The following is a 257,765-nucleotide window of genomic DNA, read 5'->3' as shown; positions in this document are numbered from 1 at the left end:
ATTTATTCTTCGGAAAAAAATTACTTTAAAGTGTTAAATTAAAAACAAAATCGTAATTAATAATAGAAATTTATTATCTAATAAAAATTATATTTTAAACTGCACGAATACGTTAGTACTCTATTTATGAAATAATATTTGTATATTTTATAAATTAAAAGTTAATAAAAATATATCAATATTATTTTCATTATAAGATTACCGTGTCTAATTTTATTCATGTGTCGATTTTTAATTATTCGAAATTTACTCTGGTAATTATATTTGAATTATTTGCTTGTTTTTGAAATTAGACTTTATTTGGATTTATTTACTAATTCATAATTGTTAGGGAATTTTAAAGAATGTTATATTTTCGTTAAAAAATTTATAATTAGTTATAGCTATTATTATATTTTTTACTCTCATTATAAATTGATTTTAATTCATTTCAAAATTTAACTTTACGAAAACGTTTAACAACTGCGTTTTTAATAATAAAATATTACATTTTTTCGCAATTTATTAATTATAATATGTTATTTGGAATCTAAAGTTATTTTATTTCTTCTTGTTTTATTGTTTATCTTCAAAAGTATATTTAATAATTTTTCAGAAATGAAAACAGTTATCTACAAAGCGATGAAGCACTATGCAGAGTGCCGAAACAGTATCCGTCAGTCGTGGATTAAGATAATTGTAATTTAGTGTTATACGCAGTTGGAACTTAATCCCAGTTAGCTTAACTTCGCACATATACCAAAAACTATATTGTTTTCAGAGTAATTTTAACTCCAGTTGCAAGTCATTAGTTATCGCCTACAATTGTTACAATGCTCATTTCTTAATATAGGCGTATTCGTGTATTTTATTTTATATTAAATTACAATAAGTTTGTTTATTTAAAAAAATAATAAAGCATAAAATTTGTGCATAGCGTCTGCAAAAAATCCTTGTTTTTCTTCTATTTAATGAAACAATCATTCATATGATATTTCATCATTTGAATCATCATCTGGAATACCTTTTTTTTAGAATTGAATGCTCCTTGTTTTTATATTTGATTTATTCATGCTTAGATTTTAATTTGATACTAAGTATGTTTGAGTACTGTACAGTAAATTCGGAATTCTTTTATTTTTTTAATACCAATTCTAGTTTTAGGGGTGATATATTTAAATTACCCAAGTTAAGTTATAATTTTACAATATTATACGGTATAAACATGTACTGTACTGTACACAATCCACATTAGAAACTGTATTAAAACAAAAAGCTCGAAAATTTCTGAAATGTTTTAATTCGCACTAACCAAGCTTATAAATGACCCTTACACTTAAATAAAATCCATACTTTTGCTAATATTTAAATATTTTTATTTTGCTATAATTTAGATTTTAATACTATTAGTAAATTCTTAGTCTCACTCTGTCTATACAACAATTCTATACATTACAAGTTTTATTTACGAGCTTGTTATGACACCCAAGCTTATTATTGTTGCATTCAATAATACAGAGAACAAACGGATAAATTCAAATATGAAAATATTTATACTTTTAGTAACTATAATAACATATTTTTAAAAGAAATATAAAATAAAATAATATTATATTATATAAAATTATTAAAAATAAAAAGTATTTTATAATGAATATGGAGGGGCATGGCAAAGTCCCGTATATAAATTATTAAGGCGCTCTTGATCTATACTGTTTTGAGAAGTTTAGAAAAAATAATTTATTAAATCTAGTCATTAAAAGAGTTAATTATTATATTTATCATTAATGTGATTGAAATATTGTAAATATATTATAACTTATAACTTATAGGCTTATTAATAAGAAGTTCCAAAGCCACAAGAAGCATTTAGAAATCATTCTAAAGGATATGGCGATGAAGATTTAAAAATTTCTACTTCTTAGCTTAAAAGTTGGTATTTTACAGCGAAACAAAAATCATTCTAGTAGACAAAGGATATTTATATAAATCGAAATCTTAAATTATATCCTCTAAGTATGTTATTTATTCTTGCTGTAATATTAAATTAATAAACGACGTCAAGAAAATACATTAATTTGTTTATTTTTCTTAAAATTACGACTTATTTTTGTTTAAAGAAACGTCTTAGAATTTCATAATATTATAAAAATTAAATTTTGTCTGGATAAATAAAATACCCAATATTTTACATCTAACAGATATATATTAATGGTATTGTATAAAGTATAGACCTATATATTTTTATTCGTTATAGCTGTAGTTTGATTAAACATTTCTCTTAAACGAATTATTATAATTTTCTGTTGGCTGGCATTGACAATCGATTTATTTATACGTTATATTTTCTGTTTTTCCTCTTGCCTTATTTTTATATACAATTTTCTTATTTTATCTGTGTTGTTATAAAACATGTATTAAACCAAAATCGTCATTTAAGTATGCAAAATATTTTTTAAAAAGTATAATTTATATATAGAATATTTAAAAAATTACTCCCCAATTCTTCAACAACTCGCACGTATCATGTTGTATGATAAGAATAATGTGATTAAGTTCAAACAATATCGATATTTCTAATAAATGTGGTTATTGAAAATATATATATATTAATAACTTACAACTATAAATACAACTATTTTGCTTTAAGGCATTTTCACCATAGTTATTCTCTTTATTAATTAATCATTAAAATCGCTGTATTTGATACGATCTTTCTCTTTACTGTTATTTACTGTTTATTTAAAGTTAAATGTATTCATTTTTAAAATATGCAATGCAATTTACTGGTCCTCATTGATTCATTCACTTTTAGTGATCAATTAAAAATTCATGCTTTGCCAGCCCCGAAGAAAAAAGCAGAGCAAACTAATAAAGATTATGACACGGTGAATTCGTGTTTTTTACCAGGAATATTGAATAGTTTTATAATTTTTTCTGTTGCACTAATAATTATTAAACACATTAAAGAGGAGAGTCCGTTATATCTTAATGCTCGTATGCACAAATACTCGTATTTAATTTCGATCTGACTTATCTTGTAACTGTATTCATCTTTCTTTAGCTTAGTTTATTATAAATTTATAGTTTCAAATATTCTATAAGTTATTAAAATCAGCAATTCAGTCAAACAAGAAATTTCGTTAGAATAGATTTATATTGTCAGAGTATTTTGATTCCATCTTGAAAATTTCATAAACATTGCATTTTTTTAAAAAAATTCATACAAAGTAAGTTACATTGTTTATTAACTATGACATAAATTATATATTGCAAACAATACGTAAGATTATGAAAAAAAATTCTTATTGAAAAAAAGTATTTGTATTTGACTTATTTTATAGTTTTTAGGATTATTGTTTATTAACATTGTATTAAAATTAAAAATCTGCAAACGGCTTTGCATTTTATTTATATATCAATATATTATATTATTGAGCCATTTCGTATAAATTATTACTACTTAATTATTTCAAAAGATAAGATTAGTAATTTAGATAAGACGAACAAAGAAAAATTCACGAATAAATATTAAAAAACAGCTTTTTTTATTACGTCAATTATGTCATTAGAGTATAAGTTACGTAAACGTATAAAAATGGCGAATCATATAAATTCATGGTACATTTACGTAGCTTATTATGTGATCATTTATGTCATTACGTATCAAATATAAACACCATGCAGGTAAAATCTATATGAAACGTTTTATTATATTTAAATTAATGTCTACTGAAAAAATGAATTAAAATATGTAAAAATAAGATTAATTTTTCAAATAATTCATCTACCTAATTAGATAAATAGACTAGACATGAATGCTAACATTATTACTATTATTATTATTATTTTCTTGTAAATTTTGTAAGCTAGATTTAGACTAGTAAATGAGATCATTTAAACGTTTTAAACGAAAATTAAAAAAAAAAAAAACAAAAAAGATTCTTCTAACAGAAACTAGAATTCCTTTCAGTCTAATACTATGCTATCATATCCGGAAATTAACGACATTCATTAAATAATTACATTAATATTAATCAGCTGTAATCCATATTTAATATATTAAGAAAACTAATCATATGAAAATCAAAATATTAAAAAAAAACTGTTTTTGAATTTTGCAGACAATATTTTAAACGTATTATATACTTTACAAATAGTAGTTCGATATTTTATAATATTAGTATAACATAACTGCATTAACCAGGCCTGTTCTCGGGATTTTTAAAAGAGTTGGGTTTTAAAAATACATTAATTTTTACAATTATAAGTACAGTATAAGTACACAATACATTAGACTAAGGAGGAACTGAACTGATATAAAATAAATGTAAGTTAGATACACTATACTGTTTATTTTAATTTTATTTACTTTTTAAATTTTTCCAAAATGGGAGGTTAAACCTGTAAACTACTATGTGCCCGGTTTTGATATTAATTCATTTATTACAATAGTGTATGTCGTCTCCGGTTAACGTGAATATTTTCTTCGTGTATAATCCGTGTTAAACATTGCTACAATTGCTTTAACTGTAGATTTTCTAAAATTAGAACATTTTAATTATTTAAATTTTACGTTGTGATGATTAAAACTAGCCAAATTATAAAATTATAGCCATTTTGAATTTGAATTTAACATTCTGCATATTTGAATAGAGCTATTATATACTGATTGTTTATTATTTTAAGTATGAATCTTTTGATGTTACATTTGTTTATTGATTTATTGAAAATAAGACTTAATTTATTTTTCCTATTTTATTATAATATAAAAGCTAGAGTTAAATACGAGAAAAATATTCGATTCGAAAACTATATTTTATAAAGTTTCATAGCGTCGATGCTTAAAAGATAGCACTGAATAATAGAATCATTAATAGACTTGATTAACTTACATTAAATTGTTTCTTGTGATTTAGTGATGCTGCAAATTAGATATTAAATTGTGCTTATAAACCGAAACCACTGAAATTGTTTATTTATTTAATTTACAACTTCATATTGTAATTTTTACGAAATAATTTTTAAAACATAATTTTAAATGAAGATAAAAATCCGAGAGAAATATATAATTGGTAAAAAAAAAGTTTAAAATTATTGGAAAATACACCTTCGATGCTTGTCGAAAATAAGAATTAAAAAAATGTCAGGTTTACTAACACTTAAAAAGAATTATCTTTCTGTCATCTATTGTTCCGGGGTGACTCACGCTGTCCAATTATTTCTTGATGTTTTGACATTCACGTGTCCATCACGTGTGCACGTGCGTTCAATTGACCAATCAAATATCCTGCTTAGAATAAGGATAAATTAAAGCAATTGGTAGCTTTGAATAGAAGCATACGTGCGAGTGAATTTCAGATTTAAAATTTGCTTTGTTCGTTAATTTACCTTTAATTGTTGCTATTACAAATGTATGAATAAAGTAATTTATTCGAATTTATTTTTTAAAGAAGCATTTAATAGACTTAAAATTTAATGTTTTCATATAATGCTATCATTATAGCGATCTCTTAATTTAAATTAGAACCACTAAAGACAATAATATTAGACTTGAAAATAAATATCTGATATTGAAGAATTATTCGAGCTTTTTATATTATGTTCACGTATATGATAGAGCCTATATTTTCATTTTAATGACATTTTTGTAATTAAATTAAAGTTAAATGAATTGTAGCGGTGTTATTTTCGAAATTTAATTAAATTAAATCTAATTGTCTGTTAAGTAATATTCTATTATAACTCGTTTTTTAAAAATATTTTTCTTGTTAAACAAATACTTTAAGAAGCTATATATACGCAGCTATAAAAGAGAAGAATCGGAAACCGATCTTGTAACAATGTCTGCTACGTAATGAGTTTAATAAATAAATTAAGAAACTATTTTAGCGTATAGGTCCATATTATACAGGAAATGAATTTACAACCTGATTTCACTCCAAAATAATTAATGACAATCATATCCGTCCAATAATCCCTCTCACTTCCTGTTTTACGTAATATTTAAACGGTTCGAACATAAAATTTATTTTTCGTGATTCTAATAGCTTTTGTATTTAAATATTTTATCTATTACTATAATTACACATTTTAATACATTTTATTCTTTGTCAATGTTCTTAAAAAGAGCTTTATCTAACAATTTTAATTTTAATTTGTTTTTATTTTTAATGTCTTAAGAGAAGAGGCTAATAGACTGGATTTTAAATTCTTATTTTTAAAATCAAGCAAAATAATTAAACTAATATTTTCAAATATTCTATAAGAAACATTAAAATAATTTATCATACGTTTATTTTATTTATAATTTATATTTTCATCCGCAAATCGCTAGACTCAAAACGTTTTCGACGTTTTCTATACGGTTCTTTAAAATAACATAGACAGGGACATTAAAAAATGTGGGCCTAAATTAAATATTCTCAACATTTAATTTGTAATCCGTTTAATGTTCTAATAATGTAAAATAATTCTATTAAATTCTAATAATGTATCCAGCACAACTTTCTTCAAAGTATGTAAGCCTATTACGAAAAGTAAATAAATCCTTCAAAAATGCTATGAGAATTCAATAGTCTAATACGTAAATAATAGCTCAATTTATATTCTAAAATAATAAATATTACAAGAGTATGAAGTCATTTTTAATTACAAATATAAGATTCATAAATATGTAGGCATTAATTCAAAGTTTCTACTATCTCAAAATGTATAGGCTTATATTAATCGAAATATTAACATGCTTTTCTCGAGTATAAATATACACACTACTATTTTATTATATCATTATAACACGTAATATAAATAATATTACTTTAATGATTTATTATTACTAAATAATATAAGCCGAAGGACATTGTACAGTACATGAAAATGAACTGTATTAAATGATTTCGATTTGATTGATCTAATTCTTATATCATAAAAATTTATATTACCCTAAAATTTGTCTATAATAAATTTACTAAGCAAAACACTCGACTTTATTACAGATAACCTATACAATAATAAATTATAATGCCCACAATAACGACAATAAACGTGAAATTATTTTTCTAATATAATTTTATCCCTAAAGATACTATATACATTTTATCTTTAGATACAATGTTAATTAAAGGCCGTTTTAAGCATTTTTGAGGCCTCCAACCCAATTTCTTTAGAAGAATTAGGCTATACAGATAGGCATACAGAACAAAAGTGAGTGCATGCCATGCAGGCCGACGAGAGGAGTATGATGGGGTATATATTGGTTTATATATATTAGTCTACAGTATAAACAGTTCATAATAATTAATTTTTCATTTTATTATAATAATAATGCAATCAAATAAGTCATGCACATATTAGATGATTTAAATAATATTTGAGTTATAAAATGAATTCTTCAAAAAACAGAGAAAGATTTCTTGCGGGTTTAAATAGATGAAACGACCTAAAATTAGTTTGTTCATTTTAATTGGCCGAAAGTCATTCCAAGCACGTGCAGCGATATATCTTTGAGATGATGTCATTCAATCAAGGGTTGTGAGAGAGAGACGGTGGCGCCACAGGTGGTGGAAAAATAAGTTAAGTTAACATCAAGTGTGAGAAGGTTTGGATTCAACCAATGCTGTTTTCGTGTATCAATTAACTGGGTCCAAGTGTTCCATGCGTGACTCATGACCATTACCGCTTGAAACCAATTTAGTATATTAAATTGTGCTGAAAAGAGAACAATTAGTATTAGTTAAGACTTTTGTCAATAGAAAGCGAATCTTGATTTCAATCCGAATTATCTTCTATTTTCTAAATATTTTTCAAATTCACTAAAGTATGAAAATAAAATGTTTTGTGACGATTCGAGATAAGTCTTAAGTAAAAGACTACATAAAACATAAATGAATTTTATTAAATTATTTACATTAATTACGTAAATTAACATAAAAATTTGTTAAAAGTGATCTTTCAATTTTTTAATTACTATATTTATTGCTATTTAATTGTTTAAATTATAATTCATTATAGTGTAAGGAGAAGTTATGAGTTTTAGTTTTTTGAAGTTGAAAACACATTACATAAAGAACGTTTAAACCATATTATAAAATAGTTATACAGTATTTAAATTTTTATAATTCTCTTAAGTTTAAATTGTTTATTTTATTTTTCCGTTAAACTACAAAAAATAGAAAGATTCGTTGAAATTATTTTTAAATTAATTATCCTCCTTATGTTATTTTATGGTTATTTTAATTATATGTATTATTAACAAAAAACAAATATAAAATATTTTATTTTAAATAGTACAAACCCTTCATTTATCTTTTGTCAAATAAATTCTAAATAGGTATATCTTAAATTATTATGTGATATAATCGAAATAACAAATATCAATTTAGTTATAGTTGTAGTTTGATTTAATAAGATTCGCTGTTAAAATTCAGAATACTGTTGTCTATTTTTTTTGTGAAACGAAGTATGCAGATCTACAATAAATGAAACTTGACATTGAAATTTTTCTTTCTTAATGTTCACATAAGGTAAATAATAATTTTCCATTCCAAACAAATCCAAAGAAAAATACTGAAAGTCCTCCTTCAGGGAGAAGAAAATTTCAGGGTTGTGAAATTGTCAATGAGGAATAAATAGCTTAAAATCTATTAAAGATTTTAAGCTAATTTTTTCCCACTTTGTTTATTGATCAAAGTATAATAAAGTATGTGAACAATTCTATTTGTTTTAACTTATTAATCATTTGTAACATCGCCTTTATTTTCTATAACAGAAACTAATCGTTTTGCAATTGATTTGTAAAGATCAACAATGATTTTTACTGGAAATGTGTCTTCACATTGTTTAATAGAGTTCCTTAGGTCATCAAGCTTGTCATACTGATTGTTGGCATATATTTTAGATTTTTCTAATATGGCGTTTTATTCGACTTCTTTATCTTTCATTACTGATATACCTTTCTTTTAAGAATTACTCTTTAATACGTTATAAACATTTAATGATTAATTTAAGTGTAATGGAAATTTTCTCACACTTAAACCTTGTGTGAATAACTTACAAACGAAATCCGAAAGCATTTTGTCATTAAGCCAGACAACGTAAATGCCTATAAATTAGTTTACGTTGAAATTATAGTATTTTATTCTTCATAAAATATGGCTTTATGTACAAAATTTTAAGTTTAACAAAAAATTTTAGCCACTACATTATTAGGAAACTTGTAGTTTCTAAAATACTTTTATATATTTCAAGCTAAAATTTTAGTAATTAGTTAAATTTAATGAATAAAATCGTGGGAAAATTCAGCTCAAAACCTTTGATATATATATTTTTAATCTCGATATAACAAAATCGTGACCACCAGTGTTTTCTTATAAGAGAATAAAGCGTAAACTTGATAACGAAAGAAATTATTTTCGCCATCAAAGAAATTTTTTAATAATATCAAATGAATGAATTTTAGTAGCAGACGTTGCTTTAGAAGAATAGGAACAACTGAAAAGATTAAGGCAGCATATATTTTACTTAAAACAAAATGTAGTATCTTATCTTAAAGATTTGAGACCAATGTAAACATTTGGGAATATAACTAAGCGAGAACTTACAATTAAAAATACTTTAAAGGATTATGAATTATGTTTATCAGTAATAAAAGCAATAGTTAATGATTTTATGAAAAACACAAGATCTGATTGAGATAGGAATTAAGCTATTAAAATATTTTTACTTGTTTATCTGTCATCAAAGATTTAGACGATGTAAATAACGAGGTAGAATAGTTTAAAATAAATCAAAAGAGAACGATGAATGTAATTAGTGTCACAAATTTCAATATTAAATGAAATTCGTAGCTACTTCATACAAGTAATCAGAGAGAGAATATATATATTATAACGAGCAATTATTTATTGTGACATCATCACATGCTGGACTGCGGCCTTCAACTTTTAGTCATATTTTTAATTTATTTAATTTAAAATATACACTCTCCACTTCAAATTAAGTGCCTTGCCCCTGTATATCATATTTCTCTGTTAGCAATGGACTCGTGCCAGTTATCAATTAACTGCTTTCAGGAGAAAAATTTTGAACTGAAATAACGTGACTTTCGGTTTACATTAGAAGTTCGTATATATAGGGCTTCCAGCCCCTAAACTTTCCATGTCTGGTCTTGAATTTCATTTATCTAACTCCATTCTCGAGATTAAGGAAAGACAGACGAACAGACGTACAGCGGTGGGAATTTATAGGTCTACAACTTTTTCAAATTGTAGCCCAATAATAAAAATTTAATATCTCTAAACGTATTTCTAAACACACACAGATGGAAGTTATAAATTCGGTTTTCCTGACATTATTTTATTGGATTTTTACCAAAAAAATTTTTTTTACATTTTATCAACATATCATCATTCTCGCAATATTACTGTCAAAATAACTGCGATTTTCACACATCTACAACCACCCAGACAGGTTTTTTTTTTCTTTTACATTAAATGAATCCCGACACATATACCTACACTCAAATTATTCTTATATAATACTAAAATAACCCCGGGCCTCATACAAGTTCTGAACGGCCCTGACTAGAAATACACGTTATCGTTAAAATAGAATCAAATTCTATCATTAAATAAATAAATGATTTTATAAATCTTAATCGACCATTGTAGTGTGGAACATATCAGGTATATTTTTTTAAAGAGAAAACGCAAATTAAGAATATCTTATAATGTTAAATAAATTAAAGTTTTCCAATAAAATTATTATTAATAAACTTAATATAAAATGTATAAGCTATAATATGTTTAAATGTTAATTATACGCTTATATAAGTCTATTTATACATAATTTTTTCCTTAGTAAAAGCTTCAAAAATTGAAATATGTAAGCAAACAAAATCTATCGAATTTAAATAAATATTTAGTACACTTTTTAAATTCTAATTTATTAAAAATTCGACATCTCTTTTATTTTATTTTATTTTATTTTTTGCTGATATTAAATCAAATAAACAATTTTTCAGTTTAATATAATTGGATTTGGATGTAATGTAATAAAAAAAAATAAATACAGCAGAGTATCGATTAACCGACTTATCGGTTAACCGACCGCGTTCTAGTCGGCAAATTCAAATGTCCGCTAGTGATGTGGTGCTACAATATTTGGTTATGTCTTGGCTACTTTAATATTATTTTTGTTAAATTTTTGCATGTTTTAGCTGGCAGCACTGGCTCGACCATGAAAGGGAGGCTAGTATTTAAACCAGGCCTAATACACTATACTAATAATGTATTTTTTCATACTCTTCGGTTATCCGACTTTTCAGTTATCCGACCAACCCCAGTCCCTAATTAAGTCGGATAATCGATGCTCTACTGTAAAAATATTCTAACAGTTTAAAAAAACTTATTTCACATCAGAATACTTAGAATTTTTTATGGGTCTACTACTAAATATAAGATTAATTACACTTTAGTTAAATCTATATTTTAAATCTATTTTAAAAATATGCTAAATATAATATAATATTTAATATACTTTGCCGCAAAGATAGGCTAATCTAATCTAATTTTATAATCGGGATATATTATTTTGTTGACGAATTATCACCCGTTAATTTATCTCTCAAATAGGAGTTGTGTTTTAATATTAACGTTAGTGATATAAAATACAGACTACGCTTTATGTTAATTATGTTATAGCATAGTACTGTACGATGCGAAATTTAGCGTGAATAAAAATAATATTTTATTACTATAAAATAGAGAATTTCTAAAAGGTAAGTGAATTTTCTCAAATGATTTAAAATTAGCTGTAGTATTCTTATAATATTCTATTCTATAATATATATTATATAATAATTTATTCTTAGTTTATTTTGACGCCCTTTCAGATAAAAAAAAAAGCAATTTTTTAACATCTGAAATTCGATATTATCTACTTTAATCGGGATAACATATAGCAAAGTTAGACCTGTTCTTGTTGAAAATAATGCTTTTAATTTTGAAAACAGCTTTTATAATTTCTATTTTTGAGAGTTTATTATTAATATTAAAATATTTGCATTTTCTAATTTATTTATTCTTTCGAAAAAAAAGAAGATATATTCGCATTATTCGAATAAAGTTAAATAATTTTTTCTAATATAATAATTTATATTAATTGTATAAAAAAGCTAAAATTAAACAGAATTATCAAGTTTTAATGTTAAATTTTTATAATCATATTAATTAGGTTAGATAAAATTAAAATGATCTATATAATTTTCTAAATTAATTGCAACAGTTTAAATTATGATTACTGTTAAACAAGAATTTACATTAAATTAGATCTAATAACAATAATGATTACAAATACCACTACCAAAACAGTTTGATGCTAAGTAAGTTTATAAAATAATTTATTAACGTTTAATTCGTTTTATTTAATATAATTATTCAAATCTGATTATTTTGCATATTGTTTGAATATTTATTTTTCAACATTTCATCTAGATGTAATGATTTTTTATTTTGAATCGAATTTTAAATGATGAATTTTAATTTCTAAAATATTAGTTTAAAAAAAAAAATCTCTCATCAAATAATAGAACTTGAAGCATTTTCAGAGAGGAAAGAGGTTTAATTTTCTTAATATTTTTCGTATGCTTGCAGAATAGGTAATTCAGTCTTATTAACGCGACAAGAAGGCGTTACAAAAATAAATATGATAAGTATATTAAAGTAATATTTATAAAAATATATTAAATTACTGAATACACTTAATCTTCGTTCCCTGTAAAGTGATGAAATCTCTTTATCTTAGACCAGACTCCCAGACATTCTTACAATTTCTAATGAATTTGTCTCACTGTTACTGTGAAATAAATGAATTACTGCTTCATTATTAGTATTTTTTTGAGTTTTTTATCTTTTAGACGCCTATATAGAAAATACCAAAAAAAAACCACAGAAGAAAAACTACAGAATATTTAATGAATATTTTCAGTGAATTATTGATCAATAACAAAAATAAAAATACCAAAATCCATTCAAGATAAATAGCCAAAATTTACTTTAATATTTATATTTTTAAGTCATAAGATAAAACCGAGAACTATTTTCATAAATTATAAATAAATTAAGTTACAAAATAAAAATTATAACCACTATTTAGAAAGGTATATAATAACGAAAGTAAGATATTAATGCATGATATTAATTTTACTTCTAATTAAATCGAACCCAAAATTATAAAATAATAAACAGATATATATTATTAACAAAATTAAGATATAATTTTATTAATTAAATAATGACGTATTTAATAAAATAAATATAATAAGACCATTTTAAATTACAACATATAATTTGTGTTCTCGGTTATCAGAATAATGAACGTAATATATCTATTATGGAAAATTTATCAGAAACGAGATATGAAATTTGTCATCATAATTACAGGATAAATAAAGTTAACATTAATGTCGAGTCATTTGACAAAATAATCTCATTAATTTTAAATTTTAAATAATTATTTTATAATTGAAAATATTTTAAATTATTATTAGATAAATTTGGTGATAAAAATATCTAGAAAGGTACTAATAATATAAATATGGAAAATGGTAAATGTATAAAATATGAAATTTAATAGATTAATTAAATATATGATTAATGAGAATTACTTAAATTTTGTGTTAAAAATCATTCTACTCTTTATTAAGTTAGAGTTATGATTATAAGAAATATTGAAGTTTATCTACTTATGAGTTTGCAACTATTTATTTGTAGTCGTATCGAGCAATTAGACTTGAATCAATAATAAATCCTCTCACAATAAACATGGAAAAATAAGAATTTTTCGAACTTAACACATAATGCTAATAACAAATCGAAACAGAAGATAGGATTTCATGTTTCACATATAAATATCTATAGGGAATTAATTGTGGATTAAGGATGCTCTAATATGAATCCATATTAGAATATGTTTTAGACGAAGAGCCGGCAATTAATGAATCGAGGATTAACCACAATACGGAATAATGAGGACAGCAGGCTGAAATACAGGGAAAAAACCTCAGAAATATTGGCTAGGGAACTGTTTTGAAAGATGAACAAAACATGATACTTGTGATTTTTTCATGGATTATTCGTGTAATGCTTCTTCTTTCTTTCTCAAACATATTGATTGACCCAATAAGCAATATTAAGACGATCGCGTAATTAATAAATGCCTTATTCTGTTTAGTCAAATCCATTCCATTCCTTCAGAAACGTCATTCAATTAAAAATATAACATATTAATTTTGAGCTGTAATTCATTATTTATAATTAAATTAAAGAACAATGAATTTTTTAAAAAAAAATATAAAACTCGTTTCAAGGAGGGAATAAGTTAAATGCATGCAATATTCAGTAATACAAGTGATACAAAATCTAGATATTCAATTATATTAAATAAAGTTGAAGCAATGAATTAAGTACAATAATTACTTTAGTGGAATCGTTATTATTCATATTTAAATAAAATAAAATTACTTATGTAACCATAGATAAGATAGAAAATAAATTTCTAGTTCAGAGATCGTTCGAAAATATCAAATGATATGATAAAAGATAAATTTTATCCTAATGATATCAGTTTATTCTTGTCTACTTTCGTTTTTTTCTATTATTATTATTTTGTTGGGTTAAGTGAGATATACTCGGTTAACACCGGTGGCTGTGTACTATGCCGGACCAAAGTCAAGGCATAGTAACCAAAACAGAAATTAAAGAAGTGTATCAGTGTGTGTGTCTGTATTCAGGAATTTTCTCACAATATGACATGTATTCAATATAGTGGCCTTCTGTAGTGTGATGTATGTGTTTCTATTCAATTGTAATGTGCCCAGGCTTTTGTGTAGTGTGTGTGGTATGACACCTGTAGAGGAGAGAACAACAGGTACAATAAGCACCTTATCCATCCTCCACAGATGCCTTATTTCCTGGGCGAGTTCTGTGTACTTGCTAATTTTTTCAGTGCATGCGTTTTGTATATTGTGAGTGTTTGGAATGGATATGTCTATAATGTATGTGATTTTATTGTGTTTGTCAATGAGTGTGATGTCTGGTCTGTTGTGGTAAATTGTTTTATCTGTGATTATGGCTCTGTCGTAGTACATTTTGTGCGTGTTGTTTTCCAATACTGTCTGTGGAATGTATTTATAGTATGGTTTGTGGATGTCTACTAATTTGTGTTTCTTTGCAAGCTCTTGGTGTATTATATTTGCTACTTGATTATGTCTGTGTAAATAATCTGTCTGTGCCAAGAGCTTGCAACCAGAGGTGATGTGTTGTATAGTTTCTGGCATAATGTGACATTTTCTGCATGTGTCATTTGTGAGTGTTGCATCTTTGAGTATGTGTTTTCTGTAGTTTTTAGTATTTATGACCTGATCCTGTATGGCAATCATGAATCCTTATTATTATTATTATTATTATTATTAAGAATTATTATTATATTATTAACATATATATGTTTTGATAATAGCAAAGATTTAATAGTACATTTATATATGTACTATTTAATTTATTAATTTTAAATAATAGTTTGAACATCATTGTTTCAATTAATTTTTTTAAAAATTACTTTAAAAGAATTTGGAGATAATATATAGGAAATGTATATCACGTTTAATTTATAAAGCATTCGTTATTGAAATAATGAAAAAAAATATTGAAATTCACTTAAAATTTTTCAAACATTTTTGCATAAATTTCTTGAAAATCTATTGATTAATGAATTTTATTTTAAAATTAGATTTAATTTTAAAGTTTCAACAACGAAAAGTGAAATTTAAAGTTAATTTATATTTCGTTTACAAAACATTTAGCGAATTTTAAAGATTTATATTTTTAAATACTTCAATAAAAATATTTTAAAATATATCCACAAATAATCACTAAAAATAATACATATTTTGATATATATTTTAATTAATACTTTTTAGAAAATTGCAATGTGATTTCTTCGTTCAAATATAAAATTTCAAAGGTAGAGTCAATTTTTCCAAAAGTTTATTATCGCGTTTCTACATTTTTTTTTTTTAATTCAAAGTAAAAATAGACCCATAAATATAATAATAAATAATAGAAAGTTACGAATTAATGTTTACAGTCACCGCATAGCCGATGCTTCAAGTTAATGAAGGATCCAGTTTGTTACGTGAACAATTTAACTAACTATTACCCCGGTGACATTTATGAATAAAACTTAATTGGATAATAACTGGCGATTGAAACAACCAATCCCGAACAGGAATAAATTTCCAAGAAAGCTTTGTTTTGTGTTTGTAAGCCGAATCGACGCTTTCCCACGACTTTTGTCAATGTGGGAATGTTGCGTCAGCCTATTAACAGACAATAATTGGTTGACGCCAGCACAATCTGAATGATCGGCGCTCGATATTATGAAGGGGGAATGCCCTTTAACTATCCATTTATGAAAATTGAGAATTTTTTTCTGAAATTTTCACTCTTATACGCATATATTTCATTCTTTAAATTAATTAAATTCAATTTTTAACTTTAATAATAATTGTGATTGAATTTCAACTATAATAACAGATAGATGCTTAAAGCAAATCTAAATATTGTTATTTTTTCATTAATTTGATTTATGTAAAACTAGCATTTTATCTAATTAATTAATCTAATAGTGCAAAAGCTTAAACAATATATTTCAAATTACGTTACGACAATTGCCAAGTTTTACGTGTTATAAACTGCTTTTTCTTAAATTTGTTTGAAATATTACGAAATATATTATAAAATACTGATAACAACCAGTTTTTTAATATTCACATATGAATTATTCAAGTTATTTTTTAATTTAATTAATATTAAAAACAACAGATGGCACCACATACAATAATTTCATAAATGACTGTTGAATTATTTCGGATATTGATCGGAAATTTTGTGCATTTTTATTTATTTTTTTTTTTAGATTAGATATTTGTATTGTTTAAGCACGTTATACAGATAATGATTCAGAAACAATACAAATGCATTAGATAAATATTATTAATAGTAAAGATTGCCAAAGGTTTTTCTAGTCACAATACCACATTATCATTATTTATAGACAAATATAAAGGAAGTTTCATTATTCTGTTTAAGGAAAAGTTTCAATTATTTTCTTAATTAATATTAAAATTTAATCAAAAATTCGAAGCCAAATACAATAAGAGTAAGTATTTTAACAGTTAATAATTATGTGCAAAATCAGCATGACCAACGAAGCATTTTATTAGAATTGATCTTATATATTAAATATTTTAAGAAAAAATTTTATTGTTGTAGACAACACTTTCCTAGTTAAGTATGCTTCTACATTCATATATTTTTTTCCTCAATCAAATGATCCATAAAAATGATTTATGACATAACTTAATTACTTGTTAGAATTTTTTTTCTTAGAATAAAAAAATAATAAACATATTTACAAGCTTTTACTATATAATTAAAGTAATTTATATAAAATAAAATATTTAAAGGGTAATTAGATTTAAAATTTAGTTTTTATTTTTTTAAATGTAAATATTTTATTATATTTATTATATTTTTTTAAGCTTAACTATTAAAATTGAAATTTTATAATATAATAATATCATTCTCTTATTTTTCATTAAATATTTCTTATAAAATTTTATTATTTTACTCAATTTAACCTGTCTAGTTTAAGTTGCACAATTTACTTCCTTTATTTTTATGTACTAACTACATTTTATAACATAAAATTTAGGTTGATAAATAGAAAAAATCTAGGACAAAACGTATCAAGATAAAAGAAATAGAAACTTGCAATCGATATTAGAGAATATTTCTTTATTTACGATTACATAACGATAATTTTACATCAAATATCATATTATCTCTGGAAAACAGAACAGAGAAACAATAATAGTGATGTTAAAACAATAAAATTTTAAGTAAAAATTAAAATCATACATTTTATAAGCAGTGGAACCACCTCTAAACAGTAGTAACCATTTTTTTATTATTATTATTTTTTTAATATTCACATCAGTGAATAGCCATTATTCAGACTTGATTGTATATATAATATTATTCTTAATTTATGTTGAAATTTCCACAAAGGTTAACATTTAGATATATTTTGAAGTAATATTTAAATCAAATAAAACTAAACTACTTTAAGTCTAAATTTGATTAATTTAATCCATTTTGGAATTAAGATATTTAATAAATGAAATTATATAGTGTTTATGTTTTGTTGTTGTGTGACGTTTACACGAAAGCTTCAGTTCGTAAATTTCGAAACATTCGTTAGAAAGCTTTTTGGTTTTCTCATGATCGATGTAATTGAAAAATGCTTTTATGGAATAAAAAAAAAAATTAGTATTTTTAAAATATGATAATAAAAATATAGATTAATTATACTTTCTAAATAATAAAATTTGATAATTTTATTTCTTAATACCCAAGAAATGCTACGGAATGAAAAATTTGTAAGTCTTTTTATGCTTCCATAAATAAGATGCCCGATTGAAACGATCCATTAATCCTCTTATGAGAGACCTAAAAGTATAATTTGGATGAAATACTAAAGAAATTGCATGATCTCAAACTCACAAATTTAATACATTAATAATAATGCAATCTAACCACAAAAATATTATAAACGTTTTAATAACGTCTTTCATTCTTTTTTAAAAAAATCATTCAGCTGGATATTAATACGTTATCCAATTAATGCGCTAAGCGGGACTGAAACCTCACATCTTAAAAGTCAAAATTAAAAAAAAGAAAAAAAATTGTTTATGTAGACGAAGAAATATCATACAGACTAAATATAGTTAATCGACGCTTTTCTATTGATAAGTTAAACATTATACAGAATCAATCTGTTTAAAGAAAAGAAGAAGAATAAATCTCGTTTTTCAATTATTTTTAAATAATATTTGCGTTACTACAGAAATTGTTTAAAGATGTCAGAAATAATTTAATAAAGAAATAAATGTCATATTTTCACTATTTCTTCTTATACTTTTTTAAAGACTGTTTTTAAACGATTTTAATATTATTGACACGTTTTTAATCATATAAATTTCCTTTTTTATTTCTATGTATTATGTATATGTATATATCATAATTTATTTGATTAACCGTTATGGATATAATATATTTAAGAATAATGAGGAATGGAATAGACATAAATTTCTTCCTTCATTTTAAAGCATTTTTATCCTAATATTTTAATAAATTAAATTCATATTTTTTGTTATCAATAACAAACAATATTCTACATATCAAAATACGTTTGCCCGCATTTATCGTCGTCAGTCAGTCAAAGACAATTCACTATGGGTAAACACTGACGGGGGGTGAAATTCAACCATAACAGTCGAAGGTCAATATTCGAAGAACGATAATGAATGCAGTCGTAAAGATGAATTGACATTTTAGTATGGTGTAGCAATGTTTTTTAAATTGTTTAGAAAAGAATGTAGATTCTTGATATTCAGGAATCGCTTGGGTTATCGGAGAGAAGAATATATATATATATATATATATTTTTTTTTTTTTTGGCCAACTTTTTATTGTTTTAAAAACTAAACGGTTGTTCGACCATGCCGAATGATACTTACGTTCACGGTCAGATTAGATTCAAAACTGACATTAATCTACAGTTACGGATTATTGAATTTTTTTTGAAGGTATCAGATAAAATATTCAGTTTTTAGGAGATTTAAGTTATTATATTATGTATAAAATTCCAATTTATTTTCTTTATTATTATTATTTAATTAAAAGAATAACTTCAAGAAATATATTTGGAAACTACTATTTGTTTCTCATTTCATATAGCATCATTTAAATAATAATCATATCCATCATTTATGTTCCTCTACTCGAAAATAAATAATTTTATGAAACTTTAATTGATATTAAATTGTCTTTAACGCATTAAATATTACCATATCGTGTTAAATGCTTCGTAACTTATTAAAATTTAAGGAATTAATCTAGATTTTCCTTGTCGACGCATAATACAAAATGTAAAATGGCTAGAATAGGATAAAAACATATATATATCAATTATATATAATATGCGCTATAAAATATTTACATTTTTATTATGAAAATATAATAAAATACGATTTTATTTATTTATTTTTGAAACTTTTAAAGTATAAAAAAATATCACACAATATCATAACATTTAATTTTTAATGTTTTGGGCACTATTATCTTAAATCTAATCAGGAACAGATTACAGAAGATCCTATCATTTTTTTTTTACATCGGACCTGAAATACATAATTATATTGTCTTATCGTATGAAGATTATATACACTTCAACAATTGTAATTCATATTTTTATATGGGTTACACGAGAAGAAATCATTTTAATAAGATAAACCAAAAATCGTGATTGCTAAACAGGTTTACTTTTTAAAAGCAACACAATAGTAATTTGGCAAATAGGTTACTGATAAAAACAAGCTAAATGATTTAACCTGAATAAAACTGAAATTCATCTTTTGCAATTTTCTTTATAAAGAATATAATAGACCTAGGCCTATATATTTTAAACCATTAAACAACCATTTAGAGCCAAAGAGTAATAAATCAATCGATTTATAGTTTTTTTTTTCTTTTTTTAATAAGCCAAGTTTTACAATCATTATTTCCAACCAATTAAAAATGAAATAACATTTATATACTCAGGAATAACTACGATATTTTATTGATGTCCCATGACGTAATAAATTTTGTGAAAACGTGACAAGAACAGTCACCCTTATTCAAAAGCTGACATTTCATATAGAATATGGTATATCGGATGTCCTGTATTGTTTAAAATGTCGTAGCGATCAGGCATAATTTATAAAGTATTTTCATACAAATAAACTGTGATTTAATCCAAAGTATGCAAGAACAACTGGAATAAATATTCCAGATCATAATTGTTTGATATATATATATATATATATATATATATATATATATATATATTATGCTATATAGATATCAGTTTTAATAAATAAAATATATATTTAAACGACCAATTGTTTCTTCATTAAGTTTTAAAATCTGAAAACTATCATCTCTTGAATATAAGGTTATTTAATAATTTAGCCCAACGATCCACGGATCTCTTGGGGATCCGTAGGAAATTTTCAGAGATCCATGGGCTTGGAGAGATAAAAATGAAGATTTAAAACTTATTATTTTAATTTTGTGTGAAATTGTTAATTATTAGATTAAAAAAGAAACAAATATATTACTACATATATCGCATGAGTTTTTTTTTAAATTTTAATAAATGTATTTAACTATATAACTAGTTTCCTTGTAATTTTATTTTATACATTTAAATACATTCCAAGAAGGGGTCTGTGGCCTTCACCTGACTTTTTAACTATATTTGAATTTTTATTTATTATAAATTTAAAAAAAAATGTTGAGGATAAATTTTAGATTTTTAATTTATCACTTTATTAAGGTATTCTACATCATTTACATATTTTTATCTGTCGATTTAATTTCAATTAATTCCACCACAACTTGTTTCGAGGAAACTTTCTCGATACAAAAGTGAAAAACCCTCCCGAATAAAATTCCATTTCGAAAGATAAATGATCCTACCGCCATCTAATGATGAAAAAAAGTATTTGATCGTTTTCATAAACTTTATGTTCGAACATATTTATATTAATAGTATAAACCGTCTTATATTTTACCGAATTAAAAGACTCCACGCTTAGAGTTTGTAAATAGAACACAGCCAGAATACCGAATACGAAAATAAATTTCTCCGATTCTATTCTTGCTCCGGTGACAAGATTATGCACTCGTACGTTCAAGATGGCGGACGAGTTAGGAAAGCAGATTTCGTCTCACGGTAAAAAGTTTGTTTATTCTCGAAAATAAAACGACTTTTCCAAATAAAAATAAAATGCCTCGCGCACGTTATATTATTACATCGGATCTTTATAATATTTTATCGTTATGTTGTAGAATAATTAGAGAATTTATAACAAAGTTAATTCGTCCTTGATAAGTGTCGCAATTTCAAATTTTGTATTAAAAATTTCCTTCATTTAATAATAATAATGCAGACATTTTACCATTTTAATTGCTTATATCGTGTTAAAACGTCTTATTTCTAAATTGGGCGAAGTATCTAGCATATATACTAATGCTTTCAAGGGTTTTAAAGTAATCGAGGAAATCATATTTTACTTATTTAATTTCTTTAATTAAAGTAAACTATTATTATTATATAATATATTACATTGCTTTCTTAATTATTACTGTGTTTAAGGAGTGCACTGTTAATTCATTTGTTAATATATGGCTACGGTATATAATACTGTATATACTGTGTTTTTTATAATAGTCTTCAAGGTTTGTATTGAAATATTTTATGGTGTATTGTTTTTTTGAGTATAGAAATTTATAAAATGATTGCTTATTACAATGATTTGTTGAAGGTGATAGATTAAAAAAAAAGAGAAAAAAATTTGTAAATTAAAATGTGAATTATCTCATATTATTTACCAATTTTTTTCACTTGTTGTATTAACTATGAAATGAATTTATAGAATATTAATAAAAAGAAGTTTAGAAAACTTTTTCGAATCATTTTGGCCCACAAGGAAGAAAATCGTTTCCTTAAATAAAAGAGGTATTTAATCTTTTGTAATAAAAAAAAAACTTTTTTTTGTCATTTTTAAACATTTCTTTAAACTAAATGAATGTATCAACTGTTTTAATTTTGATAGATTCGTTTATTTGAGATTAGAATATGCTATTGAAAACAAATATCTCTATATTACTTACGGTTGGTGAATTGTATGTGACCACAGCAGTTTATTTCAGATTTTTAATCTGAATATGCAACCGTTATTGGTTTTGTATCAGTTATCTAACAGAAAATAGTTTAATTGATATTATTTACCGATTCAAAAGTCGTTTTACCATACTAAATATTTAAATTAGGCAGAAGAATGTTTAGTTTAGTTTTTAATTGAAATAAAATTGGGAGAAAAGTTTGATAGAGTAATTTTTAGAACAAAATCTGAAAATGTAATTTCATTAACATTTTAAAATGTTAGTTTATTGGGCTGCAGTTTTCAAATTGTTGACCTATACATTCCCACTGTCATCCATCTGTGTCTGTCCTTTATTAATCTTGAGAATGGAATTAGGTAGATGAAAATTGAGACCAGATATGGAAAACATATATTAAAATTAAAATATGATTAATAATTGTAGCCAACCATTGTAAAAGATGTTACAATAATTAATTGCTTGTATTTAATTTTGCTGCCTACTCAACATATCACAGCATATCATTCAATAAATATTCTTAATGAAGAAGAATGAATTTGTCAGACAACATTGAAAATGAATTTATAAATACTGAAACTATATAAAAAAAGGTTTTTGTACTATTCTAACAATTTTACAGTGATTCACAATTGATTTAAGAGAAAAATTCACATAAAAAGGCATTAAAGAACATTTTTTAAGAAATGTTTTATTTTCTGCAAGTGCTTTCGACATATATATAAACGTTGTCTTTGGGCAGGAATGGAATCAAATAGATTTTCAAACAAATTAATGCCTTTTTATTTGAATTTTTCTCTTAATTCAGTACACTGGTTGATGTGACATCCATTCTATGTATTTAAGTTAATAAGATTCACAATTTTTAATTATCAGTTATAAATAGTGAATTGCTTATTTTCATGACTTTTTTAATTTGTAATATTTTAACAATTTGAAAATAATTTTTAGAATTAAAAACAATTTCAAGCCAAGAATTTTGTTCAAGTAAAAATGAAGTGTATTTTATTTTTTTACAAATGAAGATTATAAATTTATATTTGTCGAAAAAAGTTGCAGTTTATGTTATTGTTTATTAATTAATCTATTTTAAACACAGGCTAATATATATATTTTTAATTATAATAAAATAATGAATGCAGTATTGGCCCAAATATATGGCAAGTTTAGGATTAGAGAAGTCTGGATTTTCTGGACACAACCTATATATATATACTTAAAATATAAAATAAACAATGGAAAGTAAAGAACAAAACTGTTTTTAATATACCATATGCCAAAAAGTCCATAACAGTCATACTGAAACTGGCATTGTGCAATGTATATGTCAGAAAACAAAACAAAGTGGCCAGATGGCAAACTGTGGCTGTACTACAACCTGCCAAATTCAATACTAGTCAGTTTTCTGGTAATTCTGGATTTCTGGGAGATATTTGGTCTATTATTACATAGTTTTTAGGATGAATAAGATTAGTTTACAGATTTAATTTGCTTTTTTTATATATGGTATTTTTCAGGGATAAATCCTGACCAAAATTTTTAGGCATGCTGAAAGTTATAATAAGAATAATAGGCCTATCTCTAGCATTAAACAATAGGCATAAATGTTATTTGGTGTGAATAAAAAAGTATGGACTATTTTAAAGCCCATTATATCTACATATGAAATATGTGAAATATATTATTATGAAAAAGTATTAAAAATTTATGATGATAATTCAATTTTTGTTGGCTCTTAACACTGGGGCCCAGGGCTTAAGCCCTATTAGTCCCTATGTAGATCTGCCCCTGTACACAATACACATATGCTGACTGAGTATCGCAAGCTTTCGATACAGTCTGACCGTGTTAAATGCTTCAAATGACATCATGTGCATGCACTTGTTTACTGTGGAAAACTTTCACACAAGCAAGTGATCAAGTTTCTGCAAGCACTTCTGACTTAAAACGACTAGCTGCTAGCTGCCAATATAAAAAGAAACACAAATGATAAAAGAGTTTACACATTAGAATAAATTATTATTGGCATATTTGTTCTCATATAAAAAAATTTGACAGTCAAAACTTTCTCTTAAGCATGTGGTGCATTCTAAGAAAGCCCAGGGAATTCACCCCTAGTATTTTTATATATTATATATTTTTCAATTGTTTACATTTATATGAATTTTGTTATTAAAACAATTATCAAGCAGTTATTTTTAATAATTTTTATATTTTATAGCTATGAAAAATCATTTGTGTAATCTAAATACTTATTAAAAAAAGTAGTAAAAATAATTAAAATGGCAAGGGAAAGACAAAAAGTAGTATTTTAAGAAATAAATTGCAGTTATGAAATGCAAGAATGAAAAATTATTTGGCCATTTTGATTTCAATTGTGTGATTATGTATAATAGTTTTTAAATATCCAATAATTAAAATTTGTTTTTCTGAAATGATTCTTTAGTATACATTCTCTTATTTTATGAACATATAATTCTTTTTCAATAAATTAAACAAGGACAAAATTTTAACTTCCAGCTAGTAAGCATGACTTTTCCTTACCAATTTTATTACTATACTGGGTGACAATTATTGTTTAGACAGAAAAGAAATTGAATTGTGTGCGCAGAAGTTGTGTTGTGGCACTGGTAGTCTGCCAGAGAGATAGTGATTAAAAAGGGGTAAATAATTGAAAGAGTTTGGTGTTATTTTAGGTATAGCGTGCAAACAGCAATATTTTGTCAAAGACTGGATTATTCTTGTGACAACTTATTTTTATAAAATGAATTACAACATACCATACTGAAATACTTAATGCACACAGAACCAATAACTGGCATATTAATAATGCTCACAGAACCAATAATATACACTGGTTATTGGTTCTGTGTTCATTATTATTATTATTATAAAGTGAATAAAAACATCACAGAATTGCTCTGCCAGTGGGCCACAACATTCAGGAACTGTCCAAAAGTAGGAACTGTGACTTCAACTTAATATAAGGCCTTTGCAGAGGATTATTTTCCCAAAGATTCAGGAATTAGGTATGGTGACAATTATTGATTCCAACAGGATATAATGTCCCCTCACAAAACATGAGTTGTTTTTGATACAATCTTTTCGACATTCATAACAAATGGTTATCCAAATCACTATCTTGACAACAAGCACTGGCCTCCATACTCTCTGGCTTGAGGATTTGAGCCCTCTTGATTTTTTTTGGAGGCTGTGTTAAAGATAAGGTCTAACATGAAGCTCCAAAATTAACTGATGACCTCAAACAGCCATTGTTAATGCTTTTGATAGTCTCCATAGTGTTAGTTTGCTAAAGGTCATCAGTTACTATTATATTCAATGCATCTTTACCATGTCATTGTACCTGGAAGCAATTTCAAATAGACACTTTTACCTTTGTATCTGTTATACCCTATTCACACTGTACATTTTAAGCCAGCTTAAATGACTAAGCCAGCTTAAGGTATGAAATATGAACAGAACTGACTTAACGTTAAACCGGTTTAACTACCAACAACCGGCTCAGCTTAAATCGCTTTCTCAAAGAAGGTTAAGTTGCTTCAAGCTTTCCACGAGGTCTGCCACAAGTTCAAAAATAATGGTGGAAGCAGATGTACAGGTACAAATGTTCGAACAAACGATACTCTTCTCTGTTAGTATGTATATGCTGCTTTGGTACAAGAAGTTTAAATAATAATATAAATATCTTGTTTACGAAAATATATATATATATATAAATTTCTGTCAAAAAATCCATTCTTATCACAGTTCTATCACTAAAGTGATATAAACATTGAGAGAATCATGCTGCCAACGACGACATCACTGATAATAAATGTTAATAATTCCTAACTGACGTCTTATGCATTTTAAATAAGTTATTTATATTTTAAATTACTAAATATAAATTAATTTATGATGATTTATGAAAAATAAGCAAAAGTTTGATTTTATTTAAAATGTAATATTTAGTACACCCACTTGAGGGCTAAGCGAATAATTCGCTTTAATTACCTAGTGTGAACGAGTAGTTAATGTTGTTTTCGACAATGCGACTTAACTTAATTCTGCTTAAATCTTAATCCTGCTTAAAATGTACAGTGTGAATAGGGTATTACTGTTCTCATTAAATAAATTTTGTTTGTTTGCCTAAATATTAATTTTTATCAGGTATATGTATAATTATAAATATTACATTATAAATATATATCATATTAAAATAACAAAGTTCAAAGTAGATGCCATATGATTCCTAAAACAATTTCTTATATTATTTTTAAACTAATGGTTTCATTTTAGAATTTCCAATCTTAATTTATTGTAGTAATTACTATTGTTTATATTAGAAGTCAACAACCTAAACCTATGCATCTTTTATATATATAGTCTACAATGTGTCAGCAAATAATCATAATACATTTGTTTCTTTCAATAAAACACTGTATTGCTACATGAATATTTTTGAAATAGTTTAAAAATAAAATAATCAGGTTTATTAAACTAATTAAAGAATGAATATATTCTGCATTGAGTTATTTCATTACAATGAACACTAGAGTGAAAATATCAAAAATAACTCTGTTTTTCTGTTTTCAAAATACAGTAGGGTTATAATGGGTTTTTGGCAAGTTTGACGAAACACTTCAGTTTAAAGTTGATTTATTTCTCAATATATTTTCTGACATTTAAATCATTTATCAGAAACTAAATAATTGTTTTTATAGAAAGATTAACCAGAACTTATTATTTACAAGTATTTTAGCATCTGTTTAGAATTACTAAATTTGATTGTGTTGCATTTTTAAGTATCTTGAAATGAATTTTTCTGTACTTTTTATGATATTTCCTATTAATTTCTTATGAAATTCTCTGCAATTGATATTATTGGAATTTGATAATTTTTTCAATCAAATTATTAAAATACAAAATAGTGACATGTCAAAAAATTTCTTTCAGTTTAAATAGGTTATTTACTTGGACTTTCTAGCATTTGTGAAAAAACTGCTATTTTCAAATAAATATATATTAGTTTACAAATATTTATATTATAAATATCATAAACTTGTTTAAATAGTCAAATAATATAAAAATTAATCATCTCTTTGTTGAACCACACTTATGCTCTATAATAGGTTTCAAATATCAGTATACAGGTATACCTCGAGTTACGTCGTTCCCGATTATACGTCGTTTGTCAAAAAAGTATATGGAAAAATAAAAATCAAGTTTAAGTCAGTTTATTTGACTTTAAATCCGTCCGCCATAAACATTGAAGTCGTAATATCACTAGAAAAGCGTTGAAAGCACATAAAATCATATTAAAATATGTACATTTACAATAAATGTTAATATAATCGTCATAAATCCTAGGGAACGAACCATGAAAACATCTGTGTTTCTGTGTTGTCATCTTATTTAGCGGTCTTTAAGTGCTCATTATTGGCATTTCCTCTATTATTAGCGTTTAGTTACGACGTAAGTTGAAACTACGATTTACGTCGTAACTACACAAGTAAATTCGACTTACATCGCCTCTCCTGGAACCAATTACCGACGTAAGACGAGGTATACCTGTACATAGTCTGAGATTCTTCCCCTTCCAAAATATCAAAATTCAAAAATACTCTTATTAAGTGTAACTAGTGATCTTTTTCTAAAAAGTTTACTGCCAGTATGCATATTTGGTGACTGAACACCAAATAATTGTTTTACTGATTAACTGTTAGTACTACATACTGGCTATCAATATTTTTTTATGCTATCTGCCAGTACATCTTATCAATGCATTCCAGTTGAATTGATATATACAACATTTCATTTATTTTATTGTTTTATCATTATGTTACATTTTATTCAGTTTTTTTTTTTTTGGCAAGGTAACAGTATCTGAAGACCTTTGAAAGTGAGATTATTTATTAAATTTCAAAGATCATATTTTTAATTACTGTTTTGCATAGTGATGAATAACAGCTAGATTAGAATATTACTTATTAATTTTTGCTAGTGGCTTGCATCAAAAAGTTGCAAACTAAATATCTATAATTAAATAAAATGTGAAAAAAACATTAGAAAACTAATAAACACAATAAAAGTCCATGCCTCTTTCATTAAGATTTCTTCAGTTAATAATCAATTTTAGCAGAAAAAATTTAATTAAAATTGAACAGAACAATTTAAATAAAATACAAAATACTTTTTGTTTTCGTTATTCATTTCAAATTCATTTAAATTTTTCTTTTGTTTTAATTAGTTGTAGCTGAAGAAGTGTTTATAAAAGAGACAAAAGTGTTATTTGTTATATTTATTAATTTTATATTTTTGTATATTTCCTTTATTTGATCAAAATACAGTGTTCAAGCTACATTATGACATCCAAAAATCACTTGAATCCAAAATTAGTTTATAATAAATACTTGGTATTATAGGACTAGCAATATTTTGAAAATTATCAAAAAATTTGTAAAAATTAGTTACTGCTTCTTAATGAATTAATACCTGTTAATATTACATAATAATTTTTTTAAAATCATTCAACTTGAAATTTTTATAATAAATTTTTATTGAAAAAAACTTTTTCATAAAAAAATTGTGTTGCATGATTAAGGTATTTCCATATATTTCATTGTGAGGTAATAGGGATCTTTCTGAGCTATTATGATTTTTACTCCTTCAAAAGAGGACATCTATTAAATGATCTAAAAATTACAACCATTGATATTTTATTTACTAAAATTTTTAGTAATACTAAGAGTTAATGAAAAGTAACTTAATTATTTTACATATTTTATTTTATTGCTTATTAAATTACAATTATTTGTAATAAAGCTTCATACTACTTAAAAAACATTCTCTCCCAATTTGTTTGTCGTTCAATTTGATTTCTTGCTTTATTGGAATTGAGCCTATAAATTCTTATAGTTAGTTATTTATCCAGTAATAATATTAATACTTAGTCTGATATATTCAAAAAATAATGACGATTGTGCATTTATTCCACAAAGTGTCATCATTTTATCTTTTGCATTGTGAAGGGAGATGAGAACTGCTGCAGATTAAACAAAAGTCGATAAAGAAAAGGAAGTCTATTGGAATACATAAAGATAAGTGAAGAGGAAGTACTGAAAGAAGTTAAAAATGCCAAATTGCCGAAAATAAAAGAAACAAAGGAAACATACCAAAAAGAACAGTTGACAACAGAAGGGGGAAAAAATAAAATCTTTCATAACTAGTATCTTAAGAACATTGAAGGAAAAGTTGACAGTAAGAGAACACAATGTGGTTAAGAAAAGGGACATTAAAGAAAGAAAACACACAAGAACAAGAACTAATATAGATAGTCCCTGTATAACATGATAGTTAGGTTCCAAAAAAAAATGCAGTGTTATGTAAATCTGTGCTATAAGAAACAAAATAGGGTTGATTCCAAAAGTTAGCAAAAGTATACTATTCTTTTTTGTAATTGAGAGAAATACATTTATTAAAACAATCAATAATTAACTAACAATCACAATCAAAAGTATTGTACATTAATATTAATTTTTTCTTCACTGCTAAACACTGTTAAAAGAGGACTTTTTATTTTTGGCAAAATGTCATCATATGAGTTTTCTTATTGACCTTAATATGAAATATCTGCAACATCTTAATTTTTTTTTATTTTTTTCATAAAATCTGATATTTTCATTTGTTTGTATATGCCTATCTATAAAAATTTAATCTTTTTATTTAGTAATTTTTAATTTAATGTACAAAAACGAAACACAGCGACAGTCTTTTGAGTTCATTTAGAGCACTATCACGAGTTCTCATTAAACAAGGGTGAAAGGCATAAAATAACATTGAAAACTTCAATATTCTAAAATCTATGGGCAAATAAGAGACAACACACATGCTTGCTTAAATAAAAAAAAAATATTGAATGACAGCGTTTGTACTTAAAAATTGTGATGTTTTGTACAGGATGTCTCCAATTCTTGAACCACATTGTAAAGGGGGATTTCCCCAATTCTCACTGTTGTAAGGGCGATATTTCCAATTCTTGAACTGTATTGTAGAAATGCCATGTTGTACAAGGGATACCTGTAATGAATGCAATTAAAACACCAATTTAAAAGCCTATATAATAATTCCAAGTACTGTATATGCAAAGAGAGTGAAAAGACCATTGACTACATCGTAAGCTGTTGCAAGAAAATTATACATACCAATTATCTTGAATGACATAGCAGCAATGAGTCACTAAAATCTTTGCAGAAACTATTGCTTTTAGTGTAGCAAGACTTGATATGATCACAAAATACTAAAAATTGTAGAAAATGAAGAGGAAAAAAAAAATATTTGGGATTTTCAAATACAAACAGATAAACATTTGACTCATAAAACCCAGACATTATGTTAATAGGAAAAAAGGGATGGATTATAGACAGGTAACAACAGGATGGAAGAGAAGCAATTAGAGAAAGAACCTGCAAATTGAAGCTGAATGACTGTAGAAAGCATAGTTCCAATTGTGGTTAGATAGAGCACTAAAAGCTATTCTAAGGATTTAGAATAATATCTAAAGAACATAAAGCTTGATAGAACTAACATTCATATGTGACAGAAGACTGTACTAAATAGAACAGTACATACAGCTCTCAGTATGTACTGTTTTACATAAAGAAAAGGAGCAATTTAAAATTTGCTCCTTTTCTTTATGTGCATGCCAATTATCATCTGCTGAAAGTAGAATGATAAAGAATCATTTGCTAAGTAAAAAATCATAATAGTTGTCATTATTTCATATTACACTTCCAAAAATTGATAACTGGTTTGAGGGTATGATGATGCTTTTTCTGAAGAGGAATATAGTCATAATGAAATAATCAAGAGATACAAGAATGGAGTCTGTTTTGTTGTTATAAGAAAAGGAAAATTTAGATAAGCTGAAAATGTGGGAGACCACAGCACTGTGGGAGACCTCTGTAAACTGCAGTCTGCTCCAAGTTGGACATCTGCCATAGTGAAGAAAGTGAAGGTCTTGTAATTGGGATAAACCTCAGCACCTAAAGAGACATTACAAAGTAGGAACTTCCCTATAAATAGTTAATTGAATAATTTCTGAAAATCTAGGGCTATGAAAGGAATACAAACCCAAAGTACAAGCTTTCCCTTTGCCATATTGCTGAGAAAGAAACCAACTGTAGAGAACTACATCAGAAGTACCAGGCAGGTGAGAAGTGAAAGTTTGTCATAACTCTTGTTGAAGCATATGTGTACTTGTAAATAACAGCAAACATAAAAACTGGAACTGTACAATAGTGAAACTAACACCTATATGTGATTTCCAGCAAATAACTGTAAAGCTCTTAATGTTTTCTGCCACAATTTAGAGGCTCTCCTCAGGAGGGGGAAAACATCAGTTTTATTATTTGACAGAGAATTCAGAGAACATTAGACAGATTAAGGAAAACATAAAAATAAAAATAAATAAATGCCTTTCATTTATTTTTATGCTTTAAACTGTGCATCACAACACGTATTGAACATCTTTTTGAATGTTTGGAATTTCTATTTTAAACGTAACAGGTATTCTTTGTTGAATGATACAACTGATTGTTTTCCTTTTTTTCCTGAGGAGGATCTCTAAATTATGGCAAAAATGTTAGAGCTTTACAGTTACTAGAAAGGATGAATTAAGGTTGGCTTTGGAGGAAATATGTATCTTGAATGGGTTTGATTCAATGGAAGACCTGAGTAATCTTCTTTTTAATTTGGCTTGTAAGTGTGGATTTAATATTAGGAGACATAAGAATTCTTTTTCGTGGTTCGATTCGGACTGTAGGATGTTAATTTGCACTAGGAATAGAGCCTGGAGATCTTTTACAAAGAGTAATGATTCTAATGATCGTTTGCGTTTTGTTATGTTACGAAGTTTGGCGAAGCGATTTTGCATTGCGAAAAAAAAATTATTTGCTGGAAAAATTCAAAATTGTTTCGGGAAAGATAATAGGCTTTTTTGGAATTATTTCCGACACGTTAAGCGGACTAAGTCTTGTAATTTCTGCTTTATATCTATTGATGATTGGTTTCATCACTTTTTTAATTTATTTGGTTCCCTGGACCCTTATTTTGTTGATTTTTCTATTTTTAATTATTGTAGGAATTGGTATGATGAACTTTTGGACCATGAACTTTGTGCAGGTGAGCTTAATGATGCTCTGAGGAGGTATAAGCCAAATAAAGCGCCAGGTTTTGACGGGATCCTGATGGAATTTTGGAATTTTGAGACTCTGAGACCACATATTTTGTGTCTTTTTCAAAGATTTTTGATACTGGGATAATACCGGAGTCTTGGAAGACGAGTATTCTAATTCCGATTTTTAAGAATGGTAGGAAGGATGTTCCTGGTAATTATAGAGGTATATGGCTATCATCTTGTGTTTCGAAATTGTTTTGTATTATTTTGTATAGAAGACTGATTCGGTGGTTAGAAGTTAATAATATATTGCATGAGAATCAGGCAGGATTCCGAGCTAGTTATTCCACATTGGATAATATTTTTGTTTTGTACACGGTTATTCAGAAAACTTTTTTACGGAAACGGAGGAAGGTGTATGCTTTTTTTGTGGATTTATCTTCTGCGTTTGACAGAGTTTGTAGGAACTTGCTGTGGTCTAAGATGTTGCGTTATGGTTTCAGTTATAAATTTATATCTTTACTTGTTGCTTTGTATGAAAATTCCTCGTTTATGGTAAGAGTTGGAGGGAACTGTTCGCCATTAATGTTTTCTAAGACTGGTGTTAAGCAGGGCTGTATTTTGAGTCCAATCTTGTTTGGTATTTTTTTGAACGATCTCTTTGGTTTTATTAATTCTTCTGGTGATGGTATAGAAATAGATAGTTTCCAAATTAAAATACTAGCTTATGCAGACGATATTGTAATTTTATCTGACTCTGTGATTGGACTTCAAAGATTGATTGATAAATTCGCAATTTATTTAGATGAAAATGGTTTGAAATTGAATTTGAATAAGTCCAAGATTGTTGTTTTTCGAAGAGGAGGTAAGAGTGCGAGGGCAGATAAATGGTGGTTTAAGGGTTCTCCAATTCAAGTTGTCTCCAATTACAAATATTTGGGTGTTACATTTTCGTCTAATGGTTTATTCCATACGCATTACACTAATAAGAGAACTCATGCCAGATTATTGATGAATAAAATCATTCAGTTGGGGAGATCTGCCAAATTACGTAATCTGAGAGATTATTTACGTCTATTGAAAACTGTGGTTTTGCCCTCTTTGTTATATGCTTCAGAGATTTGGGGTTTTAATCTGACTAATGGTGATGGTATACAGACTGAATTTATTAAAAACTTATTTTATTTACCTCGTTGTACACCAGGTTATTTAATTATGATGGAATGTGCTTTGACCCCTATAAAACTTATAATATTTAGTAGGATAAGAAATTGGATTAATAGAATTTCTAAGCTCGATGATTATCGTCTGAGTAAGGTTTGTCTGAAATTTATACTTAACAAAAAGTCTATAGATTGGACACGTTATCTTATTGATACATGCAATAATCATGGTATTAATTTTATTAATGATGATTTGGATCTAATGGACTGGTCTCTTCTCCTTGTAAACATTTTTGATAATTTTTTATATAATATAAATGAAAAAATAAATAAAAGCGTATATAATTGTTGGTATAAGAATTTGAATGTTACGTTTTTTGATAATTCTTTATATAATCAAGATGTTTCCCTTAATATTTTGTGTTTATTTATACAGGCTAGGTGTAATTCGTTAAACTTTTTAAATAATTACTCGAGAGAATTGTGTAACTTTTGTGTTGAGAAAGAAATTGTGGATGCCTGGCATATTCTGGCTAAATGTGGGCATCTTAAAGTGTTACGTAAAGAAATTTTTGGTTGCGAAGTTCTTACCAGGTCTTTTTTTCTTAAAATTTTATCGAAACCTTGTTATAAATTTAATGTATTTTGTTTTCTAAGAAAATCTGTTAAAATTTTGTTTTAGGGGGCGTGATTCCTCTACTATAAATCTAGCCTTGTTGCTGGTGCTGTTTGGGAGCATCTGTCAGTGCTGTGTCTTCGATACTAATTTTTTTCTATTTATAGGTAAGCAATTTGCCATTTTGGTTTCTATTTTTTGGTATTTTGTATTATATTGACAGATGCTCCCGAACTTTAAACTTTATTTAATTACTGTATTTGATTTTGTAAATTTTATATAATTTATTTTACAACTGAATTGTTATTTATCATTGTACAATTTTGTTTGATTATGTTTATTGTATTTAAGTGTTTTGTTTTGGGAGATGGTTTTGCTCCCTGCATCAAGGAATAAAAATCCAGTATGCGTAATAAATAAATAAATAAAATAAATAGAAAGTATTAGGTTTAACACCTAAACACTCCTTCCATCAGAAATAAACAATGGACTTTAATGCTCTAACATTTTCGGCGTCATTTAGAGGCCTTCTTCTTCAAGTACGTACAACCAAAAAACTGTTCTATCGTTTAAAACCGTCGAATATCACATTCCAATTTTTTAAAATATTGAAATATTTAACGATGTAAAATTATAATTTAAAATAAAGTTACAAATAAAATCCTTATCGTTATTACTATTACTATTAATATTATTATTAACAAACTGGTGTGTTGTAAACGATGTAGATGTTGTTTTCTTTTACATATCAGAAAAACGAAAATTTAATTATTGCGCTTATGGTACTGTAAATAATATTTCCATGCCTGTGGAACCGGAATATAATCGGAGTTAATGCAGCATTCCTTTGTGCTTTCTATATAGATCTCAAGAGCTTCCAACAAGCGTAAGTTGTGTCGATTATATTCCGGTTCCACAGGCATGGAAATATTATTTACAGTGCCATAAGCGCAATAATTAAATTTTCGTCTTTCTGATATGTAAAAGAAAATGTCTACATCGTTTACAACGCACCAGTTTGTTAATAATAATATTAATAGTAATAGTAATAACGATAAGGATTTTATTTGTAACTTTATTTTAAATTATAATTTTACATCATTAAATATTTAAATATTTTAAAAAATTGGAACGCGATATTCTACAGTTTCAAACGATAGAACAGCTTTTTGGTTGTACGTTCCTGAAGAAGGCCTCTAAATGACGCCGAGCATTAGTCTATTGTTTATTTCTGCTGGAAGGAGTGTTTAGGTGTTAAATTTGTTAGTATCGTTCCAGTTATTTGTGATATTTGTTTTGTCTGAGTATTAGGTTTTTATAAATTATACAGTTTTAAAATCTATCAAATATTTTTTATATGTAGTGTAAAAACAATATCCTAAAGCTGTTGTGAAATGTCTTAGTACATTAATTATGAATCTCAGATAGAAAAATTATGTAAAATATACAGTAGCAGATTTCCCATTAAACAAAATATTTCATTCTGTTGTAATCATATTATTATTTCATTTTTACTTATACAGAATTTATTCTTATTTTCTGATATAGATTAAAAAGTTAAATAAAGTAAAATTTATAAGGATTTTTCCCCCATTTTTTTTAATTACTCAATTATTTGACCTGTGATTTCAAGTTAATAAATTTTGAATTCAGTTTTGCAATAGAGCAGCAATGGTGAACTTTGAAAAAGTCCATTATTGCTGCTTTAGACATTTCATTTTATTTCTAATTTAAAACAAAATTTTTCAATTATGCAATACTTGTTATAAAATTTATAGCAAGTATTTATTAAAGTAAAAATTATTCCTATTTTATGTATTTATAATATAAATAAATAAAATAGGAATCTTGATTTTAATAACGTGTAAATGAAAAATACAAGAGTTAAAAAAATTTATTTTAATGAATTTATTTTTTAAATAAGTTGTAAAGAAATTAAATTATTTGTATTTATCTTAAAGGTTTATCAAATCATCCATCTAATGTGAAAATGAAAGGAGTACCCATTCAAATAGTAATGGCTAAGGAAGGACATATATTTGAATTAGATGAAGAAGCTCTGGAAGCAATTTTATTACAAGAGCATGTTCGTGATAAACAAGTAGTAGTTGTATCTGTTGCTGGTGCCTTTCGCAAAGGGAAATCATTTTTATTAGATTTTTGTCTTCGTTTCATGAATGCACAAGTAAGTAAATATTGTTTTTGAAATTTTTATAAACTTTTTAATGAACACTGTTTGGCATTGAAATACATAACTTCATCTATAACCTTATTAGTTTAGAAGATTTTTCATGCTGTATTCTTTTATACCAATTTATTATTGAAAATTTAATACCTGTGATTACATAAAGTTTCAATCCATGTGCAAGCATGTATTTTTGGCTATTCAGTATGAAAAATGATTTGCTATAAGTATGTATCAACGTAATAGTTATTATTTCAAACTATTGACAGTTTTCAATAATTATAAAAAAGTGAAATTTTAAACGAATGTATCAGCTTTATTTTTAAAGCATTTGAAGTTTAAGTTTTTTTAAACTGTATACTGTATTTGATGTAAAATAATATGTAGAAAATTTGTTGCTGTAACTATTTTGTATTTTTTATTAAGTATAAAGAAAATAAAAATGCTTGTTTAGGAATACGATTCAGTTAAATATTAGAATATTTTTATATGTTGAAAAACATAAAATTGATTTAATAACTATATGAAAATTTTTAAGAAAATTTTTAAATAAATTATTAAAAAAATTGAAAATTGGAAATTTTTAATGTTGAGAGTTTATAGCCTTTAATGTATCTAATTAAAGGCTATAAATTAAAAATATAAGTAAGAAAAATTAATTATACATTTAAACAGATATAAAATATTGCATTTAATTTAGTTTGGGATGAAGCAATATTTAAATTTTTTTTATTTTTTATACAAATATTAAAATATTCTATAAAGATAAATATTTTAATATTTTATATTAAAATATAAGAATTTTATATAATATAAAATTTTTTAAAGAACTCTAGGTATAAAGGTATAGAATCTTTTTCATAAATATATATGATTAACTATTCAGGTTTTCCAAATTCTGGAAAGTCTAGGAAGATCACAGAGAAAATAAGGGAAATCTGAGAAAAGTCAGGAAAATTAAACATTTCCAAGTGAAATATTATAATCAGTTCTTAATTTTATTTATTGCTAGATGTCATACTTAATTAAATTTTATTGTTTGAGTAAAATGTGTTATTGCATTACTTTTTCACAGAAAGCTTAGCATCTTAGCAAAATAGACCTACTTCAGATTTACTGCTCTGAGATCTAGTTGTAACTACTTTCAATAATACCAAAGTTTTGGTATCTAAAGTTAATGGGAGACTTCTGCAGCATATTTAAGTCATACCATGCATAAATATAATGAATGTTAGTCTCTTAAGTGCTTATGTGTGGTTTGATGTTGAAATATGTAATACAAGCCACCTATTACTATATATGATATCAAAACTTAGATATTACTGAAAGTAGTTAAGACTAGACCATCTGGACCCTTAATCTCAACTTTTGAATTATATATGTAGCAACACAGACAATAAAATATTTTTCTTATATATTGTTAAGTTTTAGCATACTTTCTAGTAGTTGATGATTTATAACTCTTACTTATAACAAAATGAAAAAAAATTGAGAGTAACTTATTTGGAGTAAAAACTCCTTCCTAAAAGTAACTTGTTAATAAGTTATAAACATAATAGTAGCTGTATTTAAACACATTTCAGAAGTTTAGGTACTGTTTTAATAATATATAATGCAGTGGTTTTTAAGCACTGTGCCAAGGCACACGTGCACTTCAAGACATGGCTAAATGTGTCAAGAATAATATGAAAGAATATTTCAAAAATGAGAAGATTTATGTAAAGATTTATTATATTTGTGATAAATTAATAACTAACAAGGGGAGGGCACGACCTGGGAAATTCACTTTGGGATGAGACTTGGTATATAGGTAGTACTCCTTTAGGATGTTCAATCCTCAAAACAAGAAAGTGCAATGGCCGGCCAATTTTAAGAAAAAGGCCTTTAAAAATTAGAGCTCAGCTTATGTACTAATAAGTTTCGCTAGGTCAGCAGCTGCTGAGCAGCTCAGTTGACATCGTTCTTGGCTACCGCAAAATCGTTCAGGGTTCAAATCTCGGTCTCGATTAGTATTTTTGTTTTTTTTTCTAAAAATTTTTTAAAATAAGCATTTTGAATATATATAAATATTAAAATTTTATTACAATAAATAATTTCATTTAAAAAAAATGTTTAACACTTATTAATTATATTGTATTATTATAATTAAAATGACATGTAATAAGTGTATTAATAATCATCATCATCAACTGTTGGTAAACTGATAGTATCTTCATTCACAGACATTTTACTGTAAAATATTGAAACTATTTGTATTATGGTGTGATATATTATGAAACCCTATGATCTCTTCGAAATCCAAAAGTAAACTGACACTCCAAATATCAGGTCAGTCCATAAGTCCATGCGCATTTTTATGACCCTGAGAAAAATCTTGTTTTGCTGTTGAAAATGTCAGTCTAATGTGATACTTTTCACACTGAAGTGTTAAATTGGATCTCATTTATATAATGCTGTTGGAATTGAAACATTTTAGTTGTTTATTTTTGTTAAAATGGAAGTAAAGGATGAATATAAAAGCCATGTTTTATACTTTTTATTTTTAAGTGGTGAGAATTAATAAGAGTAGTAACCTTCGAAAAATTTGATACAATAGAATAATAAATGAAAACTGTTGTTCCATAACTAATTATTTATAACTATTATTATTAATTATTTTGTATTATTATAATTAAAATGACATGTAATATGTGTTAAACATTTTTTTAAATGAAATTATTTATTATAATAAAATTTTAATATTTTATATATATTCAAAATGCTTATTTTAAAAAATTTTTAGAAAGAAAAAAAAAATACTAATCGAGACCGAGATTTGAACCCTGAACGACTTGGCAGTAGCCAAGAACGATGTCAACTGAGCTGCTCAGCAGCTGCTGACCTAGTGAAACTTATTAGTACATAAGCTGAGCTCTAATTTTTAAAGGCCTTTTTCTTAAAATTGGCTGGCCATTGCACTTTCTTGTTTTGAGGATTGAACATCCTATAAAGAAGTACTACCAAATGACCAAGATCTTATGTCAAAGTTAATTTCCCAGGTCGTGCCTCCCATTAGTTAAGTTAAGCCTGTATGATAGTACTTTATTATAGTATACAGCTATTTATAATTTAAAATACAGTTGTCTCATCTTAAAATGAGCATGGATAAAGTAAATTCTCATGTCAAAGTGAATTTTGCTGCTGCTCTTGCAAAATGCCATTGTCTAAACGTTAATTTTCACATGATAATGCAAACAAAAATTTTACCAGAATTCATTAAACCAAACTGTAAATTACTTTTAAAACCCAAAGACTATTTTTAAACCCCCAAAAACTATTTTTAATAATGGTTTCTTTTTACACTTTTCTATGTGAACAATAAAAAGTGGTACTGTAATAAATAAACCATTTTTAGTAGAATAGATTGTTTCCTAGTAAGCAAAAATGGGTTCAACTTCTTGTAGTAGAGCAATTTAAACATTTGGTTTTAATGAGCCATTCTACTGCACTCAGAAAATAAGGGTTAAAGTTTAAAGATGCTTGCCCCTTTAAATGGATTCAGTCCCATGAAAACACATGCTAGTTTGCATATCAGGAAGTGCATACAGTGATGCCAGGTTTTGCTACTTAGTGCCAAATTTGGCTCCTTTTTACTCTTTTGATGCCAAAAATTATTTACACTTTTTAAAACGATCTTCAACAAAAAAATTATAGATTTCTTTTAGATTTGTTTTAGCTTAGAATTCTGATATAGGCCTACTGTTCCACACTTAAATAGCAAATACTGTTTTCTCCTCATTTTGTTTAATTTGAAAATCATTTAGAATATTAATTGATTTTTGTAAGTAAACTTAATTTTATTTTACTTTATTTAGTAAATTAATTCAAAATATTATAATTTAGAAATTTCAATTGCCTATTAAGCCTTAATTCTCTAAATTATACAACTGTAACCTTGACCTGACCCTGAAAGTCATTGTTTTGATAAAGTGAACTAACTACTGTTCCCCCTAACAATTCATATTAACATGAGTTGACTGTAATATATTTTTAATTTTGTACATGAAATGCACCAGAAAAATTGTTCACTGTGAGCCAAAAAATTTGAAAACCACTGGTCTAATGTTTTAAAAATATTATCCTCTTGAAAAATGTTTAAAATATTACATTATACACTTGAAAATAGTTTAATACCAGTTGCTGGTATTAAACTATTATGAACTAATTATTTGAAAAGTTTTTATTCCCTATTGACATTGTATTGCATACTGGAAGGTAGTGTAATGATAGTTGTAGAGATGAAAGCAAGGGAAAGAAAAGTATTAGGCTAAGAGTTAAGTAAATATTCAAGTAATTTAAATGCCCTATTCCTTAAAAAATAAATATTAAAAATATGGCTCTGAAATGTATTGAAAAAATTAGATTGGAAAGGAAATTTGAAGTTACATTGGACTAAAAAGTTGAGGAAATAGAGAAATTTAGGGTTGGAAAGTCAGTAAAATGGGATGTGATTTTAATTTGAGAACCATGTATTTATAAAATCAGCATTATTATATTGTGTGTATTTACTTCTTTATATTTGATAATTTCTTATCTATAAACATGAAAACCAGAATATTTTTTAAAGGAACTTGAGAAATATGTCCAAAGAAACAAGTCACTGTATTTTATACAAATTTATAGTAATTTCTTTCTTCTGATTAAAGATGATTAAGAACTGTTTCTAAATTGCCAAAGAAAAATTCAAATTATTTTATCAGTTGAAAGGAAGTTATTTTGAGCATTGTCTGTATCTTGTCATAACTAATATTTTCCTAATTTGCAAGTGTGTCTCGATCTGACAGAATTAGGCTGAGACTACATTAATGTAAAAACAGGCGTAAAACCCCTTGTCATAAAAGCTTTTAATCACGTGACCATGTTATTTTATGCCTTAGCAGGTCTTAAAAGCGAGTTGAGCAGCGTTCAGCTTTCCACGTGAATAGGCCGTAAAACAGTACCATCCACCAATCAGAAGTCAGTGAAATCTAGGCCATTGTGACATGGTGCGAAAATGGTGGAAAACAAGCTTTTGTGTATGTTCTTTCATGGCTACTCTAGAATAGATCTGGAAACATTTATCAAAAACATCCGAAAGTATTCATGTATCTATGACAAGAGGTATCCAAACATGCGATATGGATGGCTAAAGGAAAATCCTTCAATTTAGAGGAATATATAACAAAAAACTAAGCTTATAAGTGCTGTATATTATCTTAATAATACGATAATAAAAGTTAATATATGAAAGTAAAGATATTATTTTTACTACATTTGTAATTATAGTACAGAAAAAACTCATAGAATATAATCATTGTCTTTATATCAATATATCATGTATACACTCGTAACTTCGATAGTACTGTCGCCGTAAAAACTTTGTGAGCTGGTCCACCACCGCAATCCGAGTGTGTGGTGACGTGGGTGACAAATAAGTGACGTGATTAAAAGTTTTTACGGCGAGGGTTTTTACGTTAGTGCATCTCGGCCTTAGGTCATAAAAACTTTGCATTCAAATAATGTTAATGATTGAGAAAATGTGTATCATAAAACCAGTACAGTGGGTGATCGGTTAACGAACATAATCTGTTCCAAGACTTTGTTCGCTATCCAAATTGTTCATTAATTAACTGATTATCGATTTACCATAGGTTTTTATGGGAATTTGATTAATTCGTTCTGGAGACACCCAAAAATAATAAGTATATATTTTCTTACTACATTTATTTATATGTAATAAATAAATAAATATATATATATATATATTTATTATAATATAAATATTATAAATAAATATTATTGTATATATTTATTATTACATATAATAAATGTAGTGAGAAAGAAAGTATATATTTATTATTTTTGGGTGTCTCCAGAACGAATTAATCAAATTTCCATAAAAACCTATGGTATATATATATACCTGACCAAAAACCTATATATATATATGTATGTATTTTTATTATTTAATATACATACACAGTCTTGCATTTTTATTAGTCATGTTTTTTTCCATTTATGGGGGTTAAAGAATCTGTCTAATGTCAATTGCTTTCCTCTCTTTTCAGGATTTTCCAGAAGTAATTAATAGCATTGTAATTGTAGAGATCCCCAAGCCCAAGTGGGATGTCAGAACAATGGTCTTAGAATGGCATCCAAACCTCACCGTGGTTTGGATGCCATTCTAAGACCATTGTTCTGACATCCCACTTCTTCAAAAGATCTTTAATATCAGATATCAGCATTAATCCTCTTTTTCAGAAGAAAACATATCTTGCCAAGTTTCTTGGTGTTCTTTATTCAAGAGTTCTTGATGTTCTTCTGTCATCAGATCAGTTTCCAGGTTCCATTATGAGTTCTTCAATGTTCTTTATTTCTCAGATGTGATTTTTGTTACTCCTTGTAGCTGCTTGAGTCTTCTTGATTATACAGTATCTTTCTTAGATAAGATTGAACTGCAGCCTACTGTAGATCTGTTCAAGCCATACTGCCCAGCAATGTCAGACATCTTCTGCCCATTCTCTACCTTTGCTATTATACTCTCACCTTTCGAAAATAAAAACTGACGCAAAACTTAACGCATGCCCACCCGACAGTCTTGCGAATACAATAACAGAATTGTTTCTGTCAGAAAAATAAAAGGCTAGGAGAGTTTCAAAGTTCGGAGAAATACTATGCGATTAGTATATACCCGGGTTGAGCGTTGATATCAACATCTCCGACACTCCAAAAAGTTTCAAATTGTTGCCTGAAGACAAAGGAAGACCAATCAGTATTCATTATTTTACATTGCTTCTTGTGTTTGCTCTGTGAGGTGTTCGTTGTCTGAACGTAAAAATCTTTTGCGAAAGTGTTTGTTATCCAATTTGTTCGTTAACCGATCACCCACTGTATTTGTAAACATTGAAAATTAAAATTATTTTTGTACTTTTAAGAAGAGAATACTATCATATATATAATTATCTGAGAAATTCCTATTATATGTAATGATACAAAAGTAATTATTTTATAATGAAATTAAACAAAAATATAGTGAAATTTTCTCTCAAAATAAAAAAGTGATAAACTCAAAAAAATTATCAAATGATAACAGTGATTGATTTGACAGTGATATTATACTAATAACAAAACAATTCTGTTTTTTATTTGAGATTCAGAGTTCAAAACTGTATATATACAGCATTGTATTTAAAGAATTTTGAATTTCTTAAGAAGTTCCAAAAATAGGATAGTTTTTAATAATTATTATACTCTGTGGTTTTAGGGTGGTCCAGATTGGATGGGTGAAGAAAATTCTCCATTGACTGGATTTTCATGGAGAGGCGGTGCAGAACGTGATACTACAGGTATACTTCTTTGGAGTGAACCATTTATACAAGTTTTGCCTACTGGAGAAAAAGTAAATATATATTTTACATATTTAAATTATGCTTAGTTTTTGTGTTTGAATACTTGATTTTGTATTAATAGTTTACATTTTAATATATGATGAACTCTGTTAAAATTTTTCTCAATTTTTTTTAATTTTACCAAAATAAGTATAAGAGAAAAACTAGCCATTATGCTATGTTTTTCTGTTACTATGTTTACTGAAGATAAGCCACTATTATTACTTGAATAATAAGTAATAGTTTTTCATTGTAAATTATTCAATGTTACTTTATTTTTTATTTCTAAATTAGTACTTTTATAATAATTTTATTGCATTGCAAATTATTTTTTTAAATATTTCTTTAAAATTTTGAGGAAAAAAAGCAAAAGAAATTGCTTAGTATAAAAGAAAATTTTTAACTACTCATTTGAAGTTATTTTACTAAAATACAATGTTTTATAAACTATTTTGTAATAATTTGGTTGATTTATAATTATTTATTATATTCATTTCTCTCTGTTTTACATGTTTAAAATGAATTAAATGGAAGTTGATACTATCTGCTATTTATAATATACACACAATCCATCCTCAATATAACAGACTATGGGTGAAGTAAGGTAAATATCAGGACTATACTGTATAATACTGTGTGTATAGTGTAGTAGTAGCAAAATAACAACAAATAAATGCCTAAATCAAAACATAATTATTATAGTATGATGAAACATGTTTACTAGACATTTATGCTTAGTAGATGAAATGTCTGGTCCTGACATAGCAATAGGATTATTGATGTATTTTTACCTTGTAAACACTGCTTTTTCCAGATGGATAAAAATTTGTTATCCTTCTTATTCTCTTAAAGATTTGTTAAGCAGACAGTGTAATGATTACATGCTTTGTATGAACATCAGTTTAAAAAAATCCAGCAAGAAGTTGCATAACTTTCCTGACAACATTTAAAATTGTGTGTGGCACCATCTGTTATGATATTTTATTTAAAAAACTTTTTATTTAACTAATTATTATAAAATGGCAAAAAGTTTAATTTCCAGGGTAAAGATGAATTTTATAAAAAAAATTGTAAATACAAATAATGAGTAAAATCTTCATTAAGTCCAACTCCATTTGAGATATGACAAGTTACCCCTTTATCTCCCCACCCCTTGACTTGTAACCACCAAAATTTAAAAGCATTAATTCCACTAATACACAAACTTCCCTGTGAAATTTCAAAATTTTTCAACAAAAAGCACAGAATTTATTAAGCTTCAAACTGGATAAACAAAATTGTGTCCTCCCCACACACACACACAATACAACACACAAACAGAAAAAAAAAAAAAAAAACTTTTTTTGCATTTCTCGATGTTTCAAGTCCCAAGTCCAAATAGGTAAAATCTTAGGGGGGGGGTCATTTTTTTTGACTGATTGTCATACTTTTCCTCTGTTATATATAATAATTGGAAAAGTAAAATATTTTGTTTACCTTTAATACTATTGTTTCATATAAGTTTTTTGTTTCTTTGAATTTGTCAAAGTTTTCATAGTTATGTTTTTAGACATTATTCTGACACTTTTCTCATTAAATAATGGTACATGGATGGCAGCATTTTTCCTTTGCTTAATGGAATGGAGATACAAACAACACTCAGAATTTTGAAGAAGGAAAATTAATCAAATGAGTTACATGTTTGGAAAATTGGCAAACATTCATTTTGAAAAGTTTAGATAATGTAACTGGTAATGTTATCTGACTACTTTTCAGTGATTGTGGATTTAGTGCCATTTCAAACAACATCTTCTAGATTTCTGTAAATTAATTAATTATTAATTTATAATTATTAAATTTAGTACAAAATGGTGCTTAAAACTTCTAGTGTCAAATTATGTTAATTATCATGTGAAAATAGCTATAATTTCAATGTAAATAGTATAATTTTCACTACTGATTACTGTTTTTATTACACACACTTTTTTAAAACAAAGCAGTTAATTATTTAAAATACTTCCAGGTATTGTAAAATATATGGTAATTTTTAAATGGCTACTTGTGTTAAGTGGACAAAGTTGGTCTTGCAAGTGGCTGCTAAACCTAGGTTCTGTTGTATTTTAGTTTAAATCTGGAAATGATAACACAAGGAAAAGGCAACAGTGACAAAGTGTTAACTTCTGCAGCATAAACACATGGGGTTGGATGACCAAAAATCAGGATAATCCAGAAAATTCATTAACAACATAAGTACAGTAGAGAGTCGTTAATCGGAACCCGGTAATCGGAACGAATTTCAGTCGGACTGTGTCGTGCTGAATCGAACATTTTTGATACTAGATTTACTTCTAAAGTATAATTTTCATGTTTTTATATTCTTTAATATATATATTTTGTTTGTACAAAATAAAGAAATAATTTTTAACGATACGATAGCCTCGATTATTATTATAAAAATTTTTGTTAGGCTTAAAATCGACGAAAATTCAACATGAAGCGACACGCAATGGAGAAAAATTTGAACGTCGGACAGGTTAATATATTTTTTCGTACATAATCGGTAATCGGAACAAATCACTAATCTGAACAACCCTAGTCCCCAATTGATTCCGATTTTTGACTCTCTACTGTAATGAAGTTTATATACATTTTATTTTATATTTCTAATTTCTTCTCCATTATAACAACCACTTTTAACCACATCTTTCTTTTAAATGTCATTTTCACAGTTTTTATTTTACTTCACAAAGTATTGAAGGTGACTGAAACTCAGCAAAACAATTGTAGCTGTGGGTGTTGAGTGAGTAATAACTCACAAGGTTACAAACAATAAACTTATGGACACTTTGACTGCAGATAGAAATACATTTTTATTCAGCAAGAAAGTGGCAAGTTTTTTAGGCTGCAATTTGAAAAAATTGTAGATTTATGAATTCTTACTGTCGTTGTCTGTCTGTATTTCCTTAATCTTTCCTTGAACTTTTCCCCTGAAAGCAGTTAATAGATGACTGGCACAATGCCCATTGCTAACAAAAAAATATGATGTACAGAGACAAAACACTATTAATAATTTGAGGTGGAATGCATATATTTTAAATTAAATAAATTTAAAATATGTTTAAAAATATAGCTCAGCATTGTGATGATGTCACAATAAATAATTTCTCGCTATAATTGAAAATCTTAAAAGATTAGAATAGATTAACCTTTTGTCAGGTGTAACACATCCTGGGAATGGACAGTTTTTGTTTTGCTTTCAGATTAAATAATATATACATGAAAAAACAATATAAAGCAATAACAAAAATAGGGAAATAAATACAATATAATATATCTTTACTTTGCATACTATTTGAGTTGTCATTATTTTAAACACATTCAGATACGTTTCTGTGATAACTTTCTGAAATTTTTTTCATGCTTAGTTTGCCTTCACTTTCATCTTCTCCTTTTAGTTGGATGAACATATAAAAATATCATATTTGCAATTAGAAGCATAAAAGTTGCACAGATCGGTTGTAAAAATGAACCAGTCTATTCCTGTTAGTAAAAACTGTAAAAACACAAATACAATGTAACAGTTGTAACTTATATAAGTTATCAATTATTTATAATACAAAATAAATGTTTTCTTTTATTCAAAAATAAATACAGTAAAACTTCTCTAACTCGAATATTTTTTTAACTCTAAGAAAATGAAGCACTTGGTAGGTCTCAATGAAATAGCATAGGAATTTAATGTCTCCAACTTGAATTTTTTCCAAGTTTTTCATGGGCCGCCAACATCAATTTATGTTAATTTCAACTTCTTTGACTCAAATTTTAATACTTTTTCTATCCAAAGTAATTATTAGATTTTTATGAAATTTTCAAACAGTTAGTTATCTACTCTCCAACATCAATTTTCAGACAATGTTCCAGTCCAAAGTCAGAGGACCTCTCAATTTGGACTGGAACATTGTCTTTGACATCAACAGGATGTACCTGCAAAACTGTTCAATTCCATTAGTTACATTGAACATTTTGCAGAAAGGCATTATATGGGCTGTTTAAGACAAAAAAAAACCATCAAAGATTCTTCATATAATGCAAGTAAAGTTAAAATGGAAATCTATTCAGAATTGGAATTTTTTACTCTATTGCTCTTTAGTTTGGATTGTCTTTAACTCAAAATTTTTTATTGCCTCTACGAGTTAGAGAAGTTTTATTGTATTTTTTTAATTCTTAATGTTTAGTAACAAAGATAAAAAAAAAGTAAAAATAAAAGAAAAAATGAAAGAATTACTTACATCTTTTCCAAAGCAAGCAGGCTCAATATATAATGAGGATGGGTTATACATTTTTCTTCTGAAAAAAGCAACTGTTCTTCAAAATCAAAACACTGTTTACTCCTATATTGTTTAATGCACTCATCTCTGAAAATAGACCTACCCTTCAGGTTGATCACAAACACTTGGAATCAATGGTGTACATAAAAGTATTTATTATTGGAAATGTTGACTTGCATATATCTTTCAAAAGAAGACATTTCACTAGTTTTCAGAGAAAAAATATTGTTTGTGATGAATTAACTAGTTAAAGATATACTACAATACTGGACCAAATATATGGATTCTAGAAATCTGGAATTATCAGAAAACTATTTTTGAAACTAGCTTGTTTTGAATTTTATGGGCTGTACTACAGCTGTTGACAATGTGGCTACTTCATTTTGGTTTCTGTGGTGTATGCACCACATGACATAAGTTTCAGGCATGCAGTATATTGAAAACAGTTTCATTCTTTACTTTTCATTGTTTATTTTATTTAAAGTATATATGTATGTATATATATGTATATAGCCTGTGTCCAGAAAACTGAAAAATCTATAAATCTAAACTGCTTCCAGTCCCAAGCTTGATGGATATTTTGTCTCATAATGTATTATGAAAATCATAGAAAACAAAGTACAAGACAGTTAATAATGGTTATTACCCATTATTAGGTCCATCTATTATTATTCATCCTTAATGAGGGATTAAATGAGACATAAATATTGTCCAATTTTACATGATGCTTTTCTTTGAAATACAAAAATGCCACACAAACAACAGTGCTTATGGAAACAATGCTTTAGCTGAAATAAATAGCAAATAGTTTGCTAAATTTAGTAACCTCAAGAAGATTGATGTGACTGATGTCCATGGTTAAAAAAAATAAGAGAGTGGTCTATAGAGGATGCTCATATTCAAATTTTAAGAATTCCTCTGCTTTTAGAATGACATGAGCAGAACAATGTTGAACATAGTAGATTTTTGGAAAGTTGTGTATTTGATCGTCTGTGTCAGGGGTTGCCAAATTTTTTGATCGTCAAGCCTCTACAACTTTTCGAAACCTCACATCAACCCCCCCACCAAAAAGTTTGTGTTACAAGCAAAAAAAAATCTCTTACTATTTTAATACATTTCTTTTAATTATACATTTTTCACATTTATTGTATATATATGAAATACTAAAATTAAATGTATAGTGGCTTAAAAACAGCTGTAGATGTACTAATAACATCAGCGTACTGCGAATCAGACACAAGCTTACTAATTCTGCGGATGCTTGACATGTACTATGTAAGTAAGAACCAGAGCACAGACTCTGCAATTTTTGTCTGTTCTGTGTTACCTGATCCGTAGCCATTTTACATGTTGACGGGTAGCTGTACTATTAAATTCATTGAAACAATATTCAAAAGCATAATAATATGTATAGTTATATTTGTAATTTTTAGTTTCAGTTTTTAAATCGATTCCCCCCAATAATGTTATATCAACCACTTTGGCAACCCCTGGTCTATGTTTTTCAGAAGTTAGAAACAAGAAATATAAATACAGTATATACATTTTATTCTTGAATGAACCGATATTAACATGAAGAAATCTTAAATATTTGAGTAAAGATCAATTTCTTGGAAGTTTTTGAATATTGTATGTAACCATTTTGTTTATAAAATAAAATGAATTATACTGTTCTGTACAAATATTACATCCATATTAGTCCAGTTGGTCACATTATGACAAACTGGACTGACTGCACTGATTCCAAGTCATGTTTATTGGAATTTAGCATAGTTTGTACAGATTAATTCAGTAATTGATTGATTGATTAAAACTACTATTTAATTTTAAAGTAAAAATTTTTCATTTAAAAATGATCTTGAAATTTTCAAATTTGATGCATATTTCTGTATATTGGAAAAAACTAAATAATTATAATTAAGCATTGTGTAATATCTGTATATTTCATAGTTTGGTTCAAATTTAGAAATAGTAAATATCTGTATATTCAATAGATAGTAGTGATCCAAAAATAATTATTCAAATGACCTTGATCTAATTTTTTTAAGTCATACAATTTCTATTTTTAAACTGTCATAGATGGGAAAAACTTACTTGTCAAAGTTATACATTTTATAAACTCAACAGTTTCAAATATAATAAGCAATTGACTTAAATTGTAAAGCAGTATATCTGCACATTGTAGCAAGTTCTGTGTTAACTTCACTAGAGTATTTATTTTATGTAAGACTTCCATTTTTATGTTGATTCAGTAACAAAATTTCTTTCCAAGTAAAGCAATGTTTTTTAACATAGGATTAAATCATAATCTTAAGCCAAGTATGAAAGTTTGCTATTACTTTTAGATATAGAAAATAATTTTTTTCTTTATAAATGCTATCTTTTAATTTTTGTTATGAATTAAACAGTTTATTTTATTTTATAGCAAGTATTTTCTCACCAAATATGACAGCAACCTCTTGCAATCTGTTGGCATACACAATCATTATAAAATGTATAGTAGTGTTACTAAAAACATATTTTATTCAAAGTTATAAAAGATAAAATAATATCTTAAAATGCTTTTAATTAAATCTAAACATTAGTTTTAATAAAAAAAAAAATGCTTCTTGATTATTACTAAGATATTTTTGTAAGAAGTAGAAAGAATTGCATTTATAGTTTAGTATTGGCATGCAAATAATCTGAAATTTGGTTCCATATCTGCTGAGAAACTATTTATAGCACAGTAGTGACTTCTAATTTGAAATAAAGCCAACACAGTAATTACTAGTAGAATAAAACCAGTTTCTCATATGATAACATTGCAAGATAATTACTACATGGGAAAATTTAAATTTTAACGGCAAATGAATGGCAAGTGATAGGAATTGAAGTGATAGCGGCAAGTAAATTTGAAATGTTTTATAATCAAATTGTATAAAAAATTTCCTAATTTACTTCTTGCCATCATTTCAATTTAAAATTATAATTATTTGTGTTTTGTAGAAAAGACATCAACAAATTTAAACCTGACATTAGTTCATGCAAATATCTAAACAGAAATTAAAATTTTCATTTTTTTTTAAACAGTTCACATTGAATAGTTGAAGAAATTAAAAGATTATTGATGAGAAGTATTTCCAATAATATAAACCAAACATATAAGATTTTGCAGAAAAGGTAAATAATTTAAAATGAAAAATGAAATAAATACAAACATTTTTTAAAAACTCTTTCTGTTCAAAAATATATATATAAAGAATTTATAATTGAATTTATAAAAAAAAAAATATGTTTGATATTAAAAAATTTTTTCTTAAAATAAATAATTTATGAAATACATTTCAAATAAAATCAAGAGATAAATCAATGTTCTTAATTAAAAATTTATAAAAGGTTTAATTATAATGAAATAAATTTGTTGTTTCCTTTTGTTTTAAAAAGTCTAATTATGTTGAGATCATCATCATTTGAAGCATTCAAGCTATTATAGCTTAAATATTTTACCTTGTCAGGTAAGTTTGATTAAATCATACTCATTACAGAGAAATTTCCGCTTAAACTTGGATAAATAACTTACGTATCACAAACATACTTTTTACTAGTTACATTAAATCAAGAAATATGCAACTGAACTTTTTACAGTTACAAATAGTTTGACTAGTTGAGTTAGCAACACCAATGATTAATTATAAAAAGATTAGCTTGTCAATCTGATTTTCCTGCAATTGATATTTGATTTTGATTATAAGATGCCTTATCTATTTTATATATTATCTTTTGAAAATATCTTAAAATTATTATTATTTTGAAAGTTGAAATGTGATGTATTATACCTGACATTTAAAAGTATAAATTATTGACAAGATGATGTGAATAATGTAAACAATTCAATATATGTTCTCTATCTTACAAGATATGCATTTTTGTAGATAACAAATAAATATGTTTTGTATCTAATAATCTTGAAGAGTTAATCCAAAATTTTTAAATATTTAAATTAATATTAAAAAAATATCAATAGACAGAAGTATAGCTTACTATGATAATGCATTAGTTTTTATATCTAATTTTTTTTCAGCACATTAATACTATCAAACTTATCAATTACGTACCTCAAAGCCTGTTACCGGTGTGCAATTAACATCAAAAATGAAAAAAATAAATTTCATGAACGTTTTCGAACCTTCAATGTTTCTTCTTCAGGCAGTGACGAATTTCTGTTAGAATGTCATTAAATACGAATATTATTCGAAATTTGAACGTGTGTTACCCGATGAAGTTTTACTAGTCATGCGCACTATATATGTAGCAATTGACGAGAATTTATAGCTCTTTGTCCACTAGTGCTTGCCATGCTATGGACAGATTTAATTCCTCTTTGTGGTTGATGGAGGTGTTGCCGAGTTTGTAGGTATATAAGGCTTCCGACCACTTTAGATGTTCAGTGTATAGTGTGGTGAGGTTGAACCAGGCAAGAATCATCCTTGGGGATTTCTGTACTTATGGATGTTTGTGTGGGGAGGCATGATTTTGTTCACCCTCTTCGAAGCTTAATAATTCCTGTACTTTTTATCAAAAATTTCTGAAATTTTGCAGGGTGTATTAGTGGGATTGATGCTATTAAATTTTGGTGATTAAAAATTGAGGATTTGGAGATAATAGGGGGGTCTTGTGTATCTGTTTTATAATAGTTAAAAATATAAAAAATGTTTTAATAAAATATGACAACCTATGGTGCCATCAAAATTTTAAATGCTGCCAGGAAAGTTGAGCAACTTGTTGCAGGTTTATTTTAATATACTATTAAATACTGAGACTAGTAAGTCTTTATCAGACAGCATACTTTTCGAAAGCAAAATTTATTTATTTTTTTATTTTTGCTTGTAAATGCTATGCTGTGATTACTAAGAATGGTTTTCATTGCTTTTATCTGTCATTCTTTTAAAAATTGTCATTAAAGCTTATGAAACATGATACATTTAAATTTTACTACAATACATTTAATTTAATAAATTAAATGTATGTACTACATGTACAAAATTAACAACTTTTTAAATAAATTTTTACTATTTTATTTAATATATGGCATTTGCATATATTTATTTGTACTAATTTGTTATAATTAAATGCAATTCAAAAGTATAAAAAATTTATTAACAAGGTAAAAAGAGTAAAATAAAAGAAATAAAACAGATAAAACAGAGTTTAGATTAATGCGGGTTTTGATTAGCAAGAGTACATTGTAAACTACTTTAGAGAACTGTAACATTTGTTAATGAACTTTGCTTATTTTGTATTCTGAAATTAGATTTTTAACACAAACTATTTTAAAATGTTTTTAATCAAATATAACCATCTTATTGAGCTTATAATGTAGCTAATTAATTAATGATATATTTGGACTGGAGGTGGTAGGCAGTTGAGCTGTCATCTCATGTTAAATTTAATAATTAGAAATAAATAAATTTAATTTAGAATATTCTGGAAGAAAATATCAGCCTAGAGTGGGACTCAAATTTGAAACTCCTGCTTACTGTGCCAGTTACACTACCTAGATTTTCATCAGGGTTAAAATTTTTTAATTTACTTAAAATGATAAAATGTCACATTTAATTTATTTAGATGATGTGACCATATTTCTTTTCAAAACTTCGTTGTTTTTATATTCTATGTTATTTTTACACAAAATATGTGCGTGAATCTATTTATAATTTTTTATATTTATTTACTTTATATCTTTTATATATGTATGTATAGTATCCAGTTAATATACACGGTGACCAAGATCACCCATACACTTTTTTTAAGATGAAGTGGATTTCACAAAAAATTCAAATACTTTGATGAGTAAATTGGCTATGGTCTATCAAATGGTGATATTTTCAACATTATATAACATGTAAGATTTACTCTATTTTCAGATTAATTGAACATAATGTCTTTTAAGTTTTACAGCACTCATAATTTTCTATAAAATTATATACATTAAAACAAATGTAAACCTACAATTACAATTAAAATTTTTAAAACTCTTTTCAAACTTGTGTTATGAGAAGTTGTCAGAGTAATTTAAAAAAAGAAAAATTTCTAAAGTCTCTCTTGAATATTGTTTATTGTCTGGCCAACAGTTTCAAGAAACAAAGTATACTGTACTATTTCTTTTGTCTTTATTGACAAAGTACTTTCCACAACTTATCTTGATAATACAGAATTTTAGATAAATGAGTCCTGGTTAATCAAGATTCTGCTGTATTGTGCAAACTTACAACCTAGTTAAGGTAGTCCTCAGACAATTCAAGATTTCTGATTAAAATTGATAACAAGAACAAATTATTATAGATGTTATGAAACAAAAATTGATAAATAATTTGAAAATTTAATATACATTTCATTCACATTCTTATTTTTTAATAAGAATGAATATTTTATCAATTTAATTTTGATTTTTATTATTAATTAATAAAATGATTAATTTGTTATTATTGAGTGTTTTAATAATAATCTTTTGCGTGAAATATTTAGATTGCTGTTTTATTGATGGATACTCAAGGAACGTTTGATAGTGAATCAATAGTGAAAGATTGTGCCACTGTTTTTGCTTTAAGTACTATGGTCAGTTCTGTACAGGTAAGATTTGCCATTATGTGTTAATTAAGAATAAATAAAAAAAAATTAATTTTAATTTAATTTATTGTTGTTGGAAATGTAGGATTAGAATAAATTACATTTATATTGTAATAATTACTTTTATTTTAATCTGAATGGAATGCTTTTTGAAATGTTCAGTTATAAATTATGATGTAAGGTGCATCCCATAAATATTTATTTTTAGTTTATTTAAACCTTTAAAAATATATATTTAAAAAATAGTAATAATTTATTAAAACAGAAACAATTTTAAACAATTAGCTTAAAATTGAATGTTTCAAAAATATAAAGCAGATTGATATTAAGGTACAAATGTTAACATTAACCCAGCAGAAATGACTAGAAATGACTGTAGTTGGTTAGAATCACTAATTTAACAATAGACCTAGGCAAACCCCAAACAGGCCTAGAAAAAGATGAAATTCTTGCTCTTAAAGTGAAAATTACTCTGCAAGAGCAATTGCTAAAAATTGGTTATCCACTGTAATTAACAGCTGTATTAAACTTGGAGATTAATATGGTCAAAAGAAACCATTCAAAGTTTACAAATGGTGCAAAACAAGTCATTCTTTGCCAGAATTCCAGCAACAAAACATCATTTTAGAAGTTAACAGCAAAGCTCAAGTGTAATGTTGGTAAATCAACATTATTGGAAGAGTTGTACAGACTTGCATGTATATATATATACATGCATGTCTGCACAACTCTTCCAATATATACATGCATATCTGTACAATTCCGTTTTATATATATAAATGTGTTATGGACTGTGATTAATAGGGCATTATGAATAATGATTAAAATGGACTTGCAGTCTGATAAATATTGATTAATTTATTAAATTGACCAGACATTATGAATAAAGCTATATTTCCTTTGGTCAATTTGATTAAAAAAAACTTCACTTATTTCATTTAGAAATATTTATTTTTTGTGAATTATTTCAAAGTATTTTAAAAAGAACATGTAATCTTTTAAAACTAAGTACTATTAACTATATTAATTAAACAGTAAAATTTTACCTATGTGCACTGTCATGGAAGCGGTCATGACTGTTCATGCTCCCGATGGACTCCTCCTAGAGGGGAGCTGCTAGCAGGCCACCAATTGTTTAACGTCACTAGTTATTGATACGTGTGTTCAAGTACTACTGTGAATCAATAACTAGTGACATTAAACAATTGGCAACTACTCTTCGGGAGGAGTCTGTCAGGAGCACGAACAGTTGTGACCACTACCATGACGGTGCACATAGATAAAATTCTACCAATTAAACTAATATTAACGAAAAATCAACTTACAGGAAACTTTTGAAATTTCATTTTTGGTATAAATTACATAAAAAGTTTAATGTTTTTTAGTTTATTTATTTGAGCAATTAAGATTTTGATGACATTTGGAATTACATAATTTTTTTTTTGTAGCATTTGCATCTATTAGATTTGCAACTAATTTTGCAGCAGCATTGACTATAGTCTTGGCCTCCAGTAAAATTAAAATGTCACACAACATTAACTACTAGTTGCATAAATTTAAAATTTGGTACTAAATGCAATATGCACATGCAACTCAGATGCAAGTGCTGATTGGCTAGTGTATGTTGAATGATCACTCCTCAACATATTATTTTCACTCTGCCCGACTAGGTGATAGCAGTATTCATAATAGCTGATCAATTTGATAAATTATGTTAAAACACCTGAAATTTATTAGTGCCCAATTTTGTTTATCATTATTCATAGTGACTGGGCATTATTCATAATGCCTGTATTAATCACTTAGTCTTTATATTCCAAATGACAACAAGGTGGTTGGTCAATTATGGTATGGGGTAGGTAGTTTTAGTTGACAAGGAAAGACTCCATTTGCTTTTTTCAAGTGCATACAAAGGCAAATGATTATCAAGACATGTTGGTGATCAATCTCTTACCTATTGCAGAACATATTGCTGGGAATCAATGGTTCTTTCAATAGGATAATACTCTAATTCACACAGAAAACTCTACATATGATTTTAGTTAAAAGAGATTTCAATGAATATTAGGTTATTGTTAAATATTAATTTGTCATTAATTATTTCAGTTAATTTTGTTATATGCCTTTATATATTTTTGGACAGTGAAATTGATTGTAATTTTTCTGTCTCAATAAATTGTTATAAATTTTTATATGTGCAATTGTAAAAGTTCAAGCAAAGGACTGGGAAATGAGAAACCATAATATATAACTTTCTTAATATTGCCTTGTTAAATTTTGATTTTAAAAAAATAACTATCATTTGGAATTGGTTCTTTAATAGTGTCTTTACAGTATTTTTCTTTCTGTGGCAAATCTGACTTAAAACCGATTGGATTTTAAATATACATTTTCTCTGTTTTTTGCATTATTGCTTTAATATTTGAAACCTATGAATAGAATTATTTAAAAAATATAAATATCTAAGTGTATTAATTGAGAATGATTTAACTAGTCTTCTGCTGCAGGGTATTTGTTATGAGTTAAGGTATTTTGTCATACAAATATAAGTAATGACATTGTTTAAAGTTCTTAGTCTTAAAAAAAAAACAACAGATGTTACAAGCTCTTTTGGCATCAGTTAGTTAATCTTTTTTATGACTTAAGTTCTCTTTTTAAATCTTTTCAAGTATATTCAGTTTTATTTAAGTCTTGTTTTTTGATATGTGGACTTAATATGAAATTTAAATTCTGCAAATTGGGGATTACGTATTAATTTTGATTTTTTCACAAAGTTTTATTACATACATTCTCATTACTTGTATTCATTTTATATCTTATGATTTAGTAAATTTTTTTTTAATAAAAATACTAATTTTTAAATGTAAGTTTTGCTTTTATTAATATCAAGTTTAATTAACATTTTTTTCATTTATTATATTTATTTTTATATGATTCTTGAATTATACATAAAAAATGTTATTCATTTTCAGGTTTATAATTTATCTCAAAATATACAAGAAGATGACCTCCAGCATTTACAAGTAATAAATATTATTATTATTATTATATATCTAAGACTTGGATGTTGAAAGTAATTTAAAATTGTATAATTACTTTAATTTATGAGATTAATGGAAATTAATAAAAAATTACATTAAATAAATTTTGTTATAAATGGGCATACTAATTTCAAAACTTGTTTGTTTTCATTTTATTTTCAGATTAATCAGAATTATTTATATTATTTTATTTAAAATAATTAAGTTTAATGATCATTATTTACATTTAAGATTAATTTATATATATAAATAACATAAGTTACTATCAGTTGATCAACAGATTATATTTACAAGCTATTCATAATTGATAGTAACTTAAATATTGAAAATAGAAATTAATATGGTTTAGAAATTTGTTATAGGGCAGGGGTCCCCAGACATTTGAAGAGGAGGGCCACATTACTAATTCTGACGACAGCGGTGGGCTGTAGTGACTTAATATCACACTCATGCATATACAGTGAAACCTCCATTAATGGACACTCCCGAATAGCAGACACCTCTACTTAATGGACATTTTTACAATCCCCAGACCCTTCAAATAAGACATCTATTATATTTACCTCTAAATAATAGACTGCATCATCCATAACCAACCTTACAAAAACACGATGTCTCACCTTCAATATTCTGAAAGAATTAATTACATACAAAATATTTTAAAACGAAAACAAAGAATCAGTTTGAGTATTCTTTCAGACAACGAATTTGGCCATAGGCATCAAATAAAGACTGGCTTAAAATAGAAATAGAGGAGGAGGACAGGTTATAAGAGGTCAAACAATATTCTTTATCTGTTAGAGAAGTTTAATCTGGTTAAGTTATCAATCACCATTTATTGTTATACATATTAATGTTATTAAACTTTTGCATTATTGTTGGAATTAAACTTATGATACCAAAAAACTATAAATTTTTCCAAAGTTATTCATTCATTTGACAAGAATTGAAGTACAGTAGTAATGAAAAATAAACTTAATATTATAAATGACATCATAAATAACCAAAACCAAATATCGTCCCACACTTTAAAGTGGTTGGCAAATTGCCTCTGTAATGTGACCTTTAAACTTTCACCAAACAAATGCTGGTGTTGTAACCATTTCAACAGATTTGTGATGGCTAAAGTGTAATTTTTAATAAATCAGTTACTGAGGAAAAGCAAAAATGTTCAAAAAGTTAATCTACTTGATAACTACATGATACTAATTTAAAGGTGAGACAGACAAAGCAGACAAATCCCTATATTGATTTTTATTAGTTGCTTAGATCATAAATGATGATATAAATGTAACGATTCCAAATACAATGTATATTTCCCACTATTTGAAGTGGATAGCAAATTGCCTTTGTAACTCTATGTTCAAATGAGATTCAATTAAAACAAGATTTTAATTTTTTCATTCATGTTAAATTGAAAATCTAAATATTTGCTATATTTTATGACATTATTTTAATTGAGAAAATTGAGTAGAAAAATTGCATTACTTCTTATGGAAAATTGTATTATAATACAATATAATTATATAGAAATGCTGTAATGTTTTAAAAAAATAAATAAATAAATTGAAAACAAAGATTATTTTCAATAATATTTTACAAAAGATCTCATCAAACATTAAAATGTTTGCTATATGAAACAAATTAAGATAACATCCAAGTCTTTAATATTTTGTTTTATATATTCATTAATTAAATTATTATAAATATATTTATAGTTATTTACAGAATATGGAAGATTAGCACTCCAGGACACAAGTGAAAAACCTTTCCAGGTAATTACATAAAATAATTTAAGAATATATGGATATATTCATAATTAACAATTCCAGGAATGATTTATTACTCTTTAAATTATATTAAGTTACTGTATTAACCACTATATCAAATTGTTACCATTATTTTAGTAAAACTAAATCCCCAATTATGCACTTTATTTGAAAAATGATTTTTTTTAAAAATTTATAAGTGAAGTGTGAGATCTGAATTTTATCAGATCCACTTTTTATAATAATTCGATTTAGGAATTTTTCCCTAGTATAAACATCCTGTCGAAAAACGGCCCTGGACGAGAAACTATGCGTACCCGGCCAAATAACAGTCAACAAGCCGTTATTCCCTCGGATGCAGGTAGATCATCTTGCACGATAGTTTACACTTAGCGTCCGAACTCGTCATATGTTTTTAGTCCCGGGAACACCTATGACACAAATCGTCATTCGCTTACGATCACGTGACCGATTTCCCAGGCAAAAACTTATAAAGGCCACTCCTTCCACCCCCTCGGGGGAGTCGCATATCATCTGCCGGACAAACACCGTTGCTCGTCGTCACCGACTCGGACGTTCTCCGAACGTCTCCACGCTCAGTCGCGATACTATAAAACTGTGCCTATTCGGAAACTAATCTACACCTCGAGGATATCAAAGTGGTAACTATATCAGGAGCTAATAATGAGGTATGAACCGAAACTGTAAACTCTCTCGAATCCTACGCAACTTAGGGACTTTAGTCAGCTTTTTGTCTTTGTGTCCGTTGTTAAATATTAATAAACCTTGTTATAATTGTTAAATGGTCTCCTCTTTGTCTCGAATATCGCTTCGCCTTATCGTCGACCCCATCTGTCTCACCTCCTATCCACTCAGCGTAACGCGTGACGCTAAGAAACGAACAGCCATCCTTGACAAGTGAACCGGAAACGGGAGATACGACTTTCTTCTGACCTTCCCCCATTCTCACACATTGGTGACAAACGAGAGGGGTTGTGACTCTTTCGGACCCCCCCGAAGTCACAGAAGTTTTTAGTATAATGTTTAAAAATATTTTAAATTGTTCAAATATAGTTACATCTGTGTTTCAATGCATAAAATTAATAATGATTTTAACTTATTATATGATAATAGAATTCAATACTGTTATGAGAAAACTTCTTATCAGTTTAGAACAATTTTAATAAATAATATGTTAATATTAATGTTAGAATTCTGTGAAATAAATCATTTGAATAGATGAAAAAAATTGATTTTTACATTATATCATAAATATAAACATTTTTACATTAAAAAAAAAACTTGGATGTAATAATATCCTGTTGATTTATCTGAAGAAATGTATTTTATTCATCCAGATTTCATTTCTTAATGCAAATATGAGAAAAATAAGAATTTTAAAGCATTGAAGAGAGATGTAAGAATCATTAAATATATAGATTCAAGAATAGTTTTTCTTTACATTTAGGTTTTGTTGGTCATGTTTAAAACTTTACCCAAGGAATTAATTTATTTGTAATTTTATTAAAATATTATCTTTAATTATTAAAATTAAGTTGTTACTAATACAATAGCGTCCCAGAAATTCAACTCTCAATAACTCGATATACCATAAAACTTGTCATGTCATTCAAAAAAAACAAAAACAAATACATGTAATCTAATTTTTACATCTATAACCTAATGCTAGGATTAAATAAGTTATCACTTTTCATTGGTGACATTTGATAATAGCATCAATTCCACGTGTTAACAAAGAATACAATTCTTTTTCCAAGGCACTACTGTAAAATGCCACAGCATGAATGCAACTAACTCAAAAGTAGGCACTGAATAGCTAATAGTTTTTCAAATTAAAATTTAACTACAAATAGAAATAGTTACTATTGATACATAGTTAATATGTATATGAATTTGCACATATAATACCTTTACAAAATTTATGCTATTTACATAAATTTTGTAAAGGTATTATAGGATAATGCTATTTACATTAGCATCATCATTATGCTGTAAAACTTGTCATTTTCAGTAACTCACCATCTTCTCAGTCCATGATAAGTCAAGTTTGTGGGACTCTATTATCTTTTTATATAAAATATATATTTTTTTAATTTTATAGTTAAAATCTTATTGAGAGTACTTTTATTACCTTAAATATTTTAGAAATTGGCATTCCTTGTCCGTGATTGGAGTTTTCCTTATGAAGCCAGATATGGAATTTTGGGAGGAAAGCAGTTACTGGACAAAAGGTTACAGGTATAAACCATTTTCAAAATAGTAAATTATTATTTTTTTTGTCATAAGTTAAATTAGATGAGTTTTATTCCTCAAAAGATAATGATTAATATATTAATTATGTTTTTGAGCAAATAATATAATTCATCATTATTCTCAAAATTTGTCTTCTCTGTTGCCTCTTTTAAAACATCCTCATTCCTCTTTCTCTCCGTCTATGACACTTGCATCATTTTTCACCAACACCATATCTCAAAGGCCTCCAGTTTTCTTTTCTCTGCTGTTCAGAGTGTCTATGTCTCCAAACTGTACAATGCTATGCTCCAGATGAAACTCTTAGTGAATCGCTTCCTAACATTGATTGATATATTTTTCAATGTTAACATCTGTCATTTTCTATAGAATGCCTGCTTTGCTTGGGTTATTCTCACTGTAACATCTCGTCTGAGATAATTATGCTTCTTTAGTATGTGAACTGATTGACTTCTATTTTTTCACCATTCAAATAGATGTTCATTCAATAGATGTTTTTTGACCATCTCATTATCTTTGTTTTTTTCCCCTATTTATTCTCATTCCACATCATCTTTTAAATTGTTCATTTAAATTTTCAAGAGGTATCTGTAGGTCGTCTACAACTTCCGCTATCATTGCAATGTTGTCAGCAAATCTTATTGTGCTGCACTACTTTCTGTTCACTTTTATATCTTTTGTATTAGTAGTGTAGAATTCTTTCATTGCCTCTTTGATGTAGATGTTGAGCAATAGTGGTGATAGTCCACAGCCTTGTTTTACTCCTTTCATTATATTGGCTTCTTCTTTTCTTACAACCACAGTTTGATTCTTGTATAGCTAGTATAGTATTTGCCTATCTCTGTAATCTACCTTTAGGTTTCACAGTGATCTAAACATTATGTTCCAATGCACATTGTCAAAGGCCTTCTCTATGTCTATAGATGCTATGAGTGCCTGCCTTTTTACCCAAATAAGCTGTTTGATGAGCATCCTTAGACTTAGTATAGCTTCCTGTGTCTTTTTGTTTTGTTTGAAACCAAATTGGTCTTCCAATAGGTTTTCTTCTACTTTTCTTTCCATCCTTCAAAAGATTATTCTGCACAGAATTTTTGATGTGTATGAGACTAGACATAGTGTCCTATGATCTTCATCAATGCAAAAATTGTAATTATTTGCTTTCTAACTTATATGAAAATAATTGTGGGTTTAAAGATTCTTTATCAAATACACTTAAAGGAACATAATAATTAATCAGAGAATTTGCTGTTTCTTCTAAATTCATAAGATTGAGGTTCAGTATTTAAAAGAAGTCTTTCACAGATTTATTTTTAATCTGATAGCTATATTAGGTTTAAAGACTAAAAATACTCTGCTAATGAAAAAAACCAGAATGCATTTTGGTCTTTTTTTCTTCTTCTTTTTGCTCATTGGGCATTTTTAGTCTTTGTGCCTAACAGTTACACTGTACAGTACATATATATTGGTGAAAATAAATTTTGAATATTTCATTTTAGAATTTGATAAATGAAAAATGTTGAAAGATTATTTAGCAGAATAAATATTTTATGGGTTTATGAATTTTTCTCAAAATTAACATTTGATTTTGAATTTTATTATTATGAATAACAATCTTTAGTTTGTCAAAAATAAGTTAATTTAATTCCAAATTTTGATTTTAAATTATGTAAATAACAATTTTTCAACTTATTTTTTTCTATTTCAAAATATCTTAAAACTGTTTTATAGTTTTTCTTTTCATATTTTAAACATTTTAATAAAAAAAAAGTTTTTATAAACTTTTATTCATAATTGCTCTGTGAAAAAGTTTTGCTAAACAAGCAATCATGTTTTTCATAGTTTGTATAAATAAAAATGTTACTTTCTTAGAAATGCAATTTGAACTTATATAATAGCGAGGTTGAGGCTGAAGTTTTAAACACGAAAATGTGTACGTCGGACGTTCAGTGCCGCTTTCCTGTAAGCCCAGCAGTTTGACAATGGCATTTGGAATGTCGAGCATGATTCCATTGACTTTCCAAACACCATTGTCAAACTTCTAGGCTTACAGGAAAGCAGCGCTGAACATCCGACATACACATTTTCACGTTTAAAACTTTGGTCTCAACCTCGCTATTATCACATTGAGATGGTGAGTAAAAAATATGGTATTTCATATATAATTGTAATAGCATATGCACATTGCAAAAAATTTCATAGAGCAAGTTGTAAAAAAGGATTCTATTGTATTTCATTATAAATAAAAATGAAGAAAGAATTTTATCTAAAATATATCATAATGTAGTTGGTGGAAAGTAAAGTAATGATTTAGATGCTAATTAAATTTAATACAAACAAAAAATATAGTATAGAAGTGCCAAAAAGCCAGTTAGCTAATCCTATAATTAACCTTATTTATTGTTATTTAGGATTTGATTGCTCTATTAGAATCATAATAATGAATAATAATATGCAGTTATTCCAAACCAGTTTAACTATTCATAAAATATGTTGTGGTTAACTGACTTTTGAGCCATTCTGTAAAATTTTAAAGCTGTTTTCATAGTTTTCTTTTCAAATAAATATTATATGTTTATATTATTAAAGATATCTGAAAGACAACATCCTGAACTTCAACAGTTAAGAAAACATATTCGCTCTTGTTTTCAAGAAATTACTTGTTTTCTAATGCCTCATCCAGGTTTGAAAGTAGCAACAAATCCACAGTTTGATGGACGTCTTGCAGGTTTGTTTATATTTTGAGTTATAATTTTATGTAAAATTATATTTTTTTTTTATTTGTATTGCTAAATTTTGAATTTTGTCTGCAAGTACATTTTTATAAATACAGTAATGTGAACTGTATATATCAGTGATTCTCAAAGTGGGGGTCGTGAAAAATATTTGGGGGGTCGCTGAAAAATTGATTCTAGATCAATTTTTTTCAAATATTTTATAAATTTACTATGGATTCGTGTTTAGAAATAATAGAAATAAAAACTATATAAAATAATTTTTACTTAAATAAATTGCACATATAAATAATAATAAGAATATAAATATTTAAATACGAGCCTAGTCCCCTCCCTCCGGGATGTTTTTCGACACATGCTCATTCTTTGGGGGTCCTTTGAAATTTTTAAGTGCAGAAGGGGGGTTGCGGTCCAAAAAGTTTGAGAAACACTGGTATATATCATTCAAATGTTTGTGTTGCATTCATTGAAAAATAATTGTTATTTCAGTGAATAATATTGTAATTGAATTGTAATGATGATTGAAATGATATTTATAAGATAAAATAAAAATTTGGCAATATTTAAAGCAGAATGTTAATAGAATAGGGTAAGTCAAATAATTGCTCCCAAAATTTATTCTAAACATAATGCTTAGCCAGTGATGCTTTCTTTCCTTACAGAAACAAATAATTAAAAGTCTTAGTTTTATTTGTTAATGTTACTAAAACTTTGTATAAAAGTTTTGAATATATATAAATGGTGACTAGGATTTAATTTTGGGGGAGCTGAGTTGAATGGATAAAAAATTTTTTAATGCAAATTCAATAAAATTTCCTCCTTATGTGGACTATCAATTCATAACTAGTATAGAAATATAATACATGAAACAATACAAATAAAAAAATGAATTTTAATTAAGAAAGGATTTTTGGAAAATTTTCTAGTGTTTGTTAGTTTTTCTTTTTGAGAGTGAAAGGGCCCTTTGCCCCTCTGGGTGCACCAATGATATATACATCATCTTCAACTGAAATAAATACATAGTTAATGATTGAGCTTTCATTAAATTTCTGTTATAATTGATATGTATTTCTGTAATGAGAGTTAAAGATTTACAGTAGAGTTAAATTTTATATAAATTATTAAATAAAAGTAGTAAATATGACAAAAGTCATTTAGTTATGATTCCATAATTCAATAAAATAATAAAATTAAATCATTAAATTATTTAATCATAAAATAGTGAATAAAACATGAAAAAGAAAATTAGTTTTTATGACCTAAAACATGACATTATTAGTTCATTATTTTGTTTTAAATTTCTGAACAAATAGTTATTTTTTGATCTGATATTTTAATTTTCAGTTTATTAATTAATTAATGCTTCTTGTCCTTTATACATTATTTTATTAATATTAATCTTGTGACTATAATTATTAATAAATTCAGGTGCAAATAAAAGTTTATTTCTTTTGAAGTTTATAATTATAATTTACTAATGTAATTTATTTTAACACAAAATATAAGATAATTTAAATAGATGAAGAAATGTTTTATCATTATTTCATTTTCATATATGTCATTGTAATTATCAGCTGCTGATATATTTTATTACACAGATGATACAAATTTCAGGAACCAGTATTATCTTCTAGTATTAATTTCTTTTCACATCATTTGATTTTCATTTATACTTGTATTTTATTAATTATTTACTTAATATTATAATTTTGCTAATGTTAATTTATGTAATTTACAAATTTAAATTTAATAAAATATATGGTAATTAAAGTAGTGATTAAATTAAATTTCACTGCCAATGATGCAATTTTGCATCATTGAACACTATTATAAGTTTTGGTAAATTGCATATGTTATTTATTACTGTGTCAAAGTGTAAAAGAACAATTTATAGATTATATTTTATTTGCTTGGTTTCTTCTTTTCCAAGATATATTTAATTATGATGGTTTTTCATTATTTATGTTCTTGGATAGATGCCAGTGGCTCAATTTCATATCATAAAATATAACACTATAGCACTAACTTTTTTCATTTTTAGTAAGAATACTCAGAATGAAAAAATAAACTTCATTCTTAATTTGTGTATAAGTTTAATAGTGACATACTTTATGAAAAAAATTGGCAGCAAAAATATTAAAAACTAAAAATGTTTCATTATTTCCAGTATAACAATATTATCAATTGATCATGTATACTTTCAAGCTCTGTGAGAAAATAAAATGTCTTAATAAATGAAATTCTATAGTATTTTTCTTAATGATTAATCAAGAATAAATGAAATTTTGCAAATTATATACATTAATTTGATTCACTTTTTTCCACAACACACATTTTTAATCATTTCTATTAATAAATTAAGTGTAACATTTTTATTATAAAAGTGTTTCCTATTTATAAGTATTTTTCATATTAAGATTTTTATTAATAATAATAAAATATTCCAGATATTGAACATGAATTTCGAGAACAGCTGAAAGTTCTTGTGCCTTTACTTCTGTCAAAAGAGAATCTTGTTAGAAAAGAAATAAATGGTCGAAAAATTACTGCTAGAGAATTAGTTGAATATTTCAAGGTAGTTTTTCATTTTTATAGCATACATTTTTATGGAATTAACAACTATCACTTTTAAAACTGCTATTTTTTTAAATAACAAATAAAAAAGAAATCGTTCTTAATAAAATCTTTATGTTTTACTTAGTAGTAAGATTTTTAAGTAAAAGTGCTTAAAAATTTTATTATGAAGAATTTTCTTAAATTTTCCTTTTTAAATTAGTAAGTTTATCAGCAATATTTTGAATAAAAGTAAAATTAATGTAAATTCTATTTGAATAGTAACTAATTTTCTGAATTCATGTAATAATATTTTGTAACTTTTTGCTGTTTGTATAATGTTTTATAAATGAAAAATAAATTATGATTGATTATTTCTTTATATTTATTGCAAAAATATGATAAAATCTTAATATTTTTCATTATAAACTACATAATTTATGAATTAAGCTATTTTTTTTTTTTTTGTTTATATTACTTTTCTGGTTGTTATAGAATATAACAGGAAAAGCATGATGATTGGTCAAATTTTGACTCCCCCTAGTTCGTTAGCATTTCTTGGCATTTTAACACTCCAGGAGCCCAAAAATCTAAAAAAAGCCTTACAAAATTCTGTATGTAATAAACATCTGTTATATCTCAGAACTTGTACACCAAAATTTGAAATTTGACAAGAATACTTTTATATATGGGGCATTGATTTTGGAGATAGAGGAGGCAGAGGATAACTCAAATGGTGTCAGACCTAATGAAAATTTTATTTGTTATTGTCATTTACAATAATTTTATAAACCTATCCCTACTTCCAAATACAAGGTTTTTGCCTTTTATAGTAGTTAATATTATTAAAAAATTATATTTTAATAAAATTCATAGCAAATGGCATCACAAATAATCTATTTAACCTTCTAATACACCAGGTTGAAATATAAATCTTCTTACTTGAAACCAATTAACTGGAGCAAAATTTGTTTTTAAAGTGCTAACGTTCTCGATGCTCCTCCTGGGTTCTTCTTCAGGCATTCACTCAGAACCGTTGCAAGCTGGTTCTTAAACTTTTGAATTCCTTTCAAAGGCATTTGATTATGTGTTCCTAATGTGCACGCATTCCATGGAATGCGTGCACATTAGGAATACATAATCAAATGCCTTTGAAAGGAATTCAAAAGTTTAAGAACCAGCTTGCAACGGTTCTGAGTGAATGCCTAAGAAGATATAAAAGTAAAATTTTAAGTAATAATAAATAAGTAATAAAATAAAATATTGGTAAATATTATATAATAAAACTATTAAATAAATTAACATTAACAAAAGTATTGTGGTTGTAATTTATTCTATTTCATTGACCTCTACGGTTTTCTTCGACTCCGCAGTCACCTTTTTCCCTTTCTCAAGTCTGGAGCACTGCCCTGTCCTTCTGTCCGCTCTGAGATCTTGACCAAGAATGGCTCTTCCGTTGGAAGTTTTGCCTCAGGCTTCCTCCTTTCTTTCGTTTTCTCCAAAATTCAGAGAAATGATAATCCCCCTATCCTTTTGTTCTACCAAGAGTTTTGAGAATAGCTAATCCCTCCTTAAGGCAATAAGAGTTAATAAAGAAGTTTCTAGAAGGAAGTTATAACGAAAAGGGACGAACAGAATATAAAGAAAATATAAAATATAACTAAAATATGTATAACAATATGGCACAATATAATTTTACTTATGAATTTAGTATCAACTGTGTTCAAAAATACTTACGTAACGTACTCTATCTTTGTAACAATAGAAAAAAGTTAGACTATGAACCCAAAGTTGAGTTTTAATTAAACATTTGGCTTTATTTCCATCTTTATTTAGTTGATCAACTAAATAAAGATGGAAATAAAGCCAAGTCCAACAATCAACAAAACACGGTTTCAAAGAAGAAATAGAAAAAAGTTATACAACTTTCTGTTCGAAACTTAGAAAATTTGTTGTATGCACTTCATATCATGCACAAAGCAGAATTAAATTGTTGAATAGATGCACAACTTGTCTAGTGTCATATTTTAGACAAGTTATTGCATGTAGCGGTGAGATTCTATTCGTGTTCAAACCTACATAGATAGGCTGCCATGCTTGTCTTGACTCTCACCATGTGATGCTTGTCATTACTTGTATTTTGTATTTTATGTACCTATATACTTATATTTTACTCAGAATGTAAAAATGGCTACCAATTTATTTATTGATATTTATTTTTAACTATCCTAATAATGAAAATGGGTCACAATTATTTTACTTTATATTAAACTTTTTGCGGACCCCCTGACATTGTCCACACACCCCAAAATTAATTTTAATTTGCCACAGACCCCCAAAGTGGTACCAAGGATCCGTAGGAACTACTTTGGGAACCACTGATGTAGGACCATAATGAGTATAGCTGGGTCGTGAGGGACAAGACCTAACATAGTCATGAAAGATTGTTGAGGTTGCTTGCTTGGATTTGATCTTGGGTTCTTCAGAGTATTAGTTGTCTGTCATCCAGTCAGCCATATTGATGTGATGGAAACTATATTTCTTTGTAAAAAGGGCTGGCAGAATTACAGTTTAATAAAAAGTAAAAATACTTTACAGATGGATACTAGTCCAATCTTCTCTGCTTGCCATGTCCAATCACCAGGAACAACTATTTCCATTGCAGAGACCTGCGGACATTTTAAAACTGTTTGCATATTTGTGCAGAGGCATAGCCTCTAAAGAAAGGTTGTCTCTGCAATGGAAATAGTTGTTCCTGGTAATTGGACATGGCAAGCAGAGAAGATTGGACTAGTATCCATCTGTAAAGTATTTTTACTTTTAGGAAACTATATTTTTATAGCCAGTTACACATGGTCTGAATGTCTTTTTCTAAAAATTAATTATTTGTTTAAATAGAAATCTTGCTACATTATGTGGATTGCATAAAAAATATTAATTATTTTATAAAAAAAAATTATATATGATAACATTTGTTATACAAAACTTTCATGAAAATTTTTGACTTTAAAATTCACTATATAGATAGGTTTATATTTTTTATTCATGTTATAATTAGGGATTGTGCTTTGCAATTAATTACTTTATTATAGTTTACATTTTCATTACTTTATAAGCACACAAATTTGTTATTTTAAAGATGATATTTCATTAGATACATTTTGGGGTGTAATTTGAAAAAATTGTAGACAAATTCCCACTGTAGTCTTTCTGTTCATCTATCTTTCCTTAATCTCAAGAACAGAGTTAGATAGATGAAAGACAAGACCAGATATGGAAACCTTTGGGGCAGGAGATACTGAATAACTATATAAGAACTTCCAATGCAAACCGGAATTCATGTTATTTTAATTCAAAAATTTTCCCGTGAAAGGTGTTAGATAGATGACCTGCATGACTGTTAAATGATAAGTATGATGTTCAGGGGCAAGACACTAAGTACTAATTTGAGGTGGAGAGCATATATTTTAAATTAAATAAATTGAAAATATGATTAAAAATTGCAGCCTGGCATTGTGATGATGTCACAATAAATAATGGCTTGTATTTTATATATTTTTATTGGTTTTTGGTTTGGAAAAAAAATGTAAAAACATAAACTTAATTTACAAAAATGAAAAGTGTTAGTGGGTAATGTTGCACCCCAGCAATGGTCTAGACATCAGGATATATTTATGTGCCAGATGTCATTTCAGTGGCAAGGAGGTGGAAAGAAAGGAGACCATTGTGGTGTCAGTGTTGCATTCAAAATGTCAGATGTATAAGAGTAACATGTGGCAATCAAATTTTGTGTGAAATTAGCTAAAATAGTCACAGATGTTCACAAACTATTGAGAGGCCATGAAAATGGCAATCTTGAGTCATCGTTGTTCAATATGACATGCTCAGTCACCTTGTGACAGCATGTTGATTAGTTTGTGAACCAGTATTGACCAAAAACAATATCACATTGGTCAGACAGCCTTCATATTTGCCAGATTTGGATCTCTAAATCTTTCCTTTTCTCAAAACTTAAACTGTACTGAAGGGAAAAACAAAGACACGGAAGTCATACACAAAAATACAACAAAAACTCTAAAAGTGATTCCAAAATCTGTCCCCCAAATCTGTTGAATTCATCACATCATCACATTACATTTTTCAAGTTAATTTTTTTTAAGGAGAAATTTATTTTCTTGTTTATTTAAATGTATGTTTTATTAATTTTTATTTCAGGCATATGTGAATGTATTTAAAGGTGATGAACTGCCAGAACCAAAAACTATGTTAGAGGTAAAATAACTATTTTTAAATATTTAATAATAATAATTTTTTTAATCCAAACATTTATCCACTTTTATTATTTTTCTTTAGATTTTATTAAACTCATTAATATAAAATAATTTTGTATTTAATAGGCTACAGCTGAAGCCAATAATTTAGCAGCTGTTGCAAGTGCCAAAGATTATTATTCATCTCATATGCAAAAGGTAAGAAAAAAAATCTATAAATCATTTCTTGTTTTGTTGAAAAATGTAATAACAGTCTGTTTTTATTGCAATCAAAATTATAATTTTTATGATAAATGCTATAACATTATTTTAATTTTTAATCTTTTCATAATACTTCTTGATTTATTCATTAAACATTTTCTTTTGGTTTATTATTTTAATTTTTGTCAAATATATTATCTATTAATTTGTGAAATGTCTTAAAATATTGTAGATATTTTCTCTGATGTTTTTTCTTTAAGAGAATAATTTTAATCAATTTTTTCTTGACAATAGCTCACTGAAAAGGATTTGAATAAATATATTTAATTGGACAGTATTAATTTTTAACTTTGTGAAGCTAAAAATATGAACACTTCTAAAGCACTTAAATTGTAATTACCTATTAACAAGAATTGTTCATCTTATTATTATAAGGTGTGTTTTTGTGTGTCATCTAGTTTTTAACCAAAATAATTTTTATTGTAGCATTTTTGTGTCTTCATCTCTTCTGGTTTTGTTGTTTTATAATAGGAATGACTCATCAAGTTGGTATTTTGGTTAAAGAAATTATTAGTGATTTGCTAATAGATAAAGAAAACATTCTTCAAGAAACAATATAAATCAAAATTAAGGATATAAAATATAGCCAAACAACCAGTATTTGGTTAATTACATGAGTACACATACTTGTATATCAAATAAATAAATTGTATATATTAGATGATTGTAATTAAAGTATCTACATTCACTGCTGTCTAGCAAATGCAAGCCATGTGACCTTAATCTATGTGAATGTTGATTGTGATGACACAAAAAGTATGCCTATTATAGACATGTAAATTTGGCTCTTGAAAGACAGTAACAGACCATATGAGAAGCATCACAGACACAGAGGCTCAATTACAATTGTCTGTTGAACCTGCTCATCACCTATCTTAGAATGAAGATCGCATTGACTTGTATCCCCTGCATTGCTAAGGTCTTAAGTGTCTTGTACAAAAAGAAATATTTGAGCAGTTTTCTTTGAAAGTGGTGTAAGTCCATTTTTGACAAAAAGTTAGTTAATGATGATAATGAATGCAATCTGCTATGAGCTTTTTATCTATAAACAGTTCCCAAAAAAAAATCCTTCAAAATTTTCATCATTTTGTCAATATAAATTTACGCAGTTAATGAAATTACAAATATAATTACTTTTAAAGTGGTATAAGTCCACTTTTTGCAAAGTAGAAGGAAATGTATCAAAATAAGAATTTATTTCATAAATACCTACATGAATTATTGTCCACTTCTAAGGTGACATTATCCATTTTAAATATTATATAATGTAAAATGAACACTTGTTATAATATTAACAATTTATTAGTACTTAGGTTTTTTCTATTCTTCTTACTTTAAAAAGTAAGAAGAATAGAAAGTCTGACTCCAACGTTTTTATAATTATTTTTGGAATTTATTAGTAATTTTAGAGGTAATCATACTTATTTACTTCAAGTTAAGTGAACAAATGGAATACACCACTAAGTTTTATACTCTACAAAAAACGCGAGAAGTACCAAAATTTCTGTGAACAAACAAAAATTTGAAAATATAATACTAGCACCTTTATATCATCATGCCAGTCCATCACATCCGAAAAATTCAACGATATGATGAATCTATTACCTTATATTCTTTCAATACATCATGACTATTTTCAAAAACTTCCTCATAATGATAAAAATTAAAAATGGCACATATTAATATAAAGTTGTAATGAGAGGAGTGTGCGCTAGCTGCCAGAGATATGGGTGAACTTTTGATGAAGCTTGATAATTGAGTTTTTGAGTGAATTGGAAAGCTGTAAGAAGTTGAAATATGTCAGATTTAAAGAATTGGATATTTGTTAATAGATTAACTCAGGTCTTAATCTCGGGTGTTTATTAATAATTGCCGGGATTGAGTTAAATCCAGGTCCTTTGTCTCAATCTCCTCTACAGATGAGCCAAGAAGATATGCAAAGAAGAGGGCAAGGCAGACCTCGCAAGAATAATCTCAAGGAAAAGGAAAAAGAAAGGCAAGTGAGGGATACAACGAGTGAAGATTATTATCAATTAGATGAAATTTTTAACGAAAGTAGTCCTGTGACCTCGAGAGCTATGAAAATTTATGATTACTTCAAAGCATCAAGAGATACTGAGTCACAGGTACAGGAAGTGCCACAGTATACTTTAAAATTGATATATGAGCTAATACAAGATAAATTCCTACAGCTTCACATTGAACTACAAGAAATTAAAACAGAGTTCAATTCTCTGAAAGAGGAAAATAAACATTTTCACAGAGAGTTGACAAAATTGTCTCAAAAGGTAGAAGAATTAGAAGAAATATCCAAGAATAACTCCTAATTAAAAGGTATGTTGGAATATGAAATAGACAAATTAGTTAATGAGAGAAATAATAAAAATATAATAATTATAAATTTTCCATTTAATTTGACTGATTATGAAAAGGAAATTAATTATTTCATTAAAAAGGACTTGCAAATAACTAATAGTTATGTAGAAAGTTTGGTCAGACTATCCAACAGTGAAACTGAACCTATAGTGAAAATATCATTAAATTCCTTATACAATAGAAATTTGATTATTAAGGAGTTCTGGAAAAAGAAAGGTAAATTCAGTAATAAAGAGAAAGAAAAAATAATACTTACTTCAGATTTATGTATGAGATCTAGAATGAGGAGGAAAAAACACTAGCAATAGCAAACAAGAAAAACTTAATGGAAATAAAATTATTATAAGAGATGATTATTTTATAAAAGACAATGTAAAATATACATATGATGTTAATCTAGACAAAGTAGTTCAATTGAGTTGTTGTTTGAGAAAGAACTGACTGATATTATGTAGTTAATTATAATTAGATCGAAGAAACAATAGTTATTCTTACTATCTTAAACTTCCTGTCCCTTCTTACTTACTATCTTAAACTTCCTGTCCCTTCTTACTTACTATCTTAAACTTCTTGTCCATTACTTACTTACTATCTTAAACTTCCTGTCAAATAAATTCAATATGGACAGAAATATTGGATTCAATTATTTTTAATGCAAACAAATTTTAATTAATAAAGAAATATAAACAAAATTGTTTTTCATTTATATTTTATATTCATTCAACTTGTTTTTTTAGTATATTTAGTGTATGTAGTGTGATTACTTAACCATTATTTTTATTTATCAATAGAAATATTTTTTTATTTCTGTTTTTATGTTACGTTTTTTTTTTTTTTTTTGGAAATTAACAGAATAATTCTTTCAATGTCCATATGTTTATCTGCTATGTTCATTTTCTTACATTTTATCATATATTTATAAAATAATTTTAATTTCAGAATAAGTTTTTTGATACATAAAAATAAATATTGTTCTAATTAATAACAGCAAGTTTTATTTAATAGGTTTGTGGTGGAGACCGTCCTTATATAAGTGTTAGGCAATTACAAGAAGAACATGAACATTATCATGATCAAGCCTTACAAACATTTACTAACATTAGGAAAATGGGTGGTCCAGAATTTTCAAAAATGTATTTAGAGCAGCTTAATAAGGTATGTATTATTATTTTTATTAATAATTGTGCTGCTCACTTGCCAAATTGATTAACTCCATAAAACAAAAAGTCGAGAAAAGTGACAAAGTAATATACATTCTTTTTTAAAATTTCTTTTAAAATCTAAATTCAAATAAACATTGTAGAATGTATTATTGTAGATGAAGCTTTTATTTGATGATGTATAAAATAGCATAGATATGTTATAATTGTTATTATTATTACGATTTTGGTGTGGTTGAAAGAGTTAATCAATTTGGCAAGTGAAAAATGTAACATTCAGTTCAGTCAGTTTTCACATAATTTTTTATTATAGAGAAACATCATTAGTGTACATTTTTATTAAAAATTTTTTTGCAAAAATGAACAATAACTGTTCCATTACTGTTACAATGATTGTTGTTATTATTTTGGTTAAATTGATTATTTAGCAACATAAATGATGTCTTCTTTGTCAGCTGTATTTGATGTCCCATCATGTCAATTTGTTCTTAAGTTTTTATAAGAATCATGTTTAATAGGAGGAATGAAAAAAATTATTGGGACTTTGAATAAGTTCTCACTGTTTTTTCATTAAAATTAATGCTTTATTTAAAAAAACTCATAAAAAACATGTCACTGAAAGTATTGTCCATCGCTAGCCACTACTTCCTCCCATCATTCTGGCAGCATTTGAATTCCATGTCGGAAAAAAGACACATCTTTTGAGGCTATCCAAGAATCAACCTATTTTTTGGCATCTTCATAAGAATGGAAGTGCTGCTCAGCCAGGCCATGTGCCATCAATTGGAACAAGTTATAATCAGAAGAGGCAATGTCTGGTGAATACAGCGGGTGGGGTAGGACTTCCCGTTTAAGTGTTTCCAAGTAGGTTTTTACCAGTTGTGCAACATGTGGCCGAGCATTGTCATGTTGCAAAATCACTTTGTCATGTGTCTGCTTGTGTAGTGGCCATTTTTCCTTCAATGCTTGGCTTAAATGCATCAATTGTAGTCGATAGCTATCTCCCGTGATGGTTTCGTTTGGTTTTAGCAGTTCATAATAAACTACACCTAGCTGATCCCACCAAATGCAGAGCAGAAGCTTTGAACCATGGATATTCGGCTTTGTCGATGATGTTGATGCATGGCCGGGCTTACCCCATGATTTTCTACGCTTAGGGTTATCGTAGTGAATCCACTTTTCATCCCCAGTCACTGATACAATGCAGAAAACCTTTCCTTTTCTGCCATTGAAGCAGCTGTTCACACGTGAAAAGATGCCGTTCGATGTCTCTCAGCTTCAACTCATACGGCACCCAATGTCCTTGCTTTTGAATCATTCCTAACCCTTTCAAACATTTCGAAACTGTTGTATGATCAACTCCTAATGATTCTGCAAGTTCAGCTAGCATCTGACATGAGTCTTCATGAAAGTAATGCCACCAATTCCTCATCTTCAAACTTTTTCAGTGCGCCAGAGCGTTCTTTATCTTCCACATCAAAATCATTATTTTTGAAGCATCTAAACCAATCTCTGCATGTTGTTTCCAACAGAGCATGGTCGCTGTAAGTCTCACCCCGCAAATACTCTTTTTTTGGCACGAAACTCGACATGTTTAACACTATGAAAAAATAAGTTGTTTACACTTCAACAAAGTAACATAAACTGAACTTCAAGGTTGCTTATTTTTCTTCCTTACAGATGCATCACCATCTAAAAATACACACATGCAGTTCTGGTAATGCCATCTGTTGGAAAACAGTGAGAACTTATTCAAGGTCCCAATATTTTTAGTTTCATCCATCTTGATATAACGGTATAACTTCCCCCCTAAAAACAATTTCCACCAAAATTAAAACAATCATTCAATATTCCACAAGTATACTTACTTCTGTGGCAGTTGGACTGTAACTTATTTCTTTTATTTACTTTTTGTGATGAGATAACATTAAATAATTACCATTATCTACAAGGCATTGGATAACAGTACTGTGATTGTAATGTGTGTGCCAGCAGATTTACGTTATAGTATGGAGTTAATTAACTCCATACTATAACGTAAATTTTTATTTATTTCAAAAGCCAATCTAATTAGATTGGCTTCTGAAATAAATAAATAAATTTTTCAATGGCCAACAATTAAGTGATATTAATCCTTATTATTAGGGAAACTTATTATGAATATAAAAAGTTAAGACTATATCAAGTGTTTTGACACTAAAATTTAAAAAAAAAATTTGAAATATGGAGTTAACTGAGCCGTTCACAACCAAAACAATTATGTTTTATAAAAGCAATATCAGTTACTACAGATGATGATAGATAACCAATAATAGATTCTTGATATATATGTTATGAATTATAGTAATAAAACTGATTAAATTAATATGATTCAACATAATTATATTTTTTATCATTATCTTTTAATATGTAAATTATGATATCTAAGGGTTTTATTTTTATTTACTTTTCAGTTTTAGTTATGAAGACAATGACAATGATAATAAGTTGTAAGTGCTAGTTAATTACCATTAGGTTTCAGTTTAAAACCTTAATAGCATTTGCAACAAATGCATTTTTGTTGTCATTTTATATATACATATATATGAGGGTTACTCTGAAAATTTTGCAATACAAGAAAACCATCTGTGATGAATTCAAGTTTTTATTTTTTAATAATAAACTTCATATGACACATTATGCATAAACAAATTTCATCAATCTTTCAATCTAAATGAGACAGACCCTCTTTCTAATAGTAATAATGGATCTTTCTAGAGAAGCACTTCATACAATGATTTACTATGATTTTTGTGATAGACTAAATGACAAAGACTGTTATAAACAATTGAAATTGACTTTAAAGGATGATGTAAAGGGATGATGCTCCATCCTTTACTATTGTGTTCAGGTGGTACAAAAAATTTCAGAGGTTTCTTACTTTTTTCCATGATGAACCACATGAAGGGTGACCATGAACAGCCTTGACTCCTAAAAATGTAACTGCTGTCTAATGTATGATTGCAAGAAGACCAAGGAAGTACCTATGAAATGATACAGGAGAGACTACAGATTGGAGTCTCTGCAATTGCAGACATTCTGCATAAGAAGTTAAAGTTAAAAAAAGTAGTGTCTCAATGAGTTGACAGATTTTGAAAGTCAGAGCATGTCATAATATCTAAGAAAACTGGAAAGTTGAATTGTGAGGTGGACACCAGATTGTTTCCAAGATTGTCACATGTGATGAGACATACGTACCATTTTATATCTGTCTCATATGTCAAGAAAGTCAGATATGGATCCTTAAAGATGATCTAATTTCAACAACTGAAAAGGCAGAGAGAAATAAAAACAGTCATGTTTGCTATTTTTTTCAGTAGCACTGGTCTGGCAAAAGCAATTAAGCTTGATGAACAGAAGACAGTAATGGCTAATTGGTACACTACAGTTTGTCTTCCTAGAATTCTGGGGTCACTGAAAATTTGAGGTCAAATTTTGCATCATGATAATCCTTCATCACACAGTGCCAAGTATTTTGATAGCATTCTAGAAAATTAGTGGCATTATGCTTTTGATCTTTGGAAGGAGCAACCATATATGTGCATTTTGGCCAGAGGAAAGGACTTTGAACATAAGTAAAAAATATTTTGTTTCAGGTCTTAAAGTATTCCTGTATTGAAAAACTTTCAGAGACCCCCTCCTACATATGTTACAGTGAATCTGAAAATGTTGCTCATTTTCTGCCTATTTCACAAAATAGTCAGAAAACTTGACTAATGTTGAATTTCCTATAGGTTAACATAGACCAGAGATAGGTTAATGTTGAATTTTCTATTTGTGAAATTGCCATTTGATATTTTCTAATAAGATACTGATATTTGTTTTGTTCATTGAATTATGAGTTAGAAAATGTTAGTCAAAAATTGATTTTAGTATTGTTTTCTCATTTCAAGATTATTTAATGATATTTTATACTTCTTAATGATGTTCATTATGTACATGTTACATTAAATGCTAGATTATATCTTAAGCATATGTAATAAAAAGAAATTACTGAAGCAAAAACTTTGAAAATAGAAACTCTAAAACAATAATAAACAAAAATCAAACAAGATGAAAGCTTTCACAATATGCAAATTCATAAATTTACCATAATGTTACATTAGTGTCACTTAGCACAATTTCCGATTTCATGAATTCAGTAGAAATATTGTCATATTTCTGAAATCAACACTTCAACTGTCAGTTTCATGAATTACACAAAATTTTGTCTATCTCAAAAAGAAGAAACATTTCCAGATTTGGAAATAACAACATATATCTGTAATAACAAAAAACATGTATATTTTTACTAGTGATAGGATGATACCAAAATTTCTTCTGATCCTGCCAAAAACTCCCAATTCTGATTCTTTTGAATACTTCCTAAAGCTTAGCTTAGTTTAGTTTAGAAAATTAACAATTTACATTAAGAGTATGGTACATTCATTAATTAATAAACATCAAGCTTAAGAATAAATCTTTCAAAAGAAAAGTGAAAATTCTTCATTTATATGTGGATAAACATGCTTTTATTGTGTACTAAAAACAACTTTGCAATCTTATTGCACATAAAGTTAACAGATTTTGAATTTATTCACTTGAGCCAAAAATGTCTAGACTGACCCATCTTAAAAAATCAATTTTTAAAACTCAAAACGTCATTAAACTTAGTACAAATGAGTATTTTACTCAGAATTACATGAATTGCATTTGAAAATTTAATATATTATGGGGACTGTTCCATAAGGCTAGCCACACTGTTGACACACTCCAAAAACTTCATTTTGAGGTGTTAGAGCATTCTCCTTATAGTCCTGATCTTGCCCCATCGGACTATCACCTGTTTGGTCCCTTAAAAGAAATGCTACAGCGACAAAGATTCACATCTGATGATAATGTTAAGACAGCAATGCATTTGCAATTTGCAGTTCAGCCGAAAACTTTTTCTAATGAAGGAATAGGAAAACTTGTGGGCAGTTGGACAAAGTGTGTTGAAAAGCAGAGCAATTACTTTGAGAAATGATATACAGTAGAGAGTCGTTAATTGGAACCCCGGTAATCGGAATCACCGGTAATTGGAACGATTTTCAGTCGGACTGTGTCGTGCTGAATCGAACGTTTTTGATACTAGATTTGCTTCTAAAGTATAATTTTCATGTTTTTATATTCTTCAATATATTTATTTTGTTTGTACAAAATAAAGAAATAATTTCTAACGATACGATAGCCTCGATTATTATTATAAAAATTTTCGTTAGGCTTAAAATTGATGAAAATTCAACACGAAGCGACACGCGATGGAGAAAAATTTGAACATCGGACACGTTAATATATTTATTCGTACATAATCGGTAATCGGAACAAATCACTAATCTGAACAACCCCAGTCCCCAATTGATTCCGATTTTCGGTTCTCTACTGTATTTGACTTGATGAAGGTTGATTACAATAAATTCTACAGCCAAAGTGCAGATAATTTTTGACTTACCCTTGTAATTTGCAAATCATTCCAACAGCTGCACTGTGAGATCTGCTCTGTATACATTGTTAAAAGACCTTCAGTAGCAATCACAGTAGAAGCAGCAGTGCTGAATTTAACGACAAGCCAATAGAAATTATTTGAATCATCATGAATGCTTTGTATGTAGATGTTCTGCTGTTAGCTGTGTGTTTGGGAAGTAAAAGAACCTGTGCAACTGCATAGAAATCAGTGTGGGACCAAACATGCATGTAACTTGGAGAATGTTGTTGGTGACTATAGTGACACTCCCAGCTAATTTCTTAAATAGTGGGCCAGGCTGTTGCTTGGATTTGTTCGAGGATTTTAGAAATTAAACAATGTTTTTGGAAAAGTAATACATCTGGGAACAATAGATTGAGGTTTTGCTGAATATGTTTTATTATAAATATGTGATACAATTGTTTAATAAGTTACATAAAAATTAAATTTTATTAAAACATTTTTATTCTATAAATCTATTGATGATAGTGACACTATTTTATTGAAAATTTTAATTTATTGAAAAATGTTAAAGTTGAATATTAATTAATATACAGTAGAGAGTCAGAAATCGGAATCAATTAGGGACTGGGGTTGTTCAGATTAGTGATTTGTTTTGATTACCGATTATGTACGAAAAAATATATGTCTGATGTTCAAATTTTTCTCCGTTGCGTGTCGCTTCGTGTTGAATTTTCGTTGATTTTAAGCTTAACGAAAATTTTTATAATAATAATTGAGGCTATCGTATCGTTAAAAATTATTTTTTCATTTTGTACAAACAAAATAAATATATTGAAGAATATAAAAACATACTAGATTTACTTCTAAAGTATAATTTTTATCAAAAACGTTCGATTCAGCACGACACAGTCCGACTAAAAATCGTTTCGATTAACGACTCTCTACTGTACTTTATTAATTAATATTCAAACAGAATAGAAAACAACTTTAGTTCATTTATTAATCATATTCTATTTCAAAATGTTAGCTTTTTAAAGATTTTTATTATATATTATAAATTCTATATTGAAATATATATCTCATTTCATGATATTTTCAATAGGAAATATTAGAAACATATGAAAATTTTGTGAAACACAATGAAAGTAAAAATATTTTTGCTGCTGCAAGAACGCCAGCTACATTATTTGCCATTGTACTTATCACTTATTTTCAATCAGCATTTTTTGGACTTTTAGGATTTTATTCTATGGCAAATTTTTTCAATTTAGTAATGGGTATAGCACTATTAACTCTATGTCTATGGTCGTATATAAGGTAAGTTAAAAAATTTCTTTTCAATAAAATATTGCTGAAATACTGCTTTGTCTTAAAAAAATTTATAATTTAAAATTAATTACTGTATTAATATGCCATTTTTATAAAGATTAATTGATTTATTTATTTTGTGATTATATTTTAAAGGTATAGTGGTGAAATGAGAGATATTGGAACTCAAATTGATATTATAGCTAATGGTATTTGGCAAAGTGTATGTATTTTTTTCTTTCTTTTTTTTAATTTAATAATATAATTTTTTAAACATTTGTTACATATACAAGTTATGATCAAAAAGCAATTAGGGATATCATATATGCTGTTTTATAAAACAGCATATATAATAGCCCTAATTGCTTTTGAAAGATACTCTAGTAGTTTCCTCTCCAATTTTTTCATTACCCATTTTTAAATACTTTACTCAGCACTAAAATATGTATTTTATGTAGCATTTAAATGACCGAAAAAATAAGAAGCAGTGTTAAATGAGAACTTTATTTGTACATGATGTGATGTTCACAATTACAGACAAAAGCATTAATCCAGGCGTGGCCAACAATTTTTGCCCCTGGGCCGAATTGGAAAGAGAACTTTTTTCACGCACCGAACGAAATATTAAAATTAAAAAAGTTAAATACAAAAACAATTCATTTAAGTAAATAAATGTTTAAATATATTAGTACTAAATTTCTAGCAAAGCACATGAATTACTAAGATAAATTGAATATCACCTGTATATCTTGAATTACTGTCTAACATACATTATTTTATGATAAATATTAATATTTTAAATTTATTATTTTTTATTCTGTCACTATCACACAGACAAGTACAAAAGTTGTAAATCTACAATGAAATGTTTTATTAAAAAAAAAAACAAAAGTACAGTGGTACCTCGTATAATGTACTTAATCTGTTCCAGGTTTACGTGCGTTATACAAAATGCATTTTCCCATAGAAATACATGTTAAAACATCTAATATCTAATTTGTTCTGCAGCATAAAATAACTGTACTGTATCATTAAAAAATGAACATGGGATGCATTCTTTTATTCCTCCGCGTAACTCTGCGTGAGTGACATCCATTAAAAAATTCCTGCTGAATGCGTTCCTAAATTCCGGTGGGAGTGCACGCCATCAAACGGCAAAAACGGCCGCTTGTAGCAGTAGTTTACAGTGGAAAGCAACATGGCGTCCTCCATGGTTAAGATAGTTTCGTTTCCGGGTCCATTATGTGGTTTTATGAATGAGAATTTAGAAATTGTGAAAGCATGAGTTAGCGCACGCGGTGAGGTAAGTGTCTTTACAAATTTTTTTCGAGGCTATTTTGAATGCTCTTTCAATAAATAATCCATTTTATGGTTAAATTGGGATCCTTCTTTTGCCTTTTAAAGCTCATAGTTTAGAATTATAGATTTCTCCATCACGATACTATCGATAGTGCAGGCACCGCCATCTTTCTTTCTTTCACTGTCGTTCCTAAATGCCTACAAACAGCAGCGCACTCCCATAGTAGCGGAGACGCAGAGCGACCGCTATTAAAGAATGCACTCATGGAGCAGTCACCAATTATGCTGGAAAGTCCGTTGTTCGAGTCACGTAACGGCGAAACAGAAAGTCCATTGTTTGCAGTGTTCGTTATTCGAGGAGTACGTTATACGAGGTACTACTGTATTGCGAAGCCATTCGACCAATTATTGGAAGTTAAGTAGCTAATATTGAAAGATTAATTGCAGGCCGATCCAGCTCGCTTAATGAATAAGAAACTTTTACAGTGTATGTGATCATTTATGCCAGTACTAAAAGAATTAGTTGTAATGTTAATACAGTGAAATTAGGAAATATTTGTAATAGGTAAATATAAGATAATGCAAAAAATAATAATAATAAAGTTTGAAATTTATTAGAAAAATTAGAATAGTTTCCTGTGTAATTTCTATATCTAAATTCAAATTTTAAGTTCACCATAAAGACTGTTATGCTTGGATTATATTAAAAACTAGCAGGTAGGCCCGGCATTGCTTGGGCAAAAGTAACGATAGCAAAGATTAAGATTATTACGTTATAGTCAACCTTACCCGTTTTCACAAAATGCAAGAATCTGGTCCCCCTGTTTCCAGACTAATTAGAGAATTTTTAGATGGGTCTAAAAATATGTTTGATTTTCCGCAAAAACAAAAAAAACTGCATCTGCGTCTTGCACGTCGCTTTCTCTTGACATTTCCATTGTTGATGGAAGTGTTAAGTCTTAATCCTGTCCCTCTCCTCCGTGGGAAAGAATTTCGAAAAATCCCTTCTTAGTGTGCGTTCTCGTGACATACCCTAACTGTGTACCAAATTTCAACTTTCAACTCTTAACCGTTTGGGCTCTGCGCTGATCATCATCATCAACTCGTTTCGATTATATATATAGATTAGATCTACTGAAAACATCCTAATTTAAAAATATATGTATTTATTAGCATTAATGTTTCAGTATTTGATAGTTATAAACATTTACAAATGATATAAATAACTGAAAGAAAAGTGATATCATTTACTAACTTTTTACGTTTTTCTCAATAATTGTTGTTCAAATAAATGTGTTTTCTTTTCTAGATTCAATTACAAAACATTTTCCAGAATTATGTACAAATTATATAATATTCTTACTCTAATACATTAAATTGAGTGTATAAAATATTTGATAGTGTTCTATTAATTAATAAAGTAGTAAAAACAAAAAAATAAAATTGATAAATTATAGTAACAATTGCAATATATAATTTACTATATATAGAAAAATCTGATAGTAGTAACTTAACTTTTAAATTCTGCAAAAATTTCTTTCCTGTTCTGTAATTTGCAACAATATATAAATACTAATTGATTTATAAAGATAACATTTAATCAAATTAATATAATTTATTTTCATTATTGATTTTGTTATTCAATGATTTTACTTGGCTAATATAAAATACACATGCTCTCTCTACATAACAATAATTTCACCATACTTCTAAAATTGAAATTTTGCACAGACTCTGAAGTTTGTGGGTCAAGTTGAAGTCAGTCTTTGTCCAGTAGAAAATAATTAACTAATGCTGGCTTATTTCTATTCATATTGTCATTTTTTGTTTCTGCCTGAATTCTGTGGTTCCATTGCTGCTCATGAAGTGGCGTTTATGATTAGTGCTTCAAAAATGCATCCAAAGCATAATAGTAAATCTAGCACTGGAAATAAATGCAAGAAGTGTCACTCTGTTACTGTGGAAACTAAACTGAACATTACAAAACTAAGTGCTTTAGGTAAAAAAAAACTGTTTGAAACACCTGCTACTAAGCAATAGTGAGCAGGTAAACAAACATAATGTATTCTATTAAGTGCATTGAAAAATCAAACACTAACAATAAGTGGTTATCTGTATAAAAATATACTTTTTAGGTTAGTTTTTACCTAAGACAAAATCTTGGAATCTAACCTGTTCAAAAGTTAGGGGAGTACCTGTAACATTTCTTTGATCAAACAAAATGAATTTTTGTCAAAATTATGTAATTAATTTATGTATTTCTAATATTTAGCACTGCTTATCTCTGACATATAGATACTGTAATGACATCAAGTAAATGCAAAATAAATATTTGCAAAAATAGCTTTCAATCAAATAATAGTTGGATATCATGTAAATAGCAATTTTTTTTTTATTTTCAAATCAACAATTTAAAGAATTTTAATGATCACAGAATTGATGGTAACAAAGATCACAGTAACAATACTTTCATTTGTTCAAATTAATTTTAATAATGAAAGATTAAAATAATAAAAGCTGATCTGGTAGTTTAGTTTATTAAAACATTTTTTATTTACTTTATGAAAATATATTCAGAGACACAATGTAGTGACGTAATCTTAAAAAACACTGGGCAAATTTTTTCATTCTTTTTATTCGGTTGGTACCAACCAAATAAAAAGGATGAAAAATTCGCCTAGTGTTTTTTAAGATTACGTCCACTACATTGTGTCTCCGAAAGAAAGAAAGAAAGAAAATATAAAACACGGTTTCCTCAAGATAAAAAAAAAATTTTTTTTATTTATTTTATGAGATCATGTTTTAAACATCCATTTTATGTATGGTTGTTTTTAATGGGGATTTGTTTAAGAGTACTTACAGCCCTAAGAATGAGCTTGTTTCTATATTATGTTCAGAGTAATGCTCTTAGCCATTTAATTAAATATTACTTTTTACTTAAGTTACTTTAAATTATTACAGATATTAGATTGCAATTTTCAAAGTTTTATGGAAGGAATATTGCTCTTCATATGTCAGATTTAATGTATTGGGTTGTTTGGAAAGTAATTTTTTTTTTTTAGTACTAGAGGGATTAGTTGTAACCACCACTTTCATTCTAAACTGTATTGTCATTATATATTTTGACAGCTGACATTTTAAAGATAATTGGTAAAAAAAAATTTTAATTTGTGCAATTCCCCCCATCAAATATGGAAGAGCGAAAGCAGAATTTTTGGCATATAATGCTCTTTTATTACTGAAAAGATAATAATGCTGTTCAAGCAAAAAAAAAAAAAATTGTGTGACATGTATGGAGAAGATGTATTGACAAAATGACAGTGCCAAAACTGGTTTGCAAAATTTCGTTCTGGCAATTTCGATATTGAAGATGTGCCACATTCTGGAAGGCCAGTTGAAGCTGATGAAGACAAAATAAAGACATTGATTGAAGCAAACTGCCGAATAAGAACACGATAAATTGCTAAGAGATTAAATTTGTCCAATTCAACTGTTTGTGATCACTTGGATTTGTTTCAAAGCTCAATATATGTGTTTCACACATTCTTAAAGAAAGAGATTCGCTCTATCGCATTAACATCTGTGATTTGCATCTCAAATGCGAAGAAAATGATCATTTTTGAAGTGAATCATAACTGGTGATGAGAAATGGATTGTATACAACAATGTCGAATGCAAGCGATTATGGAGTAGAAAAGATGAGCTGGCTCAAAGCAAAAGCCGATATTCATAAATAAAAAACAAGTGGTGCTCTGTTTGGTGGGATTTTTAGGAAATTGTTTTTTTTTTCTTCCAGCTTCTACCAGACAATTCCACAATTGATTCAAAAGTGTACTGCTATCAGTTGGACAAATTGAGTGATATCATCAAACAGAAAAGACTAGAATTGATCAACAGAAAGGTGTAGTGTTTCACCATGATAATGCCAGACCTCACACACAAGTTTGGTAACTCATCAGATGATGTTACAGCTTGAACAATATGTGCTACCACACCACAATATTTGCCAGAGATTATTACTTACTGGCAACCTCGGATTATTACTTATTTCGATCTTAACAAAATTTTTTAAATGGTAAACATTTACAGTAGAGCATCGATTATCCGACTCAATTGGGGACTGGGGTTGGTCAGATAACTGAAAAAACAGATAATGTATTTTTTCATACTTTTTGGTTATTAGTATAGTATATTAGTATATTCCATGTAATTAGTATATTAGTATATTGCTATTAACCTACTTTGCGTTGAATTTTCATTGATGTTAAGCCTAACAAAATTTTTTTAAAAATAATAATCGTCACTGTTGTATCATTAAAAATTATTTCTTTATTTTGCACAAAATAAATACAAAAATAAAGTAAAAAATAGAAAATTACGCTGGTTTAAATTACTCCTTTCATGGTCGAGCCATCTTGCCAGCTAAAACATGCAAAAATTTAACAAAAATAATATTAAAGTAGCTGAGACATAGCCAAATATTGTAGCGCCACATCACTAGGGGACATTTGAATTTGCCAACTAGAAAGCGGTTGGTTAACTGATGTGACGGTTGATCGGGGGTCGGATAATCGATGCTCTACTGTACTTCAAATGAGGATGTCAAAAATCACTTGGATCAGTTTTTTGTAAGCAAAGATCAAAAAGTTTGTGTGTGAAATCATGCTACTACCAGAAAGATGGCAAAAGGTATTGAATAAAATATTTATATTATAAGAAAGTTGTTTTTTTTTTTAATGGAAAAAAACGAAATTACTTTTCAAATAACCCAATAATTTGACCAATGTCTCTAGTGTTGTCTTATGATTGTATGGTAAAAATAGCATTTGATAAAATTTTTAAGTGTATAAACAGTAAATGAGTAAATCAAATAAAACTTTTTAATGTTAAAATAATAAATATATATTAAAATTTTTATAAATAATGTAAAATAATTTTTGCTATAACTCATTTATAATCATTACGTATATTAACTTATTTATTATTATTTTTATAGCTTTTAAAACCTCTGTATCAGAAAATGACAGCTGATCGAATGTTTATGCAATTCCAGCAGAATGGAAATAATACTGTATATGTGCCAGAATCATCCAATGGAAAAATAAAAAGGACATGATCCACCATTTAATTAAATAATGGCAATACCATTCTACCCTTGCCTTTATCCCTCAGGGGGAGCATTTTGCTCAATTGTTCACCTGCCTGAATCTATGTCCTATAAAAAAAAGAGGAGATACAGATTGAAAAGAAGTTTGTGTTCCTTCCAGTCCATTTATATAAAAAAAAAAATCTGCCAATTATTCCTGTTCCTCCATTGATTAATTCTGTTTTAATCCCTTTTTTATACATAACTAATAACTACATCAATAAGGAGTTTTGGGGTACTTACTAATTCAGTTTAACTATTAACAGAATCAATAATACTCTAAAATATTTATATCCAATAAACTATGCAATTGCGTTCATATAGTTTTGGTTATTATGCTAATTTGTTTTTTTTTTACCGTATTGAAAAGCACAACTATGACATTGTTTAAATTTGTTTTAATAATAATTCATTATGTACTCAAATCTCAAGTATGAAAAACATTCTTATTTACCAGGTGTGTTATAGTCTACTGTTAATTTATTATTCAGTAGGAAATTAATATTTATCCCGATTCATCTCAAGAGAGATCAGTTCACGAATGCAATATCTTATTTTTAACATAACTTGGAAGGATTGCATATCATTGAGACTTTTAATAATGTGGGTGAAAACTTTGCCATCAGTGCCTCTAATGAAAAACAAAACAAAAAAAAACAAGGAAAGTTTCTGAACTGACATTATTTTTGTAATCATTCAGCAGAGTACAAAAATATTAAAAGGCTTCCATATGTTTTGCAAGAAATATTTGTTGCTAGAGCTACAAAAAAGTATAGCGGTCACATCTAAGGAAATTTAAGTTCGTGAAATATTTAACCGTACAGTTGAATGTTTATTACGAGAGGAAACTGCCACGTTTTTTCATAAATGCTATACAAATTAAGAAAATTTGTATACAATATGCATCAAAACTGACTAATAATAAAAACATTTGAAAGTAAAAGACGTAAAATTTTATTGAGTTACAAACATTTTCCAATTTGCAATATTCAAAAAAGTGTATCTTAACGAAAGTGATTTGGATATATAACGAAGAAAATTGATTTTAATATTGTAAAATTATACTTTTAAAATAAAATCTGTTCATATATTTGTATATCTATTCATAAATGTACACATTTTCATCTTTATTGTTAGAGCTGACCAATTAATGCATCTCACATTGAAAATTTTATAGTATTAAATGTAAATCTAGTACTTGTTAAAATTCTAATAGAATGTTGGCATTAATTGAATTGTTAGTACAGATATTGTACCTCGTTGATTGCCTTTGTGATTTTTAGTTTGTTGAATTGGGAATTAAAGTTTGGAAATAAATTTTTGTATTGTTAAATTTTATAATTTTATCCATTTTTTGTGTAAAGGAAATTTAAATTTTTGAAAATTCATCTCAACCAAAGAAATTAAATGTTTTAAATTGGAGTTCGGTATTTGATACATTAATAGATTTCATTCCAGAATGAAAGCCAGATGTGAGATTTCAAAACAAATATACTGAACAAATGTATAATTTTGAAGTTAGTTTTCTTTAAAATGTTAAGTCTTATTAAAAATTGTTTGCTACATCATTTTTTAAAAAATGCATAGGAACAAAACTGTTGATAATTTTAGAAAAATCTTTTTTTTGTTTTTCTAAAAATGTAGTTGAAATTAAATTCATAGTGACAAATCTGTTACCCAGGAATTTGAACATACTTCATTAGACAATGAAATTAAATCATAACGATTATTATGAATAATTATGTATAAATCTTTTTTACATCATGAAGTATTGGCAAACTGAATTCGTTCTACACCTTTTTAATTTTGGTAAGTTATGAAAAAGTAATTTTTATAATACGTAAATATTGAAAATAAAGTGAAAATTCAATATATAAATATCCAAAAACAGAATTCTATAATTAAAAATTTATGTTCCACATTTATATTTTTTAATAAGGAGATCATATATATTTTTCCTTATGAGAAATTGTATCCTTTTGGTGACATTATTATATGATTAATTTGACTTTAAATTTTTATATAAGAAAGAAACTACGAGAAGTGTTTTTTATAAAGTATGTCAAAGAATTTTCATTGATTTTTCTAATTTGATAATTATATCTCAAATGATTTTGTAAATATCGTTATATTCTTCCTATATGATTTAAATAATTCGAATTTATAAACTACTTGAATAAAATTTTCCAAAAATTATTGTTAGAAGAAAAATCGTTTTTAAACAAATTGAATAAAATCAATTATACATGAATTTTTCTCATTTCATTATTTAATACCTGATGCAGCACAGCATGTTTTTGTATAAAAAGAATTGTAAAGGATACGATTACATTAAATTATAATTTGTATGAGGTTATTGAAACCAGAAGTCAATTTAGTTGTGTTTAATTTCTGTTATAATTAAATTACAAATTTCTTAGAAAAACTACTTTGACTACCAACAATAACTCCGTTAACTAAATTAATGTTTTGAAGTATACGGTGTATATAGAGGTTTCAAACCTTTATATATAGTGTACCATACATTCAAGTATATTATCAAAATATGTAAATTCTTAATTAATATTCATACATCGGAACAAAACTAGGTTAAAAAAAAATCAGTAATGAATTGCTTGACTTTCCCGGCAACAGTTAAAACTGTGTGTGGCGTCATCTGTTACGATATTTTATTAAAACTTCTTTATGCTTTCAATTACTACAAAATGGCAAAAAGCTTAATTTTGAGAGTTGGGGTGGGTTTTATATATTTAAAAAAAATTATAAATGCTAATAACGAGTAAAATCGTCATTAAATCCGATCCCTACTCTAGATATGACATTGCAACGTCCCCTTTATCTGAGGGAAAGTAAAAATGCATACGGCGATCGGTCAAACAATAGCCCCAAGATTTTTACATTTTTGAACTCGGGACCTTGAAACATCGAGAAATGCAAAAGATGGGGTTTTTTCTGTATGTATGGATGTTTGTGTGGGGGCACGATTTTGTCTCTGAAGTTTAACTTCTGTTTTTTGTTGAAAATTTCTGAAATTTTGCAGGGATGATTGTGTATTAAGGGATTGATGCCATTACAATGATTTCACAATTTTTTATAAAACTCATCCGTACCCTGAAAATTAAGCTTTTTTGCTATTTTATAATATTCTATTTAAAAAATAAAGTTATATTTTTAATTAGGCTATCATAACAGATGGTTTTAAATGCCATACGCAGTTTTAAATGTTACCGGGAAAGTTAAGCAACTCGTTGCTGGATTTTTTTCCTACGGCGTGCTTTAAATTAAGCTGTTGTTTACCAACGTTAACCTCCAGCGTACTAGCTATTAAAATACTATAAGCTAATGAAAACACGAGTAATACGTGGTTTGTTCTCGTCTTTTTGCAAGTCAAATTTAGTTTTAATGTTTTATGTCACGAATATTAGTTTAGTGTTTAGTAATAGAGCGGGGCAGAAAAACGGAGAAAAATACATCACGGCCGCGTATTAGAATCTCTCAAGATTTCTAGTGACTCCATTAATAAACGATAACTGCTTAATTCTTCAAATGCAAAACGGTGGCATTTTTGATAGAGTGCTTGGCATAATTAATAATAAATAAATGAAATCACTCACTTTTCTAAGCTGGAGTCTTCCCGTCTGTAGACTCAACTAATATCTAAAGAGTATTCTACGAGAGTGGACCGAATATCGTGGATAGACTACGTTGTATATAGAACCAGATTTAACCATAAGCTAAATAAGCTTGGGATCTCGCGTCTCGTTCTATTTTCAGATAGTTTATATTCATTGCCCATTATTATTTGGTGAGTGAGGAAGGGCCCCTTGTAGGTTGTAGCGTAAGACCACAACATACTCGACGTCCCATTCTAGGACCTGACCAAACCGGTGATGAGAATAGAAAAAGGCCCTCTCACTTGTTAATGTTCACAAGGCGGAAAATAAACAAGACGTATACTCTTGGAATAATAAATACCGTAACAGATGCAAATGGTGATGTAATATCGAAAAATGAACATTCATTCTTGTATAATGTCCTTCCATATATTCAAATTATCATTCGTATTCAGTACACGGCAATACTGTAATATATAGTATATATAGTATAAAAATAAGTTATTTTAAGTTCTCTAAGAACAAATTTTATATTTATGTTTTGAAATCGAATGAAATATCTGAGAAATATGATGAGAATATATCCCATAATTCATAAAAAACGTTTTATTTCGCAAATTTTCTGTTAAATTACAGCGAATACATTTATCAGCAATTATTTCTCTATTGAGTGCGATTTAAATTTATATTTTAAAAGTATTCGAAAATTAAGTTTTTTTACTTTAAAAAAATTGAAATATTTGAGAAAAATATTTTTTTTCTGTGAATTTTATTTTTGTTTTTATAATGCTTAAAAAATGTAATAAGCTCCATCGGTAAATTTTATAAACTTGATACACATTCAGATCCAGCACATTGGCTCCATTCTTATTTTCTGGGAAATACTGTAAATAAAAGCGTTGTAATAACATATAACATAGTAAATATAACGAAAATCTTAAAAATATATTTTACAATAAAATAAATTTGTTTCTGAGAAATTGTACACAGGCCTAATTTAAAAATTTTAACAGACTTTCCGGAAAATCATCACCGTATTCGTCTTTTATACACTGCATCTAATTAGAAGACCTAATCCTCTATTTTTTTTAATGACATACAAGTCAACTATAATAACGTTTGTTGACATTATTAATAATTTAATCTAATTAAAATATGATGACATTTCTCACAGGAAATATTTCTGGCATACTGATACTTATACTGTATAATTCTACAGGCTATTACACAAACATACGCATTTAAAATAATAATTATTTTATTAGTTTTCGCTGTTAAATCTTTCTGCATCCCTTGGTATCTTTATTTTTGCTCTATGTGGTACAGTTAATTTGAAAATACAATATTCAGCATAAACGTATATGGTAATATGGTAAAGCAATTCAGGAATTTATCCAGGATGACGAATGACGGGGCGCCGAAATAACGGCTCTACGAACATAATTTAAAAACTATCCGCCAAACTAACGATTCTAAAACAGTACTACAGCTGTATAAATGATATACGTAAAAATTAATACATATGAAAATTAAAGATATAATAATAATAATCTTTGTATGTAGGCTATACGAAGTTTTTAAAAGAGTAATCTGTCAAAAACATTCTTCTGGGTTCCCATTGAATGACTTGTATTTTCATGTAAACGTTTAAAAAGGGTTAATGTTATCCTAGGTATACAAAATGGCGGCTCGTCTCTGACTCCAGCATACAGATGCTGGAGTCAGAGACGAGCCGCCATTTTGTATACCTAGGATAACATTAACCTTAAAAAGTTATCTTATTTATAAATTTTCTTAATTATTTTAAACATGTATTGGTTATTCATAACTTACCTTTCATGATACTCTTGAAAGATTCGTATAAATTTTATGTACAGTACAGTACATTCAATTTCATAAGAATTCTTCGTTTACTTGATCATAAAATCCTTATTTAAACGTAACGTAAACAATGTCATTTTAATAATGATCTAGTTATTCATACGATTAATGTTATAGACGGCATTTCTTGCAATAGCGATTACAATAGACTCATAAATCAAACTCTTCTAATAATCTGCTGTAATAAATATCTTCGAATTTCAGTTAAACTGTTAATTAACATTACAATAAAATTATTTAAATAAATAAGAATTTTATCTTGCCGTAAAATAATTTTTAAATTTATTTATCCGTTTAGCTCGGTAAAATTTATCATTTGACCTATATAAACGAATAATATTTTGATCTAGATTTTCGCTATATGAAAGGTCATGCATAAAAAGAATCTTTCTCAGTAGGTTCACTATTGTTTTGTTTCTATTTTGTGCTTTTTGTATCATTCTAAATAAATAAATAAATATACGAAACCATTTTTGTAGCTATTAAGCTTAAGTAGTTTTCTTCCATGTTGAAATATTCTGAAATATTTACTATAATTACTCATAGATGAATAATTGTATCAAGAACAGTTTCTGGATATTGTAACGCATTTAATTCATTTGATTTAGTTTATAACAAGTTTCATTAACAGATTTTAAAAGAAGGATCTAAGCCTGGATGATTTTTCTCGTCGATATGAAACAATATATAATTGATATCGTTCGACCGTGGTCAATGAGAATATAAAGGACAGCGACTATCTCACTCTGTACGTCTGTAAAATCAGGATCATTTCGGTAAGTAAAATTGGCTCGGTTGTGAAAATAATAATAATTGATTGATGATTAATTTTTTTTAATTTACATTTGTTTTTTTATTATATTAAAATGTCTATTTTACTTTTAGGAACTGGCGGAATGTTTTTAAAGCTTATTACTATTTTACTTTGCATTTGGATAGATCGAATAGAAACGATCAAAAGAGATGCAGGAAATGGTTCTTTACATAATATACAATTCAGTAATAAAGGAACTATGAAAAATTCACATCCGACACAGTTTAAAAATTCAAAATATCCATTTCGTCCTTGGAAATCGCCTTCGTTTAATAGATTCTCTTACGAAAATCACGTGTTTCCAAGTAGCAATTTTGAACCCACGACAGATACGAATCACGAACAGAATGTAGAAAACAGTTTCGATCTCAAGGCAATGAGTTATCCCGCTACGGTAAATAATTTACCAACGAATATTTTTTACGAAAATGGAGGCTATGTATATAATAACGGCAATTTTAAACCTTCTTACGAAAACATTCTAAAAGAAAAATACGATTCGATGAGAAATACGTTTTCAATTATAAGAAAGAAGTTTCAAGAAGACGAATCGCTAACTGTACTCCTCGGTCTGTTTCCGGCCGCTTTACTTTTGGCCTCTTTAATACCCAATTTTATAGTGATCCCGATGAAGAGAATTTCTACCGCTTCCGAACCCGCTAAAGCGGGACAGGATGTAGTTTTAGACAGACAAAGGCGACATTCTCTTTTAGACAATAATTCCGCATTTCGTCTCGACAGCCGAAACGAACCACCAGATTTCGATCGGTCCAACTGTTTAAAAAGATTTATTTGCCAATCGGCACGTCAAGGACGAAAAAATGAAGAAAACGTCATTCAGAAAACTCTATACAAACTTGTTTCCAAGTGAGTTCTTCGATATACTTTAAATTATTTTAATTAATTAATTATAATTACTTCATATAATATACTTTATAAGAAGATTAATCTGTTAGCCTATATATATATATATATTATAAATTTATAGTTTTATCTATTCTTATTTATTCTATTTAATATTTTTATTGTATAAAAGATTATTTATGTACAGTAAAATGAAAACAAATAATTACTATTTCATTTTTAATAAGATAATGAAAATTACACAACCTAATTAATATTTTATTTATTAATAAAAACTTAATTACATTATAAATTATTAGTATTTTATGGAACGTCGTTATATTATTAAATTTTAATTGGATTGATTTTTTTTTGCAGATTTAAAACGAAGAAGTTATCATTGTTTAGTTTGAAGTCGTTATTAGAAGCTATTAAAGGAAACAAATGCTACATATTTCAATGTCCTTTTCATGAAAACGAAAAAATATCAAAGAAAAAAAAACTTTAAAAGAATTACATTAAACTATGACATTTAATCGATATTATATTTATTATATCGATTTTATGATTCATGGTATATAAACAACAATAAAAACAGACACAGTAACTTATAAGATTTTTCTTGTTCGATAAATAATGGTTTGTACACAGTTATAACGTCTTACATTGTACCTACGACGTTCCTCGTAATAGCATGGCTATTATTTATAAAAATCCCATTATAAATCGGTAATATTTTTATTCTCCATAATGTTATTTAGTATAGTGTTTCCCATTTTAACTCAAAACGTTATAATGGATATCTGTAATACTAAAGGCTTTAACTTTATTCCTGTAGATTAAGCCAAAAATTACGTATGTCATAGTAATAAATAACTCTATGTAAATGTACGCAATAGTTTACGTGTATATCCATAATTTATATATAAATAAATAACTTAAAATAAGTTAAAAATAAATAATTTTTATAACTATTATTATTATTATTATTATTTTGCTTTAATTAACAAACCGTTTTATAAAAATATCTGTAACATCCATAAATACAATAGTAGTAGTGTTTTTAAATAATAAACTTTACGATCACTTTCAATTCGCATAAGGTTACTCGGGAAATGGAATGTGATGTCATATACAATGAGTAACTGTCCTCTCAAATTTGGGCAAAACAGTGGGGAAAATTCGGGCAAAGCAAGAACATTTTTAAAAAAATAAGATGGAGAAAACATAAACGTGATATATTATCAGTGGTGGAAAATTAAAAATTGCTAATGGTATTTTCATTTGTGTAAAATTTTGGGAATAGCAACCCTTTGCTTCCCTTAATCGCAGTGTCCTCATACACCCGAGATGACAATGAACGATTTTTTCAATGTTTATTATATCTTTCAACAAATAAAATTTTAAAAATTTTAACGATTTGAATTTTCTATCTTATGTATAATCATTAAAAATTGTAATTTTACATTTCTTTAACAATATTTTATACATTTTTTTTTTTTTTTTTAATCTTCCGGAATCTCTTAACGTTATAAATATTAAATTTATTTTAAAATATTTCATTTGTAATCTAGAATTAAACCGTATTAATTAATGTACCGGAACATTTAATAAAGTGGATAATTTTAGTCATTTAAATATTTAATAGTGTATGAGAATTTTTATGACAGAATAATGCAGAAAATAGATAAAGAAATATTAATAGAATTTACCAATTTATTCGTTGCAGAATAAAGTAAAATATAAAACTGAATAAAGCAAGATTGACATAAATAAGGAACGTTGAATGTATTTTATTTAATCCTTTTCCGAGATAAAATTATACAAACTTTCAATAACATCTTAAACTAAATAAGTTAAATTAATATATTAAGTAATTCGAAATCTATTAAAACGTTATTGAAAGTCTTACGTTAACGTTCATTATCCTGTTTTGGTGCATTTATTTACTGTAGGTACGCAAGGTTTGTTTTGTTGTCTGCTCACATCCGTTAACCAATGCACAATGACAGTCCTCTCCACTTCAAAAATGGGAAGCGGAACAGAAAGACGTGATCCGGAAGCACTCTTCCTCCAGATTTCAATTAAAGCTAAAGAACTCGGAATACATTACAGTCAATTAGAGAATTTATCATCATTAAAGTTAATAAAAAAACCAACAAACTACGATGCGAATCCCAAACGTAGAATATGGTTTGCGAGTTTAGTTTGCATCGTTGTCGTTATTACTTATTACAGTTTATATACAAGAGAAGGATTTACTCGAGTGATGTTTTATTGGAATGATGTCGATGAACGAGGAGAATTATGCACGATAGACATGCCACCATCGGTTAATAATATGTTTTTGCCTTCGTTGGGATGCTCACATTGTTCGAACTTAGCTGAAATTCAACGTATATCCGGCATTTCTCCCGAATACTTCGAAAAAATGTGAGTAGAAATAAATTAATATTCGTTTCTCTGATGCAATACTGTTAAAGATTTAAATTCATTAAAAATAAAATACTCTTTTAATTAATAATTGTCAGGTACGCCTATACTGGAGTACCTGTTGTTATATCCGACGCAACTGTAAACTGGACAGCTCCACACGTATTTAGTTTTGAATTTTTTAAGTCTTTATACTATGAAAATAGTTTTACATCGAGCAAGACTAGAATGAGTTGCCAATTCTTTCCTTATAAAACTGAATTTAATCATTTAGAAGAAGTATTTGAAATGTCCGAGGACAGGGCTTTGATGAAGAAAGGTACCGATCCTTGGTATATAGGATGGTAAGAGTTCTACTTTATTTAATAAAGTAAAATTTCTCTAAAAAGAACACTGCTTAAACGGGAAATTCTTGCCTGTACCGTCTCGTTCCGTTTTAGACAGGTTTTACTGCGCCATATACAATAAAACGAAATTTTATAAAATATAAAAATATATCAATTATTGTTTTACAAGTATTTAAATTAAAATCAAGCAAATATATGCTTAAGTACAGATAAATAAAAATAATTATAATTAAATTACATTATCGTTAACGAAAGAAGATTATTTGTCTCTTCGCAATAAATTAAATAATAGACTTAAATGACATTCAAATTGACTGAATAGGTAAAAACGTCGATTAGGTTAAGTCTATGTAACGATTAATTCAATTTCGAGTGAAAATTATCGGGAAGTGTTTTAATTTTATACACGATTTGTTTTTTAAATTAATTTTCTATTCTTCGACTACGAAAATGGATAACGATTTTACGAATGTATATTCATTCAGGGGTAACTGTGATCCAAATGTAGCGAACTTATTAAGAACTTATTATCAACGTCCTTATTTTCTTCCTCCTCTTTCCGAAGCGACTAAAATGGATTGGATATTCATGGGAAGTCCTGGCTATGGAGCTAACATGCACGTAAGTTAATTTTTTACATAGTTTACATATAGAATCTGGCCTTGTTTTATACGAATAATAAATTTAACAACCTCTTTTTACAAAAGAAATTTTCACCCGAAGCTACAAAAGAAAATAAAAATGGATAAAATTATGGGGAAAAGTTTATTTTCTAATTGTTTTTATTCGTAAATGATTTCCTTTATATACAAAAATATTAGGTTTGATATACGAGTTTAGCAAAGCTGTTTGTTTCACACGACAAACTGTGTAAAGTCACAAAGGAAATAATGGAGAATGTACAAAGTAATCATATTTTTTCTGTGTCAATCGAGAGATAGTTTGTTATTTAGTACGTAAGCGCAAAAAGTTTCGTTTTCAGAAAAGTTACGTTACGTAATTTTAACTGAATACGCGAAGACTTTTATTGTTTTTATTTTTGTTTATATTATATAACCTGTTCTGTGCTTAAATATTATTATTGCAAGCAGAATGTTCGGTAATAACGGTTAATTATTCAAAAACTTTGAAATTTTGCAGGTATATGCCTAATACCTGCAAAATTTTTAATATTTTTATAAAAATGAAATTTTTTTCTTTAGCTTATGTACTAAATAATAAACCGTCTTTCGATTGGTAAAGAAAAAAATTATCATTCTCAATTACTTATTTCCCTTGCCAATATCTGGATAATTAACAAAATTAAAAAGTTTATCTAAATGATTTTGGTACTGGAGTCTTGAGAAAAAGAGAAATAAAGATTATTATATTATTATATGATTTTTGTATTGAATCATTTATTAAAATAAACACTTTTTTTAATTAATTAAATAATATTTTCATAACTAAAGTGATATTAATTTACTGTTTTAAAATATTAATCATTTTTGCGTTTGTTTTAAAGATTGATAAAGTAAATTATCCTTCGTGGCAAGCTCAAATCAAAGGGAAAAAAAGATGGATCTTAGAACCGGTACCCGAATGTTATCTGCAATGTAAAACCTTGGAGATCGTCGTGGAATCGGGAGAAATTAGTTAAGTTTCAATTGTTTACTAAACGCAGCTGAATACTTTTAGAAATTAAATAAAACACTATATTAATTTTGTGAAATTTCAAATAAACACAAAATGCTAAATATTTAAGATGAGTGATTAAGTAAAATCTATTTCTTTAATAAAATAATATATTTTTTATATTTTTCAGTTGTACTGGATACAAATTTATGGTATCATCAAACTTTAATCGTCGGCGATGAAATGAGTATTACTATTGGAGCCGAATTTGATTAAATATCGATATTTACGATCTTTGCACTTTCCGGTTCTTAATGTTATCTGCTGAATGCATGATCAGCGTGGAAATTAAATTAATCTTCTATCATGTAAAAGCTTAACTAATTTATTATTATTATTATTTTTTTTTTTTTTTTGAAAAAAGTTAAAAATAATACAATTCAATCGAAACAAGCTTTGAAAGCTGTTTATCGTTCAATATATACAGTGTTACTAGTGAATGTGAACCTTCATTGATCAGTGAATGTAAACCTTCATTAAAGTAATCAGTGAATGTAGAACAAATCTTTCATTTTAAAATAATAAATTCATTTTCCCTAGTAATTAATAATCTCTAGAGTGTTTGTTAAGTAGCCACGATAAAGTTGTTCTAAAACGGCGCCGTTTTCTTCTGTTGGCCTGATATACGTGGCCACCAGAACAGGAAAACCTCGCGTTCTTAAACTCAATGCATTGTGTGCTCAAAGCTCTTTGTTGCTATAATTTCGGAAGATTTTGCTTACATCTCTCCGATAGATGACATTTAAGAAAATAAATCTTTATTTACACTGGACAAATTACTAAATTCTGAAGATAAATATAGTTATATATTGTATTTGTTTAATACTTTCATACAAAATCTAATTGTATTTTGTAAAAGACAACTATGTAAATCAGCGATGATCTATCTACGCCATTCGTAACAAGTAACGACGAAAATTATCAATAGGCACGAAGTAAAAGCAGATTTAATTATTAACATTTTTGACACTTGGATACTTCCGCATGTTTAGTGACTTCCGTTTGATAAATTTGTTTTCTGAATTTTCCTGTTAAAATATTTAAATAAAACCATTACTATCATTTCGTAAGCATATTGATTTCCTTTGTGGATATTAAACTATTCCATTTAGTACTGTACAGTACTTGAATTAACTCTACTGCAAACAGCTTGCATTCATTGTACACGTACAGTATCTTGTATTTCCATTCTCTATTATCCAGTGTTAATGTGTTACTCTGTATGGAAGAGTGAATAACTGTAAATTGCAAAGGATGTATATTATGTGAATTTATTATTATTATTGTTATTTGTTTATTTCTATAATTTGTATTAAGCAGGATTCAGTACGGCACTCTAATTACATTCTGTATGTCAAATTTTTCATAACTCCGCTTAAGTTACAAGTCACGTGGCCAATACTTGTGGCCACATAAGTGAGGATTTACTGTACTTATTTCTTAAATAATAACTTTTGTTACGACAACAAACAAATAAACTTTTGTTATAAAATAATAATATAGCTGACTTATTATGGATTTAATAGAGAAAGATATCTTGTTAAATAACTCTTTTCATACTGGCGATAATTCCTGTATTGTAATAATTCGAAATTTTTTCTCTCGGAAGATAAGTTTATTCTATTAACCAATATTTCTATTTTTTAATAAAGAAATGAAAGAAAACGAAAAAAAAACACGTAAACCAATCGCCGTATATCAATAATAATGTAATTTTAACATCAATTCTTGCATCGAGCAATTCTCACAAAATGAAATTTAATTTCGTTATTCCCGAATTAATAGCATTAGGAGGAAACGACGATAGTGTAAGGATTATATCTTATATAATTGGCATTTCGAAACAATAACTAGAAATAAAATCAATACGTTGTGTGTATTTTCTAAATTTGTTACAGAGATCGAGTGTAAAAATATGCTCCGAAGAAATCGAAAAAGATCTACCATGTTGCAATGGAAGATATTTACCTGCTGTCATGTCGGGCCACGGTAAGTGCATTTGTCGAGACTTATTTGATTGAAAAGTAATTGTAAAATTTTCTAAATTTCAATTATATCGATGGGTTTCTTTAGCAATAAATTCTCTTGCCAATATGAAGTATTAGGATCTGACATTTTTGATTTTTCATGAGCAATTCTGGTCATAGTTTTTTAGCAGTGCTGTCATTTTCAATGATTAGATTCTTCTCTAATGCATGAAATTCAGATTAATAACATAAATTGTACGAAGCCGAGAACTTTTTCATTAGTAAGTCCTGCATATATATTAATGGATCATCCTAATCTGACCAGATATTTCCATAAGTAAAAAGAGTATTTATTACATTCAAACAATATTCTAAAAACTAGAGACTAAGAAAGAAACTATCCCGTAAAAAATACAAAATTTTTAAAAATATAATTGTGAAGATTATAAAAATGGGAACAAAAAACAAAAATAATAACAAATGTAGATGTAAAAATATATTCTTTAACTATTATAAATATTAAAAATAAAAATAATTACAAAGACTAATTTCAATTTTGGCAAATATCAGGGGGATGGGCAGCCTTTTTTTTTTGGCGTGTGCGCCAAAACCGCGAACCTAATTCAAAATTTTTTCGTGTAGAAACTGAAATTCATAGGAGAATCGTATTATTTGATGCCTAAGTATTGAGAAAACCTTTTCAAATCATCAAAAGTCCACATACACACACATACTTTGGAAACCCAATAAATTCTTTGCCGCAAAAAAGTCTTTGGAATGCCACGCATGCTAAGGGTTGCCCAGCCTGGCATATATTCTATCTTCAGTAAATACTCTGTATACGTATATAACTCTCTGCTCTGTGGACACTAAGATTTTTTTTAGCCCATTATGGGTTCTGCGAGGCCTACTTTAGGGTGGCCGGTAGTGACGGATTATCCCATTATATTCGGACTGACACCACCGAAATTTTCCTGGAATTTTCAACCCGTCCGTATTCGACTACACCTTAACAAATACTAAAAGAATATAAAAATTTTTTAATTTAGACAAGTTAACTAAAATTTTTATTAGATTAGAATTTCATTAAAGAGAATATTCTGTAAACAACTGGAACTCAAATAATAAGAGCATTTTTTGAATTTCTTAAATAGCAGTACAAGAAATTTCCTAAGTACAAAATATTTCCTTTATATTGAATTTTTGCCATCCATGTTGTAACAGACTACAGTATATAGTAAAATATTCATTTGAGGTCAGATTGACGACACTAGCTCCAACTATGAGCAATTATGAGCAACGTATCTTCAACAATTATGAATTATTACAATCAATAAGCTAGAATATACTACATAGTGTGACTGAAGCGACGCCATGTTTGAGGAAAATTGAATACACGTCCACCATTTTCCTTTTAGTCAAGGGAGCGTGACATGTGTTGTGTAAAAGCAATAAGCTGGAATATTATAACTCGTCGATAGTATCCGTCGCTGCCACCAAGAACGATGTAACCATAGTCACGGCCACCATATGTAGTATATTCTAGCTCGTCGATTACAATACTTACAGTGCAAGTTGCCAAATCCGACAATTTTTCGCTAATTGGACTAATTTTGAAGAAAATTTGCGGCTGTTTTTATGTCAATATTGCCGTTTCTTTTGCTTATTAAAAGCATTTATTGTCGACTTTTTATTCCCTATCTACAGATTGGCATTAAAAACGAACAGCAGCCGGATGCACAAGGTAAAGCGATAGCCTACCGTTCTGGGGATCCGAGATTCCGGGGAATTGTCTGGTCAAGAAACTTCAGAATTTTACGGGGATGGTCCATCCGGATACGGGGCCCATCTCTCATCACCCAATGTGTGCCTGGCTAAACCAAAATGGGAATGCTAAAGAAGATCCACTTAGTGCCCATAGGGCGGATTTATAAAAACCATTAAAAACGAATGCCTGTTAATTGAAAACCTCTAGATTTGACTTTTCTTGGCACAAAACAACTGTTTTTGCAACATTCTTATGAGCGTTTGCGTGAGCTTTGGCTGATTTCTGGCAAAATGCCACACGTACGACAGCCTGAGATAGCAATATAAACTGTAATTTCTTTTCACTTTTGTTGTAAACAAGTGTCGTACAATTTTTGCCCAAGCTTTATTAGATAAGTTTATTTCTAAATGCATTTTATACTGTAATTGATTATTGGTTGTTATTCTTCATACCGGTATCACTAAATGTATTTACTTGCCAGACAACTAAGTAAAAATCACCGAATGATCCGAAGAGTAAAAATATTTCATTTGGTCGTGAGGTGGTTATAACAGGAGTGCATGTTACAGAGCCATCAATTTGTCCTATTTAAATTACTTACTGCGGATGCACCAGAGAACCATGCAAATCTATACCAGGGGTGGCGAACCTGTGGTACGCGTGCCCAAAGTAGCACGTCAATAGAAATCATCTGGCATGTGACTTATCATTTCTCGCCCGTCTTTTTCGATTAGCTTCTTTACATTAATTCTAATTAAAGCTTATTCTTTTCATTTGTTTAAAAATGTCGTTATTCGAAGTCAATAATTTCGATATGCATAAATATTTTAAAGATAAGCATGCTTACTATATGGCACGCGTATTCAAAAATGTTTGCCATCCCTGGTCTATACTGGTTAATTCGAATTCTTGACAGAAGTATGTCTCGGTTCCGGGCTCATTTAAAACTAGAATAAATATCAAACGACAGAAGAATTCCTTTAAGAGTATTTAAGGCTTATTAATTAACAAAAACAAAAAATAGAATGAAAATATTGTAAACTAGCTGCAAGTACCCGCTTCGCTGGGTGTTTTTTTGTTCCTACATTTATATGTAATATAATTTTTTTTTAATATAAAAGACATGCGTTAAAAGACTTTTCTTTTCCTAGCAGATAAGTCCAGCATTGCTCGGGCAAAAAGTAACAATAGCGAAGATTAAGAGTATCATGTTATAGCCAACCTTACCCGTTTTCACAGAATGCAAGAATTGGGTTCCTCTGTTTCCAGAGACTGATTAGAGAATTTTTAGATGGGTCTAAAAATATGTTCGATTTCCTGCAAAAACGCATAAAACCGCATCTGCGCCTGTAAATCTTGTACACGTCGCTTTCTCTTAACACTTCCATTGTTAACACTCTCATTCTTAACACTTTCAACCCACATATCTCTCAACTGTTATCTGCGACTGCGTTCGCGCGGATTTTGCAAGCAAACCCTATTTACATTCAATATTTCAACAACCATAGTAAATTGTTATATAACACCTACCGCTGAGAATGATGAGAATTGCTGAGAATCAAACGAATTGTTTTTCATTTGATTACCAGGCACGCGCGGGGAGCTAGGAAAGGGGGCACGCTTTTTTTAAACACTGAGAAGTGGAAAAAGCGAAAAAAATATTGGGTCACGTGACCCGGCTTTTTTTGCCCGCGAAGCCGCGTGACGTAGGCGCATCTTTCGAGGGCTATATCTCGCGAAGGGTCACATATAGAGGTATGGTTCTTTTGACTTTTTTGCTCGCACAGGGGGGTCGGCAAGATTCTAGATGTGTGTGAGGAGGGCGGGGTCCCCCCAACTTGTGAGGGGGTGGGACCTTAACAGGCTGTAGAGCCCTGTTAAGGTCCCAACCCCTCACACACATCTAGAATTGTGCCGGGGGGTCGACAATTTGGGGGACGGACTAGATCATTCGGACCTAGAATCTTGCCGGGAGTTCGACCTAACAAAAATTTACCGGACCCAATTTCTGCATAACTACTACACACAAAATTATCGAAAATAAATAATAATAAAAAATTGAAAAATTAACTAACAACACTTTTAGTTGTTATTTATATCAAATTCACAAATACTATCGTTTAAGAACAATAAATTTACCTTTTTAACTTTTTTTGGAAAAACTATTGAAAAAATAAAAATCAAAAATTCCACTGTAGATACAACGCAACACTGTCAGTATCGTCTACCTACTGGTTAATTTGCATATTTCCACGAAAAACTACCGTCTACCACGTCATATTTTACAAATTTGCATAATCTTTCACATTCTTTTTTACATCACGTTAAACGTCATTACGTATTACGTCAGTAAATTACATGATAGCTCCCTCTATCGCTATTACCTCACAATACCCGGATTAGAGATTACCGGAAGCGCCGCCATCTTGGCACCAAGGGTTACATTAACCGATAATTTATTTATCAAATTGCGAACTATGCAAAATTTCAAGATTTTGTATAAAGCGGATTGCCGATATATATAAGCAATTGAAAAGTGCAAAAATCTCCAAAAAAGCTGCACTTTCTTCTCATTTTTCTTCATCCGGCACTGCAGACGCTCGTAGAGAAACCACTGGGTCTAGAAAGCTCAAATTTCAAACTTAAGCCTTTCTGGTTATCAGTGAGGTGCAAACTTCCGGGTCGATAGGTCAAAGTTCAAGTGGTTTCCCATGGAGCTATTTCGGTTTTACGACTTAATTTTATGCTTATAATAAGAAAATTGCATGGAAACAAATAAATTTTATTCAAAATTACAAAAGCTCAAATTTATGCTGTGTTTTAGACCCTAAAATACACAGTACGCCTATATTATACCGGTAAAAATAAATAACATCACCGGAATGGAATTGGTGTGAATCTAAATGAAGCAATAGTGAGATCGGTACGCAGCGTAACACGACTGTCGGATAGAGTCATTACGACCAAACTGGAAGGTAATCTATTCAGGATGAATGCCACGCAGGTTTATGCACCAACTGCAGATAAAGGAGAGGAAGAGATCGAATAATTCTATGATCAGATCAAGACAGCGCTAAAACACACAAAGAAAAGTGAGATCACGATAATAATGGGAGATTTCAACGCCAAAGTTGGACAGGGAAGGAGGAAGACATCGTTGGACCGCATGGTCTCGGAGAAGGAAATGAAAGAGAAACTCGCCTCACACTGTTTTGCAGAGAGGAAGAGATTATCACCAACACTTGGTTCAAACTGTCTCCCAGAAGGCTTACACCTCGAAATCTCCGGCAGATAGACCAGATAACATTGTTAGAAATCAAATAAACTTGATATTCATAAACAAAAGATTTCGCAACAGCATCACTGCGACCAAGACCTATCCTAGTGCAGACGTATCATCAGACCGCAATCCATTGGTTTGCCATCTGCGTCTGAAACTGCGTAAGTCTATCCCTATAAGGCTACCAAGGCCGCGAACGCCTGCGGACGCCGCCAGAGGGTCTCGCGCGGTGGTGACGTCAGCGACATCGAGAAATTCCCGCCTGTTTCCTTTGGCGCCTTACGAGAACCGACCGCTTCGATCTGTCAAGGACTATAGTGTCCGACGACTACAGCCTACATTGGTGACCCGACCATTTGGAAATTTCGAACATTTATTTCCTATCGAAATTCAGGAATTTCGCCCGGATAATAGCAACATTTGACCAGGTACAGTACGTGACGAGAATGAGCGAATCCGTTGTCAGCCATGTGGCAGTTAAACCTCCGCCATTTTGGTCCGAAAACCCAACTCTGGTTCGCCCAGCTAGAGAGTCAATTTATCCTCGCTAATGTATCTCACGACGAAACTAAATATAGCTGCGTGGTCGGAGTTTATCGGAACGCATGGCTACCGAAGTGCAGGACATATTAGCCGCACCTCCGAACTCCGACAAGTACAAAGCGATAAAGCGAACACTGATCGACCGCATGTCCCAGTCCGAAGCTCAACGTCTGAAAAGCTCCTACGTACCGAAGAGCTCGGCGACCGCACGCCATCGCAGTTTCTTCGACGCTTGAGAACACTCGCGGGCCATACAATTACGGAAGACTTACTCAAAAGTATTTGGTTATCCCGTCTTCTCGCAGATATGCAGAAGATACTAACCGTATCCGAAGGCACGCTCGAATCCCTCGCTAAGATCGCTGACCGTCTTAGCGAACACCTACGACACCGAACATCTCCGCCACGTCTACGACCCCTGTCACGAGCGACCCCAGAGTCTCTGCGCTCGAGGCGCAAATCACCGAACTCTCAACACAAATTTCCAAGATGTCACGACGATATGGCCGTTCCCCAACTCGCCGCCGTTACTCCAGCCGTGAAAGACTCAGTCGACACTCTCCACCTACCGCCTCTCCTAACAATATCTGCTGGTACCATACGAAATTTGGCGCGAATGTCCGACGCTGCCGATTATCCTGTTCGATGGGAAACGAAAACGGAAGTCAGTAGAGAAGCGACTGATTCCGAAACTCCAAGCCGTCGCCTATTCATCACAGACCGTACGTCAAAAGTGGCGTTCTTGATCGACACTGGCGCCGACGTCTCCGTTTATCCAGCTTCACGTTTTCCAACGCGCTGTGTAGAAGATTACCAACTCTTCGCAGCGAATGGAACAGCAATTAAGACATACGGCTATGCGACAATCAAGCACGATTTTTCTCTTCGACGGAATTTCACATGGCGATTCATTGTTGCCGACGTTACACCTAAATTACATAACATTGCTAATGAGTAATGACATTATCATATTCAAAGATGAAGTACAAAAAGCGACAATAAGACATAATACAAAAGGAATTAGAAAAGATGAGAGTTTATCAAAGAAAACATCTATAGAAGATAAATAGAAGGGAATAAAAGAGATAATCTAGAAATTTAGCAATAAGCATTTATGCAGAAGGAAACGAAAGAACAAGAAAAAAGAATGAATGACTGATAACACACTCTACTTAATGGATTTACGGACTTTCAAAAATCGAGACAAAACCAAATATGACGAAATACAAAAGATAATCTGTCGAGAAATAAGAACCGGAAAGGCAGCTCATATGACCGAATTTTGCACAGAGATAGAAGAATACCAAAAAAACACTATCTCTAATGTGCACAAGAAGATCAGAGAAACTGCTGTGCAGGCAGTATATGCATTGTTGAAAGACAAGGACGGAAACCTAGCAGTAATTATTAAAGACAAACTTAATATATGGAAAGAATACATTTAAAAAAAAAACTATTCAGTGACAAAAGAGAAGAACGACCTATCATAAACAGTAACACTGGACTACTTAATGAGACTATAAGAGTCTTAAGAACATCCAACGATCCAGAAAACCAACGATCCAGATGACATCTCTATAGAGACGTTGAAACTTCTATCAGAACTTCAAAAGGGAACACTAGTGAACTAACAGAACCTTTCAATGTCACAGGCATCATCGCAAATAATTGGCTGCGTTACCATACCATAAAAAGCCGATGCCAAGTCATGTGATGAATACAGAACTATCAGCCTCATGAGTCACGCGCTCAAAGTTTTCTTAAAAATCGTTCATAATAGATTTTTTTTTAATGTGGAGATCAATGGAGAATATTTGAATAACATCTGTTATGCCGATGACACGGCACTGTTCTCCCCAAATTTTTAAGATCTTCAGATGTTGCTAGATGGAGTCAGAATCTCAAGCAAAAAATATAGTTTAGATCTGAACATCAAAAAGACCATTGATATATGGTCATAAGTCGGACATCAACTCAGAGCAAGTTGATGTCTGGATCAAAAGAAATTGAGAGTAGAAAAATTTAATTACTTGAGAAGTATCTTAAATGATAACTGGGATCATGATATAAAGATCAGAGCGCAATAGAAAAGACAAGAACTGTTTTCACGAAAATAAGAAGATTGCTATGTTCTAGAGACCTAACCTTTGATACGAAAACTAAATAATCAGATGTTATGCGTTCCTGGTGTTATTGTACAGAGTTGAATTTTGGACCGTATCCAAAACATTGAAAAGAAGATCGAAGTCTTCGAAATGTGGATTTACCGAACGCTTCTAAAAGTATCCTGGGTAGAACATGAGACCATTGTATAAATATTGCGACGAATGGATAAACAGCAAAAACTGCTCAACACCATCAAACAAAGAAAGTTGGAATACATCGGCCACGTGATGAGAAATGGTGTCAAGTACCTAATCCAATAATTCGTTATACAAGGGAAAATCTCTGGAAAAAGAGGGTGAAAACATTCATTTTTTTCAACAATTGCTAGTTTATTGTTAGCGACAACACTTTTTGTTTTCGATTGTTGTCGAAGGCTTTCGTTTGCGTTGTTAAGCTGTTTTGCGATTTTCGAAGAGTAAGATGAGTAAACAGAAGAATTTCTTACGTAAGATCTTCGAGCAACAAGATAGATGTAGGAAGAGAGGAGCAGAGAGATGGAGTGATGGGACATCGTCCCACAGAGAATCCGGAATTTGGTGGAATTCCGCCTGATTCCTCAGAGAACCCGGAATCAGGCGGAAATCAATGGACTTCATAATCTCCAAAGTGCTCAGTAAATAAAAACAAATAAATAAACAAAACACCTTAATTTGTTGCTGAGAAAATATATTTGAAAAAACAAACGTTTTCAGCCTGATTAACAGGCCATCCTCAGGTCAAAAACGAAAATAGAACAAATATGTTCCATGTATAGAACACAAACAAATCAAAAAATATAGAACAAAAACTTTAAACGAATATACAAGAGAAACATGTAAAATTAAAACAAATAAAATAACCTGTTTTAATTTTACATGTTTCTCTTGTATATTCGTTTAAAGTTTTTGTTCTATATTTTTTGATTTGTTTGTGTTCTATACATGGAACATATTTGTTCTATTTTCGTTTTTGACCTGAGGATGGCCTGTTAATCAGGCTGAAAACGTTGTTTTTTCAAATATATTTTCTCAGCAACAAATTAAGGTGTTTTGTTTATTTATTTGTCAATGGACTTCTTTCGGAGTCCTCGGAGCAAAAGCCGACGTATCGAATGGGTCGAGCCAAAGCTCCAATGGGATCGGTTTAAGATATTCAGACTGAGATCAGCTCATGTGAGCGACGAGGAAATCGACTTCGAAATGTGGACCGAGGGCATCCAGGTCGATCGATACCCTCGAAATAAAGCCCGGAGCATTGTATCGCATAGGCACCTCCAAAATTGAAGAAAGAGAAAAAATTCTCTTGGTCGTGCTTCAGTCCTTTCAAGAAGTCGAAATAGACCCGGGTATAGACGGATAGGGTAAGTAAGATCTTCGGACATTTGCGCAATCGTCGAATCGTTTCGGGTAAGTGCAATTCTCGTAGATGGAATGTTTAAATTCAATTTTTGCTTCCACAGTGTTTAATCTTTAATTTTCTTTTACAGTCTTTACCTTACGAAGGCCGAAAAACCCGAATTGAAGGAGTTTGAGAAGTACTTGGAGTTTACAATTAAACTAGCGTAGTCCAATCTTCCAGTTCGTCAGCTGTGATGAGAAGTGTACAGTACCTGTGACTTTTTTACCGGACTTGACTATAACTGGAATATGACGACTTTACCCGGATTTGACAGTTTGCCTCGGATGCATGACTTCCAATTCTCGGATGTGACAGGATGATGATTCTCCAATGGACTTTCGAATAAGCAGAGAATCATTTCCTTCGGACTTTTGACAGTGGACCGAGTTTCAAACCGATTTATTTTTGCCTTAATCGTGTTTGTGCATATATTTTAATATCTATATTCAATTAAAATTTAATTGTTTTAATTATTTGTAGTCTGTTTCTTGAGTTATGAATGATTATACAATAAAGTTTACAAAAAAAACTGTTATTGTGAATAAATTATACGTTACAACGATTGCGAACAACATTAAACTTAATTAAAAGATCATTTTAAATAAATTAACGAATAAATGGAAAGTGTTCAAACATCAAATAATTAATTTTCATAAAACATATATTTAGAAGTAATTTCCTATCTTAAAATTCTACTATGGAAATTTTTCAGATATTAATCTGATTGAAAACATTTGACAAATCTTACTGCTAATGGTACAAAATTTTAAAGTACAGGTCCAATGAAAATCAATGTTGAAAAAAAATATCTATATTTAATATAGGAAAATCGAATTAGAGAAAAATGAAATAAATTTCAGATAATAAATTAACGGTGAAGAAGCTGAATGTTATGAAATGGAAAAGCTGAAATGCTAAAGAACATGAATCGTTGGTTAAACATTTTTGTGAGATTATAACTTGGATAAAAGTTTAAATAAACCAGCTACGAGTTGCCCAACTTTCCCGGCAACATTTAAAATTTTGTCGGCGCCATCTGTTATCATATTTTGTTTAAAAACTTTTTATATTTTTAACTATCATAAAATGCAAAAAACTTAATTTGCAGGCTAGGATGGGTTTTATAGAAAGTTGTAAATGCTAATAACGACTAAAATCTTCATTAAGTCCCTGCTGGAGATACACACGACCCTATTATCTCCCCACCCCTCGACCTTTAACCACCAAAAATTTAATAGCATCAATCCCCCTAATAAACAAACCTTCCTACAAAGTTTCAGAAATATTTGACAAAATTCACAGGAGTCAAGCTTCAATGAGAGTGAACAAAATTGTGCCCTCCCACACACACTAATATCCTTACTAGATATAACCCGCCCGAAGTTTTTTACATTTCTCGACGTTTCAAGCTGTCCTAACTCCAAAAAATGTAAAAAATTTTGGGGGGCCAATTTTTGACCGTCCCCACACGTTTCTTATATATAACAACGGGAAAGTAAAACTCATTGTGTCAGCTGCCGAACAAAGTATTTTAGTACTGTGCATTTAAATGCTTTACGCTAATATGTTGAACATCTATATTATCCACACTAGATATATACGTATTATCAAATTGCCGCTTTCATTAATTTCATCTAAAAGTCTACTGTGCAGTGTCAGGAAATCGTCTTGATCCTCATTTCTTTATCTGTTTTAATATCAATTAATTAGATTAAGTAAAGATTTTCGAATTGATATAATTTCAATATTTTAAAACGAATTATAGAAAAAAATACCTTTGCGGAGTATTTAAATTAATCTCAATATAATATACATCATACCAATATTAATCACTCACTATCACATTTTATCTCAACTTTTCCCTTCTAATACAACAGAAATGTCAGAATAAATTACAGTACAAAAAACTAAACCAGCACCTGATCACTCGCTGAGAGATATTTATTCTTAACACAAACGTTTTCAATCCAATCAATGGATCATCATCAGGTAAAATAGAACATTACAAAAATAGAACAACAAGTTCAAAATACAAAAAATATAACGGCTAACCAATATGTAACTAACAGCACAATAACGTTTCGAAATATCAAAAAATTAATAAAAATGCTGCTAAAATTAAAAATAAAATAATAATATATAACAAACAAATAGTGTATACAAAATATTAATACTTCTGCCTTAATAAACAAATTAATAACACTAAATGTTAACACTGCTTAATAAGCTGTACAGAGTTTTTCATTTAACTATACATATTAATAAAGCTACCGTTCTTATTTGAAGTTTATAACTACAAACTTCCATGCGGAAGGAAGCCTCTCGGCATCTCTTGCGTTAATGCAATTCCCTTTAAGCTTGCTTTTATAGATTTCTAATTTTTCGGCCGTTCTTGCCAAGGTCGGGGAGTGTATTTGCTTCAGTATATCTGCTTCATCCCATCTTACTATTGAGCCTTCTGCTTGTGCCATTTGTGACAATACTGTGGCATTAGGGACCCCTCGGCATTGCTTATACGTTTGTCCTTCAAACGCAAAGAAGGATTCGCAGCAAACGAGGTTAACCATCTCTACCAACTCATTAATATGATGTGCTAAAGCAGGGTTTATTCTGGTCAAATAATCCAAAAGTGCTTCTACACAGGATTCAATCTTGATAGAAGGGAACAAATTTTCGTAATCCAATACAGTCCCAACTTCGTCATCAACTAAGTAAACCTCTTGTAGTTCTTTGACTACCGTTACCGGATCCTTAGCCACCAATTCATTGCTTTCCATCTTGGAGGAGATATACTCATGCAACCTTTTTTCAAGGAGAAACGTAGGCGCTTTTCGTTTTTCCACAATAGGTCTGATTTTCTTGCCTTCCTTATGAGTCTTAGCAAAGGCAAATAATCTAGGGGTCCCTGGTCTAGGGTTATGACATTTACTAAAAAAGGTAAGATCTTCGCCAGTTTTGATCCTCCCAGTTTTGTAACCCTTCTATCAATTGCTTCAACTATGTTACTATTTATCTGAATACAATCCGTTTTTATATATTCCTTCAACGCTTCATCGTATGTAGGTTTTTTCATCACAACGATCTGCTTGCTTTTATCCGCTCTTGTTGCGACTAAGTTGTTCTTTAAGTCTCTAAGTCGACTAAGTTGTTCTTAAGTCTCAGAATAAACCCTGCTTTAGCACATCATATTAATGAGTTGGTAGAGATGGTTAACCTCGTTTGCTGCGAATCCTTCTTTGCGTTTGAAGGACAAACGTATAAGCAATGCCGAGGGGTCCCTATGGGAAGCCCAATTTCTGGGCTATTATGTGAGCTTGTTGTTAGTAGGCTTGAGGTTAAAGTTTTGCGTAATTTCAGGAACAGCATCGTATACTACAAAAGGTATGTTGATGATATATTCATAATTTGGAAAAGCAATCGATTAATTGCTAGGTTTATTGACAAGATCAATGATAATGAAGATGGCCTAAGGTTAAAACTAGAGCAAAAAAGCTCTGTTATGATACATTTTTTGGACATTAAGGTTATGTTTAGAGAGGGACGTATATCTACCGGGGTCTTTATTAAACCAACTCATAGCCCACTTTATATTCCGGCTGGCTCTAACGATCCCTATAAATATAAATTAGCAGCGTTTAGAGCGTTAGTTAGGAGGGCTTTTTTATACTGCGAAAGTGTTATGGACAGGGATGCAGAAATAGAAAGAATCACGCAGGTAGCGGAAGCATTGGGCTACAAGAGGAATGTGTTAAAGGGGATTATCAATAAATTAGAAGTTAGTACTGATACAGTACCTGGTCGTGGTCGTGGTCCATCTACATACACGAAATTTACGTACAACAAACACTTAGGAAGCATTATGAAAGAAATCGCAAATATAAAGGATACAAGGATAATCTTAAAAAGAGCTCCGAATCTGTACAGAATTCTTAGAAATGATAAAGGGATAATTAAAAAAGAGGATAGGTCCGGCGTTTATAAGATTCCTTACGAGAATCAGATGTTAGGAATAAATAAAGATTATGTTGGGGTTACTACCAGAAACCTAGGGGTAAGGATAAAAGAGCACAGATATGATGTTAGAAAAGGTTCTAATGCCACAGTATTGTCACAAATGGCACAAACGGAAGGCTCAATAGTAAGATGGAATGAAGCAGATATACTGAAACAAATACACTCCCCGACCTTGGCAAGAACGGCCGAAAAATTAGAAATCTATAAAAGCAAGCTTAAAGGGAATTGCATCAACGCAAGAGATGCCGAGGGACTTCCTTCCGCATGGAAGTTTGCAGTTGTAAACTTCAAATAAGAGCAGTAGCTTTATTAATATGTATAGTTAAATGAAAAACTCTGTACAGCTTATTAAGCAGTGTTAACATTTAGTGTTATTAATTTGTTTATTAAGGCAGAAGTATTAATATTTTGTATACACTATTTGTTTGTTATATATTATTATTTTATTTTTAATTTTAGCAGCATTTTTATTAATTTTTTGATATTTAGAAACGTTATTGTGCTGTTAGTTACATATTGGTTAGCCGTTATATTTTTTGTATTTTGAACTTGTTGTTCTATTTTTTGTAATGTTCTATTTTACCTGATGATGATCCATTGATTGGATTGAAAACGTTTGTGTTAAGAATAAATATCTCTCAGCGAGTGATCAGGTGCTGGTTTAGTTTTTTGTATTATTTTCTGCTGAGCACGCTGTAGGTTGTTTATATTAAATTACAGTATTTGAAATTTCACAATTCCACAAGCCAAATAAACACATACATAACGAACAATCATGCTAAAACTTAAACGTTCTAACTTAATATAATCTCTTTCTAAACTACAATAAATTGACTCTCAAAATTTTTTCTGATTCAATTAAATAAATGACAACAGAATTTTAATATTCAATATATCATTGATCTTTTACTGTAGAATATTAACTGTAAAAAAAGAGCAAAAACAAAACAACTAGAAGCACTTAATTTGTTTAGAAGTTTGTAGAAGAAAAATGTAAATTATTATTTTGTTTAATTATTATTCCTTTGTGTCCTTTCTATCTTAATTTAAAATTTATTTTGTATACTAGTACTTTTTATATATTAACAGGTTATTACTTTTTATATATTAACAATATATTCCAGTAAAATAAGTCCTGTTAATATATAAAAAGTACTAGTATACAAAATAAATTTTAAATTATTTTGTTGTTTGAATCTTTTCTTCCAATGTTTCCACCTTTAAAGATGCATTAGATTTAAATGTAAATCAAAATAATGTCATTTGGATGAATGGAAAGCATTTTTAGCTGGCTGCCTGTTTGTTCATTCTTTGATTTCTTACTTTTAATACACATTAAAATTTGTTCAGATTGTAATATATACCATATTTAATACTAACTGTATTGTACAATAGCTTAAAAATGTTGATATGAAGGTAAAATAGAATTTACTGCAGAGATGAGCTCATTTTTAAATTCATGCTAAATACATCAATCAATATAAATAAATTATTTTCTAATTTAATTGTTATTTCTATATATAAGTAGGTTAATTTTGTCTTACTCCAAATTTCATTCACACTTTGATATCATTTGATCTAATAATACCAAATTATGAATGATAATGCAATAATAATCACAAAAAATTTCATTTATTTATCTGATAGAGTTTGAAAAGTCTTGATTATAGAAAGAGAATTTCTGTTTTTGCTTTGTCTAAGAAAATATGAGAGATGAAATTTTTATAAAATAAGTTTAAATAATATAAAAATAATTAGTTTTACAATTTTATTTAGTTTAATATGAATTATTACGAATTACAAAATACTAGGAAATGAATGAATCTCACAAGACTTAACACATGTGAAAATACTACAATGTACATAAATGCTCAGAATATCAATAATTCTCTTAAAAGTCCCCACCCTTTCCAAAATTTCCACCTCCACTGTAACTGCTTTGGTAATTACCTCCTCCAAATCCACCTCTATTAGAAAAACCACCACCCCTTCCTCCACCAGCACCTCTGTTGAAACCGCCCTGAAAACCTCTGTCTCCATCAGATCCATAACCTCCATATCCTCCTCCTCCACCACCACCACCTCCGTACCCTCCACTTCCATATCCACTTCCTCCACCTCCACCTCTAGATCCATAGCCACCTCCAAATCCCCTATCATTGTTGCCACCACCAAATCCTCTGTCGTTCCCACCTCCAAATCCTCTGTCGTTTCCACCTCCGCCAAAACCTCCTCCATTTCCACCACCAAATCCTCTGTCATTTCCACCTCCACCGAATCCTCTATCATTGCCACCAAAATTTGAACGGAAATTTCCACCACCACCCATACTACTCCACCCTCGATAACCACTACTTCTATTAAATCCTCTAGAGTTATTTCCACTTCCAAATCTTTTGTTGTATCCACCACCACCACCACCTTGAAGTTTGTTTCCTCCACCAGAAGAAAAGTTTTGATTTCCTCCAAAATTATTACGAAAACCTCCTCCATAGCCTCCTCCTCTTCCTCTTCCAGTACTGAAACTGCCTCCACCTCTTGTGGAACTCAATCGAGGTTGTTTTCTTGGAGGTCCTGAGGGCATGGGCCTAAAAAATACAATAATAATTTTTTTAATATCTTAAATTTAATATTTTATAAAAACAAATTATCTTTATTCTTTGTTTAATTCTATTAAAAAAAAAAACTCTGATTTGTTTTATTTGGGAATTAATTTGAAATATTTTTGGGAATTTTGAATTTAGATTGTTAATAGTATTAAATATTCAAGTCACAGAAGTAATGTTTCAAACAATAAATTTATAAATATACAAACATAAAATGTTTGTTTTATAATAACAGTAATTAATTTGATCAATTTATATTTTTACAAAAAGCTCAAATTTAACTAATCAAAATCAATAATTTGAATTTTAAAATTACAACTTACATTTTATCAACAGTAGAATCTGAGTTACATTTTCCAAATTGTGCAGCATTCAAATTACATAATTTCTTCACAATATCTATTAGTTGGCCTATTTCTGCAGGAATGTCTGCTAAAATTTCTGGATCACTAGCTACATTCATCACTGCTGTTTCAACAGCTGGTTGCAATGCTACAATCTTGGCAGCTACAGCTGGTGCCATCTTCAAATTAATCCTTAAAATAAATTTATATTGAATATATATGATTTAAAAACAATTTACTTACTTATAAAATCATTTATTTTCAAGACCAATTGTTATTTTAAATAAAAATCTTAATAGAAGCTAAACTTTAAGCAATGATATAACTCATTACCCGTTTACAGTATGTCTTGATAAATAGTAGATCTTGCACGTTAATAAAAACTTTCATTTTGCAGTTAATTGTTACTTATATACGAATATCATTTTGCCATTACTTATCTCCAATAAAGTGAACCTTATATTATTGGTTATAAAGCAGCATCAATGAAACCAGTTCTAAATCACAAGAACAATTTTTCTCACTATGAAAAAAGTGCATTTTGATAAAATAACTTATAAAGCTAGAACTATATTGTAATATTCAGTCTATGTTTACTGTCCTATTCTAAATTTGCATATCTCAAATGATGAATAATACACTCAAAATTCATATTATTTACATAAATTACATAAGCAACACAAGATTACAGAAAATTCCATTTTACATACACTGTCTGGAAAGTTTTGGGACTGATTTGTTTTTCAAAGAGACAAGTAATGTTATGTATCTGATTACTGTCTAATCTTTTCAGAACTGAGAAAAGAACTGACAACAGAATTCTGTTGTCAGTTCTTTTTCTATACTGTATTTGTAAAAGTATTATTATTTTTGTCTTTGCTTGTCAAAAAATTTGTGATTGAGCAAATCAAAGTAATTGTAAACAGCTACAGAAACTTACAATACCATGAAAATTCTGTATGGAGATGATTGTTTAGTTTGTTCAAAGATGTTTTTGAGTGTACAGATTATTTCAATAAAGGGGCAATTACTTGATGATGATGCAAGAGAAGATCGTCTGACCACAAGTTTGGCAGATATGAAGATTGAAAAGATTTGTGATCTGCTCCCATCAGCACAACTGTGACTTCCTGCTTCTACATTGGTGTGCTGAAACATGTTTGTAACAGTATTTGGTGTGTTTGCCCTGAAAAATGGAAAGCAAAAGATTTTTTCCCTGCTCCATGATAATGTGCAGTCCATTCAGTTGGAATTATGCAGCAGCTTTTTAGCTTGAAAACAAGTCCTTACAATATCTGCCAGATCTTGTGCCATGTGCTTTTTTCTTCTTTCCACAACTCAAGATGCACATGAAAGGTAAATGGTATGACGATTTCAAAGACATTTAAACCAATATGAAAGGAGAACTGAAGGTTATAAAAGAAGAATTTTCAAGTAGCTTTCAGTGGTTCTATGAATGTTTGTGTGTGTGTGTGTGTGTGTGTGTGTGTGTGTGTGTGTGTGTGTGTGTGTGTGTGTGTAAGTAATAGAAATTTATATATCAAGATATATATATTTCAGCTTATTGTTAGAATAGTTTGGCTAGATATTTGCTGGCACAATTTTAGATTTACAAAATTCTAACTACATTTCATGTATATACAGAATATGTCAGCCTAAGAATATGGTATTACCTGGATAAATGTAATGAAGAGTATAATAGGATAGAATTTTATCATGATTAAACAATAGCATGCAATATATAATTTATATAGATATATTCTGTGATAACAAAACATCTTGTTGGGTGATAGCATCATATGTGAACAGTCTCTTACATAAATTTCATCAAGACAACTAAAAATATACACATCTCATTGGGACAGATGATCTCTTGTAGCCAGAGACCAAACCAAATAATAGAATGAATTAACTATGTTTGGCATTAGTATGAAAATATAGTCTGCAGTTTTACTTGTTTTCTAAAAATAAACTATTATATTAATGAGCAAAATTTTGTCTTAATTAAAAAATTTCATATCTGCAACATGAATTGATGATCTTCACATTACTCAACCAACATTCTTTACTCACTTGTGCCATACAAAAACAGTGATTAATGAGCCCAAGTATTCATCAAATATACTCAATTCACTGTTTATGTAATTAAACTAAATTGATATTTAAATGAACTGTGCTAACCATACCTTTTTTTTTTAGCAAGCCCATTATGGATGGTCTGGCCCACAACTGGGTAGCTTGGTGGCAAGAGACAGGATCCAATATACCCAAACAGACCACCCCAAAAAAATTCATGGGCTTTTTCAACCCATCCAATCCAGATCCAATCCTAGGCCCCCCCAAAAGCAGTAAGCTGCCACCTTAACTGGTCAACCATCCAGTTGACCAAAAAAACCACACTAGTTCATTAGAATAGCAGATAAACTGTTCTGCTTCTGGTTGCAAAACTGGTGATCTATTTTCAATACAATACAGAAAATATGATTTATAATTTTTGCTTAATTTTTATAAAAATTTATTTATTGAGTTTTATAATTTTTCTGAACTGATTATATTTTAATAAATATTAGACAGAACTTACTCTTATTCCTTCAGTATTTTGGAAAATAAAAGATAATTTTGATTATGACAGACCTATCAGAGCCACATGGAATGTAATCCACAAATACTGTGTATATGGTTATTAAGTTTTCACAGTTGCAGAACAACTGTTTCTATTAAGTATACCATTATTTAAGTAGATTATAATAATGAAAATATAATAAAATATATTTATCGATATTTTTTTGTTTTTATTTTTTAATGTGATTATATATTACTATCAGAAGACAGACAATTTATTTACATTTTCTCATTTTAAGTATCTTAAACTTATGTTAATTCATATTAATTGTCATATTAACATATCATCTTTAACAATAGATAAAAAATAAATAAAAATATTTCATACCATCTATCTAATTGAACAACTCCATTTATCAATTCTATCCTGTTACAACCAAACAATAAAAGATGAAGAGGTGTCACCATGGTCATTTGTTTACAAGAAACTGCTCTGGTACGAATCTAGAATATTAAATACATAGGTTTAATTAAAATTTAATGTCAAAGTAAATTTAAATTTATATAAAAATATATTAAAAAATTTTTAAAGAATATACCAATTTTTACAATAACATTGATTTTTTTAATGTTTACAACTCAAGTTAGAAATCAAATTACATTGGAAATGATTAGTAAGAGAACTTTTGCATTCATTCACTAATCATCTAATCAAAAAGTACTTTCAGCATTATTATTTACATAGAATTATTATACATATACAGGGTTCCTACTCAAATTTTTGTTTTCATTTCCATGAATTTCCCTGACCAAGTTTGTATAAAATTCCCTGACCCTCATATTATGGCATATTGACAAAACAAAACATTTGATTTACTATGCACACATGCTAATGTTTCTCCAACTTTTTAATTATTTATTTTTCTAATTAACAGTTATATATTTTTTTATAATTGCTAAATTATTAAAACTAAAAATAAAATGTTTTATTAAATTTAGTAGTTTATTCTATTATTAATCGACAATCATAAATATGCATGATTTTGAAAAAAGCCATTATTTATTAAATTTATCCCTTAATAAATTTCCTGAACTTTATAAAATATTAATAAACTTGAAAAATGATAAATAATTTTAATTTAAATGGTATTATTTATCATTTTTTGTAAATTTTGTCTTGAAAATATTATGCACCCCAAGTTGTATTGCACCACATTACTTCTTACTGCCTGCAGACAGTTACACTTAATCAAGCATATTGTCAGCAAAAAAAAAAAAAAAAAAAAAGACAACCAAGGAGGAAAATTCCCTGACTTTTTCTGAACACTAAAGAAAATCCCCATTTTTCCTGACTTTCCAGGTGCATAGGAACCCTGCATATAATTTTATAGTGAGTGAAGTTAAAAATAAAAGTACAGGGATAAAATAATTATATAAATTTTTCTCAACAAAAAATAATCTTACCTTTTCTCCAAAAACAAAAAATGGACTAGGAAAAGAACTGGGAAGATTTGTGCAATTCACTGATGATTTATGAATTAAAGCTGCTTTTCCTTCTGTAGTAAGAACTTTCCTTTTCTCTTTATGATAGCAGACATTAGGATAATATCCCATTACCAGTAAAGCAACCAACTGTAATGATTGATTTTATAAATAAAATACACTGAATGTAATATATTAGTCTGAATATAATGCAATATTAAAATTTTAAACTTAGGAATCTGTCTGCTTATTATTTGAAATTTTTAACATTGATTATTATTATTGCTTTTGTAAAGATAATGATGTTTGTATTTTTCACAGCAATTAAAATTATGAATCAAAAATATTTAAACAGGATAAAAATGTTTCAAAAACTACTTTATTCCATTTTTCATTATTTACCACTAGTTTTAAATGAAATAAATGCAATCTAAATTTGGTTACATTTTAAAAAATTATTCTAAAACCAACTTCATTCCTATATTATTGAAATAAATAATGTAATTTCTTGCAGATAATCCAATAGGATACATCCTAAAGAAACTTGTTAGAACATGAAAAATACCTTTGCATAATTTGTCCCACTGGATACCTTATAACTCATTCATTGAGAGCAGTTTAGAAGGCATCATTTTAAACATTAATACAATCTTGTTTCTCTATTTCATTACATCATAAATGCAACTTTTAAAAAAAAGAAGAAAAAAAATAAACAATGGGAATACTGAGAGGAAACCTAACCTGTATGTGTCCAAGATACAAATGACAGAATGATATCATCATCCAATCAAAAATATTTTATCCCTTGGAAATCAACTTGTTTAAATCAAAGACACACCTCATATGATAAAATAGTCAAGGTAGAGAGACACAAGATGTTTTCTGAACAGAAAATGCACTTTAAATAAGCAATTATTTTATTATGACACTGTCACGATGCTGGGCTGCAATTTTTAATCATATTTTTAAATTTATTTATTTTAAAATATATGCTCGCCACTTTCAAATTAGCAGTGTTTTGCCTCTGTACATCATACTTTTCCTTTAGCAACTGAGTAAGACTAGTCATGTATCGAACTTCTTTCAGGAAAAAATTTTTGAATTCAAATTACAGAACATTTGCATTGGTAATTCGTATATAGTTAATTGGGACCTCCTGTCCATGATTTCTATATCCAGTATCGTCTTTCAGCTAACTCCATTCTTGAGATTAAGAAAAGACAGACAAATGGATGAATGACAGTGGGTGTTTATAGGTCTACAATATTTCAAACTGCAGCCCAACAACAGAAAAAATAAAATTATTTATTACCAAAAGAGGGCTAAAAACAGAGTTTAACACTACTCATCTTCTCTGTTTCTGCATGCAGCATAAGCCAATTAGAACAATCACTTGCAAATACAGTGGGTGGCCAAATTATTATACTCAAACAAAAATTTGTCACTATCTGTGAAAGTGGTGGCTGTAATTAATTTATTATTGGAAGAATGTTATTGTTTTTTAATTTACTGATTAGCCACTATATCTGGCAACCTATTCATCAGTGTGGTAACACAAATATTTTTTTTTTTTCCCTTCTTTCAAAATGGTGGCCACTAGTGTCAGTGCATGTCAAAAATTTTACTGTGCTGGCTTGTGAGAAGTCTTCGAAAAAAATCTTGGCTTCAGTGTTATCGACTTATTATTCAGTAAGTATTAGATTTTTTACATTTAGGATTATTCTAATAATTGATCAATGCATTGTGGCCATGTTTTAATTAGTTTATTTTTTTTGAGGGGTTGTCGACCAACCTAACCTAAAAATGTTTATTAACAGATATGGGGAAGTGTGCTGGCCTCACATCAAGGAAAAAAGCACGGATTTCAACAATGTTACAGCATTGTCAATATAACCAGTGTCAAATTGCTGATTTGTGTAATGTATCACAGTCCAGTGTGCGTAATCTCAAGCAAAAACTGGACGCAAAAATACCAATCAAGGCGGATCGAGTTGGTAAATGCAGTCGAAAACGCATTACACCACCTTGAACTGAGCAAGAAATACGTCGCATTACACTTGAAAACCGCCGAAAGCCTCGGCTCATTATAAAAAAAATTCTTAATTGAAAACAGAGTACAAATATCGGTGTGAACTCTCAGGCAAAGATTTGTAGAGATGGGACTGAAATGTTGTCGACCACTAAAAATCCAAAACTCACTCTGCCATGAAGGCCAAACATCTGGCCTGGGCCAAGGAGCATTGACACTGGACACAGGAAAACTGGAGCAAGGTTTTTATAACCCTAATACAAGAATACACATGTTTAGAGTATTTTTCTTTATAAATTTATACAAAAAACAATTTCTTGCAGGTTTGTTTCTTGGACGAGTCATCAATACAGATTCTTCAAGACAAAACCGAGTTTGTTCTGCATGAAAAATTTAATGAAGACTGCATTGTGGAACTAGTAAAGCATTCTGCTTCAGTGATGATATGATCTGTCATCAGCAGCAAAGGGACTGGAAGGCTGTATATTGTCCAAGGAACTATGCATCAGGATCAGTATAAGAAAGTTCTGGAGGAAAAACTGATCCCACAGACAGCAGAATGGTTCCCTAATAGGAATTTTATATTCATGCATGACTCTGCACCCTGTCATAAAGCCAAATCTATCACAGAATACCTAAAAACAATCAGATCACCCTGTACTGGCTGGGAAACTCGCCTGACTTGAATCCTTTAGAAAATGTGTGGGCAGTCCTGAAAACTGAAAGTTCAAGAGATAAAATTATAACAAACAAAAGAGAACTGATTGAGAATATCATTAGAGTAAGGCACAACACTCCAAAACTCCAAGAAGTAGCCATATCATGCATTGAAAGCATGCCACGCCGTGTTCAAGCCATCATAGAAGCTAACGGCAGAGTAACCAAATACTGAATAATATGTATTTCTCTTTTAGTACACTATTCAACCTATCTACACATGTTTAATTTTTATTCCTAAATACACTTACTAGTATAAAAACGATACATAACAACTTTAGAAACCATAAAACTATTGTATTTCATAACTTAAACTGACAAAATACAAAGAAATAGTTATGAGTATAATAATTTGACCACCCACTGTGTCATTCAAACATCACCAAGATCATTATATTATTCAAATAATGTAGCATAAAAAAGAACACTATGCAACACAACCAATTCACAAATATTTTTAGATGTAAGGAAACATCCTAAATTGTACTATAAAACTAAAAAATAATAAGAATCATTGCTATAACTAAGCTAATAGTCATATTTATTTTATAACTTTACATTTATAGATGCCATTATTTTATTTAACTGTCTAAATGTATTGTTGTTCAGGAAAAGGAAACTGAAGAGTGACTGAAATGTGTTTTCTGCCATAAATATTTTTGAGCAGAAAATATCCAATATATTCCTACCTTCAGTCTATCCAACAGCATATCTCAATTACTGTTTAGAAAGTGTTACACAAAACTTTTATTTTACTGTAGTCTTCTAATTTGAAAGTTATTTACTATTTTGAATTTTATACAAATATCACTTTAATTAACATAAAACTAATTTCTATAAGTTTAGAAAATGGATAAAACTAAAATTGTGCAATTACATTAGACTATTCTTTTAAATGTATATAATTGTTTTTAGCAATGAAAAGAGCAGAATTTATAGCTTATTATTATAATATGATGATGCCACATCATACGTTAACTACTAAAGTTCTCTAAAATGATATTATATAGGGATAATCAGAAGAAATTTATCAGCTTTTAAAATATATATTCAAACGGGAGTGTCTACTAATATCAATTAAAGCATGGATTGAATGTAAAAAAATTAAATGAGAGAGAACTAACAACAAGATACAAGTATACATGACTTGGTGGTTTCAAAAGAGAGGAAAAAATTTGCAATTGCAGAAGAATATGTCTGCAGTAGTGTTAGAAAATATAAAATGTTTTTGTATTTTCTAAAACTGACCTTAGTAACAGACAAAAAGGCTATTTAATGCATAATGCATAATTTAATTTATAATACAATTTTAAGAATGGCATATAACCTTCATTTTCTTTCAAACTGCTTTTTAAACAGATAATCTATGGGTTAACAGCACAAAATTACTGTACTATAAATTAATATTTAAATATTTGTAAAATAAAATAAGTTTTTATTAACTTATTGCATATTTCTAAGGAAGAAATCCAAGCTATAAAATCTATCATTATATCATTAGGATTTTGATATTAAAATAAGTTGGATAAATATTGCACACTTATGAAAAGAATGACAATTATAGTAAGTAAGAAAATATTCTAAAATCTATAAAGTATGTAAGAAAAAATAATCATTGGATTTAAACCAAAACAATAATATTTTTGTTTACAATGCCAATATAACAATTGGTATAATTTAAACAGAGTGAATATTAACTTTAGAATGATCAAACTTGAAAAATTTAACACAGTTATACATAATGTGGTTAATATAGTCAAACCTCAGATTTCAAACAAATCAGTTCACAAACAGAATTTCAAATTCATAATTGCACCAGTTGTTGTACAATAATTCAGTTGCTGAACAAGCTACTCGACAAGAACTGGCCACAGATTAGAGAGACCTAGTCAACTCCCTGTACTTCCTATATTAAAGAAAGTCAACAGCCCAACCAACCAAGACAGTACTACTGATTCAGAAATTAGTAATGCTGAGTGGCATCACAACTCAACGACATTGCTATTTAAATTACATTTCAGTGCACATGCAGGAAAGTTAGTACAGCGGACCCCCAATATAACGAGCATGTCAGGCGAAAAACAACACCCACGTTATAAGGTGAACTGTGTTATACCAAGCAGTGTGGTGGTGACACAATAAATTTACTCAGAATGATTTGAACTATATACTGAAACCTCCCATCAACTACATACATATTATGTATTTTAATAAAAAACCCAATTTATTTATTAAGTGTTTTATTAAAATTCACATAACATAGTTATACATCTTAATAAGTACATACTGTATAATTGTTACTGTACATACTGTAGCTTGTCTTTTCTTTTACTCATCATGCATACAATAATTAAACACTATTCAAAATACATGCAGGAACTCAATATGCAGTAACAATAAAATGTGCTACTCACTAACGCCGCACGGACCTGTATATACGTGTTTGAGCTTACAGTGTCGTGAATATCGCCCACGCTATAACTGAGTGCATGGTATAGCAAGCAGCGCTATAATGAAGGTCCACTGTACTTCCATTTTTTGGTATACACTGCAGGAGAATTTAAATTAATTGATTAAAACCATATTAATTGACATTCATGTGGTATAAATTGCATCCAAGAATTCATGTTCAAAAGATTAAAATGAATGAAACTGTCTTTCTTATTTATAACTTTATTCCATTGGTATGTTAGGATACATTGCATTTCTAAGCATTTTTAATAATGGAATACTGCTAAGGTAAAAAAGGCTTTATTTTGAGGATCAGAAAAGGATTAATCCATTTTATATTGTTTCTTATGGGAATATTAGTTTAGGTTTTCAAACAACTTTTAGGAATGAGTTGTGTTTGAAAACCAAGGTTTGAATGTTTAGAAATTCAAAAATATTCATTAGATTTAAAACAAATTGTTACAATAGCATCTTTTATATTCATAGTTTCCCCATAAGATACCTGAAAATATTTATTCTATGAATTTAAAATAGTACCTGCTTCTTATACTAATAGAATTTATAACTGCTGCTTAAAATTAAGACTAAAACTTAAAAATAAATTTTATATCAACATCAATAAAAAAACAAATAAAAATGTTAACATTTACCATGTCAAGTTTTGCATCAGGACCATTAAAAACATAATACTGTTCAGCAGTACTGCCTTCAGGAAAACCAGCAGATGATAATAATTCTTTCAATTGATTCTACAAAAATATTTATTATTACATACATACATATAATTCATTACTGCATAACTTAAATATAAATAAAAAAGTGAAAATTACCTTTGCATCATAAGTAACTCTTAAAGTTGGTAGAGATAAAGAATATTGTTCACAAAATGCCATTTCTGCTTGTTCACCTTGCATATGAGACTCTTCCCACTGAATAAATGCATTTAACATAGTTACATGATCACTCCATCTATCTCCACAAAAACGTCGATGTACCCAGGCCAATCTCTTTGGAAAAGGGGTATCAAAAGGTTCAGGAAATGTACTGCTGTGGGCTGCTATTGTGCATAAAGGATCACCCAATCTAAAAATTCATCAAAAATAATTGGTTTTTTAAATATAAATCATAAATGTGAAACACAGTCAAATTTAATCCTAATTGATAATTAAAACTAAAAAAATTATTTAGACTATTGAATTATTTAAGTTTTAAACAAATTAACATTTGTTTAAAAATTTTAATTTCAGAATTTTTTAAAACTGAATTATAAAAAGTACTGTTTGCCAATACTTATTATATATAATTTCTCTAGAATGTTAAAAATAATAACTAATACATAAAATCATCATATCTATGAAAAAAGTGTGTGTGGTTTTTATAATAAAAATTGAAAAACTGCAGAAATTTTTATATGATTTATTCATTAAAATAAGCACCTTTACAATTTACAACTCTTTCCTAATGAGATACAAGTTTGTAAATACCACTTTTATAAAAATATTTTGTCTTTAGAAGTAAAAATCTAGCAATCTATGCTTCAATGTGAAATTGTCTGTTTCATATGTGATCATCTAGTATAAAGAAAAGCTGATAATCACTTGGAGAAATATCAAAAGAATATGAAGAATATTGTGAAAGGTTTTGCAGTATGTCTTGTGCTGTCCTGTATAAATAGCACTTTTTACCAATTAAATGTTTCTATCTTGGTCCTGACTGTTTCTGAAGTAACAATCCTGCACACAGTCAAGTTGGATCAAGTAGATCTCAAATTAAATTGTTTGGCCTGATGGCAAAAAAAATAAATAAATAAATCTCAAACTCAGTGAATGAAGCAGTGCCTTTGAAGTGTGCAGTACTGGATAATTTGGCAAGAATCAACAATAAGCTCACTTCCTGTTAGAGTACATTATCCATTTTTCATCACAAATGAACAAGCAATCCAAAAATGGCTCATTTTTTATGACACAAAAAAGTAAAGAATAAATTGATAGTCTTTGAAGTTTATTGTCACCTGATAGTGCTTGTGAAATCCACTTGCTTAGCTTGCATAATTTTTCCAGTTGATACAAATGTAAATGAAGTGTTTCATCATTTATGTTAAATATTTAACATAAATGATTAATAGTCACTGACATGTTAATCTAGAATAATTTTCAACAGCAGTTATAATTCATCATTATCAATTCTGAACTTGATACTTCAAGTGATTCATCATTTAAACATTATAAACCTTAATACCTTAAACCTTATAAACTGTTCAATACCTTCTGATATAACATCTTTTCCAAATGTACTTTACAACTCTTCTGCTGCCTTCAAACTGAGTTTAAACTCATAAAGCGAGCAAGTTCAAATTACATCAGGTTCAACTGACATTTCAAAAGTATTTCAGAAAAATTGTACACACCAAAGTAAAGTGCACCAACTGATTGATTTGAATCTGTGCTTTATGACACACACAAGTCATTGCCACAAACTCTGCCAAAAGCCATGCAAACTTTTTTGGTTACCTGATAATTCAATTTTACAATATAAACACACCTCCAAGTCCAATTGTTAAATTAAAGTCAAATGATTGCAAGATTACATCAGGCTATATTAGTGCTACTATTAATAATTAAATACTATGTAATTTGGCTTAGAGGTAGACTTTAGGTACTATCTCTTACTAAATTTAATAATTATAATTAAATTATTATTATTTTATTAATTAATTTAGAAGGTTCTAGAAGAAAAGAATTGGTCCAGAGTAAGACTGAAACCCACAACTGCTGCTTACTTTGCAGATGCATTGCCAGTAAAATTAATAGGTCTGAATATGAAGATCAGACAGAGTTCAGACTAGCCTAACCAGCAATGTATCCACATGGTAAGTGGCAGTTGAGGATTTCAGTCTCACTCTGGGTCAATTCTTTCTTCCAGAATCTAGGTGTGAAACATGATTCAGTATTCTAATACTTTATAGGATGTTTATGGTTCAGAAGTTATGAATTAGTTAACATGTTAACAGAGTTATACTGTACATCACCACCTATGAGTCTAAACATGATTTTGCAACATACTAAAACTCAATCAATTCTACAATTTACAGAAATGTTTAAAACATTACTAAGAATGTGCTGTAATCTATTCATTGTTTTCTTTAAAAAATAAAGATAAAATTTACAATAAACTTTTATTGTATCTCTATTTTTCTAACAAATTTCTTTCTTGCTATGTATTATTTATATAAATAATGTTTGTGGCATTGCATGAAGATCTTCATGCAATGCCACAAACATTACATTACAAAGCACATACAAAGCTACTGTTTGTTAACAGCCATATTAAGAGTTAAAACAAACTTTTCATTTAATCGCTTAGTAGTTGAACAGTAAAGAAACTATAGTTTGAATTTTGAAACTAATTCCAATAAAGATTTTAAATTTAGAATCATACATTGATAGCAAAAAACTAATCATCTCATCTTGCAATTAGAATATAAAGATCTGTTTAATGCTTAAGCGATGTTATTAACGATGAAAAGTCATCAAAGAATAAAACAAAAATTCATTTAAATAATTTTCTGTAAATGAGAAAGAATGTGCAAACATGTGTGTTTTCAAAGAAATCAAGGTAAATTGTAATAATAATATATGTAATCCAGAGATTAAAAAATGGATTATAATGAATAATAGTATTAAAACTACAAATATCAAATATATTGCATTATAATAAAAATATAAAATGTGCATTATATAAATGCAATTAATAAATAATAAAAATATTAATAGAATTTTTAAACTACATACATTAGTGGTTCTCAAACTTTACAATCCTAAAAATTACTGCAGAACCTCAAAGAGTTTCTGTATCTGTGGATTTACTGTATTAAAAAACTTACTAAACACAAAAATATTTTTTAAAAAGAAGAATCACTAGTTTTTCAAAATTTTTATGAAGAAAATAAATAATATTTTGTTTAATAAATTATTTATTTTCAAATATATTATTCAAAAATTTATTTATTATCACTATTTTTGAAAAAATGGTGATAAATAAATAAATATATACTAATAAATAAATTATTATTTTTTAGCAAAAAGAACAGCATTGTATTCTTGCAAAGTTCTTTAATATCTAGCTTAACACAAAATAGCTGAATGCATATCCATTTCTGTATTTAATCTATTCAGATATTTTTGTTTATTTGAAATTCATAAAGAAAATTCACTTCAGAGACATGCAGTAATGAAAAATGAAGGCATATTTTAACAGCTTTTTCTGATAATTGTAGAAATTCTATTTTAATACTACACCAAAATGTTAGAGAGTAGTTCTGCTCTCATGTATAAGACTTAGAATAACCATATTTTTCTACCAATCATTCTCTCAAGTAAGATTAATGTTCCATAAAAACTACTATATAGCTAGTAGTTCAAACAATAAAACAAATACTTTCTCAAAAAAAACCATTACACAGTAGTGGTTGTACAGCAGTAAAGGTTTTATGAGTGCTTCTATTCATTACATAGAATAAAAATTTTGGCCAAAATAATGTTGCTTCTATGCACCAAAAGTATGAGAAACTCAGATATACTATTTCTTACAAAGTTCATAAACAAAGTTATTTAAGTACAGTAGAGTGTTGTTTATCCGAAAGTTGGTCAACTGAAACGTCAGTTAACCGAAAGCTTTCCAGTTGGACTGTGTCGTGCTGAATTGAATGTTTTTGATACTAGATTAACTTCTAAAGTATAATTTTTTTGTTTTTATATTTTTCAATACATTTATTTTGTTTGCACAAAATAAAGAAATAATTTTTAACGATACAATAGCCTCGATTATTATTATAAAAATTTTCGTTAGGCTTAAAATCGATGAAAATTTAACATGAAGCGACACCAATGGAGAAAAATTTCAACATCAGATAGGTTAATATATTTTTTCGTACATAATCGGTTATCCAAAACATCAGTTATCTGAACAACCCCAGTCCTCAATTGATTTGGATAAACAATGCTCTACTGTATATTTTCATTCTCAGTTTCTCACTCAATTCAAGATTTTATTGTAAGATTTCTACAGAGCTACTTTAAAATAAAGTAATTTTATCCAGGAAATCTTTAATTTTACTCTATATAATAATCTTTTTTAAGAAAATAATTTTTTCCTCAGTTGTTCTGAAAAGGGGTGAAGAATCCCATAATTCCAACTTTGAGAAACACTAATATACACAAATGATTCAAAGAAATAATACATACGAAAATATGCAAGCTAAAATAATCATCTTCCCTAAACGTGGTTCAATTGGCATACGAGCTAGTATTCTTCCTAAAGGTGTCAATTCACTATTATTATCCAAGGCACCCATATCTGAAAAATTTTTAAATTAATTTAAATGATGATAATAATTTATATGAAATTGATCTGTATAGAACAGAAAACTTTTAATTTCTCATTTATTTCATATTTAAAAAAATCTTTCATTATACTTGCTAAAATATTTAAATGTTATTTAAAAGTCACACTTTTAAAAAATTATTCTTTTCTTCACATGTAAACAATTATATTAACATTTTGGTGAACTCCAAAAATTTTAAATTTATTCATCAAATATAATCATTACTATTTTACCTTTCAACAAAACTTCTGATTCAATAACTGCATCAATTGGAGGTGGTTCTAAGCATTTAGCTAAAAATCTGCCAATATCACCTAATCGTAATAATTTTATTGCCAAAGAAATTTCATGTAAAGGTGTTCGAAATATTTCTGGAGTAGTATAATTTTCAAGCCTGTAAAATTTAAAATATCTAAATCAATCTTTATGATATAAGAATCGAAAAGTAAATTTATTTACAATATGTACTATTGTAAATGTAAAAAAAAAAAAAAAAGACACACATTATGATATATGCACATGTCATTTTTTAAGTATCTATTTAAAGTAAGCTAAAAAACTAAAAAATCATTATTAACTTATTGCTATTATAAGCTAATTACAAATTCAGTCAACATTAAGCAAAGTTAAAAACTTTAGAAGTAGACATACTAATTGTGACTTTAACTAATCATTAGTCACTTTAAAAATTTAACAACAAATTATTGTAAATACTACCATAAGTGAATTTGGGTAAAAATTAAATAACCATATATTACATTATAAAATGTTCTTACTTTTCAAATCTTGCACGACTACATAAATGAAAACAAAATCCAGGACGAACACGACCAGCTCTTCCTCTTCGCTGTTCTAAATTTGTTTTTGATGCCCAGACAGTAGCATAATTGGTCATATTATTATGTGATGTAAAAAGTTTCATCTTAGCTCTAAAAATAAATTATACATTTTTAAACTTATCAATATTTTTGTCACTCTAAATCTAATGAATAAATTTAATTCAAAAGTGGCATAAATATAAAAATATTAATAATTTTCACTTTTTTGTAGTGAAATGAAGATCTATATATGCTTGCTTGATAATGATAGAATTCTAGCAACAAGTTGCTTAACTTTCCTGGCAATATTTGCTGGTGCCATCTGTTATATTTTATATTTTGAATTATTATAAAACTAGTAGATAAGCCCAGTGTGTTCAGGCAAAAAGTAATGATAGCAAAGATTAAGATTATTACATTATAGCCAATCTTACCAGTTTTCACAGAATGCAAGAATTAAGTCGCCCTGTTTCCAGACTAATTAGAGAATTTTTAGATGGGTCTAAAAATATGTTCGATTTGCCACAAAAATGCAAAAAATTGCATCTGTCTGTAAATCTTACATGTCACTTTCTCTTAACACTTTCATTGTTAAGGAATACACTTCTTTCATCTTCATGTGTTACCCTACTAAAACGCAGTTAAAAACAAAAAATTGCATCTAAAAAGTGCAGTAGAAGCTGAGTTCTTTAGAATAAGCCTTAATCCTTTCCCCTCTATCTTGTGGGGATTTCAAAAAATCCCTTCTTAGTGTATGTTCTCCTGATGTACCCTAACTGTGTACCAAATTTCAACTTTCAACTCCTAATCGTTTGGGCTCTGCACTTATTGTTATTACCATCAACCCATCTCAATTATATTATAAGATGGCAAAAATCTTAATTTTGAGGCTAGGGATGAGTTTTATAAAAAATTGTTAATGTTAATAACAAGTAAAATCATCATTAAGTCCGACCTTACTCAAGATGTGACACACGATCCTCCTTTATCTCCCCATTCCCACAACCTTTAACCACCAAAATTTAATAGCATTAATCCTAATACACAAACCTCTTTGCAAAATTTCAGAAATTTCCAACAAAAAGCACAGGAGTTAGGGTGCAACTATGCAGACATGAGTGAGCGAGAATATGTGTTGAGAAGAGATGATGATGTTTCATGCTCTCATTTATTACGACCACACAGATGAAAGCAAGAAACAGAGAGCATGAAACATCATCACCTCTTCTCTCCACATATTCTCACATCTGCATAGTCACACTCTTAAGCTTTAAACAAGATGAACAAAATTGTGCCCCACACACATCCATATGTATAGAAAAACCCACAATTTCTTTTTGCATTTCTCAATGTTTCAAGATGTCGAGTCCAAAAATGTAAATATCTTGGAGGTATCCTTTTTTGCCCGATCACTATACTTTCCCTCTGTTAACAGGATGTAACAGGAAAGATGGTCATAACTTTTAAGGGATGACAAAACATAGTAAAAGTAAAAAAGTAACATTTGTTGTAATGCAATGAGTGGTCAGAAGCCAGGTAATTTGCTGCAAAAGGGCACTTGCTGGTGAGAAGAGCAGTGTTTTGCACACATTGTCATTTGGAAGTTGCACGGTTACAGAGATGCAACAGTATTTGAATGCTGAAAAGGCAGATATCCATTTCAAGATGCCTATTTGTTATCCTGAAGATCTTGTCACCAGAATTAGTACTGCTGCTGCAGAAGTACATGACATGCTGGATATCTCCCAAAGTGTATGCCAACCACTCCGTCACCATTGTCATGAATGTATTGTATGACAACAGTGACGGAGGTCCTGTAATACAGAGATCTGGAATGTATTGGTGGTCATTCATTTGAACAATTCTTATAAATATGAAACATTATTTCTTGTAAATATCTGTGATTAAGACAACTTTACGTTTTCCACATTCTTCGTACTTACTGCGTTTCTGCATTTATGTTTCACATTCTACCAAGCATTGTATTGCATACAATTGTTACTTTGCCATATTCTATCAATCCTTAAGAGTTGTGACCATCTTTCCTGTTACACCCTGTATAACAGAGCCGGGAAAGTAATATGGTAACTACTCATAATGAACTATAGTATACAATAAAGTGTAGCTTTAAATTTTCTGTGATGTAGCATCATTCATTCATTTTTAAGTTCACAGAATGGATAAAGGCTGCTATCATGAATATAGATAATAATCTATATTCATGATAGCAGCCTTCATGATATTGATTATAATCTATATTCATGATAAAGGCATTTTAAATACAATGGATAAACATGAAGTTTTAATATTATGGAAAAAATTCAATAATAGAGAGATCAGTGATGACTGAGAAACTGTTTATGGAAAAAATCTACAGCACTAATGATACAATAAACCCAACCTACTTGCATTAGTTTAGTTATTTTGCACATAATTATTATTACTTTTATTAATAACGTTTACATAAAACTGAATTACTTTAATAAAAAGTTTGTTTCATTTACTTTTTTGTTCTTTAAGATCTGTTTGTTTAGAAGATTCATTCAAGTTATTAAAACTTTACAATCATATAAATACAATAATAATTTTCTAATATACTTTTAAAAAAGCAGCTTCTTTCGATAATCATATTTCAAATTATATATATAATAAGATCAATGCTTTTCAAATTTCATTCAATTTGTATTTACCTCTAGAATGAAAAGTTTATTTTGAATCTAGCCATTAGTTCTTTTAAAAATATATTTTTTCCTTTTACTCTAATATTAGTAAACTGAGTATTTTGTTATATCTTTGACAGAACTGAAAAACTTTTATTTTACTCAATATAAGGATCACCCAAATAAATAGACAAATGTCAAAACTGGCAAACATTTATTGCAAATCTGAAAGAAATCTCCATGTTTGTTTAGGCAAAGATTCCAGTGTCTCACAAGCAGACTGATGCCCCTCACGTAGAATTCTGGTGACTGCTGATAAAAAAATTCTTCAACATTATCCTTCAATCTCATCATCTGACATGAATCTTTGCCTTCACGAAGCTTTCTTGAGGTTCAAAAATGTGAAAGTTGTAGTGCGAGTTCTAACTTGTCTGCCACTTCTAATTATGTTTTCCACAGTGGCAACTGATGTAGTAGAGATTACAGTGTGTGTCTGACCTAGTCTTAGTTTATTCTGAAATTGACTTGTGGCCTTCTCTGTGACTCTTGCACCAATTATTCACTGTTGTTTGTCTTAAACAATGTTCATCATAAACATGCTTCATTTGTCTATAAATGTCAGCACTCCTATTCCCTTCAACCAAACTACTGGGCATTGTTCGATTCTGGACACTTCCACTGTAACTAACTTAACATTAATCTGCCAATTAGTGGAGATAAAATTTATTCTCATCAATACTTAATGCAGTCTGTGCTTTGCCTATGATGAGCTTACCCATCTGTAAGGTGGTCCCCCCAATCACTACTTTGCACGATAAAATATGACACATGTCCACTTTCCATCTGGGCAACTCTTGTACAATTCTAATTTTATAATTGTAAAAATAAAAAAATTTCTTCTTAAAATATCAAGTAAAATAATTTGTCTGTTGACTCTTGGATGAACATTTGAATTTTTTTACTTTCAAACAACTATTTCCAACCTTTTCAAAGTAAACTGTAATAAAAAATATTTACAATTTAACATGAAATTTTTTACTGGAATTTTGAATAAAATTCTGAAAATAGCATGATGTTCACAAAACTATATTGTGGAATCCATAAGATATTTTAATATTACAATTATCAGGTAATTAAAGTTAGGGCTATAATTTTTGGATTATAAAAACATACTGTACATAATAAACCTCCATTTTACAAATATAATATATATATGTAATTAAAAATTTACAGTACTAAAGCAATAAATAAATAAATATTACTTACTTGCATGAATCAATAACATAAACAATATCATTAATTGTAATACTAGTTTCTGCTATATTTGTTGAGAGAATAATCTAAACACCAAAAAAATAAAAATATATAAATTTTTAAGTACTTTTTTTTATACATACAATTATTATTTAAAATAGAAAAAAAAATATTTATTAATTAAAAAGAACATGCCTATAATGAGATCTTATATGAAATTTCACTACATTGAGAATATAAAACACAAATTATTTCTTTTTACAAAAATTACTTTAATCTCATAAGAGTGTAAACATGCAGAATATATGACAATAAACAAAGTTTTTGAAAATTTTAAGAATAAGATCAATATTTTTTTCGGGTTACTAGAAATGTTTAATAAAATCATGAGTTATTGCATACACTGTATTAATGTTTCAGGCAGATACATCTACCAATATTGAATTTTTTTTCTGTATTCATAAGAAAAAATGATGATCTTTGTTGCTTATATTATTTATCTGAACCTTAACATATTATAATTATCACTGTGCTGACAACTTGGTCACTTACTCTTGCTATCATAGATAATAGCTACTACCAATTCATCTGATTATATAAATTTAATCTTTTAGTTGCTGTGACATTATTACAGAAGCAATGCTCTTAACTGATGTGTTTTTAATTTGAATTTTGTCCTTTTTATTTTTTCAATGAATTAACATAACATTTCCCTCCCCCTTACACACTATGTTTATACTTCATGCAATATTTTAATAATCTATGGCATCCATATTTTAGTAAATAATACAAACAATGCATTTCCTTCTGAAATAAAATTATTTTGTAAACAACATTAATTTAATAGTAAACTACTATTCAAAATTGTGTGAAAATATTTGTGAATTTTTATACTTTATAACTTTTCAAATATATAACTTATCTTTAAACTTTTCTTTTAATCCATATTTACAGGGTTCCTACTCAATTTTTTTTAATTTCCATGACTTCCCCTGACCAACTTTGTACAAATTCCCTGACCCTCATGTTCCTTACAGTATGACATATTGACAAAACAAAACAACATTTGACTTACTACTCACATATGTTTTGCTTTTCGAATGTTTTAATTAGTTATTTTTTTCTAATCAACAGTTATATATTTTTTATAATTTCTGAATTATTAAAATGAAAAATGATAAATAATATCATTTAAATTACTAATCATTTTGTTTACTTTGTAAATTTTTCGGAAAATTTTATGTAAGCTTGGGAGAAATTTTGGGTTCTGACAATATTCTGCACCCCTTTTCATAAGTTGTTTTGCACCATTGTACTTCTTGCTACCTGCAGATGGCTACACTTAGTCAAACATATTGTCAGCAAAATATCAACAAGGCAGCCAAGGAAGCAAATTCCCTGACTTTTTGACAATTATTAACAAATTCACTAACATTCCATGACTTTTTCTAAACACTAATGAAAATCCCTGACTTTCCAGGTGTGAAGGTACTGTACCCTGCATTTAATAAGATACATTTCTTAATTCTGTGTTCAAAATTAAAAAAAATGGAAACAAGGTTAATAGAAAAATATATTTAAAGAATAAGCATTTTACCACATTCTGATAAAGCATCAATTCTCTCTTAAATAACAAACATTCATCTTTCCAAAGGTTATCAAATACTTAACTCTTATTTAATATATCAGTGTCCAAAAATAAACATAATTATCAAACCCACAATTACTGCAAAAATTAGCATAACTAATACAGACACTCCTCAATTTATGATGTTTCAACAGATGATATTTCACACATATGATGGATGGCCAATGCAAGTGAAGCAGAAGCACTGGAAAACAAAATTTAAATTCAAGCTGCTCCACTGATGTATTAATGATCTTTCTTGATACTTTTATAAATATATATATATACCATGTATACAGTATACTCAATATGTCTGCAAAATGCCCTACTGTGTCTCCTGCTACTGGTGAGAAAAGGAAGAAGGCTATTACTCTTAATGAAAAACTTAAGATAATATCTAAGCATGGCAGTTATGGCAATCACTTGTGAATGTAACTATTGCAATCAACAATAGTCCGAACATATATTACATACTGCATAACCTTGCATATAGCCAATTGTTTTTTTATTTATTTTTATTTTTGACTTGCAATGTGATTTTTGGAACATAACCCCATCATAAGTCAGAGAGACTGTAGTAGAAGAAAATAGTTGTTAGAGTTAGCACCCACATATATAAAAATCATTATTATTTCACATGTTAAAAAAACAAATGCACATTTATGTAAAACACATATACCATAAATACAGCAAATTGCACAAAGTATTATTGCTGTCTTTTCTTTGTGATCATCAAAAATATATTATTGCTTTTGTGAAAATGATGATGGTACACAGACACTACAAACAATTTTATTATAGAGAGTTAGTGGCAAGCTGGGAGCAAAACATTTATCTATGGAAGTATCAAGAGCACAATGTGCCATAAGGCACCATATCCAGACAACAAAGAAGGTTAGGTGACAAAGAAAAATAAATGTCCAAGAGTTATAACCTCTCAACAGTACTTTTATTTGATATTAACAGCATATTGAAATTGGATTCAATCAGTAAAGCAATGTTTTGTTTCAGCGGCCCTCCCATTAACATCAGAGAAGATACTGATTTGAAGATGACAGTATAATGCTTAACAGATGCATGCTCTTCTCCATCATTACTGAAAAAAAGATAGAACAATATCCTGAAACCCTAAGTGAGACTTATCAGAGGTGACATGAATCCAGACTTCATTTTTATGCATGATAATGCCTGTACATGTAGGGCTACACTGCTCAGTGAATTTTTTGCAAGTAAACATATCTATATAGAGTGACAAGCAAGGTCTGAATATAAATTCAATTGAGTATGAGTGGGATGCTCTAAAGAGGCAAGTTGCATCCTGTCAACATCCACCAAAAATCCAACATCTCTTCTTCAAGAACAAACATGTCAACACAGACACTAAACAACCTAGCAACCAATATGATTAATCGCTTTGCAGTGTGTGCACTTGCAAGAAACAACCACGTGCCATATTAGCCATTTTATGATGTTAAAATAATCATTATGGTTTTTAATTCATTTTAATGTTTTCTTGTTTTGCATACATAAAGTTAAATTTTCACAGTCCAGTTATTTTGTTTATTAAAGGACATTTCTTACATGTATATTACATTTCATATCTTTGTGGTCAGGCAGTTTCTGAACTATATACCAATATGATGATTATGCTTACTTTTTGGACACTAGTGTATTTAGGATTACAATACCAGAAATATAAATAAAGTTCTGAAAATATGATCATAGTTTATAAAAAGAATAATTTCGCAATGAGCAATTTTGCAGAATGCAATTCATGCATATTGTCATAAATTAAATCATTATTGTGTATTATATTAAGAATTAAAACAAAAATAAAAAGTAAAATTACTCTTATTAAAATTATAAAGGTGAGTACTCTTTAATATTCTTACTTTTGTTACTCCAGGATCAACTGGTTGAAATACTCTATGTTGTTCTTCTCGGGGAATTTGCGAATGCAATGGCAAAATTAAATAAGATGGATTACCAAATGTTGGATGTTGTTGTAAATGTCTCATTAATGCAAATATCAAATTCCATCCAGGTAAAAACACCAACACTGCACCAGGTGTATCCAAGTTTTTTATATATGACAATAAAGACTGAAATTAAACAGTAAAAAATTATATATACTTTGTTTATTTATTTTAATTTTATGGAATAATAATTTCAAATATTCTTAACATATTTCAAGAATGCATGAAACAAAAACCTGTTTACAATCTTAAACTACATCTAATCCTTGATATACACAATAGATTGGTTCCATGTAAAATCAAAATCATGTAAATTGAAGCTAACCTTTATATAGGAAATAAAAAAGAAATTTTTCTAAAAGCCTGTTTTTTTTATTAACCATTATACAAAAAAGAAAAATTTTATTCTGCATCATCTTTGTTTAATGATAAAGAAACAATTTTTCTCCCCCCTCTTTTTATTTAAATTAAAAATCTTGGGCCACTTCTGTTACTAACTTCTTCAGTCCTTTTTTTTTTCTAATTATTTTACTAAAGACATTGATGACAACATCTCAATAAAATCCATCATCAGAGATTGAATTTTATTTCTTACAAAGTTTGATTAAAGCTTAAAACTGATTTGGAGAGCAAATACACAAGAAATACTGAAAATCATGAGCAACAATTTTTTATAAATCACAATCTATTACATGACCACAGATAGCCAGTAAAAAATGGCTGCAACTGACATTTCATTTTGCCAGCATATTGTGATTGAATTTCTCATTAAAGAAGAAATCTCCACTGCAGAAATTCATCAGAGGCTTCAGCATGCATGGATGCCAGCAGTGGCAATGATACATGATATCCGCAGGTTTATGCCTCCCATGTAATATTGGAAAAGTTTGTTGTATATTTATTAATTAGTTAATCATTTAATTCTTCCAATAATTTTTTGCAATGTATAAATGACAAAATAAAATAGCTATATCTCTAAAAATAGCAGGAAAAATAAACAGGTGTCCTGCTAACCCAAAAGTACCAATTTAGTTTTCTTAATATCAATTTTATACAATATTATTTCTTCAATGCCATTAATATTTCTTGATAAGATTCATTATGAAATACAGTAGAGCATCGATTATCCGACCCCCGGTTAACCGACCGCGTTCTAGTCGGCAAATTCAAATGTCTGCTAGTGATGTGGCGCTACAATATTTAGTTATGTCTTGGCTACTTTAATACTATTTTTGTTAAATTTTTGCATGTTTTAGCTGGCAGCACTGGCTCAACCATGAAAGGGAGGCTAGTATTTAAACCAGGCCTAATACACTATACTAATAATGTAGTTTTTTCATACTTTTCGGTTATCCGACTTTTCAGTTATCCGACCAACCCCAGTCCCCAATTAAGTCGGATAATCGATGCTCTACTGTACTAATGAAGATTATTATAAATGAGCAATGATATGTAATAATTTCTTAAATAATATAGCTTGATTTCTGTATGAGCCATTATAAATTTTGCTATTTAAAATTAAATTTATATTCTGTAGCAGAAAATTTCTTAATATTTACACAATAAAATTATTTCAAAGCATTAAAAATAATTGTAAGGAAACTGAATCAGAATGATCAAATGTGTATATTCATATTAGACAATTATTTGATTAAAATCACCATTAAAATATCAGAATTCTCAAATTTACAAACATTCCATCATACTCTTAATCAATTAACAGAATTTTCTTACAACTTTAAATCTAATCCATAAATACAATGTTTTTAAGTAACTCTTACCTCTATTAATTCAAATGATAATTCTTTTTCACTCATTTTGGCCATAGCACTTTTTGTACTATCTGAATAATCTGCTCCAATAACTTTATTTAAATTTTCCTATTATAATTTAAGAATATATTTATTAATGATGTTATTTAAAAATAATATATATTTACTATGTTATTACTAAGGTCTGGATTTTTGAGTGCATTTTTAGAATGGATCAGGTGCTCATTTGGGTGCTTTTTTCCCCTGTTTTAGGTGCTAGTTTGGGTGCTTTTAAATGCTGTATTATTAAGACAAAAACCAACAAGAAGTATTATATTTACAAACTACATAATTGTTTATGGCAATTTAGACATAAAGATGAGCATTGTGATTTACAACAGTAACCATTTCAATGTTCTTAAAAGTAAAGTTTTCTCATTTAGAGGATAGAATTTCTTTATATAACGAAAAAGATTTTTCTACGTCGACCAAGACTAAGAGGGTATGTTTCATTTTTACTTGGAATTCTAGTTCAGTGCAATCCAAAATATTTTTCAAATCAGGATTTTTTGATAAACTAGATCTGAGTTTGTTCAGGGCAAAACCATCCAGTACATCAAGTGCCTGACTTACAACATTCCACTGATCCAGCATTTCAGTTCCACATCTTTCCAGCTCATTGATCTTATCCACCAATAACTTGTATGAATGCATGGAGTAGAGCTCTGTGGTCACTACTGGATCAGTGACCAGTTTCTTGACGCTGTCAACGGCCACAGAATCACCAGGAGAAAGTTTGTTGATAAACGCATTAATTTTCTTGAAGTTCTCACAGTAAAATACTACATTGTTTATCTAAGACCTCCAGCGGGTGATCAGTGGACTGGGTGGTAATGGCAGTCCAGCTGCATCTTGGTATAAGCATTCCCAACTAGGGCACTTGAGAAGAACCATTTTCATTTTTGAAATGAAGTCGTTGGCCTTGTTGTATTCTACACAAATACGTTCACATACTAGGTGTAGGGCATGGGCAAGACAAATCACATGTTTTAGGTTATTGTAAATACATTTCAAATTTGAGAATGCTGACAACATGTAAGCTGCTTGATCTGTAATGACAAGTTAAACCTTTTCTTACTGGACACCATTTGGCCACAATTTGATGCAAACATAATTGAAAGTCTCAACCTATGTACACCAATGTTGTTGAAAATGTACCAACTTGAAAATACGAAGTCAACTATGTTGACTTCGTATTTTCAAGTTGGTACATTTTGAACAACATTGGTTGTACATAGCATCTGGTCAATGGTACAATAAGAATGTTCAGCACGTACCATTTTGTGGAATCTGTTGTTTCATCCAGTATAAACACTACAGGATTTTAGATATTGTTTGATCATAAACTGGTTTCACGTAGTTTTTTTTAAGCGTGCTCTCATTGGGGACAAGCTTTCCTATATAATTCTGGAGAAATGACTTAAAGGCTGGATTGTTTACCTTATATAAGGGTATATTTGCCTGCAAAAGAGCAGTTGTTAAATCTGCATAAAACATATTATTCTCAGAAGAGAATATGATGAGAAGAATCTCAGAACGCATTAGCCTTCTGAGATTCTTCTCCTTTTTGAAATGAGGCCCCTATAAATGTCGGCTTGAAATTCTTCCTTTTTCGTTTGCCTTCTCTATGCTTTTCTGAACTCATATGTCACCTGTTTTTCGTTTCTTGGTGTTTCACATTAACCAATATCACATATTCGCAAATGGAACAGTGAAGAACTTTTCTGTCTGTATATCCGTTTTCATCTTTAAACTTATTTGCTAAAATGTTCAGTATACATGCAGACAATTTTGCCATTTTTTAATGTCACTGACACCGAACAAAGGAAATTGGAACTGTTGTGCTCACAAGTCAGGGTAAGGTGACAGATCGACCTTATATAGACGTCAACAGTTGCCGGCTGACCAATCAGCGACTATGCTAGTCGTAGCTCTATTTCAGGTCCACCACATCGCATGATGTGGTTGCCAACGGTCTCTTCCTTGAAACACATGCGATACCAACTCAAAATTTAACTGATCGCATTCCTCAACGATCTCTCCTCAGCGACCATTACCAATTCAAATCGACGAATCATGTTCCTTACAAGATATTACCATGACAGTGACCTCAACACAGAATATTCTAGATTGTTCTTTTCTTAGGAAAGAAAACACATTTTGCAGATTTTCAGTGAATCTGTTTTCTGTTTACATTCTTAGAACAACCCTAAGGCTTAGTTGTTTAGTCCAGAAAATTCTGCTTTACCCCCTTTATTTCTCAACAAAAGAAGAGACTAAGCTAATTATTGTATTTTTTTCATCAGTATACATGGTCCGATTTAACGAATTTGTTTTTCCCCGCAAGTGAATGAATAAAAACCACCAAAAAAATAAAAAAAAAATAAAAATAATAAATAAAAATAAAAATAAATAATAATAGTCGAAATATATGTTGAAAATGTAAAAAAAAAAGAAGCTGGGTACAAAATATATAGTTTGGGTGCTAGTCACTGTTTGGGGCAAGTTTGCATTTTGGGTGCATTTAGGTGCTAAACAATTTGGCAAAGAGTGGGCCTACTGCACTAAAACTGACATAATTTGTCTTTTTACACTCTGCCCCTTTCAAAAACTAAGTGGGTGTGGCACCCAAAAATCCAGACCTTAGTTATTACATACCTGTTTTTAATTATTTTCAGTAATCAAATTTTAACAAGAAAAAACTTAATATAAAAATTTTATTAATCATTATCCTAAATGCTATAATATACCATATAAATTAACAATTATTTCAAAATATGAATATATAATATTTTATACTGATTTTTCATTTTATCATATTATTCCTATATACAGGCATATCCCACTGGTATGGCAAGTTAGATTCCAGGCCACTGCCATAAATATAGTCTTAATGTGAAACACAGCCCTTTTCTGTATATGAAAGCCAAAAAGTGTACTTAATAAATTATAGTATAAGTTCAAACAGTGCTAGGCTTAAAAACTTGAATAAGTAAATATAATAAATAAATAGCAATGAAAATCTCTTAAGAGCAAAATAATAAACATGAATATAACTGAAATGCAACATTTAGCAAAGCACTGTAAAATGAAGCACCTTAACAATGAGTTATGTCTGCATCATATTTATCAACATTTATTTATTTTTAATTGAAAGTCTATTAACCCTTTCCATGCGGTTATACACCTTTAGGCGTATGTCACGTGACTTGCCGTTAATTCGTGATGCGGCATATGCCTTTAGGCATAATTAATCAAAAAATTTGATTATTTTGCATTATATTCGATTTTCCAGCGATCTTAGCTTTTATTTGCTCTTCTGTAAGTCGAATGACTTTGTTTAAGCCAAAAAGTGTTTTTTGGCCACCCTGGGCCATAAATATTTTGGTAAAATGGACCCCCTACCATTCTACAGCAAATCTTCCCAGTTAACTACACAGTTGACTGAAAACAATCAAAGGGAAACTTTTTCTACAGTTTTAATGGGTATCTTCTGTCTTTGTTGACATTACTTTAACTAATCACAGTCTTGTGAAAGGAAAATTTGCTGCGAAAAGTCCCATCTCCAACCTTCCAAGTAAACTGTAAACAATCGCAATAAATCCACTTTTTAAATCGTTTTTTAGCATTAATTAACTAATTTAATGTACTTAGACATTAAATTAGCTAATTCTACAATATTTCAACTAGTAAATATGTTTTTAAAACTATCTAGCAATAAATATTTTCAGGAAACTCCACCTCCCTATAGTAAATATATGGAAGATCTTCTTGCTGTTAATTGGCTTTAAAAATTTTGTTTCTATGCCTGTTACGCTATAATTGGTAATTTATATGACGACTGAATCAACTTCAACGAATGAGAATTTTTTTAAAACCATTTGGTCGGGATTTTCCCGTGAAGAACCAATCCACATGATTAAAGTCAGAATGTAAACAAACGTTAAAAGATAGCTATATTCATCATTTTAGAGCCATAATTCTACTAGTTTTCATGTTATTTGACTTTATTTAAACAAGAAGATTTCTTATCAAAAGCTTCTATCTAAAAATTTACCGAAAAACTCATTCCGGATATTGCGTAATTGCAAAAAAAAAAAAATAATAATAACTAATCGCTTATTTTAGTGTAATATTTTATAAAGCATTGAAAAAATATAAAAAAGTGTCAAATATTCACTATTTTAAGCAGAAATATATGATGATAAACTTTAATGTGTTGCTTTACGATAACAATCGACTCCTCTCCCTGCTAAGTAATTAGAGACATAGTGTAAATAATGGCAATAACTTCTCCCCCGCGCGCTTCTCCCCCCGTAGAGAGCTGCGGTTTCTTTTATTTAAAAGAAAACAGATGTATCTAACTAACAAATGTACAGAGTTTAGCAATTCTCTGTAAATTAATTTTTTTTTCTTTTGTTCGTAAACTTCAAATTTTAATATTATTTTCAATTTCTATTAAACTAAAAATTAAACAATCGTAAACTGTGATATGTTCTTAATCAAACACAAAAAAACAGATTAAACATAGCGCGATTTTGAAGCAAAATATCGTGATTTAAAAATTATCCAAAAACTGCAAAAATGTGCCGCATGACGAATTCCACTCAATTATTTGCTGTAGATCGCCAGCATGGAAAGGGTTAACAATAATACAACTAAATTAACTAAGCTCCCCTGTACTTGATAAGTCATTAAAAATATTTGGTATTTTAATTGATTATTCTATTACTGGTTTCTTTGAAATTTAAAAAAAAACCTATAAAATTGTACAAATTACACTGTGTGAGATCAACATCTTGATCTCACACAGTGTAATTTGTACAATTTTATAATGGTTTTAAGAACTTTTAATTTAAACTTTTTTGAAGAAGTCTTAAACCTAATTTTTTTACTACTGTTTATTAGTTTTATTTAAAAACGTGTTTAATTTTTTAAAAATCTTATCCAACTTGTAATTTTACCCATCTACAGCAACCTTTTTAAGCAAATTTTATAACATATCCAGTCAATTGCCAAATTTTTTAATTTCAATTTATATTTAATAATCAGTAAGTATCTGTATAAAAATAAGGACTGAACAGGGGTCATTAAGACCCAAAATGCATTTCCATTAATAAAACCTATATCAATGAAAGTTCCTTGTGTAATAAGTTATTGAAAAAAAAACCCAAAAATCCCTTTAAGTTTAAAAAAAGTATTTGGTATTATATATTAATACTATAAATACTTATATAAAAATTAATGATAAAAAAACATACATCAGGATCTTCACTGTCTTGTAAATCATCATCTTTACGTTTTTTACCACTTGGTGGTGGCATAAACTTCAGCATTTGTATACAGTCTTCTAAATAAAATTCTAAAAAAAAAAACTTAATCTGTAATTTTTTATAATAAATTAAATAATAAATATAGATAAATATTTTACCTTGTACAGGATATGATCTGCCTTGTACTTCTATAATTGGACAATTGTAGAAGTACTCTTGGAAGAGAGATGTGTCAATAGTAGCTGACATTAAAATTACTCTTAACTCAGGGAATGTGCGAACCATATCTCGAAGAACCACCATAATAAAATCAGACTAAGGAAATAAATAACTTAATGTTAGAACTTCAAAATTTCTTAGAATGAGTGATTAATAATTATGAATCACACATCATTAACCATCTAATTTTAACATATTAGATGGTTAATGAATAACAAGCTTAAAAAATATTCTTGTTTTAATACCATCTGAAACACTGGATATTTAAAAACATTTTAAGTTACATTATTTATTAATGTAAAATTTCCAACTATAAATGATGTATCCATAATTAGATGTCTTTGATGTTTAGAAATAAAAAATAATCACACTGAGTTTAAAAAGCTGATCATAAAATAACTTATTAATATCCTATGTATAATAATCTAATTTACCAAACCTCAGGTAAGACATAATATTATTTCTAATATAGTTTTATATTAGAAATATTATTACATCTTATAAGAATTGTTTGAGTAATTTCAGATCTATTTGAATAAATATTTTATTTAATTTCTTTAGATTTTAATTTATTCAAAACAATAAAATGAATTACCTATTAATCAGAATTTAATCTTAAGAATAAAATTTATAATAAAAAATCTCACTTATTTTTAATAAATATTTCACATACATTAACATCTCGCTCATGAATTTCATCTACAATTACATGTGATACACCTCGTAAACCAGCTTCCAATTTCCTTAATAAGACACCTACGAATCAAAAATAAAATAAATAAATAAATAAATAATTAGTAATAAGTAAAATTTTAAAAAATTAAAACACAAAATTTAGTCTACTAACCATTTAAACTGGATAGTTATAAAGAAAATTACAAATTATAAATAAATTTTTTATGCAAATTAAAATTAAGTTGCACATGATTTAAAAACAAGTTTTTAATATAAAAAATAATTTTTTAATACAAAGAGAACACAACTTAATCAAACTCTAAACTATATAATCACTAAGCCAATTTTTCCATGTTATTGAAAATCCAAATCAAATCTGGACAGAAGTATTGCACAAATAAAACAATGTAATTTTGACTAGATTTATTAATAATTTTATCTTGAGGAAACCGTGTTTTATGTTTACAAGGAAATTATTACAAGATGGTGGCTTAACCACATAGCTCTCATCCAAATTCATTTAATCAATCAGATTTCTTACATCCCAAAAAATTAGGATTGAGACATGGTTTTTATTATATAAGGCAAGTCAATTCTATTAATTGAAATCAGTTTGAAATCTTTTAGGCACATTTCCACATTTTAGAAAAGTTTCCATGAGTGCTGCATTTATATAGCATTAATATAAACAAGACATTAATTTCTTACTGAATTTTATAAAATACAGTTAAAGTCCCTAATACAGCATCCAGTAATCCAGATATCAGATAGCTGAATGGCTGAGGCAGTTAAGGCAACCTAACTGCCAGGTGGTCTATGGACCACTAAAGGTCAGTGAAAAAATTTTGCTGGTCTGTGGAGAAATTTGAACATTGATCAACTTGGTTATGCAAAGTATTATAAAAGAAATGCAAAATGCTTGGTTCTTTTTCTCACTCATGGGGGGAAACCCCCATGAGTGAAAAAAAGAATTTGAATCTAAAACCAAACACAAAATGACTATTATCAATAAATAATCAACAATAAATAATGTTGTGAGGCAATTGTCATCCTTTGTAGAAAAGAACCAAGAATCCATAAACTTATTTCAAACAAGTGACAACAAACTTCACACTAATTTGTTACAATTAAACAATTGAATGCCATATTAATAAAGTAAAATGGAACTTTTATGATCATTATTCTGTAGATGTTTGTATCATTTAAAAAATTTATGATAGTGGTCCACAGGATTCAAATTTGTGAGTTTAGTGATCCATAAGGTCAGAAAGGTTGGTGATAGCTGCTCTAGAGGACCCAAGATTGAATGCAGGCAATTAAACCCCAAGAATTTTTTGGATGTGATTTTACCTGGATGTGTCAAGTCCCGTCTCTCACCAACCAGCCACCCCCATTGTAGACGTGGCTGAAAACCATAATGGGTATTTATAAAAGGCCCTCTTAGTGCCCACTGGGCAGAATGAGCTAGGGGGAGAAACTATTAATCTGATAGACTTTATTATGTGGATCAATGTCCAGTGAGTATAAATATTACCAGACACGAGGTCTAATATATCCAGAGGACAAACAAAAATTATTGTGACATCATCACAATACAATTTTTAATTTATTTAATTTAAAATATATGCTCTGGATCTCAATTATTACTGTATTACCCCTGTATACCATATTTCTCCTGATAACAACAGTCATACCAATTATATATTTATCTATCTCCATTCTGGGGAAAATTTTTTAATTGAAATCACCTGACATCTAGTCTATACTGGAAGTTTGTATATAGTTAATCAAGGCCTCCTACTCCTATGCTTTCCATATCCGGTCTTGACTTTCATCTATTTAACACTGTTCTTGAGAGCCATATCTGATTGTAAAACATTATCATTAAAGATTTTGTAATCTAACCTGTTCACTGGTGTGATAAGTCCTCATGTATATGTGTATATAATTAATACAGACTTTAAATAAAATCATCATCAAGGGCTAAAAGCAACAGATTATTCAATTGACTGTTCTTGAGATTACAAGTGATCATAGTTTCTGCTTAAATCATTCAGTTTGTCCATGGAACATTGCATGCTGATAGTTGTGTATATCTGACAAATTTCAAAAGTGCACAAACCAGAAGGAAAGCTGATGAGGGGTTTTGATGAGGGATTATTTTTAATTGATATGAATTAAATTCACAAAACTTAATTTTGATACAAAAATGTTTGTAGCCAATCAACATATTCAACTATATACATTATATTTCAGGCACATTTTTAAAGTAAGGTCCGTTTTGGAAAAAAAAAAACAGGGAACAAAAAATAGTTTATTACAGCCAAAAAGTTCACATTTCCATTATTTTTCTACATAATTCTGACATTGTGTCATCAGTTTCTTTATTCTATTCTCAAAGAAATCTGTTGCTAATGTCTTGAACCATTCAGTAATGCCATTTTTCAGTTCATCATTTTCAAATTGCTTTAATGAAAACACTTTCTTTAAATGCAAGAGCAAGAGATAGTCACTAGGCATGAGATTGGGCCTATAAGGTAAGGAGTCAAAAATTTCCCATTGACATTACTGCAATAATAGTCAACCTCATGCAGTCAACATTTGAACTTTCTTGAACTGTTCAAATGTTCAATTTTGCTGGGAAATTTTTGACCACCCACCTTAGAGCAATGATCTCACATAGTATTTATAACCTGCTTTTGCATTTAAAAAAAAAAAAAAGCTTTTTTCAAAGCAATTTGAAAATGATGATAAACTGAAAAACAGTATTACTGACTGAGTCAAGACATTGGCAACAGACTTCCTTAACAATGGAACAAGGAATTCGATGACACAATATCAAAAATGCGTGGAAGTCAATAGTGAATAAGTGAAAAAGTGTGCTTTCTTTTCTTTTGATTATAATAAATTATTTTTAGCTTTAATATTTCTTTCCTTATTTCAAAAATGGACCTTACTTCACAACAATGCCTTATAATAATATTAAATTAAAATTTTTAAACAACAAACTAATTTTAAATTTCTGAACTAACTTTACAAATTAGATAAGTATTTATAATAACAGTATAGTCAATATTTCTTCTTCCATAGTAAAATTGATAAATGCTAACATATGAATAAAGCAGTCTAATTTGTCTGCAGAGCAAAATATCATCTACATATTGCTTGTGTGGAATGGCTCTGCAGATGAATTAGACAGCTTTATTCATATGTTAGCATCTATATACCCATCTATCAATTTTACTGTTGATGAAGAAATAAAAACCAAAAATCTCCTTTTTATATCTGGAAATACATAGATTACCTGAACTGCTATAGTCAATATATTAAGTAAACACAATAAATAATAGATATAATTAACACTTACCAACAGTACAAAATAATATGCTGCCATAAGGACGAGGCAAACAAGATTCAAATCGTACACTGTAACCTGTACTATTTCCTAACATTTCACATCTTTCCTCAGCAATTCTTTCAGAAACTGAGACAGCACTGATACGTCTTGGCTGAAATAATCAAATTTTTTTTCATATAACTAAAATCCTAATTACATAAATACTAATTCATTACTCATACCATTTGTATCATAATCTTTTAATTATAATAAGATATTAAAACATATTACATATTCTTAAGTGATGATAACAGTTTTAAAAATAAAGATATTATTAATAATTTTTATTGATTGAAAATTATAATTTATTAATAGGAATAGAAGGAAAACAATCAGATTTATTGTTTTTAACTGAAATATGCAATTATGAATAACAATCAACAAATTAACAGAAGTCTAGCCAGAATGTCTTAATATTAAATAGGAGACTATCTGATTTGTGAATAAGAGACTAAATTGATTATTTTTCATTTTCTAGAAGGGACATTTGCATGTGTGGTACAGTTGATTCACCATTGGATGCATATCACATGATTGCAGATTGTATCTTTTTGTCAAAATTACATGAGATTTTTGGAGTTACTTGTTTTACGTTTAATAATTTTAGAAAAGTAATTTCTGATACTGATTCATTTTTCAAGATATTTATTTTTATTAAAAAGGTTAAATTGTTTATCACATGATGTTGGCTTTATGGTAATGTGGTCTTTTTCCTTTTTAGGTTCATAGTGAAAACTGTTAGTAATTTTATGTTAATTGCACCTGGGGCATGGTTTGCTCATTATTTGACCAGTGGTTAGCTTTGGATATTTGGAAGACTATCCAATTTGTGAACAAGCAATTAAATAGATTTTTCATTTTCTAGGTAAGATATAGCCTAGTTTTCTGGTAATTATTTATTTTAATTTTTTTTTTGGATAGTTCTACCACTTAACTTGTCCTGTGTTATTTCCGAAGTCATGACCTTTGACCTCAACTGTTGGACCTGAGATATCTTGTTACAGTATTGGTTCGTTTTTGAAACTAGATGTCGCTAGTCGTTATAATTTTTATATTAAAACTCAGTTCCAAAACATAGTTGCCAGATCTGAAGGTTAAAAAGTAGCGTGGTTGTGCTCAAAAAGTAGCGGATTTGAACTGTTTGTAGCCCAAACAATAAAACCGAATTATTTTGCAACTATGCACTTTTACTAATAAAATAAGTTTGTAATATATATATATATATATATATATAATGGACATTCGGTGTATCTGCATCAATTTTCTCTAAATCAAAGCGAGTCATTCGCAGGCGCGGCGATTCATTTTTTGAACTTAGAAACTTAGCGACTGCGACTTTTGTTTTCAGTTTTAAGGCCTCTCTGTTTACACTGTATCAAGAACTGTTGTATCTGTTAGACTAGTTTAGAGACTCGGAGAGATTAGTAAAAACTAGTTAAACTCGCGTAACTGGTTATACAACAAAGAATACACAAAGATTACACTGTCTTGACTCACGGAAGGGGAGTGTAAAACGAGGTCACCGTCCCCGAAGAGTTAACAATGGAAGTGTTAAGAAAAAGCGACGTGCAATATTTACAGGCGCAGATGCGTTTTTGCGGGAAATTGAACATATTTTCAGACCCATCTAAAAATTCTCTAATTAGTCTGGAAACAGGAAAACCTAATTCTTGCATTCTGTGAAAAAAGATGGAGATTGGCTATAATGTAATAATCTTAATCTTTGCTGTCGTTACTTTTGCCCGAGTAACACTGGGCCTATTCACTACATTTTTAGTAGACGTTTCCTTTTTTTCCTTTTTTTAGGTATTCCAAGGAATACCTAAAAAAAGGAAAAAAAGGAAACGTCTACTAAAAATGTAGTGAAATCGTCAAATTAGAGAAAGGAACGTTCTAAAACAGAAGTAGAATCAAGAAGTCAAGCGGGAAAAAACAGGAAAACGAAGTAAAAGTACAAATAAATTTGTGAGTAGCATATTTTCGTTTTAAAAAAATAATTAAAAATAGGCGCATATTGATAGATATATGAGAGGAAAAAAATTAATAAAATTAGCAGTGTTAGTGGCAATGGATTGTGGATTACTGGAGCGAACGACGGATAGAAAACGGAAGCAAAGTATCTTTATCTTTGTTAAACGTTGCAACTTTATTTATACAATTAAGTGTAATGAAATTAAATAAAACTTTATTAGTTTTGTATGATACAATAAATATTGTGCGATTTTATATATGAAAATAAAGTAGCGTATTTTTAAGAATTGTAGCCTGAAGGTAATTATTACTAGCCCAAAAAGTAGCGTGTCGCCCAATTTAAAATTTTTGTAGCGAGGGCACTTAAAAAGTAGCCCAATCCGCTACTTGTAGCCCAATCTGGCAACTATGTTCCAAAATATAATTTTTTTTTGTTTTTATGTTTATTAATACATCTCTTTTGTTTCTGAAAAATAAAAAAATAATTCTGGATGGTAAAATTGCCACAATTACTTTTTAAAAAACATGTAATTTTCGTTACGCTTAACATCGACAAAATTCAACATGACATCACAGGCAATGGAGAAGAATTTCAACATCAGGTTAAAATTAAAATGAATTTATTATTTTTTGTTTTACTATTATTTTAGTTAGATGTATAATTTTGCATGATTATTTTGTATGTTTCTCCCTGCATCATGGTTGTACCAGTATGTTTAAATAAATAAAATAAATATTAAATAATATAAAAATTGAATTTGAATTATCAAGAATTTACACAAACTATTAATTTGTAAGTAACTAATTATCAAATACTATTAATAGTCCTTGAATAATGATTGAACTGATGATAATTGTATTAACTGTTAATATTCTAAACAAATTTTAACACATGTAATTTAAAAAACTGCAATGCCTACAAAAAGAAAATAGTGGTAGAAAGTATAGATATTTACTTTTAAACATCTAAAATAAATAACTTACTTGAGTAACTACTAAACAGCATTCTGCTCCTTGTCCTGCAGTAATATAAGAATCCAGAATATATTGCGGTATCTAATGAAAATTATGTAAATGTTATTTATTTAATCATTGTAATTTTATAATTGTTATAACTAATAACAGTAGTTTTTATTATTATTAAATTTTATTAAAGTGAAATTTGTCTACTTATATAACAAAGATGATTCTCTTATACAAATTATTTTTAGGTTTTCTATATATTCATATATTTGTTTTGTCATAAATAATAAGAGAAAAGACTTGTTTTATCTCATCTCCAATATTCTACAGACCTTTTAATAGTTTTTGTTAAAAATAATGTTTTCAATATAAAAAAATATTTTAAAATAAGTTTAAAAAACACATCTAGCAAAAAATTTTTTGTACAAACAAGTAAATAAGTAAATCCGCTAAGAAAACTATATCTTCATATTAAATTTGAATCACCATTCCCTACAAAGAAGCTTATCATTAATTATTTGTTACAAGTACAGTGGAACCTTGCTTAACGAGCATAATTCATTCCAGAGTCTTACTTGTAATGTGAAACACTCGTTAAGTGAAACATTTTTCCCATAGAAATTAATGTAAAATACGTTAATGCGTTCCACGCCAAAAAAATGCTCAAATGTTTTATGTATAACATTTATTCAAAAAAACCTGTACAATATACATTGTTAAGGAGCATCAATCATCATTATCGTTTCTTCTAGCGTGGAATGAACCATCCTGGAATGGGAATTCGATTTGCAGAAACAAAAAGAAAAGAAAAAATCACAGCTAATATGTTTGATAAACACTCCAAACGATATTCCAAATTCTTGGATTATGTAAATGCTATAATTAAATATTAAAAATTAATTAATTTGACTAGAGGTAGGCAGTTATGTTTCCATCTCGTATTAAATTTAATAATTATAAATAGTTAATTTTTAATTCAGACATTTCTAAAATTTATTTTGGAATCGGTCATTAAATTTAATGACCCAAGAATTTGGCATATCGTTTGGTGTGTTTATTATATAATGAGCTATAGTTGTTGATGTTTATAAGAAATATGTGTGAATACAAGTTGGAAAAATGTGATCACAAACGACACTAAGATGCTAGCGAAATGAGTGCTAAACACAGACTGATGGGAGCATGCCGTATGCGCACAATTCGAGACTTTCCTGCTCCTCATCACCGTTATGCGAAATATCGCTCGTTAAGCAAGGCAAATTTTTACATTTTGTTTTGCTCATTATGCGAAATACTCATTGTTTGAGGTGCTTGTTAAGCGAAGTTCCACTGTATAATGAAGTTAAATTCTTTTATTGGAATTGTTATTCTTTGGACATTCAGACACTTACATTAAAAAATATATGTATTTAAATGAATATCAAATAAAAAAATTATTTCATAAAAATATGACATGATTATCTATTATTATAACTGCCAACATTTTCCAAGATCATGTTGAATTCGGGAATGGAATTCTAATGAATTTAAAATATTTATATCATTAAGTTTACCAGACACATCATTTTGACCAGGATTGTCCCAGTTTGATGATGTTGTCAAAACATCTCAGCCAGTTTGTCATTTTGTCCCGGTTATTGGGTTTAAATTTAAAAGTGCTGAATTTATAAGAAGTAAAAATAGTGCAACCTTGAGTAAAATGGCAATTTGGCAATTATCCCTCTGTTACACTTACTGTTGCCAATCTAAATATTTCATATCTAGTTGCATCTAGATCTAAGTACTTTTAATGTTGTCTAGATGTTTTCCTCCAAAATTTATAGCCTATGGCCTAATGAAGTTAGATGTTTTCTTTTGTCATCCAGATATTTTTTCACAGAATTTATAATAGCATGTAACCTATGAGATCCAGATATTTTTATTTCAGTTTTTTAGATATTTTGTTTCAATTAGAGTTGGCGAGACTGAAACTTACACTGACCACATCATTGCTGTGCATGTCATATCTTAGTCAAGTTCAAATTGCTGGTTGGCATTTGCGATTATTTTGTACAGTATATTAAATTCATTTAATCTCTAAAATGCCAAAAAGAAACTGTATATTTACTGGTGATTAAGAAAAAAGTCTGTGATCGTATTGATGAAGTGAAATATGAACTGTGCTTTTCAGAATTTGCAGTAACTCATGGTGGGCATTCAAACATTAAAAATTACTTAAAATGTGTGAAACATAAGGCAAACAATAGGAACTTCCTCAAATGTATTGTCATATTTTAAATGTACCAATTTAAGTGACAAAGAATTTTTTAAAAATGTTCACACTAGTGATAAATATTAATAACTTCTTAATAATAAGATATGTTTAGTTCAGTTATTAAAAATTGCTTTTAACTCATTGTTTTTGTTAACAACTACTTTATTTAGCCTTTTCTATCATATGTACAGTACTTATCCAGTAGGCTTAATTTTCTGTTGTGAGTATTTTCTCAAAATTGTCCCGGTTTGAGAAAAAAAAATTATGGTTAGCCTATTTATCATAGTTACAAAATAAAGCAGACATTTTGAGCTTTTCTGTAGCCATCATCAACTTTAGTTCATAAATAAAGAACACTATCTACAGAATCATACTCAAAATTTAGAATTACAGCAGAATCCCAATCATGAGATTCTGCATTATCCAAGATGAGTCTATAACAACTTTTCTTGTACTGTAATTCTTATACTGTACATAATACATATTAAAACAATAACATGTATTACAAAATGATTTATTTCTATTACATTTTATTGATTAACTTTATTATGGTCAAACTGTTCATATTAAAATGCAACTATTAATACAATAAAACAGATTTTTATTCTTATTAGACATATTAGCTTTATAATAAATGATATAAAAATTGTTGTTCTCATATTTGATAAAATTCATTAAGATGTAAAAAGAGACTTAAAAGTGACACCAAGATTTACATCTTTTATATTTGTAACTTTTAATCCTAAATGGCCACGGCCACCCATTTTATAGCACTAGTAGCACTAGTTTCTTCAAATAATCAGAGTTCTACCGTAAAATGTTTAACATATCAAAAATAGAATACAAGCATATAATAAATTTAAATTTGTTGCATGCGATTAATATGTATCAAATGCAGTTCAAATTGGATTATTGAGCATCTGTCAAATGGTTAACATGCTAAAAACTAAGTATGTTAACAAACCACATTAAAATCAGCTTGTTTAATATTGTACTCACTCATTTGTTTGCTTATCATAAAATTTTAGTAATTTAAAATGCTAAAATTTACAAAGAATGTGTGCTGTGCTATTCAAATTATATATAATTTAGCACCTAATGTTCTATTTTATCAATTCAGTTCAAACTTTTGAATGCTTTTGTCAAACTTTGCTCAAATCTACAGATCTATCCAGACACAATAGTTAAAAATGTAAGATCCCAAAAACATTCATCCAGATTAAATTTTACATCAGTAGAAGTTCAAATCAGATTATCATTTTATAACAATTCTGCTTTTTGAAAACATCATCTACAATAAACTCACTAAAATCAAAAACCAAAAATAAATTAAATACTGTATATTTCCACAAATAAGACAAGATATAAATTTTTGTCAAAGTTTTATCATATATCAAAAGTTTTAGCATATATCTGTCCTATAAGATGACCCCCAAACTATCAATGGCCTATGAATTTAGTTTAGATCAGCAATCATCATCTGGATAATAATACTGTATACGGAATTATTTCCTATTCGTAATTTTTCGAATAAACAAATTTTATTTTCTTGCATCTGGCAGCACTGCCTTGCGATTGTTGCAAACATTCGCACTGATTCAGGCATTCGGCTAATGACCTTGACTATCTTATTTGTGGACATAACCTACTCTCTATTAGCAAATAATTAGAGTTTGTCTGTTGTTTTAATTAGTTTTAATTTATATAAATTTCAATCTAATTTTTTTTGTATCTGTCCTATAAGATGACCCTGGATTTTGGGGACCTTTTTTTATGTTTCAACTATCATTTTATCTGTGAAAATATACAAAACTGTAATTATTTACTAGTAGAGAGTAGGGTATGTCCACAAAATAGAAGTCAAGGTCATTTATTTATTGCAGAAATATACAATAAATTTATTTACTGTACATTTCTGCAGATAAGACGATAGATGAATCATAAAAAAAGGTCCCCAAAATCCAGGGTCATCATATAGGACAGATACAAAAAAATTAGATTGAAATTTATATAAATTAAGACCATTATAAAAACAGACAAACCATAATTATTAATTAAATAAACTGTAATTAAATAAATAAATAAATATTTATTTATTTAATTTATTTGATTAAATCTAAACAAATATATTTAATGTAATAAATCTTTAAAACAATATTTTTTTTTTAGTTCTTTCAATTCTATTTAGTTTTAGCACTGATATATATGTATTTCAGTGATTTAATCATTTCAATGACAATCATATCTAAATTAAGCCAAAATAAAGATAAAAATCAGAATTATTATTACTACAATGTATGAATTTAGTTACCTGGGTGGTTTTTCCACAACCTGTAGCTCCTCTAATAATAACTACACGATTATGTTTAACTGCATTTAAAATTTCATCTTGACTTGCCCAAACAGGCAATTTTGATCTTTCTTCAATCATCTGTTAAAAATAAATTCAACCATAATAATGAAAAAAAACCTTGTTATAACAAATTTACATGATTAAAGAGGATACTACCTTCTGAAGAGCAGCATCATTTTCCAATTGATCTGCATAGTTCTTTTGCAGTTCAAGACTAATTTGTTGCAATGACATCTGTATAAAGATTGAAAAAAAAAATCAGAAAATTAAAATTATTACTGCTTAAAAATAATAATAAAATTAAGTAAATCTATATATTTTTATATAATTTTAGTAATATTGTCAATTGCTTTTTATTCTGAAAAGGGACCAGTTAGGTTTCCTGTCCAAAATGCATAATTCTAACAAAAAGTTGTCTTCTGAGTCCAATCTGTCCTGTTAAAATCAGTATAGATAAGGTCCAATTTAAAGCATATGTCTTAAAACTTTTTTAATTTAAAAAATATCTTCAATTTGTATTTCATTTCTTATTATTAATAAAATCAACTATATATATGAATCTGTACAAATATTACTATAATTAACACAAAACTGTCAATGACAATTTTTTCATTATATGCAATTTTAATAATCCTATAAATGATGGCCAGCTAAAAAAAAATTGATACCATGTGCCTTAGACATTTTATCTGGACTACCATTTAAAAATGTTGTTTGGCCCTATCTAAACTAAATATCATAACTAATTTTATGAACCATTTTTATAAGTTTTTGATACTATTATAATTCAAGTTCAACTAATTCTTCATTGAATTCTAAATGATAATAGAAAATTACTGATATTTAGACCATCTAATGCCTATGCTTAATGATTTCTAGAACCATCAAGTCCTACAAATTATTAAAAGAATCATATTATTGTGAGATCTGCAGTTTAGGGAGATTGAATTTTATAAAATAATAGAAAATATTATATTTTAGTTAAATAATTATTCACAAAAAAAGGATGTAACATTAGTCATTTTGAAAAAGGGAGGAAATAAACTTTCTTTCCCATACCCCTTATCTCAAAAGTTAGACAACCATCTGCATCTTTACCCCCTTTATTCTTCCCCGAACATCCCATTGACAACAGAAAAACTCCTATTTTGATTGGTTAAGTAACATTTAATATATCGATTCACATCCTGTGATCGAAGAGTTGTCCACCAGATCCACATAGAGAAGGAGCTACAGTGGTCCTCCACATAGAAGACAGAAGAGTTTGACATAGATTATAGAAGAGTAAAGTCCTCCATATAAGAAGTTCAATATAAAGATATCTACATACAACACATTCGAAGTCGACTCCATACAGATCTTCAAGGAAGACAGCAAGAAACCCTCAAATAGAGAAGAATTATGGTAGAATTTCCCTTTTTCCCATCTAAAAACGCCTATAGTATATAATAGTTCATTGTAAACTTGGTCTCTCACATAGAATAGAATCTCAGGTTAATCTTGAATAATCTCGCAAAATCTTGTAATTGTCTCTCACACGCATAAATATAATGTGCCTCATTTATATCGGTATTCATTAAATTTTGTTGTTATTGTTTATATAAAGAGTTTGTCAAATATTGTAATGCAACACACTCCACTTGTAGGAAAAGCCCTCCTATTTGATTAGATTCTATATAAATATTATCATCTATAATAATTTGTGTGTGTTAGTCCACGATAATTTGACTAACTGGTGTTAGGAGCCTGACATATGAGACTGTGATTTTACGATCGTTCATCTCCACCATTTATAATAAACACTATAATTGCCATCCTTCAGCTCAGAGGACTAGTCCAACAGACTAGAAGCTAAATAAGTGGTATACATTCCAAACTCGATACCCACAGCCAGAACCTCACATTATCTATCCTATGACAAATGGTAATGCTTTCTTTTGTCTTCTACAACAAAAAACCTTGACTGTAAATAACTGCTATTGGTCAAATCAAAGTACTGGTTATAATCTACTGCTACACCTCTTACAAACAAATATAAGTCCTTTATAATGTCACTTATTTGCATTTAATCTTCTAAATAAATTCTTCTCACACTTTAAATTCTCAAATTATGCATGTTTGAAATATGCAATTTTAAAATAACATAATAGAAAAACCAACACACATTGTTCAAAATATGTTCACAATTCAAAATTTCACACACACAAAATGGTTATGTTAATAATAATGTTTACATATATCATATCATTTAGGTGCCATTGACCAGTAGAAAATTCATTAAAATGAATGTCTGAAAGAACTGTTAAATTCTTTGAATAAAAACTGATTAAAGAAAGTATTCTCTTGGAGTAATGCAGTGGTTTCCAAACTTAATGTACCACCTCTTTCAGAAGAAAAATTGTTGTGCCCCCCTCAATTTTCATAAGAATCTAATTTCATAAATACTGTCCTTATAATTTATTTAATGGCCTACAACACAATATACCTTATTAAATAAAGTATATTGTTCACGGAGCTTGACTCTTGTCAAGACATTTCAGCAAGAGTGAGAGTGGATTTTTATCATTTGTACTGGAGTTGTTTAGATGAGGGTTGTGAATTAGGCATAACTGTTGCTGATTCATTTTTCACCAATTTAACTTTTTTTTTGTCTGTATTAAAAAATGATAATTTGGTAAAAGTTGCATGCCCTTTGCAATAGCATCATGCCCCACAGATTGGAAAATACTGGAGTAATGGTTTCAGGTACCTAACAAGATGACACAAAACTTTCCTTAAACTATCCCATGTTGAAATTTTTCTCTGTTGTCTGCCACTTCACAGTTGAATTTTCATCAATGTTAAGCCTAATGAAATTTTTTTTAAAATAATAGTTGTGGCTATTGTATTGTTAAAAATTATTTTTTTATACAAATATACACATCAAACGAAACCCAATATACCATGTGCCTTAGACATTTTATCTGGACTACCATTTAAAAATGTTGTTTGGCCCTATCTAAACTAAATATCATAACTAATTTTATGAACCATTTTTATAAGTTTTTGATACTATTATAATTCAAGTTCAACTAATTCTTCATTGAATTCTAAATGATAATAGAAAATTACTGATATTTAGACCATCTAATGCCTATGCTTAATGATTTCTGGAACCATCAAGTCCTACAAATTATTAAAAGAATCATATTATTGATATATATATGATTCTTTATATATATAAAGAAGCAAATACACCTACAACTGCCGTAAATGATCAAGCTAATATATGCTGGAAGAGATCAGACCAAAGGTCTGGATAGTGTAACTGGCAATGCGTCTGCACGGTAAGCGAGAGTTGTGGGTTCAAGTCCCGCTTTGTGCCAATTCTTTTCTTCCAGTTTAATCCAAATTAATTAATTAAATATTATATACATCCACAAGAGCCGAATTATCGAGCTAGAGTTGGCTATAATAAATAAATAATTAATAAGACAATTTGGCACTAGAGCTTGGCGTTAGGCGCCATCTCTTACTAAACTTAATAATTATAATTAAATTAAATAAATAATTATAATAATTTGGAACTGGAGGAAAAGAAATCGGCCCGAAGCGGGACTCGAACCCGCAACTTCTGCTATCCGTGCAGACACGTTACCAGTTACGCTACCCGGACCTTCAGTCCGATCGCCTCCTCCAGTATATATAAGCTAACATGACGACCATCGACGGTCATTACAATGCCTGCTGGGGACACATCAAGTGCCCACGTCCTCCCAAGGCACTCAACCGGCCATCACAACCCCGGCAAGGCGTATAAATATAAATAAATAACGACTAACCCGTTACAAAGCTATACATCCACAAGAGCCGAATTATCGGGCTAGAGTTGGCTATAATAAATAAATAATTAATAAGACAATTTGGCACTAGAGCTTGGCGTTAGGCGCCATCTCTTACTAAACTTAATAATTATACTTTAAATATTAAAATTCACAGAAGCAATCACAAAACCTTGTGTCTTCTTTTAACGTCCTTTTCGCACTCGGGAAACAACTGTCTTTACGGCGGAGTCGATCTTCTTTTGTAGGCTACTCTTCCGCCTCAATATGTAAAACACGGTTAAAAATATCCCCAAGGCTTTCGCACAATCATTAAATTTAATTTACAAAAAATATAATTATAATTAAAATTATAATTAAAACATGCCAGGACAGAATTCATACTTTAAATATTAAAATTCACAGAAGCAATCACAAAACCTTGTGTCTTCTAGTGCGAAAAGGACGTTAAAAGAAGACACAAGGTTTTGTGATTGCTTCTGTGAATTTTAATATTTAAAGTATGAATTCTGTCCTGGCATGTTTTAATTATAATTTTAATTATAATTATATTTTTTAATAATTATAATTAAATAAAATAAATTATTAATCCTTTCTTTTCCTCGCAGTTCCAAATTATTGAATCGTATATTATTCAATAAATATTTAAATTAAATATTATTAAGTTTAGTAAGAGATGGCGCCTAATGCCAAGCTCTAGTGCCAAATTGTCTTATTAATTATTTATTTATTATAGCCAACTCTAGCCCGATAATTCGGCTCTTGTGGATGTATAGCTTTGTAATGGGTTAGTCGTTATTTATTTATATTTAAATATTATAACTATTAATTTTAATAAGAGATGGTGCCTACACTTAACTCTATTGCCAAATTCATTTATAATCTATATAATCATATATCCAATATTTAGTGCAATCATTTATGGCAGTTGTAGGTGTATTTGCTTATGTTTTTTATTATGCACATACAAAATAAATATATTGAAAAACGTAAAAACAAAAAAAAGTATATTTCAGAAGTTAATTTTAATATAAAAATTATGCCAACTTGCAACCTCTAGTATCAAAAACATCCCGATGCAGAAACAAGATATCTCGGTCCACCAGTCAAAGTCACAGCATGAGATATTTCAGGAATAACATGGCATAGGTTAACCAGCTTTTATTCATAATTTACAAGCAAACTTTTAAACATACCACTATTAAACTAAAGCTACATCAAATTTAATAATTTTCTTTTTTCTGTTTATTTACAACTAGATTTGCAATAAACAGATAAATTGCATTATGCGATATGCTTCTGGTCTAGTCTTGTATTCAATTATACGATTGCTAAGGTGGCTTTTCTTTTTCGCTAGACTCATTATACTAGACTTATTTTATAATCTTAACTCAGCACTGTGTCATGTATATTGGGGTGTTTTTCCAACACTATGTACCATGCCATCATGTTTGCAGTAAGTTCAAAACTTTTTACATCTATGTTGTTTTTTTCCCTTTTGTAAATCATTTCCAATTTAATCAGTTTTTAGCTTATACCTGTTAATCAATAATCGTAACAATGGAGGACTTCACGCCGATCTCTGAATAAGCAAGAGACGAGAAAATTGACATCCAGGCGTTAAGTGTGTACGAATATCGCTATAATTACTAGCGCTTTCGACAAAACTATTTTCGTCTTTGTCAGGTAGATAAAAACGGTTAAAATCCTTTTTCGAACCAAAAATTTTAAATGAAAAAAACCGCTTTAGAACTTTGGAACAAAGTGAACGATGGAACTGAGTGAGAAGAAATTTAAACATGCGCGCGTGGTGACGTAGCCCATGCGCTATAAACTACTGAGATGTGGAGCTAGAGGTGTTGTCTTAATCTGTTATATAAGTTGACCTACATAACAGGCAAATCAAGCGTGGGAGTGTTGCACATATTTAGTGCAGCGGTAAGAAAGGCCTCCCAAATAAACACGATGCTCCTGTTATTACAATGCCTGAGCATCACCACCTGGTCCCATAGCGAGGTGTATAGGTGCTGTAACACCATTCTTGCTAGTTCAGTATCTCCTTTGCCTGCCCTGATGGAAAGTTGGTGTTCGGATATACGACAAGCCAACATTCTAGTTGTCGCACCAATGTAGTGGGTGCGAATACCAGATGCAGTATTTTCCAATGGGATAGAGTAAACTCCAGACCTCTCTAGTACGAAGGTAGCATCCCTGTCATTGCACAGTAACCTCTAAGATTTGGCCGTGGGGAGACTGGTAGAAAGAGCGTGTGTTGCCTAAAAACACGGCAAATACGTATGGTAACTCGGCCACAGAATGGTAATGCGGGAAGGACTACTGTGCATTCGTTTGGAACATGTAACGCCATGGGAGGAAAGAGCGATCTTTTGACCTTGTTTAGGACGTGCCTGTACTTGGCATTAGTGTATCCCGCCGCGTTTACTGCTGAGCGAATGGCATTAAGTTCAATGTCGACAGCCATTTGATTGGAAGATAACAAAAAAGTCCTTCTAATTAATGGGGCGATAGCTGCATTAACATAATGCTGCGGCTGGAAAGCTGTAGCGGTGATTAAAGATGGTAAGCAGCTGAATTTATGGAACACGGAGTACGATAAAGCTCCCTGGGATTTGGAGATGTTTAGATCTAAAAACGCAATAGCCCCTTCATTTTCTTTTTCCCAGGTAAAGCTGATGGTAGAATAAATTTTCGTGAGTGAACTTTTGAAGGAGAGGAAATCCTCCTCCGTGTCCTGCCAAGCTACAAGGATATCGTCCACATATCTGAGGTATAACAATGGGTATGCTATCGTGAGGGGGAAATTGAAGACCCTTTGCTCAACATGCCTCATGAGTAACTCCGCCAACACAGCAGAAAGCGGTGAGCCCATGGGGACCCCTTGTTTCTGTAGGTATATCCTCCCATTAAACCGAAAATAATTGTTTTTGGTAATAAAAAGCAAGGCGTCACGTATTTCTAAGACCTGCTGCGCTGTAGAGCACTCCTTGACGAGAAGACTATTTACAAGCATGACAGCCTCGAACTGAGGAACCGAGGGGTAGAGTGCAACAACATCCAACTTGTAAAAACTATACTCATTACAGAATGAGTTACACAAGACCGAAGAAATTGATGTTTTTGCTTCAATGGAGGAAGATGTAACCCAGGGGGAAGGAGGCAGGAGCCCATTTAGTAGCTTGGCGAGCACCTTTTCAAGGTGGTAGGTTGGGTGGGTCCTTTTATTAACTAGCGGCTTCAATGGCCAACCCTCCTTATGAGTTTTAACCTCGAAAAAAAGTCTGGGACACGCTACGTTTGATGGAGGATCCACGCGCCCAGGAAGAGCAGAGATACTAGGAAGAGATATTATTTTCTTAGTCTTCCTTAGGACGGTAGGAGTTGGATCAGACTGTAAGACTACCGTGTGGGAGTGGTTGAAGAAGTCCGCGGCTCTGGCTAGAAAGTCGTCTTCTTTACATAAGACAAATTTCTTTTCCTTGTCCGAGATCAGAAGCCGTAAATTGGACGTCTCCAAGTACTGCCTTACAAGGTAGCTGTTCACAAAGATACTGCTGTCACTTGTGGAATGCTTTTGAGAAGTGAGCGTTGAAACGATGGAAAGCTCCATACTTGGGAATTTGGTGGCAGCTTGCGATATTCGTACACACTTAACGCCTGAATGTCAATTTTCTCGTCTCTTGCTTAATCAATAATCGCCATCTATATTTTATCTATTGTCACAACTCCTGGATTTCTCATAATCCATGTAAGTCTCCTAATGATATTTTACAATTTTGTAACATTACAATAAATTTATGCTAACTTGTATACATTATACTAACCTGTCTGTAATTTTCCCTACATAGTTGTAACACAAGAGTTGAAAAGGGACATAATTGTCCAAAATGCATACTCAAAGAAATAAAAAGTTTTTCTAAAGCTTGTCCTCCTTTTTATTGATGGTATAATAAGTCTAGCAAAAAAGAAAAGCCACCTTAGCGCTCATATAATTGTTTCATTTTATTCATATTGCATGTTTTGTATTGAAGTATTAAAATTATATTAAGATGACATATTCACATCTATAGCATTATTAGAGTAAAATTCTTGCATGCAGAACACAATTAAGTTATGGCATTTACCATTGTTTTAATGGAAAGTTTTCTTCATATTATGCAAAATTTAAAACACATGACCACTTACCTAGAATGTAATCCTCGTATAATTTGAGAACCAAATATACATCAATGTAATTGAAAGAAGGAAAAGGAAAATAGTTCTTATTTTTAATCTCCCATCTCTCTTATATATAACAAAGGGAAAGTATGGCAATTGGGCAAAAAATGACCCACCAAGATCTTTACATTTTTGGATTCCGAACCTTGAAACACCAAGGAATGCAAAAAATTCAGGGTTTTTTTCTGTATGTTCAGATGTTAGTGTGTGTGTGTTTGGCATGATTTTGTTCACCCTCTTTGAAGTTTAATAATTCCTGTGCTTTTTGTTGAAATTTTGCAATGAGGTTTGTTTATTAGCAGGATTGATATTAAATTTTGATTAAAGGTTGAGAGGTGGAGAGATAAAAGGGAGTCGTGTGTCATATCTAAAGTAGAATTCAACTTAATGACAATTTTACTCATTAATAGCATTTATAATATTTTTTATAAAACCCATCCTTACCCTCAAAATTAAGCTTTTTTCCATTCTATAATAATTAAAAATACAAAAAGTTTTTGTTATAAAATATTATAACAGATGGCATTATACACACAGTTTTAAATGTTGCTGGATTGCTATAACTTCTTTTCAAGAAATAAATAACGACAACAATTTGTTACCATTCACATCTAATATAAATGTTGAAGCTACAACTTTTATAATAAGTGCAGTTATCTTACATTGTTCATTAACAGCATTTTAATGTTTTTACATTCACTTATTATTTAATTTAAAAAGAATGATGTATCGTATTCAATTTTAATAAAACTTGAATTTCTATACATCTATTCTAAAAAATGTTTAAAAATTATTAATGAATTATATTCATGTTTTTCTTCAAATCTCTTATTTACTCAGTTATATATAAAAAACAATATATTACAAAGTTTACTTAATTAAGAACATACTTTTAATCATAAAAATACTTCATAACTAATTAATTTAAACAATGTCCCACCTGTGCTAATGGACCTTCATCAATATTACAACTAGTCCATGGATTCCAATTCTGCTGTGGAGGACTCCATGGTATAACTCCACCAGGATGAGATCTGGCACTGACTTCGTCAACTGGTAATCTCCGTTCCAATTTGAGAGAAAATGAAGTCTGTGGATCTATATCCTATATTTTAAAAGCCATAAATTATTAAAACTGTTCCAAACCCATAAACAAACTTAATATTCAAATCAATTACATAGAAAGTGCAACCATACTGTCTACGTAACCAATATTATGTTGTCAATGTTACCCAATCAATTGGGTAACATTGACAACTTCTGCAAGATAAATGTTCTTAATGTTTATATCATTACAGTCTGTTTCAATAAACTGGCACCTAATGTAAACAAATTGACAATTTTTCAATGATTTTAGTATTGCTCCGTTGAAGCAATTAGATTAGTTCCCTTTAACCAAAATTCATCGCATTGAACAAAATCACATTTTTAATTTTATGCAATGCTAATTTACAAAATATTGAAACATAATATTTTTAAATCTCAAAAAAAAAAATAAATCAATAAAATAGTTTTAAAACAAATTTGGTAAATGCTAAATACAGTAAAACATTTATCTCAAATCCTCTCTTTTTTGAATCCCTCCTTAAGCCAAACTGGATTGATGATCCCAGTGAACATCCTATATAATATAATGTATTTTTCTACAGTACTCCTACAGTCAAACAAAATTTTATGTATCTCAATGCTGTTGTCTAAGTCAAACTAGAAGAACTTAGCAAGTTTTGAACCTATTAAGTTCCACGAATCCCTAGTTTGGCAGTTTAAGCAGTTTGGTTTGCTTATCCAGCTTTATTAAATGATATTAAAGTTGTCAGTTTAGCAGAAAATCTACCAAATCTAGCTTTCCTATACCATAGACAAGTAACTCTAAAGTTATGTTCTCCATCTGTCAGAAATGTTAGCAGTTTTTTTATGTCACAGCAGGTAGAAAAGAGTCACTATGGTGGCTACTTCATTTTAGAGTCTTATTTTTTAATTTCCATTACAGAATACTGATTTTCTCATTATTTGTATTTCTAATCAGAGCAGAGTTTTTTTGTGGCAAAAACCTAGAATTTTGTCTTCAGTGCTTTATGAACTGGCAAAGTCTTTTATATTAATAAAACTATATTCACAAATCACTTAAATTTTCCTGTATATATTTTTTCTATAGATAATTTACATAATGTAGTATGTAAAACTTGATTTTTGAACAACTTCAGTATAGCATAGAGAGTAATTTTGTGATCTACCTAAATTCACGACATTTATTTAAATCATTATTACAGACTCATACATTAAATCTAATAAGGATTAAAATAAATAATAATGTAATTTTGTAAATAATTTTGTAATTTTACAGAAAATTTTCCTTTATCCAAAACTTTAAAACAAAATTACTTGGAAATATGTTACATAGAGGAGTCAGTTTCAGTTTGGCTCAAATCAGATTAATCAGAAAACAAAGTGGAATGTGTTTTTCTTTGCCTTAAGTACCAACTTATTTGAAATATATCATAATACAGTAGACTTACTCTATTATACATCTGTATTATTCATTTATTAGAAAATAAATGAATAATACAGATGTATAGTAGAGTATTACAAAATTTTATTTAAAAAACTGTTAATCAGTATTTTAAACAACATTCTGCTTCTATTAAAACTATGTAATATATAAAACATACATATAATTGTATAGTGTATTTAATTTATGAAATACAGAAATCAGTCAAAAAGCAATACACAAGTAGCATTATTTGCACTCAGTCAATGCAATCATTTCCACTTTTTGTTGTGATTAAGGAGAAGACCAATATATCTGTGTTTGTGTACTGTAGTGACATTATTCCAAATGAGAAAGCAATCAAAATGGACAATGCAAATAGTTCAGATACTATCATATTTGATAATCAGCAGCTATTCATCAAAATCAAAACATTATGGAAAAACACAGGGAGAGGTTTGTGCTGCTTCCACTGTATATCAAAGTATGGTGCTGATGGATATTCCATATTTGTTTATTGAACATAGCCACATTATGTTGTTGTTACCCAGTGCATCCAGGAACTAAACAATAACAGAGAGCTGATGGGAACAGCAGACCTCCCAAAATGCTGGCAAGTAAATTAACAAACAAGGGGTTTACATTGAAGGGCTGCAGAGTTTAGCATGTTGCATCTCTTTTTGTTCTAATATAATAAAATACTGTGCAATACTTTTTGATTAGCCTTCATATCTATCTTTAAAACTCCCAATTACTTATTAATAATTTTCTAACTCTATTTTGAATAAAGTCTCTGAAATTTTTACACAATTTTAAAAGTATCTCATATATTTTCTAACTAATAATATTCTGAATATATCTTAGGCATTATCTTTATAATTTTAAAACTAATAAATGAAATTTATCTAACCTTAATACATTGGTTTCTATTAGGGTCAAACAATAATTCATGAGAGAAATTTTTGCACAGAAAAAAAAAGGACAGTGGCTGTTATAGTAAAATGTTTAATTCTATGCATTACTATAGCCATCTGAACTGCTATAATGATTTCTATACAATATAAAAGTATGCTAATATATTAAACTCCTGAATGAAACTTCACAAAAATAAAAATATTAATTGAAAGTTTCATATAAATCAACGTGCTAATATAGAGTTTACTTTTAATAATAAGATTTTCACCTTTAATTCATTTAAGTTTCTCAAATAAATTACCTCTGGAATTGTAACTGGCTGAATATTTAATGATTCCAATACTTTATCCAATTCTTGCTCTAATTCAGAATTCAAAGTGACTTCATATGGTTCAAGCTAATAAATAAAATAATTGAAATTACATTATTATTAAATTTAATACAGAAAATAGACCGTTTTAACATGTATTGCATATTTTATAGAGGGTGTTATTACTCTGCTGATAATTTTTGAAACAAAAGAGGCTACTTCTCCAGTCAAATTTTCTAGTGTTACACAAAAGTATGCATAATTAAACAGTTAATAAAAATTACAGTAACATGCTATTACAGCTATTACATGCAGTGTAAAATCATTTACATAATCTATAAAAATATTTAAGTAAAGAAACACAATATATACTTGAGGAAAAACACACACACACACACACACACACACCCATAACAAGCCTCAAAACTCTGACTTTACACACACTGAAATGCAGAACCAACAAACTAGACAACTTGGTCATTGCCACTTCTTGTTAGTGTTTTCATTAATTATGACATTTAAGACTGGATTCAAATTAGCACCACCAGTGCCAGTCACTGCAATAGTGCAACCAGTGCCATGGGTTTGACTCTTGTCGATCGTAGAGCCTGACAACTCCACCTTTAGCCAATTGGATAAAGGTCATCACAGTATCATCACTCAACTGGCAATACTGTTTTTAATCTAACAAAATTCTCTCATTAACTGTATTTCTATTATAAGGTTTAATATTAACATCTAACTTTTTAAATAATTTTATGTATTCTATTATATAATATTTTGCATTAAATTACTCATCAATTTAAATAATTTTTGAAATTTAATTTAATTTGTTCAGAGTTATCGTAAACATTAATAAAGAAATATATACTATCTTTATAATATTTCATATAATAGAAAAATATTTGATATATCTACTCAAAACTAGAATAATTGAAGATACGACAACCAACTACTTACAAAAAGGAAAAAAAGAAGTTATTTTGTTTTATGCAGAGTTATTTCTATTCTGACTGGATTAAGCTCAGATAAAACAATTGGTTTTATTAGCTATATGGAACAACATTCAGTGGCAGTCAGCTTAAGTTGTGTCAGGCTGGCATATACCTGAAACTGGCTTTTTGGACCATCAAAATCGGTGTTAGCACTGCTAGTGTGAATCCAGCTTAAATAAAATAAACTCATTTTTTTTCCAGATTTTTTATAGAAACATAGAATTTTGCAGAAAGAAGTTTCAATACATTTATCAGAAAGGTAATCTCAATAAAATGACATACATTTCATTAAAAAGTGGCATTGGTAATTCTCAATTATCCTAATTATTGTAAGTTTGAATTACTTTGATGAATTATAAAGATTTATTCAAGAATTATATAGTAAAAAACTTTTCTAATGCTATTCCAGCAAAATTTAGAAAAATCTATCAGTTCTGCATTTTTTGTAATGCATTTTGAATAAAGAATTTATATTCTACATTGAAATTTGGCTGTATTTCAGTAGTTATAAAAAAAAAAAAGGACTGAAATATAAGTTGAATCAAAGTTCATTTTTCAATAGGAAGCATTAACATTATATCAACAATTACCGTATTAGCCCGAATATAACGCGATATTTTTCGACCATTTATTTTCCGTTAAAAAATCGACTCGCGCTAAATTCGGGGTTTAAGTAATGGAATGTAATATAAACAAGGACATTTTCCTACAGAGATTGAAACGCGACTGAATGTCAGACCTAGCTCGACCGACCACTTCAAAACAACCATGTGATCTAGTTAGTAGGCCTGCGCTTTTGTTTGCATAGCGCTACTATAGTAAGGCTATGTCTCCGCTTGTTCGAAGTTCATTAGTCACGTGATTTTTCGACCGCCTTTTAGTCACGTGGGCTCTCACAGACGCCATTTTTTATCTTAAAATTGTGAAATTTTTGGCTTTGCTCGAAAAATTATTGTTACATCTTTCTTTTCTTTATTTTCTCTACTTTTAAACAATGTAAAATATTTCTATATTGACAAAAATGCTTTATTTGTGTCGAATTTAATGTAATTTGATACGTAAAACGCAAAAAATAAACATATCAAATTTCAACTCGCTGTAATTTATCTCATGTTTCACCGATTGCCATCGAGTTTGTTTGTAAATGGGGAAGAAATATGACTCATTCAAGTCAGTAGAAATTTCGTACTACTGCGAGAAAATTTGTCAATAGACCCGCTTTACCCCCTAACGCGAAAGTCAATAATGAATAACGGAAGTCAATGAGTTCTCATTCTGAAAACAGTTCAGATTCTGAATAAACATTTCCATTTTTTGTTGTTACTTACGTAATATTAATTTTGTTTTACATTACTTAATTTTATTGACATGAATATAACCTGTGTTATTAGCTATAAATACCTAAATAAATGCTTATCTGACTGAATTTTACTTTCTTTGAATTCTTTTATGAGTATTATTTTTTTTTCTGAATATCTTTATGAAAATTTTGGAGTCGCGTTAAATTCGGGGTTGCGTTATATTCGGGCTAATACAGTATAAAATATGTAGATATTATTCTTATTAAAAAAAGTCAATTATGAAATTTAAAAATTCATTCAAATACACATTATAAAATAAAGAAAAACAACTAAAATATTTGTTAATTATATTAAAAAAATCAGTTTAATATAATATAATTAAATATTAATGGCATCTCACTTTATCAGTCTCCTTTTTTTTAGCGACACCAGAATACGCTTCAATCACTTGCAGATGATATAGCTGTCTTACTAAAGACAGAGCGCAAGATTTGGAAGCCATTTGTTTATTAGATCCATGTTCTCTAGCATAAATATCTGTAATTGTAAAACAACTTCAAATTATTATAAGCAAACAAATTATTTTTTCAATAATAATTTTTAAAATAATTTAGACTATATTATTACATCAAAGATTTAAATATCATGCTGTCAAGCAGAGTTTTGCAAATTATCTAATCTTGTATTGAATTTGAAAAAATATTAAAATACATAAATTTTTCTAAAGAAGGATATTCACAAGGAAACTACAAATTATAATCCTATTTAAAAATAATTGAGCTTTACACTTACTTTTTCCAAGTTTCTTTACATGAAATGACATCTCACAGATAAAGCTCCTAAATATTGTAATAATAAATCAACAAATTTTAAGTTTCTAATAATAAACATAAATTACTTAATTATATTTAAAATAAATCAAATTTATTTAAGTCCCTTTACAATGTGTAAATATATACTAATGTAAGCTATTTAGTGTAATAATAGCTATTTTTATTTGGTGTTTAATAATGAAATATTTCAATGATTAAAATTACAAAGTTAAACTGTGAATACTTTTATGTATCATACTTTTATAAATGCTGTAACAAACATTAAATTTATATAATTTTGAAGTGATTATTCTAATTCAAAACCTATTACTATAATTCATTATATACAGGATAATTAAAGAAGCTTTAAAGTATTTGCATTTTTCATGAACTAAAGAGGGCGCTGCATTTTTACAAAATGGCTACTTTATCTGGGTCGCTTGTAACTAGTAATGTAAAATTAATCATATATCACTGTCCAATATAATGATATATGCTGCTTGTAGCTGTTTATCGAGAAATTTTATAGAAGGAGAACAATTAATGCTAGTGGGACACGTCATTATGTGGTATCAAATCAAATAAATGAGATCATTCTATACATAGTTGTGCCCTTTGTGTTAAAAAACATCAGCTTTGACATTGTCCCATCAGGGCTGGATTTACAAGTAAAAAGCTATGTAAGTTGTTGCTTAGGGCCTCAAACATTTGTATAAAAAAGAAAATTGAAGTCAAATTTTGCAATAAACATTTTTTTACAAACCAACAAAATATACTTTACTTTTTATTTTGTGTAGTATTTCATTAATTTTTTTCTAAGAATTAACATTAGATCTTTTTTAAAAAAATTGATAAAACCAATTTTAAAAAAAATTTTTAATGGAATGGGTATAAAAATTTAATTAAATTCAGTAATAAAACAGAAGACTAGTGAAACCTCACATCTTTTCCTTCCAATATCCGTATTAAATCAGAGTCATAGTCTGATTTAATTCTTTTCTTTTTGATTGACTTCCAAAATTGTGAAGGTTAGTAAAGGGACTTACAGAGTTCAGCTTAGGACTTCAAAATGCTTAAATCCAATCCTCTGTCCCACACAAAATTACTAGCATTTTAAACTTTAAGAAAATATCTTTTAAAATTGACAGCATAACTTGTTCATGTAAAGCTGGATAATCAGGAAACTGCCAATTCTGAAAGAGTGGATTATTTATCCACTCTTTCAGAATTCCAAGAAGCTCATAAATTTAACCGACCGATTTCTAAATAACCATCTGTTTTTCGTGTGGGAACAGATGAAACTTATATCAGGCACCCATAAAGCTTTGAAATTGCAATTTGGAACGCAACAGAAAGCTTTGCTTTTTCTATTGCTATTCATCACTACTGCTAATAATACACAAGAATGAATCAAATGACCCGGATAGAATAGTTTTGTTTTTAAACACCAGAGGGCGAGCATGCAGTGAAAAATGCAAATATCATTTTTCTTTGTACTGTAACGTATCAAGATTATATATATACACACATACACACACAATGTTTCATCTTAATTTAATTCTAAAAAAGTTTAATTGTTCAAATCAAATTTAGTGTAGTATTCTTATTTGTTTAAATTATTCCCCATCAAAGATACTATCTGGTAATCTCATTGCTATCTCAAAAAAGTTAACACCATTTGGTAGTTTTTCAAATTTCAAATTTCTGCTTTTTAAAATCTAATACTAAAAATGTCATGTACTTCTGTATTATCTTTAAAACACAGAATTTCTTAGAAATTTCTAAATTTTACTTTAAATTTATTACACAATTGTTTTTAAAATCAAGAGATTATTGTAATTGAAACATTAACAAATTTAATGTGATTATTATCAAGAATATTTTTCAAAACAACATTAACACGTTGACTGCCACGTGACTTTTCAGGATTCTGTTGTAAAACGCCAACTTAATTTAATTATATTATATTATTAAAAACTGTAATCAGAGTACATAGTAATAATCAAAAAGCATATAGAATGTGTTTTTCTTAAAATAAAGGTATTACGAATTATCTCGTAGTTGGCTTATGTAACAGAAAGCTCTTCGCTAAAGCCAAACTACGAGTTAATTCGTGCACACACACGATTCGTCCTGTCACTTCGCTACAGCGAATCGGAGATGTGCGTCTAAATTCATTAGTAATAAATCGGATATAGAGGCGAGCACATCACATTTACGTCTTCTTTGAGAGTGTTATTTTTTATTTATTTCTATAATCAATAAATATCCCAATATGGATAAGAAAAGACCACTGACTAAAAAACAACTTGATTACTACACTAATCTAAGTGATTCAGAATCTGACAAAATTTTTGGTGATGATGGTAACGACAGTAGCGATTATGTACCATCTGAGGATTCAAGTGAGGACAGTGATTATGACGTCGTCTCCGAACCTGAAGATGAGACTATTCTCGAACCTGAAGGCAATGACGATGCGTCTCAAGCAACCACATCAAATCCAAACGATAATTTGTGGACAGAAACTCAACAAAATCCTGAACTATTTATTTTCCAAGAAAATGTTGGTTTGAAATTGGATACGACAAACCTTACAGTGCAAATGCTGGTAGACCTATTTTTTTCGGAAGAATTTCTTGCATTACTGGTCGAACAAACCAATTTGTATGCTGCACAAGAAATTGCAAAACATAAAGAAATAAAAAATGCTATCGTACTACACAGCTCTAAGAAAGACTATTAGATGGCCCAAAAAGGTTGCATTACATATTATAGAAATATATATACATAATGCGCACAAACTCTTTCAAAAAGCAACTTCTTCTAAAATAAAACTTATAAAGTTTAGAGAAGATTATTTTAAAAATTATCACAAACAATAAAAATATTGTTTTGCTTTCGATTTTGAATAAACTTTTTATGATTATATTTTCTGTTCATTTATTAATAAATGTTCTGTTCATGTAAGCCAAACTTGATTTTTTGTTCTTGCCCCTGAAGCTATCTATTCATATTTACACTGATATACTACGAATTACATCGTAGCTGCACAAATATGGCAAGGAAACAAACTACGATATAACTCGTAGGTGGCGTCCTAGGCAGAAACGGTAACTACGAGTCATCTCGTAGATGGCAGTCAACGGGTTAAAGAAAATACTTCAAAATTCCATCTGAAATGGAATGAATATATTTCATTTTCATTGAGCTATCAATGAAATAAGATCCATCATTCTAATCTGACTTCAACATGGGAGGGAATTAAATTAAAAATAATTCTAACTAATATAGAATTCTAATAGTTATTTAGATATTTTATTTTAAGGTAAAAAAGGAAATGTACTGTCACTAAATAGACATCCATAACAGGTTCTAAAGATTTGTTCTCTTATAAATAAAATCTTGTTATTAAAACAAAAAAAAAAAAAAAAAAAATATATAGATACCCACATTGCTCAAGTAATGTAACTCAAGATTAAAGACTTCAAAAAGATTAACAGTTTTAAAAGCAAAAACTATAAGCTCTGGTTTCAGAATAATTATGAAAAAACTTGAAGATTAGATATTAAGGCAGTTTCAAAATAATAGTTTTGATATTTTGTTATTATGTTGATATAATTTTCTGCTGGTGACATAACTTTTCACATAAAATGTATTTTAAACTGTAAATAGCGAGGTTGCGGTCAAAGTTTTCATCTCTAAAATGTGAACGTCAAGTGCTGCTATCTTGTAAGCAGTGCTCAACGTTCAAATTTTAGAGATGAAAGCTCAGCCACAACATCGCTAATACTCTTATTTTGTTTAAATATTTATTTTATTAAAAAATTACTATTATTAATAAATATAAGAAATGTAATTTCATTGAAAATTTTTCAGATAGTTTTTATTAATTAAAATAAAAAATAATGATAAAATGTTTATTGTGTTGTATATAGATCTTAGTAGGCATTACTAACAATCATCATTTTTTTTTTTCATAGTACTGTATAATTAATAAATCTGGAAAAAACTTTATGCATTAAGATATGCATATATACATATATTAAGGATATCATGAATGAAATGTTCCTGCACCATATTCTCCTGCTACATTATCCATAAAGTTATTTCAAAATTTAAAAATAATAAAATTCAATATAATATTAAAATTTAAATATAATCATTTATAAAATTATTTAAATATTATATATTAATATTTTACTTAAAGTATAATTAATAAATTAAATAATAATAATAATAATAATATTCAGATGTACTCAATTTTTCTTTATTATTGAACAAATAGTAACAGAAATTTTAATACATATTTAAATTTTTATGAAAATTTTTTTAATTTAAATTTTACAATAAATAACATTTATTTTTCATCATTAATGGGCATTTATATAATAAATCATAATAATAAAACTTGGGCATGCAAAAATTAAATGTAATTTATGAAATTGATTTCAGAAAAATGCTATTCATTAATACTTTGGTTTAAATCTTTACTAATATTTGAACTAAGTGATAAGTAAATATAAATTTCTTAACTATGAAATAAAATAATACTTAAAGAACTTAAGAAAAGTGCATTAATAACTGAATGAATAATATTACAGCAACTGATAACAGAAAGAATATAGAAAAACATTTCAAACTTTTCATTATGTTCCTGTATTCCATGTAATTTATAATATTTCAATATGTTAGCAAATATATTTCTTCAATAAACCATCAATACACCTTTATTGCTGAGATATGTTTATACAAAACACTAAGATACAACAGTTAAATCTGAAGATGGCCTATTCTATTAGGCCAAAAACATTAGTGTTTTGAATAAACATATCTCAGCAATAAAGGTGTATTGATGGTTTATTAAATGTTTATAGCCGAGTTGGATATTTATTTATCTATTTCTTTATTTGCTAAAATACACAGGATTGTAATGAGTATCACAGATTTATTTTTTGTTTAATATAATCCAAAAACAGTTGGTTTCAAAAAATCAAGTTTATTTCTTAAATATATTCAGTCCAATTTTTAGTAGAAACAAAAATTAAATTTTGTTTAAAAAAAATAGCTTAAAGTTCATAAATTTTAAAAAATTAATTATTTAAAGAACATTGTATTTTATTAAAGATTTATGGCGAGTTGTAAAAATTTATAACCGAATCTAAATTATTTTTGTTTCTACACATTAGGAATTATGATAATGAAAGATTTCATAAAACTATGCTTTAAAAATTAAATGTTTTATTATTGCCATTACTATAAGAAATGATTTATCAAGTTTATGAAGTTCATCCTTAAGTCTAAAAACAGAATTTTGTTCCTTCAATAACTTCAGCTGATGTAGTATGTGAAACTATATGCTTATGAAGTGCAATTTCAAGCTGTGCTGGCAACCTAATCATCAGGGTCATTCTAATAAATGATATTCTCTCTCTAAGAATTACAATTTTTTTTGATTTATGTCATGTGTAAAGAATTAATTTGTTGACATAAATAAGGTATAAAATTAAATAAAATTTGTAGCAAGTATGTACTGTACAAAAAACTTTCTTTAAAATATGAACAGAAAATTACTTTTATAATAGAAATGTAACTAATAGACAAGTGTAGTTCACAAAGTTTTTCCAATACACTTCATGTGCAAATTTTTAATCTTGCACAAATTTGTCTAACGAGTTAATTTTTACACATCTTAAAGATGTATAAAATAAATAAAAAAATAATAAAATAAATTATTTTAGAATCATTTAAAATCAGTTATGCCATCATACTGCATATCGTTTTCATTTTAATGTTCTGATAATTACAGATGCTTACTTTTAATGAGAGTTATTAATAATTTTTAAAATTACATGCTAGCTTTTATATTTTTATTTTTAAAAATAGTCTAACTAGAAATTTCAAACCTAATATTAATTGTTGATATCAAAAATTATTATAAAATCTAATATGGAAGAGTATGTCACGAAATGCTTGAGGAGGATTGGGTGAAACCCATAGCAAAACATAATATCAATTGGCACATTTAAATTTTAAATCATTTTGCAAATTTACGATAATATGTTTTAGCTAAACAAAATTATAAATGTAAGAAAACTCTAAAAAATCTAATATCTATCAACTTTTCCTAAATATTTTAACTTTCTCCAAAACCCTTGCAATTACTTATGCCTTCAATTTGAGAATAGTATTAACGGTTTAAAAGTTATAAATATATAGTATCATTCAAATTACAATCATCATTTTAAAAGTTTTGATTGTATAACAATCAAAACTTTAAAATGATGATTGTAATTTAACTCCAATTAAAATGATGATTGTAATCTAACTCCAATTAAATTTTCTTCCAGTTTAGTATCTTTTATAAAAATTCTAATAAATTTTCAAATTTAACAAATTTTTCTTTTGTAATAAATTACAGGATTTATTAATGCATAATAAATATAAAAAAAAAACCTGCCTTTTTTCCCCTTACATCATATAGCTTTATAGTTATGGATTAACAATAGAATAAATTACTTTTATATCATAAAATGTTATTGTTGGGTCGGTTGTTTTTGCATGTGTGAAAACCTAATGACCAGGGTGGAAATCTGGAACTGATCATGTTACACTTACATGTGGGCGCGAGATTTGGGGATGTTTTTTGTTCAGGTCAGTTAGACAAGCAGGAGTCCAGTCCAACCATTATAACCAATTCTTTGTTAGATATTAAACAGTAATTTTACGATTAGAGATCTTTACACTCTAAGATCCTAACAGTTATATTTAAATTATAATAATTTAATCATTCCAAAAAATATCTTTCTAAAATTAACAATTCTAATCAGTTAAAAATTTTAGTTTGCAAAACTGATCTCTTAAAAATTGAAAACAATAATTCATTTAAAAGAACATTCAATTAAAAATAGCTAAATAGTTTACTATACATTTTGCTCATTTAGTTTTTTAATTTAATACTGTATGCACCATCTTGGGTAATAATTATAAACTTAAGACCTGGGTATAAAAATGGGTGCCAAATGCTCAGCACTAACTAGAATACTCAATGAAAATAGTTCATATTTTTACTTCTATATTGAAAGAACATTTTTATTAAGTATTATCCCACCAAACTGCAGATGCCCCTAATTAATAAGTAAATCATTGTTATACTGTTGAATTTATTTATTCTTCATCTAGACTTAAAATTAACAAGCCCAATAATAATACTTTTAGAAATATACTGTAATATACATTCAAATCTAGAATGAGTCCATCAGAATGATGTATACTTTCCAACTGGTCAAAGTCAAATTTAAATTTAAAGAAAGCCAATGTTCTTGGGAGCATCACATTGTAAAAAGTTAAAAATGGAAATGTCGTTCTAGAAGTTTAAACCTGAGGCAGATCTTAAAAGAACGTGGAAAACATTTGTAAAGTAAAGTAAACACCATTCTGCTAGACTTATAAGTTTGTAGGTATGTTATATTTGTTTATGGTCCAGTTCTTTAAATGATTTAATTATGAATACTCTTAAACATCTGTATATAAGTATTAAGGAATAAATCATCATCATCAGCATCCAGGAATAATAAAATAAATACACATTTATACAAAAAATATAAGCTTTTAAATTTTATTTGTTTTAAGATTAATAACCTCTATTTTAAAAATGAAAGTGAAAATCATAACATTTAAAAGCTTTAAGCAACAATAATATTCTGAAGTTTTTATAATCATTTGCTTTACATTCTATTTAAGTAGAATGAAGTTTTAAATTACAATAGTTTTTATAATTTAAAACTGAATTCATTCTTTTTAAACAATTTATTGCTACAGGTAGACAATTTTAGATTAAGCATTTCTGTATAATGAAATTATTTCTGCAAATTTTACATTATACAGGGTGATTCAAAAAGAACTTTACAACTTTCAAAGCCTATAGAATTATCATCAAGAGACTTATAGAAATCAGTTAAAGTGTAAATTAATTTATAGCAAAACATATCAAAGTTTGTTATATATAGTGTCAAAGTATTAAATTCCATCAATGAGGCATACATTTCAAAATGGCTGCTTTCACTGATGCAGACATTGTTCACTGTAGGCTTTGATTTGAGAAAACAAATCCTCAACAATGCACAATGTAAGATTTTGCAAATCTAGCAGAACGAAAATCATAAAAATAACATATAATATATTCACAACCTTTTAAGAGCAAAGCTGATACATCAAACAAGCCATCCATAAAAAATTGCAACATTATACGGCCTGCTTGTATTGTTAATCACTGTTCAAAAAACGACTTTCAACTTGATTAGTTGAAGAGAGTTCTGGAGCAATGACTGTCACTTTCTAATGTTTGGTTGCAAAATTAAATCTTTTGTAGGAATTTCACTGAATCATCATGAAACATTTACATCAAGGTATGTAGTTTAAATTAAATTTGTAAATGGTTTCTCAAATCTTTAGATTTGTAATAAAATGACACCTCTCTAATAATGTGTATTGTATACCACCTCTCTATACTGGCAAGTTAATCAAAAATTAATTACAATTAATGATTGTAACACTGCCAAAAAAAATTTTGTATATCTAGATTTCATATTTTTTATAATTTTGAAGATCTATAGACCTCGTACAATGAAATTTTGAATGCAATAAAATGAGTTTATGCAAAATAATGAACTTTTTACAGGTACTGTCAAGACAAGAATTATACATTTTTTTTTTTGTTGAAAAATCATGATATGATGATAAAATAGGGCAACCCAAAAATAAAACATTTGCCAAGCAACATCAAAAGATATGAATAATTTTAAAATAGTTTGGTGATGTAATAGTGATGTTCAGACATTTTCTAGGGATTTATCTATGCTACATGTGCAAATAAGATTGATGGAATGTGTTTTACTTATTGGGTACAGATTGGATGTACAGAAATGGCAGTGTCCTATGTTCAAAGAAAAACAAAATGTTATAGAGAGAAAGAAATTCATAATAGACAGAATTAAATCAGAAACAGGTCTATTGTTGGACACTCCAAAGCAAGGAGGAGGAAATGTAGATGTGGCTTCTAATACAGTGTTTCTCAATCTGGGGGTCGCGGTGATATTAAAGGGGAAGTCGTGAAACAATAATAAAATCATTTTACGAGAAAAAATCATTTATTATAAACTTATAAACATTTTACTTACAATAAGTACATATGTAAAGAAAAGAAATTAATGTGATAGTTGCATTTGTTTTTCATTTAAAATTTTCTCCATACGTGGATCTACGTTAGAAACACACAAAAGCAAATTGTTTTCAAGTGATAAAAGACGATTCCTGTATTTAGTTTTTAGTGCAACCATATATGAAAAACTCTTTTCACAGAGATAAGATGTGGCAAAAGAGATGAATATTTTCAATGCTTCTGTGACTAAATTTCCATATTCATGTTGACGAGCAAGCCAAAACGTATTTAAATCTTCAGATGTAAATTGTAGTTGTAGCATTTTAATGGCAGACATTTCGACGAGCTGGTTGTGAATCTCAACGGTAACTTAGCAGTGGCAACAACATTTTCACTAAATGGATTCAGTACCCATCTCTTCGAGAAATCATTTTTATCTTCCGGGAAATACTCCATCAACTGAGTTTTTAGCTCACGCAAATGCATCTTCATGCAATCCAAACTGTGGTGAATAATAGTGTCTTGTTCATTCAAATTTTTCTCAATATAATCCAAAGTGAGTGGGAACATATCCAAATTTTTGTTTTGAAGGCGAATAATCCATATATCAAGCTTCTTAATGAACGCATAAACTTTTTCTCATTAATAAAATGTTTTTATTACGTCCTTGTAAATTCACATTCAAGTCGTTTAAATGCAAAAATACTCAGCTAAGTAAGCCAACAATACACTCATTATTCTGTAAAAACAATGAGAATGGCATTTGTTTATCCAGGAAAAATATTATTAATTCATCTTGCAATTCCAATACCCGGGTTAACACTTTCCCTCGCAATAACCATCTAACTTCTGTATGGAAAAAAAGAGATTTTTTATTTTCGCCAATTTCATCGCATAGTTTAGCAAACAGCCTGTTCTGTAATGGTCAGCTTTTAATAAAATTAACCAACTTTACAGCTTCACAAAGAATTTGATTGAGATTTTCTGGCATATTTTTTGTGACGAGCATGTCTGTGAAGGAAGCAGTGCATCCATTCCGCCCTTGGTATAAGACAATCTCTTAATATTTTCATTAATCCCTCGCCTTTGCACCATCACTACATACTACAATACATTTTGTCCAATCAATGTTAGTATAGTTTCTTGCAGCTTCATGAAAAACATCAAAAAGACATTGTCCTGTTGCATGACCCAGTACTGTTTTGCAAAACAACATATTTTCTTTGATTGATGTGTCCCTATCACATTCACACCTTCCAAAACATAAGAACTGAGACATGTTTGTTACATCTGTTGATTCATCAAATTCAATACTAAAAAATTCACTTGGACTCGCTTGATGAATTATCTGATTGCGAACGTCGGCAGCCATGTCATCGATTCGCCTTGATATTGTGTCGTTAGAAAGCGGAATGTTTTTCAATTTTTTTGCTTCTTCCACACCTATTAAAACAATGACCATATCAATTGCGGCAAACAATATGAGGTTTTCGGCAATTGTATGGGGTTTGGACATCTTAGCTACTCTTAATGCTACGAGATAAGATGCTTCAAGTACACTTTTATCAGTATGGCTTAACTTACAAATAGAAGTTTGTTGATTTCTCAAGATATGTAATTTTCTTTCGAAAAATTCCAAGGGTTTGTTTTTATGAGCCGGATGTTTAGTTTTAAGTGTTGAACTAATTTTGATGGTTTCATGCATTTGTTGGAGAGAACTTGAGAGCAAACAATGCACTGTGGCTTTCCATCCAATGAGGTGAAACCATAATTTAAATAATTGTCATTGTACAACCTTGTCTTTTTACCAACTGATTCACTGGATGTAGATGGCTCACTTCATTTTTTCACAAATGTATCCATTTTGCATTAGAAATTTAAAAAAAACAATTCAGTTTCACGGTTGACTGCACACTAAAATAAAAGCACCAGACGCATGGTTCACATTCCAAACTTAACTGAAGTGGTGCAATCGCCAACGCCTCTTTTATACTAGTGACAGCATGACTTGTTCAAACGCATCCATATTGCATGTTCAAGCATACTCTCACAGCGAGTATTATAGAAGGAGATCAAATTACAAAGAGCATGTACAGTACACATCAAGTTGGAACTTGTAAATTGCTCAAGTATGTACACATCATACATGCATGTTCATACCCATTGTTATAAACACAGCGACATAAAATAATAGGAATAGTTGTATTACATTTTTTATACTGTTGGTATTTTCTTAATGTATAAAATTAGTGCAATGTGATTATATAAAATTTTTAAAAATTTACATTTATAATTACAGTCAAAATTCAATTAGTAATAGTAAGGCTTACTGTTATTATTCCTTTGGGTGGGGGCGGGAGCTGCAAAATATTAATTTTATTTATATTTACTATTTGGGGGATTGTCGAGCTAAGAAGGTTGAGAATTGTTGTTCTAATATAATGGGTTGATCAGTCATTGAGCAATTTCATGTAATATTGCACACTTTGACCTGTGAATACAAGATAAATATATCTGCCTTTAAAAAGTATTGTAATGAGACTGCAAATTTGTATGCTTATATAATTGGTATTCAATACCAGTTCCTCTCCTCAAGATACTTATGGTTCAGAAGTAATACAAAACTTTTTGTTTTGAATTGAAAACAGATGTCTGAAGAAGCACAGGAGTCTCCCCATAAGGAATTCCGAAACCTGCATCTAGAAGACACAAGAAAAGTGTCAAGAATCCAAGCAAGTAAAGATTTACTACATAATCTTTTGATGTCAGATCCAGTAATTACATCTACAAGAAGAAAACAAGAAAAGCAAACAAGAGTAGTTGTTAATCCTGAGGTAACAAAGTTGATACAGGCTCCAAATATCCAAATAACAGCACCAACAAATATACAAGAAAAGAATAGTGATTCTCTTTGTAGTAAGGCTACAGATTCTGACGATAGAAATAGTTGTGATAATATGTAATGTATTGTAAGGAACTGAGTCCGAGCGTTATTTTTATTTTATTATTATTTTTTCGTTTTATTATATTTTGTTTGGGGCTTATGTTTATTTAGAACGAAGGTTCCCCACCACTCTCTTATTAGTAACAAAAAAAAAAAGAAGATAAACCAACTCATGAAGGAACGAACACCGTAGGAAAAAAAATCTCGCGCACTTGCACTGCCCAGTGGAAATAAACAGTCCATAAATAAACAACAATTAACCCGTTATACATAAAGACCAACAACTGCCGAATTATCGGGCTAGCAAATGGCTATAGTAATATTAATAATTTAAGTTAATTTGGTACTAGAGTTAGGCGTTAGGCGCCATCTCTTGCTAAATTTAATAATTAGAATTTTAATTAAATAATTTAAATAAATTTAGGCCTAACTGGAAGAAAAGAATCGGCCCGAAGCGGTCCGGGTAGCGTAACTGGTAACGTGTCTGCATGGATAGCAGAAGTTGTGGGTTCGAGTCCTGCTTCGGGCCGATTCTTTTCTTCCAGTTAGGCCTAAATTTATTTAAATTCTAATTATTAAATTTAGCAAGAGATGGCGCCTAACGCCTAACTCTAGTACCAAATTAACTTAAATTATTAATATTACTATAGCCATTTGCTAGCCCGATAATTCGGCAGTTGTTGGTCTTTATGTATAACGGGTTAGTTGTTTATTTATATATATATGCCTTGCCGGGGTTTGCGATGGCCGGTTGAGTGCCTTTGGGAGGACGTGGGCAATTAATGTGTCCCCAGCCGGCATTGTAATGACCGTCGATGGTCGTACGGTAATCTTATATCAACTGGAAGGGAGATCGGACCGAAGGTCCAGGTAGCGTAACTGGTAACGTGTCTGCACGGATAGCAGAAGTTGCAGGTTCGAGTCCCGCTTCGGGCCAATTCTTTTCTTCCAGTTAGGCCTAAATAAATTATTTAAAATTAATATTAAATTTAGCAAGAGATGGCGCCTAACGCCTAACTCTAGTACCAAATTAACTTAAATTATTAATATTACTATAGCCATTTGCTAGCCTGATAATTCGGCAGTTGTTGGTCTTTAATAAACAGTCCGCAGAGAAAAAAAAATGGAGGGGGGATCCCCACACTCACTAGTAAAGAAATACTTACTAAACCGTAATAACATCCCAGAAAATTGTGCTAAATACTTTGTAAATGGTTTATAAGCTTTTGTCGGAAAATTAAAGCTGCCAGAAAGAAACTTAATGTTAGAAAACTAAGTATGTAAATAAGGGGAGTAACCCAGCTGAGTTGTGACATCACCTCACAGCATAAAACCAGCACGTCAACCAAAGAAAGCGAGGTAAATTCCAGAGCGAGGTGATTCCTGGTTGAAGTCCAGATTGAGAATTAGGCGATCCAAGGTGTTAAAGAGGAATTTGATTGATGATTTGACGATAGCGAAAAGATTGAGAAAACAGGTTCCTAGTATAGTGAGGTGACTGATAGACGTTTAGTTCGTAAGAGATTCTGTTCATAGTTCCTAAGTATTTGATTTGTCGAATTTTCAAAGGGGAAATAATATTAAGTTAAGCTAAGTAGCTAAGTTTTATTGTGGGTTGACTTGTTGATTTTCGTTAATAAATTTTTTGTTTTGGATTATAGACAATTGTACATAATAAATTCTATTTACTAATTAAATATATTTGATACTTTTACTTTGACTTGATATTTGTCGTTATTCTTACTAATTCTTTTTGGTGCACGCGTAAAAGCCCAGGCCTGGCAAACTAATCTTGAATCCGCGTAAAGTACCCGTTAGGTTAATGGAAGTTTTACCGGCCGCAGTTAGTGTCGGTTTCCTAAGATACTAAAAATAGTACTTTACAGTATAAAATTACATTTCTTTTATGTTTAATATTTATTCTAATTATTGTAAATATATTTTGATTACAATTAAATTGTTCCATTCTTAATATAATTTTGTCCTGCTAGATTTGCGAAATCTTACACTATGCAATGGTTCAATGGCATTTTCACAACCAGTATTGTAGGGATCAACCAAATAGACTTAAAATTGAAGATCTTAGAGTATGTTAACTCAATTTGAATCTGTTAACTGTTTCTTTGGTCAATTTTTATGCACACAGAACAGATATAATTTCCTGACTCATAACTCAGTTACATACTGGCCAATCAACTAATATAATTAACCACCTGCAATCTGCCCTAAATACAGAGTAAATATAGAACATTAATAAAATGGAGAAAACACTGAGATTGACATTATATGTACTACAGAATCTTGCAACAGGAGTAAACACAAGATATATCAGGGCCACTACTAGAATGCTTGCGAGCTGCCTTGTGGAGCACCAAAAGGATGTTGTGAGGGGTAAGCACACCACAGAGCTTACAAAAAAGGTACTTGAGCAGGGTTACAACTCGCTATGGCCCAATCAATTATGCTCAAGAGCTGTAAACATCAGAAACTTGTTTTTACATGGGAATCTCTTCTTACTACCACCTTGGATACATGCAGCACTCTTACCCTCAACCTGCCCAGTATATGGGTCACACTGTACAAGTGATTAAGCAGCTATTAGCATCCTCCAGTATACGTATAGCGTGAGCCTGGATCCACGCATGCGCCACTTCACATATCACGGAGCTTACTGCTCGTTCAACTTCGAACACATTTGAGTATTTGCTATGTGTTCTTAATGGTTTTGACAAAAGTTTTAATTTAAATTTTAAGCGTTCTGTTCTTCATCGGATTATTTCCATTTAATTTTTAGTAAATTTCCGTATTCACCTGATGACGACGATTATAGGTTCGTCAAAAGTGCTTGAGATAAGAAAACATACATATATCACAGATCTCAGTGTTTTCTCCATTTTATTATATAGTATTTGACGTGAAAATCATCACATTGATCATATAGAACATTAGGTGATTTTCCCAGAAACTTCAAAAAATGAATTAAATGTTCTTGCCACAATGTCTTCAATTTACTCTTGCATTAGAAATTTTGTTAAGAGTGGTTGTTCTGTTCACCATAACAAAGATATGTTACATTAAATTGAAGAAGATGAGACATTCCTAAACATTATCTTCAATGATGAGTCATTACATCTCAGTGGTAAAGTGATCACCTACAACAGAATTTAGAGCTTCAAAAATCCACAAGTAATTGTGGAACAAATTCCTGACAATCAAAAAATAAATGTGCTTTGTATTCTCGGCAAAAATAAAGTATATAGTCCCTTCTTTTTCCACACAGGAACCATCAATAGTGTAGTATAGTACAGGATGGAAACTTCTCTCATTCTACAGTTAAATAATGATGACACAGAACAGTGTTTTTCAACCTTTTTTCATTGAGTGGCACCCGATTGAAAACTAAAAAATCGTGGCACCCTTGACTGGCAGCAGATCTAGAATCTGAAAGGAGAGCTTAAAGGGGGGGCAGATGAACTTTTTGCAAAACAAATATTATGCACAATGCTGGGGTGGGGTCCAGAGAGGGATTCCCTCCCCAGGAAAAAATTTTTAAAAAATTGACAGTTTGAAGTAGCATTTTAACGCAAAAATAGTGTTTCTACGTGTTCAAAATCAAAATTTAAGTCCATTGAATTTTGTCAAAATACTGACAATGAGTTATCTTGAACTACACGTAAGTAAATTTCCAAGAAAATTCCTAAAGGTCCTAAACTTTGCGACACCCCAATCGTGGCGCGGCACCCCGGTTAAAAAACACTGACACAGAAGGATGTGTGCACTTTCTGCAACATCCAAAGTACCAATCAGGGTTTCCACTGTATCTGTATAATATTTATACAGATGTCCAGATTTCCTCAATAAATGTTTCCCAGATATAGGGATAATTTTTAATTGAGTTAAAAATTATCAATAACTCTCATTCCCCAGTTTTGACACCTAAATTTTTTCTTCTGGAAGTTTCATTAAAGATCTAGCATTTAATCCACCTTTGCCTACAAAACTTGCTGCACTTAAAATTCAAATTCATTGCTGCAGTTATGAAAGTGACAACAGTTAAAATACTTCAAGTTTGGCAAGAAATTATATTCAAGGTAGGATGCTGCCATATCACCAATCAAACAATGTTACTGTTTGAAATAAAATCTTATGTGTTTAGCTATAAATTAACACCTTAACCAATTCTGTAAGTCTTCTGATTAAAATTCTATATGCTTTAAAAAGTTGTAAAGTTCATTTTGAATTGCCTTATACGTACATCTTATATATATGTATGTATGTGTGTATATATATATATATATATATAAAAGATGCAAATACAAGACAATTCAAAGAGGACTTAACTTTATATATAACAAAATGTGTGTGTGTCTATGGTAAAACAGGTACATAGTGTGGCAGGAAAAAAAACCTATTCTCAAATGTATACAACACAGCAAATTTCATGCTAAATGTAATTTATTAAAACAATACTATTCAGACACCTTATACCTCTGAGAAATTATTAATTTAATTATGCAAACGTTTTCCACGTTTGCATAATTAAATTACATTTGTAATTTATTAGAAGTACAGTAGAGCATCTATTATCCGACTTAATTGGGAACTGGGGTTGGTCAGATAACTGAAAAGTCGGATAACCGAAAAGTATGAAAAAATACATTATTAGTATAGTGTATTAGGCCTGGTTTAAAATACTAGCCTCCCTTTCATGGTCGAGCCAGTGCTGCCAGCTAAAACATGCAAAAATTTAACAAAAATAATATTAAAGTAGCCAAGACATAACCAAATATTGGAGCGCCACATCACTAGTGGACATTTGAATTTGCCGACTAGAACGCGGTCAGTTAACCGATAAGTTGGTTAATCAATGCTCTACTGTAGTATAGATTATTATTAGATACCATTTTATTACACAAAGTACCAATCAGAATTTCCACTGTATAGTGCAAATTTTGCCACATGACAATATTTTTATCACTCTGGAGAAATAAAATTAGTATCTGGAAATGAACTGGCAATAAACAATGTCTTCTTATTATATATATATATAAATTTTTTATTATGATTTAATAAAAAAATATATTGTGTATAATTTAGTAAAAAAAAATTCTTAAAAAATTTAATTTTTCCCCAGCAATTTACTATATGTATATGTATGTGTATCTAATATATATATATATATATATATATTAGATACACTATACATATAGTAAATTGTACATACAGTACATACATTATAGTAAATACCGTATTTTACGGACTATAAGCCGCCCCTGAATTTTGAAGGCAATTTAAAAAAAAAAAAAAAAAATACCTATAAGACGCTACAGACTATAAGACACACCTGAATTTTGGAGGCAATTTTTCGAAGAAAAAAGTGCATCTTATAGTTCGTAAAATACAGTACATATAGTAAATCTAATATATATATATATTATATATATATTAGATTTTAGATACATATATATATTAGATTAGATACACATACAACATATACATATAGTAAATTGCTGGGAAAAAATTAAATTTTTTAAGAATTTTTTTTTACTAAATTATACACAATATATTTTTTTATTAAATGATAATAAAAAATTTAATGAATTTGAAAATTATAATTACAAGAATTTCTTTTTTATATTACTCCTAGGAATCTCTATTAATAAAGCAAACAACCAAAATAGAAAAAGATTGCTGAAACTTTACCACAAAAGCAAGACTCATGACAAGGCAAATCAATGTCTACAAAAAATGAAAAAGTTAATATATGCAAGTATTTTGAAAAATTATACAATTTATAGGAATTTGTAGAAATCATATTGATTTTTTGTAGTAATAACAAAACTAAAAATTAGCCAGATCCATTCAGTGTAAATAAAAATTTTGCCTACACAGATTAATTAGAGAAATTCACCAGAACATAAGATTTTCCTGTGTTTTAAAAAGTGAAATTGATACTATTTTACTTTTTCTCAATCATTTCACTTACATGTTAAGTGAAGTGATTGAGAACAGCACTGCCTGTTTAAATGATTGTGATCTAGTAATAAAGAAGAGTCAGTCTCACTTATGAAATCAGAGTTTTGATTTTCATGAAAAACCAAAACCAAAACAAAGTTTCAAAAAGAACCAAAAAGAAAATTCATTTTTACTTCAAAACTCTTTGTCATTATTTAATGGTGAAATTTTATGTGGATTTGAAATTAAACATTCACTCATTCCCACACAAAAAGTTTGCAAACTAATAAACTGCATTTAAAATCTTTTTCTGAACTGTCTCAATTAAATATCTAGATAGATTGTTAATTTATATACATATTTACCTTTATTTTTCATATTTTTTTCATAAATATATCTCAACATTAATATTTTTTATTTTAAAATAAATTTAAAATTATAAAAATATAGTCAAGAATTAAAAAAAAAAATAATGAAGTCAGTCAAGGGTTCTAAGTAGTTTATCTTATGCAAAAAATTGGAGCATTTCTTAATAATTCTTCAGAAAAAATTGCATGACAGTGCAAAGAAATTTTGCATTTTTGAATGTAAGTAGTCTATTAATTAGCATACCTTACTAAAAATACAGTCAGTCAAAAGTCTAGAATTATTTAACTCCTTCAGAAAGTGCCAACCCTTGAATCACAATAACTAAATGAAATAAAAAAATTATGAAAAAAAATTAAATAAGATATTATTTAGCCAGGTCTTTTTAGCTGTATTTTAATCTAAAAAATTCATTTTTAAATAACGTGTTAAAAAGTCATAAATTTTTACTTAAGTGAATGATGTTCAAAAAATTTACAATATTTGAAATCATGTTCAAAAGGTTTAGAATAATATTAAATTAATTACTACTAGAAAAGCAGTCATCTGTGTGTGTGTGTGTGAATTCCTTATAACTCCTGCAATTTTTCCAATCAAAATGAAATTTTGGTTACATTCATTTTATGTTCTGACAGAAAGTGTAGGCTATTTATTTTGCAGAAATATTGCCTTAGAACAAACATTTGATTTCAGATCAGTGACTACACTTATGTTGCAGTGACATCAGTGACCTCATCTAGTTCATGCTTGACGAGGGAATTTTCCTTAAGTTGTATTTTTAAATATTTTAGCAAATGCCATATTTTAAACTTAATTGAATTTAAAATTTAAATTTTAAAAATGATAGCCGCATTATGTCACTTCAACAAATTTTTTAAAAAAATCTTTCCATTGCAACCATGTGACATTCTATCATCTAATCAAAAGTAACAATCTACCAAGCTCATTATTTAGAAAGCGTTATCGCTCATCTAACTAACATAAGTACAATGCATCTTTGTTTTATCACATGGAATTAAGAAGACTTGCTATTTTGTCAAAAAGAAATTCCTAGAGGCAAACATAAGAGTAAAATTGGTCAAGCAAATTCTAGATCTAAAAGAATAAGAACCATCAAGACCCCTGAAGGCCGTGAAGTCCGACTTGAGCAACAATGAGTAAGAATGGTTTTGTCAACAAGTGCTGCAGAAACAGCATCACAACATCAAACTCAAATTGAAGCTCTTCTCAATTCTTCAATCTCTATTTTCTTATAAAAAAATATTCTGTCATGTTTGACAGGAAAAATTCTAGTTAGTAAATATTGTTCAATTTTAAGTAACAGTACTTGTAACTTACTGCAATTCCATAAATTGTATCACAATATAATTTGCACACAGTGTTGTATAAATTACCATTCAGCAATTATCACAAAAGCAGAATAAACACCATAGACATGAAACCACAATCAAGCATGAATCAGAGTCAAAATTATTGCTTTAAATGAAAATATTGATCAACAAGAAATAGCAAGGAAAGTGAGTTGTTTACAGTCTAAAGTGCAAAAAATAATTCAAAAATTCAATAAAACTGGAAGTTTAAATGTTGAAAAACACTCTCATCATCCAAAATTTACTTCAGAAAAGTCAGAAATCAGTACTTAGAAAAACCATAAAACAAAATAGACATGCAAGCTTGCAACAAATGTCACAAGAATTGAAATCTGTAATTGGAAAACCACTTTCAAAAAAAAAAAAAAAAGTTTACAATTATTTGAAGGAGATGGGTTATAAAGCACCAAAAGCAAAAAGAAACCTCATTTGACAAAAGTTCAAAAGAAAAAACAATTAACCTGAGACAAAAAATATAAATGTTTTATGCCTGAACAATGGCAAAAAGTCATTTTTAGTGATGAAAGCATTTTGTGTTGATTTAAATAATGAAAAAAAAAGTTTAATGCTTGAATGTGAAAGCAACAATCCAGACTTTTACGAGTCATTAAATTTCCCACTAAAGTTACGAGGTGGGTTCATTTGACTATAATGTACTCAAAAATTTGTGATTACTTAATGAGACAGTAAATGATTGTGTGTATTGTGATACTTTAGAATATTTTCTTATTTCAACAATGGAAGATCATTTTCATTATGATGATGATGATGATGATGATGAAATCTTTCAACAAGCTAGAGCTAAATGTCATACATGCAAAACAGCCAAAGAATGGTTACATCTAAAAAAAAATAAATCTCTTGGATTGACTCGGAAACTCACCAGACTTATTCCCAATTGAAAATATTTGATCCATTTGTGAAAAATGACTGCAAGAATCTAATCCAACCAACAAACATGCTCTATACCAGGGATTTCCAACCCACGACCCACTTAATATTTTTATGCGGCCTACTGCACCCTTAATTTTTTAGGTATATTTTCGTTTATTTTGGTAAAGTATGTCACAAAAATTCACTGGATGTACATTGATGTCATAAATGGAGTAATTGGTGTTAGAAAACTGTTTCATCTAGAGAACTATTATGCATGTGGGGTAGTACATAGGCCTACTGTTGTGAACAATTCTTTTCGTGTATGAAAAACATCAAAATTTCTGAGAGAAATAGGTTGAGTGATTCCCATTTAACTAACATCCTTAGAATTAATAGTAGTACCATGTGAATATAATTTCTTATTTTATTGTCAGTATTTTACTTAATAATACAGTATTTTTGTAATTATATAGGGTATATTTGTTATTAAAATTTGATAATCACATTTTTAACTTTTTAAAAGCATATACTGTATTTATATGAAGTACCTTTGTGGCCCCCTGAATATACCTAAATTTCTAATTTGGCCATTAGAAAAAAAAGGTTGGACAATCCTGCTCTAAATTCTAAGCTCTGAAAATATTTTCTCTCTGTATACTTGAAGATGAAATTGTTTCACCCTTCAGGCTACAAGGGAAATGTGTATAGCAAAACCATTCAAACAACTTTTTTTCGGCTGATCTCATCTAGAACAAATTAAGCCAATTTTGGTTGATTACATGTTTAAAGAGTTAAAAGAAAAATGTACAAAAATTTGATCTGAAATTAGGCTTTAATGTCAATCACCTACATGTCAATTATAAATTTTATAATAAAAAGCAGGCAAAAAAATTTTGCCTGCTTTCCCTATTTGTAATTTCTGGTTACATCACCGTATGTAATAAAATGCAATATTATGATGGTCAGTTCCATATTCATAAATTACATCTAACATTAAATAAGGCTGTGTCATATACATATACAGTAAGACCTTGCTTAACACAGGGGATGCATTCCTAGACAACAAAGCACTAAGCACTAAGCAAAACAGCGTTAACAAGGTCATTTTAACAGTGTAAATAGGGATAGGTGAACACACAACAAAAAATAAACAGATTTTACTTTAATTTTAAGTTATTTTTATATTAATTTGCATAATAATATATGTTAAATAACACAAACATATGCACACAGAAATGTAAAGTTCATTTTTAGTGACGAAGGTCCGGACTTTTCTGAAATTCTTGTTTTCTTTTTTTTTTTTTTTGCAATAAAGTCACTTTTTTCTTCTCTTAAGCAAATGTCGGCAGCAGAAGATTGCATCCAAAACACCTCGTTTTGCTTTTGCAGTCCTTTCAAATTCTGGATCATTCGCTACAATTTGATCAATGATTTTGGTTATCATTACCAAACTTCTACTAAGGATATCTGTAGAAAAATTTTATGCACTCTTCATTTTCAGAATCACTATTTTCCAGTTCTATATGAATTTCTTGTTCTTCCAGTTCTTGAAAGTCGTCATTGGTAAGGCTCTCACCAGAAACCTGCTGTAACTCCTCAGTATCCTGCTTGTCTACATCTCCTAGTGCTGCTGTATCGATTAGGTTGATAATTTGGTCAACCCAGGGCCGGATTTACATAAGGGCATTTGGGGCCTGTGCCCAGGGCCCCCACAAAACTAAAAAAAAAATTATGTTTAAACATAATTTTTTTTCTATTACCGCAACATGATTCTGTTGCCCCTCATGATTAGGCCACACTAAGCGTGTGGCCTAATCATGAGGGCAACAGACAGAGAAAACCAAACCCGGAAAAAAACCTATGAAACATCGGAAAATTTCGGGAAAAAACTTTCACATGGGTATTTTTCAGTTAAATTAAAATAATTAGTTTTACACAATAAAATATATGTATGTTTACAATAACCTTATTTTTAAATGAAATTTACAACTTCCTAGTTCAAATCTAATTGAAAGTACAGTATTTTGTGTAAATTTTCTAAATCATCAAATTTGCCTACTCTTAAAGGGGGACCCCCACCGAATTTGTGCCCAGGGCCCCTGGATTGGTAAATCCAGCCCTGGGTCAACCTAAAGATACAGCAATAGGCTCTTTTTGTTGAGAATTCTTGGATATCTTCAGCCATAACTTCTTCCACACTCTGTTCACGCATTTATCAGTTAATTCTTGCCAAGCAAAGTCAATATTTCCTATGGCATCCATGATGTTATATTTTTTCCAAAATTGCACCAAACATAGATTTAAAGAAAGTACACCTTTTTGCCACCTTTTGCTGATTGGTTCATGTTTGTAAATAATCATATTATGTACGAATCAATGAAATGCCGCAATAATTAAAATTGGCATAAATTTTGAGCTTTTTTTAAGGCTTCAAGCAGACTGTTATATCAAATTAGCGTTAAGCGAGGCAGCATTAAGCAGGATCTTACTGTATTTGAAAATAGTCAGGTTTTGCTGCTGCATCAGATATAGTTTCTCTGTAGAATTATGAATTAAAAATTCTTTCATACTGTTTTCAGTGTTATTGATGAATTCATGAACAAAAATGATGTTCTATAAATAATGAAAAACTAATATGCTGAATATTTGAAACTTTAGTGTATGTAATATTACTGTTGATTCCAACTTAACCCCAACTTTACATTACTATTTACCTTTAATTGCTCTATTGGAGTGCTTCTTTAACATCAAAAACTAATGACTTTAGAGCATTCGGCCAAAAAGTGTTGGGAAAGATCATTAGTTTTTGATGCCCATTTTCAGGAGAATGCAACCTTTAGTCTGTAAAAAAAAATAACTCTAAAATGTCTAGTGGAATGAATTTAAATGAGAACTAAAGTTCCAAAACCTCAATATTTCTGCTGTTCTAAAAAACAAAGCAGACTGTAACTTTCAAAAGACCATCTTTTGAAAGTTACAATTAGCACCTTCTAATCTTTTCTTCCTAATAACCACTTCCATGATGTGGGCAACAATGCTGAAATACCTACTATTAATCACATCTTCCTTAAACCTTAAGGTTTAAGGAAACCAAAGCAATTAAAAGTAGTGTATATTATTATAGAATATTCTAAATATATGTATTTCATATAATTTTATGCTTCAAAATTTTCTAAAAAATTGCTAAATATAAAATGATAAACTAAATAAAGTAACTTACTTCTGAAATTTGTAACTCATGTTAATTATTTCCATATACTTGGGGAAATTTTAGGAATTTTTTGTTAAAATGGGATCATAATAAATCTATTAATTCAAAAACATGACTCATTACATCTCTCCACAGTTATTTCAGATATTAAACTACCTGAATTATAAAGATATTCATCTCTTCAAAATATTTCTATATTCATATTCTATGAATATCATAAAGTATCTCAAAAGTTAATAAGAGCTTTCATTTTGTAATCAGTATGTTTACTCCTATAGCATCTTGTAAGGTTTAGCTACAGTTATTAGATAATAAACACTAATAATATCATCATATATATTAACCTGTATGCTAATAAAAACAATAATACAATTACACAATAATGTATTGACAATACCAATGCTAGCTAACATAAATTAATGGCAAAATAAAAGTTTTACTAGCCTGTAAGTATAAAAATTTTCAAGCAGACACTTCATGATCTGTATAGTACTGAAGAAAACAAATTATATTTTTAGATCTAACTTCACTGCAACATAATTGTTCGTAGGCACAAAAAACCTTTCACACACTATTTCTAGCAGACAAATTAATGAGCACAAACGTTTTCGGCCGTTTTAAAAGGCCTTCTTCAGGTGCACTGAGGACGGTTGGAAAGTCGGATAGCCAATGTTAACGTGACGTCATTGTTTATGAGGGGTTTCCTCTTACAAGTGACGTCTTAGCAGAGAAGGTTTAAACGAAATTGACCTTGAAAAATATTTTAAGATTAGCCAAGATGCGTGAACTATTGTCGAAGATATGCGAATCGTGAAAGGCGGAAAAAAGGAAATAGAAAGAAAACGGAAAAAGAAACCTGATAAATTTAGAAACTGCACAAGAGAACGAAACGGACAAGGAGAGGGTGGACCGGCCTATTTAATTAAGGGGGTTATCGAGGAGTGACCGCCAGGCAGGGGAAAGCGAATCTGCATCCCTGCTGTTAATGCAGTTTCCTTTGAGGGATTCTGTAAAGATCTCTATCGCTTCGATTGTTCTAAGTTTGCTAGAGTCAAGAATAGGAACGGTAATCCTAGCATCCTCCCATTCGGCCGTTATACTGGGTTCGCTTGCGTACTGGGCTAGGGTGGAATTAAATTTTTTGTTGCGCGCGTCGTACCTATGCTCAGCTATCCTTTTGGTAAGCGATCTGTTGGTTGAGCCTACGTAGGTTAATTTATTGCTTGGCTTAACTCTATTGTCCACCAGCGGAACAGAGTAGACCCCTGGAATCCTGGATTCGCTGCATTTATCCTTGTTATTTGTTAGAAGCTTATAAATCGAAGGGCTGCGCTTGTACATAAGACCAACTTTGGCTTTTTTGGATAAGATTTTATACGCTTGGCTCAACCTAGGGTCGAAATCAACAACAACTTGCTTACTTCGCAGATTATGATGACTGGAACTGACGGCTTTGTTAACACCGCGATCATGTATTCTCTGGGCCAGCACATCTATAAATTTACCGTTGTAACCGTGGGCTACGGCGATGCGTTTGATGTGCTGGATTTCACGAAACGCGTCATTAGTGTTAGAGCAATGGGTATAGGCCCTACGGATCAGGGCCCTGTAGGCGGAAATTTTATAGGTAAATGCAGCGAAGCCAGGATTCCAGGGGTCTACTCTGTTCCGCTGGTGGACAATAGAGTTAAGCCAAGCAATAAATTAACCTACGTAGGCTCAACCAACAGATCGCTTACCAAAAGGATAGCTGAGCATAGGTACGACGCGCGCAACAAAAAATTTAATTCCACCCTAGCCCAGTACGCAAGCGAACCCAGTATAACGGCCGAATGGGAGGATGCTAGGATTACCGTTCCTATTCTTGACTCTAGCAAACTTAGAACAATCGAAGCGATAGAGATCTTTACAGAATCCCTCAAAGGAAACTGCATTAACAGCAGGGATGCAGATTCGCTTTCCCCTGCCTGGCGGTCACTCCTCGATAACCCCCTTAATTAAATAGGCCGGTCCACCCTCTCCTTGTCCGTTTCGTTCTCTTGTGCAGTTTCTAAATTTATCAGGTTTCTTTTTCCTTTTTCTTTCTATTTCCTTTTTTCCGCCTTTCACGATTTGCATATCTTCGACAATAGTTCACGCATCTTGGCTAATCTTAAAATATTTTTCAAGGTCAATTTCGTTTAAACCTTCTCTGCTAAGACGTCACTTGTAAGAGGAAACCCCTCATAAACAATGACGTCACGTTAACATTGGCTATCCGACTTTCCAACCGTCCTCAGTGCACCTGAAGAAGGCCTTTTAAAACGGCCGAAAACGTTTGTGCTCATTAATTTGTCTGCTAGAAATAGTGTGTGAAAGGTTTTTTGTGCCTACGATTTTGAATTAGTTCTAGCTTTGTGTGCAGAGATTATTAACATAATTGTTAATGAAAACTGTTTTTACATTAAAGGTTCAAACTGTTTTTACATTAACTGATGTTGAAAGCTTAATTTTCTCATTGTAAAAAGCAATTATATTTTACAATGAAGAGCATTTTTCAACAAATGACCTGTAGCATACATATAGTTATGATTTCACATTTTATATTCCAAATATAACTGTCAAATGATAAATTTTAATAAATTTAAAAAACCAAACAAAAACACCTGATTAAATTAGCCTGTAATATTCTCTATAATAAATAATGCAAATTCTCCTAGTGAATATCTATAAAAATAAGCTCTGTAAAAATACTGAAATTTCTGGAATATATGAAACAATATCATATAACAAGTATACTAATACTAATCTTCAAAAATGATTCCAGTTACTATGCCTAAAATTTACCATCTGCATTCATTTGTTTCATACCATAATATATATTAAAAGATAATCAATATGATTAATAATGCTTACTTTAAAATATATATTTTAATCTTATTAATTCATAATAAAACAAGTGACAATGATGCCGTATAACACATTTTTCTATAATTTGCTGAAATTAAAATAATTCAAAAATTCATAATTCTGATAGGACCTTAATTATTAATTTCATTTGAATTTTTTAATAAGGAAGGAAAAAATGGACATCTTTTTTCCTATTAAAAATTGAAATTGAGTACATCTTTATAGGAAATTTCTTAAATCAACTGTTAACACACTAACCTCCAAGACTTCAGACATTTTGTTGTAACCCAACAAAAAGGAAATTTCATAGTCCAGTCACTGTAGCTAGTTTGTCCACAGATATCAAATCCACTTGTTTCATCTGCATTATTATAACAATGAAACCTTTGTGACATTTATATTCTTATAAAAGACTAAAAATATTTAAAATCTAAATCAGTATATTCCAATTTTTAACAATATGAATATTATAATTTTCTAACATAACAATAACCAGTTACTTCTTTCAGCCTCTTTACAAACTAAAAGTGTGTATATGATCTTTGCAACAATTGAATTTGATATCTGAAAATTGAAATAGTTTGATAACTGCACGAATGTTTTTCATTACATTTTTACAGTTATCTAAACTTTGTTTCCAATAAATTTTATAAGAATCATATTATAAGTCATGACAACATATCTTTTAAACACAAAGAAATTATCTGATTCATTTACCATTGATTTCAATTGAATGGACAATCAAACAAAGTATTATGCTATTAGGTAATTCCATAATTCATTAATTTATTAAAGATTATTGTTAAACAGATCAAACAAAATGAGAATTTTTATTTTTGAAAAATTTATACACAATGAACACTATTAAAAAAATTGCATTTATTGTTATTAGCCTCTTACTGTGATCACTTTTCAAAGTCTCAAAATATTCATGTATTTTCTATGTAAAACTCATTATTTAATGTAATCAACACTTCAGTTAATATGATCAGTTAACTATATATTGGCAATACCAGAATAAACTATTCCAGACATCTGAAAGTGGTCTGCACACCTGAGTCACATTTGCTGCTTCATTTCTCTCCCTCTTCTGAGTCAGCAATTGTTTACACAAATGGGTAAAAAATGTGAAAAAAATCAAGAACTGTAACTAGGTAGCAATTTGGATAGCATCAAGACCAACACACTACACATCCATCAATCAATTACTGTTCATGTGTAAACATGCTTAGAACATTATGTTTACAATGTAGAAAAGCTCCAGTTTCATCCCATACCATCATATTTTATAGAAGGTAAGTTTTGTAGAATTTTGTTGAATGGCAATTTTATGGAAATTAATTTAAAGACACAGTCTGTCCAAAACTGGAAACCTCTATTTATTTACTTATAATGTTCCATAATACAAACATTTGACAACCTGACTTTCTTTTTAGGCTGCTCAAATTTAAAAAACATCTTTTAAAAAGCACAGAAAAATATCCAATTAAAATTACAAATTTAAAATTGAAAAAGAAAACGAAGATATCTGTCAGATCCGCCAGTTCCAATTTTAAATCTGTAATTTTAATTGAATATTTTTGTGTTTTTTAAATTTGATGGCCAAGCAGTCTAAAAAGGAAGGTCAAGTTGTCAAATGTTTGTATTCTGGAACACTAGAAGTAAATAAATGGTGGTTTCCAGTTTTGGACAGACTGTCTTCAAATTAATTTTCAGAAGGTAAGTTATTTCCGACAATACTAAAAGTCTACGTACTATATTGTATTCACTTTATTCTTTATTGTTCAGTATCATGGATAAAGTGCAAACAGAAGTTATTTTCTTTGAAATTCTTTGATATATCTTTGAAAGATAAATTGAATATTTTAGAACATTACAATAATCTCCCAAAAATGAGCCAAAGAAAGACTGAAGTTCAGTTGAAAATCTCACTTCTTAAGAACAGAATCAAGCATAAAATGAGCACAATTTGAAGAGAACAACAAAACTAAAAGGCATTAGTTGTGGAAAAGATTGGGAGGTAGAAGCAGCTTTGAAGTTATAGTTTATGGAAATACAAGAGAAAGATGCACTAATTAAACCAATGGTCCTTTCATTCATCAGAAGCTGAAAGCATTACCAAAACCTTTTTACATCAATGACAGAAGATTCAAAAATGCAACATTGTTTACAAATGGGTGTCTGGAGATGAAAAAGATGCAGATTTCTCTTGATGAAACATTGGCTGAAGGAAAGGTGGCCTAAACTTCTAAATTTTCATCTTACAATGTTTGTAATGCTGATGAAACTGACCTTTACTTCCAAGCTATGCCTGAAAATATCTATTTATTCAAAAATGAGTGAGCACACAGGGCTTTAAGATTTCCAAAGAGCATCTGATGGTCATATGTTGTGTAAGAATGACAAGACAGGACTTTATAGTGATAAGAGAAAGCAAAAATCCTGAACGTTTTGAAAAGGTGAGAACATTATCAGTTGCTCATCATTCTAATAAAAATACCAGCAATTTTTAATGACTGGTTGCAGGGTCAGATCAGAAACTTAAACACAAGGTCTTTCTGGTTAACAAATCTGGTTGATATCAAGTGACAAGCACTTTAATTCACATAGAAGTCACATATTTGCTACCCAATACAGCATTATTCATGCCATCCAATCTTGTGATCGGGGTGTAAGCTAAACCATAAGAGCATATTTTTGCCACTAAATGCACTACTACAAGACTGAAATCACAAAAATGAATGCCATAAAAGATTAGTCTTCTAGATAAATTTCACCTTCTTAAACAAAGTTAGAACAAAGTTATGTCAACTGAAAGCATGGCAATTTCCTAAAGTTGCAAACAAAAATGCAGCTAAACAGGAAGTAGGGAAAAAAAAAACAACAATGATTTAAATCCGAACAATATGTCTGATTTCAATGCATAGATGAAAATTGATGAAGGCATCTGCACTAAAGCATTCCTTATAGAAGTTAATCAAGTTATTAACAATACACTATAGCAAAGTCCTTTGACATAAGTTATATATCTGGACTGATAACAAAAATGTCCATTATCATGAGACAATGTCACTAGTGTTACAAATAGTGTTTTCATCATTACTAGACATTGCCATCAATTCTAATGTTTTTAAATGTAAAATATGTTTTGCAATACTGGAATTTAAATATGCAAATTTCTTAAACACAAAGAATACTATTAAACAATTTTGATAACTAAATTTTGATAAGATTATCAACTTATTTAAAATATATCAGCATTTAAAAACAAAAATTTCTCATTTGTGATCTAATACACAAAATCAATCATCATTAGTGAATAATGGAATCATTTATGACATTTATTATTCATTTGTCCAATCAACCTAAATCATTACATCATCATCTGGTAATTTCTTTGTATTTGAAAGATATGTTGTCAAAACTTAAAATCTGAGCCTTGTATTTAATTGCATATACTGTTTATTTAAAACTCTTTTTAAAATACTTTTAAAATATATACTCTATGAAAATGGAGAAAATAATCAAAACTACAAATACACCTTTAAACAGCAGCTCATAAACAACTTTTAGTAAATAAATAGACGTCTTCGACCATGTTAAACAGTCATTGTCAAGTTTATCTCATTTGAATTATAGAAAAATATAAATATTAAGACTGGGAAGCTGTCTGGGATCCGTTGGATTAGTCTAAGATCTACAGAAAACATAAATATTAAAACATATTTAAAATTTATGGAAACGCCATCTACAATTGGCTTTTTTGAAATCAATTTGTCATCAGAAAATTATTTTATTTAAATATAATTTAAATAATTTATTTAAGTTATTTAAATTATACATGCAAGTTATTTAAAATATAGCAAAGATATGAAGCACACTAAACACCAACCAAATACTGAAATTCTATCGAGCTAGTATAAGGCTAATTACTAAATAAATTACATAAGCAATTTGACTCTAGAGGGAGGCATTAGGTGCCTAACGCCTCCTTCTAGAGTCAAATTGCTTACATAATTTATTTAGTAATTAGCCTTATACTAGCCTGATAGAATTTCGGCATTTGGTTGGTGTTTAGCTTTAGTATATCGGGTTTAGTGATGATGTTTAATATGAAGCACACTATTTCAACTATATACAATAGTACATATGCAACAGAGCAATTGCCAGTCTGATACTAGAATATCTCATAGTGTTATTTCTATGAGTTTGAGATAATCAATTACAAGAACGTACAAACTATCTCAAATGCATGGAAATCACATTACGAAATATCCTAGCATCAGGATGACATCTGCTATGAACAATTCTGTTGCATATGCTTATTGTAATTTTTATGAATTATTGGATACAGTTGAAATAGTGTACTTATCATAGTTTTGTTATATTTTAAATAACTTGCATTTCATCATGGATGACGCATCAAATTCTGAAAGCAAATTGTAGATGGCACTCCATAAGTTTCGAATACATGTTCTAACATTTGTATTTTCTGCAATTCAAAGGAGATAAACCTGACAATGACCATTTAACACAGTCAAATTCAGCTGTTAATTTATTAAAAATTGTTTATGTTCTGGAGTTTAAAGGTTATTTGTAGTTTTAAAATAATTTTTATACATAAATAATACATATACTAATGACAATACAACTTTTTCATATCTATCATAACATACAGTTCTTTTGCACATATCAACAATGTGTAAAATCATTTACATCAAACCATTATTATATAATATCATGAACCATCATTTAATATATATATATATATTAAATGATGGTTCATGATATTATATTAAATATATATATATATATATTTTAATTCAAATATTTCAAAGATAACAAAAATCTCTAGGTAGTTAAATGCATTAGTACAGTATTCTCTGTTGTGCTGTCTTATTTTTCAATTATATTCATTAATACATTTAATATTGTACTGTACATATATCATTTTATATTATATTAAGTGAGTATGTACAACATCAAATACCTAATATAAAAAATGAAAGCAGGTAATGGTTTCAGTATATAGTAATAGATATGCTAATTAAACAGCTGAGTACAAAAATATGAATTAGTATAGAAAAATTTATATTTCATTTTAAAAAAAAACATAATAATATAGTCAAAGTTCTTTAAATTTTTTGTTAAATTTGATAAATTTAATAAAATCCATCTTGAGAAACAAAGCAATAATAAATATATCTATTCCAATAACCTTAAACAGCTTCGCAGAGTAAAGTTAACCACAAACGTTTTCGGTCCCCTAGGACCTTCTTCAGGTGGGAGGTCTTTAGAACAAAGACCTCCCACCTGAAGAAGGTCCTAGGGGACCGAAAACGTTTGTGGTTAACTTTACTCTGCGAAGCTGTTTAAGGTTATTGGAATAGATATATTCATAATTTTATTTTATAAATAAATAAATGCTTATTTCAAGAAGCTAGCATTTCTTTTAATACAGAATGTTGGCTCCCTGAAATAAGCAATGATCTGATTAATTTATTTGTGAAGATGATGCTAAGTTTATGCACTATTGTTTTATAATCAATGGAGCCAATGATAAAATGAAAATTTACTCAAAATACAACTGTGACCATTTTAAATACTAAATAAAAATCTTGATGACATTTATCTCAAATAACAGTATTTATTTTTCAAGCAATTTCTCATTCCTAAATATAACATGTATACAATTTTCTTGTTATATATAACTAAGATATTTTTAAGCTTTAATTACACAATAACCATTTTCATTTTTTTTAAATAAATTTTTATTACAAAAGTCACACTTAACCAAACAGTTTATTGCTGAGAAAATTAAAATATCATCATTATTATATATATTTACATAGAATTTTACATTATATATATATAATGTAAAATTTATGTTAATTGTATTTGTTCTAATTGTCTGTACATCAAAAGTTTTGTTCGGAAAAAGTCTTCCATTTCAGTTGCCTGATGACGATATTTATATCAATATCGAAAGTACTAGAAAAGAAATTTAAAATGCTCATTAACACTGTTTTTTTGTTGACTTATTCTTTCTCTCAAGTAAGTGTTGGTATGAACTCCAAACTACATTTTTACGTTGCTTTACGAGTAAAATTTTATGTACTAATCCAAATTCACATCATAATTAATTGGGCTATTAATATGCTATAATTAATCATTAGAAACTAAGTAATTTGGTACTAGAGGTAGATGTTTGATGCCATCTCTTATCTAAATTAATAACTATAATAATTCATATTTTGAGATACCATGAAGTGTTGATACTAGACACTGGACTTTTTCACATCCACTTTATTTCCTTATAACTTTATAATGTATCCAGTGTATAATTTAAATAATTTAGAACATTCTGGAAGAAAAGAACTAGCCTAGAATGGGACATGAACCCACAACCTCTGCTTACCATGCAGTGTGCTTGCCAGTTATTTAGATAAGAGATGGTGCCTAATGTCTACTTCTAGTACCAAATTACTTAGTTTCTAATTATTAATTATTTATCATATTAATAGCCCAAGTAATTACAATGATTGTTTGACCTAGTATCAATACATTGAGTTTTGGGAAATTGATATATATATAGAATTTTACATACAATATCATCAGAAATCAGAACGACAGAATTTACTTAATATGTTATTAAATTGATATAATGATGATTTTGAAAACATTTTGTATTAAGGATTTCTAATTAATGTATTTCCTTAACATATTTTAATTTTAAAATTTGTGACAATTTCATGCTATATCATTTTACTTTTACTTAAACTATGTAGTTTGTTGCACAGAATAATCTACACAGAGATTTACAAGATTTAATTCATTATATCAGAATTTATTCTGAAATACCTAATAAAGTTAAAATTAGTGAATCAGGTTTTTAAAGTAGAAATATCACTACATATAAATACAGAACTATTCACTTTTATTTTTCTACATATTTCATCTTTTTCACATATTTTTTTAAATCTAAACACTTCTATGATTTTGTAATACTTTCAAGTATAAAATACTTAACCCTTTGCATTCTTTACAGCAACATTGATAATATATAATACAAATCCACTGGCACCATTATGCACGTCACTACAGCAATATGCATAATGTATACTACAACTTTATAGGCACCAATGCAAACTGCATTGTTTGTACATTGTGAGCACACACTGGCACTATAAAAACAACATTGACAGTAAACATCACAGTCCTGTTCTGTTGTTAAGGCAACATCATTAGTAAATATAACAAGACTGCTGATGCACCAATATACATCTATTTCTTTACCATTAAATTACACATCTTTTTCGATTTTTATTCAATTAATGCAAGATATCTCAGCAACTCTTATTATTGTGCTAGAGCTGCCGAGATATCTTGCATTAATTGAATAAAAATTGAAAAAGATATGTTATGAATCTGTAATTATAATGGTAAAGCCAACAAGATTCATAGTTATTATTACTAATTAATTGATAATACAGATTAGAAGCTTATATTGAACATCTATTTCATGCATTGCTACAACAATAGTGTGTAAAATCATGAATGCAGGTCATTTTTCCATTTTTTATGAATGAAAAAAGTTATGTAAAGGGAAATTTGTTGGAAGATTTTGAAAGTATTTCAATACTTTCAAGTGAAGACTATGTACAATTTAAGTGACTCCATGGTAGAAATAAATGAAGGTAACTATCATGCTGAGTGCAATAACAATGATGATAACATAATAGCATAAAAGACAGAAAATACAAGTTATTGTAAGTGACACTTATGATAATTGAAGTATTATACTTGAACAAGAAGATGAATGCCATGATGTTACAGAGAACAATTGCCAGTTACTTATATAAAAAATTCTAAGACTGAGTTTACACATTGTATTGAGTTCAAGTAACAATTAAAAGATGTTCAGTCCAAATTTTGGTGCTTGGATCCAAAAAAGTTCTTGGTGTTATTAGTCACTCATGTTAAAAAACATTCATAGAATGCAAGGGTTAAATTTATATTACTACTAAGTATGTCATACTAATATTTGCTCATCACAGTTTACCAGTTATATTCAACAAGAGTTTTAAATACAGTATATCCAACAACTATTAATAAAAAGTCTGTCAGAAAACTTTGATCATCACAAGATCAAAATCATCAGACAATTTTTAGTAAAATCAAGCAATTTTTATATATATATATATATATATACATAATTTATCAGCTAATGTGACTGGACTATCAATTGTCAGACTTATAAGTATTCTATAAATGTTGTATAAAATTAAAAACTAAAGAATAAAAATATTCATTATATATATAATCGTATATATCTGTTGTTTTTATTAAAAATTAATAATAAATACATTTATAAACAATTTCATATTAAAACTAAAATTAGCTGTTAAGTTAATTTAAATGGACTCACATTACATTTTTGGATTCATCGTCTCAATTAATGGAAAATGGCAAAGTTTTATCAAAATTGGCCCATTAAATTTTGAGAACAAACTCTATTTGATAAGCCCATAGAAGACAAGCTAGCAACCATAAAATATCACACAACAAATTTTAATATTTTAATTTTAATTACTTCAGATATTCTATTATTTTTCAAATATTCTGTAGCTCATCAAAATCAATCATATAATCAAATCATACTAGGACATTGTGCGACTTTGTCATATCACAACAGAACTGAGGTGAAGCCAGAAGGAAGAAGAAATACCTGCACTGTTAGGCACAGAGTGGACCTTGTACCTGAAGCGATCCTTGTACCTGATGGATGCAGACAGGTGAATTTTGCACTTGCTGCCACAAAAGAGGCTATCCTCATGCCTGCAGGCCTCAGGAGACAAGATCCTTGCACTGACCAGGTTCAGAGAGTCAATCCAAGAACAAAGCGAATGCCATTGATTCCTTTGTTCTTGTGTTTTGTGCAATTTTCATGCTATTTTCTGTTAGGTGCATGCAACACTGTTTTTATTTTTGACCCCTAGGCTAAATTCCATTAGATGCACTCAGTTGCATCAGAGAGCAGGGACATTGTCACTAGTACCTTTGTATATTGAAAACAAAGTCATGGATTCCTATTTTTACTTTCCTGGCTCTATTATATATAACAGAGGGAAAGTATGGCAATCAGTCAAAAATGACCCCCAAAGATTTTTACATTTTTTAACTCAAGGGACCTTGAAATGTTGAGAAATGCAAAAAATTCAAGTTTTTTCTGTATGTATGAATGAATGTTAGTGTATGTGGGGAGAGCACAATTTTGTTCATCCTGTTTCAAGCTTAACTACTGTGCTTTTGAAAATTTCTGAAATTTTGCAGGAAGGTTTGCATATTAGAGAGATTGATGCTATTAAATTTTGGTGGTTTAAAGTTGATGGAATAAGAAGATAAAGCAGAGTTGTGTGTCATATCTTCAGTAGGGTCGGACTTAATGATGATTTTACTCATTATTAGCATTTACAATTTTTTATAAAACCCATCCCTGCCCTCAAAATTAAGTTTTTTGTCATTTTATAATAATTTTAAATATTGCCAGGAAAGTTAAGTTAATTTAAATGGACTCATATTACATTTTTGGATTCATCGTCTCAATTAATGGAAAATGGCAAAGTTTTATCAAAATTGGCCCATTAAATTTTGAGAACAAACTCTATTTGATAAGCCCATAGAAGACAAGCTAGCAACCATAAAATATCACACAACAAAGTCGCACAATTCGTGCAATATTGCTTTGTCACACATGCTCATGCTACAATCTTAAATCTCAAAAACAAAGCCATACACCCACATTTTTTATTGCATTTTTGGATTTCTAATCACAATTAATGGAAAATGGAAAAGTTTAATGAAAATCAATCAAACAGATCTTGAGAATGAACAAAATTCTATACATCTCATAGAAGAGGCTTCACTAATGCTCGGCCTCAATAAAGGTTTTGTAAATTTTAAAATCTACATTCAAAAACTTTCAAACAATACTTTTCAATTATTCAGTCTGCTATTCCTAATTTTGTAATTTATACTTATGAAGTTAATCAAATGTATAGATCAAATATATTTAAACTGCTATTTAAAATATTTTTTTATCAATAAATATTAAGTAAAATAGAAAATTTAAACTAGATAAAAATAATGGTATTTACACTAATCATTTTTATTTTCTTCTTAAGATTTTCTCAATCCAAAATATATACAGGATTATTTCATATGACAGGTTCTCATTTTGAATATTGTTTCTATCTTTCATAAGCTTTTGTAAATGAAGGTTTTAATAGAGAGACAAAAATCTATGCTATTTACAAAATTTTCTTTCTGTCATTCCTAATTTTGTAATTAGTTTAAATTCTATCCTATTTAACAATGAACTTATAAAAGAATTAATGCCAGCATTCATGATTATAAGTTCACCTTATATATTTTTAAAAATGTAAAACCTTCAGTATTTAATTGTATTATATCCAGCAATAAAGTATAAACAAAGTCTAACTTTTGCCTTTACAAACTAGGCAATTGCCTTCAGATCTGACAGGGAACCATAAATTGATTTGTAAATTTATGTATAAATAAAATTTTAAGCATATAGTGAAAAATGTGAACATAGTAATATTTACAGCTTTTTACATATAAGCCAAAAAACACAAAATCATGGCATTAAACAAAATTATATGAAAACTTAGTTTTATGTTTTCTTGTATGGAATTTAGATGTAAGCTTCTTATTTGAATATGCAAATAGAAAAAAGTTCTAAGCTTGCTATTAATTTCTGAACTAAGGATGGAATAAACACTTCTACAGTATTTTTTATTATATGTGGATTTCAGGTAAAATTTATTGTATATAAATTTAAGAAAGCAAAAAAAAAAAATGTATTAACACAACAAAATAATAATATATTGATAGAATTGGTCATTGATAATATTCAATTTGTAATGTTACATGCTACTTCCATTTAGAAGGATAAAATAATTCCACTTACAGACACAGCTTACTATTTATAGCTTATTATTCTTATTGCAAAACTATTAAAGGCTTCATACATTAATCAAATTTATTAGTCTACTCTATAAATAAACTGTAAATAAATAATTTAAAATATTTTGATATAAATAGTATTTAAGTTTCTGTGTGAGTTTTAAAAATTAAAAAAGTTTAGATATGACATTTCATAAAAAGTATCTCTTTCATATCAAAATACAATTTAAAAGTGATACTTCATTTCCTAAGAAAAGAGTGATATTAAATATATAGAACTAAAAAAATTATAATGAAGTAACATTTAGATACCAAATAAATATTTGTCAGTACCAAAATAATCTTTAGCTTTCATAATAAAAAAAAAGCAATCGTCAACTTTGAATTATTGATATTTCAGAAGTAGAATGATAAATATTCAAAAAAATTATATAAACAATTAATGTTGATATTTTTTCAATATGCATAATACAAACTATAAATAGTTTTTAGTATTCACCAATTAGAATGAAAAAATAAGATTCATATTTTTAAGTTTTTTAAGTATTTATTTATAATTTGTTTCACAAAAGGAAAGATCAAATTTCAAGCTTGAAGTATTATACCAAATAAATTTCATATGATTAATTGGTAAATCTCATTTTAGGTAATATTGTAGACTCTCTCATTCAAATTTCTAAATTTTTATATTCAAATTTAATTAAATTATCAATCCAACTAAAAATCATATCAATTCTCAAAAATTTTCAAGCATTACAACTCACAAAACTAGAAACATTTACAGTAAATGACACCACACCTATTTTACCTTTTCCAGCTAAAATTTAGAGTGAATAAACATTTTTGGCCACTTTCAGGGGTCTGTTTCAGATTAGTATAAGAAAACCTGAGACAGGCCCTTAAAAGTGGCCAAAAACATTCGTTTATTCTATTAAATTTTGGCTGACTTTCAAGAAATTAATTTAACAGACATATCATTCAAAGACAATGATAAATTATGTAAATTTTAATAAGTCTCACAGAAATAAAATTTAGTTAAAAATTTTAATATTCATAAAAATATCAAATTACTAATCATGCTGTTACTGAAATATTTGGTTAATGTTACAAATTTATTTATACCATTTTTTTTCTTTTGTGAAACAAACAATTTTGTAATAATTTTATGAAATAAATTACAAGAGTTAAGTTTATTTGAAAATTTATTTAATTTGCATTAATTTCAAAATAACTCAACTAAGAGGACTTTTATTGTTATAATTATTACTATCAGCTCATTAACAAAGTGACTATTTAAAATGACTTTAATAAACTTTTAAATCTATTTTCTCTTTTAAACCAAATGAACTCATTTGATACAAAATCAAAATTTACAAACTAGTTAATGAGATTACAGTACAGCATCGATTATCCAACTCAACTGTGGACTGAGGTTGGTCGGATAACTGAAAAAACGGATAACCGAAAAGTATGAAAAAATACATTATTAGTATAGTGTATTAGTATATCCCATGTAGTTAGTATATTAATATATCGCTATTAACCTACTTCGCGTTGAATTTTCATCGATGTTAAGCCTAACAAAATTTTTTTTTAAAATAATAATCGTCGCTATTGTATCGTTAAAAATTTTTTCTTTATTTTGCACAAAATAAATACAAAATTAAAGAAAATGGAAAATTAAGCCTGGTTTAAATACTGGACTCCTTTTCATGGTCGAGCCATGTTGCCAACTAAAATGCAAAAATTTAACAAAAATAATATTAAAGTAGCCAAGACATAGCCAAATATTGTGACCACACCACTAGCAGACAATTGAATTTGCCAACCAGAATGCGATCGGTTGATCGGGGGTCGGATAATCGATGCTCTACTGTATATATTGATTTATTTACTGAAAGAATTTAAACATCTTCAAGCTAAGAAGGCAACTGATGCAGAAAATATTAATCATAAAATATTTCTTCAATAAATAATGTAAAGTTTATTCAGTTGTGAATTTTAATCATTTATGTAATTTTTTGTAGCCAAGATGTAAATTTTACAATACCAAAAAAAGAACTAGATATCATTTCTTATTCATATATAAAATGTTTTATCATTACACAAAACTTTATCATTTTTATTTTTTAAACACTTCAAACTACTTCTACGTAGACTCCACATATAGTTCTTCAGAGATAATGGTAACTAAGCATTACAGAACAGTAACCGTGGGTAATAATGATACATTAACATAGTGGCATTGGATAAGGTGAAGGTCCAATGGGCAAAAACAGATCCTAATACAGTGAAACCTCGCTTAACGAGTGTTTCGCATAACGAGTAAATCAAATTTTTTAAAAATGACTCACTTAACAAGCAAAGTTTCACATAACGAATGACAAGGTGAGGTGAAGTCCCAGATTGTGCACATGCTCCATCATGCTATTATCTGTGATTTTTTTGTTTTCCGCAAATTGAATTTGCATTCCAGGTTTATTCATTCCAAGCTAGAAGAAAAGATAATGGTGATTCACGCTCCTTAACAATGTACATTGTATAATTTTCTTTGAATAAACATTATATGTAAAATACCATATTTACTCGCATATAAGACGATCTCGCATATAAGATGAGGTGTGACTTAAAATATCAAAATAAAGAAAATTAAATTTATTAATACAATTCTAATTTTATTTCATTTAATCACAAATAAATTATCATCAAATGCATGTATTAAGGCAAACAACCATATTTTCTTGACGCAATCGCCTTTTGTCTACTTGGACTCACCCTTCGAAGCTTCGTTACAATTCTCCTCTTTTTCACTCTTCTCCACAAAGCATCATCCTCTGATCCATCAAGTGAATTTAAAATGCAGTATTTCCTGAATGACTGTTATCACCTTTTGAACATTGCTTTTCCATGCACCTGATACCCATGTAGCAAAACCAAAAGATTATCATGCATATGACAGGAAAATGTTTATTTTTTTATGATTCAGAATGTACAAATATTCATTAAAAATATCAATTTTACAAATATGAAATAACTATATTTATAATCATTTCTAAGTGGCCAGCTATTTTCGAATCATCTCTGTAATATTCACCTTGACCTTGATAGCACTCTGCTATAATGGCAGCATGAACTAACTATACACGGTTCAGAAAAATTATTGCAAAAACATAAAGGATCCTTCGCTTGCACATATAGAATGACCTAGGTTTTTGAAGCAGTGAAAAACTAATAAAAACCTCATCTTATACACAAGTAAATACAGTATTTGAATATTTTTTTGGCATGGAACACATTATCATATTTTACATTAATTTCTATGGGAAAAATTGTTTCGCTTAATGAGTGTTTCGCATTACGAATAAGGTTCTGGAACAAATTATGCTCATTAAGCGAGGTTCCACTGTACAGTACAAGAGTTTAGAAAAGTGATGCATCTTAGAATTTTGAACAAATATACATATACTGTTTACCAAATTACATTATTATTATTAATGATACCATGGGACTCAATAGTAGATGGAAAATGGTGAACCTAGAAAAACTAGCTATTTCTGTTTCAAATCTCATACACCATCTATTCTGTTTGTATTTGTACACAAACAGAATAGATGGTGTATGAGATTGAAACATTTTCATAAGCAAACATAGACATTTTCATAATAAGCATCAGTTATTGTAATTCAGCTCTGTAATTCATAATAAGATAACAAATATACTGTTTGTAAAATTCAAAATATAATTATTATATATTTAAACTATAATGAAGACATAGAACCATACCTTAAAACCAATATTATATACCAAAAGGAACTAAGGTTTAAAATCATGTAAAGTGCTGTTTCAACATAAATGTTCTATAACAAATGTAATAGGTTTCTTGTTCTTTTGAGATGTTTTTACAATGATTGAAACTGCAGATGACTTGATAGAAGCTAAAAACATTTTTTCAATAAAGTAAAGAATTTTGGTTTTCTTAAATAAGAGGTTTGAAGTGTTTAGAAAATGTTTTATCTTTGTAAAATATCTTAACTTTATTTTAATAAAATATACCATTCCAATTTGTATAAATGGAATAATAAATAACATTGTAAATTAAACTATATATTTTAAATATAATAAAACTATTAGCATATCCATAGAAATAAATTACTAATGCTAATGTTCCATAAATCAACTAGTATATGAATTTACTTTTAAACTAATTTACCAACTCCTAAATAATGTTTAGTATATTATTGTTAGCATAATTAAAACTCTTTCATTCTATACATAATATATTTTAAATTTTATAAAAGTGAACTATTAAAACAAACCAATCTAAACACTCAATGGTAATTTAATTATTATGCCTTTGTGTCCTTTATAATAGCTGAAATTTATCTTTGTATACTAGTACTTTTATCAATTAATAGGACTTATTATACTGGAATATTATGGATGCAGATACAAAGTCTTACTGATCAGAAATAATATTTTTATTTAGTTAACCTGCAGGTTAACTAAATAAAAAATATTATTTCTGATCAGTAAGACTTTGTATCTGCATCCATAATATTCCAGTATAATAAGTCCTATTAATTGATAAAAGTACTAGTATAGAAAGATAAATTTCAACTCAATGGTTATTATTATAAACTATTATTAACCTCAGTCTCATCAATATATAGAAAATTTTTAATATTTTTAAAAAATTATATAAAGATGAAACACAGTTGAATTCAGAATATGTTATTAGATTACATTTATTATTTTTCTAAGTATTGAAAAATTAAAAAGAATCATATTAATATAAAATAAATAAAATTTTTACTATAAAATTGTATTTTTGTATAATTTAAAACATTTATTAACTTTCAACTTCTATAAGTATCTGTTTTTATAAAAAGTTATAAAAAGCTTCTTTTTCTATTTAATTTTATTAAATCTTAATTGCATAAAAAAAACGTTACAAAATTAATATTAAAATCTATTTGTTTTAGTGAAATAGATGTTTTACATTTATGCTTTAAAAATACTAATTTTTATCAAAAAGTTAATTTTTGAAAAATAATTTTTAAAAGTTATATTTATCAAAATAAACTTTAAATATAAAAATTATTAAATAAAATTAAAAGCATTACTGTTTAATTTTTCAAAATATTTCAAATAATTGTTTTTTATATTTATATTCTTAAAAACAAAACCTGTTATGATCTGGTCCAACTTGACTATATTTGTATTCTGCACTGATTTTATTAACTTGGAAGAACTGATGGAGTTTAGATTTGGCATTTTCAAGAGTCCAATTTCCATGAATAGCAGAGTTAACATCCAAATCTTCTGCCTAAAAATTAATTATTTGATTTTAATTAAAATACTTAAATTCACATAGAAAGAAACACAATTTAATCAGTTCTTATTTTAGAATTTTTACCATCAATACTATATCTGTAGACATCCCTTGCCAACTGCAGGGGTTACATTAGAAAAAATGACATTGTAAAACCATAGCTGAAAAAACATAACTTTACAGTCAGTAAGAGGTTACCTACAGGTATCACTCGTACTCCTACAACTCCAACAAAAAACCTCGGACAGAATGTTATTTTAATCCATCTCTAGCTTATCTTTCAATAATATCAAACAGAAAAATTTTGTACATTTATAATTATTTTATACTAGTAAACTTTTATCATAACTGAAAATTTTACATTAGAAATTTTCATATTGATAATACGTAAAAAGTTATGAGCAGTTGAAAAGAGTATGTATGAAAAAAAAAAGCTTGAACAGAGTCATTTCTGACAAATAATACCTCAAACAATACATTAAATGACTTACTCCTAAATGTGTAAATGAGCTGACATGTGATATTTGCATATTTTTCTTATTAACATTATTAAGATGTATTTGTTTAATGAAAATGGCACCTAGTAAGGCTGTATGTGTTGATGTACGTGAAGTAATTATCACAGGGCAAATCCTTAAGAAAAATTGCAAAAAAATTAAAAATTGGTAATTCCACAGTATGGGGTATTGTTTCAAAATATCAGGAAACTGGTAAAATTCATCCAGAAAATCAACTGAAAAGCCATCAATCATGATCAAAAGGCCTTCATGAAATAACAAAAAATTGAAGGCCATCCATCACTCACTGAATTAGTAAAAAAATGGAATAAAGTTACTGAAAAGGAAGTTACAAAAGAAACTTGTCATATCCATCTGCACAAACTTGGTTACAGCTTCTACCAGGTAAGAAAATACTATTACTTTTTACTTAACAATTGTGACAGGTGACATTTTTTAGACAAAGGCAAAATCACTTCTCACAAAAACAAATAGAAAACTGATTGAAGTAGGCCAAAAAGCACTAATGCTGGACACAACAGTGGAAGCAAGTTGTTTTTGATGATGAAGCAAAATTTGAAGTCTGCATTGGTGGCAATAGAAAAAAAAGTCATTAGAAAGCAAGAGGCATTCCATCATGATTGCTCCAAATTTTACAGTGCACTGTAAAATTTGTAGCAAGTACTATGTTGTGGGGTTGCATGTCAGTCCAAGATGTGAACAATTTGCATTTCATCAAGGGATCAGTAAATGCAACAAAATATCAATAAATCCTTGAGGAAACCTTATTACTATTAGAAAAATTACAATATCTTGGATATTTTATTTTCCAGCAAGATGGTGAAAGTTGTCATACTGCTAAAACCACCAAGACTTGGCTGGTCCAACATAATATTAACACATTAAAATGGCCATCAAGCAACCCTATAGAAAATATGTGGGGCAAAATTAAAAAAGCATTGAAAAATGTCTTCAAGGAAGTGTGGATGGTTTAAAGCAAAAAAAAAAAAAAAAACAAGCAAATTTTGGATGAAATTACTCCAAATCAATGCTTAGCTTTTGTTGATACAATGAATGATTGTATGAAGGCTGTTATACAAGCCAAAGGTTAAATATTAATGTACTGTCTACTGTACAAGGTATTATTTGTCAGAAATGGCTCTGTTTGAGCTTTTTTTCTTGCACATGCGTTTTTCAACTGCACATAACTTTTTTATGTATTATCAACATGAAAATTTTTTATGTAAAATCCTCAGTTATAATAAAAAATAATTATCAAAATTTTTCTGTTTGATATTGTTGAAGGATAAGCTAGAGATTGATTAAAATAACATGCTCCCAAGGTTTCTTGTCGAGGTTGTACAACACTATTTGAAAATTGGAGATATACCCCACACAACATGACTTCTGATTTCACTCTAATGTGGTTTTGAAAATACTCTGTACAAAATTTCACAATTTTTAAGTTAAACTTTATTAATTTTTTTTTATTCAAATAAGCATGCACGTTATCTGAAGTGTGCCCATGGATTTTATAATATTAAAACTTTCAATTTGTTTTGTGCCTTTCGTCAGATTTACTTTAATGAAAACCAATAGTAGAATTTTTTCTTCCTTGTCCTAGTATTCCTATCAACCAGGTGTCATTGTCATCGTTTTCAGACTTTAGCCCTTAAGACTGTCACCATGTTTTGTTTTTATAGATCAGTCTTCATATTTAGTAAAGTTTATTTAAACATTTTTATGTTAGTGTTATTAAACTTTTTTAACTGTAGGTGAGTAAACATCTGTAAAAATGACAAATGAAATACAGCATTATCTCAGTACTCAAACTGTTTCCAACTGGAACAATTAGGTATTCAAGCATATATTCTAGAAAAAATCACTCTGTACTCAACTGAACAAACATGACCTGCTAGAACAAATTTTTGATTAACTCACAAGCACAATTAAAAGTACTGTTAATATTACTTTAAGTTAAATGAGGGCTTCTTCTTTTTACAAAATATCATCATCATCTGAGCTTTCTTGTTAATCCTGATTAGAAATATTAGAAATGTCTTCATTTTTAAAATTTTTACCATAAAAATTTTTTTATATATGGCAAAATAAAAATACATTATTAATTATTGATTGGAAATAAAGTGTTGATTGCTTTAATAAACATATTTCTCTTAGTAATGAAAAATAATAGTAAACTTTTAACTTCTGGAACATAACCCTGTTTTGCATTAGTCCCTCATTTCATATAGCACAAATCCACATAACACAGCACTTTTTTTGTAATGTGGCTACCATGTTATATGAGGAATACCTGTACTTTATATCCTGAAGCAGTTATCTCTGTCTTGAAAACAATAGTTCTAGATTGCAATCTTTTCAAAATCAGATTAGATTCATCAGTATTAAGAAACTTATTCTGGCAGGCAACCATTTACCTCAATCTATGTTTTGAATTGTTCAGGAAATCTTATAGGTGCTGCCTCATTATCAACTGTTGTAAATTCTCTCACAAGTTTATTATTATACAGATTAAACCTCTTTTTAAAGTTCTCAAACCATCTCTTACTAATGAAAAATTGCACTGACAACTTATCAGAGCAATTTTCTTTGTGTTTATACTTTATCAATATGTTGAGGGCTTTTTCTGTCCTTCCTAAACTATAGTCATGAGAAATGCTTGCAACTTTTTCTTTCACTTGCCACTGTTCTTACAGTATCTTCACTTTTCTTGATTGTTATAATAGTTGGCACTTTCACTACTAAATTCTTTGCTACTGTGAAGTTGGCCCTGCTGCATTGAGGAATTCACAAATGTCAAGAGAACCTGTGACTTATTCTAAATATAAGAAGCAAACATGACTGTTGTGTTTGATCATAAAGGCAAAGTTATGAAAACTGGACAAAAATGGTTAACAATGGTACTTTATATTTGTCAAATTGTTAACAGTCAAGTCAAAAATTGGTAACTGGACTCCTAAGTATGGTTAAAACAATAAATGTAACAAGAGAGAGAGAGAATGCAAGTGAAAAGATTTTCCTAAGACAGAAGGATCAATCCCAAATTAATCCTCAAAAGCCTTGTGTGTTGACCTCAATGAAAATAACTTGGCTTAATAAGCAAAAAAGTTTTCACAAAGGAAAGAAGTGAAGAGAAGAAAATTTTTCAATGAGAGATTTGGAAGAGACTTGTGCTAAAAATTCTCCTTCAGTGTTATGTCTAATTGATGTGTCTGGAACAACAGAGAGGCAACTCCATCTTCACTCAACGTACCTCCAGTCTCAGATCATCTGACTAATCAATGACTGATATATTTATCATCCATCTGTCAGCCTCAAGAACTGACACATGCTACACACACTCTTCGCTCTCCCTCTCTCTCTCAGAAACCTTAGCTATCAAAAGACTATACGTGTTTACACTAGAGCAACTTTGCAATATAAGGAAAATTTTACCTCAAAAGAGAAGTTAAAGATTCATCAATCTTCTCTTATTTTTATTAGTCATGCTCTTATCCACTTAAAGAATTCAAATTCAGTAAAACAGCACCATAAATTTTCATTCAAATAATAAATTAAGGTCAAAAACATTTTAGAAATAGATAATAAACAGTTTCTGAAGTAATAGTTGTTATTATTGATTAAATGCACTTAAAAAGATTAAAACCTTTATATACTGTATATCAGTGATTCTCAACCTTTCTGAGGCCACAGATTTCATATATGTTTTATTACATGAAGCATTAGCATCAATATATTCAATAATCAATAAAAAATCCATGTTTACTATTCTCACAAAACAATAAAATAATAAACTTTACTGTATTGAATATAATAGCAAATGTGGGATTGTCTATGAATAAAGTAATATGTTGTAGTACAGTCCCGACCAAAATGATTGACTATCAGTCGATCGATTCGCGCAGCTGTGGAAATTGATCACTTGTTACACCAGGACGTTCTATCTCTTAGCAAAGGCGTTTCAGGTGGACTGATCCGATTTGAGCCGTAATAGGGGTGAGGAAATCGAGCCGGAGGGACTTAAGCGTGCAGTCAAGCGCTCTGCAGGTTGACAAGACTAATCGCTCATCGCTTGCCTAAAACTGCGTGTGTAGCATAGGCCGTTTTTCTTTTAAAATTGTAAATTTGCTGCCACTGATCGTCAGAAATATGGTTTTATCCGTTATCTTTATACTTTTCTTTCTGTATAATGTTTTATTTACATTTATTTTCCTGTAATTTGAGATGATACAGCTTTAAAATAAACAGATCAGGTCTCAATTGCCAATAGATTATCTCAACTTTCACCGATTGTCGTCGGTTCCTTTGTAATCGGAGAGGAATAGGACCCTGTGTCAATTTTCACTGTTAAGTGTTAATTGTTTTTGCGGTAATCTGAGTAGAGGGGAGAAGTTACTGAATAAACCACCAAGTGTTTTATTACTGTTTAAACAACTGCTCCCCAGTTGTTATTTTTAGTAATTGGAGAGGGGTAGATCGTGTGTCAAGGTCAGTTAAAGTTTATTACTTTCGCAACAGGGTGTCATCTGAGCTGCCACCCACTCCCCACTTAAATGACAACAACGTGCTAAGTGTTTTTGGGACTTATTAGAAAAACACACAAATTAAAAATGAGTAAATGCATTTATTAATTCTAGTAACAAAATTGGTTAACAAAACATAACGAATCATCAAAGTGTTGCTTAATTGCTAATAGAACATAGCAATTATATGTAACGAAACAAAACGGTGTTAGCTACCGCTAACAAAAAAGAAAAAAAAAACGCAGATGGAGGGGAGAGGTTTAGAACCTCGACCACAATCCAACTCTCTCAACGACCTGATTCAGTCGCTCGGGCATGCTTTCCACAAGAGTGTGACAAAGCATGTCCTCGCGAAGCTTCTCCCAACGACTAGAGACAATGTCCCAAAGGTCGTTGGGATTGGCAGCCTGAATGGATTCGTCTCAGCTTGGCCCAAAGATGTTCGATTGGGTTGAAGTCCGGGATTTTATAAAACAACGAAATATGCATTGCAATTTTAATTCGTAACTTTATACAAGTGTATTATAAAACGCGCGGATTTAAAACATGATAAAAACAATTTTATAACCAAAGTGGAAATAAATTATAAGAAAAGTATTCAAAATAAAGAGTTCTGACAAAATGATAGTTAAATATCAAGAACAACATTCTGTTCAATACTATTAAATAGTAACCTTGACATTTGACCCACTTCTGACAGGGAAAGGAGTTTGTTTACATAGTAATAAAACACTTAGCGCCTTGTTGTCATTTAAGTGGGGAGTGGGTGGCAGCTCAGATGACACCCTGTTGCGAAAGTAATAAACTTTAACTGACCTTGACACACGATCTACCCCTCTCCTATTACTAAAAATAACAACTGGGGAGCAGTTGTTTAAACAGTAATAAAACACTTGGCGGTTTATTAAGTAACTTCTCCCATCTACTCAGATTACCGCAAAAACAATTAACACTTAACAGTGAAAATTGACACAGGGTCCTATTCCTCTCCGATTACAAAGGAACCGACGACAATCGGTGAAAGTTGAGATAATCTATTGGCAATTGAGACCTGATCTGTTTATTTTAAAGCTGTATCATCTCAAATTACAGGAAAATAAACGTAAATAAAACATTATACAGAAAGAAAAGTATAAAGATAACGGATAAAACCATATTTCTGACGATCAGTGGCGGCAAGTTTACAATTTTAAAAGAAAAACGGCCTATGCTACACACACAGTTTTAGGCAAGCGATGAGCGATTAGTCTTGTCAACCTGCAGAGCGCTTGACTGCACGCTTAAGTCCCTCCGGCTCGATTTCCTCACCCCTATTACGGCTCAAATCGGATCAGTCCACCTGAAACGCCTTTGCTAAGAGATAGAACGTCCTGGTGTAACAAGTGATCAATTTCCACAGCTGCGCAATCGATCGACTGATAGTCAATCGTTTTGGTCGGGACTGTACATTAGAATAAATCTGAAATAAAAATCAATAAAAATTTTAAAAAATTTTTTTCAGAAACCCTCATGTTCAACAGAACTTGGATTGAGAACCTCTACAATACACGATTCAAACTGTCACCAATGATTGAGTTGTCGTTATCTCCAAAACTGATTGGTGTCTGTATTCTGATGTTATATACATAATCTAACTACCATGTATTAAGAGACACCACAGTACTGATGCAAATTTCTTTCTTAATTAAATCTTGAAGACTTAGTTTTTCTTCTAATATCATGACATTTATGGTTATTTTAGCAGATTCATTCATAGCAGTTCCTGGTCATTCAAAAACAACCATAATGCTAAATCCAGAAGTGTAATGGCTTAAAATAGATTTGAAAATATAGTATGATTTTCTGTTTAATTAAATCTTGTTTGTCTGTTTTGCTAGTACACTGTTATTAACTGATGATCAGCACTGAATGCTAGAAATGTTTCACAGTCACACTTTTCACACTTCATATTTAAAACTAACTACAAAATCTTGGGTTTTATTCTGAAATATATTTACTTTAGGTATTAAAAAAATACAATGAAAAGACATGACAAAATTTTAAAATGCTTACAGCATTAGTACATAAAAATGTATGAATATTGTCTTTTATGGATTTAATTACTTATAATTTTTTAAATAGATAAGAAAAATATTATTTTTTATTTTTGATTTAAACACAGTTTAATTTATTGATAATTAAAATATTTAACAATGATGTAAAACTTTCTCATATTTTTATTAACTCAATTATTGGTAGAAATTGCATTATTCCTAAAATGCAGTCAACAAGGATTACCATATTTGAAATATAGTCAAGACCTTTTAAAATACTAATCAACTGTAATTCTAATCTAACAAGGGGAGGGCATGACCTGGGAAATTAACTTTGAGATGAGACTTGGTATATTGGTAGTACTCCTTTAGGATGTTCAATCCTCAAAACAAGAAAGTGCAATGGCCAGCCAATTTTAAGAAAAAGGCCTTTAAAAATTAGAGCTCAGCTTATGTACTAATAAGTTTCACTAGGTCAGCAGCTGCTGAGCAGCTCAGTTGACATCGTTCTTGGCTACTGCCAAGTCGTTCAGGGTTCAAATCTCGGTCTCGATTAGTATTTTTTTTTTCTTTCTAAAAATTTTTTAAAATAAGCATTTTGAATATATATAAAATATTAAAATTTTATTATAATAAATAATTTCATTTAAAAAAATGTTTAACACATATTACATGTCATTTTAATTATAATAATACAAAATAATTAATAATAATAGTTATAAATAATTAGTTATGGAACAACAGTTTTCATTTATTATTCTATTGTATCAAATTTTTCGAAGGTTACTACTCTTATTAATTCTCACCACTTAAAAATAAAAAGTATAAAACATGTCTTTTATATTCATCCTTTACTTCCATTTTAACAAAAATAAACAACTAAAATGTTTCAATTCCAACAGCATTATATAAATGAGATCCAATTTAACACTTCAGTGTGAAAAGTATCACATTAGACTGACATTTTCAACAGCAAAACAAGATTTTTCTCAGGGTCATAAAAATGCGCATGGACTTATGGACTGACCTGATATTTGGAGTGTCAGTTTACTTTTGGATTTCGAAGAGATCATAGGGTTTCATAATATATCACACCATAATACAAATAGTTTCAATATTTTACAGTAAAATGTCTGTGAATGAAGATACTATCAGTTTACCAACAGTTGATGATGATGATTATTAATACACTTATTACATGTCATTTTAATTATAATAATACAATATAATTAATAAGTGTTAAACATTTTTTTTAAATGAAATTATTTATTGTAATAAAATTTTAATATTTATATATATTCAAAATGCTTATTTTAAAAAATTTTTAGAAAGAAAAACAAAAATACTAATCGAGACCGAGATTTGAACCCTGAACGACTTTGCGGTAGCCAAGAACGATGTCAACTGAACTGCTCAGCAGCTGCTGACCTAGCGAAACTTATTAGTACATAAGCTGAGCTCGAATTTTTAAAGCCTTTTTCTTAAAATTGGCCGGCCATTGCACTTTCTTGTTTTGAGGATTGAACATCCTAAAGGAGTACTACCTATATACCAAGTCTCATCCCAAAGTGAATTTCCCAGGTCGTGCCCTCCCCTTGTAAGAAAAAATACTCTCAATTTTGAATATTTTACATATATTAAAAAAATGATTATTTATTGAAAAATATTCTATAGTCAACATATCAATTTTAGAGGGACTAAATCAGTTATTGAAAAACATTGATGTATTAAATGCAACCAACCCAAAAATTACTTCAAATATCAAACAAAGAGCTAGATTTCTTTATCAGGCTATAAGGTTAAAAAACATTGTAAAACAGTTTTAATAGCCATTTCAGTAATTACTTAATGTAATCAAAAATGAGACTTATTAAATAAGTTAAATTAAATAAATTGATAAATAATAAAGAATAGTTGATACTCTAATGATTTTCAGATTGAAAATATTTTAATTTTATTTTCTTATTTATCATTTTATCATAAATGTAAAGATAGACAAGGGTATAGTACTTAAAGTATGGTCCACAGACTATTAATGGTCACAGGTCAATGAGCATATACTAGATGATCTGCAAAATAACCTAGACATTTTCTACAATGCAAGTATATGCTGTTTAAACAGAGAAAATATTTTAATGTATCACTTATGTTAGATTTCTCAATGTGCAAAATATTTTGGCATGCATCTAAGATGATTTTTATAGGATAAGAAATAAAGAGGAAGCTAAGATGAGCAGTAGCTCATCTGTGACTCATTTTAAGTGGTCTGTGGAGCATATAACTTTAAAAACCACTAGATAAAATTATCCATAGTGTCAAAAAATACAAAAATTTAGTCATTTTTCTCTACTCTTTTATTAAACAAGAAAAGAAGAAACAGAAGAGAAGTGAAATATTCAGGTTTTAAATACAATATGTTTATCATTGGATTACTGTATTTTACGGACTATAAGACGCATTTTTTTCTTCAAAAAATTTCCTCCAAAATTCAGGTGCGTCTTATAGGTATTTTTTTTTTTAAAAATTGCTTAAAAATTAAGGTGCGTCTTATAGTCTGTAGTGTCTTATAGTCCGTAAAATACGGTATATAAAAGCTATCTGAACATGAACTATTCAAGCAATAAAAAAAATATAAACATATCACATATATAAATCTCATTCATTTAAAAATAAATAAAAGTTCACACAAACCTCTTCTAGTCTTCGTTTTTCTGCTACTCTGTCTAAATACTCTGGTGGAGGTCCTTGTTGATATGGAAGATAATTACCAATCGTATCAGCCTCCTTTTTAATAGTAAACTCATTACCAAGAGTTTCATGAGGAGGAGGAGCAACACCTGGAGGTAAAGAACCAGCACCTGATCCATCCAGATTATCTTCAGATGTTTGAGACTGTTATATAAAGATAAATGCCATGTTAGGTAGTTGTATTAAAATAATAAAAAAAGTAATTTAAGTAATTAAATTAAATAGCCACTTTATAAAATTTTCAGTTCAATTATGTTCAGCAATCATCTTTATTTAAAAATACAATTTTAAAAAATTATCAGTTTTCTTGAAAGTTTAAATCAACAATCCATTTAAATATTTTTTTTTCACATTTTTTATTTTACTTTATATTCATATTTAACAGCATACTTTTAACATACAGTAATACCTCGACTTACGCTACCCCGACTTATGTGAATCCGGAGTTACACGATTTTTCAAATCTCAACAATTCATCTTTTGTTTGAGCGCCACGCAACTCTTGATTACTTACTCCCACCACACTATTGTTCAGCTTACATGTTCGGATGTGTTGTGCGAAATTGATGCATAGCTACAATTTTTTTCTGTGTTTTTTATATCTACAGAGACTTGAGAGACTCTACTATGTCATCCAAACAAAGTAGAACTGATTCTTCTGCACCAAACAAGAAAAGAAAAACTTTATCTTTGGAATGTAAAGTTAACATTATTAAAGACTTCGATACAAAAATGAAAAGGGGTTACAAATTTTAGAAAATATAAACTCCAACGAAGAGCACATTTCTTCTACAAAACAAAAAATAGAAAAATTATTAGCATGCTACGAGGAAATTTTGAGGAAGAAAAAAACAATCTTTGAGCCGTCAGACGAATTTGTTAGATTTTATGAAGCCTTCTACATCAAAATAACTTCGGTTTACAATTTTAATAATATCATTTGTTATACATATGTATTATCTAAGATTTTATTAAACATTTTTTTCTAAATTATTGTTTTCTTTAGTCTCTGGCTCCAATTAAAAATAATTTGTATGTATTTATATGTAAAATTATACCCCGACTTATACGGTTATCGCTTGGTCCCACCTATCACGTAAGTTCGGGGTATTACTGTATATGGTTTATTTCAATATTCATAATCAAAACCATCTTAACAGTGAATGATTATAGCCAAACAATTTCCAAATTATATCAAGCTATATTAATGCTACTATTAATAATTAAATATCAACTAATTTGGTCTAGAGTTAAGTGTTAAGCACCATCTCTTGACAAATTTAATAATTATATTATTTTCTTCTAAAAGAAAAGTATCAGTCCAAAATGAGACTCAAACCCAAACTCCTGCTTGCCATGCATGTGTTGTCAGTTACACTACCCAGACATCTTTTTTTTTTAACTCTTTCTGCTCTGTGGGCACTAAGAGGGCCTCTTTTTGCAAGCCATTATGGGTTCAGCCAGGCCCACAATGGGGTGACCAGGTGGTGAGGGACGGGGCCCGACATATCCGGACAGACCACCCCCAAAAAATTCCTAGGGATTTTTTGACCCGTTGGGATTTGAACCCAGGTCCCCCAGAGTGGTAAGCTGCCACCTTGACCGCTCGGCCATCCAGCCTCTACCCAGACATCTGACCAATCTTCAGTTCAAGATATATTAATTTGCATATAACCATACTAGTTACTCATGGCATCAAATGGGAACTTCAGTGCCTATGGTCTATAACTTCCACCATGTTACTCAGCCAGTTATCATTTCACCACAGAATGGTACAGTTACAAGCTGTAAGCATTGAAGTCTCCCCAGTCAGCACTGTGAGTAATCAGTATGGTTATATCTAAATTAAAAGTTCTGGAAGCAAAGTTCAGCTGAATGTCCAGGTAGCATAACTGGCGACATGTCTGCATGGCAAGTGGGAGTTGTGGGTTTGAGTCTTGCTTCAGGCCAATTCTTTTCTTCTAGAATCTTCTAAATTAATTATTAAGTTTATCAAGAAATGGCACCTAATGCCTATCTCTAGACCAAATTACTTGACATTTAATTATTAACAGTAGCCCAATATAATCCAGCAATCATTTAGCATTAATCTAAAAATCAGGTTAACCAATGTTTATATTTGTGAATGATTGTGTTTTAAACATATGTTTTCAACCTATTTAACAAATCAACATAAGATTACAAGTTAAAGATATCCCAACATTAATAAAGAATTTGAAACATTTGTTTAAAATGAATGTTTTCCTTTCTTTGATGTTTATTGTGTTTGTCAAATCCATGAACAAAAATAATTTTGCTAGGGATAACTGAAAAATATTTTAAGAAGTATTTTTAGTGTGCCTAGTACGCCAATAAGTTCTGGAAAAATTTCAAATGTATTTATGCAAGTGGTGCAGTCTACAGTGGTGGATACACATTTAGGCATATTTTTTTATTGTTCGAGCATTCAAAACTAAGCTATAAGAAAATAGCAGACATCATCTTGTTTACTATGAAAAGCTACAAAGAAATAGACAAACAATTATTAATTACTAAAACTGTGGTCACCAGTAAAAATGCAGGAGATGATTAACTGGGGGTAGTAACTTGGCTGTACTGTAAACAAGACAATGGGAATGAAACAAAGAAAATGGAGACCAGAACTTATATGCCATCTAATATAAGTATATGGAAATTTCAGTGTCATCATACATCTAATTAGAATATTTTTTTCTTGTAATTATCAATCAACACTCATCGTATCATTGTATCAAATATTTCATCTTGTAAATGAGAGAGAGATAAAAGAAAACAGATTATAACAGATAACAATTATATTGAGTTCTTCTCAAGCAAATAGTTGTAAATAGAGATCACATTGTTGGCACACTGTCCTTGACTATTCATTCATTTTGATTCACAATAGAAGTCCAGATTTAACACTAAGCAAATCCTGATGAAAAGTAGCTGTTCCAATAAGATCTTCAGTTAAACTGTATTTCAGTACAGTTTCAAATCTATTTTCAAGATGTTTAATCCTTATTGAAGAAAGAATATTTTAATCTAAAAAACACTAGGCAAGCCAGGTAAATTTCTTAGCTCTAATAAAACAATTTTGTTTCATATTAATGATAATATAATAAAACATATTGCATATTAATGATAATATAATAAAACATATTGCATATTGCATATTAATGATAATATAATAAAACATATTGAAATTATAAATATACTAACATAGCCAAGAAAAAACAGATCAGAATTTTCTGTACAAAAGTTTTAAAAAATATATAATTTACTTATACTTACAGGTATTTCTACAGGTACTTCATCTTTAGTGAGTTTTCCTATTCGCACCAGATATAATAAGAAATCTCTGGCAGCATTAGTTTGAGCATCTTTTTTATTTGTAGAATTGCCCACACCTACATAATCATAGCCTTCAACACGCACCTACATAAAAATAAGAAAAAATATATTTAATTTTGAAACACCAATGCAAAAATAGACTTTCTACAATCATATTATACACACACAATAAATTATACAGTAATGCCTCAGTTTTCGTCACATCCAAAAACAATCAGTGAAATCCGAAACCAACAGAAACCGAGGCAATTATTTCCATATGAATCAATGTAAATCTAATTAATTTGTTCTAGACACTCCATAATACATACCAAAAACACATTTTATAAAGAATAAATGTAGTGTTTAATACTAAAAACAAAAAGAAATTAGTATAAAAGGAATATAAAAGACTAATGTAAAGAATAAATGAACATTTAACATGGCATCTGTTCAACATCTTCAATTGTTTGCAAATCTCTGTTTCATTACACATTCATGCCTTTCATTATATTAGCCTCCTTTATTGCAACAATGGAACTTTTCATATGTCGACTTCCCGTACATGCAGCCAATTTCAGCAATCTTAATGCCGCTCTCGTATCTTTCAATGATTTCCTTCTTCAACTCAATCATTTTTGTGGCCTTCTTCTTCGAAGGGCTGTTGGCTCTGGAAACTTTCTTTGTTCCCATGATGAAGCTAAAAGGAAAGGAAAGCAATGGAATTGTTTCGCTAGATGTACGAGGTAATGCTCACATAACGAGAAACAATGCCACAACGAGAAGGAAAACGCGTGCATCATCCTTTGTTTTCACAAAATTAGCAGCGATGTTACGAGGGCATGCTTTGTCAGCATGCCCTCGTAACATCGCGTAAAATCCAAGGCAACCAACAAAAACCAAGACAAATTTTTCACAACAAAAAAAAAAAAAAAAAATCAATGAAAACCAAAACCAACAATAACCAAAGTCAGCAAAAACTGAGGTATTACTGTATATCTTAACACCATATTTTTCAAATCTAAGCTTATATTCCCAATTTCTTATTAAACATATGATAAAACAAATTACAAAAAAACAAGTCAAAGCATATATAAATCTCTCTATACTAACTGCATTATCTTGGAAATAAAATATATCAGCACATAAAAGTTATTTCATATTTCAGTAACAAAAAATCTTAAGTTTTTATTCATAAAATACACAAAATAATTGTTTACATAAAGTATGTTTACATAAAGTATGTTATGTTATAACTATATCAAGCTCCAATTTTTCAGAATTTCTGATTATTATATACAAATGCTGATCAAAAAATAACAAAACTAATGCCTCTACAGGTGCAACATAAAAGCCCAGAAATGCAGAACAAAGTATTATATATTCTAATGAAAAAAATTACAGAAATGGAGCTACAGGTCCTGGTTCTTATATGTTGAGTGATTAAGCATAGTTTCACTGTGCTTTGTATCCAAGACAGTGAATAAATTGTTTGAGACAGAAGCATAATTGAAACAGTGTTATGCAATTAAATTTTGTGTTTAGAGAAATTAACATCAGAAACATTTGCTGTGTTATATTAGGCTTTTCAAGATAAACCAATAGCACAAGAAGGTGTTTTTCACAGGCAAGGTATTCAACAAAGAAGGGAAAGTAAAAGTGTAGATCGTTTATGTAAAGGGAGACTTTCAACATAAAAAAGAATTGCTGATTAACACAACTGCAGCCATCATCAAAGAAGATTATAGAACAGCATTATAGGAACTGCAAACAACTCTAGGAATTTCTACAAAAGAATACAAGCAATCATTAATACACATTTAGGCCTTATTTGCATTTTGGCTTGTTGTATTCTAAAACTGTTTACATCAGGGCAAATGTAGCACTGAGTGGATATGTTCACAAAACTAAAAGCCAGACTTCACACAAGATGAAAACTTTCTAAAAACCATTATCACAGTAGATTAAGCATGGCTATATCATTATGATCACACACCAAAACAGTGAATGGAAACATTCTTCTTCATCACCTCCAAAACAAGCAAAGGCTGTAAGTTGGAAGGTAGGGTGATGATTATTGTATTCTTTGATCATGAGAATATTGTTTACCAGCATGCTTTGGAAATAGTAATACTGTAAACAGCCATATTACATAAATGTCTTGCATTGCTTGGTGGCAGCATGTTCAAAAATGACTACAGCTGAAATGGGGCTTCAATTTGCAACATCAGGGATAAATATCACGTAATAAAAAAAGTATTTTCTCTGTACAAAAAAACTTGTTTGACTTTTTAACTTTTAAAAATTCTATTTCATTTTTTAACAAATGGTTTAGAGCAGCAGCATGCCATGACATTTGATGATAGGAAAGCTGTGTTTTATAAGAAGCCAACTTCCAGGGGCGATCAATTAATTGCTTGTCAGTGGTGATCTAGGGTCCATTTGTATGCGAGTGGTGGCAGAGAAGACAAAGATGACAAGTATCTAACAAAAACCATTTATTTTAACATAAAATAAACTTACACTATGTACAAAATAGTATGCTTTAGGACAATCAGCTGTTCAGACGTCCTACGTTCTTTACGAGGTTCTTTAATTGTCTATCGAAGGTGGCCCCGGGGCAATGACGTTGACAAGTCCGAAAGACAGGTGGGGAGACTTAGACCGTGTCACCGACGCCTACAGACGAAGTCTGAAGTGGCAAGGTTACAGGTTGGCAAAATAGACAAGAAACTGCTTTTTTTTGTGCGTTAATACACGGCATTTTGGTTATTCGGAACATTAACCGAGTGTGAGGTGTCCTCAGTTAGGAATTATATCAATCTCCATTCTTTCTTTCGTCCGTTTTGATTGGTTGTTCTCCCTCAGTCACGCTTCCCGAGTGTCTAGTCCCTCATTAATAAGTGTAACGAGACTCCTACCTGGAGCGCGAGAAAGATGAAAATTGAAGATGAATTCGATCTTCCACCAATTATAGGACGACTTCCTTCCGCGATTTATGGTTTCTGCCTCACAGATATAAACATATGGTTATATACATTAGATATAAACATAGATATAAACAATGGGTCTCTGACTACAAACGACTTTCACCTATGTTATTTTAAACTAATAAATTTTTCTCTAAATTAACTGTTTTTTGGCGTCTTTCAGTGAAAAGACAAACTTTTATGACAATGGATACATAAATTGTAAATTTAAGGAAAATAAATTCTAGAGCTTTTTTTGTACCTTGTACGTCTCATCCATTAAATTTGGTTGTAAATGATGCTGCCAAAGTAACAGTTAATTTTTTAACATTATACAAGAATTGTACATGATTTTTCTGCATTCCCTTATAAATGAGACATACTAAATCGTAATATCACTGGTTTAACATTAAAATCCATGAATAATATAAGATGGGAGAGCAGAATAAATATAACAAATATTTTAATGGATTTTTTTAAAACTCCTGTCAACTATATAGCACTATCATAAAAACATACCAGTAAACTCCTATCGGTTGGGTTAAGTTATAAATCTAGTCTACTCATGATTCACATAATCAGGTGAGGGCGGCTGAATATCTAGCAGACAGGCAGCTAACAGCCCAGAACCGGTCCTGGATAGAAACATTGGAAGCATTATATGTGTGTAGCTTCCACCAGCTAAACTGTGTGAGGTTGGTGCTCTGTAAAGCACATGCACAAATGCATATAATTTGGCTGCTTGGAAGCTGACCCAGTTTCGACAATACAGCACTTCCATTCCACCACTGATATTCTAATATACAATAGTAATCTTATCATTTTTTCAAATGTAGTATAGAAACTTGTAATAAGATACATAATGCAATTATAATAAAATATTAATTTTAATTAATTCAAACTATGTTAAAATATGAAAATTTATATTTTAGAAAATACAAGGGAAGCGGCACTTCCACCGCTTCCAAGGATGGCACACCACTGGTTTAGAGTTAAATTATTTTTTAGCCCTCTATAAGTCAGAAAAGAAAGAAAATTTAAATTTTCGTGTACTCTTTGATAGTACAATTACGTAAGACAACATCACAAGTTCATATATTACCCACAAGAAGCAAGATGTTCTGAACAAATGTAACATATAGATTATCCCAAATTCTTTCTATAATCTTGATCTTGTATGAGAAGAAAATCTGACAGGATAAAAATTCAAAAAACAAACTAAATAATTACAATCTTAACATTTCTACAATTACTTTAAAATTAAACACCAATTTTTTGGCCACATTCAATGACTTTCTCCAGGCTCAATCAAAACAAAAGACAAATTGAACAAGTGAAACATTAAAGACAATGATTATGTAACATTCTATAATAGAATATTAAAATAATTAACATAAGTGCAGTACTAACTTTTCTTAATCATCTTATTGACACAGCTATATTGTCCAAAGGTGAAAGAATCTATCAAAAAAAAAAAAAAATTTAAAAATCAAGTTGTACACTTGTCAACTTGTCATCATACCTAATTAGTATCCTTCATCAATATCACCTAATATCTAGCATAAAAACATTCTGTAATTATTACAGAACATTGAGTGGCATAAAGGATACTTAAAGTATGATAAGTTTACAACTTGATTTTCAATTTTTTATGGAGACAGACACAGTTTTGCCTTTGGCACAGCTCTCCACATCATTTTAGGTGTAATTACTTAGATTATGCCCCAAGCAACTTCTGGCTTTTCATGAACTCAAGAAATTATTACATAGCTATCATTTCATCACTAATCAATAGTGGGCTGTTGTATAGATTATTCGCTGTAGAATTTTGGGACTTTGAGTATATATCTGAACTGAGGGGACCGAGACGAGTTCAACGACACTCTACTTTTGGACCGGAGATGAAAAATAACAAAGTTATCATATTTACGATTTATTGCCTTTCACAATGCATTCTACACCATTTTATAGTTTTCCATGGTAATGTATTTAATCCAACCATGTGTGGACTTGCAGCCTTGAATATCGATTGAAATGAAATAAAAAGTTTTCTATTAGCCTAACTAGTGATAATCACCTCCCGGAGGGATAGGTAAGGTTTTTTGGACAAGCCATGAAAGTGGCGCATAGTACTAGTCGACCACGAGTGAGATCGAGTAGCGAGTCGGCAACTGAGGGCCTGAGGTCGAGGAGTGCGGGAGCATGTGAAAAGAAGTTACTCCAAATGCAGATGATCAGTGTGCCCATGGATCAACATCTGCCTCTGTTGAAGGTGAGTGTACAATTTCTTTTCTTGCCTTATACGTGGGCAGTTTTCTTTAGTCTTTGCCAATGTGTCTTTAGAATATTTGGCTGGCTTGCTGAACTGCCTGTTAAACACACTATATGCTTAGCAGAGAGAGCGACACAAGTCCCAATTGCAATGTAAGTTGTTAAAGTTTGATTATCAATAAACATGATGAGATAATGAAATACTTTTTTAATAGAAACAATATATTTAAAGAATCAGAAAGTGCCACCTAGTGAAAAACTCTAAAATGGCATAGAACACATTGTGAAAGGCAAGAAATCCTAAATATGATAACTTTGTTATTTTTCATCTCCAGTTCAAAAGTAGGATACCATTGAACTCATCTCGGTCCCCTCAGTTCAGATATATACTCAAAGTCCAAAATTCCACAGGGAGTAATCTATACATCCCAATAGTATATCAAAGTTGTGAAGGTAGTTTTGAAGAGCAGCCTTACACGTCTCCCACAAGCGGATTTTAAAAAGGAGCACGTAAACAATATCAATTAAAACCAATCTGTATCTGTGTGTGTGGTTTCATTACTTTTAGATCAGTCCCCATATATAATAATACTAGCCAATGTAACCAGTAATACACAATAAACCATCAAACAGGTTCAAAAACAGCACATGGTTATGTTAGTTGGTAATTATATACATTGAATATTTACTTCTGTCATAGTGGTCATAGTGACAATAAATTTTGTAAGTTTTCTTTTGATGTCTCTTAACCAGTTGCATATCATCATTATTTTAATCATGTGTTCTTAATAATCAAATTATTTTATTTACTATTTTCAAAATGAAAATAACTGAATGAAGTTTAATATGCTGTGGCATTGTTGATGACAAATTGATCTTGTAAGCAGTGGCATCATAATAGTTTGCTAAGACATTTATGGGTATTTGAAAGAAATCTGTAGAACTTCTGCTAATATTTCTATGTACAATGAAACAGCTTCATAGGAAAGTATATAAATAAAATTTCTTAAAAACAAATTGAGAGAAAAAAAGATGAGTTAAATTTACTTATAGTAGCCAAAATGGCGGCTTGTCTCTGATTCCAGCAAACAGAAGAAAGGAAACAGTGGAGATGCAGGTTCTAACCTAACCTAAACTATTCTAATAAATTACCATAATTACTAACCAAATTATTAGAATAGGTTAGGTTAGGTTAGGTTAGAACGTGCCTCCCCACTGTTTCCTTTCTTCTGTTTGCTGGAATCAGAGACGAGCCGCCATTTTGACTACCATAGGAAAAAAGATAAAATTCAACAACACTACAAATCTAAAAAGAAACATATCTACAAATGAATGCTTCACATATATGCTGTATATATAGTATGACTGTACTAGAAACAAAATTTCTATTTTATTTAAACATTATGGTTAATGTTACCTATGGTTCCAAAATGGCGGCTCGGATCTGATTCAAAGGAACAGAAGAAAGAAAACAGTGAGAATGAACGTTCTAACCTAACCTAACCTATTCTAATAAATTACCACAATTATAACCAACCAAATTATTAGAATAGGTTAGGTTAGGTTAGGTTAGGTTAGGTTAGGTTAGAACGTGCGTCCCCACTGTTTTCTTTCTTCTGTTCCCTTGAATCAAAGACGAGCCGCCATTTTGGAACCATAGATAACATTAACCAAGATTATTTTTGTGTAGGTTAATATTAATTTTTATCACTGTAAAAATACTTACTTCACATATAAAACGTTGTCTATGTTTGGGGCCGGTATTTCTCGAATCATACTGAGGTGATACTTTTTGTTTTCCACACCATGCATATAAAAAGGATTTTGTCTGATCACCCATTTCTTCTAAAAATAATTTTAAAATACTAAAGATAAATATACAGATCTACATATACATTAATAAAGATTTTAAATTATAAATATCTACTATATAAAGCTAAAAACTGGGTTTCGTCGTCGATGGTTCTGTCACGGTATGCCAAAAATGACCACTAGGGGCGCCCTTAGCTATTATTTAAATTAACAATATAAAATATTTTATATTTATTTTATGTTTATACAGTATAATATTCAGTATATTATTATTTTTATTTACAATAGGATTCATCATTGTCACGGAATGTCTGGAACGCGCAGTAGGGGTGTACTGTATGTGTGTGTGTGTGTGTGTGTGTGTGTGTGGATCGGGGCATATATTTTGTATGCCCCGATGCCTGCGTCGGACCTTTTTTTTTTTTTTTTTTTTTTTTTTTTTTAACTCTTTCCGCCCTGTGGGCACTAAGAGGGCCTATTTTAGTAGGCCATTATGGGTTCGGCCAGGCCCACAATGGGGCGACCGGGTGGTGAGAGACGGGGCCCGACATATCCGAACGGACCACCCCCCGAAAAATTCCTGGGGATTATTCGACCCGCTCGGATTCGATCCCGGGTCCCCCAGAGCGGTAGGCTGCCACCTTCACCGCTCGGCCATCCTGCGTCGGACCTTTCAACTGCTACCAATATAATCAGTTTTACTATTTATTTAATAAATTTATTTAAAAAAATTCTTACAAGAAAAAAGAAAGGGATAATGATAATTTTTCAAGTACAGTAGACCCCCTCTTAAAGCGTGGGATACGTTTCTAGACGACAAAGTGCTAAACGAAACAGAGTTAAACGAGATCACTTTAACATAGAGTAAATAGGGAAAGGGGAACACGCGACCAAAAATAAACAGGTTTTACTTTAATTTTAAGTTATTTTTATATTAATTTGCATAATAATATATGTTAAATAACACACAAACAAATGCACACAGAAATGTAAAGTTCATTTTTTGTGATGAAGGTCCTGACTTTTCTGAAATTATTATTTTTTTCAATGAAGTCGTGTAGTTTCATTTGTCGCATTTTTTTCTTTTTTTAAGCAAATATCGGTAGCAGAAGATCACATCCAAAATGCCTCGTTTTGCTTTTGCACTCCTTTCAAAATCTAGATCATTCACTACGCATTTCGGTTATCGTTACAAAACTTTTACTAAGAAAATCTGTAGAAAAATTTTTTGGGATCTTCGTTTTCAGAATCTCTATTTTCCAGTTCTACATGATTGGGGCCGGATGGCAGAGTGGTCAAGGTTGAGAGCCTGCCGCCCTGGGGGACCCGGGATCGAATTCGAAAGGGTTGAAAAATCCCTAGGAATTTTTCGGAGGGTGGTCCGTCTCTCACCACCTCTTACCTATTGTGGGCAGTATGTGATGAGAGACGGACCACCTATATTGCCAGTCGGTTTTTATGAGGAGTTCGAAACCAGGCTCACTGATTAAATCGTAAACACGATTAATTCACAAAAGTCCGAAAAAAAAAAAATGATTCCCTGCTTATTCGAAAGTCTATTCGAGAATCATCCTTCTGTCACATCCAACATTTGAAGTCACGTCCGGGTTTTTAGGTCATCCGAAGCAAATTGTCAAATCCGGGTAAAGTCGTCATATCCGAGTTACAAAGTCAAGTCCGGTAAACAAATCAAAGGTCGATAAATTACACCTCTTTCATCACAGCTGACGAACTGGAAGATTGGACCACGCTAGCTTAATTGTAAACTCGTTTCTCCAAGTACTTCTTGAATGCTTCCAATTCCGTTTTTTCGGCCTTCGTAAGGCAAGGACTGTAAAAGAAAATTAAGGATTGTGAAAATAAAAAATTGAATTTAACAGTGATGCAGCGACAACTGATTTCTCTACAATGCCAGTTACAAAATTCTGGATCAAGTGTTTGCAGTCATATTCTGTTCTGTCTGAGACTGAGACTGTGTTGTGCCTTCTTCCATTTCCAACAACATATCCTTGTGATACAGGGTTTTCCAGCTTGTTGGTTATCAAGTCTAATACAGAAGTAGACTTGTTGAGGAAGATGATCTTCGTTATGCTCTTGCAAAGATTACCCCGAGAATTTCTGATCTGGTGAGAAAGAAGCAATCTCAACCTTCACACTGACGTTGGCTTTTTACACATACTGTCGCAAAATGTAGCAATGTAGTTTACTGTTGTTATATTAAGACTGTTACCCATGCTACACCATGCTTTAAGACAAAATTTCATTTATTTGTAATTAGAAATAAATATTTCACAATATATAATTACATATTGTTTTTGTGATTGATCACTATGCTTTAATTATGTTTAATATGTAACAATGAAAATATATCCTTCATATCAAATATTTACTTTACGATTTATAACAGTAGCAAAATTACAGTTATGAAGTAGCAACGAAAATAATTTTATGGTTGGGGTCATGTCATCACAACATGAGAAACTGTATTAAAGGGTCGCGGCATTAGGAAGGTTGAGAACCACTGCTATAGACAGAAAAAAATAGGTATATAATGTATCTGTGTAGATCATTTATCTATTATATAATAAATGCCTTACTGTGGCCATCATTATATTGTGTAAGTCTGGAAGTTTGAAATGAATAAATTACTTGTCGTGTTAAAAGGGTTTACTCGTTAATTGTACAATTTTCAACACTAGATAATGAAGTGATGAAGATATGATCGTCTCTGAAATAGAGATCATTGAAAGTTTATTTAAGAACAAGTATAACCTAACATCCCGTTTAATTATGTCAGGACTGAACTGAAAATCTCTGGCATTCTTCGGCAGATTGTAATGACCATCCCACACCAACTCAGTACCTAACTATAATTAATTGCTTTAAATTCTATAATTTCGCTAGGCCACCCAGAAGTGGTAACGTGGAAGAAAATACTGTATCTCAAGTTCTCTTACATCTGTGCCCAGCTTATCACTGATCGGAAAAACAAATGTATAGAATAAAATTAATGAACTACTTGACTTGGAGAAGTAGATGCTTGTGGTAAATATATTGCTGCCAGTAGTTGGGCGAAAAGACCAGTTGGGCGAAAGGACCAGATGGCCGAGTGGTCATGGTGACAGCCTACCACTCTGGGGACCCGGGTTCGAATCCAGACGGGTCGATAAATCCCCAGAAATTTTTGGAGGTGACCCCGTCCCTCACCACCCGGCCGCCCCATTGTGGGCCTGGTCAAACCACTAATGGGTTTGCTAATGGATGCCCTCTTAAGTGCCCACAGAGCTGAGAGTAAAAAAAAAAATAGTTGGGCGATAAAAGATATAACCATGCGTTAATAAAAAAAAAAGAAATAATTTCTATTTGATTTACTACATATCTAGTTATGTCGTAAATAAACCAATAAAAGCTCTTTACGTAAAATTAAATTGAATGTCTAGGAATTAAAAATTGTATGTAAAATTGCGATTGGGCGATTTTAGCACCACGTTTTGGTGACTTTCTGCTTCGATTATCTGGCAGCTCTGATCAGCTTTGAAATTTTATTATACAAGATGGCGGAACTAGATGTTCACATTGCTTCTTTTTTGTGGTATTACATGTGTCCAATTTCAGCAATGTATTTACTATTTACTTTTTTAATTAATAATATTTTTACGTTGAGACAAAGATGGACCGCATCGTTTTTAAATTGGAAACTTTACAATGACATTTGGTGCGGGACAAATGTTAAAGACGTACTGTTTGCCGATTTGTATCAAATTAAATCCGGTGATTTAAAATTAAAAAATAGAGGATTGATTAGAATATTAGAAATTGGTTCCAGCGTAGGTTCCAATTTCAGGTATTATCCAAAGAATTCTCATTTGATTGTGATTGAAAATAACCCTTATCTTAAGAATTATATACTCAAGAATGTGAAATTGTTTCCCGAATTAAAACTCGATTATTATTTTGGCGGTTTTGATGAGAAATTATTTCTGATTCCAGATTCTTCCATTGACGTTGTTATTTCAACTGATACTTTAGGCAGAGTACAAAATAATCGTAATATTTTAAAAGAAATCAGGAGAGTCTTGACACCTGTAAGTATATAAAGCTATTTAAATTCAATAGCGAGGTTGCGTCCGAAGTTTTCATCTTTAAAACGCAGAGGAGAATCCTGACCAAAATTTTTGGGCATGCTGAAAGTTATAAGAATAATAGGCCTATCTCTATCACCAAACAAAAGGCAAGAAACATTATTTGGTGTGAATTAAAAAATATGGACTATTATAAAGTGAATTATATCTACACATGAAATACTGTATATGAAATAGGGGGTAGTATAGATTGCACCCTATGGAATTTCAGGACTTTGAGTATATATTTGAACTCGGGACCAAGACAAGTTCAACGATACCCTACTTTTGGACCAGAGACGAAAAATAAAGTTATCATATTTATTTAATGCTATCCTGCAGACAGCACCGTAGTTGCTAGTGCTGCCATCTCACAGTAAAGTCCTTCCTTTTGTTCAAGAACTACCGTGTATCAATAACTAGTGACGTTAAGCAATCAGCGGCCTGCTGGTGGCTCCCCTCCCAGGGGAGTCTGTTGACAGCATGAACAGTCAAACGCCAGTTCCTTTTTTTCCTTTTGTTCAAGCATCGCGACTCCTGATCGTAATAGTGTGGTTAGCTCGTAGTACTAGTCGACTGCGAGCGATAGCGAGATTGAGGGACCGTAGCCCTAAGGTCGAGGAGTGCGAGGGTGTGTGAAAAGGACTTAACTCGAACTGCAGACGATCAGTGTGCTCGTGGATCAACATCTGCCTCTGTTGAAGGTATATATGGCCGACTTGCTGGACTGCCTGTTAAACACGCAATAGGCTTAGCAGAGAGAGTGACACAACTCTTGATTATTGCGCGATCGCCAGAAAAAAGTATGATAGCTTTCTTATTTTTTGCCTCCAGTCCAAAAGTAGGGTATCATTGAGCTCGTCTCGGTCCCCTGAGTTCAAATATATACTCAGTCCCGAAATTCCATAGGGTGCAATCTATACTACACCCATGAAATGTATTATAATGAAAAAGTATTAAAAATTTATGATGATAATTCAAATTTTGTGGGCCTTGACACTAGGGGCCCAGGGCTTAAGCCCTACTAATCTTTATGTAGATCTGTCCTTGTGCACAATACATGTATGCAGACTGGGTACAGCAAGTTTTTGATACAGTCTGGCCTTGTTAAATGCTTCGTATGACATCATGCGTGTGCACTTGTTTGCTGCGGCAAACCTCCATGCGAGCAAGTGATCAAGTTCCCGCAAGCATCGCACTGACTTAAAATGGCTAGCCACTAGCTGCCAATTTAAAAGCTAACAGAAATGATAAAAGAGTTTACACATTAGAATAAATTAAATTGTTCTTGTATAAAGAATATATTGACAGTCAAACCTTTCTCTTAAGCATGCTAGCAAGCCCAGAGAATTTGCCCCTGCTAAAATGTGAACGTTGAACATTGAGTGCCGCTATCTTGTAAGTGATGTTCAACATTCACATTTTACAGATGAAAACTTTGGCTGCAACCTCGCTATTATATTCTTAAATGCACTAATGAACATTACACGGCATATATAATATCAACTCAAAACTTTATTTTGAGATTATATATACATACAGTATAATTTATACTTGTAATCTCTACCTAAAAGTTTTTTTGTTTAAAAAAAATCAAAATTTTGATAAATTAAACATTGTGCCCATCACTATATTATGTTAGATATACAATGAATGAGTGTTCTGTATAGTTTTTGTGACTTTAAAAAACAAATTAAGAAAAAATTCCTGTCTACTGATTCTATATAATTACCATAAAATTTTTCTAAAGTACTAGAATTGTTTACATTTGATGTAATGGAGCCTTTAAATGTAATCAATACATAAATTATATATGTAGAATGAATTTTTTTTACAGTGCTAGGGTATTTTTTACATTGAATTTTAATTCTTACAAGCGAATTTTTTTTTAAATAAATTCTTTAGTTATGAAAACTGGCAAAAAGACACACTTCTTTTCCAATTAAAATATGGCAGCAGATATGAATTGTTTTACTTATTTTTAATTATTTGATCACACTTAAAAGGTAAATTGATAGTTATTTCATGCAGATTTCCTTTCAGTTTTGATCTTTTCGAGCAAAATGCTCAAACTTCTGTTTTTGTAGAATATCGTTCTAATAGCTCATGAGAAAAAACAATGTTTGGCAGAATTTGTTCACTTTTTTTTACGCATTGCTTTCTTTCATCTACATACTGAAACAGCTCATTCACACTTATTAATGACTGATGTCTTTTGAATTAAGTGCCATGAAAATGACTTGATATATTTTGATCATTTCTGAGATGCCATTACTATTACTTAACTGCACCATTGAAATGCTCTATCTTTTCCATATGTTGAGTAAACAATAGGATTTGCTAAATTATATTTATAATTAATTACATTTGTATGCAAAAGTAATTGGATAGAAGATATTTTTTGTAATTATTTTAAAAATGCTTTTAATTTTTTTTCTAATTTTTAAAATATTAAAACTATTGATTTCATAAATTACTTCTTTTGGAAAATATTTATTTAAGTAATATTTTTTTTAAGGGTGGAAAATTCTTTTATACAGAACATACACATCATCAAACTGGAAGTTGGAAGTATCATTTACAGTATATTATAGATCCGCTGTGGAAAATTGTATTTGATGGCTGCAGTTTAACACAGGACCTTTCATCGTTAATTGAACAAAATCAATTTACTCATGTTACTCAGTTCAAGATATATCAGCCTTGGGGTAAAATACTTGAAATATTTTTAAATCCCTTATTGATTGGAACTGCAACCAAATAGCATACAAAACAACTTATATTCATATTTTCTTTTTTAGGAATTGATAGAAAATAAGCTTTTTAAAGAAAGAAAAAAAAAAATATATATATATATATATATATATATATACATATACATACTGTATATTATTATACTAGGTGATTGTAATTAATTAAATTAGTTCTACTCACTGGTATGTATAGAGATATTTAGCCGACCAAATGCAAAAACAAATTAGTACCAAACTCACCACTATGGCACATTTCACTTTGCAAGCAACAAAAATTTTATCTGTACAAGCCACTCAAGACCTTAGCAATGCAGAGGATACTGCTCAATGTGGTCTCCATTCTGAAAGTGTAACCAGTGCTCACTGGCTGATCATAATTGATCCTCTGTGATGCCTCTCAAATGCAGTGTGAAACTGTCTTCCAAGGCTGCCAAATTTGCAACATATCTTCAATAAACCACACTTTTTAAGTGTCCCTATAGATGAAACTGCTTTTTTGAGCTTTCAGTGCCAAAAGTGTCATACTGGTAAGTTTTGGTATGTTTTTTTAATGGAAATGTCTTTTGCATGTCCTGAAATGTCACCATATGAAATTTGGTTGCATTTGAACTGGTAAATATTTCTCTAGACTACATCAAATAGAGGTACTTAATTACAATCACTCTGTATATAAATAATAAATGATGAATGTGATATTATTAAAATTAAAAATAATTGTTTATAAGAATTTACAAATACCAAAGAAACCCATTTCTTACAATTATACAATATTTAGATAAAAATATGTTAATTATAATATATAAAAATATTTTGTGTATAGTTTTGTAAAAATTTTTGTTTATGAAAAATTTTATAATATATTATCTATTGGGTTGTTCGGAAAGTAATTTCGTTTTTTATTACTAGAGGAATTAGATGTATTTTTATTAGCCAATTTAATTTTAAACCACATTTTCATTATATAATTTGACAACTGACATTTTAAGGCTTATTTGTAAGAAATTTTGTTTGATTCTGTACAATTGTTTTTTTTTTTTTGGTGACCCATCAAATATGGAAAATCAAAAGCATCATTTTCGGCATATTTTGCTTTTTTATAACTAAAAATTCAAAATGCTGTTCAAACAAGAAAAAAATTGTGGTACATGTTTGGAGATGTGTTGAGAGAAAGACAGTGCCAAAACTGGTTTACAAAATTGCGTTCTGGCAATTTTAATATCAAAGATACACCACATTCTGGATGGCCGTTTGAAGCCAATGAAAACAAAATAAAGGTACTGATTGAAGCAATCTGCCATAAAACAACACGTGAAATCGCTGAAAGAATAAATCTGTTAAATTGAACCGTTTATTATTACTTAAAACAAATTGGTTTCGTTTCAAAGCTCAATATATGGGTTCCACATGTTATTAAAGGGAGATGCTCTCTATGGTGGGATTTTAAAAAAATTTGTGTTTTGAGCTTTTACCAGACAATTTAACAATTGGTTCGAAGTGTACTGCCATCAAGTAAACAAATTGAGTAATATCATCAAACAGAAAAGGCCAGAATTGATCAACAAACAAAGTGTAGTGTTTTACCATGATAATGCCAAATTTCTCACAAGTTTGGTAACTCGTCAGAAACTGTTATAGCTTAGATGGGATGTGTTATCACACCAACCATATTCACCAGATCAGGCACACTCAGATTATTACTTGTTCCAGTCTATACAAATTTTTTTTAACTGTAAGACATTTACTTGAAATGACGTCAAAAATCACTTGGATCAGTTTTTTTGTAAACAACGACCAAAACTTTTATGAATGTGAAATCATGCTACTGCCAGAAACAATGACAACAGGTATTTGACCAAAATGGTCAACATATAATTCAATAAAATATTTATTTATTATAAGAATATTGCGTTTATGTTTCTATGGAAAAAACGAAATTACTTTCTGAACAACCCAATACAACTATAAACATTAATAATAGTTTATGCATTATTAACTTATTTTATTATAAATATAAAAATTTTAGTTATTATATTGTAACATTTTATATAAATGCAATATTAAGTTATAATTATATCATAACTATAAATAAAATTTCATTTAATATATCAGTACATCATACATTACTAACATTATGGGAATAGTTTTGTAAATAGGTATTATTTTATGAAATTTAATATGTATGTACAGTACAGTATATATCAATTCTACATAAAATTATATATATACGACTGAACTGTAAATGTATAAGATAAGTCACTTTCAAGACAAAACTTAAATTTATAACACACTAACTTTTGTCAACTACTAAAAATCTAAAATTAACATCCACTCCAGAATAAGTTATGACAAAGATTTACATTTTAAACTTTCCATTAAAATTCTAAAATATTAAACATTTTGAATAATTGAAATAGAATTGTAATTGTATAATATTTGAGTTTTGAAAAATTTGTCATTTGGTTGCCTTTGACCGGTGTGTTTCTTCTCTCTCTCTCTCTGTAAATCGCAAACATTTTAGAACCTCGTTGGGTTCTTCCTCAGGCATAACGGAATTCTGTTCTACAAATTCAATCTAATTTAGTTTCACTCCGGTGTTTTTTCCTTTATACTTTGTCATTTGGATTTCTCTGAACTAAATTTTGGTCAATTCACGATTATAAAATTTGTTGCTAGGATGATGTCACTACTCATCAACATTTTTAATAATTTAAGAATTTGTTTTAAATGACTACTAATTTTAAAATGTTTGGAAATAAGTTAATTTAAAATGGGATCACACATCATCTGCAAATCAGTCTGCTTCCACATATATAAAAATTTAAATTATTTATTTAATAATATCACACAGGTTAGATATTAATGTCCATAGACTATTGATAGTCAGAAGATTGCAATTTACATGTTTATATAACTATTTATTCAGTTAAAATTAAATTAAGAAATGAAAAACAATTAGATTTTTATTGAATTATAATTAAGTCCAAATTCATGTATTAGTTTAAATATAGTTCCTTAAAAGTCTATCAGTTTTTCACTATGTTAATAAAATTTTTAAAATTTTTTATTTATAATTATATATAAGTAATAATAATGATGGAAATAGCATTATTTTTTACTGGAATATATAAAGGGTGGGCCAGCGAAAACGAAACGGCAGAGTGTTCGTGTTCGTCCAAGGAAATCGCTCGGACAGGTCGATTTTACTCTCGAGGGGACATCTTTTTAAATAAAGTTTTTGCTATTCTGAATACAACAGACAACAATAAATTTTAAAAACTCATTTATTTTGTATTAACTAAACAAACATTTATTTCGAAAAAATTGTTTGTTTAGTTAATATTCAGAATCCCAAAAACTTTATTGCAAAAGATGTCCCCTCGAGAGTAAAATCGACCTGTCCGAGCGATTTGCTTGGACGAACACGAACACTCTGCCGTTTCGTTTTCGCTGGCCCACCCTGTATGTAGAAATACTTATAATTCAATGAAATATTTATTTTTTATAAAATTTATTCGGTAAAATTTTGCATTGATTACAAAAGCATTTATTTTTATATTTTGTGTGTTGTAATTTATAATTATATCATTTACAATTTTGAATGAGTCTGTATAGAACAATTTGTTGATATAGAGAAAATAAAATAATTCAGTTAATAATTTGTTTTTGAAAAATGTAAAAATTATTTTTTAATACAAAATTAGTACTAGAACAATTTTTGTTAATTTATATGAAAGATAATTTATTGTAGCAATATTAAAAACAATGTTAAAAAAAAGAAATGTACTAAGAAACTGAATTTAGATAATAAAATTTTTAAAATGTATAAAGTTACAATGAGCTTTGAAAATAATTTATTCATATTAATATTAATAAAGTAAAATATTAGATTTTTAACTATAATAAAACTAATATATTTATCCAATTAATTTGATAAATGTTCATGTTTTTTGATGTTAAAGACATGTTATAATTTTGTTTAATAGATTTGCATTCAGTCTAGTATTACTACAGTCAAATTTAATTTTTAAGTTTAAGTACAGTCAAATTTAATTTATTATTTAAGTTTTCACTGTCATTTAATATGTTGATATTTTTTACAATCAGCCGATTTTCTTACATCAGTGCATGATCTGTGTTAAGTTGAAGCACTATTTGCAACATTATCCAGCACGTGGGTTATATAGTAAGGCACGGCATAGAGTCAGATGGCTGAGCAGTTGAAGTGACAGCCTACCGTTCTGGGAAACCTGGGATCGAATCCAAATGGGTCGAAAAATCCCCAGGAATTTTTCAGAGGATGATCCGTCTCTCATCGCTTATTGCAGGCCTGACTGAACTCACAATGGACTTGCTAATAAAAAGCCCGTTTAGGACCCACAGGGTGAAAAAAGTTTTAAAAAAAAAAAACTTGAACTAATTATTAAAGAACAGGTTGAAATTATATTGGAAAGTGCCACTTCTTATAGAGTGCTCAGAGTTTCGAGGAAAAGTTGATAAATGTTTGATTACATTTGTGTTGTCCGTATATGCTTTACTTTTTCCACCCGTAAACCATATTAGAATTCGATATACAATGGGTGATTGGTTAACGAACACTTTCGTGAAAGATTTTTATGATCGGACAACGAACACTTCAGTGAGCAAACATAAAAAGAAGCGACAGAAAATAACGAATACCGATTGATTTCTTTTGTCTTCAGGTAACAATTCGAAACCTTTCGGAGTGCGGGAGACGTCAACATCGACGCTCAACCCGGTATATACTGATCGAATAGTATTCCATTGAACTTTGAAACTCTCCCTTGTAATTCCAGCCTTTTATTTTTCTGACAAACATCTATTTTTTTGTAGTATTTGTAAGACTGTCGGGCGGGAACTCGTTAAGTTTTGCGTCGGTTTTTGTTTTCGAAAGGTGAGAGTATAATAGCAAAGGAGTACAAAAATCACATCTGAGAAATAAAGAACATTGAAAAGCTCAAAATGGAACCTGCAACGGATCTTACTATAGAGGAACGCCACGAACTCGAACGAAGAACGCCAAGAAACTTGGCGAGATATGTTTTCTTCTGAAAAAGAGGATTATCCGATATCTGCTATTAAAGATCTTTTGACAAAGTGGGAGGATGTCAGAACAACCGTCTTAGAATGGCATCCAAACCAGGCTGAGGTTAATAAGCTTGGGGATCTCTACAATTACAATGCTATTAATTACTTCCGAAAAATCCTGAAGAAGAGAGAAAAGCAATCGATATTAGACAGATTCTTTAACCCCAAATAAACGGAAAAACATGACTAATAAAAATGCAAGACTTTGTATGTGTGTATTTTTATTATTAAATATAAATAAATGTAGTAAGAAAGTATATATTTTTTTATATTTTGGAGTCTCCATAACGAATTAATCAAATTCCCATAAAAAAACCTATGGTAAATCGATAATCGGTTAACGAACAAAGTCTTGGAACGGATTATGTTCGTTAAGTGATCGGTTAATGTACAGCACTTGTATTTTATTACGGCGTTACCATTAAATGCTGTGTTAGAATTTCTTAAATTAGTAGAATTAGGCAAAATATGTTAAAGGTAGCAGGGACCCCAGACCAGGATCATTGGCGAGCCCCCTTCAACCCGAGACCATAGTGGGACCTTTTTTTTTGTAACTCTTTCCGCCCAGTGGGCACTAAGAGTGCCTCTAATAGCAAGCCCATTATGGGTTCGGCCAGGTCCACAATGGGGGGCCGGGTGGTGAGGGACGGGGATCGACATATCCGGACGGACCACCCCCCGAAAAATTCCTGGGGATTTTTCGACCCGTCCGGATTCGATCCCGGGTCCCCCAGGGCGGCAGGCTGCTAACCTTGACCGCTCGGCCATCCGGCCGCTGCCATTTCGGTTAATGTTACTTATGGCAGCGAACATGGCGGCCCGACTGACCTCTCGTATGGGCTCCACCACACGCCGCCATGTGCTAAACTAGTGATCGATTCACGGTAGTTCTTGAACAAAGTAAAAAAGGGGGAAACGTCTACTAAAGGCAATTTTAACGGCAAGCACGGACTCCCGATTGCGATAGCGAGGCCGACTTAGCGGAGAGCGACGCGACTCCCTATCATCGCGCGATCGCCGGAAAAAAGTATGATAACTTTTTTTATTTTTAGTCTCCGGTCCAAAAGTAGAGTATCGTTGAACTCGTCTCGATCCCCTGAGTTCAGATATATACCCAAACACACGAAATTCCATAGGGAGTAATCTATAGTATACCCAAATTGAACTCAATATTCCACAAGAAAATCCGAGCAAAGCAAAAAATACAAGCTGGCATCTTCATAATGGGCCCCCTGACCAGGGTCCGGTCAGTCACTACCTTGTGGGAGCCATAAAAGGCAGACACGGAACATCATTAGAAAGAAATGTGCCCATCATCAAGTTTAATGATACATGATGATTTTAATAAATTGTATACATTTTAAACCTAAAAGTGTGTTTGTAAGCCTGTTTACATACTGAAACAGTTTCAATCTGATCGAGATAGCAGATTTCTTACATTTGAATCTGTAAGTGTTCAGACACTCTCTGATATTATCACACAAAGAAAAAAACGAAATAAGTGATCTAAAGATCTTAGATCTACAGAATTGTATTTCTCCTTCAATCAACTAAAATAGAAATATTTGTTAAAGAAATTGTAAAAGCCTTACTGTCCTTAAATTCTAATATTATTGTTAATTGTCTACTTGGACTTTATACTGGCGTTTAAAGATTGGCACAGTAGTGAGAGTTAGTTCAGGAAAGAACAAAATTTCTTTATTATATCACCTGTAGTAATAATTTCTGTGAATTTATTACTACAGGTGATATAATAAAAAAATTTTGTTCTTTCCTGAACTAACTCTCACTACTGTGCCAATCTTTAAACACCAGTATAAAGTCCTATTAATAAGTAAAGTCAAGGTAGACAATTAACAGTAATATTTGTTAAAGAATTCATAAATCTGTTCCAATGAGGTGATACTTAGTACTGCATGTCTGCATATCTCCAAGCCATAGTAATTTCTGAACCAACAGGATCAATCACCAAATGATTGGGGTAAACAGATCTGCGAGTCCAAAGGCATTTCCTGAATAACAATTCGGAAGTCAAATTCCATTGTTGTAAAATATTTAAATCCATGACATGCGTGTTAAATTGTTCTTAGAAACAAAATACAAACTTCCTATTTATTATGCAATAAAGAGTGATATTGAAATTTAGTAACTTATAATATAGCTTTTGGAATTATAAGGTTTTTTTTTTTAACTCTTTCCGCCCAGTGGGCACTAAGAGGGCCTCTTATAGCAAGCCCATTATGGGTTCGGCCAGGTCCACAATGGGGCGGCTAAGTGGTGAGGGACGTGGACCGACATATCCGGACGGACCACCCCCCGAAAAATTCCTGGGAATTTTTCGACCCGTCCGGATTCGCCTGGGTCCCCCAGGGCGGCAGGCTGCTGGAATTACAGTAGAGACTCGTAAATCGGAACCCCGGTAATCGGAATCGCCGGTAATCGGCACGATTTTCAGTCGGACTGTGTCGTGCTGAATTGAACGTTTTTGATACTAAATTTACTTCTAAAGTATAATTTTCAAGTTTTTATATTCTTCAATATATTTATTTTGCTATACATCCACAAGAGCCGAATTATCGGGCTAGAGTTGGCTATAATAAATAAATAATTAATAAGACAATTTGGCACTAGAGCTTGGCGTTTATATTTATTTTGTTTGTACAAAATGCAGAAATAATTTTTAACGATACGATAGCCTCGATTATTATTATAAAAATTTTCGTTAGGCTTAAAATCGACGAAAATTCAACACGAAGCGACACGCAACGGAGAAAAATTTGAACATCGGACAGGTTAATATATTTTTTCGTACATAATCCGTAATCGGAACAAATCCCTAATCTGAACAACCCCAGTCCCCAATTGATTCCGATTTTCGGTTCACTACTGTATTAGTTCATTTATTGAAACGTTTTAGTTTTTTTTATAGTAGCAAGAATAAAAAGATTTCAATAGTCAATTAATGCAATTAATTTTAAATTATTATTTTTTTATAAATATAAAGGCTATCCATAAATTATGTAATGCCGATATGGGTGGCAGGGTACATGAGATGTTTACAAAAACCTTATATAGGTTAATGCTAGCAACTCTTGGCTAACAGAACGACTCTTTTTTTTGTTCACAAAGAGTTCATAGCAAACCGTACTCTCTATATCGCTGTTTTGTACGAAATTAAGGGCACGTTTTTTTATGCAGCGAAAGTGTAGCGAAATGACGTCACGAGCAGCGTTGGCCATTTAAAAACGAGTTTCAGAGGATTAGCTGTAAAGCGCTTCTCGAGCGTTACATAAAAAAACGCGCCCTAATAAAATGATGTACTGTACTGTACGTCAAGTACCCAGACGCGTCAAGAGAGGTCGCCGGGACCGGGGGAAAAATTTACATGGGTCTCAAGTAAATAAATTATTTGAAAATTTATTTTGAGTTTTTTATGGATATATTAATTTTTTACAAAATAAAAAAAACAATAGTTATTGTTAAGCACTTTACAATTTCAATAGTACTTTAGTGGTGCGGCCGGATGGCCGAGCGGTCAAGGTTACCAGCCTACCGCCCTGGGGGACCCGGGATCGAATCCGGACGGATCGAGAAATCCCCAGGAATTTTTCGGGGGGTGGTTCGTCCGGACATGTCGGTCCCCGTCCCTCACCACCCGGCCGCCCCATTGTGGGCCTGGCCGAACCCATAATGGGCTTGCTGTAAGAGGCCCTCTTAGTGCCCACAAGGCGGAAAGAGTTACAAAAAAAAAAAAAAAAAAAAGTACTTTAGTGGTAATTAGCGCATAAAAACAAATTGTGGGATGATGTTCAGGTCTTTGTGAATCTGGACCCGGAAAATTTCGAGAGAGGTCTCGTCAGCCCTGTCAATATCCCTGCTGTGTATTATTCCTTGGTACAATTAGGATATGATTTATATAGTTTGGCGGTAGATATAAATCTTCGAAAGTATAAAATTAGCGTTAGTAATTCATGTGCGATCTCGTATACTAATTCCTAAAGATTCTCGTAATTATTTAACTGCAATAAATAAATAAATAAATAAATACAATTCTTATTGAAACATAAAAGGAATTTAATACAGACTATATCATATTTAAGGGGTGAATCAAAAGCCCCTTACATTTTTTTTGGTATTTCAAAAGTACAGTATAACCCGGTCTTCTCGAAGCCTAAAAAAGCGCTCAAAATTTACGCTGATTCAAATTATCGCGGCATTTCATTGATTCGTATATAATACGATTATTTATGAACACGAACCAATCAACAAAAGGCCATTCGTCATAGCGCTGTACTTTCTTTAAATCTATGTTTGGTTCGATTTTGGAAAAATATAACATCATGGATACCATAGGCAATATCGACTTCGCTTGGCAAGAATTAACTGATAAATGCGCGAACGGAGTGAGGAAGAAGTCATAGCTGGAGGTATTCAAGAATTCTCAACGAGCAGAGCCTATCGCTGTATCATTAGGTTGACAATTTGATCAACCTAATCGATACAGCAGGACACGGAGATGTAGACAAACAGGATAATGAGGAGTTACTGCAGGTGTCTCGTGAAAGCCTTACCAACGACGACCTTCAAGAACTTGCGGAACAAAGAATTCGTGTAGAACTGGAAAATAGAGATTCTGAAAACGAAGAACCCAAAAAAATTTTTCTACAGATTTCCTTAGTAAAAGTTTGGTAACGATAACCGAAATCGTTGATTAAATTGTAGAGAATGATCCAGATTTTGAAAGGAGTGCAAAAGCAAAACGAGGCGTTTTGGATGCAATTTTCTGCTACCGACATTTGCTTAACCTTTTTATACTCGCGGCCTACCAAATAGTTCCTAATTTTTTTTTGGTTAATGTTACCTATGGTAGCGAACATGGCGGCTCGTCTCTGAAACAGTGGAGACGCACGTTCTAACCTAACCTATTCTAATAAATTACCCCTATTCTAATAATTTTGTTGGCAATAATTATGGTAATTTATTAGAATAGGTTAGGTTAGAACGTGCGTCCCCACTGTTTCAGAGACGAGCCGCCATGTTCGCTACCATAGGTAACATTAGTCTTTTTTTTTGTGACCCAGATTTTTTAATAATAATTTATATTTGTTAAATTATCTATAATAAATGTAAATCATAACTTTATTATTTCATTATCAATTTAAATAACATTCAAACTTCACAATTAAATATGAAAGCTCATTAATTTTTAATAAAATAAAATAAGAAACAGGTCAATACATCAATCCAAAGTCGATGCTAAAACTAAACTAAAACTTCCACAACTTGTCGTAAAGATTTTGCATATCTTTTGCAAAATTATTTAAATTTTCAAAGACTACTACTAAGCCTACTATTTTTCCTAATTATTTTTAAAATTCCAAGCACTAATAGTTTCTTAGAATTACTATGGAATAAAAGAAGTAAATACTGCGGTGCGGTGTAAGTAGCATATTTGCATTTATTTCTTCTTTACTAACAAAGTTGTATGTAGGAAGAAATAAAAAATAAATAAAAAAACTAAATAGGAAAACTTTATCTTTCTTATTTCACCTTTCAATACGATATTCGGTTATACATCAATTTTCTTTTTTATTATATTCTGAAGGAAATTTTGCATAATTTGGCGGCCCCCGGCAAACTTCTTATGGACCCCGAAGGGGCCGCGGCCCCCGTTAAGAATCATTGCCCTATGCAACTGCATTGATAAAATTAATTGTTCAGTAGTGTAAGACCCCGCTTAACGCGGGGAATGCGTTCCTAGACGACAAAGCGTTAAACGAGGTCATTTTACATAGAGTAAATAGGAAAAGGGGTATACGCCACCAAAAATAAGCAAATTTTACTAAGTTTAAATTATTTTTATATTAATTTGCATAATAATATATGTTAAATAACACACAAACATATGCACACAGAAATCTAAAGTACATTTTTTGTGATGAAGGTCCTGGCTTTCCTGAAATTGTTTTTTTTTTTTTGCGATAAAGTCGTGTAATTTCATTTGTCGTTTCCCCCCCTTAATAAATTTAAGAACCACTGGCATAGGGTGTCATGCTTGGAGAATCTGATTGAATCTTTAGTTGACCTTGAATAATTACTACTTAAAGTTTCGTTTTTCAAAACAATTAATACCTCTAACATCTGTTGATTGACGGCCGGATGGCCGAGCGGTCAAGGTTAGCAGCCTGCCGCTCTGGGGGACCCGGGATCGAATCCGAACGGGTCGAATAATCCCCAGGAATTTTTCGGGGGGTGGTCCGTTCGGATATGTCGGGCCCCGTCCCTCACCACCCGGTCGCCCCATTGTGGGCCTGGCCGAACCCATAATGGGCCTACTAAAAGAGGCCCTCTTAGTGCCCACAGGGCGGAAAGAGTTAAAAAAAAAAAAAAAACATCTGTTGATTAAGAATCCTGAAAATGGTTTTAGACTAATTAAATAGTGATATGCGGGAAAGGACTGTAACTGTATCAAGACGATGCAAGCGAATTTTTCCAAAAAGTTTAGACATTATACAAAACAAAGTATTACTCCCGAATAAGTCCTCAATTTGGATGAGACATGTTCCCAATTTTAAGATTCTCCCACCAGTGGCGTAGCGTGGGTGTCAGCCGCCCGGGGCGGAGGAAAACTTCGCGCCACTTAAAATTTCGCCTCCTTAAATAAAATACGGGGAATCCCTACAAGTCAGTAAAAACGGTGCTGTCAGTCGCTACAATGAGCAAGATGTCATTATTACACATTCATTTAAAGAAAGGGGATTCCGCAGTTTCGTCACATAATAAGTAATGAAAAATTCCGTGCTCATTTCAATCGGTCCGAATCGTAGGTGCGACAAAAATATGAAATGAAATGGTTCAAATTTTTACAAGATATTATTATTATTTATTGTGAAAAAATGCCGTTCCCTAAAAGTGCCGCCCCTGCCGCCCCCACTACGCTACGCCACTGTCTCCCACCGAAAACGCTAGTAATCCAAGAAGCATTCGTTACTAGTCAAAATGAATGAAGAGAAAATCACTGTAGCCCTTTGCACAAATGCTGTAAGTCATAAACCTTTCCTTTTTGTTTTAGGAAAGTTAGCCAAACCAGTTTACATTTGTTTTTAA

At 29.3% G+C, this 257,765-nt stretch overlaps 5 protein-coding genes and 1 long non-coding RNA gene across 9 annotated transcripts; 5 read left to right on the top strand and 1 right to left on the bottom strand.

Moving 5' to 3' along the window:
• Positions 1-11,653: 11,653 nt before the first annotated feature.
• Positions 11,654-90,294, top strand: atl (atlastin GTPase). Of its 2 annotated transcripts, none has more exons than XM_067274851.1 (15): positions 11,654-11,755; positions 36,744-36,967; positions 44,250-44,384; positions 55,188-55,292; positions 58,262-58,312; positions 60,049-60,105; positions 62,266-62,358; positions 64,957-65,095; positions 67,550-67,677; positions 71,871-71,927; positions 72,053-72,124; positions 75,569-75,718; positions 82,311-82,525; positions 82,673-82,739; positions 88,812-90,294. In XM_067274851.1, exons 2-15 carry the CDS (start codon positions 36,773-36,775, stop codon positions 88,929-88,931), a joined length of 1,584 nt encoding a protein of 527 aa, XP_067130952.1. In that variant the 5' UTR covers positions 11,654-11,755; positions 36,744-36,772; the 3' UTR covers positions 88,932-90,294. The 2 variants fall into 2 exon arrangements, with proteins under 2 accessions (XP_067130952.1, XP_067130951.1); XM_067274850.1 differs by lacking the exon at positions 11,654-11,755 and adding an exon at positions 21,659-21,876.
• Positions 90,295-94,568: 4,274 nt separating this feature from the next.
• On the top strand, positions 94,569-97,069 carry LOC136978929 (uncharacterized). Of its 2 annotated transcripts, XM_067274765.1 has the most exons (4): positions 94,569-94,850; positions 95,088-95,232; positions 95,342-96,137; positions 96,492-97,069. In XM_067274765.1, exons 3-4 carry the CDS (start codon positions 95,353-95,355, stop codon positions 96,619-96,621), a joined length of 915 nt encoding a protein of 304 aa, XP_067130866.1. In that variant the 5' UTR covers positions 94,569-94,850; positions 95,088-95,232; positions 95,342-95,352; the 3' UTR covers positions 96,622-97,069. The 2 variants fall into 2 exon arrangements, with proteins under 2 accessions (XP_067130866.1, XP_067130865.1); XM_067274764.1 differs by lacking the exon at positions 94,569-94,850 and having other exon boundaries at positions 95,027-95,232.
• Positions 97,070-98,030: 961 nt separating this feature from the next.
• Positions 98,031-100,894, top strand: LOC136978927 (uncharacterized). Its single transcript, XM_067274763.1, has 5 exons — positions 98,031-98,546; positions 98,645-98,890; positions 99,379-99,514; positions 100,398-100,527; positions 100,698-100,894. The coding sequence occupies exons 1-5, from the start codon at positions 98,119-98,121 to the stop codon at positions 100,781-100,783; spliced, it is 1,026 nt and encodes a 341-aa protein (XP_067130864.1). The 5' UTR covers positions 98,031-98,118; the 3' UTR covers positions 100,784-100,894.
• A 1,357-nt stretch (positions 100,895-102,251) lies between these two features.
• LOC136978926 (uncharacterized) lies at positions 102,252-104,358 on the top strand. Its single transcript, XR_010881310.1, has 3 exons — positions 102,252-102,375; positions 102,466-102,556; positions 104,242-104,358. It is a non-coding gene; the product is annotated as an uncharacterized lncRNA (long non-coding RNA).
• Positions 104,359-115,194: 10,836 nt separating this feature from the next.
• LOC136978937 (uncharacterized) lies at positions 115,195-115,977 on the top strand. The gene has a single exon (XM_067274773.1). It carries the CDS (start codon positions 115,195-115,197, stop codon positions 115,975-115,977), a length of 783 nt encoding a protein of 260 aa, XP_067130874.1.
• A 1,459-nt stretch (positions 115,978-117,436) lies between these two features.
• mle (maleless) lies at positions 117,437-238,840 on the bottom strand. 2 transcript variants are annotated; one of them, XM_067274812.1, is made up of 28 exons: positions 238,794-238,840; positions 238,593-238,711; positions 231,588-231,731; positions 228,240-228,440; positions 218,329-218,468; positions 175,366-175,412; positions 174,974-175,110; positions 172,269-172,364; positions 169,505-169,669; positions 160,664-160,741; positions 160,466-160,585; positions 155,922-155,993; positions 152,937-153,078; positions 149,568-149,650; positions 148,834-148,990; positions 148,664-148,764; positions 143,373-143,471; positions 141,508-141,717; positions 138,001-138,074; positions 134,033-134,185; positions 133,490-133,650; positions 133,117-133,228; positions 128,704-128,956; positions 128,524-128,622; positions 122,659-122,826; positions 121,583-121,698; positions 118,612-118,824; positions 117,437-118,270 (listed from the first exon to the last, which is right to left on the bottom strand). In XM_067274812.1, the coding sequence occupies exons 2-28, from the start codon at positions 238,704-238,706 to the stop codon at positions 117,574-117,576; spliced, it is 4,152 nt and encodes a 1,383-aa protein (XP_067130913.1). In that variant the 5' UTR covers positions 238,707-238,711; positions 238,794-238,840; the 3' UTR covers positions 117,437-117,573. The 2 variants fall into 2 exon arrangements, with proteins under 2 accessions (XP_067130913.1, XP_067130915.1); XM_067274814.1 differs by lacking the exons at positions 228,240-228,440; positions 231,588-231,731; positions 238,593-238,711; positions 238,794-238,840 and adding an exon at positions 202,415-202,517 and having other exon boundaries at positions 218,329-218,432.
• Between the last annotated feature and the right edge of the window lie 18,925 nt (positions 238,841-257,765).

This window comes from Centruroides vittatus, unplaced genomic scaffold, assembly GCF_030686945.1.
Source record: "Centruroides vittatus isolate TY-2023 unplaced genomic scaffold, ASM3068694v2 contig_564, whole genome shotgun sequence".
In the NCBI taxonomy this organism is placed as follows: domain Eukaryota; kingdom Metazoa; phylum Arthropoda; class Arachnida; order Scorpiones; family Buthidae; genus Centruroides; species Centruroides vittatus.
Note: the sequence above shows the minus strand (reverse complement) of the source record. Positions and strands in the feature narration are given on the sequence as shown.

Coding starts and splice junctions, on each gene's coding strand:
- LOC136978927 (XM_067274763.1), top strand. CDS start 98,119: ATGACAGTCCTCTCCACTTCAAAAATGGGAAGCGGAACAGAAAGACGT. Junction 98,891..99,378: donor GATCCTTGGTATATAGGATG/GTAAGAGTTCTA, acceptor ATATTCATTCAG/GGGTAACTGTGATCCAAATG. Junction 99,515..100,397: donor GCTATGGAGCTAACATGCAC/GTAAGTTAATTT, acceptor TTTGTTTTAAAG/ATTGATAAAGTAAATTATCC.
- mle (XM_067274812.1), bottom strand. CDS start 238,706: ATGGGTGATCAGACAAAATCCTTTTTATATGCATGGTGTGGAAAACAA. Junction 160,586..160,663: donor ATGATGCTGCTCTTCAGAAG/GTAGTATCCTCT, acceptor TATTTTTAACAG/ATGATTGAAGAAAGATCAAA. Junction 148,991..149,567: donor TTCATGAGCGAGATGTTAAT/GTATGTGAAATA, acceptor TTATTTCCTTAG/TCTGATTTTATTATGGTGGT.
- LOC136978937 (XM_067274773.1), top strand. CDS start 115,195: ATGTTTAGAGAGGGACGTATATCTACCGGGGTCTTTATTAAACCAACT.
- LOC136978929 (XM_067274765.1), top strand. CDS start 95,353: ATGTTTTTAAAGCTTATTACTATTTTACTTTGCATTTGGATAGATCGA. Junction 96,138..96,491: donor CTATACAAACTTGTTTCCAA/GTGAGTTCTTCG, acceptor TTTTTTTTGCAG/ATTTAAAACGAAGAAGTTAT.
- atl (XM_067274850.1), top strand. CDS start 21,840: ATGGCGGACGAGTTAGGAAAGCAGATTTCGTCTCACG. Junction 71,928..72,052: donor AACCAAAAACTATGTTAGAG/GTAAAATAACTA, acceptor TGTATTTAATAG/GCTACAGCTGAAGCCAATAA. Junction 72,125..75,568: donor ATTCATCTCATATGCAAAAG/GTAAGAAAAAAA, acceptor TTTATTTAATAG/GTTTGTGGTGGAGACCGTCC.